This window comes from Rhineura floridana, chromosome 3, assembly GCF_030035675.1.
Source record: "Rhineura floridana isolate rRhiFlo1 chromosome 3, rRhiFlo1.hap2, whole genome shotgun sequence".
Classification (NCBI taxonomy): Eukaryota; Metazoa; Chordata; class Lepidosauria; order Squamata; family Rhineuridae; genus Rhineura; species Rhineura floridana.
Window position 1 is genome coordinate 24,390,924 of NC_084482.1, and position 288,358 is coordinate 24,679,281.

Genomic DNA, 288,358 nt, shown 5'->3' on the forward strand with positions numbered 1-288,358 from the left:
AAAAGGAGCTGGGAGCAGGTGGGAGAAAAGACCTTTCTTGGCCTGAGACCCCGGAGAGCCACAGCCAGACCAGAGAACAGCAGACAATGCGAGGCTAGAGTGACAGGCTAACCTTGTCAAAGGCAGCTTCCAATGTCACTCATGCAACCCAAGGAAGACTATAAATACACAGCTAAGAAAAAGCATCCAACAAGAAAGTGGAATACAGCAGTGCCCCAGCATTCTGAGGCAGACACCTCAACAAACCACCCTACGCAGAAAGAGAGACAATGCAAACAAACTTGTTCTCATTAATATTTTAATGTTACATTTGCAGCATAAATAAAAAGGCACATTATATGTTTGGTAAGAACAGTGGCTGAAAGAACAAGTTGGTAAGTGCCAGTTTTTTAAATGCACATAGTTTATTTTAAAAATAGCAGAATACAAAGATGAAACGCCACAGCTCACCCAGGCCTGTGGTAACAAAAACACAGGGCCATGGGAACCACGGGGCAGGCAAAAATGCTAGCTTGTGAGGACCTGCTCACAGGAGCACTTCGGTGAATTATTGGTTGGCTTACCAGTGAGTAGAAGCATCTCTCCGCCTTTCTGCCTCCCCTTCACGTAGCTATCAAAAGGCAGAAGAACCTACACTAAAGTCTCTGTTGAGAAAGGGAGGGTTGGGAACCTCAGATCTGCATATATTTCAGGAAGTGACATGTCAACAACGTCATTGCATAACGAATGGCAGCCATTGAGGAGAAAAGAGCTGATATATGCCTATATATTTCTATATATATTCATAGATACATATTTCATTTTATGAGATACTAAACCACCTCTGTGGTTAAGCATTCAGGGATCTCTCTCCCCCAACCTCCTACCCTCAAATTTACTGATCGTAAAGCTCTCCATATAATATATCTATATTTGAAAACATAACAATTTTTTTAAAAAAATTTGGGCAGCTACTTGTGGGAAAGGAAGGCATTGCATGGGCTCCCGCACAGCGTGCAGTTTTGCAACAAGGGAAGTCTGTGTGAACATGGGGAGAGATGGAAAGGTTGCGGGGTCGCAGGGTGGAGCCCTTTGGGAAATCAGGAACAATCATACATGATATAAATGTCACTTTGGACAACTTCAGGACCAAGAGGACTTGGAGACAAAAAGGAAGGGGTATCTGAGCTGCCTCTCATCCACAGAGGCAGGATGCTAGGATGCTTGTTCACAGATTTCTCAGCTCAGTATCTTTCTCTCTCTCACTCTCCCAGCAACGTGAAGGAAGGTTACTAAACTAAGGAGAAGGAGAGGCGGAGAAGAAAGAGGGATCCAAGAGCAGGTAAGATGTGACTGCAAACATGTCACAATGAGCTTTGCTCTGAGGCAGGCTTAAAATGAAGGAAGGGGAAAAGAGACATGCTTTTATAGTTGTTGCAACTGGAGCTCAGCTGGCTGGACTCAAAACCTGAACTGTAGTTGAGCACAGGGCAAAATACAAGAGAGAAGTAAATGGGCCTCCCTCAATGAGCCTGAGTACCACTATCATGTTCTTCACCTCTCTGCTATGCCACCCTCCATGGGCTTCCTCCCAATATTGTTGTAGAAGTAGTTTCACTCCAAGCCAATCTAGCTCAGTTATGGAACCTGAACTGTTAAACATACATACTTCTTGTATACTTCAAGTATTGCCAGGTTTCCTAAGCCATCCTATTGCACTGCCGTTTCCCTTATCAATGTGCTTACTTCTTGTTCAGGTATAGAGGTGATCAAATTAAAATAGTGACTAGGAAGCATCTTTGTCCTGCACTTCTGAATGTAGGGCTATGCCTCTGTTAAAGAGATGGCTCTGGCTGTTTATAAAACTCTACAGCGTAACGCAAGGCTTGCAACAACAATGGAAACAGAGAGGCCACCGAAGAAGCTGCCTTTAACGCTGGTAAAAAGCCATTGGAAGGACCATAGGATCAATTATTCCTAAGACAGGACAACTGACATGATGAATCTGGGCTCCTCACCCTCAAAACTTTGATGTAGTCCAGACTTCCTCAGGCACTGGTGCAATTTCTGCAGCATCACTATCAAAAACAATGCAAGTCAGAACAGGGCATCAGGTTCAGGAAACCCTCTGCAATGGGCTTTCTCTCTCCATATTAAAAGTGCTTTCTGATACCCCTTCCCCGATACATCCATCAGAATAATTTTCCATACAGGTAGATCTATGGCTTTTTGTCAGAATGTGGTTCTTGCAAATAGAATCTATGATTAATCCTAGAATCCAGCCTCTAATTATAGGCTTATTTCAAAAGGAATTGAGATGACACATTCAGACAAATCCCCTCTTCTTATGTGGCCTTGGAAACTATCCGACAATGCAGTCTTGGAACGTAAACAAAGTTTCACCATAAACAGCCCTTCGCCTGTGCATGTATTTGCAAATGTGTATAATACAGGTACACACACCTCACTGAAAAATTAACCAAATATCAATAGACTGCAGCATAAAAGGTGTTTCATTTAGAACTAATTAGAAACTTCCATTAAAAGGAGCTAGCTAGGGCTTATGCTTCTTGCTCCTTCACTCGCTGCAGCTTGCCTCTTTCAGAGCACAAATAGGGAGAAATTTGATACCAATGGAAGGGTCTCCCAAGCATGCAGCAGTGACACCTAAAACAAGAATGTTGCTAAATCTGCTCCTCGGATGTCACTTTGCAGGTGGTTAGCAAATTATCAATGTTTACGAAAAAAATCCAAGGAAGGAGTGTTTGCCCAACTGAGTTTACTCTGCTTTCAGTGATCTTAAGATTCATAATAAAACAAGTCAGAGGCCCAATTCATATGTTCATACTGTACCCTGGTCGCCACTTGAAATGCAAACAATGTGGAGGTAGATCCACCAGGACATGACTGTTGTTCGAAATGGCTTTCCATGTACTTATGGCATTTCTCACCATGCCAATATACATTTCCCAATATGAGTTGGCCCTGGCATGATGAAAATACCCGACAATATAAAGGACAGCCTTTTTACACAAACTGCTTGCCGCCTGGCCCCACTTCCATGCTGTTGTGCTTCAAGCAGCAACCGCACCAGAAGTCGAGGGAGTAATGCTTCTAGCTCCATTCAAAAAGCAGAGTAATGTTGCATGTTCCAGAAGAAAAAAATGGAGGACGCGACATCAGTAGAAGAACTGGAGAGATGACCTTGAGAGTTGCCAATGGGTGATGGCAATTAGCTATTGAAGTCCAACGCATTTCAGGAAGCTCACATCTTTCATAGAACACCAATATAAAATGGTGCCTCTTGCGTTTTCTTGACTGACTGGCTTGCCTTAGCCAAGGGACTGTGTCACCACTATGGTGACATGGGATGGGCAAGGACGGAAGCAGTGGTTTACAGCCAAAATGCACTGGATTTCTGCACCGAATTTCAACAGTATGTTTCTTTCAAACATGCAAAGATGTCATCGGTATGCATAGGTAACCTGTGCAGATTTTAAAAATTAGATGCAGAGCTGAATTTGCTTGCTTGTTGCATGCACTTGTTTTCACTCAAGGAAAATCCCACCCCACGGCAAAATACCTTGTTTCACTCGGCTCTATGCAGCAGCACACAAGCCAGATGAAGCCAACGTACAAATGTGCAGCCCAATATATATTTTAAGAATGTTATTCTTGCCACAGCTCTAGCACAGTTGCCACATCTTGTTGATTCATCAGATTGCATTTTGAGCCTCTGGCCTAATTCACAAGTATAAACTCTACATAGGAACATGTATAGGAGGCAGAGTCAGAAGAATGAAAATGGGAATGGACTGCCATCAAGTCGATCACAAGTTATGGCGACCCTATGAACAGAGTTTTCATGGTAAGCGGTAATCAGAGGGGGTTTGCCATTGCCTCCCTCTGAGGCTAGTCCTCCCCAACTGGCTGGAGCCTGCTCAGCTTGCCACAGCTGCACAAACCAGCCCATTCCTCGTCCGCAACTGCCAGCTGGGGGGCAACTGGGCTCCTTGGGACTATGCTGCTTGCCCACGGCTGCACAGGTGGCAGGGGACGTAACCCCTGAGCCACTCACTGTGGGGGTGATCTTTAGCTGGCCCCTTACACCCAGGAGACACGAGCGGGGATTTGAACTCACAGACTCTGGCCTCCCAGCCAGGCTCTCCTCCCCACTGTGCTATACCAGCTGTTGTCGGAAGAATAATCCATCTGGTTTAGTACGGTCAACTCTCGCTGGGAGCGGCTCTCCAGGGTTTCAGAGGAGGGACATTCCCAGTCCTTCCTGGAGATGCCAGGGACTGAATTGTGGCCTTTTGCATGCAACACAGGTGCTCTGCCTCTGAGCTACGGCCCTTCTACCACGAGTTTACTTCTAGTTCTACACTCACAGGGCCATTAGAACATAAGTGCCATGATGGATCAGACCGAAGGCCCATCCAGTCCGGCATCTTGCTTCCCACAGCGGCCAAACAGCATTTACCACTTCTTATCTGCAGCATCCATTCATACATCCCTAGCTAGATTTTAGTCCTTAAGGACTAGCACATTTATTATGGCTTAAGCTTTCGTGGGCTAGGCCCAAATTTGCTAGTGCCTTTAAGGACTAGGGATGGGATCCACTGGTTGGTGCCAGATCGAAAGCACTCCACTGACCCAACAGGCTGCTATCAATTTGGGTTTGTTCTGTTTGCCAGCTGCTGCTTTTACTGACCCATTTTTCCCCGCATAAAAAAGAAAGACATTAGTAATGGTTTTATAAAGGAAATATTGATCTTTTGAAAGAAAATATTGCCATTTTAAAATGAAATATTGATAAATGAAAGGAAATACTGAAAAAATATTCTCAATATTGAGATTTTTAGAGGCACATTTTTTAAAAAACATGTTCTTGAAAATAACTGTAGAAAATCACTACATAAAACTCTGATAAATGATAGAGAATAAGCAAATTAATGGAAAATTTGGTTTCACATCTGAATTGGGTGAAATTCTAACACATCCCTATTAAGGACTTTTTGTTGTTCTAACCATATTTAAAACCTCTGCTTTTCTTTGGTGTACTGAGAAGGGTGGGTGGGGAGAAGAGGTGTGACTCCCCCCAACTAAAACTGGAAATGCCAGAAACAAGTCTAATGCAACCCTAAAGAACAGTGATAGGAGCACTTCCATTCATAATTTTAGTGCTAGAGTGAATGTAACCTTCTGCCAGTAGGAGCTGGGTCTGGAGTTTTCTTTTTCTAAAGCTTCAAGTCAACTTACATATGTATCAAAAGGTAAAAGTGGGTGTTTTCTTCCACCACCACCCTCATTCAGCTTGTACCTTTATTAGACCTCCATGCTTTTCACCCCACTATTAACATACTGAGGTCGCATCTACACCATGCATTTAAAGCACTTGGTTTCCCCCAAAGGATTCTGGGAACTGTAGTTTATTAAGAGTGCTGGAGCTCTGTGAAGAATAAACTACCGTTCCCAGGATTCTTTGGAGGAACCCATGACTGTTTGTGGCATAAATGTGCTTTAAATGCCATAGTGTGTGGATGTAACTTAAGAATCACAAAGGAGTGGGCAAGGGAAGAAGGAAAGGCACAGTGAACCAATTCAATGAAACTTGAGAAAAGTGTGCTAGCCTTGCCATAACTCAGCCTCTATACTATCTGGGGTACTTATGGAGGTTTTTGACTGAAAAACTGACAATTTCTGGCATGTGGATAGCAAGGGGGGGGGAAACAAACCATGAGGTGGGTGGGTGGAATCAGCAACCTATCAGCATCTCAGAATTAGCACTACCTATATCACCGAGATTCTAGACCAGAAGCCACAGCCAGGATTCTGGGGGACCTGGGGAAAGACCCTCTGGTGGGCATCCTTAAATGGTGAAGGGAAGCAGGCAGATGCTCTCAATTTGCACTGGTTGCCCCAGAAGACCGAAGCAGCCCAGTGACTTTCTACATGCTTTAGAGCTTACTATTTAATGTTGTTTTCAGTCTAAACCATGGAAAGAGCTGCCTGCAAATACCTGGATTCAATTTCTGCTCTTCTGAACATATCGTAAACACATCAGAGCTCAGAAGGAATAGCATTCCAAGCCATAATATATTATTTGAAAGAAATAAGCCAGAAAAGCAGAGCCGTTCCCCCCCAATGAAATGTAGATCATGCACGAGGGCCAACAATCACACATACAAGCCAAAACATTCCATGTCCTATCAAAAAAGGAAACAATTTTGTGGAAACGGCGGGCACACCTATACATTAGCAAACTAGATATGGCACTAAGCAGGGCCTGGAGTTTCTTCCAAGACACTGTGCAGAGTCTGCAATGCAAGAGGGCAACTCTTCCTTCTAACTGAGGGAAGGGATTTTGGCAAACAGTTGAGATGTGGGTGGGTGGTAAAAACTGAGGGAAGGGATTTTGGCAAACAGTTGAGATGTGGGTGGGTGGTAAAACAGGGTGGAGGTGTGATGGGAAAATATGACAGAAGGATTTATTGTTCAGATGGAACCAGAACCATCTGTTTGGATTTAGCCCTTTAAAAAAAAGTTCTCCATAGAAAAGAAAGGGAGCAAACATATTTTACCAGCCAGCTCAAGACTCTAAGTTGGGAAAAGTACCTTTCACTGAGAGAGAAAGTTTAACAACCCCAAAGGAATGGAAGACAAAACCAAAACTGAAGTAAACCATTGCCTCCAGCTAGAGGTATGGAAAGGAATATCCAAATGGATATTGATTCTCATCAGCAGGTTGTCTAGAGAATGCAAGCAAGAGGAAATCTAACAGTATTCATAGCAGGCAAATAAAAAGGAAAGCATTCGCTTTTGCAGTTGCCAGTCATCTTTCTTTCTTTTTTTTTTAAAAAAAATTGAATGCAAACATGTCTATTAAAACGAGGGCAAGAAAAGGGTTAGCAGCTAACACTTTAGAACAACTTTCAAAATGCATCAGCTGTGGCCTGACCTCAACACACGCCATGTGCACTAGCAAGTAAGGTTAACGGTGGGGAGTAACTCCCCATTATGCTGGTATGTCACAAGCCCCACTGTTTTACTGCTACTATGTATAACAACAACAACTGGGTGTTGGAGGCAGGCAACCTAGTTAGGGACAAGCAAGTCTGAGGTTCTAAAATCTCTCTTCCTTTTTATATTTTGCAGCAGGGAAATGGTAATTTCCCCAAAACCCTATATAGCTGGTGTACATCTCTCAACATAAGCCCAGAGCCTAGCGACATACAATGCACTGATTTCCGTTTTCTATTAGCATGGGAGAACAGATCGGAGGAGGATTCAGCAGGAGAATGGCAAGAAGCCAAAGCTGTTGAGGGGAGTACCACCCACTGAACAATAGGCTGCTCAGTACCACAGACAGGGCTGTGTTAGGCTAGGTTGCAATCTAAGTATTTGTCCTAATGGAGGGCAGGCCTCGACTACCAGAAGAGTTAGGAAAGTAATATTCTTGGTTTAGAGATAATGGACAGTTCTTCCTACAGAGGAGTAGAAAAATGCCCTTCATCTCTACCATGGGGAGGATGAGGAAGGTACGCTGAGGTTTGTGGAGCACAACAGTCAGCCTTCGGTCAGATGAATTTCCTATACAGGCCAACTCTGGCAAAGAATTGCTTCTGCAAGCTTCTTCATACTGAACTCATGTGGAGATCCAACTGTAGAGCAAGGCTCAAATTAAATATCTGGATCTTCTAAGCTGAGAAGAACATGCCTAGGCTGCACTTAAAGAGCCACTGATTTAAAACACTAGAAGTAGAATGGGATATTGGTTTTCCATAGAGGGTTGTGCACAAATGGTATGTTCACCTTTTTGAAAGAAGAATGCTCCAAGAACGTCTCTTTAAGCAGCAGCTAGAGATATCCAAGGTCCACTGGAGCCATCTAGTCTGTTGCTAATATTTTAAAAGGAAATATTGAGACAAGTATGTCTTGGAGATGCTGGAAAGCAGGAGTGGGGTGTCTCCAGATGTTGTTGGGACTTCATCAGCCCCAGTCTGTGTGGCTAATGATCAGGGTGATAAGACTTGGCATCCAGCAGCTTCTGGAGGGCCACAGATTCCTCACGCCTACCCCAATTTTCTGCGAGATGATCCACTAGATTTCTGATGCATCCTGTAGTGGCAGCAACTCAGAGGTAAATGCCACACAGGCCAGGATCTAAAGAACTATGGTCTACTTCTCCGGAATCTAGAGGAACTTTAAAAAAGTGTTTGTCTCAAACAGCACATCTTCTCTCTCTCCCTCCCCTGCCCCAAATACCATGTAACAAACAACAGAGAAATGTTTCAAAAACAGTTTGCAATATGCTGGGAGGGGGCAACCCTTCAAAGAACATGTCTCTTGTGATGGGCTTCTGCACTTCTTTGGATCCTAGGCATAACCTAACAATTGCCTTTTGTGGACATTTTTGTAGAGATGTCCCTTGCATAACGAACAATCCAACTGAGCCAACTTTCCCATTTAGTTTATTTGAAATGGTGACAGGTTTTATCACCAATCAGAGCTCAATTTTCATGTCAAGATTCACCACCACATGATACAGTCCTCCTAGGACTGTACTACTTCAGAATTTAGAGACGGGAGCATCGATATGATTCCCCCCCACATACACATCATGTATGTAAAACACTAGCACATCAAAGAGGAGGCTAGAATACTTCTTTGAACTTGCTAGCTTTGCTGCAAAACAGGGAATTTTGATGAAGGAGAGCCTTCATCATGCCCCCCTCACAATGCTATTTTCATTTTGGAATAGTACAATCCTATTAGAGCTGTAGCACATGCCTCTTCTAAATGCAACTTGTGAATATGGACAACATTCCTGACATCTGTAGTAATCTTCCCTGCGACAACCAGAAAATAACCTGTATCAGAAGAAAATTAGATTGCTTGTACATGAATATGTAGATGAGCTGTGACACTCCACCTTACCATACATAGCCAATTTGTCCCTCACTGCACCTACATTTCCCCCTGTGCTAGGGCTGCTGGCTAGAGCTATTCCATGCTTAGCTCAAGGGAACCACATTTAGAAGTTGACTTACACTTCCATAGAGTAAACGTATCTGCTAACCTCTTGGTCTAGTAACTGAGGGTGCTGCAAGATGGATCCTTTGGCACCAGATCCTTGCCATAACTCCAATTTATTGATTGTCTGAGTTGCAGGAATGAACTCAGTGTTTTCCAACAAGTTATGCTAATTAGCAGCTGGGTTTAGAGGAGCAGGAGATACAGTGAAAGGTGTCTCTCGTGGAGAACGCAGCTGACCAAGGTCTCCCTGCACTAGCAAATGCCATGAACAGGGATGTACATTACACACACCTGCAGTGGCATGGGTGCTGCTTCCCCTTGGTGTTAGATTTCACATTGTTGTGGTGTGTGTATGTGTGTGAATACTGGAACAATGAATGCAGAGCAAGTTGTGTAGGTCTTCAATGCTCTTCCCTCTCAGCAGGGCGACAACTGGTAGGCAGAGGCCCATGCAACTGGTTCTACCCTCATGGTCGATTCATTCCCACATTCCCTGGCAGCACACAGAAAGGAAAAAGGCTCCCACACTGCAGCAGGGCCAGAGGAAAGGGAGGGCTACAAGGCAGCAAACAAAAAAACACACGAGAAATTACTTCCTTCAAACAAATTTCAGAAATAGTGATTTTTTAAAAATACTTTTGCTCTTAGAGTCTATTTCAACTAGACACTGTGCATATGGTTTTTAAGAATTTAGCAGATACCAAATGACAGGTGGAGGGTTTGTAACATTCCCCCAAACACATTTCCTCCATCCACAAGAGCTGGAAACTGTAATGGAAACAACAGCCGAGTTTCTCCAAAGTTGCAGCTACAGCTCATGGGGTCCGTAATAGTGCCCTGGGGGCTGATATGTAGCTTAATCCTGTTCTTACACACTATGGGGACATGCAAGATTTTCGACGAGGTAAATACCGCAAATACATAATGGGCCCTACTCAATACGTCAGTTTTGCCTCCCTTCCTTCTGTCCCCCAACCCCCACCACTTCATGACAGAGACATGAAGAACAGTATTAGTCATTATCCTCGCCCTCTTTTTGCTGATCAGCTCCAGCTTTACACTTGCTGCCATTTCCCCACTACATGTAGTATTAGAGGTCCAGCACATGTGCTCCTGGGCTGCCAGATACCCTTTCTCAGCATAGGAAATTTGATTTCTGTCATATCCATGTGTTAAGCTATTAATACACTGCATTCATGGAGCTGGGCTGCGTTCATCCTGTTTCAAACGGACTGGCAGGATATTATACTTGACACATGCCATTATAAAAAGTCGGAGCATTAGTGAATCTGGAAATTTAGTTAGAAACATTGTTACAAGGATAAAGATTTGAGCCTATAGCTTCTTCATTCCTTAGCAGACAGCATGTGGACCGTTCCAGGCCCAACAAGCCACCACAATGGCATCTATGAAGTTTCCCTTTCCTTCAGATTACTGTTGCGCCTGTTCCCGCTATTTATGACGGCTGTTTTTTAAAATCCACTCTTGGTCATTGTATTACCTTATGATTCTGCACATTTATGTGCAAACTGCAAGGTTATATGTAAAGAAACGTGGCAGCTGGGAACTAGAGGTGTGACAGCCACTGGTAATAACAGGATGGGGCAGAGATGATGAACCCGTGAATGGCAGGCAGGCAGGCAGGGCCAGGCCTACACCACGGTATCTTTCACACTGCTCTGGAGCAGCTTTCCCCAATCTTGGGTCCCCACATGTTATTGGAATATAGCTCTCATTATCCCTGACCACTGGTCATGCTGGCTGGGGATGACAGAGGTTGTAGTCCAGCAACATCTGGGGACCCAGGGTTGCAGAGGGCTGCTCTAGATCAATGTTTAAGATGACTTTCTACTGAACATTCAAATGGATGCTGATTAGGAGACAGGTCATACTATAGGGACATAGAGCATGTGCTTGACATGCACAGGGCCCGCAGATTCAATCCTCAAGATTTCCAGCTAAAGCACTGTTCTTCAGCCTTGGGTCCCCAGATATGGTTGGACTGCGACTCCCATCAACCCCTAGGCAGCTTAGCCAATGGTCAACGATGATGGGAGTTGTAATCCAACAACATCTGGGGACATGTGAAGAACAGTGAGCTCAAGGGATCACAGGAAGCAGGGCGGAGGGAAGCATCTCTGCCCAAGGCCTTGGACAACTACCACCAGCCTGAGTAGTGAGTTACTAGAGTCAGCTTCATATGTTATCTTCCACAATACTGTGGTGGCTGTTATTATGATTTGGTACCAATTCAGATTTCTGATTCAACCCTGCCCTGGATCCCTTTTCTCCTGGAAAATGGGACCAACTTCAATACCTTACCTTCCAACCCTTTCTGGCATTCATTCCACTATAAAAAGGATTGAGATTTTTTTTTAAATGAAAACACAGCATTGTTGGGCTTTGAAAGATGCAAAAAAAAAAAAAAAGTTTCAATCTGTCCTCTAGCCAGCAAGCCTCCTTTTTTGTTCTATTATCCTTAGAGGATCCTGGCTGCTGCACCTGCTGTGTCTTGTTTTCAGAGCTGTCACTAAGGAAACAGATACCCTATTGGGACAAGTGATATTCAAAGCACTTTCCTATGTGCATATTCAACATATTAAATAAAGGGGAGGGGAAGAAAAGACAAGTTACCGGATGTCTGACCTGCTTGCTAAAAAGAAGTCTGCAGACATTCAGAACAAGTTTCTTGCTGATTTTAAACAAAGGAGGAAGGAAAAGGAACCAAGAGGAGAAAGGAAAAAGAAAAGGTCACAGTAGAATAGACTAGAACCAAGATTTTGCTAAGGCAAGGAAATGGGGTAAAAAAACATGATTTTGAGGCCCTGAGAAGCTAGAAAGACAAGAGAGCTCACTCACCCCAGAACATCTGCACAAGTCCTGACGTATGTGCATTGTCCAATTGATACCAAGACTCCTGAATACGTTTATACTATATATTCTAATGAGTGAATTGGCCAAAATTGGGACTTAAAAAGTCAGTAATTATGAACCTCATAATGTTTGGCAGCTTGGAGTACAGAGCCCTTTAAAAAGAAAAGAATGCTTCATTAAAAAAAAAAAGATTTCAGAAGATGAAATTGAGGAAATGTTGGCATTGTATGGGCTTGCATGCTAATAGCCTCAACATAACCATCACATCTCTTCTTCCTCCTCGTTTTGAGATTCAGGCTAAATATTGACAATTGCCCAGCTAGCAAGAGGTCAAGGTCAATTTGAGGAAAAGATTTGTGCACACAGACACACGTTTTGGCAATAAGCAGAGGCAACAGGAAGAAAACCATTCCAAGTGCCTTTAAAATGCCAAGGTTTTTAGTTTTTAAATATACCTTCTGACACTGGTATTCTAGGAGTCTTGCACTGAAAAGGGTGGCTAGGAGAAGTAGTAGTGGGTGTATCATTACTCAAAGCAGGCAGGGGCATTCAAAAGAGAAAGAAAAGAGGGCAGGCAGGTTGGAATGCTAATCCAAACCTCTTGCCCTTGAAATAGACAGTCCATGATTTAAGGTCACAGCCTTGGTAAGTTCACTGGGTTAAATGCAAGACTATCCTTTGAAATGCACAGGGTTCAAAGGGGTTTTGAAATCTTTCAAATATGTGACTTATGGAGAAACGTTCTTTTCCCAGCAGGGCAACTCCTACATCATCCCGGCTCAGCTTTGTATGAGCCAGCCACTGCAGCAGGTGCCTAGCTAAGGCTGACACACTTAGGGCTTATGTAGAGGGTGGAGCATTTTCTGCAGACACACAGATATCCTAATTGTTTAATTTCATTCTACGTCTGCTAGATGTAGGAAGGGGCTAGGAGGTGCACAAAGTGCTAAAGCTCTGCCTTCTGATCAGTGGAAGTACTACCTATTCCTCCTTCCTAGCAAATGAAACACCAGGTACTTCCTATCATGCTTTGATAATTACCTCCACAGCCAAAATGGGCTAGAAACTGTACCAGATAAAAAGGTGAGTGATAATGCGCTCATCCCTGATAATGCGTGTAGCTACAGACTATGCAATTTGAGATGCACATAATAGGCTTTCCATTTCCACTCCAGCAACTGCAAACACCCATCAATCACAGCAGCTATGAGTGAAGTTGCTTACTTGCTTCACAAAACAGTTGGGAATGGGGTTGGGGGAGGGAGATCAAACCTACAAAAGTTATGGAGCTTACCACCTTCAGAGCCTTGAGCTTGAGTCCTGTGTGAAAGTGCAGATCTGAAAGCCAGTTACAGCTGCGATGGATACACCAGAGGTGTCTGAAAGCAATGATGCTATTTTTTAAAAAACGGGCAGCCCCAGCAAAATGTCACAGCCTCTCCCAAGAGCTGTTTTCCTTTGCAAAAGCAGCCGACTCAAGGAAGCACCATGAGTAACCAAGCTAAGGGAGGCTTAGTGTTAGTGGAACTTATACCTGAACATTAACCATTTAAGACCACACTGAGCAAAGCTACATGGACTGTTGATTCTAGACGATGACTGGTTGTCTCTAAGGGATGATGAAGTTGCTCATTCTGAAGCCATCCTTTAGAAATGTGATGGTCATATGTCAACTACTTTGGGCCAGGATCTGAATGAGATATACTTAGTTAGAAGCTCCATAGCTGCCCTTAACTCACTTTAAGAAAAAACAAAACAAAAACTGTATCCACCCCAAATTGATCAAGGGGCTTAGTTATGATCAGTCTCTCCGGCTGCAAGTTCTTATTGGTTAGTTCTATGTCACACGATTTGTGACATCATCTGCCAGCAGACTGGGATTGGGGAGCCATAATGACGTGCGACTGCATGGGCACGTTCAGTTCTGTCCTTTGGCTTGCCATCTGAGTGAGGACTGAAGTGGCGACAGCTTCAGCTGCAGAGCGGACATTCAGCCCATTGGGAGAGGCCGTCACAGAACTGTGCTGGATGACAGGAGCTGGGGAACCTGTAGGCTCAGAACTCTCCTTGGGGCTTTCTGGTTTTTCAAAAAAAGAGAAAAAAAGACAGACAGAAAGAGAAATGTTATTAGAAATGTTGTCTCCATCACATGCTAGTGTTTGTAGAAGTCTATAGGTCTAGATTCTAATACAAAATACACCTGGCAATCATTTTGCCCCCTCCTATAGGTGTTACTGTACGCTGTTTTAGGTAGACACCCCCTCATGATGCGATTTTTTTCTCTCAGAAAATTCCTTGTATAAAAATAAACCAGTAATTCCAGCTACTGAACACTACCACCACACTTTGGTGTTGCCTATGTAATTCATCCAGTTCAGGTTTCTAAAGAAACTTCTAGCAAATCAGATGAGAAGATGGCACAATCCACACCATGCATCACGTGTCTCTAGTCCACCTTCTGGAGATTTTCCAAAGCAAAACCAACATGGTTTATCCTCCCCTGATGTGATCTAGGCGAATCATGAAGTGGATTAATTGTCCAGTTCAGAATCCACAATTTGGGGGATTCCATTATGAAGTAGTCTGAGAGTTGTGCACTGGCTCTGCCCCCCCCCATTTTCCTTTCAAAATTCTAAAATAGGATATTCAACTCCTGCAGCTTGAACAGCATTAACGTGGGGCTCCTTGCGATAGAACATGATGCTATTTGGCTCATCTCAGTGGAACTGTTTAAAATAAAACCATGGCTGCCCCCGTACTTTATTTTAGAACTTTAAAGGGGAAAAAAATGGGGCAGGGAGAATGGAGGCAGTGTGCAAGCCTTAGACCCCGTTATAAGTACTTTAAGTGTGCATTTCTGGGTGAATTTTTTAAAGATTTTCCATTAAAGATCCACCTGGAAACAGGACAGACCTAGTCCCATCCACTATAAGAACCAGGATGGACCAGACTTTAATCAGTCCATCCATCCACCCCTAGTACAGGGCATGGTGAATTTCAAGCACTGTGCCCTTTGACCTAGATGCCTTCTAGCTTCTTTCAGCAGAAGCTAAATGTGGATACTTCACAATCTTGGAAACTACTTCACAGTTTCCATCACAATGTCCACCCCCTCCACTTTTTCAAGAATCAGCAACAAAATTATGACAGCATATATTGTTTCCTGGGCCAATTCAAGGTGTTCACGCTAGTGTTTAAAGCCCTAAACAACTTAGGTTCCAAATATCAGAAAGACCACCTCCTTCCCTACAGATCCCCTTGGGTGTTGAGATCAGTAGAGAGGCCCTTTTGGTAGTTCTACCACCCTCAGAAGTTTGGAGAAGGTGGCCCCGGAGAGGGCATTCTATGTGGCGGCCCCTAAGCTGTGGAACTCCCTCCCCACCGAAATATGTCTGGCAACTTCATTGTACAACTTTTGGCAAATGCTGAAGATGCACCTCCTTATCTTGGCCTTTGACATCTTAGATATATTTATATTAGTTCCCCCCCCCTTCTTGTAATGTTAGGTTGTTTTTAATGCCATATTTTAAAATTGTTGTAAACCTTCCGGGACCTCTGGGTGAAGGGCGGGTAATAAATGATGATGATGTTAATGATGCTCTATGTATGTACAAGTTCAGCAGTACAATTTCAGCATTTATTATGAGAAAACCCAAGCTGGTAGATTTATGGCTGAGCTTACTTAAACTCTTTGCCAGGGCAAGATGCTCTATCTCTAGCGGCAGAACACCCCTGTTGCTTTAAACAGAGCTCTCCTCAACTGACAGCGGCACGCATGCCAGCTCAAGAGGGTTCCATTTCAAGTAGGATGCAGGAACCCTTCCAACCTGCAGATCCAATTATTGTATGTGAAGACTTAGAAAATCATGTGGGTCATCATGGGGATTCCAGCTTGTTCCTCTTTTAAGAGAAACTTACTTTTCTTTGGAGTGAAACCTGAAAATTGAGCACTGAGGAGAGCCTCCACTCAGAATCTAGTGTGAATAACACCAGCTGTTCTTGGGATACATCCCAGAAAATAAGCTAGTACTGACATACTTATTGACTCATAGTTAAGATCAAAAGCAAGGCAAAACTGCTGCTAGCTGCTACTGAACCAGCCTTTTGTCCCAAGACTGAACCGGTGCATCCAGAAGAAGAAATTCAGCCTTACAATTGGGTGCATTACAGTCCTGTGCTGAACCAACATTCACATGCTGTTTTGTATTATTTCCTCAAATTTTAAGTGAAGTATTTGGCTTTTTGACTTTCAGGGCCTATTGAACAACATCATCAGCCTTTTAGCATGGTGGATTGTAAACCTGTTTCACTTCATTGACTCCTTGCATTTTAAGATTAAATTTTTTTTTGCAAGGTATTACAAATAAAATAACCCAACTATGCATGACGAAGCTGTATTCCATCCAAGCTCTCTGGCATTTTTGTTTAAGGAGGTGCTTAGTCACAAATCTCATTATTAAAAAAAAAGGCTGTGTGTGTGTGCAAGAGAGAGACAATTTTATTTTCATTATTCAGATGCAAACTGAATTTCTGTTCCTGCAACAAGCAGACAGAAAAGACTAATAATATGAACTATAAACTTCAAAAGTTAACAGGGAGGGAAAAAGAATCATGCTGCCTGTTTTGTATTGCACACGAAGGAACAGCCTTTGGAAGCAGAGAAGCGAGGCGGTTTGGTTTCACTGCCACACTGCTCAAGCTGCGAGTCATTGTAGTGAATCAAAATAAACAGCCTGTGCCAAGAGCCCTGCAAGGCACAAATGTGAGTTCACTACATGCAAGTGGAATTTCTGAACACTCACAACGGTGATGCCTTTTGCAGCACAAATAGTCTTGAGTCTCCTGCATTATTGTTGCCTCCCTCTCTCTTTTGCATCTCTACCAGCCATTGTGATTTTGCCAAAATGACCCTACAAATATTATGTAAGGAAGGAGCCAGCCCAAAGTCCATCTTATCCCAAGTATCAAAGTGTTACACAGATTCCAGATCTCATTAACAGGGCTGATGCAAAAGATTTCAAGAACTCAGGCTGGGAAATGGGGAGGGGGTAAAGAAATGGGTCAGAGGTAAAGAAGCAGTTGAAATGAAAGAATGGACAGTGGGTAAAAGGAGGAACACCTTTCCGGCACATTCCTTTAGCCCACAGATGGACAACCTGCAGCCTGGGCTTGGTGTGCCCCCCACTGCCCCTGACATCTCCTGCAGCTGCCTCATTCTTGTCCTATAAGAGTCCTTTCCTTCCTGTTGGCTTCCTCCTTATTTTTCCTGGCTCTTTAAAGCGTTTTTTTTTTTTTGGTAGTTTCAAAACAATTAAGGGAACCTATTTTATTTAACAAAAAATAAATGATTTAACCCCCCTTTTTTGGTTGTATAGCATGGGAAACAAAGGCCTCCCCCAAGCTCTGTGTATATGTGTTTACATGTGCACACATACTAGGGTCAGACAGGAACTGCCTTCACTTCTTTTCCAGAACAGTGGCTATATTGCTCTGTTGTTCTAAATAAAATATATAAATAAATAGATAAACCTCTGTATATTTAACCCCATCAAACCCAGTGAGGCTTATTTCTGAGTACACCTGTACAGGATTGGGAATCTGACATAGCCATGTGAAAACTGAAGCAGGGAAGTATTTATTCCAGATTAGTTAATCCAGAACACGTTCATATGTCTGTTTGTTATTGCTTCTGACTCCACCCACTGACAGCATACAGGGCCATAGCCAATGCTGCACCTCTGCTAGCACAATTGACTTCCATGAACGCAACAGAGCTTCCTCTTTCTCTCCTAACCCCTCCAGCCCCCCCCCCCGGCTCCCTTAAAGTCAGCTCTGGAGTGTTGGGGGATCCTCCAGAGCACATTTTGTGGGTAAATGGGGGGAGGAGAAGAAACAGAAGTTCCACTGAGCAAATGGAACTATGCATACCCATGGCCGCTGACAGATTGTGGTTGTTAACACAGTGGCTCAACTCTGAAATTTAGCCAGAGACTGAGGGTGGGGAGGGAGAGAGGGAGGAAACTCATGCTTGAGCTGCAAATCTATCCTCCTTCAGTTCCCTTTCTAACCCTATAACAATGATATCCCTCCCCCTGACCGGCTGATCGATCTAGTTAGTACTTATGGAATAGACCTTAAATCTACACTGGCTTCCTAACTGGATGTTTGTTTTACAGGTGTGAAAGAAAGTAAGACCACTTTTATTTGCACTTGTTTTGGTTTAGCTGCTATTGCCTTCTTGGCCCTGTCTATGCTGGTCCCATATAAACACAGTGTCAGGACACACCACCTAACTGAAAGTTATTATTTCTGGGGTTGCCCAAACACACTGGCTAGCCCAGGAGCAACTACAGAGGTGGTGGCAACCACTCTGGTACAGATACATGTCAGAAGGAGTCATACTGTGTTCTTCCCAGACTCCTCCTCAGAACAGCTTTTGCCCTCATTTTGGAATTGGAAACGTACAATAACCATCCCCTGCAATAACCTTTCTGCACTAAGCAAGCTTGCTTTGAAACCAGGCAGCTGTTTGGCAGGCTGCAGGGACAGTGTGATTTATATGATGGTGCATGGGGAGAGGCTTCCCCCTGTGTCGTTGTCTCCATGTTAATTAATGCTCTCTCCCTGTAAGTAAGTTAACCCCCCCATGAACATGTGTGTGTGAATGGTCCCAAACCTGCCCACCTCCACCCTGCCATTGACACCCTCCCAAATGCCCACCCACCACCACATTTGACCCACAGGGTCAAAAAGGTTGCCTGTCCTTGCTCTAAAAACACAATTCTCTACAGCACTGAAATGCAAACATCCACACATCCTACCCTCATTTGCCCTGCAGGCATGTTCAGAGGCTTCTGCTTACCGAGATAACCTTGTGTTTTCTTCTGTAATGCAGTGACAGGGCAGTCTTTGTGAGCCAGCAACAGCTGTTTGAGTTGAGCAACTTCGTTTCGTAATAATGTGACTTCGTTCTGTAGGAAAGGAAACATTTATCTTCACTGCATGTGTTCCCATGTTTAGTCTTTTAAATAATTGTTTGGGGCAGCATCACACCACTCAGAGGTACTGCATGAAATGAGGGTTCTGTGTAATATGGGTGTCAGCCTGTGAGTGAGTGAGCGAGCCTCTTGCTCATTACCAGAGGTAGGGAATGCTCCGTTTTGTACGCCTTGCTTTTTGGCACTTAAAAGCTGACGAGAACTTATGGTTTAACTGTGTGATGCTTTTTGCTACATCTGGGCTGATCATGAACATGGCCAAGCTAGGGGGAAAAACCCTCCCAAAACAGTAGTGGAATCTGTAATACAGTAAAATTGCAATACAAAATGCTTTAATTATTAAAGAAATAGTCATCCAATTCGAACCCATGGAATAGGGTGAGCTAAAATTCTTTCCTCTCTCTCTCTCTCACACACACAGCTTGCTGGAACGTTTAGAGATTCAAATATGTTTCCATCATTGAAATACAATAAAGGCCAGGCCTCCACTCAAGGAACTCAGCCAAACCTCTGTTAAATCAAGAGGGCAGAGGAAAAACACTGCAAGAGCATGAGTATGCAGAATGCAGCTACTGAAGAGCCACAGCACCAGCTGGACAGGAGCCCAACACACCTCCCCCCCAACACCACTTCAACCTTTATTAATAGCGTTGCATGGAATGCTGCAGCTATCCTTAGATTCTAGTATGCAGGAGTGGCCTGCAGGGGTTACAGGTCACAGTCTGTTTAAAACATTGAAGTAGAAGCTGCTTGCACTTGTAACCCTGCCTCAGTGGGTCTGCTTGAGCAGCATTCCAAAGATAACACTGAAGTCCCCTGTAAAATGATGGGGAGATTAAGTCAATGCAGAGAGAGAACTCAAAAGAGTTTTTTTTGGTGAAAACGAAGTTGTTAGTTCTGTTTTTCTCTCACAGGTAGATAGGGTGTTCGCCACTGGATTAGGTCCCACCTACAAGGATCAGAATGGCAAGGCCATTCACCAGTCACCAGGAGACCTAAGTGATATAATCTACACTTATATCTATTTCTGTGGAAAGAAAATCCCACAGAAGAACTGCAAATGAAGTGGCCCCTAACTAGCACTGACAGCATATCAAATTAGGCCAAAGTTCCATACAAGATGGGAGAAAACATGAGAAAACGGCTTTCCAATGTTAAACACAAAATGGAAAAAGTAAAAACAAAAACACCCTGCATATACTTATGCAAGGATCTGAGTCACTGCAAAAAGTGGGCAGCATGTCCTACCTGCCTCCAAGCACAGACGTTCACTAGGTAGGAGGGCATTCAGTGATGACATATTAAAAACCAATGCATCCCAGGGAGGGAACAAATCTCCCACGCCCTTGCTGGAATTGAGCCTAAAGGCTTACGGACTCTTTGAAGAACACTGCACCCAAAGGCTGCCTCTGCTGACATGTCGAGATGTCTCATAGAAAGGTATCTCTTTGAGAAGGCTCCCTCCCAGAAAGCTGCAAAGGGAGCCACTTCTTAATCAAGAGAGCTAGAATCTGAGGTAGTATATGCAAAGACAATGCAGGACAGGGTAGCTTGTTGAAGAAAGCTCAAAGGAGACAAGCAAGTTCCTCCTGGACATGTAGGGTGGTTGTAAAGAACACAAGAATGTTTTGCATGTTCACCTTCAGAGTTGTTGCACCAAAGGGCTCAAACTAACTACAGGGAAGTGCCCCAATACCACATTCAGACTCAAGGCACGACAAGCAGGAGGAGAGGAGATAAATTAAGAGCAGTAAAGAACTTGATCAAGGGCAAGAGGCAATCATGTGCCCCCCTGTGCTAAAACTCATCTTGTCAGCATATTTGGTCACACACACAAAAAATCCAAACTGTCTTGAAGGGGGGGAAAAGTCGCTCCTAAAAGAGTCGCACCACGCAAACAAGGCTTCCTAAGCATTACTGTAGGTGCAGATGGTGGAAAACTTACAGGATAGCAGAAGATAATCCTGGGGTGGTATCCTATGGCTAGCACAGTTTGCCTTTCAACCTCCAAGCAGTCAGAGTGAAAAACTGTGGCTGAGAATGAAGAACAGCAGTTCTGATATTACCAGTAACTGCCATAGATCCATATTGGAGAGGACAACTAGATCAGAAAATCTGAGCTGTTCGTAGGTGATGGAGATTATGTCTGCCTTGTATTCTGTGGTCCACCCAATTGTCTTGGGGATTAAGAGAAGACCTAGAAGTTAGCAAATCTGCAGTTGTCAACTCAACTTCTCTCCCCTCTCTTGTAGTCTGCTTCTGAACCAAGCCATCTGACTGTTTGTGCTAGTGCATAAAGATCAATTTTGGGAACTCAGAATCTAGATACTATCTGCTGAAATGCCTTCCAGTACAGTATGCATCCTGACTGATCTACTAACCTTCCATTAAACCAGTGTGCTTGAGCACTGAAGCCCCCCAAGATAAGCATGACTACTATGGAGAAAAGATGCTTCTGCCCCATTGAAGGCTGACTGCTTCCTTGGGGTATTGTCCTGTCTGTTCAGACATGTTTTTGCACTGATGTTGTCAATATGGAACAGTACATTTCACTTGGTCAATCTGGGGGTGAAGGCCTTGAAAGCTAAATAGACTGAATTTTTTTGTGATGTGAACATGGATATGTGTAATATTGGAAGAAAAGTATTTAATATGTTTGAAGCATGTTGGCCACACACTTACACTTAGCTGGATGTTCTGTGTTGTGAGTTCCTCTGCCTTCTTCTCCAAGGACGACACCCAGAGTTTGCGTTTCTGGCGGCAGCGGGAAGCTGCAGCGCGGTTCCGTTCCAAAAAACGCTGTCTGCGTTCATCTGGATCTTCATCCACCGTGCGCCTCCGTCTGCCTCCTGTGCTAGGTGTGGGCTGAGCTGGGGAAACCTGGGGTTGAAGAATTTAAACAAAATGACTGAAATTAACAAACAAGATTAATTAGGCAACTCATGCGTTCTCAGGCCACCCAGTAAATCTTCAGCAGCCAGTCAGCATCAATGCAGGACAGTTTTCTTGATCCCATATTCTCACTAGTTCTCAATAGGCAATTCAAGCAGAATGGCAACATAAGATTTTTGTGTGTTTGTGTTAGTAACTCAGAATGCATAATTGTGCTTACACCTTTTATTTTACCTAATTGAGGCTATGTCATATGTGATAATAATGTTTCTGCAATGCTGTAAACCCTTTAAACCTATTTGCTCTGCAATTCTTGTTCTGCGGAACCAACGGAGACACTTAAATCCTTTTTATTATTTCAGGAGAACAAAGAAAACTAGCTGCCAAAAGCAAAACAGAATCTGCAGGTTCCCACCTTAGCTCAGCCCCACCAAATGGGCTTTATAATTATGCAGACCAGTTTACACTTCACTACTACTCACTGTCAGTCAGGCAGCATATGGATAGTAAACTTCTGGAAGCCTGTCTAGCTGACGGAGCAGGTGGTAATTTTGATGGAAGGCTGGCATTTGGTGAGCTGGCAGGAACAAATGGGGGTGCATTTAAACCCAAAGTAATTAAAACAGGGAGAGAAGATCTGAAAACATTGCTTCTACATTCCAGACTGCATCTCTGTTGCCTGTGATGTCTAAATGGTAAATGTCTGACAGCAGTGGCAACAGAAGCAACGGGGTATAAGGCACGTCTATGCAAGGCAACAGGCTTCCTATATGTGTGCGGGGGATCCGGGACTCAATGCAGAAACCTCCCACATTCTATAACTAAAGAACCCAGATCCAGCAACTAGGGGAAAAAGCTATATAAATGAATAACATGTTCATAACATTTCCATGCTTCTTTTTATTTGCAGATTCTATGATTCTGGTTGAGTATTTTTGACAAATTTAAAAAAAGAAGGATTGGGTCTTGGTGGTGTGGCATGTAGAAATACAAGAGGTCTACACGGGACGGGACTGGGAGCTGTGTGAAGTCAAATGACATCACTTCCTGACAACTAAAAGACTGGCTGGAAATTGACAACAGTTTTTTCAGAACAGATGGTGGTGCTATAGAACAGGCAACGTTGCCCATGGTGTGCATGCTCATCACACTATTGTCTGTAGCAGACAGATTAGCCAGGGTTTTATGAGGTTTCAAAAGTCTGCAGAGCACATTTGACCATGGATGACAATGAAACACAAAGTGTGTGGGTATACCATAAGAAATAATGCTTTTATCTTATTACCCTTCAACTGTCTTAAGTTCTAATGTTTTGCCCATAGCCCTTATCTAAAAGTCAATCAATTTCCCTTTCATTCCTAAACAGTCATGAGGGCTGGGAATTTGCTCTTTTTAGACAAAGCCTCCAGTTCCTGAATTCAATAGCTGCCATTGGATTTCATATCAGACATCATACCATGATCCAGAAGTGTAACTGCAGCCATATTGTTTTTTAAATGCCTATGATATACCCCTCCCTTCTCAGAACACTGCAGCTCCCCCAAACCCCTGCTTTAATCCATTCTGACTTCGAGCAGACCTGTGGCTGGGCTGGAGAAGGTGCATCAGGGTGCTGGATGAGTATTTGACCCTGTTCAGGATGAGATGTCACCATTGTGCTTGCTGAACCCACCATCATGCCACTGCCATTTAGTGAGGAAGTAACTCCTTGTGTCAGGCTGGCTTTTAGCCTCTGTAAGGGGACAAATGCAACACAAAATCAGTAGAGGCCCAACAGTTTCTTCCTCCTCTAATGTTTTTGACTAATTTTCTCCACTTGCCATAGGGATGCAGGCTTTTGAGGATGAAGACCGATTAGATTCCTTAGGACATGCTGCTGCTAGCTAGGTTTCTATTTCCAGCCAAGACAGGGAAATGCACATCATGATGATGTCAGGACACAAGTTATACTAGATGTTAACAGAGGGAGATACCAGACACATACCTGCCATTTTCAAGATTGCATGCAATTTGCAACATATAGTCCCACCCAGCTCAAACTGACAACCAAGCCAAGTGCATTAACTCACATTCATTCCCTGACTTTGTGATCCCCGCCCTTATTTTTATATGCTACCCATACACCTCTCTTCCCACCCCTCCCCAGCCTTCTGTTGTCTTCCACTAAGTTTCTAAATTTAGATGGTAAGCTGCTGGGAGAATGGATATGTCTTTGTTCCTTATGTCACTTTGCGAAGTGCTATACACCTTGACTGAAGCAGAATCTGAATCCTATGGACCAGTTGACTTCCTTACTAAAGCACATAAGAGGCACAGAGTGAGAATTCTATTTAATTTATAGCAGCTTTTTGTTTTATATTAAAAATGAAGGACAGAAGTTCATTCATTTTCACATCTGTTTCCCACTTTTTTCTACTCTCCTCCCAAACAACTGTAGCGCAGGGTCATGGGTAATACAGCAGACTTAAAGACTACTCCATGAATCTGGAAGTCATAAGAAACCACGAGTTACTTCTGTGGAAGTAACTTTCCTGTTGACAATATTCACAGCTATCTTCTTCCACATTTTTCATAATATGTTTTGTGTACTGAACCTTCCTGTTAGCTTCAAATATCCACTAGGAAAAAAAAAGAGGGGGCTTTGTAAATTTAACTAAGTGCAGGCATTTTTGGGTTGCCTCCACTTGAATGCTACCCGCTCTTCTTCCCTTTTCCTCTACCACCCTTTTCTACCTCTCTCCTCTCCACTCTCATTTCAGCATAGATATAAATCTCTGTAGAGATTTATGCTCCCCAACCCAGTGACCATGCAATGTACTGGCAGACTACAAATTGCCATCTGTTAAGCAAGCAAGCAATGGGATAACAGAAAACATACCAATATTCTCTTTTGCTAATTGTTTTATTATTTGCTTTAAAATGTAATAAAAGTGTTAGGTGAAAAAAAGCAAACCTGACCAAATGCTTTAAGTGATGACATGATTTGAGATGATCCCCCATGAGATAATTGTGTTACGGAGCAACAAGGAGAGTCCTCCAACTCATTTCTTAAAATCATAGCAGGCACAGGTGGCCAGTTCTACTGTTATGGAATGGAACTCACCATTTTAGCTTCTGAGTGCACTGGAAGGCCTGATGGCGAAATGGAGCCACTGCTGATGACTGGGGGGCCAGGAATACCAGGAATGTTTGGCACCACAGACATAGGCCTCGCCAGCTATAGGTTGGAAGGGGAATGGAAAACACCTTGTGTAAGTTAACCAGCTTTGACGATAAATTCCTTCAGGGATAGAGAAGGGGGTGGGTACATATTAGTACTGTACTGTACATATTAGACATCTTTTCACCAGTGTTTGAGAGAAAAAGAAACAAACAGTACCAACGGTAGTTCAGAAGAGAAAGAAACTGGAGGTAAAAGAGAAAACTCCAATGCCTTCTTTTTTTCCTCTCAGCCATTCCACACATTATGCTACAGCAAATCTTGGCACTGAGCCACAGCCAAAACTAACTCCCTCATTTGCTCCATTTATGCTTGAGATTTTTAGGTGTATACCTAAACAGATGTACACCTAAAAATGGTAATTGACTATGAAATCTGATACTTCTAGCAATAAGCAAAAATTATAGAGTTCTGTCTCCAGGTCAGTTTGGCCACTAAGCCCGCAATACCATTTTAGCAGTGCTGCATTTGGAGAGCTAATATGTACAATGTCTAGGGGCTTGGATTGGAGAGGCCCAGGTTCAAATCCTTATGTAGCCACAAAGCTGACTGGGTGATGTTGGGCTCATAATCCTCTCTCAGCCTAATCTACTTCACAGGGTTGTTGTGGAAATAAGATGAGGTAAGGAGACACCGTCTTGAACTATTCATATCAAGGGCACGATAAAAATTGCAATTCATTATTGCCATGAGGAGGAAAGTTCCTGAGGGATGTCCTTATCTTCCTTTCTGCTTTTTTTTTTCATTTTTACAATGGATGAAGTTAACGTCCAGAAGAACTGAAGAGAAAATGATGGATGGATTCTTGCAGTATTTTTTAGATATCTTGAAAAGGCAGTAAGTGTGCAAACTACAAAATCAGGAACACAAGGAGATGTGCGCCACTTCTCCTAACACACTAGCTTTTCAGATTTTACAGGGCTTCCTTTAGATGACTAATTTCCAACACATGGCAGAAACTTTCTGCACACTTAAAATGGATGAAAAAAGTACACCCACGATGAAAAAGACAGGTGGATTTGCACAGCATAGCCGTCAGCAGAACCAATACAAACTGCACCAGAAGGTACTTGCATTTGTCAATCACATATCCCGAGAAAATTCATTTGCAGAAATAAAAGCTAAATAACCATTTCATACCCTGAAGAGGCCAGGGAGGGAGTTTTTCTGGCTTGGAAAGGCCACCATGTTCTCTGCAAGCTTGAATGATTTCAGCATAGAGCTAGCTAATCAGAAAGCCTGCAGTTCCCAGCCCTGGAACCAACAGCGTCTGCCATCTGCTCAGATGAAGATTCAGTTTTGAGCCTTTTTGCCCAGCATTGTGATTGGCAGGCACTGCTCACTTACAGGCTAGTGGCTCCCTCCACCCCCACATCCTCCCTTCCAGCCCAGGCTTATCTCACACAGAGGGACAGAGAGAGATGTCAATTTTGCAAATTAAAGTGCCCGCATATGCTCTACAAAGGGAAAAACTGTCCCTTCCTTTATCAAAAGCAGCCATGCTGGAAGCTTCTATTACCGATATGACAGAAGGCATCTGAACAGAAGGGCCAGGAAGGACTGGCATGGTCTGTCCGTTCACAAGGTGCATGACAAGCGGTACAGAGCTGGTTGGAGATCTGGAAGAAAACAGAATACAAACACAAAACATACTGCAGTCCAGCTTGTGTGTATTATCAGAGATCCCTGCCCAACACATCTGAGACACAGGTGATTCCCTTTGACATGCAGAGCCCCCCTCCCCCTGAAAAGCTGGCCATCTCTGCCCTGGTAAAAGCAGACTTAGCAAACCTGGTATTTTAAGACATAACTATTTAATTGCTAGATAATTGGCCTCCTTGCCACAATACACATGGGCTGCAAAAGCACAGATGCTCCCAGCTTGCATGTATCTGCTCAGGTTTAGACAGAATGTGCAAGAATATTCAACTTTCCTGCCATTTGGCTTGATAATGACAACTTTTTAATCAGCATCCAATGTCTGATCCTATCATGGAATAGAGAGGTGTGAATCAGAGAAAGATGGGTAATGGAAGGGCATCATTTAGTCACTAACATTTCAACCCCAGTGTATGTGCAACTACAAGAGCAGATGGTCAAAGGAACATGCAGGCAGGGTTGGTAGTAAAATTTTAAATAGGGGCAAGATTATCAGTGGGCCTCCTTAATTAGTCATCTTTAACTGGACGGCTTCAGCAAGCAAAGGGAAAAGCAAAGACCATGTAATATGGAGGTGTGGGTCCAGCAGAAAAAACATCTGGGAGGAGAAAAATTAAGTAGCAACTGGTTGTCATTTCTTTGCTCAAAAGTGCAGCCTTCTGAGGCTGTTTTTCATTTAGAAAATAAAGCTATTAGGAGGCTGCTATATGCATTTGCTGTTATTGCCCCTTAGTCTCTGGGAGCAGGAGGAGATGTTTGACCTCCCCCATGATAAGAGTTGCTCCTTGGATCCGAGATCTAGTCAGGAGATGGTGCTACTAAGCCTATAAACCTGACCAAGCCACAAATTCAAGGAAATAAGGAAGAAATTAAAGAGAGGGAGGAATAACAGTTCAAGCAAGGGTGCTAGAAGCTAGAGTCCTCTATAGGAGAAGACTGGAGTCTTCCACTATTCACAGGAAGGAGAATGCAGGAGTGACACTGGAGACTCTTCAATTGGTGAAGCCAAAGAGATAGAGGCTGGGGCCTTAATGTGTGGGAAAAGTCATATACATGAGACATAGCTCACGTCTGGTACTTCTCCATGTCCCTTCTCAACCTTTGTGTGTATGTGTATTCTTCATGTAATAAATTCTTTAACACCACTATCAGTCCAGTCTTCAAGGATTCTAGTCTTTTTTCAATCCAGTCTTTTCCCACTCGTGGCTGCTCTTGTGCAGGTATATATTCGACTGCCGTACTCTGTAAGGTCTAAAATAATGAGATTTGCAGGAGACACTGCTGACTGTTCACTTGTTAACTGAATGCCCAGTTCTAAGCCTCTTAAGGTCCCTATACCTCCCCCCTCAAACTCCCCATCTCCTTACTTACCCAAGCTGTCTGTTGGAAGGGGGAGCTTGGGTGATGACAGAGGTTGGAGAAGGAAGAGTGGGATGCAGAGGATCATATCCTAAGTGCAGTGGCAGTGACCCAGGACGTACAATGGTTGGAGTAGGTGTAGAAATGATAACAGGCTTTGAAGCACCCTCCTAAAAAACATGCATACACTGAATGCCAGGTATTACCATCTTGTGTGACTAATAATGGATCCCTCGTATCAACCCTCATAATTGTCAAGACTATAACTCCTGGTACATATAAAGCATTGACATTTTACTTCAACGGTACCGAGAGAAACCAAAAGTGCTAAATCCTGTACAAAGCACACACCAATAATTGCTCTTTGATGAGGCTGAAATTTGCAAGAAACATACATTAAAAGCCCAGCTTAATTCAACAGTTAAAAAAAAAGGGAGGGAGGATAAAAAGTAGAATCTCTCAAGCTAGGCACCCAAACAGTTCATGTTCATTGTGTAAATGATGCAAGTATTGCTAAAGATTTAAGAAATGACTGAGATTTATAAGCTCTGAACGCCACTTGGCATCAAAAGAGACAGCAGGTTGTTTTAAAACCATGCCAAGTCATACCAGATACTGTGCCCTAATTGCAAAATGGTGCAATAACACAGGGAAGTACAGATGGATAAGACTTGCAGGATATCTGTAGACAGCGGGGATTTGGGAATGGACTGCAGGGGAGAGATGGAAGCCATTAAGAGTTAAAAAGCCCTTCTGTTTCACCAAAGTTCTTCACGACTCTTAGAACTTGGAGCAGAAATTTCCTTTATCTTTCCAAGCGTCTGAGCTGAGACACTCAATCATTATGAATGCACTTGGACTGTAAATCTGCTTCTGACCCCAAGAGTAATCAGGAGTGGATTCAGATAACAGTTTGCATCATGGTTCCTTCTTACTAGTCCTCTGCAATTTTCTGTATGTTTGTGCCTGTCTACTCCGCTTGCAGTGGAACTAGAAGACGGAGATGGCCAGCTCTTAGTTACTGAGTTTACCGGGAGCTAGAATGGTGGAAATAGTCCTCTGAATCCAATCTCAATGCCTCTGTCTAGAGAGGCAAGAGCTTGAAAAGTAGCTAACATAACCAAGATTCTACAAACTTCACTTCATTCTGTCAAAGCTTTTTCTCATTCTATAGGTCTGGTTCAGATGCATCCCCTCCATGCCAGTGGGGCTGCAGGCAGGCTTACAACTCAGTAAGGATTTCGTGGAGGTAGACATACAGAGCTGGCCAAAGTTTGTATGATTACCGCACCTTTCACCTGTCCACCCCTGACATGGAGATGCACTTCCATATGATTACAGATGGTAGCAAGTCCAGCAGGGGCTCTGTGTGCATGGTGTGTATGTACACCAAAGGGACATATTCTGCTGAACCTGTTGCATCTCTTGCAGCTGTAACGGTATAACCATAAGTGGGAATGAACACATCTCTTACAAAAGTATTTAAAAAAAAAATAAAAAGGAAGAAAGGCATTAAAAGCAGATGAAAAGATGACTCATGAAAGCTCACCTTCTCCTTGGCCTGTGGTGACTGTGGACTCGCTACCGGACTGTCCGGAGGAGAAGAATCCACTTCAACCGGCTCTTCCTCTTTTATTTTGATGTCTGGAGTAGAGGGGAGAGACATATCCAGGGGTCCAGAACACTACGGGGGGAAAAAACAAGAATATTTATTTCAGTGTTTTGCCATCAGGCTGCACAGCACACCTGTTCACTTCCCCCAGCCCCAAAGGGATGTTAGGCTTGGAGAGCTAGCATTCAAAATAGTGATATTGAGGCTGCACCTCAGTGTGGCGCTCTCTGGATTGGGACAGCATACCGTGGATAGTGCAGGAGCGGTTCTGCCCTTCACTAAGGTGTATTCTTGCTTACCCCCAGTCAGACTGCATGATCTTTCTAGCAACTGAGATCAAGGATGCTTATTTAAAACAGGAACACAGTATTTTTTATTTTCTGCAAGTTAACACTTACATGCCCCCCCTTTTAAAGCTTTGCCAGTATGAAAAGAAAGCTGAAATGCTTGTCAATCACAAAAGGAACTTTCATTCACAGAAGCACTGCAACCCCTACAGAAGTCATTTTTGAATTATTGCTTGATTTATCAAAAGCCAATAGGACTGCCATATGAGTTATTACAGATCTATGACCAGCCTATTGTAATAAAACCTAACCATATGCCTGAACCTGGAAACATGCCACCACACCTATTTTGAACAGCACAGCATGGTATTTTCTAATCTCATTAACAGCCGCTTGTTGCATCTGTAGATCAATGGGTCAAAGCAATAGCAAAAAGAAATGGCAAAACTAGGGGCATGCAAAGCAGGAAATAGTAATAGCACATCAAATAGTCCTCAGGCAATCAAAAGACAAGACAGCATGAGCAACCCATCCTCTGATGTATTCAAGGCAGGGAATTGCTTTTAGTGGCTACCTAAAATACCACGGATCATATATCTTTTCTTGTTTCTTATTCCTCTTTAATGCCAATTTGGCTGCTAATTGCCCCCTGTGCTCTTGTTAAATTCCCCTGCTTACTACTGTGCTATGTCGAGTGTGGAGTATCCTCCAGTCTACTAGCCCAATTGCTTCTTTTATATTTCTCCTTAAACCTTACTTTTACCAGCCTTTCCTAAGTCACTGTAACACCATCTATGTGTTGTGTTGCACTTTGCCTGTTGCCCTTCTCTAAACCACGGTCTCTATGCCTTTATCTTTTTGCTGCTTTAACATAGGGTCAGTATTGTCTATCCTGGGTCTTTTCCCATTTTCTGCTACCCAATCCTTTATTTTTTTAAAAAAATTATGGATCACAGGCACTTGTGGGGCCTACTTCATGTGAAGCATGTGCTCTACCACAAATTATCTTATTAATACCATAATTCTGAATATGCTTTTGCAAAATTAAAGTGTCTCTGATTTCAGAGGGAGTAATTTCCAAGCGAGTGTTCTAAGGATAATAGTTTGTACAGCCACTTCAGATTCTGGGATGAATTTATTTTTATAGGGTTTTAGTCTTGTTAATTTCTTGATAGTTTCACATTCATACACGGGGACAGGAAAATCATAAAAGTCACACACTGTAAGATTAGAGAGCATGAAGTAGACCTTAGATTAGGGGTCAGCAACTAGAGGCCCCTGGCCCAAACACAGCCCACTAAGAGATGTTGCTTCATCTTCCCCAACCACTAGAGAGATATGGAGAATGTGGCATGTGTGGAAGCTGAGCTTGAAAGCATATCATTTTAAGAGATGGACCTTATGGCCTACCATCCTTCTCTAGAGAACTGGCGGGGACCAGAACCTTAGATTACCTGGACATGGCCACATCATGTCCGGTGTTCTGTAAAACACTTGCCAGACGAAATATAAATGGCTTAAACAGTATATTAGAATGCAGACAGCACAGGAAGCATAAACTATGATGAGAGGAGCTACTTCAACAGAGAACATGCCTTATGCATATACTGTCTGTGGATAACCTGCACTAATCATCACAGACATTTTAACATTAAAAAACCAGTCTGAATCTCTTTAGAGCTCCTTGAACCAATATATACTGGATAAGAGTGCTGGATGAGAGCTGGGGGGAGGGGGAAGCTGAAGAACCTTACTAGTTAGCATCTTTCAGATTAAACTACCTCACAGGGTTGTGTTGTGAGGATAACATTGGGGGAAGAGAACAATGTTCCCATCCTGAGCAACTTAAAGGAAGGGTGAAATAAACACAAAACAAACAGCTGCCCCCCCCTCACTATGTGTGCTTCCAGATGTCCTACTCATCGTGCTTCCTATTGCGTGTAAACGAAGCGCCTCAGAATTTAGGAGTGAATGGCACAGAGATTGGCATCCCAAATGCGTGGACAATACATGACTGGGGCTGTGACTGAGAAGGACAATGACCCACAAAACAGCATGTCTGGAAATACCCTCTCTGCATTTAATTACCACAAAAATTCTGTGGTTGGAACTATCCAGGACAAAAAGATGAAATAAAAAAACCCATGCAAACTAAAACTAGCTCCAGCAACTGGACTCAACTCAGCCTAATGTTCAAAGCATCTCATGAATGTGCTCGGCAGTTCCTGCCAAGTTTTCTGAATAGCAAACCAGTTGGATCTAACAATCCAGGCAATTCTAGCAGGGGTAATTCCTTCGGCCCGCCTGAAACTAGCCAAGCTTTGAACTGCTGCAGTCTCCTGTTGGAGGGCAGAAATATTAAGCCAGAGTCCTATTTAACAAGAAATAAACTTCTAGCAATCTAAGAATTGTAACAGTAGCTATTAAAAACAGTACCACAGGATTATGGGTGGTCTTAACATATTAAAAGTCTGGCTAGACTGTGGGTTGTCAACCATTTATCAAACAAACCTCAAAATAAAAACTAAGATTAAGATTCTGGGCTGTAATAATGAAAAGGCAACACAAAGGGGCCACCTCACAATGAGATGACACTGTAGTGGAAGATGAGATCAAGACATGGTTGAGAGATCCATGGCACATTTTTTTTTAATTTAAAGAGGGGCAAAAGCCTAGGAGGTCACACTTCTGAAATAAATACCCTGGTTTGTGATTTTTAATTGAGCAGTTACTTTTTTTCAATTTTTTATTTGCAAATATAATATAAAAAAGACAAATAAATAAATAAAAATAGTAATATACAACAACATCGACAGCTGAAAAAATAAGACTATTTCATCAATCCTAATTTAAATGTATAAATTAATATAGGCAGTCCAAATGTCTACATAGGTATCTAAAAGAAATTGACAATTATAAGCCATGTTCAAATATAGAAAGGGGATCCTTGATTTTTTTAAAAATAGCTGCTAAATGGATTTGCTTTTACTCTCTTTAAATTTTTTAAACATCTTGTTTACTGTATAATTTTAATATTGTAAGCTGCATTGGGGGCCCTTTCAAAAGCTGAAAGGCAGTAGGTAATTAATAATAATAAATCATTATCCAGATCTGAATTCCTAGAGACACAGTCTTTAGAAGGATATTTATTTGATTTGATTTACACAATGGAGAAAGAAGCTAACTGAATGCAGAAGCTTAGGGTGCGATCCAAATGCTATTTATGCTGGGTGAAGGGGAGGTGGTTATGATGAACACCCGGCTAAGTTGGCAGGGTTGTGGCTCCTCAGGCAGAAGCCCCTCATCCCGACTTAGCTGCAGCAGAGCCAGAACCCTATTGGCTCAGCTGGAGGTCCATCAGGGAAGCCCAGTTTAGTGTAAGGGGAGCCAACGTTTTAAATTTTTAATGCTTAATGTACTGTTTTTATCTTGTACGTCACCCAGAGTGGCTGGTCAACCAGCCAGATGGGCGACTAATAAATTTAATAATAATAATAATAATAATAATAACGAAAGGCAGTTTAAGGCCCACAAAAGGGGCATTCTGGGGGCATGTCAGAGGAGGGGCCAATGGGGGGGGGGACTCAGGCAACATCCAACTCATGTTGGGAGCGCTCTGGGCAAAAGTTACACTAGAAAAAAGGTGTAAGAAAATAATTACAATTATTGCTTACTCCCCAATAGGGGTATTTGTGAAAGCTGGCTTTTACTTTCCGGTCCCTGTGCACAGCTCCTGGCTGAGCCAGTGTTCAGCCGGCCCAGAGGCTCCCAAACGGCAACTGGATGCCATGAACCTTCCTGCTGGCTCCCCTTCTGCTGGCTTCCTCTGAGTTGGATTGCTCTGCTCTGTTACTTGTTTAGGATACAGGATTTCAGTCTGGGGAAAAATAAAATAGAAGCAATTGTACAAAATATGTGTACCCAAGTTTTCTTCCAAGAATGCTTTGCAAAACAAAAGCTGAACAATTTTTAATACAAAATAAGCATTATAAGGAAGAAATTTAGGTAGTGCATATATTTTGTTTTGACTTCGCCGTTTCATTCCTTCCTTACAAAGTTTCTCTGAAACCTGACGTCAGCTATGGTTTTTTAAGCCCTGTAATGGATGCAACAAAATCCTTCACTTAGCCAACATGTTAAAGATTCTGCTCTCTTCCAGAACTACATACTTGCAAATCTAGCAACAGCCAACTTAATGCACAGATAAAATGAAAGATGAATTAGCCTGCAGACTTTAGTCTTTTATAAAGCTCCTAGATCACTAGAGCTGCTCAAATTATTGTTATTGTTACGGAAATAATAATTATAATAATTTTAGTGATATATATTACATATAATTATTATATATTTGAGTATGATGATGATAATAACAACGTGCATTGCTTTTCTAGAAAACAAATAGCTGCTTTCATGGAAGGAACAAAAGATTATTTTAAACACTAGTGGTGTTCCTGCCTCTGGAGAACAGGAAAGGCATGTTGAAGAACAAGGTTATAGCTGTGGGTGTCCTGCAAGGGCCTGACCTCTCCAGGGATATTCAAAGTCCCTACTTTGAATTTTCAGCTTTCATTAAGGAAACTGTGCCCAACTGGCTCAGTAAGAGTTTAACTTGCTCTTGCACTCCAGTGTTCTGCCTGCGAGTGCAAAGGGACCGTAGTGAACGACAAGCATTTGGACATATATTTATTTTATTAAAGTTTTTTTAAATAGAACCTTAAACTGAATACATTACTTGTATTTAGGTTTCTGCTGGTTTGTATGGGTTTAGAATGTCCAAGGGGACATTCAGAGCAACAGAGAGGATGTTTATCAAAGGACTATTCTCTCATTCCAACACTAGGAGCTCAAATCTATGATTAACTGTGAAGGCTAATAAGTTAAAACAATTAACTCCCTTTCCTTCTTTAAGCATCTCCTGAAAGTTTTTCTAGAATCTCTTTTGTTCCACTTTCTTGTGTGCCTCTTTATTACAACTTCATTACCAAGTTCTATCTTCCCTTCATTCCAGCTGTTTTTTCGGCAGCCCAGGCAAAAACAAACAAAGGCTAGCTGCTACATCCCCTATTCATTTCAAGGAGGACAGAAACATCCCAAAGGGCTCCAAATGCCATGCATGCTCAGTGGCAGACAACTGAGCTGAGCTGCTCTTCCCTATTCCAAGCCTGAAAAGTAACTTATAGAAGTGATCCCTTTCCCTTCTTGCTGCGATGGCTGCAACTGGACCCAGTTTGGATAAAGGTTCGGTCTAATCACTGAGGGTAAAGAGGCTTCCCCGGTGTTCATCCTCTCACTGTAACCCACTGCATCAGTTCAGGAGCTCCCAAAATCAGGCAGTTACAATGTAATAGTTTCTGTGGTACCTGAAGTGCCTAATACTGTCGGTGCCACAGAGGTACCGTATGATGAAGAACCAGAAATTTTAGAATGTGAGGTGAAAGCTGCTCTTAAAATACTCGGAAGAAACAAATCACCAGGAATAGATGGCATACCAATAGAGTTGCTACAAGCTACTGAGACTGAATCTGTCCAAATTTTGACAAAAATCTGTCAAGAAATATGGAAAACTAAACAATGGCCCACAGACTGGAAGCGTTCCATATACATCCCAATTCCAAAGAAAGGAGATCCCAGGGAATGCAGTAATTATCGAACTATTGCCTTAATATCCCATGCAAGTCAAGTAATGCTCAAGATTCTACAACAAAGGCTCTTACCATATATGGAGCGAGAAATGCAAGACATCCAAGCTGAATTTAGAAAGGGAAGAGGCACCAGAGATCATATCGCAAACATATGTTGGATAATGGAACGGACCAAGGAATTTCAGAAGAAAATCACCCTGTGCTTTATAGATTACAGCAAAGCTTTTTACTGTGTAGATCACGAAAAACTATGGAATGCTTTAAAAGAAAGGGGGGTGCCACAGAATCTGACTGTCCTGATGTGCAACCTATACTCTGGACAAGAGGCTACTGTAAGGACAGAATATGGAGAAACCTATTAGTTCCCAATCGGAAAGGGTGAGAGACGGGTGTATTTTATCACCCTATTTATTTAATCTATATGCAGAACATATCATACAGAAAGCAGGATTGGACCAAAATGAAGGAGGTGTGAAAATTGGAGGGAGAAATATCAATAATTTAAGATATGCAGACGATACCATACTACTAGCAGAAACCAGTAATAATTTGAAACGAATGCTGATGAAAGTTAAAGAGGAAAGCACAAAAGCAGGACTACTACTTTAGTCTTTTTGACGTTCAGCTATGACTACAGAAGATTTATGTAACTTTACAGTTGACAATGAGGACATTGAACTTGTCAAGGATTATCAATATCTTGGCACAGTCATTAGCCAAAATGGATACAATAGTCATGAAATCAGAAGAAGGCTAGGACTGGGGAGGGCAGCTGTGAGAGAACTAGAAAAGGTCCTCAGATGCAAAGATGTATCACTGAACACTAAAGTCAGGATCATTCAGACCATGGTATTTCCAATCTCTCTGTATGGATGTGAAAGTTGGACAGTGAAAAAAGCGGCTAAGAGAAAAATCCACTCATTTGAAATGTGGTGTTGGAGGAGAGCTTTGTGGATACCATGGACTGTGAAAAAGACAAATAATTGGGTGTTAGAACAAATTAAACCAGAACTATCACTAGAAGCTAAAATGATGAAACTGAGGTTATCATACTTTGGACACATCATGAGAAGACATGATTCATTAGAAAAGATAATAATGGTGGGAAAAACAGAAGGGAGTAGAAAAAGAGGAAGGCCAAACAACAGATGGATTGATTCCATCAAGGAAGCCACAGACCTGAATTTACAAGATCTGAGTTATTCCTGTATTTACTCATGTACACTAGTCATGAAAAATAGTTTTAAGATGAAAGGAACAGAGAAAGCAGACATATTACTGCAAGTGTCATTGACTGATGCAAGTCCTCCTGCAAAAGCAAAGCAATTCAGGCCATGCTCTAAGTTGGTGAGAGCATTGATAATTGGTCATACTTGCTGTAATAGGTTAGTGATAAGACCAGGAATAGAACCTAAAAATGGCCTCCTGTTCTTAGCAAAATATCACACAGAGGTTCACAAACATTGCTTGACTTCCTACCCATTATATGATGTTGTTGTCAACCCTCTCCCCATCATACAGAGTCCTCCTAGTGCAGCCTTTCCCAACTAGTGGGCCACCAGATGTTGTTGGACCACAATTCCCATCTTTTCTGACCATTGGCAATGCTGGCTGAGGTGGATGGGAGTTGTGGTCCAACAACATCTGGTGACCCACTAGTTGGGAAAGGCTGTCCTAGTGCATCAGAGGGCTTGGGAGACAGGCAGAATATTTTCTCATTTATTCAGGGATTTGGAGATGGCCAGAAATTGCACTGGGATTTTGAGAAGGTAAGACACAGCAGGAGCTTCCTTTCAGCAAGTTGAGGCTCCTGCTTCTTGAAGGAGCAGTCGCCAATGGTGACCAGGTTTGTGAAGCTCTTACTGCACCTATGTTTCAGGTGGATTTGTTTAATTTGTGGCTAAGTTCTAAATCCTTTTTTAAAAATCTAAAAAACTTTAGTCATCAGCCATTGGCTTCCTTTCATGAGGCCTATCAGTCACATATTGCAAGTTGGTTGGGCTTTAGTTGTCTTGTACTAGTATACATTACCCATGGACCAAAGAAGAAAGAGGAAACAGTAGCTTAGGACATAGCTTTGTAATTTTGTGATGGTCTGTGAAGGATTATCAATACCTTGGCACGGTCATTAACCAAAATGGAGACAATGGTCAAAAAATTAGAAGAAGGCTAGTACTAGGGAGGGCAGCTATGAGAGAACTAGAAAAGGTCCTCAGATGCAAAGATGTATCACTGAACATAAAGTCAGGATCATTCAGGCCATGGTATTCCCGATCTCTCTGTATGGATGTGAAAGTTGGACAGTGAAAAAAGCGGCTAAGAGAAAAATCCACTCATTTGAAATGTGGTGTTGGAGGAGAGCTTTGAGCATACCATGGACTGCGAAAAAGACAAAAATCTAGGTGTAAGAAGAAATTAAACCAGAATTATCACTAGAAGCTAAAATGATGAAACTGAGGTTATCATACTTTGGACACATCATGAGAAGACATGATTCTTTAGAAAGATAATAATGCTGGGGAAAACAGAAGGGAGTAGAAAAAGAGGAAGGCCAAACAAGAGATGGATTGATTCCATCAAGGAAGCCACAGACCTGAATTTACAAGATCTGAACAGGGTGGTTCATGACAGATGCTCTTGGAGGTTGCTGATTCATAGGGTCGCCATAAGTCATAGTCGACTTGGAGGCACATAACAACAACAGCAGCATGTGTTCACAAAACAGAAAGGTGATCCAGCTGTTTTTACTCAAGATGCCCTTAACCACCTGACGGAAGCAAAGAATGAACTGTATGCAAAACACAAACAGGAAGGTCCAAAGGAATGGAGTTAGAAGTAAGAACTTTGCACATAGCTGCTGTCCCCGGCTTAGGAAGCAGGACCAAGACAGACCTCTGGAAGATCTTGGAAAGTTTCTTAAAGTGAGGGCAGATAGTACCAAACTAGATGGACTATTATTTGTTTTATTTATTAAATTTATATCCTGCCCTTCTTTCCAGAAGGAGCCCAGGACAGCAAACAAAAACACTAAAGACATATATTTTTTAAAAAACTAAAAAGCAATTCCAACACAAATGCAGACTGCAATAAGGTCTCTACTTAAAAGGCATGTTGAAAGAGGAAGGCCTTCAATAGGAACCAAAAAGACAACAGAGATGGTGCCTGTCTAATATTTAAAGGAAGCGAATTCCAAAGGGTAGGTGCCCCAACACTAGAGGTCCACTTCCTATACTGTGCAGAACAGATCTCCAGATGAAATGGTATCTTCAGGAGGCCCTCACCTGCAGACTGCAGTGATCAACCGGGTATATAAGGGGTAAAATGATGTTTCAGGTATCCTGGTACCAAGCTGTATAGGGCTTTATACATCAAACCAGCACCTTGAACTTAGCCTGATAGCTAATGGGCAGCCAGTGCAATTCTTTCAACAGTGGGGACTATTTATCTGACTCAGCATAATGGCATGACTCTACAACTACCATGTAGCATCTTCCAACACATTCAATACAGGCCATTGTTAGAGCAAAATGTGAAAACTAGATGAACCTCTGGGCTGATGATGTTTGCCAATGCTGAAATTTGCATGTTAATAATCACTTGATGAACACAATTTACGGACACTACAGAACATCTAAGTTCCCTACAGCTCCCAAAATTCAGCTTAATGAAAATGCTTAGCCTCTTGCCTTTTTCTCGTCATCTTCTGTGACTTTCTTGAAGTCATGCTCAAATGAGCTTGCCAACTCATTGAAGAGGCCGACTTCCTCACAATTCTTCAGAAAACGGGTTGGTGTTGGTGTCTGATCTGTTTAGAGAGCCACAGAAAGACAATGACAAGTAAGTTTAGATCACAATATTCACTTCATAGAATGAGAAGCCGGAGATTATTTATTCATAGAAGAATTGCATAGCAATGTTGTTTTCAGCCTGTATTTTGTGTGACAAAAACTACAACTGACTTACATGCACATTTTAGGAAACATAAATCCACAGTTTTGATGAAAAAGAATAGGAACAATTAGTTGCAAATCACTTCAGTTCCAATAGTCACAGCTTCTCTGATCTGTCAATTATTTCCAGTGTTCTTGGATCAGATGCAATAAGAGAAAACTTTTGGCTTTATAGACGTGTAACCGTAACACCGCATGGACTCAATCTGGAGGAGAATACTTGATATCACTCATGTATGCAAATTCTACACTTGTGAATATTCTATTCACAAATAGGCAAAAAGCCCTTGCATTTTAAGAACGTACCTATAGCCAACAGATATTTCTATCAAACTTTAAAAAGTAGGGAAATTGTGCAGCTCTAGTGATTGCACCAGAGGAGCAAGAGGCCTGACCTCTTTGAGGTATTGCACTGCCCTACAAATGTGTAAAAATACAAACACAATTCGGGTTGGTCTTTTACAGTCCAATCCAGTTCCTGTGTAGCTTGGAAGAATTTGGTAGCATATCCCTCTGAGCATATGGTGAATGGGGAGGGGAAAGGCAGGTCTGATAATTTGCATGCTTACTGAGTTTAATGGGATTAACTTCTATGCAATCATGCTTAGGATGTAAAACTGACCACGGGGGAGGAGTGGGGGAGGGCTGGAGTGGGGAGGGGGGCAGGTTTGATCATTTGCATGCTTACTGAATTCAGTGGGGTTTACTCCTATGGATAGGTGGAACTGACCGGAGGGAGGGATGGGCAGGGGGAGAAGAAATTAGATGGGTTGGCACTAGGCAGTGGAAAAGCCTCTTTCCTTTCCAAAAGTAAAACCATTGTTAACAGTATCATTTTTCAGGGTTTCCCCCACCATTTTATTCTACAACAGACACATTTGGTCTCCCACCCAAATTTAAACCAAATCTATCCCTGGCCATATCCACACCAGGCATTTATTCCACTTTAAACAGTCATGGCTTCCCACAAAGAATCCTGGGAAGTGTAGTTTGTGAAGGGTGCTAAGAGTTGTTAGGAGACATTCCATCACCTTCACAGAGCTACATTCACCAGAATTCTCTGGGAAGAGGGGCTGACTGTGAAACCAGTCTGGCCACTGGAGTCCTGTCAGGGGAATAGGGGTCTCCTAACAACTCTCAGCACCCTTCACAAACTACTCTCTCCAGGATTCTTTGAGGGAAGCCATGACTGTTTAAAGTGGATTAAAGGTCTGGCGTGGGTGTAGCCCCCGATTAGCCAAGCCAAACAGCTGTTAGTCTGGCTTTTAGAACACTGACAGTTGGTTCTTACTGGGCATGCCCGCGTTTATAATCAACTCCAATGTTAATTTTCTTAAAATTAATTAAAAATTAGCCATGCATTTTTTCTAAACTTTTATATTGCAGAAGATGAAGGTCAGAGTATGGGGCAAGGTCAGTAATAGGATTACAGGTACTCTATGAATGTGGCTGATTTTTAATTAATTTCAACAAATTATGAGATCACTGACAGAAAAAAGTCCAACGGGGATCTAGATTTTTTTACTCTTGCTTAGACCTTGAACTCTGGATTCTCTCTTACGTGTTTGTGTATTGGCATGAAAAGAGAGTTGTTAAGCAAGCATATCTGAGTTCAGGACTGTAAGTTTTGTAAGATTTTTTTTGAAATAAGCTTATAAGGAAGTAGCAGTATGGCACGGGGGTATTTTCAATTTAACATGTGAAAAATCCATGCTGGCTATAGTACAGACACTCTTGTGGCTGTATAATCCTTGGTGTTCTGTAACTGCCACCTTGGCTATGGCAGCCTTTGAATCATATTAGAGCTGTTGAAGAACAAATAAAACGTAATGGTTTGTTTTAAGACTTTAATATCTCTGTTAAATTAGTAAGTGTAATATATATTTTAAAACACAATCTGATTATAAGAAATCCTACTGATGCCATGGGTATATGAGACTTCTTTATGGAACAGGCAGCTGGACATCATATGGGCATAGGGTTGGAGAGAATTATTGGGTGGTTGTATGGGTGGAGGAATAGTGAGAGGGGCACAAATATGGAAGCAGGGGGCATTTGTGAGGAGAGGAGGTGCAAAAGTCATCTTCTGCTCTAGATAGTATTCCCATATGCTCTAAAAGGTATGCTCCAGGATCCCTTAAGTATGAGATATACCTATCAGATAGCAGGTATTACACAGAATATGCTAAAAATATTGTTCCTCTAGAACAGGGGTGGGAATCTTTGGCCCAGGGATCAAATTTGGCCCACAAGGCTGTTTTCCCTAAACCATGCTCAGCCGTCCCAGACCTAACATCATATGTGATGTCAGGTATGGGGCTGGTACAGAAGTGTCTGGATCAACAGTGCAACCACATTCCTGGTGGAGAACTTGATCACACAGCTGATCCCTGTAGAAAACAGCTTTGCCAGCCCTACACTGGGTGCTGGCAAGGATAGGGCTGGCAAAGCCCCTTTGTGTTGTAGTTCCCAAGTGCCCAACAACCAGCAGGGCATGGTTTGGGGAAAGTGCAGTGCAAGGGACTTTGACAGATAGGCAGGATAACCCACCTGTCAGTCATGTGACATCATAATGACATCAGGCAACTGGCAGGTTGGTTGTTTCATCCACATATCAAAGTTGGCTCACAGAGATGGGGACAGCTAAGAATCTGGCCCATTAGGCCAAAAAGATTACCCGCCCCTGCTGTAAAGTGACTGCTTGAATAGTTTGGATGGTACTGAACTGCAGGCTTGTTCATGTCTCCACTGTCCCCCCCCCCCGCCCTGTAGGAAAGAAATGCTGATCAGATCACGTCAGTTTTTCAAAGGGATTCTGATACTCAGGGTCTTGGTTAATGCTTATAATAGTATCTTGGCCCATTCCATCTGTCCCAGCCCAAATATCTGTATTTACATCTGTATTTGGTGGTAGTAGTGTTTTCCTAAGGATATCTGTATTTTAATTACATTTCTCAAGGATATTTTTATTTAATTAAATTTATATCCCACTCTTCCAGAAGGAGCACAGAATAGAAGTTCCAACAATCTTGGCAAGATATGCAACTATATCCCTGTGGAATTCCCTCCCCTCAAGTGTTAGACAGGCGCCATCTGTTATCTTTTCAGCGCCTATTGAAGACCTTCCTCTTTCCACAAGCCGTTTAAGTTCAGACCTTGTCCCAGTCTGCGCCTGTGTTGCAATTGCTTTTTAATATGATTTTTTAAAAAAAATGTTTTAAATCTTTTTTTTTTAAAAAAAGATGTTTTGAAAGCTTTAAAAAAAATTTTTTTTAAAGATGTTTTGTTTTAATGTATTTTAAAGTCTGTTTTTATGAAGTTTTAAGTGTTTTTAGTTTGCCACCCTGGGCTCCTGCTGGGAGGAAGGGTGGGATATAAATCAAATAATTAAACAATCAATCAATCAATCAATATATGGAACATCTATAGTTGACCCAGATCCCCGGTACTCCTGGGATTGCCAGCCATTCTCGACTATTTCTGTGAACAGCAACAGAACAATTAGACCTCTGAAATTGGCACATGCTTATTTTCTGGTTTCTTTCCTCCCTTTCTTTCTCCTTAGTTTGATAATTATCCAAGATGCTTTAAGGATATGTATGCCTGTTGTCCATTGTAATTTCAAGAATATTTCCTGCATATTTAGTAAAATCAAATAAACATTTTTTAAAAAGAAATCCACCATTCTATTTACACTTTATTTTTACCACAATTGACCATGCCTATTTAAAATCATTTGTGGCACATCAGTAGCCTAAATGAGACTAGGGATGTGAAAGAATATCTGCTAAATTGGACTTAGTACTGGATTTTGACTGAAACTGACAGTCTGCTGTCTTTTTGGACTGGCACTGATTTCTTGCAGTGGGTTGCGGTTGTAATCGGCATGGCTTCCCCCCCCCCCAATTTTATGTGATTATCTTCGTAATTACAATTGCTATTATCAATTATCATAATTAATTTATGTTAAATACATAATTTTTTTTGCTGCCAAAATACTACAATGGATAGAATTGGGAAGTGCAAAAGCAAGCGGGAACTAAAAAAGGGGGATTGGGATTGAACAATGGACTATCGGAATATAAGCGGATCGGAACTAGGCTGCGAATACCATCCCTAGATGAGACCATCACTAATTCCAATTTACAAAATTCATTCTTAATTAACATTAATTAAAAAAACTTTCTTAATTACTGGAGATTAATTTTACTTGCCACAGAGAAACTGCAGGAGTGACTATTTAAAAAGCATCAGTTTCCTCACTTCTGCTTCAGAATGCCTATTCCAACTACTGCAGAGCACTCGTTTTTGCTTTGTAGCTGAAGGGCTATGTACATTCTGCACTAAAATAAAATGGAATTTAACACGTTTGCATCAAGTAAAAAAAATTCTATGACCTGAATTATATATATCTGGGTAGATTTGCTTATTATGCACAACTCATTTTCTTTCTATTAGCTATGGGAAAGGGAATCAGCTACATAGTCACAATGAATTGGCCACACATTTTCAAGTTTATTTTGAGATCCATGAAGGCTAGAAATATGTCACATCCCCTCTCATAATTTCAAATGAACATAGTACAGCCACAGAAGAAAGGGATACAGACTGCCTTGGCTAAAATCTAGGTCCACATAAGTCAGATTTTGCTGGACTTGTAGTAGGTTGGCTGATGCTAGCAAGCTCAGAATTCGGGGGAAACCTTCTGGTTGCAAATTACGTTATTTGGTCTCACAGAGAGAAAAGTCTGATTTGTTCTTGTTGGGACAAGCTGTGAGGGCTGATCTTTTCAGGATGTTTGCAAGGACAGGAGAGGAGCTCTGAATGACTCATCTGCTCAATTGCATAGCTGTTGCAAAAGGAATAAATGACTTGCATCTCCTATCCTCGCTATCAGCACCACAATACACAACTGGAGATAGGGGTACTGCTAGTACTGTGGACATTTTGTGCTTGACAATAGGGCAAAAGACCCCACAGATAAGCGACCTGCTTTGTCAAAGCTCCAGCTGTTCAAACCCATAATACTGTACTATATGCAGAATTCTCTCAGCAGTTCCTTCATGCTTTAGAAAGAAAGAGTTTCAAGAGCAAGAAGGATTTTGCATATAGCACATTAGCACCTCTTCATAGACAGTATGGCTACACAAAACCAAATGGTAACTTCTGATCTTTTTATACAGCAAGATTTTTCTTAAAAAGGACTGCATTAATCAGGGCTGTGGAGTCAGAGTCGTGGAGTCGGAAGCAATTTTGGGTGGAGTCAGAGTCGGTAGGACTCCGACTTCAAAATAAATGTTGATTGACAAATTTTTTAAAATATAAATTCAAAATGTCAAAGAAGCTTCCCATGAAGTCTGCTGTAGTTGAGCATTTCACCATAACTCAAGATGGAAAACATTTTGTGTGTCAGTGTATGACACAGGACCCAGATGAAGACAAATGCTGTGATGCCAAGATCAGCGCATATTCAGGCAGCGATAAAAATGCTCCTATGAGAGCTTCCAATTTAAAAAGACATTTACAGGGCTTTCCAGGGCTGTGGAGCTGGAAGCAATTTTGGGTGGAGTCGGAGATGGAGTCGGACAGTAGAAAAATAGAGGAGTCGGAGTCAGAGTTGAAGGTTTGGCGTACCGACTCCACAGCCCTGGTATTCATAAGTGAACCGAAGAGGCATTTTACAATGGTACAAAATCCAGTCCAGATGCGGGATCCTAGCTCAGTGACAAGAGCACTGTATGCACAAGTTCTGAAGGTTAATCCCTCTGTATAAGAAGGATCAGACAATGGGAAAGACCTTTGCTTGAGACCCTGGAGACAGCCACTGCCAGCCAGAACAGACAATCCTAGGTTAGATGGACACAGTCTGGCCTGGTATAAAGCAGCTTCCTTTGTCCATGGCACACAACCAACTTTTACTGCCTTTTAAGGTGCAATCTTATACATGTCTACTCAGTCCTCTTGAGTTTAATGGGGGTAATTCCTAGATAACCGGGTATAGGACTGCAGCCTCAATACCTCTATATTAAGAAAAAATGAGCAGCTAATTTTCCCTGTCAGTGCTGTAGGAATGGAAGAAACCACATTTGCCAATAATTCTACAAGTTTTACAACTGTCACAAGACTCAGAACTTCTTCCCTATAATCTTCTTGTGAATGTGCACCATGCAAGCTGAAGCACGCATTTTCATTAATTATCTAATTACAATAAAACAACCAACAACATTCAAACAGCAGCAGTAGATCAAGGCATTATTAAATCACAGTATCATATGAAAAATGCGTTGCCAGGAACATCTTTACCTATCAGGTCATCATGACATAACGGTTGGATGGATATGCGTCCACCTGTTTATTTGTTACATTCTTTTTTCTCATCTCCTGATGCTACTAGAATATGCTGAATCTTATATAAATGCTTGATCAGACCCTAAGCAAACATTCTGGTATCCACTGATAGACTATTAACACTGTGGAGGGGTGAGCCTGGGAGGATTGTTTTTTCTTCCCTTTGTTCATCTTTGTTTTGCATTTTGTGTATCTAAATAAAACTTAAAAAAATAAAATAAAAGCACAGTGCCATAAAATCACCCCAAACCAGATTGAAATTAAAAAGTTTTTAGGGATGTTCTAAAAGCCAACAAAGAAGACAATCTGTATCTTCTTGGTGAGATATTCCTCAGACGGGGCCAGCAGAAAAGGCCCTGTCCCTGGTAGACTAGATAGCAGACCCTCGGACACCCATGTTAAGGCTCAGGCAACTACATACTGGTATAGTAGGTGGTCCTTCAGATAGTCTGGTCCCAAACCATTTATGGTTTTAAAGGCTAAAACCAGTACCTTAACTTGGCTGCCTATTTGTTTCCAGCTCCAGTGTTGATGGCATGAAATGGCAGGAAGACAAAATGTTTGGAGGACAAAACTCCTAAAAGCATACTTGCTGCTGCATTCTGCACCAATTGAAGCTTCTGGACTGTCTTTAAGGGCAGCTCCATCTACAGCACATAACAGCAATCCAACATAGTGTGGACCAATTGTCAAGTGGAAACTCTTGAATACAAAGTGGTGTTTTTTTCTTCTTTCACCATTCAATAGAGCAAAACATATTCAATAAATGATTGCAACTCTCCCACCCCCTTTTAAGGATTCAAAATGCAGGCTAATCGACAGGGTAGGACAATATTCCTGAATTGCAATAACCTACTGTCAGCCAGCCAGGTGTATTTTCCTGAAATCTTGTATAAAGGGTTGCACTGACTGCACCTGCGCTGGCAAGAGCCAAATCACAAGATGGTGTTTCAAATTTATTAACTGACAGCCTAAAAAGCTTGAGAAAACTGACACTTGGAATGAGGAGAGGAAGCAGAGCTTGTCGGTTTTGTTCATCATCCTGAAAAAAAGCATGAAGAAATGTGAAAGGCCATCCATCTGTAAATCACTCTTCATCACAAAACCTGGTATTGGCACAACACATAAAAAGGCAATGATCTCGAATCTTCTTTGTTTCTTCCTTCCTTCCACTTCTTCCCGATTAAATGAAGGCCACAACATGGAGAGAACAGATATTCAGTGCATCTGGTCTTTGGTATCGATTTTATAAGTAGACGGTATTAAATGTGTCTCTTTCCAAACCAACCTGGATTGCAACACATACCTGCTATGATGACTGAATCTGTTCTGGCAGGACCGAATTTCAGGGTCATTTCATGCTTGAGTTTATGAACTGCCAGGTGGTCCTCATTTGTAAACCTCTGAAATGAAAAATGGCCAGGGGGGGAGGAGAGGAAGAGAGAAGAATAAATGCATAAACGCATTTAATGTTATACTGTACATTCTATACCATGATTTGGGGTGGGGTGGGAATGCCCCACGATGGAGGCAGTAATGTAATCACTACAAAGTGCAAAGCAAAAACAGAACAGGCCAGATTGTGTGAGAAGTGCTGTTTGACACATTTTCTCTAATGGAGGAGGAAAAGCCATATAACATGCCGAGCTCCTGACTAATAGAGGGAAATGGGTTTAATAATCAAAATTTAAAAAGGACAGAAAAAAAAGGCAACGATATGTAGTTACTGTAACTAGGCTAGGAAACATGAAATATTCTTTTTGCAGCGCTCTGCAAAATGTGTCACTTTATTATTGACTAATGGAGAGAGAAATTATTTACTATTGGCGATGGAGGGGTAGAATCAGTTAATGGTTTGGAGTGTGCCAAACAAAGCTGGCATCTACAAGGCGATTTGGCCCTCAGTTTATGAAACATGACAGAACTAGGCTGGCCCTAGATCAATGTCCAATGGCTACAAACACAGACAAATGCAAGAGCTCAATCATCACTCCCAATGAACAAGGGCCTCAGCATCTCATGTGCTCACATATACTATGTTCCACCTGCATTATTATTATAGGAAGGAACAAAGTATAGCTGGTCTCTGGGACCTTGCTGGCAAAAATGGATTCCCCTCCCCACAAGAGCTCATGGCTAAGGACATTTATTATTGCTAGGGCTGCCAACAATTAAAAATAATGTTTAGTTTATTAATCTGTGAAAAAGCACAACGATAAATTAAAATTTGGTAACATTTGCGTGTCACCAAAACACCAATAAAGATGCCCTTCTTTAATATTGATAGAAGCAATCAAACAAAAGCTACTATAGTAAGAAAATACAGTTTTTAATATTTTCTTTTTCATTTCCTATTATAGTAAACATACACAACAGAAACAAGAAAGCTTTCTTAAAATAGGAAGTGTGCTCTTTACTCTCAATCTCATATGAACATTGGCCTCCACCAACCAACTAAACATCAGTTAATGATTAAATTGAAAATTTAAACCTATTAAAGCTTACAGTCTTAATTTTTGACTATTAACAATGATTCATCTTGTAACACTTTAAATTTGCTAAGTGTTTTATCATTCTCTTCTTCTTTCTCACAGTTATCCTGGGAAGTAGCTCCACAGTTTCAGCTTCCCAGCTGCTAAGTGCAATGCAACTGAGAGATAGTGACGTGATCTGAGGCTACCTGGCCCAAATTCCTAACTGAGCACCAAACTGAAACAATATCTCAAGGTTTCATTTATCAGAATTATTACCACTTCCCTTTTCCCTGAAGTAATGATTTGCTCTGGTGAATTGCATGCCCATATTGATTAGCCTCTCAAAAGCAGAATCATATTTTATTTATTTCTCACCTTTCCTCCAAGGAGCTCAAGGTGGCATACATGGTTCTCCTCCCTTTCTATTTTATCCTCACAACAACCCTGTGAGGTAAGTTAGGCTGAGAGACTGTGACTGGTGCAAGATCACCCACCCAAGCTTCACAGCTGAGTGGGGATTTGAATCTTGGTCTCTCAGATCCTAGCCCAATGCTGTAACAACTACACAATATTGGCTCTTTTAAAGTAGATATGTGATAGTGAAAACTAGATTCTCCATCCTAGCCTTCAAGGGCTATGTGTGGGTATAAAATTAGAAGCACAGGATTCAGAGTCAAATACCCCCCCCCGTTATTACAAAAACGTATCTTCCGAACAAAGAGAAGAGAGGCGCCTTAGCAGTACCTAGGGAGCCCGGACATGTATTGCACTTTCTATTTTATTAAACATTTCTGTTTCTGTAAACGAAAAAAAAAAGGTTTGAATTGAGAAGTATGTAATTGTTTAGGAGTGTTAAGTACAAGTACTGGTTTTCTGCTGTCCATGAGAACTGTAAATGTCAGGACCCCCATAACTGCCTCGTTTAATTCAAGACCATCAAGATGGTGGCAGGAGGAACAGCGGTAGCTGCGGCCGCTGCTGCTGCAGGTTGCATCTCCTCCTCGGTGGGATTCTTTGGGTAAGGAAGCCGCTGCCACTTCCTGCTCTGTTTCATCCACTGCCACTGCCACCTGGAGCCCAAAGTCTGTGAGGACTGGCGGGACAGGGAGGGCTGGAGGCGGTGGCAGCGTTGCTGGAGGGCTTTTGGCGAGAGACTCGGGCGGTAGCGGTAGGGAGCCGTGCTCAGACTGGAGGCGGAAGCAGCTGCACAAAGTCCAGAGCACGGAACTCAACGGGCCGCCGGAGCCCACCGAGTGTCCAGAGTCGCCCTTCTGCCTCTTGGGAGCTGCCGCCCCTGCTAACACCACCTCCTCTTCCTTAGTGGTGCAACCTGCGCCCATGGCGCCGCATTCCTCCCCCGGCAGCCCCGTGTCCTCCCCCAGCCGCAGCTTCATCCTCGCCGGCTCCTACAACACGCCGCTGGTGGGCGTCGGGACACAAGCTGCGGGAGATGGCACCACCGAAAAGACCATGGAGCCGCCACTGCCCACAGTTGGAACAGGCTTCAGGGAATTGTGACACTGAGATACAAAACACTGCAGGAAAAAGGATGGATGTCTTTTTAAGACAAGGTCTTCAATTCTGAGTTTCTTTCCTGGACATTTTTTTTCTTAATAATGTTATTTGTTATTTAGTTTAATTTTTGTAAATTGTATTGCTTTCATTGATGTATTTTATACTTGTGTTTATTTTTCTTTGTAAGCCGGTTTGAGGGCTTTTGGCCGAAAGGCGGGGTATAAATAAATAAATAAATAATAATAATAATAATAATAATTTTGAGTGAGATGAGATACATGTGAAGGCAAACTTGATGTAGAATGCAGCCCGCTGCATCAACTTTTTATTTTAACGCATGATGATCACCTCATAATGAAAAGGAGACAGAAGAAGAAGAACAGGGGATTCAAGGGGAAAGTAATCGATGGCCCATGACAATGCTCAACTATCACTTCCAGATAAAAAGTGTTATAGCTGCAAAGGACGCTCACTTTTCAATGTACACACACCAGTGAATCTTTATTTTATTTTTCCCATCTCTTGACTCAGTGGGTCTTCTCTAAGTATGACTTAGCTGGTTATCACCCATAGACTGTTGAGGCCATAACAATGTAAAACAATGGCCCCAACACCCACCCTGCAGAGCCATTCCAGGATAATATTGCATATTAAAAACCACAGAGAGATCAAGCAGAAGCAGCAAGATTTTACCTCCCATGTTTCTCTCCCAAGGCTGATTTGGTCCCAAAACCAGGTCTGAACAGACTGAAATGAGTCTAGATCAGCATTTCCCAACCAGTGTGCCTCCAGATGTTGTTGGACCACAACTCCCATCAGCCTCAGCCAGCATTGCCAATGGTCAGGAAAGATGGGAGTTGTGGTCCAACAACATCTGGAAGCACACTGGTTGGGAAAGGCTGGTCTAGATAATTAGTTTAATCTAAGAATGCCTGCAGCTACTCTGCCATGGACCTCTCAAACACCTTCCCAAGAAAAGGTGTATGAGCAATCAGTTCATAGAACAGTGGCTCCAGTGTGTGTGTTTTTAATTTTTAGGAGTGGTTGCACCACCACCTCTTTCAAAGCAGTGGGCACCACTCTATCACACAGTAATGCATTCCCCACACCATGGACCCATCTTGTCACACCCTGATGACTCTGTGTGAATAAATATGAGGGACAGGGATCAAGAGAGCATGTGGTAAGCAGCATAGCTGCAAGCACCTTGTTAACAGCCTCAGGCTGTATCAACTGAAAATGATCGCACAAGACATGGCTAGATGTGGCACTACATATCAGACATGGCTCTGCATTAACTATGGCATCAAGATTGCTATGGAGCTGAGCAACTGTATTCTCATAGTGCCTTACAAACTCTCACAGTGGGCCTCCAAAGGATCTAGAGAAAATCCCTTGGGAGTCAGTAACCTCCAAGTAACTCTGAACAGCTCCACTGGTCAGCTACTAGAGGATGGAAAGGAGGAAGCCAAGTAGACTTTCTTTGCCACATTCACTGCAGAAATCTCATGCTGATGCACTCTAGTCATTGTTTGGCCTATTTCATCACTTGCAAATTTCTGGTATACGGGTGAGCAGACCAGGCTCTGCAGTGCTGGAGAGGACACTCAAGAGTGATTGTGTGGATGGCCCATTTCATCTTACCATTCCACAGTGAGACCAGGACCTTGACAGGATTGCCAGATCTCCTCACTGGAAAATCCACTGAACATAAGTCTCCAAGAGCAGATCTCCTTAATTGGTCCCCCATTCCTATAGGAATTGCTGTCACAAATCCAAATTTCACCAGAAAGTGGTTTGACCATGACAATGGGCTAATTTTAACCTCACCTATCATCAGACCACTCATTGTGCCATCAGGACCAAAGACTAAATCAAAGGTATGTCCTGCTCTGTTTGTCAGATCCGTGACAGCTTGAGGCAGCCCCATAGTTATCATGGAGGCCATGAAGCCCTAGGCCGACTCACAAGCAGCCTCAGTGTGAAGTCACCAAAAATAATGTTGAAGTCACACACAAAAAACCCAGGCCTTGGTTCCTCAAACATTACATCTGAAACCACCTTGGCCGGCTCAATCAAGGAGGATAATGGGCAGCAGGGTGGGCAGTACACCAGAAGCATCCCCAGTCTGTCTGTCTGGCAAATAAGAGATTCAGGACCTCTAGCCCAGCTCCCAACCAACATGGTTTCTTGGTGATGGACACAAAAATCATATGAACCACAGTGACCTCTACTCCCAGGGTCAGTTGAGTTAAATCAGACCCACTTTCCTCAACCACCCAGGTCTTGCTGATTCATGACAGGTTGGCTCCCTGTTCCATGATTAGATCATGAACGAGTGAGGTCTTCTTTATTGTTATGTGTCCAATGTATGTTGTGATGAGCCCTACTTTCCAGATCACTCCTTTGTCTTTTATGTCCTTCAACTAAATGCTTCAAAAAGCACAGGTAAGAATTCTGAAGGTATTTAGGATGAACGAAGGGAGTGTGAAAGCAATTTATTCTCTTTGGTAGGTATAGAATAATGAAGGCAGCAAACAAACCATTTACTAGCAGATCTGCCACTATTTCAAAAGCAGTTTTAAAAATAAAGCATTCAACATAGAAAATAAAATTAAAACCTACACCTACAACTCCTATTCCTTTGACATTGCAGTTCTGGTACTGAACAAGTAGATGGAGTTTTTACATCAGCAGGATAGCAAGCAGTGGCAGCAGGACTGTAAAGCATTGTAACTGGGAGACAAAACTAATTTATTTGCCACTTTTGAAGGATTTATAGCATTAAGTTTTTTTTTTAAAAGTGCTATAACATACTATATTTCAGCAGGGATTGGTAATAAGAGTACCGTCACTGCCATATAATTATGGTGAAGATGTAAGCAAAGTCTCTCAGAAAAGTATGGTCATGGAGATTGTAGCTTCTTCTCTAATCTTCAGCTACATTTAGTTTAATCTTAGAAATTCTCTTCAAGCCATTATGCCCCAGGAACCAGAAACCCCAGACAGAAATTCTGATGCATCAGAGACATCTATTGAGATGTGTCTGCAGTAAGGCTCTGACTGAGTGATCCCACACAGACCCAGCAGCTGGCCTGAGGCCCACTCTGTTAAAAACACTCTGCAAACCACCCAGGGGAATAAGGTGTTTTTTTGATGCCAGGAGTTCAGATTCCTCAAAATGTGGAACCAGGATTTATGGGTCCATAAAGTCTCAAATTGTCCACAGCCCCTCTGAGCTCCCAGCAGACAAAACAGAGCCAAGAAGGTGTGCCAGTCTCCAAGCCGCAGCTCTGCTCCTTAAATTCTTGTCAACTGTGGCAGGGCATGCAGCACAACTGCTCCTGTATTTTGGCATGCAGTTGAGCTCAGACCATTTCTGAAGCAGTTTCCATTGCTCATGGGAATTTACACTGGAAGCTGGCTCAGGCTCTATCCTGCCTGATCCAGTCTTAGTTAGCTGGAATTTGGATACCTGTTATCAGAGTCAAGGAACAGATGCAACTTCTATCAGCCTTGCTGGAATAGGACACATGCCTTTGTTCTAAGCCATATTTGTTTACAAGGTTTCAAAGGATTTTAGTTGCTTCGCAATGTTTGTTCTGCGTAAAGTGAAACAGATTCTGCTGCTTTCTAATGAATGCCCAAACCTGGAGACAAACCACGGCACTTCGGCCCTTAAACACTTCAGCCCTAAAACATGTTTCCCCACACAGAAAGCAAAGCGATGGAACACAAGATGAAAGGAAAGAAGTTTGAACTACAACATCAATGTTTAATCTCTTTCCCTAATTAACAAGTCCAGACTCTGAAGGGATTCCCCTACCTTCAGACATTAGCTGTTATGAAAATGATGGCATTCCCCCCTCTATGCAACACTTAAAAGGAAGTGGAGACTGGCCCTGGTAGCTGTAGACATGTGATCTCTCCATCTACTCCAAAAATACAGATTTCAAGTTTTTAAAGACAAAACCATATGAGGACTGCACTTGTTATGAGGATAAAAGGGAACTCATTCAATCTTGTGGCTTGTGACTAAAGAGTGCATTTGAAAAATGTCTTAACACCCCTCCCCAAAAAGAGAAAGTTTGATTAGAGGCACACAATATTATTTCTTTATTTATTCAGTACAGTTTTTATACATCACATACATTGGGTCTAATTATTTTCTCAAATCTCAAAATTACATATTTACTATTTACTTACCTAAATAATTTGTTACATTCAATTATTCTTAGCAGATATTTGGTAACATGCATATGATTTCAGGTTTTACCCCAACTTCTTGTATAATTGTCTTGTCTCTTGAGGTACAGCTCCTTTTTGCCCAGTTGGTATTCACATGAAAACAGCAAAATCACTCAATAATCAACATAATTGTGACATTAAAACAATTTCATATCAGCAGCAACTAACAAATTAGTTTCATCCAATTCACTCCTCAGTTTAATCTCCTCAAGAAATCTGGGTAAAGAAATCAGTATTAAGGTGGCTCAGAAACTTCACCACAACCATGGGACCATGCTGCCTAGCCGTGAACCATCAACCACTTCTGCTCTAGAGGGTCAATCTGCCCTGACAGTTTGTTCGCTTACTGTTGCTGGCTTATACCTGTTTTCACTGGGAGCACACAAAAAGTTGTAACGCACAGGATCTTTATTGTAATGCCAACCCTGTTCTTAATCTTTTACAAGTGTAATGCTGCTTTTATAAAATCTCATAGAAAGCAACAGCTCATAAACTGACTGGCTTATCTCTCCTGCAAAGCACATTCAAGTTATATTCCAGGAAGCTTGTAGAGCAAATCCTGGCAGGCTGCTACACACCTTGAGGCCAGAACATTGGTTGAGGCAAAAGTAGTGTTCTGTTGCCTCCACCTTTGGGAAAGCACTTCAGGCACTGGAATTCAATTGATGCTTTGCATCTTGTTGTTATGTGCCTTCAAGTTGATTATGACTTATGGCGACCCTATAAATCAACAACTTCCAATAGCATCTGTTATAATCCACCCTGTTCAGATCTTGTAAGTTCAGATCTGTGGCTTCTTTTAGGGAATCAATCCATCTCTATTTGGTCTTCCTCTTTTCTGGAGATCTGTTCTGTACAGTATAGGAAGTGGACCTCTAGTGTTGTGGCACCTACCCTTTGGAATTCGCTTCCTTTAAATATTAGACAGGCACCATCTCTGTTGTCTTTTTGGTTCCTATTGAAGGCCTTCCTCTTTCAACATGCCTTTTAAGTAGAGACCTTATCGCAGTCTGCATTTGTGTTGGAATTGCTTTTTAGTTTTTTAAAAAATATATGTCTTTAGTGTTTTTGTTTGCTGTCCTGGGCTCCTTCTGGAAAGAAGGGCAGGATATAAATTTAATAAATAAAACAAATAATAGTCCATCTAGTTTGGTACTATCTGCCCTCACTTTAAGAAACTTTCCAAGATCTTCCAGAGGTCTGTCTTGGTCCTGCTTCCTAAGCCGGGGACAGCAGCTATGTGCAAAGTTCTTACTTCTAACTCCATTCCTTTGGACCTTCCTGTTTGTGTTTTGCATACAGTTCATTCTTTGCTTCCGTCAGGTGGTTAAGGGCATCTTGAGTAAAAACAGCTGGATCACCTTTCTGTTTTGTGAACACATGCTGCTGTTGTTGTTATGTGCCTCCAAGTCGACTATGACTTATGGCGACCCTATGAATCAGCAACCTCCAAGAGCATCTGTCATGAACCACCCTGTTCAGATCTTGTAAATTCAGGTCTGTGGCTTCCTTGATGGAATCAATCCATCTCTTGTTTGGCCTTCCTCTTTTTCTACTCCCTTCTGTTTTCCCCAGCATTATTATCTTTCTAAAGAATCATGTCTTCTCATGATGTGTCCAAAGTATGATAACCTCAGTTTCATCATTTTAGCTTCTAGTGATAATTCTGGTTTAATTTCTTCTTACACCTAGATTTTTGTCTTTTTCGCAGTCCATGGTATGCTCAAAGCTCTCCTCCAACACCACATTTCAAATGAGTGGATTTTTCTCTTAGCCGCTTTTTTCACTGTCCAACTTTCACATCCATACAGAGAGATCGGGAATACCATGGCCTGAATGATCCTGACTTTATGTTCAGTGATACATCTTTGCATCTGAGGACCTTTTCTAGTTCTCTCATAGCTGCCCTCCCTAGTACTAGCCTTCTTCTAATTTTTTGACCATTGTCTCCATTTTGGTTAATGACCGTGCCAAGGTATTGATAATCCTTCACAGACCATCACAAAATTACAAAGCTATGTCCTAAGCTACTGTTTCCTCTTTCTTCTTTGGTCCATGGGTAATGTATACTAGTACAAGACAACTAAAGCCCAACCAACTTGCAATATGTGACTGATAGGCCTCATGAAAGGAAGCCAATGGCTGATGACTAAAGTTTTTTAGATTTTTAAAAAAGGATTTAGAACTTAGCCACAAATTAAACAAATCCACCTGAAACATAGGTGCAGTAAGAGCTTCACAAACCTGGTCACCATTGGCGACTGCTCCTTCAAGAAGCAGGAGCCTCAACTTGCTGAAAGGAAGCTCCTGCTGTGTCTTACCTTCTCAAAATCCCAGTGCAATTTCTGGCCATCTCCAAATCCCTGAATAAATGAGAAAATATTCTGCCTGTCTCCCAAGCCCTCTGATGCACTAGGACAGCCTTTCCCAACTAGTGGGTCACCAGATGTTGTTGGACCACAACTCCCATCCACCTCAGCCAGCATTGCCAATGGTCAGAAAAGATGGGAATTGTGGTCCAACAACATCTGGTGGCCCACTAGTTGGGAAAGGCTGCACTAGGAGGACTCTGTATGATGGGGAGAGGGTTGACAACAACATCATATAATGGGTAGGAAGTCAAGCAATGTTTGTGAACCTCTGTGTGATATTTTGCTAAGAACAGGAGGCCATTTTTAGGTTCTATTCCTGGTCTTATCACTAACCTATTACAGCAAGTATGACCAATTATCAATGCTCTCACCAACTTAGAGCATGGCCTGAATTGCTTTGCTTTTGCAGGAGGACTTGCATCAGTCAATGACACTTGCAGTAATATGTCTGCTTTCTCTGTTCCTTTCATCTTAAAACTATTTTCATGACTAGTGTACATGAGTAAATACAGGAATAACTCGAGGTCTGTCCTACAGTCCATTACTTGGATGAGAGGCAAATTGAGAAGAAAAGAGATCTTTGGCCCTGTTTTCTATCTGAGCAGAGTAGAAACTATAACTTGCTGTTGCTGCACAAGATGGCAATATAAAGCAAAGAGCAGGAATGACTGGTTTTGGATGCCCTTGCATTAGGGAAACCCCAACTGTAGAGTAATTTCCATTGCACAGAGTTGTCAGGGGCAATCTCTGTAGCAATTATTTCATGAAGAATTGCATGTTTAGAGCAGGCGTTGTGGTGGTGGGGAAACCTGTTGCCTTCTAGTTCCCAACAGCCACAGTCAGAATGGCCAGTGGTCTGGGATTGTGGGAGGTGAGGTCCAACAACACCTGGAGAGGAACAGGTTCCCCACTCCTGGTTTAGACGACAAGCATACCCACCCTTTTCTCTCCATTGTAATGATCAAAACCAGTATTCCAATTGTAATGGAGTTATTACAACAGAATGCTAATCAATACATGTAAAGCACTCTGGAATAATGGAAGTGGTTAATACACAATGCTTGAAAAAAGTACTGGGAACCTACCACAACAGAAGAGATTACCAAACCATAGTGGGCACATTTTAATTAAAGCACCTATTTTCATTTAACAAATATACTAGGTGGTGAGCACCTAAGAACACTTGATGAATAATCTTGGGTGGAAAAAGACTGAACTCTGGCAATACACTGAAACAACTTTCCTTTGTTTCCTCTCCAAGCCCACCATTTCCATCTTGCAACAGGATGTCTGTATTAAAAAAAACAACATTAGGGTATAAAATACACAGTGCCTTTTCAGAACAACACTACAGAAAAAGTGAATTACTTTTCCTTCAATTTTATTGGCAGCTTGCTGAAATCAAGAAACCCACAACTAGACAAGCTCCTTTGGGAAACAGGGTGTTCAATGTATTCATGTGCACTACAGTCTCAGAAAATTGCCTCACGCTTAAATTCTAAAATGTTATTTTTGGCTCTGATAGTTCCAGGGACCCATGTGGATATATGCATTTTAGTTTAAAAATGTGCTTACATCCTGAAGTATGATTAATCCATGTTCTTTTGTTTTCATAAACTATATCAGAAATATAAGCTACATTCTTGGGCAACACTTATTTACATTATGAGCAAGCCAAGTTGTGCTTGCTTCAAGCAGCACATATACATTATGAACAAGCCAACCCTCACTATCTGAAAATGTATGCAACTTTAAGTATTGCCCATTGCCTAACCTTGAGCCAGGAATAACAAAATTAAAAATAGTTAGTTTTTTTGCTTTTTGTTAAAAAAGCAGCAAGTTAGAAAAATACTCACAATGCATGCCTGTCGTATTCCTCTTCACTCATATGAACCAGGTTTAAAATGCTTCACCTAATTTTTAAGCTTCATTGTTTTAGCTACAAGAATCATTTAGATCAGCCAATAGAAAAGGCCATCGTGTTTATTGCCTAATTACAGTCTCATATTAAAAGCTATAAGAATATTAGAATTGTGCCTGAACAAACCAATTTTGGGTCTGTTATTCTGAAGCACTTGAGATTTTCTTCTTCTGCAATGTCTCTATGGAAGCCCATGTATACAGCTGATAGCTGCACTTCATAGTTGTGGAGTAGGTCTTGCATGTAAGGACCAGGAGAGAGATGTACATCTTTGAGAGGTTATGTAAAAAGGAAACCTTGGACAGATGCAGCTTGTTCCATCAGAGTGCTATGGTAAGAAGCTGCCACTGAAATCCTCCCTGCCACACCATTAATATGCACACAATAGCCACATGCCAAACTAAATATGTGGACCTTATGGGGCAGAGAAGATAATGCACTGGAGAGTTCTTTCCATTTATGTGCTCCTACTCAGCAGCAGATGGATGAGTTACGTACAATCTGTGCTTTAAGTCCTAGCAATTAGAGGCTACTTCCCCTATCCACCACCACCACCTGCCCAAGTAAGAGGCAGTCCATTCAGATTAAGGACAAAAGCAGATTTGCTTGCTCAGAGGAGACAACAGCAAAACTGCTGGGTGTCCCCTTCAGGATGGATGCCTGGGACAAGAATCCTCTTCCTCCACTGGGCAGCCCGCATAATACTGAAGATGGAAGCCATGGCTTCATTTTAAAGACAAATACGTCTGCAAATGCAGTGTGTGAACGAAGACAAATATCTTACCCAGTGGAAGTCACTAAGGATGACTAACCCTTTTGTAAACACAGCCGAGTCAGAGAATTCTCGCATAACCTTGAACAAACAATCTTTATCTGGGCATTTGTAAACTCACTAGCATCCTATCACCTGAGTCCTGCACGCATAAATATATGTCATTCTGTTAGCCTATTAACCAAGCAAATTCCAACCCCGCTTAACAGATGAGGAACTGAGGTACAGCAGAGGGCAGGTTTACAATCGAATCTACTACCTAAGATTTATCATAAGATGTATCATAAAAACATTGATAAAATCACAAAGTAGAGTATGTTTCATGAGGATACTCCTGCACTGACATGTAGGCAACTGCCACAGGCATAACCCACCCAATCTCCCCAGCTGCCTGGTATAGATATGTTACGTGAAGAATTGACATGTACAAGTATTTAATTTTTGAAATGTATAATCTATCACTCTATAGAAAAGTGACACAGACGAAAATCTACAATATTAAAACATAAAACATTAAATCAAAATACAATACAATAAAAGTACGGAGTGACTATCGAACTATGGTTAGAGGTAATAAAACACTGAAATCAAGGATATAGCCTTTCTGCCGTAACATTCTCTCTCTACAAGTTTTCTGCAGAACTCAAGTAAATAAGTCTTTTTTTCTTCTTTTTAAAAGTAGTTATGAATTCAGAAGCTTTTATGACTCAGAACTTGGGAAGTGGAGTCTTGGTCAAGAGGCCAAAAATAGCATTACTTCTTGTGCTGTTGCTTTTTTTACCATGACACTGTGATGAGAATGTTGGTCTTTCATTTGAAAGACTTGAACATCTCATGTTATCACCTTGTGTAAATCTGAAGTTCCCAGGGCCAAAAGAAGGGGCAACAGCCATGTTTGCTGCTCCTTTGTCTGCCCCCTCCGCATTTCAGGTTTAAGGTGGAGTGAGGAGTTTAATTATAATACCAAAAGAGGCTTGTGGGTGACATGGCTTGAACTGACATCTGAAAATTTTGTTTTCCCACAGCTGTACAACCTTTTATTATAGTTTACCATCTCTGAAGCTTTCTCTCTCTTACCCTAACCATTCCTTAACTGTAAGAGTTTCTATTATTCACCTTTTTAAAGTAACCATTTGCTTTTACTGGTAGGAAAGAGAGGAGGACTTGCTGAAGTGCCAGAGTGTCTTTCAGGCGCACCAAGGGCAGATATCTGCCTATAAACACATGACAGATGCCAAAGGAGGCTGAGGGTGAAGCTACCAGAAAGAAGGGATTACTATCACTGACTCCCGTCTCCTCGCACTGCCACTGCTGATGATACCCTTACTCAGAACGAGTACTGCAGCTAAAATTTATTTATTTATTATTGCATTTATATCTCACTTTTCCTCCAAGTTGCTCAAGGTGGTGCACATGGTTCTCCCCCATTTCCATTTTATCCTTACATCAAGCCTGTGAGATAGGTCAGGCTGAGAGACTGTGTCTGGCCCAAGGTCACCCAATGGGCTTCATGGCTGGGTGGGGATTTGAACCTGGAACTTAATCCAACACTGTAACCCACTAGTGTTGGGAGACAGGACCATACATTTTCAGATGGGGGGGGCAGGATACCAACCTGATGAACCTTTGCATTATGAAAAGAAAGCAACACCTCCATATCTGCAGGGAGCTTTTTATGAAAAGAGATATTCGGATATATGATTTTGCCACACAGCATTTTTTCAATTAACAGAGGCTAAAATTACAATTAGTGTGTGTGGGGGTGTCATGAAATATTTTGAGTTCATAAAGGGGGTACTGTACTCATAAAGGTTGGGAATCACTGTAATATATAATAAACCAGCAATGTAGTTCACTCTTATACTTGTATTACAGGTAGGAAGGTTGTGCTGAGAGAGAGAGAGAGTATTACAGCAGCCTCACAATGCAGCCCACTGTTAATATTGCACACCAAAAATGGGATTACTTATAATCCTCACAGATTTCTTCCCAGGCCAAATTAAGAACGATTAGATGGAGGAGTCTCCAGTACTATTGATTTGCATGCAGACTGGCTGCACTTATTAAATGGAGTGACATCCAAAGCAGGGCCAGCTCCAGGCATGCCGGGGCCCTTGGGCATCAGCTTGCCCATGTGTGCGCGAGAGCGAACGTGAGCGGCTCGTGCGCAGCCCCCCCTACCTGTCTCCTGTCTTTTACCATTGCCCTTAATGAAGATGGCAGCCGCAGTTTCCCTAAGGGGATGAAGCCTCCACCGCCATCTTTGTTGATGCCACGTTTGCGTGCTATGCACGCGCATCTCTGCCATCAACTAAGATGGCGGCCGCAGCTTCAGTACCAGAAAGAGAGCCCATTGCAGCATATGTAGCTGAAAAGATTATCTGAGCATTGCCAATTTGCTGATGGGCTAAATGATGCATTGAGAGACCGGCTAGTCTGTGGAATTCTGAAAGAAAGCATCCAGAAAGACTCAGAGGGAGATCTAACATTTATGAGAGCAACGGAAATTGCTATGTCTATGGAAAATGCTGCCAAAGATGCAATAGAGTTGCAGTCAGGAATGAATGCAAACATGAACAAGCTTGCAATAACATGTAAACAAATGAACTGTGCTATCATTGTAGCAAGGGTTAACACACACCAGTTCAATGCAGATTTAGAAGTGAAATGTGCAGGAAATGCAACAAAATGGGACATACTCAGAGACTGTCACTCAAGTAAAAGGCAACCATTTGCTAATGACAGAGAAGAGATAATTGATTGAACCACCACTTTAAAAAAGGTGCAGAAGTGCATGCTGTAGAGGAAAAACCTGATCATGGAGGTGAAACAGGGCTAGCTTGCCTGGAAATCTATAAAATAAAGGGTGGAATAAGACAAGGAACATGGCTTACACCAGAAGTGAATGGCAAAACAGTATCAATGCAACCGGGCACTGGTTGGGCTGTATCAGTTATATCACAGCATGAATTTGAGCAGCATTTCAGACATGCTAAACTAAACGCTTCAGAACTACAGTTGCAAACATATACTGGAGAAAAGATAATTCCCATTGGAATGACACCTGTAACCGTGAGATATAATAACCAACAAAATATATTGAACTTGTAAGTTCTGAAAACAGGTGGACAAACACTCTGGGGTCATGATTGGCTGAGGAAGCTGCAGCTGGATTGGAAGCTGCAGCCATCAACCGTTTGCACACCATGCTTCCAATGTTGGAGAACTGAAAATAAGCTGAAAAAGGTGTTGGCTGCTGCTGCGCCTGTGTTCCAAGCTGGCATTGGCACACTAAGGCACATCGAAGGTGAAACAGTGTTACAGGAAGATGCCACACCCAAGTTTCACAAGGCCCGTCCAGCTCCATATGCCATATGCCAAAAGGTGGAAACTGAGCTGGCCTGCATGGAAGCCAAGGGAATTCTTTCAAGGGTTGATTGGAGCCCATGGGCTACACTGGTGGTTCCTGTAGCGAAATTCTGGCGCTGTCAGAATTTGCGGTGATTTTAAAGTTGCCATTAATCCAGTATTATGTGCTGAGCAGTATCCATTGCCCAGCATTGAGGACCTAGCTGGGGAACAACGTTTCAGCAAAACACACCTAGCAGAGGCTTATTTACCAATGGAAATGGAAGATGATTCTAAGATGTTTCTCACCATAAATACACACAAACGGCTATATCATTTTAACAGACTTGTTTTTGGAAAAGCATCAGCACCAGTGCTTTGGCATAGAGCCATGGATCAGGTGCTACAAGGCTGTCCAGGCACTCAGTGGTATTTAGATGACATCATTGTCAATGGAGAGAATGATGAGATGCATCTACAAAACCTCAAGACAGCTCTACAGAGACTGGCAGACTACGGACTCACAGCACGATGTGACAAATGTGAGTTTTTTAAACCTAGCATTACTTACTGTGGTCACACTATTGATGCACAAGGCCTACACAAGTGTGCAGACAAAATCCAAGCAGTCATAAATGCTCCAAGGCCAAAAGATGTGTCCCAGCTATGATCCTTCCTAGGATTCATTAATTATGATAAGATTCCTGCCAAACTTAGCTTTCGTGTTACACCCCTTGAACACCTTGTTGCAAGTGAGGAGAACATGGCAGTGGATGAAACAGTGTGAATAAGCTTTCAAGGAAGCAAAGAAAATGGTGACATCAGATACTGTGCTCACACACTATAACCCACACCTACCAGTAAAACTAGTTTGTGATGCTTCGCCATATGGCATTGGTGTAGTTATATCACGTCATGGAAGATGGCAGCAAATGTCTAATAGCTTTTGCATCACGCTCACTCACATTTGCAGAGAGAAATTATGCATGGACAGACAGGGAAGCACTGAGTTTGGTTTGGGGTGTGTGAAATGTTTCAATCAGTACCTATATGGGAGAGAATTTACCCTCATCACTGACTACCAGCCACTACTGTCCATCTTCAATCCACAAAAAGGGATTCCACTGACAGCAGCTGCCTGAATACAGCTATGGGCATTGTTTCTGGGATACAGAATAGAATTTAAGAGGACTCACAGTCATTCAAATGCAGATGGATTGTCTCATTTGCCTAGAGGATGAAAAATCTGAGGAATACGCAACAGATTCTTTTGACATGTTTTCTCCCACGGAGATTGAGAATCTTCCTATCACAGCAGAGATGGTACAAAGAGAAAAGAGGAGAGACCCTACACTGTCACAAGTCTACACAGCAACAACAAACCAAGCACCTGAAGTGTTGATCTTAGGTTGTACTTTGCGTTCAAGGTTGAATCTTCTCAAACCCAAATTGAGAAGTGTTCAGGACAAACAACTCAAACAAGTTCAGCAATTTTCTCATGAAGAAGCACAACACTTCTCAATAGGACAACCTGTTCTAGCTAGGGACTACAGAGGAGAACAGAAGTGGGTATCTGGGATCATCAAAGAAAGGACTGGACTGCTCTCTTATACTGTAGAGTTTGCTCCCAATAATATTTGGAGACAACACATTGGCCAGTTGAGGAAATCAGGGGTAGAGAACGAAGAGGTAGCACCAGACATGACTGGAGTTCCAACTGCAATTTCTGAGTCACCACCATCAGCACCTGCCCTCAAAGAAGACATTCCACCAGTGATTGCTCCACAGTCACCAGTACCACTGGACACATCAAGAGTTTCTGCCTGTGATGACAGGCGCTATCCCATTTGAATAACAAAGGCACCACAGCACCTAAATTTGTAGAGATAATATGGGTTTATATCCAGGGGGAGGAGTGTAGTGTATTGGGTCAGTGTTATTATCACTGTGATTGTTTGGGTATGTCTTAATCTATTGTTCTGCCAGTGATTATTTAGGGCTGCCTGGAAAATACATTCAGGCATGCCCCCTGTGGGTTTTTCTTCCTGTTCTTTTTTCTTGTTCTAGAATGTTCAGTAAAGAAAAAGGTGGCAGCAGAAAACTACTCTGTCTTCTGTGTCTTTTTGGGTAAAGGGCTGCTGCAGGAGGACAACACCAGGGAAGTCTTCTTAAGGTATGGTTTTCTTGTGTCGCCCTTAGTTTTTCGTAAACTGCCTTATAATCATTCTGGTAAAATACAGTATATAAGTTATTTCAGATAAAATAAAATTAGCCAGATTGTTGTCTATTAGAATACAATCATAAATGCTCAAAACTGGAGAGACTTCTTGTTCTAAAAATCACCCTAGTTTACTCATATCTACCATTAAATGCTGAAACAAACCAAATAAGGGAAATAATATGCAAAATTAGGAACATTCAGATCTCCTTTACTGCAAGGTTTTTGCATTGTTGCCATACACAGTATGCCAGTAATGCAAAGAAAACTGTATTGATACTTTTTTGAAAACAAAACCTTTGGCACGCTTTAAACATCTCCTGGCTAAGAATGACTGCCAATTAGACCTTTCTTAGGGCTAATTTGTCTGCCCTTGAAGATGACTTGGAAATTTCAACTGGTCCAAAATGCAGCAACCAGATTACTTGGCTGGGCTTCCCTTTAGATCTCAGAAAACCCCTGTTTTAAAACAGGACTGATAATGATAACAGTGGATAGTTCAACACTTATTGCAAATAGGTGGATAAAGGAATAACCATGCCTACAGTCCCTCTTTGTAAAAATGATGTTTTTCTGAGTTTTGGCCACTAACTTAATTGTCTGGTTGAGGATTGATTATAAATGATACTAATACATTTCCCAAAAAGGTTATGTCTAAAGTTAAACTGCTGAAGAATTTTAAACTGATGTAGCTCATCTGACTTTATCAAAAGCCTTTTTCACACTATAAGTCTCCTCTTATGCTCCTTACATTTACTGTATCAATTATATTCTAGTATTCTGCTAAAATACTTTCTACAGTAAAACCCAGCTTGTCACCAAACATGATTTTCTACCACTTCATTCATTCTGCCAAATTTATAAAGATTTTATCATCCTGACTCAACAAAGAGATTGGCCTGTATCATTCTGTTAATCTCATGTCTTTCCTTTCTTTGCATATTTATTAATATCATTCTGAGTTCCTGGAATATGATATGGAGTTTGGTATTAATTAATTTTAGTTAATGGCTGTGTCAATGAATACCCTATAATATTCAACTGAGAATCCATTTGATCCTAGAAACATATTTGCTTTTATCTTTGTTTATTTTATCTGTTGCAGTTATGAAACTTTCTAAAATGCTTCATTTTCTTCATTTAAATTTAGGAATGTCTGCATTGGCAAAGAACTCAATTAAATTTTTGCCCTGTAGATGCTTCAAACTATATGAATTTATAAGATCCTATGAATTCTGCTAACTTCTCACCATTCAACGTTGTTGGTTTTCTCAGTTCTGGAGGAATCCTTTGTTTTCTTGCTAATCTCTCAGAACAGTTTAAGGCTTTTGCTGCGTATTATCTACTGTAATGTTTTTACTTCCTCCAACTTCATTTTCTGGGCTATTTTTATTGTGTTCTAATCCTCTGACCTTTTGAATTAACTTTATTTTGTTTCTCAGTTTATTTATATAAGAAGACAAGCTTATGATAGTGCCACTTATATAAACCTTACTTTCATCTCTGATTGTTGATGATGGTATACCAGAAATAGTGTTAATACTGAAATAGTGTAAATAAGTGTAACACTCTACTAAATTAGCATTTATCACACATTTTTCTTCTTAGTAACTCTGAAATGTAGGTTAACTTCCTTTAAAATAAGAGCCCATTTCCTAGTCCAGAAACATTTTTATTAGTTTGTCTGCCTAAACACACAAAGAACGAATCAATTATTTTCTTATTTACACAAACTTCATTGCTTGGCCTGCAAGCAGAATTAACTTACCACCGGTGACCAGCAGAATGGAATAGCAGGTTGTATCCAAGAAAGTTGTCCTGTTATTTCAAGGACTCCTGCCTGTTAGGGCAAGGACTTCCTCTCCTTACACCCCTACCAAATGTGCTTTGGAGGGGTTGGACAAACCCCCAGAACAGATTTGGGAGACTGCAGTGGCACTCAGGGGAAGGAAGAGAGTCAGTCCCATTGTGCAGGCAAAAGTCCTTGCACTAATGGGGCGACTTGTTGGATACAACCCAGAATTTGAAATTTAACCTTATCTACTGTATCATACTGGGCATTCATAGATACTTTGAAAATACAAAACAGTGACAAACTGGCACCTTTATAATGATTATACTTTGCATTGACATAGTGCTTAACCTTATTTAAGCATACCAACCTGTAAATTAGGCTGGTATTTACCCTGTATCACAAATTGACAGATACCAAGGCTGAAGGAATGGCTATATAGGCTATATAGTAAGCTCAAGGCAGAGGTGAAATCTGAACGGATAATTAAACCCCTCACAGCTCTTAACTACCATACTACACCAGCTCTAAATGCCACTTCAAATGTTATTAATTTCTTGCACACATAATCCTTTGCTGTATCAAGCCACAGCTCTCCATCATAAATGCATGAGGTAAAAAGACACAAGAGTGATTGTTGCATGAGATGGTGTACCCATGAGTGCCATGTTTTGTCTTCCACACAAAGCTACCACAGATCTGAAGAGGTTCTGAGATTGCAACAACTTAAAGCCAAACTAGACATGATGGGACAGTATGTTTATTCATGTCAGCCCTGTACTTGTAAATAGCCGAGGCTAGTGATCTAACTTCAGAAGTGTATCTTATTATAGCACATAAAGGGAAAGAATAGTAGCAAGCCCATCAGCCACTTGCACACTCAAGACTGCAATCCATGAGAATGCCTGCATTCGATTGCAAGGGTTAGAGCAGTGATAGCCAATGTAGTGCCCTCCAGATATTGGTGGACTCCCCATCATGTCTGACAACAAGCTATGCTGGCTGAAGCAGGTAGGTATTGTAGACCAAAACATCACTTTGGCTACTTCTGAGTCAGTGTGTGTGTGGCTTGGGGTTGGGGGAGGAGAGGGGGAAGAAGGCACCCGGAAAGGTTCTTATCCGTTACAGAAAACAAGACTGCACTCTGGCCTTCCTGTAAGATCCTACTGTTTATTAAATGAACTACATTTCCCACTGCAAATGCTTCACTGCTCTTGAATTCTAGACTCAAGGATCCTTCTCAAGTAAGTCTTGGGTTTACAGATAATAGAATGTTAACATGAAAAAAGATAAGTCAAACAACTAAGTCTTTTGCAAGATGCCCAGAATAATTAAAACATGATAGAAATAAATTAGACATCATGAGACATCACTGAGACATCATGGTAAGCCATGGCTTGTGGTTTGGTGCTTGTGCAGGGTAGGACTACGGGGGGGGGTGATTTGGCAGCATGCCTTAGTACACTATTTGTTCACAGTAAGTCATGGTTTATTGCTCACAATGTTGTCTGAATGCAGTGTGGGAACATGTGTACGACAGAGCCATACAGTCAACTGCTCCACCTTTGACAAACTTTTTAAAGCTTCAAAATCAATTGTTTCTGTAACCATGCAAGCTTAAGACACACTTTCCCATTCATGTGACCTGGCAAAGTCAAAATTTGATTATATTCCTCATTAGAAGCCCTGTTAAATAAGTAACTGCTTTTCAAAATTGGCGTAGGGAGGGGGGAATTAAGTTAAATAATATTACAGATTATGAATCTGAACACTTTTCTTCCCATAAGTAGTAAACTCCTTCATATCAAGGCTAAGCAACAGAGACTACAGTATGCCCGAACAAGAATTATTTTTAGAGTTCTTGTAAAACTGCAAGTGCTTGGATTGCCTGCATACAGTTGGCAAATCATTGTTAGAATAATTATACTTCATGGACTCTGGTTAACCAAAAAGCAGGTTATGGCTTCTACATACATTACTCTACTAGTAGATGGCTTCTGCAATCACCACTATGCAGTTTGTACATGCACTTACTAGGGGGAAATGGCACACATGCCTACATTTAAAAACGTCCTGTAGAGTAGAGGATCATTAGGTCATGTAGTACAAATAATCTATTATTCTTTGATAGAAATATCTCTGCCCTGTGATTCACAAATGTAAATACAAAGTTATTTTCAGAATAAACATTATTTTAAATATTTGCATTCAATTCACATTCCTCAATAAAGGCCAAACCAAAGCTATTTTTATACTGTCAAAGAATTAAGGATTAAATAGTCAAGTCTTTCATTGGCTCATTTTGTGATAATCTTGTTGACTAGCTGTTAAATTCTTTGTTATCTTTAGGTAGCAAACTTTTAGAAGTATAGTGTAACAGCTTATCTCTTGTTAAAGCTTACCCTACAATCCTGTGCATGTTTACTCAGAAGCAAAATCCAGCATGTTCAATAGCGATTGCTCCCACGTAAGTGTGCATAGGATTGCAGCCTTCATAGCAAACAATGTTTGAGTGTCCTAAAGATGATACAATGGTAGCACGTAAGATAAAAATCAAAAGATGCAAATAAAAAGAGGCAGATAGAACTGCAACCTCTTTTGCAGAGAACAGCTGGCAGGTTTGCCAGGATAACCTGCTGTCCTTAAAAACACAGCAAAAATGTATTTCAAGCCCCCACCCTGCCTTCTGAATGAAATACCAGCATTTTAGAACTAAGGATCTCTGCACCCTGGATTTTATGAGAAACATATCTAAGTAGGATATGTTTCTCATAAAATCCAGGGTGCAGAGATCCTTAGTTGATGAGTTGGCATACTTCAATTAGCTTTGCTTCTTTACAAACTATTTTTAATTTTTTTAAGTTAAAGTAGCTTTCCAAAATAATGCCTTCTACACAAATTGAGGACAAGCTTATGTTGCAAATTTTGGGGGAAAACCCCCCACCCCCCCATTAGCAAGTTCTTAGGCAGAAGTCTTGCATTATAATCTTGAGCAAGGACAGTATTCACTTCTCTGATTTGGTATGATGCCTACTGTGCTGTTGGCACTTAATGCTTTTTAAGTAGCAGCAACAAAGAAGATGATGCTCACATTGAAAAACTACTGTAGAGTTCCTAGAAGTCAGGCACTGATGCAATTTCAGTATGTGGAAGTGTGTCCAAAGCATTCTTCAAGTACCCAACAAAACTCACTGCTTCACAGAGGTATCCATAGAATCTTTAAAAGTCTCAACTTGCACGACAACTTTCCACTTCAACCTCAATGACCACAATTTACTAATAGCCATCTGAGAGTTATGCAATCCTGCCAACTTTTCACAACAAAAAAGTTGATGCTTGCTTCACTACAAATCCAGACAAGACTGAGTGGTTAACTACTTCCTCATTCTTCTTCCAAATCCTTATGTTTGTAATACTCATGATTCACAACAGGAGAAGGGGGAGTAGAGAAAGGTTTCAGTACGCAGAGAATTAAGTCTGGCAAGTCCATTAGCAAACTCCCAGTGCACCCATACTAACTGCACACTGAGTGTGCTAATAAAGTCTACTTCAAAAAGTCTTCCAATGCTCATCGCTTCATAATTCCCAGATGCAATTCTGCGGCTGGTGCTTTTCTAATTTATAGTTCTAATTGCTGTTTGAAACTAGTCCTGAGCAGTAGCCAAGGCTTTAAAGCATTTTACTTTTCAAATGCAGCCTCTTAATAAAAAGACTGAGCAGAGACAAGATCAGTATTGCTAGTCACAATGTGAAAGAGCTTTGTCTAAGCTTTTCTCCACGTCATTTTGCCAGTGCACCTATATTTTGATCTTGAAGAGACCTCTTTCCCTTCCATGCTGTCTAAAGCTGAAACGTATCAGCTTATGTGGCAACTGAACTATGAGATTTTTTAAAAGTCAGGATGTAGAGAACGAGCTCAGAACACAAACAGGCTATTCATTCATTTCAAGTGGGAATAATAAAATAGGTTAAAGACCAATAATCACTATTTGTAAAAAAAGATAAATTCCTCTTAAATTTTATGTTGCTTGAAGTTTAAGGACATATAAAAATGGATGCCAATCCTTTAAAAATACAAAATTAGTGCAATAATCCTAGCCTTGTTTTCCTAAAATATTCACAAATGTGAAATAAGTGGCTTGCTGCACAGAGCTCACTGGTGAGTTAAAGGATTAATGAACTGATATGCTCAATTAAGGTAACAGAAAAAACTTCCATAATTTAAAGGTCGCCTCTGAACACATGAAATATAGAATCATAGAATAGTAGAGTTGGAAGGGACCTATAAGGCCATCGAGTCCAACCCCCTGCTCAATGCAGGAATCCAAATCAAAGCATTCCCAACAGATGGTGGTCCAGCTGCCTCTTGAATGCCCCCAGTGTCGCAGAGCCCACTACCTCTCTAGGTAATTGGTTCCACTGTCGTATGGCTCTAACAGTTAGGATGTTTTTCCTGATGTCCAGTCGAAATCTGGCTTCCTGCAACTTGAGCCCATTATTCTGTGTCCTGCGCTCTGGGATGATCGAGAAGAGATCCCGTCCCTCCTCTATGTGACAACCTTTCATGTACTTGAAGAGTGCTATCATATCTCCCCTCAGTCTTCTCTTCTCCAGGCTAAACATGTCCAGTTCTTTCAGTCTCTCCTCACAGGGCTTTGTTTCCAGTCCCCTGATCATCTTTGTTGCCCTCCTCTGAACCAGTTTGTCTGCATCCTTCTTGAAGTGCGGAGACCAGAACTGGACACAGCATTCAAGATGAGGCCTAACCAGTGCTGAATAGAAGGGAACTAATACTTCACACAGTTTGGAAACTATACTTCTGTTAATGCAGCCTAATATAGCATTTGCCTTTTTTGCAGCCATATCACACTGTTGGCTCATATTCAGCTTGTGAGCAATGACAATTCCAAGATCCTTCTCACATGTCGTACTGCTGAGCCAAGTATCTCCCATCTTATAACTGTGCACTTGGTTTCTTTTTCCTAAGTGTAGAACTTTGCATTTATCCCTGTTGAATTTCATTCTGTTGTTTTCAGCCCAATGCTCCAGCCTATCAAGGTCCCTTTGAATTTTCTTTCTGTCTTCCACGGTATTAGCTATGCCCCCCAATTTTGTATCATCTGCAAATTTGATAAGCATGCTTTGTACCTCCTCATCCAAGTCATTAATAAAAATGTTAAAGAGCATTGGGCCCAGGACCGAGCCCTGTGGTACCTTGTGATGTTCCTGTATGTAAATATAATGTATATATGGTAAGTGCAGGTTTATTATAGGAAATATGCTAAGTGGAGTGAGTGAGAAGGGGGAGTACACAGGCTGTAGAATGTTGAATGATGATTGGCTGTGTCTTTGAATGGCTGAAGGTATAAAAGGGAGAATGACAGCTGAGTCTGGGTGGTTGAGGTGGTGTTTGTTGGACAGGGTGGAGGGTGTGTAGTTAGTGGGTGGTGGGCGTTGAAGGTTGTTGCAGAGAGATTGGATTAGGAGTTCTGAGGCAAATATTAAGAAGTAAGAATATAAGAGTATCATATATGAAACCATACGCTTGTCAACAAAATATTTAAGTAATCTTGTTATTCCTAGTGTGAACAATAAACATTTTCTTGGTTTACTTAAAAGCCTGATTCCTTAGCTGGAGTGTACATACCACGGGGAAAGGCAGGGTAACCAAGGGTGGAGAAGAAATTGTATCTAATGGTGGCAGCGGTAAAGGAGGAGATATTGTATCAGCATTCAGTACCACAGAACAACCCAGAGCTGTGAGCTTCATAGGCAAGAGGCTTCAGAGGGGTTGGGAATTACCAATACACACAGACACAAGGTATCATATAGCCAGGAAGAGACTAAGGCACAGTCTAGAGGCTATATTGAGTACACAGAGTGTTGGGTAGTGTGGCCTAGCAGAGTGATCTTTTGAGATCTGTGCTAGAGCGGAGAGAGGTAAAAATAAACACAACGATCCTGACTGCTGGTAGCCACGAGTGAGAGCGTCACAGGTGGTGCCAGGGGAAGGACATCACATACCCCACTCATTACTTCCGCCCAGTTTGAGAAGGAACCATTGATAAGCACTCTTTGAGTACGATTCTGGAGCCAACTGTGGATCCATCTGATAGTTGTTCCATCCAGCCCACATTTAGCTAGCTTGTTAATCAGAATATCGTGGGGCACTTTGTCAAAAGCTTTGCTGAAGTCAAGATATATTATGTCCACAGCATTCCCACAGTCTACAAGGGAGGTTACCCGATCAAAAAATGAGATGAGATTAGTTTGGCAGGATTTGTTCTTCATAAATCCATGTTGGCTCCTAGTAATCACTGCATTGCTTTCAAGGTGCTTACAGATTGACTGCTTTATAATCTGCTCCAGAATTTTCCAGGGATTGATGTTAGGCTGACTGGTCTGTAGTTCCCCGGTTCCTCCTTCTTGCCCTTTTTGAAGATAGGGACAACATTAGCTCTCCTCCAGTCATCCAGCACTTCACCAGTCCTCCATGATTTAGCAAAGATAATAGACAGCGGTTCCGAGAGTTCTTCAGCCAGTTCCTTCAATACTCTAGGATGCAGTTTATCGGGCCCTGGAGATTTGAACTCGTTCAAAGTGATTAGGTATTCCTTGACCATTTGTCTTTAAATCTCAAGCTCCAATCCTGCCCCTTCTACTTCCATGTTTCCCGGGAGGGTTACAGATCCTTTTTTGGGAGAAGACTGAGCCAAAGTAGGAATTGAGCACTTCTGCCTTTTCTTTGTCATCTGTTATCATTTTGCCATCCTCATTGAGTAGCTGTGCCACCATTTCTTTTCTCTGTCTTTTACTATGGACATACCTGAAGAAAGCTTTTTTGTTGCTTTTAGCATCCCTCGCTAGCCTCAGCTCATTCTCAGCTTTAGCCTTCCTGACACCATCCCGGCAATTCCGTGATACCTGCCTGTACTCTTCCTTTGTGGCCTGTCTTTCTTTCCACTTTCTGTATGTGTCCTTTTTTGTTTTCAGGTCATCTCTAAGCTTTTTGTGAAGCCACATTGGCTTCTTCTGTTGTTTCCCCCCTTTTTTCCTTGTTGGAATGGCTTCCCATTGTGCTTTTAGAATTTCCTTTTTTAGAAACTCCCACCCATCTTGGACTCCTTTTCTCATTAGTGTGGCTTGTCATGGAACCGTACTTACAATTGTTCTGAGTTTATTAAAATCAGCTTTCCTGAAGTCCAGGGTGCACATATGGCTACTCTCAGCTTTCGCTTCTGTTAAAATCAAGAATTCAAGTATGGTGTGGTCACTTTCCCCCTGAGTTCCCGTGACTGCCACTTCATCCACCAAATCATCTCTATTGGTTAGAATCAAGTCCAGGATAGCTGATCCTCTGGTTGCTTCCTCCATTTTCTGTAGGAGGAAGTTATCTCCAGCACAAGTCAGAAACTTCTCGGAGAGGCCATGTTTGGCAGAATTTGTCTCCCAACAGATATCGGGATAATTGAAATCCCCCATTACTACTACATTATGCTTCCTCGAAACATTGGCAATTTGCTTTTCAAAAGTTACATTCTCATCTTCTCCTTGATTGGGCGGTCGGTAATAGACTCCAAGCACCACATTCCTTTTATTACTTGCCCCATTAATTTTAATCCAGATACTCTTGGTGGAGCTACCAAGCTCATCTTCCTGTATTTCTGTGCAGGGATATATATTTTTAACATATAGCGCAACTCCACCTCCCTTTTTATTCCTTCTGTTCTTGAACAAGTTGTATCCTTCAATTGCTGTATTCCAGTCATGGAAGTCATCCCACCAAGTTTGTTATACCTAATCAAGTCGTAATTGCCCTCCTGTATTAAGAGTTCAAGTTCGTCCTGCTTGTTTCCCATGCTCTGCGCATTAGTATACAGACATCAAAGACCATGTGATTTATGGCTTGGTTTCCTTACTGCATTTTTCTGAGGACTGTTACTGGGCCCTATTAGAGCCAATCTCTCTGGTCCCGCTACTGTGCATAAGCCTTCATCAGTCGTTACCACTAAGTTTACGTCTCCCTCCCCTTTAGGATTCAGTTTAAAGCCCTCCTGATGAACTTCTCCATGCTGTGACCAAACACATTCTTCCCAGTCCTTGTGAGATGCAACCCATCACTTCTATCTAATATTCATATCTAATGAGGTAAGCTAGTACAGCCATTAAGGCTGCAATCCTATAACACAATTACCTAAGAGTAAGTCCCACTGAACTCAGTGGGCCTTACTTCTGAGCAGGCATACATATAGTTGCACCATTAACCAATCTGTAGGATACCAGAGAGAGAAGGGGACAGGCAAGGGTTCAAAGCAACCTCACAGTGGTCTCATGGAGAAAGTCTGATACGTTAAGGAAAATTGTCTAGGCTTCAATAGTTACTTTGAAGTGGTTTAGCAGATGACTCGTATCTGGTGACACACTGTGGTATCAATCTGTAACAAGAGGACAAATACAACTAATTTTATGGGCAGAGGCTTCTTTGTGTAATACCATGGATCATGCCTTCAGATTATAATGAAAAAGAGATTTTTCTTCTACATTTCCATGAATAAAAAGCAAACTATGGTATATATTTACTAGCAATGAAATTGCTGTTAGTGTTCAGAATTATTATAGCACAGAATTATTTATATTACAAATGGGACCTGCAACTGCCTACGAGTGCTCTTGTTCAGGCCTCCAGCAGGGTTGATTTGATTTAAATCACTTCTCTAAAGGACTTAGTTTAAAGGATTTAAATCAAAGTTTAAATCATTAGTGAGGAAGATTCTATGTAATTATTTTTAGTAGAAGTACAGTATTGTTTAATATAACAATACATATTCAGACATATTCAGAGCTTTGGCTGCTGGACTGTGGCGTGCCACAGGGCTCGATTCTTGCCCCAATGCTTTTTAATGTCTATTTGAGACCGCTGGGTGATTTCATTCGGAGTACTGGCCTAAAATTCCATCAATATGCAGATGACACCCAGATCTACTTGTCTTTTAAATCCTCTCCACAGGCTGCTGTAACTCAATTGTCCAAAGGGCTGGAGTTAGTAGGGGAATGGATGTCTAGGAATAAATTGAGATTAAATCCTGAAAAAACTGAAATCCTCCTGGTAGGCGATCAGACGAATTTAGGGATAACTCATGTGACTTTTAATCAAGTCTCTATACCCTTGAGTAACCAAGTCCATAGTCTAGGTGTTATTTTGGACTCTCAGTTGACGATGGAGGCTCAGATAGCGGCCGTAAGTCGGACCGCTCTTTATCATCTGTCCCTTATTCGTAAAATCTGTCCATTCCTCCCTAGGCATCTTCTACCGACGGTTGTTAGTGCCTTGGTTCTTTCACGCCTGGACTATTGCAATGCTTTGTACGTAGGTTTACCTTTGAGATAATAATAATAATATTTTATTTATTGGTCGCCTATCTGTCCAGGTTAGTGGACACTCTAGGCAACTTACAATAACAAAAAGCTATACATAATATACATATACAAAAACAAACCACAGTCCTAAACAATTTAAAACCAATTTCCAATTAAAACAAAATAAAATTAATCCTCCTTAATCCCCCCCCCAAAAAAAGCAGCACACAAAAACAAACAAAAAACAAACAAACACCCAGGCCACCCCAGCCAGCCGGCTTATGTATCCCTCCAAAGAGGGACAGGTGGTAGCAATCAGTCCCAGCTGGCTGGGTACCTGGGGCCTGGTCCTGCAGGATGCAGGTCCGCCAGGCAGAAGTCCCACAGGGAAGGGTGGTGGAGGTGGTGATCCCGCAGCAGCAGCAGCAGCAGCAGCCTCTCCTTCCCTGGGCGGCGATGTTCTCTTCCTGCAGGCCCTGGGTCTCCCAGGCCACCCCAGCCAGCCGGCTTATGTATCCCTCCAAAGAGGGACAGGTGGTAGCAATCAGTCCCAGCTGGCTGGGTACCTGGGGCCTGGTCCTGCAGGATGCAGGTCCGCCAGGCAGAAGTCCCACAGGGAAGGGTGGTGGAGGTGGTGATCCCGCAGCAGCAGCTGATCTGTGCGTAAACTTCAACTTGTCCAGAATGCGGCAGCACGACTCATTAAGGGTTGCCATTGGAGAGAACATATCACTCCAATCCTTCGGGAACTACATTGGCTCCTGATAGTGTCAAGGGTGAAGTTCAAAATACTGGTTATAACCTTTAAGTCTTTTTCTGATGCTGGTCCGATTTACTTGAAGAATAAACTTTCTCTTCTCGGAGAAGGTGGTCGTACCAGATCTTCAGCAGCTAGATCTCTCCTGGTTCCCTCAATTAGAGTGGCTAAACTAGCCGGCACTAGGTCTAAAGCTTTTTCTATTGCGGCTCCCCTACTTTGGAATACCCTGCCAGTGGCCATTCGCCTAGCTCCATCACTTTTGTGTTTTCAGAAGCAGCTGAAAACCTGGCTTTTTGATTAAGTTGGTGGGGATATTCTGTTATAGCCATTCAGTGTAGGCTGTGGACTGGCTGTCATAATTTCATTCTGATTTTTATGTTGTTTTTGTTTTACTTATATGCTGTAATTTGTTTTAGTATGCTGTAATTTGTATTTCGATATGTATTTTATTGTACGTCGCCTAGAGTGACAGGTCTTACCTGCCAGATAGGCGTCTAATAAATTTTAGATAATAATAATAATAATAATATGGGTTTTATTAGAAAGTAGGTACACACTAAGCAATTATTCTGAATTGTTTTCAGATTAATTTTCATCAAAAAATTGGGTGATAATTTGGTCATTTCAGTACTAAAGCAGAATGAACTTGTGAAGTCATTCAGGAGATAAACCTGCTCCAACTGTTCAATTAATTATGATATTGTTGTCATCTGCCAGAATCACCAACAAACAGGCTTTTAAATTGTACTGATAAGATTGTTGAAGAAAACTAAATGTAAAGTTCTTTAAAAAATAAATTTTAGGCAATTTGAACCAAGTCAACATGAGAAACTTAAAATATTGGGTGGTACAGTTCTCCACCTTTGTTTTCTTGCTTTTTCAGTTCCCAACTTATTTCTCAGTTTAGAATGAATTAGTCCAAAGGAAGAAAAAAATCTCTCTACACTTGCAGAAGAGGCTACTGCTGTTAAGAACTGGATTACCACGTAAGTGGTCTCCTTCTTGTTCAGATCTACTCCATATCCCCACATTCTTTATTCAGTGTCCTCTATTTTTGTACTCAGAGAGAGGCAAGGCCTAGAGAGAGAAAGAGCGCAAGAGCAAGCACTTCATGTACATCACTTGCAGAATAGGGCCAAGCAAGTTATCTCCCATCTCCATAAAGTGCTGTTAACATATTCATAGAATATTAGAAGTTGTATAATTAGTATTCATTATAATGTCTTTGACCTAGGCTCTTTTACTAATTGTTTTAGGAAAATTTTGAAATCTGATTTAAATTTTTAAAAATCTGTTAAGAAAAGAAGAAAATAAATCACTGATTTTTTATCGACTCTAGTCAGCTTCTGATTCCTTTAAACCAGGGAGTCTGGGCTTTCCAGATGCTGTTGGACTTCAACTACCATCAGCCCCAGCCAGCATAGCCAATTGTCTGGGGTGATGGTAACTGTGGTCTCTGCTGGAATACCACAGGTTTCCCAGCCCTGCTTTTAAACCTTTTTCTTTTTGTAAATGTGGGAGCTCAGGAGGTTAAAATTGCCCCCTTTTAATATAACAACATATGTACTTCTGTGTTTCCAATAAGGCCCCTTAGTATGTAGAAGTCAATACTTTATTCTGGGGTGACTCTATTCCACTTCCAGACAAACAGACATACAAGAGTTCACTTATTAGAGGTAATTATTTTCATTAGTTCATCCAAGGACCACCTTGCTTGGATGAACATCATATATTGACATGAACAGATTGGGAAGAAGACTGAGAGATAGTGACTTCTCCAAGGCCATCAGCAAATTCAAAATTGCACAAGAATCTGAGGTCTTTGAGGCCAAAGTTCAGCAATGTCCATATACTAAATCCAAGACCTCTGCACATCTGTTGCTGTACATAGCTCTCCTTTGTTATTTTCTTTACATTGAAATAATTAAAACACTGAAGTGACAGCAAGAGGAACCTTTCCTTAAGCCTTGCCAGGTATGCTGCTGAAGTTGACAAACGTGAACATATTTTACTCACTTGGTAAAATTCTTTTGTACTCATCCTGGAAAATAATGGTAGGCTTAAGTGTTTGGAGTCATGAATGATCAAAGCTTAGAACAATGGTTTTTAATGCTCCCTTCCTTCAGGAAATCACTTCCGCATTGGCCTGCCTGAGAAGGAACTTCTGCATGTTTGCCACAACCCCCTTGTTCAGTTCAGAGCTTTTGAACCACGTTCTAGGGTGCACATTCCCAGTTTAAATGATCTGAAATGAGCCTCAAGGAGTTTTGGACTTGTGTGCTCTTCCCCATCTCCTCTGTCTCCATGCAACAGGTGGAAAATAAGAACGGTCCTGATGCTTACCATGGCTAGTTGCTGATCATTTCAACCATGGTTTAGATAAGTCTGCATGTTTAGTTCACATGGGATGCTGGCCCATGTAAACCAAGTGCATAACCTAAATAAAACATGCTTCAAAGTCTCAAGAAGCTGCACACCGCAGGGAAATACCAATATTCAAGGACAAGCTGTCTCTCTGCCTTTTTAGGAAACCTTGTCTGCCATTACTGATCTTTCGAAGGAACCCCAGAGTTTGATGTGTCATAAAAATAGGCTTCACCTGCATGAATCTGAAATAAAATCCTGCATATCTGTCCAAAATTATTAAGTCTATAGTCAAACATATCAGCACTTGGGCCCAGATTATCAAAGGAAGCATCTTTTTCTGCATCAGCCTGCCTGCTTCTTTAGATCTATTGGGGCAGCTCTTCTCCACATCCTGACAGAGAACAAGGCATGCCCTATTTGAGAAATGGGAGAGGACTTCCTCTGTGGCTGCACCTGAAGTGTGGAACACCCTGCCTCAGGAGGTTCATTTGCCCCACCCCCATTTCTTGCCTTCTGATACCCAGTTGAACATGCTTTTATTCCAGCAGACATACAACCTTTCAAGCTAAGTTTTAGCGCTGATCCCTTACATTTAAGTTGCTTTTATCTGCTGTATATGTCTCTGTTCTGCTGTTACTTGTTTTGCGGTGGCGTGTGTATGTGTGTGTGGTTTTAGACTGTTGTAGCCACCCTTAGCACTATAGCTTGGTGGAAGGGCAGAACAGAAATCTTAAACAACTACACATTTGTAGGAGTAGATTAGACCTTGGTTTATAATAGTGCGTCCACACACTAATAACTACCAAGTGTGTGTTAAGTGTAGTCTTACCATGGGTTACTGGCCCCTCAGGCAAGCATAGCAAGCTCCCAAGAGTTAAGAAGTCAACTTAGTATTTCTGAATGACCTGAACCACAGACGTCCACACTTCAGGAACTACAGCAATCGTTAAAAAGCACCAGCTGTTTACATGCCTTGCCCTAGCTCCACATCAAAGTGATTTTATTTAACGAGGTTTTACTACAGTTAATTTATAGCTTTGTTTTGCTGTACTTTCCGAGTCCCCTATATGCTACTCCCTTTGCACAATTCTTAATTTGTATATTTACTCTCAAGGGAATCTTAGAATCAAGGTTTTTTTTAAAACACACACACACGCGCGCACACACACACAGAGAGATTTTTAGCCAGCATATAAAAATTACTCAAGGGAAACAGCTGGTAACTTTAAAACACAGTGGCATGGTTTGTCAGCAAGTATCATTAAGATTGTATTAGATGCAAACAAGATGCCATATTTCTCAAAAGAGTAACCTTCAAATAGTCCTATGGGGTTTCCTTCGGAACAGTAAGATCTATGAAATCCCACTTGCCTGATCTTCTACATGTCCCTACCAGACTCCCAATAGTTTGTTTACTGCTAGAATTTGTGTCCTCACTTGCTTTATCCACCAGCTTCTAGAAAAGACAAGGGAGTTGTTTCAACTCAGTGACTCCCCTGGGACTCTGGCACATATGTGGGGCTCATAATATGCAAACATGAGCTCTGCAATAGGGGCTTTGCATCTTTAGCCATGCATGGCTTTCTGCACATTACAGGGAGGCACAAGATTTCTGATCAAACATTATTTTCACACTGGAGAGCTCTGGATTGTGGCCACTGTCATTCTACAGAGTTTTGTCTTTTAATATGGGTGGGCAGTTTGATCAATTCTGACAGAAGCATCAGAAGCACATCAGTCACAGCTAGGGAAGGGTGTGGGCAATATATATCAGTACAACTTTATTTTCATGAACATGTACAGTCTGCACTTAATATTCACAAACTGTAAGCATATAATTCATTATGGGTGCACAATGCTTGAGTCATCCATTGAGGAATCTCATTATACAACCCCAAATAAAGAGTAATGAAGGATCTCTTTAAACTGGATTCTACTTCTTCAGCTCTTTGCCACTGTATTTTCCAAAGAGAACTTTGTCTTATATGGGAAATTCCTACTCCAATATGCAGCAAGAGGATATTCTGCATGTCAGGAAAGGTCAAGAGGCAGGAGCTGAACCATCAGTCAAACCAATGGTGTCTCCATCTTGCCAGTAAAAAACACCTATCAAGAGACCGCTACCACAGAAATAATGAACCCTGCGTGGATGAAACAGAGCATGACATCATTCTAGGAGAAAGCTGTCTAAGAGAAAAGTCTTTGTATATTAATGACTGGGAAGCCTGGAGGGACCCAATGGTAAAGTCATGATACTCTCATACTACTTATCAAAACAGGAAACAATCCATCTTAGATATCAGTGGCAGAAGGCATTCTGCACTCCTGGATGTACAAAAGCAATGTCAGCCTCAGAGCCAAGCATCTCTACCTTGCACATTTAATCAGACAAATGTGACAGCAAGACCATTTGCCTACAGTCTGTATCTGCAGCAACCAGCCTTATAACATCTAATGATAATCAATACACTTTCTTGACAGCTGTATGAACTTTACAAGTCTTCTTTCAGCAAGAGTATTCCCGTAAGGCCACTGAGATAGCTGAATCCTCACCCAACTCTTCACTATCATCATATTAGGATCGTGTGTGAACTGGCCAATGGCAACATGCCTTCCTCTCACTGCAATGAGTTCCTCAGCCATTTGGAACAGAATCAATTGCTGCCCACCTCTGGATGAAGTGTGGGTGATAAATTTCAAAAATAAATCAGAGCTGCAGCTCTATCTCAGGAGCTAGCTTCATTCTTGTGGAAGGAGTCTCTTCATTTAAAGAGGCCCAACATGCTTTAGCAGTGGTTGGCTCCAACAAAACAAGGGAAACTGTGGATCCATTAGGACAACAGTCTTCGACCTTTTCTGACCTGAGACCACCTTTAATCTAAACATGTATTTGGAGAAGCATTTCTTAATTTTGTACATGATATACTTGTGTGGCAGTAGTAGCGTTGCTGCTGTGATCCAACTTAGATCAGGTTGTGACTCAGTAGTGGGTCTCTACCCACCAACTGAAGGCCAATGCACTGGGCTCGGACAAGAGTCAGAGGAGGGCAATGTGACTTCCTCAGGCTCTTATATCAGTGCCTCTGTTCCAATGGGAAATTCACTCTCTTCCTCCGAATCCAGAGCCTCATCTCCTCAAAAATGAGAGTCATAACAGGATCATAACAGATGCAGTCTCACAGGACTACTGTTAGCATGGCGCAGCATTTCTATCTACAAAGGAGGAGCAACTGGAATATACAATGTTGTCCTGTGACTGATCCGGGATTTTACTCCTGAAACCTAGTGGTATAGTGGCAAATTTAGAATATGTTTAATTCCAACCCCCCACAGCTGGAATTAAGCAGATTTCACACCTGCCCCACCTTGCAGCCTGTCTCTTGCCCCATGGTGTGGTGAAAACTGGGATTTTCAAAAGGATGCCTCCTGGCTACATCCTGCCCACAGCATGAAGAGGACTTTACAAGTCTGTTTCACCATTTTGTGTCTTTACTTCAGAAGTTACCATAGAATAATAGTTCTGCCAAGCCAGCAACACCAGAGTAAAGTAGAGCTTGTTCTAATATGACAATGGAAGAGATTTTAACAACCCCCCCCCCTGGAAACCACTATATCATTTTGTTTGCTGCTTACCTGTGTGTCAATCAGAAATTCAACCCCTTAATGAGAATTTAAAAACAACAACTACAACAGATGTTTGTTTTCTCTGTGGGTTAAAACACACACACACACAAACACACACACACCAGCCTAAGTGTCACCTTTCCCATCTTCCTAATGGTTTTACCACTGCCATTACCCTTTCTGTTTATATACAAAGGGTCTCAAGCCAGCATTGTTGCCATTGCTCCCACAAGGCAGATCATAAGGCTTAAAAATTCTGACTACCCTTTTTCTTTCTGAAAAGCTCTTGTTCAAGTTTCTGAACATTTGCAAGCTTTGATCAAGAAGCACAAAAGAGCAGGTTGTTAATAAACTCTTGAATATTTGGTAGCTATTGTCAAATCTCATGACTTTAGACTCAATCACATCACACTCATGTTTGAATGTACATTTATTTATTTATTTATCTACCGCCCCATAGCCGAAACTCTCTGGGCGGTTTACAATAACTAAAAACTTTAAAAACAAATATAAAAATTTAAAAACACATCTTTTAAAAACAATTTAAAACACAATTTAAAACACATGCTAAAATGCCTGGGAGAAGAGGAAAGTCTTGACCTGGCACCCAAAAGATAACAGTGTTGGCGCCAGGCACACCTCATCAGAAAAATAATTCCATAATTTGGGGGCCACCACTGAGAAGGCCCTCTCCCTTGTTGCCACACTCCCAGCTTCCCTCAGAGTAGGCACCCGGAGGAGGGCCTTAGATGTTAAGTGTAGTGTATGGATGGGTCGTATCAGGAGAGGCGTTCCATCAGCTATTGTGGTCCCAAGCCCTGTAAGGCTTTATAGGTTAAAACCAGCACTTTGAATCGAGCTCGGAAACATACAGGCAGCCAATGCAAGCGGGCCATAATCGGTTTTATATGTTCGGACCATCTGGTCCCTGTTACCAATCTGGCCGCTGCATTTTGAAATTTCCAAACTGTCTTCAAAGGTAGCCCCATGTAGAGCACATTGCAGTAATCTAGCTTGGAGGTTACCAAAGCATGGACAGCTGAAGCCAGGCTATCCCTGTCCAGATAGGGGCGTAGCTGGGCCACCAACCGAAGTTGGTAGAAGGCACTCCGTGCCACCGAGGCTACCTGAGCCTCAAGTGACAGAGATGGTTCTAGGAGAACCCCCAAGCTACAAACCTGCTCCTTCAGGGGAAGTGCAACCCCATCCAGGACAGGTTGGGCATCCACCATCCAGTCAGATGAACCATCCACTAACAGCATCTCAGTCTTGTCTGGATTGAGCCTCAGTTTATTAGCTCTCATCCAGTTCATTGTCGCAGCCAGGCACCGGTTCAGCACGTTGACAGCCTCACCTGAAGAAGATGAAAAGGAGAAATAGAGCTGTGTGTCATCAGCATACTGATGGCAACGCACTCCAAAGCTCCGGATGACCGCACCCAACATTTCATGTAGATGTTGAACAGCATGGGGGACAGAACTGACCCCTGCGGAACCCCGTACCGGAGAGTCCAGGGTGCCAAGCAATGTTCCCCAAGTACCACCTTCTGGAGATGACCCGCCAAGTAGGAGCAGAACCACTGCCATGCAGTCCCTCCCACTCCCAACTCAGCCAGTATTCCCAGAAGGATACTATGGTTGACGGTATCGAAAGCCACTGAGAGATCAAGAAGAATTAACAGAGTCACACTCCCCTTGTCTCTCTTCTGACAAAGGTCATCATGCAGGGCGACCGAGGCTGTTTCCGTGCCAAAACCAGGCCTGAAACCCGACTGAAATGGATCCAGATAATCGGTCTCATCCAAGAGTGTCTGGAGTTAAATTAAAGGGAAACCCATTCTTTCCACATTAGCAAAGAAAATCCTCCTTTCCATGCTCTGGAAACACTACTGAAAATGACCACAGTCTATGGACCCAAAGGAGAAATTTATGTGGTCAAAGTCAGTTAACAATTAGATGGCTTTGTCATATGGAACTAATCTTATGAATGGGTCAGTATTGTCCCACTCCACATCTTGCCACATCTTGCCTCTTTTGGGAGATTTTTAGAGCATGGTACATCAGAGCCTTCACAAAGCCATTTTGGTTACCCCAGAATCCACTGAAGCGTTAGGATCCCCTAATAACTCTTGTTTGAGAAAGATGATAGCTTCCAGCTCCAAAGTAAAATTCTCATCTCCAATAGGAATAATCCAAATCACTTTTTGCCTTAGATCTAACAATTCAGTTTAGCTCTCTTTCCAGTATAGACAGATGGCAAATGGAAATTAAGTTAGAATTCATAAATAGATAACCTGCTATAGACAACAGGTTAAAAGCAACACGTACACATTTTTTATTCATAAATAAAACAGGTAACAGGAAGAAAACACATACCCTTGCTAACTCCAGAACCTGCACCACGAAATATAGGCTACAAGCAGGCATGATAAGTTGTAACAGGAGAGGAGTCGTAACACTACAATTGCATGATAAAGGCTGCTTCACAAAACATGCATTATCCGCAAGATGTATAATATACATAGAAGTTATGTACCTTATAAGTGGTATCACTTCTTTGCTGAGAGGGAAAAAAAGGGTGGCAGTAATAATGCTAAGTGCGGACAAGAAAAGCAGTTAGGCAAAGGGTTAAAAAATCCTTTCTGAAAATTCCTAGTGAAAAACAAAAAGCCAGCATAGGACAACACATAGCTTTAAAATGAAATAAAGTCACAGGTTTGTGGGCGTGATGCATTCAGAACAAGGTATTCTCTTGATTAATTTGATATAACAGTAAAGATAGTAGTTCAACTTTGAGAGCATAAAAAAAACCCTTGGCAGAGATATAAGAGAAATCAAACCTTTCAATCTATTACCCGCTTTGTCCCGACAGAGAACTCGTCTTGCAGCTCAACCAACTGTCACTGCAGGTGCGGAATATGTGCAGGGGGAATCTCCCTAATTCAGAATCCTTATGCTGGGAAAATGTTAGTATATTCTTTAAAATGTTACATCCCAACTAAAGCACACCTATCTTCAAAGACTCCATACCAGCTGGAAGTGAGAGAGCTAGAAAACAGTTGATTTCTACAGCCAAACTTATAACAGCCTATATTTATCTACACTTCTTTTCCCACTGAATATTAATATGGTGTAAGAAATGTCTCACGTATGAGCTTAGAGAAAAGCAGCCCTAGCCAGCACATACATTACAGAAGTATAACCCCAACAGCCTGAACATATAGGAACACATTTACTTGCATTAAAAATAAAACAAATACAGGAAGGGGCTGAACTCCAAAGACGGGAAAGGAATGCGTAAACAGCTCATATTCAAGTATCTATAGGAAACAAAAGACATTTCAAAACTCCAATCTGCACTGACCTAAGTACCAAATTCTCCCTCATCCCTGTACAAATAAAGATCTCACTGAACTTTTCACTCATGGGGTTTTCACTTGGTATGCATGGGCAAAAATATCTCGGAGGCCCTACCATGTTGTTACATGCTTTACAGCAGTTGGCTGCATTTCAGAGGTCTCATACAGATGCAGCTGGTGAAAGCTTTCTGAACCCTTTCGTACATGAAGAGGGAATGCAAAGGTATATAAATTGCCGGTCATGCTCTGCTGCTTCCATCCATGCCAATATAATCCTGCCTTATAAGAAGAGCCAAATTCTCAAATCTATTAAAGCAGGAGTATTTATATTTAATCTAATTTTCTCAAGCCTGAACACACTTTGAAAGAGCCCCACCGTTCTGCATAAGCACTTTCTAGTTTGCAGCCTTGATCATACTAGTAAATAGGAGTATAGTAGGTATGCAGCAGTTCTGCTGTTCACACACAGATTTTGGTAATGGAATCCAGAATCTAGCATCCTAAAAATCAGATAATTTAAAAATATTTTTTTAGCGATTAGTCCTTAAGGCTAAATAATCGGTTGAAAAATATATCTAGGTAGCTCCTAGTGAAGTCTCAGAAGCTCTTGAAGAGGGCAGAAAACAGAATTTGTAGTGACTGTAGTGTCCTGCTACATTGTTGCTTTTCCCCATGACAAATAGAAGAGCAGAACAAATTATATTAGAAAGAAAGAAAGAAAAAGAAAGTTTCATATGCCACTGTTCCTCCCTGAAGCCCAGGGCCACATGGCAAACAAAAAAACTTCCCCCCCCAAAAAACTACAAACAATTCCAACACAGAGGCAGACTAGGATAAGGTGTCTACTTAAAAAGCTTGCTGAAAAAGGAAGGACTTCAGCAGGCTTTGGTCTAATATTTAAGGGGAGCTATGCAATACAAGAATATATATTTAAATTTGCTTCAAATGGATTGTGTATCAGGTCACAAATAATCTCTTCTTACTGTTAGAACTGGGCAACCAGCACAGAAGCATTTCTCTCATTTTAAGTACAGAATACACAGAGCAATGGCCAATGAAATATGGAGTACAATAGCGAATAGCAGAGGAATGCGACTGGAGACAGTAAGACAGGGATTAAACTTGTGTAACTTTATTTGGATATCTTGAAGTCATTATACCTGAAAAGGACTGGGAAATGACAGTTCATCTATTAACGGTGGCCAAAATGCTGATCTGTCAAAAATGGAAAAAACCCATACCACTATCTCTATTTCTGGTTAGTTAAGGTCTGGGAAGTAGCTTATATGGTGAAACTGGCAAATTTTATTAAAGAATGCAGAAAAAAAGACAGTGAGTTATTTGAAAAACAGCTTATTTGCATTTTGTTGGAACAATAAAGTACAATATCAAATTAATACACAGTCTTAACTGGAAGGCATTTAGATGATGTAATTATAATATGAAAATATGGTCAATGCTGTTACTATAAGATCTTGCTATAAATTTTAGATATCTAAAATATAATCCCCCCCCTTCATGGAGGATACAGCTATCAATTGGTTACTAGCCATGATGGCAACACTTTGCCTCCATGGTGTGAGGCAGCATGCTTTCAAATAACAGTTGCTAGAAACAGCAGGAGGAGAGAAAGCTCTTAGGTCTGGCTTGCAGGCTTCCCATAGGCATCTGCTTGGCCACTGTGGGAATAGGATGCTGGACAAGATGGGCCACAAGCCTGATCCAGCAGGCACTTATTATATTCTTATATTCTTTGGAGTTTCTTTGTACCCGTAAAGAGTAGATCACACCATTTTTATATAAATTAAGGTGAACTACTAGATTTTCATACATTTTCATAATACACAATTATTTTATCTATGCATTCAGTATCTTTTTATCTGTTTATAGTAATATTTATAATCTGTTTATTTAAAAAAATAGAAATAAGTATAAAACACAATGATTTTCTGCTTGGGGAAAAGATGAAAGAGGGGGCACAGAAATTCCAGCTCCTAAACTCTACTCATCTACAAACACTTCCTAATCTAGGTTCTCAAAAAATAAACTAATCTTTAATCCTCACTGAAGGGCTTTGTATGGGTTGCAGTGTTCATACTGATGTAAACTTTGCACTGTGCTGAGGTGTACTAATGTCATGTAAGTTGTCCCAGGACATTGCACTGGTGCGGTACAATGTGCAATGATACCACTTTGCCTGTATCGCTGTTGCCTGCTAGTTACTTTGAACAGAGCACTTGGAAATGGACATGGAGTAATGAAGCAAGACAGGGAAGCATGTCAGACATGCATTTACTCCAAGAAGTACGATAGTAATCTCACCATCATCAGCACTGGCACAAATCAAACTACATAATGAAGGAAGCTGCTATAAGGATATTGGTATCAATACAGCAGGAGGAAATTGGCCCTTTTGTCTCACACAGGATGCCATGGAAACCAAACTTTTGCCTATCTCTGCTAGATCGCAGATCACCAGGAGCTAGACAAGTCGCCCGCTTTTGCTGCTTGCCGGGGGCTGCAAAAAATGTATACACATGCACGTACATACAGAAGAATTTTCTGGCAGCCTTAATTGTCTTTTAAACAAGTAGTCCCTATTTTCTCTTCATATTTAATCCGGAAACACAGCCATCATATTAGAAAAGCAAGATTATAAATTATGTACTTTGATTTGTAGATCAAAAGCAGCTTATTAAGTGGTCCACCGAGATGCCCAACAATTTTCAAGTGGTTCATAGTGGGAAAGCCTCAAAACTAGTGATACAGAAGATTTCACATTTTACCCCCTGCAAAGGAAATTCAGAATAAACCATACAAATAAAATACATATACAAGGTATGCAGCATTTCATTTATTTTCCAATAGTTTATTTGAAATCTACTATATTTCATTTTGCATTTAATGCATAACATCAAATCCTGGTCACAACTGAAAAGTATCAGCACCGCAGAAAAGGAAAGATATATGATGGCTGCAGGAAGATTTTATTGAACATAAGAACTGGAGATTTCAACACTTCTCAAGATTTACCAGTTCTTCATCTGGATAATATTCATTCAGAGTCTATTAAGGGGAAAGCTTATCTCTTATAGGAGACATATTGGTAAACATTTCCTTTTGGAACAGGAGAAAATACAGGCTGTTGGAATCAATAGCCTGTTAGCAAACAAGTGTTTATAATTTAGTATTTTATAGTATTTCAGGCAGAATTTGGGTTTCTTGGCATGCAATGTGATATTTGTTGCCCAACACATGATCTGCCCATCCCATAAAGAGGTGCAATGCATCTCATTAGGACAAGAGTGTTAGCTGCCTTAGAAAAAGGTAATTGCTGTGCCACCATACTTGTAACAGGCAACATTCACTGTTATAAACTCATTATATAATTCTACATCCATTCACTGGTTCAATTTAAAGCCAATACATACAGTTTCCAATTTGGAAAATAGCAATGTACAAAACCAGCATGGTATTTCCAAGGATGCTGAGAGTGGAGATCCCTATAATTGTTGGCATACACAGAGTTAATTAAGCTACTCTAAATTATTTAGAGGCAGCTTGCCACAGTCAACAGAACTAGAAGTTCTCTCTGTTCTGTTGTTAAATGGGATTTAAAATGGCAGTTCACAAGAATGGATGGCTATTTTGTGAAATAAAAACTGCGCTATTGCTGCAGTCGTCAGTCACCTTCATACCCTTGCCTCTGCAGTGAAAATCATAATGAGATTACATCCCATTTAGATGTTTCTGAGAATATTCTCTGCACCAATAACCTATACCAATAACCTAGAGAGGAATCCAAAGTGCTTTTCTTATGAAAAAGTTAAAATTCTTTGCTGACCTTATGAAAAAAAGTTAAAATTCTGTGCTATTAATCATTCATATTGCCACCAGAAGAGGTGACTATAGAATTGATTTCTAGTTCAAAATGGGTTGTCTTGATTAACTGCATTTTCTTCTCTTAAAATAGTGGTTCTTGAATTCCTGAACTCTTTATTTATTTATTTAAAATATTTCTATCCTGCCCTCCTACACTACAATAGGGCACTCAGGGCGGCTACAATAATATCGCACACATATATAATAAAATACACAATAAAAACACAAAACATTACGGTAAATTAAAATGTATAAAATACTGTTAAAATACATAAAATGCATTATGCATACACATGCACATACAAACATACGTACATGGATATATGTACATACACATATAAGAGAGTGAGAATAAAAGAACTTAAAAGATAAAAATAAAAGATAACAAACTTTAAACAGTGTCAGGCTGACCCATCAGTCCCAACCAAAGGCTCTCCAGAACAAAATAGTTTTTACAAGTTTCTGGAAGACCATCAGGGAGGGAGCAAAGTGGACTTCTTGGGGCAGGGAATTCCGAAGTCTGGGAGCCACCATTGAAAAGGCTCTCTCCCACTTGCCTGACAATCTAACTTCTTTCATTCCAGGCACGCAGAGGAGACCAGAGGTAGATGATTTTAAATCCAGGCTAAGAACATATGGGCGTAAGTGGTCCCTTAAGTACACTGGTCCAAGGCCGTTTATTTATTTATTTATTTATTTGTTAGATTTTTATACCGCCCGACTAGCATAGCTCTCTGGGCGGTGTACAGCAAAAATACAAATACATACAATAAAACCCATCATAATAAAACAAGAACACATATGGAAAGAAAAAAAAGTTTAGGGCTTTAAAGGTCAAAACTAGCACTTTGAATTGGGCTCGGAAACAAATTGGGAGCCAGTGGAGTTGATAAAGCACAGGGGTGATATGCTCCCTGCGCCGTGCTCCAGTTAACATTCTGGCTGCTGCATTTTGGACCAACTGTAGATTCCGAATCGTTTTCAAAGGCAGCCCCATGTAGAGTGCATTACAATAATCGAGCCTCGATGTCACCAAGGCATGTGTCACTCTGGCCAAGTCAGCTGCTTCCAGGAACGGACGCAGCTGGTAGACCATTTTGAGATGGCCAAAAGCACTCCTGGTTACCGCAGCCACCCGATATTCCAGCAGCAGGGCAGGATCCAGAAGAACTCTCAAACGGTGGACCTGCTCTTTCAAGGAGAGTGCAACCCCATCCAGAACAGGTTGCAACCCTATCCCTGGGGCAGTTTTTCCCTTGGCCAGCAACACTTCCGTCTTGTCTGGATTAAGTTTCAGTTTGTTCGCCCACATCCAGCCCTTGAATGAATGAATGAAACTTTATTTTTACCCCGCCCTTTTTCCAAACTGGAACTCAGGGCGGCTTACAAATAAAACTACATGTAGTTAAAACTTCACAGCCTCCAGGCACTGGTTTAGGATGAGCAGTCCCACCTTGCCATCAGATGGGAGAGATAGAGTTGATTGTCATCAGCATATTGATGACATTGCACTCCAAATCTCCGGATGACCTCTCCCAGCAGTTTCATATAAATGTTAAAGAGCATGGGAGACAGAATGGAACCCTGAGGTACCCCATAGGCCAATGGCCAGGGGGTCGAGCAGTAATCTCCCAGCACCTCTTTCTGGGTCCTGTCCATTAGGTAGGAACGGAGCCACTGTAGAACAGTGCCTCCTAGGCCCATCCCAGCGAGATGGCTCAGGAGGATACCATGATCAATGGTATCAAAGGCCGCTGAGAGGTCCAGCAGCACCAACAGGGATGCGCTCCCCCTTCCGATGCCCAGCGTAGGTCATCAAGCAGGGCAACCAGGGCAGTCTCTGTCCCATGACCAGGCCTGAAGCCTGATTGAAAAGGGTCTAGATAATCCAATTCATCCAGGAAAACTTGGAGTTGAGCTGCCACCAGAAACTTGACTTTACCAGAAACTTGACCAAAGTAGCCAACAGTGGCTCATGACTGGAATCAGCAAGATGTACAATGCCATAACTGGGTATCTATAAAGAATTAGACATTATGTGTTCAAGAAATGTAAGCAAATTGGGATGTATGCCTGATTATACAGACTTTTTAACAAGAGGATGAGGATAACTGTTCTTTGTAAACAGAAGATGCCGTTAGAAAAGAATGTCACCTTATTTCAGACTAGTATCTGCTTAGCATTCCTGACAATCTCCAAGCCTATAAGGTTTCACAAGTACTGCCCCCCTCCCTCACACATTACAATACAATGATCAGACTATTTCCTCACTATGCCAATATAGAGCTTTTACAAGTGCTCTCTTTTGTTCTGAAATGCAGATCATGTGGTTTTCACAAACTTTCTACTTCAAAGAACCTTTTCCACTTTGACTTGCCTGCTGAGGAGCTCTTGCATATGTAACATGGGAACTCTGCAAGTTACATTTCTGGTTGATGTTCTACTGCACGCACACGAGAGAACTCCTGAGCTGAGCTACCACCCCCAGATTTCTGCAGTTGCCTATTAGAGGGTATGTCATTGTAAAGAGACTTGTGTCATTACTGGGTTTATCACTGAAAAAAAACTGCTATACTTCCAAGGAAGCCCAGGATTCTAGAGAACTCAGTTTCAAAACTACAAATGTAGGTCTGCCAATAACCCTATGTTAGAGTTGGAAAACTGAAGCTGTAACTTTTCTGAGGCTAGTCTCCAATCCTCAGGGTCAATACTCTACATATATCAGTTGGAACACTGACTACCAGAATTGGTTCCTCATTGTTTCCCTAAAGGAAACAATTCCCTAAGGAATCTTTGACTGTGTTAACAAACGACAAGGACTGTATTCAACTAACACGTCTCCCCAGCATAAGGATTTCTGCTGCTTGGGTCTCTTGGTGTCACATGGGTTGAGAAGTAACAGAGTGTCCAATGTACCCATTCTGTTAGCGCAAAGGAGAAGAAAAGAGAAGCTGAGGAACTGTCACCATCCAGCTGCCATAGTGGTTGCTCCCTCCCCCCCAAACTGTCACCACAGGGTCATCTGCAGAAACATCTTGACCTGAGAGGAGAAGAGAAGGCTCCTGCTGGGAAGAAGGGCGGGAGATAAATAAAATAATAAATAAATAAATAAATAAATAAGCAGTAACAGATTCTTCTTAAACATGCTGTCTTTTCCATGTTATTGTAACTTTTAAAAAATCATTACTTTTGTAAACCACTTTGTGAGGTCTGTCTGAAAAGCAGTATATAAATGTCTTAAATAAATAATAAATATAGGCACTTGTGCAACTGAACTTCCCCCGCATCTGCTCCAGAGGGTTGGGGCAACAGATTTAAGGGGCATGCGGGGGGAGATGGGAAGTCCCATTGCAGAAGTGGAAATCCTTGCGTTGACAGGACCCTGACTTAGCGCTATGTTGGATATAACCCTAAAGATCCAAAAAGTCTATTAACAAGAAAGTGCACATCTTGTTAAGTGCATATCCTTGATAACGTTAATCCATAAATAGTAAGACATCTGTTTTGGAAGTGCACCGTTGCATTGGCTGACTAATTTTGATAGCTTCAGATTGGAGAATGAAGTATTTCACGTCACCATCAGGTGAGACTAATTCAGTGCTCAAATTACATGTGCAAGTATACACACGTGCGTGCGCGCACACACACAGAGGGCTATCAGCCATCCTATCTGTGGTTTTGGTACTTTTAGCTACTGTTTTTCATCTATGGGGGAATAATTTGGCTATAACTGCAGAAGGAGATTAGAGGGTGGGGTTTGTGGATTTTAGTAATTCAAGCACTGGACTAAATAATTTATATCGCTGTACATCTACATGTGCAAGCATGTGTATGCATATGAAGGAACTGGTTTCTGGATTTCACATTTTCGTTTCGGATAAAAGGTGCACCCTGAAAGATTGAAGAGCACTACTTTATATTATACTGCATCAGTTTTCAAATCAAACTCAAGATTACTAATATATTTTTTAAAATGCAGTAGATGTAAGAAATTCCACAGCACTCTGACATTGGGGATAGAGATAGAAGTGCTAGGTTTGGTATTTGAATAAACATACAGCTGGCAGTATCTTACCTAAGGAATAATGCAAATCAAACATCCATTGCTTGGCCTCCAGGGCTGGTACCAGGCATGACTGGGCCCTTGGGCACCATCGTGTTTCAGGCCTGCAGTGCCAAAGCCCAACCCCCCCCCAATACAGGCAATGCGGGGCTAATACAGCCCATCCGCGCACCCCACCTACCTCTTCCATCGCTGTGAATGACATATGTGCTGTGCGCGCATGCCTGCCATCAACGAAGATGGTGTGTGAGTGTCAGCCCCTTAGGGAAGTGCCCACGGCCATCTTGTTAATGGTAGGCATGCATGCACAGTGCGCAGGTCATTCACATGGACGGGAGAGGTAGGTGGGGCATGCGTTAGGGTTACTGAAGCCCGCACTGACTGCATTGGGGTGTGTGCCTGGGAGCTCCCTCTCTTGTGATCCGCAGCAGGGTTGGGAGCCGATGTGGGAGTGCTATCCTTCCACCCTAAGGGGGGCCCCTTTTGCAGCCCCTCTGGGCTGCAGGACCCTTGGCCAGGGCCCAACCTGGCTGCCCTCTGATGCCAGCCCTGTTGGCCTCCTTCAACTGAATATTTGCCCCAGGCCAAGGAGAATCACTCATAAATATAAAACATTTGACTTTATGGCTTTTTTGTGGCTTCAATTCTGGAAATGAACAATGAACAAGAGAGTTACAATCACAGAGCCAGAAGACATGATAAAGGTCATCCACTGCTCATCCTTTATCTACTGTGCTTCAGGCAGACGAGCTAAGACACTAACTGTCAAGACAAACACACACAAGATCTTTAATGTCTTTAATGATCTTTAATTCCACAAACAAAATATTCCCAACTAAAGCCGACTGTTACTTTCAGTGTAAGACGCTGTAGATTGTTACTGTTTCATCCAAACAAACAGTACTTTTAGCCTCTACCCCAGCTTTGTGATATTATTCTCAAAGAAGTCTGTATGAACACTGACCAAAATGTAATATAGAGGGACTGTCTGATATGAGTTTAGAATACAATTGGTTTTGGACAGGTTGTACTCCCCGAGTTACAGTCTGGGGTGCTCCTTGATCCAGCCCTGCTATCATGTAGATTTTGACTGTGAAGTCGGCATTTATTTAGTGTATGATGGATTGTAGATTTGAACTGTTTGACGATTTATTTGATAAAGAAAAGCAGAATGTCATTTATTAAATTAAATACCTTTTGTTTAAGTCAGTCAAGAAGCCAGATTGTTTTTCGTGGCTTGAAGAGGTGGCAGTATATTGCATTAGAAAGTCATTCACAGTTACTCACTAGCAATGAATGGTGAAACTGTACCACTGTAGTTATCTTCAAAGCTAACCACAAACCACATATCAGCTCAAATCACTATTGCCAGGATGCCCAGAATCCACAAAGCAAAGTATACCTCCTTTTTACAAAGGAAGGTAATGATATTAAGCCATCAATCATTAATGCACATTGATGTGAACACAAGTTGCCTTTCAAACTTTCACCACCAAGACCTAGTTGCCTTGGGGGCGGTGAACATAAAAAAAAAAAAGCCCTGATGGAGATCTAGGCAAACGGCATCGTGTTCAGCATCCTGTTCTCACAATGGCCAACCAGATCCTATGGGAAGCTTGCAAGTAGGACCAAGCGCAACAGCACTCTCCCCACATGTGATTTCCAGGAACTGATATTCAGAGGTATACTCCCTCTGAAGGTGGAAGCAGAACATAGCCATCATGGCTAGTAGCCATTGATAGCCTTATTCTTCACTGATTTGTCTAATCCTTTTTAAAGTCATCCAAGATGGTGGCCATCCCTACCTCTTGTGGGAGCAAAATCCATTGTTTAATTATGTGCTAAATGAAGAAGTACTTTCTTTTGTCTATCCTGAATCTTCCAACATTCAGCTTCATTGGATGATCCCAAGTTCTAGTATTATGAGAAAGGGAGAAAAACAACTCCTTATTTACTTCTCTGTACTATGCATAGTCTTGTGCACCTTTGTGTCCCGTTACTTTTCTTTTTTCTAATCTAAAAAAGCCTCAAATTTGTAACCTTTTCTTATTAGAGAGCTGCTCCATCCCCTTGATCATTTTGGTTGCCCTTTTCTGGCCCTTTTCCAGGTTTACAAGTTTTAGGCAACCAAAACTGTATAGAGTATAAAGTGTGGTCTCGCCATACAGTTGTATAATGGCATTATGGTGTTGCAGTTTTATTTTCAAGTCCCTTTCCTAATGCTCCTTAAGATGGAATTCATCTTTTTCAACAGCTGCTGCACACTAAGGTCAATTATCTTCATCAAGCTATCCACTACTACCCGAAGGTCTCATTCCTGGTCAGTTACCACCAACTCAGACCCCATTAGTGTATATGTGCAATTGGAATACCCCCACCCAGCAATGTACATTCCTTTACATTTGCTTACGCTGAATTGCACTTGCCATTTTACCTCCCATTCACCCAGTTTGGAGATATCCTTTTGCATTCCTCACAATCCCATTGTATTTTAATCACCTTGAACAATTTGGTATCATCAGCAAACTAGTCTCTCTCACTGTTCAACCCCAACTCTAGATTTATGAACAAGTTAAAAAGTACAGGTCGCAATACCAATCCTTGAGGGACTGCACTTTCTGTATCCCACTATTGGGAGAACAGTCCATTTATTCCTGTTTCTTAATCAGTCCCTGATCTGTAAGAGGACTTTCCCTCTTATTCCATGACTGCTAAGCTTATTCAGGAGTCTTTAGTGAAGTACGTATCAAAAGCTTGACACAATGTCAACTGGAATATCTCTGTCTACAAGCTTGCTGACACTCTCCAAGAGTTCTAGAAGGTTAGTGAGACAGGACTTATCCCCTCAGAAGCCATGCTGGTTCTGCTTCAGCAATATTTGTTTCTTCTACAGTAAGGCCCTGCTTTTCGGCGGCTTGCTTTTCAGCGTTCCGCTATTACGGCGGCTTTCAATTAGAGTGTCAGCTCTTCACTGAGCAGTGTCGGTGGGGGTGCAGGCAGGGCTGGAGATTCCTTGGTAATTGCCAGGCCGTAAGTCCTCAGCCGGCAGCTTGGCTATAAATCTGCCAGGCTAGCAAGGAGGAAGCAAGATAAGGGCAGAGGCCATTCAAAGCTTACGTGCCAAGCCAGAAATCCAGAAGAGACGTCAGTGAAGGTCCGGGTCTAGTTTGCCGAGAGATCCGTCCAAGTCAAGGTTCAGGGGATAGGAAGACACACAGTGGTCACGCCTGACGTTGTAGTCAGCAACAAGCTGAACCCAAGGTTTGACTTTTAAGGAGCAGGTTTGTCAGCAGGTGTGAGTCATCAGCGTTTTGGCCTTAAGTGGACAGGTCTGCCCCTCTTCTCCCTGACCTTCTGTTGTCTACGTTCTGCAGGTGAGGGGGGAGTAACCTGTTCACTGTCTGCGTCTGGCTGAAGGGCCTCAGCTGTGTCTGGGGTGCTCTGCAGCTGAGGGGGAGAAGGAGCTGGGTTCTCAGGAGTTTCCTCTGTTTCTCCTTCTGGGTCTGCTGCTTCTGGGTCTGCTGCTGTTACTCCCGAGTCATCCTCGCCTGATGAGTCCTCTGACGGGGCCATGACATAGAGTAAGGCCCCACTCATACGACACTTGTTCTGCTTTTATGACGTTTTTTGGGTGTCAGGCGCCATTTTATTGACGGAGTTCTGCTTTTAGGCGGGTTTCGCTTTTAGGCGGAGGTCTGGAACGTAACCCATCATATGAGTGGGGCCCTACTGTATATGATTGGTAATTCTGTCTTTTAACAATGCTTTGCTTTCCACTGTTCTTTCTAGGAGAATAGATTCTCCTAGGTCCCTTTTCAAAAATTGGTGTTACATTCGCCACTTTCCAGTTCTCAGGTACCGAGGCTGATCTTGGAGACAAAAGGGTTGTATCAAATGAAGTTGGCCTGTTAGCATGAGGATTTTGGCCTGCGCAATGGGACTTCCTTTCTTCTCCTTATGCACTTCCTCAATTTATTCTGGAAGTTCCCCTTCTGAAGCAGATTGGGGAGGCATGGGGAGAGAAATTCCCATTGCATTGGCGGAAGGGCCTTGCGCTAATACCCCATTGCAAGACTTCCTGGGTCTGCCAGAGAGGCTCAGGTGTAAGCAGCAATGTGCAGTGGAGGCTTTGTTGGAGGAGTTGCAGCAGGATCAGCTGTAAAAGCTGCCTTGCATTATGGGCCGGGCAGGGGTCATGCACTGTATCCATTGTTTTCTTCTCAAAATCATGTGCTAGCCGGCAAAGGTTTTTTTTACTGGCATGAATTATTCTTTATTATTTCTCACTTTAGCCCACAAGTGTGGCATCTCGCATCTACATTTATTTTGGTTGAAGCCAAACCCTGAATTAGTTGAACTTAATTCCTGCTGAAATTAAGTAAGTTCAACTAACTTACTCTGGCCCCAATCAGTTATTTCTACAGCACTTTCTCGGGTAAAAAAAGTGGATTTACGTTATTATTTATTTCCATAATAGCCCTTGAGGTAATTCTGTCTGGCTTCCCTTGGCTCTGGCTAGCGAGCTACCCAAGCTCAGCACCTTTCCCATTGCAATTTGTTCAGCCATTCTGAATTCTGATAAGATCTTTGCCAATTCATGCTTTTTTAAAGTGGTCTACATCGTAAGCACCGCTGTTAGAGAATTAGCCAAAAAGGGAGGAGAGAAGCCAAATTCCCATCTTGGATTTGTGTGAGGTACTCTTCAGATATGATGACAGAACATCGTACACATCGTCAAAACATTAGGAAAGTGCTGATTGTTATTGAAAGATGTTGCTGCTTCTTTTTTAACAATGTTAATATTTTGTTATTTAAATTTATATTGTTCTTTTCTGATGTGTATTTTGTATTTGTGGGTTTTTTTGTGAGCCACCTTGAGGGCCTTTTTGGCCAAAAAGTGGCATAGAAACAAACTGTAACATAACTTAACTAATGGAATGACTTCATTGGATAAAACTCCAATTTAAATATTTTTGTTGCAAGATCAGCAATGTTACATTTGAGTTATTTAAGAACTCTCAGGTAGATATCATCCAGAACCAATGATTTGTGAGTATGACCCAGAATTTCATCTCTTGTCACCAATATTTGCCTCAGTTTCTCAGACCCCATCTTATGAAAGTTAGTTCAGGCACAGTGATCTGCCCAACCTTTTTTTGCTGTGAAGACAGATGCAAAGAATTCATTCAGCTTTTCTACAATCTCCTTTAGTGCATATTTGATTCCCTTATCGTTCAAGGCTCCAGCCAACTTCCTAAAACCAGACTCCTGTTATAAATGTATTTAAATTTGTTTTGCTGTTGGTCTGTGCTTTTAGCAATATGTTCCTTGACTACTACTTCTGCAATCCTTATTGTCTGTTTGCATTTATTTTGCCAAAGTTTGTAGCCCTTTTTGTTTGCATTTGGACAAGACTTCCGTTTTCCAAAGGAAGCTTTCTTGCCTCTAATAGCCTTCTTGTCCCTGCTTGTAAACCACAGTTGTGGAGGCATTATATTTTTGTTATAAAAATAGTGGAAACAAACCTAGATGGGAGTGTCTTCGGTATATAAAGTCTAATGCATGAAGTAATGCACAAATCCGAACCAAATCCTTTTGCAAGTATCTTGCAAAGAACTATAGTAGGATGTTCAGCCTCCTTGAGGAAACAGTGACAAAATGCTATTAAAAATGTTCGTAGGACAGAAATGACCTACTGCTCTCTTGGACTGAAGCCAATGGTTTAAGCATGCCATTAGCCCCTCAAATCAAACCTACTGCCTACAGCAGCCTTTCCCAACTGGTGTGCCTCCAGATGTTGTTGGACCACAACTCCCATCAGCCTCAGCCATTGGCAATGCTGGCTGAGGCTGATGGGAGTTGTGGTTCAACAACATCTGGAGGCACACCGGTTGGGAAAGGCTGGCCTACAGGCTACATAGAACTCTCAGCATAGGATAGGTTTTCAATGGGGTGGCCATGTATCCTACTTAACAGAAGACAATCCTTTGTTTGAAGGGTTATCTGGTCCAAATGCAATTTAAAAATAAAGAAGGAAGAGCAAAAAGAGCCTTGAAGTTACTCATCAACAGTTAACTCCTGGACAGCAGACTGAGCAGGTCATCTGTTCAGTCTTCCCCAATCAGGTGAGATGTACTGTATTTCTATTTAAATTGTAGAAATTATTTCTAAATTTGCACCTGTCTAAGTTAACACATGCAAATCTGTACCCTCTTTTTTGGTCCCAAGCTTCCTTTTTTTGGTGATGCATTAGTGGCCACTTTAAAAAAGGAAGCCATAAGGAAACCATTTTAACACTGCAGTGTGCATGTGCCCTCCTATCTCCCCAGATCACGGGCCAAAGATTTAGATTTCATGACACATCCAAAGCAGAATGTTATCAAATGGATTAGCTCTCATTTAGAAGAGGGAAGGATTTGGAGAGCTGTACAGAACAATTTACATTTGATGGACAAGTGCTTGTGTTGATACAGCATGTGGGGGTCAACTGGTTCTTAAGGTTTGCATTGAATCCTCACTGTAAGAATGATTAAGCTTTCCGGTTACTGGAAGTGCTGCTATTAAACAATATTTAAGCCTTTCATTATATTTTAGAGCACAGAGCACATTATAATGCTTTTGTAGTTAAAGGTCTGTCAACATTTCCATTTCAAACCCTCATTTTTAAGGGGTTTATAATTTGGTCATAAAAATTCATTCTAGGCTGGAGCTTGGCATACAGGAGCTGAGCCCAGGAGCTTTTTCTTTATTATCCAATTTGGTTTAAATTGGTTTGGCCATTTTTAAGTTATAGGCGTGTTAAAAAATAAACGTTCACTGGCTTCAGATGACTTTTCAAACTTATTATTTAAAAATTAGCACAGCACTTGCAGTTAGAGAGTGATCCATTTTTCAGCAAAATGCAAAAGGGAAAAACGAACATCAAATACTGCTTGTGCTGACTGGCGAGAGCTAGAAGAGGTCAACAAATCCATCTGCATGGTCCTCCCTAACAGCCTTACTGACCTTGAGGCCTTGTCCCCCACATTGGAAGAAAGCACGCCCGGGAAACCAGCAAGCCGCCTCCTTTTCCCCCCCAGACAGTGCAGCGAGCCAGAAACAGGGCGACTCTGAGGGGGAGGCAAGAGGACTCCGGGCCACTGCCATCATCGCCGCCACCATCCAGAGGCCCCGTGGCTTTTCAATGGAGGAGCAGCCTGGCCCGCAGTAGCAGCACTTGCTGCCACCGCCGTACCACCTCCACCACTACTATTACAACCAACACCAACACCACCAGCAGTACTTGGCCAAGGGCAGCAGGCCCGGTAAGGCCCAGCCGCAGCAGAAGGCGCCCCTGCAAGCGTTCAAGCCTCTCCAGCCTCCACAGCATGAAGCGCCCCGCAAGAAAGCAGCCCTGCAGTGTCGGTTAGCTGGAGGGAAGATGATGGTCCCAAGGTCATCTAGGGAGCTGAGCGGGGACTTGAACCTGGGGCTCCCCAGTACTTTCAATTTAACTAATAACTTCTTCAGATTGGGACCCTGGGTTCTCCCTGCTTTTAATTAACAATATTATGATAATGTTATTTGTTATTTAATTTTTGTAAATTATAATGTTTTTATTGTATTTTATACCTGTGTTTATTTTTCTTTGTAAGCTGCCTTGAGGGCCTTTGGCCGAAAGGCGGGGTATAAATAAAATTTAATAATAATAATAATAATAATAATAATAATAATAATAATAAATGTATTGTGTTTTGTTGCTAATATGGGACGAAAACCCTTACTAGCAGATGCTTGAAACCTTAGGAGTTAAGCCAATGAATTTTATTACTATGGGTTCAGAATATGCATATCAATACAACAAAACCTATATTTTAGGCACTTTGGTGATGGTCTGCAACAAACCTATGTCAGACCCGCATCTGGGCTTTCTCACATGACAAAGATTCATGTCTTTAGCTATTTTCCCATCAACCCTGTATCTGAGTCCTTAAAAATAAGAGGAGGGCAATATGAGAACTGGTCCTCATGGTATCTCTGCACAAAAGTTCTTACCAACAGATTCTGATTTTGCACCAGGTCAGTCTTTCTGGGAAGGGAACACCCCAGATGGGGAACCACCACTGAAAAAGCTCGCTTACAGATCATCAGCTATCTCAATCTCAAATGGCAGGGGCAACTGAAGAACCTCTGGACAATTAGCTCAACACACAGGAAGTTTGCTGTGGGAATAGGCACCTCTTCAAGCACCTAGGCCATAAGCTATGGTGTTTTAAAAGTGCCAACACTCTGAATTGTGCTTGGGCAGTCTGGCAGTCAACACAGTTCTCTAAGCACTGGAGTATTATGCTCCTAGTGATTAGTACTAGCTAGTAGCCTAGAGGCTGTATTCTGAACTAATTGAAGCTTTCTGGCAGTCTTCAAGAAGGTAACCTCCCATAGTCAATCCTGGATTTATTTATTTATACATACATACATACCCCGCCTTCCGGCCAAAGGCCCTCAAGGTGGCTTACAAAAAACACAAATATAAAAATACAATATAAAATACATCAATAAAATAATACAATTTACAAAATACAATTTACAAAAGTTAAATGACTGCTTAAGAAGCAAAAATAATAAGTACAACATGGAACATAATCCCAGAGAGCCAATAAATAACACAGCAGGAGTCAAGCTGATATGAAAGAGGCTGAGGAGTGTTGAGCAACAGCAACAGGAGCAGGCCTGATTCAGCAGCCTTTGGCTACGGATTTGGTTATGGGAATGAGCTGGGAAATGGGTTTGTTATTTGGACAGGCCACTTACATTTATCCTTATCAGGGCTTCTAATTCTCAGTGTTCTTTGTGAAATCAGTTTCCTAAGTTTACTATGCAAAGGTCTAATTTACATGTGCTTGTAGTATTTGGAGGGTATTACTCCATACCTCTGTAAGTTCTTTCTTTGCTTAAATATCAACGTTGGTACCTTATCATGCACGTAAGTTGTTACTAACCTTATCAGGTTTGCATATGTTTTCAATCTCTCTGTTCTTTTGATTCTTATTCTATGTGGGGTTAACCCCAGTAATTGGCTAAGATGCTGTACTATTCTATGTTTTGTGTTCCAGTTAGGGAGATGACCTCTCCAGGATAAAATAGCTAGTACACACTGGTCTGTTTGCAAAATCAAACTATTATCTAGTTACCGCTTCTCCCCACTCCCAAAGGTCCTACCCATATATGGTGTTTTATTCCTTTTGTATTGTACTTTTTGAAATGTATCTAATTTTTTATCTATATCCATCAGTTTACAGTTAGGGAGAGATTCTACTCCTATCTTGCTCTCTACCATAGAAAAACGTGTTTTTCTGGTCTATGGAATTCAAAGTGGTATAGATACCACTACCAGAACATGGATAACTATGGCCAGGCTATCCCCCTCTGGGAGAGGCTGCAACTCAGCACTCTACTCTCAACTGACAAAAGAGACTCAATGGCACATAGGCTACTTGAACCACTCATAGACTGTAAACCTAATGCTTTTGGAAAAGGATCAGGAAACCCTTTAAGTAAGTAGGCCAGATCAATTTGTGGCCAACTCTCCGTAGGCCATATTTGTTCTGCCCACCCATCAATCATCAGACATCATATTACTTTAGGTGGGTATGACCCCCAGCTTGTGCTCTGATTTGCTCCCCTGGAAGCATGACTTGATTTGGCACCATTTAAATTTGCGAACAAATGCAAGCCATGCTGCTAATTCACTTGGGAGCTCCTGAATGGATCCAACCTAGCAGTATGGCTTGCATTCAGCACCCACTGCAAGTCATGCTTCCAAAGGAACAGTCTGGAACACTCTTAAGGCTCCCAATTGTTCCTCTGTAGGCAATGCTTTACCTGATAACACACCTGATGTCATATGAACAAGTGGGCGTGGTTAGGGGAAACAGCCTCATGGACTGAGTTGGGACCTGTCGTGGAATGCAACCCCATCGACAGCAGATTGAACACTATTTCCCTTAACAGACAAACCACCTATGTACAGCACCTCTATATTGTCAGGATTAAATTTCAGTTTATTGTCCTCATTCAGTCCATTACCAACTGCAGCCACTGGCTCAGAACATTCTCATTTTCATTTATGTCAGAGAACTAGAGCAGGGCGTTATCAAAGTACTGGTGACACCTCACTCCAAATCTCCAGATGACTTTCCCCTGCAATTTTGATAAGATGTTGGAAAGCATGGGGACAAGATGGAATCCTGCAAAAGCCCACAGCATCTCCTGAACCCAGATGGATAATTCCCACCCTGATGTTATTGGAGATGAAGGGCAAGTATAAGCGAGTATGTGGAGTGGTTTGGCCTACCAAACACCTGGTCTACACCCTCACCCTGCAACTGAAAAGTTGTTACAATGTTCACGACCGGAAGAAAGCAGATCAAAAGAAATGGGGAAAACGTAGAGCAGTATGGTTGGACCTTTAAGGGAGGAATTTTGGGGAAGTCTTAACACAAGAGTAAAATTCCAAGATTTAAAAGCAAAAGAGAAAAAACTTTCCCTTCATATCTGTCTTTTCAGCAGCCATCCAGGAGGGAAATGTGCTGTGCGTTACTTTACACAGCTGTTTGAAAACTGGTTTGGAGGATGTACCAGCTGGCCTAGTCAGGCTGGGGAAAAAATTACTCTAAATGGATGCAGGAGTTATTGTTCAAAAACAAAAGTGTACCCAGATGAGGGTTTTTTCTACAATTGTGTGATTTGTCATTGAAAAGTCAAAGGCAGCAAGGGCAGCCTGTCACTGGAAAGCTTCTTGAAAGAAAGAGAGGGCACCTTCTCTCCTGCTCCCCCTCGTTTTAATACAAGAACTTGTATAACAGGAATAATCTATATTGGTTTGTATTATACCAGCTATAAAACACACCTTAACTTCAGTGCCATGTTTAACCAATCACAGAAGCCATTTGCTGGCTCGTATATTACAAAGCAATAGAGATTTAAGGGATAATGGTTATAGTGGCAGAGTATACAAAGCAATAAACTACTTTTGAGGTTGGTTAAATGCCAAGTGATGCTAAGGCTTCAGTGCCATAAACATTAATTCTATTATATGACGAGATAAGAAGATACAATAAAGAACAAAGAAAGGGAGTCATTTTCTGGCCTCGTGCAGGTTTTGAGCTTTTGATTCCTTGGACATTCTACAAATGACACCCTTAGTAGTATTGGCTTAAAGGGAATAAATTCTCCAGGAGGTAGGTTTAAAAAGTAGACAATTGTTTGAGGAAATGGCTTGTATAAAAGTAGTAATGCGATCAGACTTTAAGTGGTGATTTGTGGTAAGTATTAAAAAATGAAATGTTCCGATTTTTTCCTTGGTAGTTGTCTAAATCCTCTGCCTTACAGAATATAGCCAGTGTTATTGCACTACCCATAAAAAATTCTCTACTACAAGGCAGCTATACTGGATAAAGGATACAAATGACAGCCTTCTACTGTATTTTAAATACTTTATAATGCTATCAACAAGTGCCTTATGTTTGGGATTTAATAAAGTGAGTGGAAATGGAAGGGAATCCATCCTGTTAACAATGAGCCACTGTAGCTTGTGACAGCCAGAAAAGGATTGAATTCCACCTTTCAACTGAGAATTTTTTTAAAGCATTAAAAGGAGAGCTGTTTTGTTTTTAGTTTTATGGTACTGCGACGTGCTCAGTATTACCCAGTAAGTCTGAAGATACACCAAAAATATATTGCCTATTCAAGGAACGTGATTTGAGCATATCCAGATTAGGATTACATTGTTAGCACAGATGTTGTACAAGCATCCTGCCATGTGACCAGTTCAATTTACCTGCCAACCCTTGAAATACTGCCTTCCAAAGAGCTTCTTTGAGCACACTGGCAATTGTACACTCAAGGCACTGAGCTGAGCTATGAATTGCTTTACCATAAGCAAAATTCAAACTTGCATCCCTGATGTGACAATTTTGTTGTGTGAAATGGCCTTCAGTCCTTTTCTGTAGTGACAGCAATTTTATTTCTCCAAGACAGTTAATACAAGAGAGTATTTCAGTAGGTCTAATGAGAAGATTGCATCATGATGCATTTTTAAGTCAATACCTTCCTGCTTTAACGACATCACTAAAGTTTATTGCTCACACTGAGCTCCACTGAGGATGTGTTTTATTATCCCAGAGTATTTTAAACAGCTTTAGAAGGTAATTTTAAGTAGCCATTGGGGATGACCAATACTTTTGTCAACTATTTGGATCTATTTCACTTGACACTTTCAGCTAAAACACAGTGCTGCTTCTTATAAGACGCTTTCTTCTCTGGTATGGATATCACAGTACTGTCACAATCCATTATTATCAAAAAAAATTATGTTTACTGATACTTCTCCCTTCAAACATAACCTAAATGAGGGTCCACTATTATAGTCTACAGAGAGAATTGAACAAACGGGTAATTTCATCAGTCTTGTGTGCAAAAGCTGAAATTTGCTTAAATAATAAACTTTCCCTATTTGAATATTATTCTGAATATATTATTCTGAATATATGGGAGATAAATACCCTATGCAACATATTTAAGCACTGTATATAACTATTTGGGCACATTTTGATGATCTCTGTTTCTGTTGAACATGCAAGCTTATTATATTGCATCCAAGTACATCAATATGTGGAAAACCTGACACTTAGATACTCCTCTACTTATTTATATATTATATGGGAACTAGGAGCAGGAAATGTCAATAAACAACTGCTTTTCCCAAAACAAAACTCCTGCTCAACTCTCAATTATATGTATGTAAATGCAGGGGTTCTCAAACTGTGGTCCATGGACCATCAGTGGTCTGCAAGCTTCATTCAGGTGGTCTGTGGAATGTCTACATTAAATATGCATATTTATTTTTTAATTGTATTTTTGTTACTTCTTTTATTTCTTACATTATATTTTTGTACTATACAAAATTCTATGGAATTTTGAATTTGATGGAATGCAGATTGTAATAAAACACAACTTAACAGAAGAAGCAATAAAATACACTGAAAAATCATACAGCATCTAGCACAACTCATTACAATTGCTACAAAAGGCAGAAACTCATTAAGTGATCCGCTAAGACCATCTGTAGTTTTCAAGTGGTTCATGGGGAAAAATGTTTTGGGAACCACTGTAATAAAGTATTCTATAATGTCCGTATTCCAGAAATTGCTAATCTGAGTTTAAAATTATAGTGTTTGGAATGGATTTCTACATTCTATTTCTTGGGTGGTTGACTATACCTGCAACTTTTGGTTTTCTCACAGTTTCTTTCTATTGAAAGGGCACTGTTTTCTGCACTTATATCACAATGAGCCTTGACAGGCATATGTCTAGCCCCTCTGGCTACCATTTACTACTTAGATGTCACATGGAGAGGACAATCTTTGAGTAGGCAGCAGAGTACTGCAGGAGGACTTGTGAAATCTTATAACTGGAATTCTAAATCAGCAATAATCCTTTGTTAAATTAAATGATATCAATCTATGTAGGATTTCAAATGGCACATTCTGCTTCAAAACTGTTCAGTGGATAGACGCTAAATATGATGTCTTGGCAAACATGTGGGCTAGATACTTATCTTAAAAAGTTAAAGCTAGGATTCTAAAACAAACACAAATGTGACACAGTCTCGGGCATAGGAAGTTTTAGATCTCCCTGCCTTCACTCCCCTTAAGAGACACATTCTTGTTGAGCAACCACTTTAGAGTAAGTGTGTGTGTGTGTGTGTGTGGAGGAATGGAAAGACTTGTCACCTGTCCTCTTAGAAAAGAAACTAGATAAATGACCTTCAGCTGAATCTTTTTAAAAGAAGTATATGCAGCACATTTAGAACTCAGCTGTGTCACATCAAGCTTACTGCTGGGAAGTGATCATGTAGAGAATCCAAAAATAACAGCCATTAAAGACCTAGCAACCAAAAACATGTTTACAGGCTCATTAAAATCCCAGTAGTTTGAATTATAGGATAAAGGAGATAGCAAGTTCATCAAAACCAGTTTTGGGTCACCATCCCTTAATCACCACAACACTTTATCAGAAAACAAGAGAATAGAAGAAAGTAGGAATCAAGCAACTGGTGCCTCAAACACTGCAATATCACAATGACATTTCATATAATTAACATGTTTCGAAGACAGAAGAAAAAAAGTTTGACAGCAATTATTTTAAGTTTGTATTTCAAATTTGTTTCATCCGCTCTTTATTCTGCCCCCCTCTCAACACACCAGTAAGAATGGTGGAGAATTACATTTCGTCTGCATTTTTTAGCATACTGGCCTACTTTGTACCTCCCAGATTGATAAATGGTTCAGAACGTAATTATTCTTTGGACTATACACCTCTTCAAGTTCTGGGATACAATTCTCTTCTAAAAATACCCCCAAAATGTGTAAAAATGTGTATTTTATCATAACAATTATTGTATTTTTAGGATAAAATAATCTAGAAATGTGTACACTGAGATAAAATATGTAATTAAACAATGTATTTTCATATGTAGTTTAGATTAATGCTAAAACAGGGCTGAATGGAGTTGTGAACAAACATTGATAGGCACTGGAAAGAGACTGATCTATCCATTCCTACTAATGAAGAACCATGAAGTACGTAGGTGGCTGTGCTTTTTAGTATTTCACAAACTCCGGGTGCCTCCTCCGGATGCCTACTCAGAGAGAAGCCTGGAAGGTGACAACAAGAAAAAGGGCCTTCTCAGTGGTGGCCCCCGAATTATGGAATAGTCTTCCTGACGAGGTACGCCTGGTGCCAACATTACTATCTTTTCGGCGCCAGGTAAAAACCTTCCTCTTCTCCCAGGCATTTCCAGCATTTTAATATTTAATATGCATTTTACTTGGTGTTTAATTATGTTTTAAATTTTGATATCATTATTTATTTTTAAACTGCTTAATATGAGGTTTTAATTGTATGTAAAATGTGTTTTTATCTGTTGTACACCGCCCAGAGAGCTTTGGCTATGGGGCGGTATATAAATTTAATTAATAAATAAATAATAAAATAATAAACTACAAACCAAGATTACATTTCATTGTGTCACATTATAAGATGAAGTGGCAGAAGTCACAGTCTGTTCCCCTCAGTCCAAAGTCAGTATTCTATGCAACAGCGTATGATGGATATGATGAGACCACTTCCATCTTTAAAGTATTATGTACATTCCTGAGCCCCATCTCATATGCACAAAACTATGCAAAATAAATTACTTTCCAACTAGAGAAAATAAAAAGGATATTGATAAATTGGATCAGGAAGAATTTCCTTTTGCTTTCCTTTCAGAAAGGGCAAATTGAGGGGACTTTTTCCTCTAAATGCAAATAGAAAAATCCATCCTTGAACACACTACTCTGAAGATTGCTAAAAGCTCCATGAAGCAGATGCTTATGATGTAAACATCACATCTGAAAGAGAAAATCATGTTTGCAAATATAATGGAACATGTGGCAGACACTACAGTAGTGAGCCTTGACTGGCCACATGTCCCTGGCATGTAGACAACTGTAGGACCTTAACATGCATATAATGCTTTTCCCGATGTGTTTACAGATACATATCTCTCTGCTACAATACATAGGCAACAGACATGCTGGAAACGCACCTGCAATATAGTGGCCCTGAATTTTCTGCAAAACCTTGCAAAAGAGAGTCGATCAAGCCACAGTGCTATTAGCAGTCTTAGTTAACTCTTACTGCACTTCCAACTATTGAGTTTCTTAGGGTGGAATGTGTGCTTGAACAGTGATAATGCCCTTTGCTTGCCTACATGGAGGACTGGCATGGCTGGAACGTAGCCTACTTTTCAAAGGTAAGAGTCACATACGTTGCTCTGGTTCCATCTCCACTGGCATGTGGCCCCCAGACGATTCCACATAAAGCAGGTCTGGGGAATGTTTGGCTCTCCAGATGTTGAACTACAACTCTCACCAACCTTTACCTTTGGCCATGGTTGGTGGAGCTAATGGGCGTTGTAGTTCAGCAACATCTGGAGAACAAAAAGTTTCTCACACCTGACATAAGGGGATGTGGCCCTCTGCCTGAAATAAGTTCTCCAGCCCTGTTCTTGTTCCTGTGAGCCACCCAATGAATCACAATTATTGCCTAGCAGCAACTTCCATGATTACAGCAGATAAAAAAATCAGCGCTTATGAGCAGATCACATTTCAAAACCAGCATTTGCACAAGCGTACATTTAGGAAGGGTAATATGAATTAAAAATGTGATGGCTTAAACTGGTGTGGTGAACCCATAGTCTGGATCCAGCCCACCATGCTGTCTAGAGTCCACCTAATTTAACTGTGGGGTGGTGAAATCAGCACAGAACAAGACACCTCAGTTCTCCTTCACCCCAATACTGTAGCTAGTCAAAAAAAGGAAGGAGTGCTTCAACCTGCTCAGACGTTTCCTGAGATGCAGTGCCTTGCAAAAGTAATCAGACCCCCTGACCAATGCTCTCATATTACTGAATTACAAATGGTATACTGTAATATCGTTCTGTATGATATTTTATTTTGAAACACTGAAACTCAAAAATCAATTACTGTAAGGTGACATTGATTTTATGTTGGGAAATGTTTGTAAGGAACATAAAAAACTGAAACATGTTGCTTTTGTAAGTATTCAACCCCTGCACATTAATATTTGGTACCTTTCACTGCAATAACAGCTTTAAGTCTTTGGGGGTAGGTATGTACCAGCTGTGCACACAGTGTCGGAAGGATTTTGGCCTATTCTTCTTGGGAGATTCGCTCCAGGTTGGTTGGATGTAGCTTATAGATTGCAATTTTCAAAGAGTGCCCAGATTCTCAATGGGGCTGAGATCAGGACTTTGACTGGGCCACTGTAGGACATTCACATTTTTGTTCTTGAGTCACTCCAATGTTACTTTGGCCTTGTGCTTGGGATCACTCTCCTGCTGAAAAGTTAATTTCCTTCCAAGCTTCAGTCTTTAAGCGGACTGAAGCAGGTTCTCTTGCGTATTTCCCTGTATTTTGCTCCATCCATTCTTCCTTCAATTTTAACAAAATGCCCAGTCCCTGCTGATGAGAAGCATCCCCACAGCATGATGCTGTCACCACCATACTTCACTGTAGGGATGGTGTGCCTTGAGGCATGGGCAGTGTTAGGTTTGCACCACATATAGCGCTTTGAGTTTTGGCTAAAAAGCTCTATCTTGGTCTCATCTGACCACAAAACCTTTTCCCGGATTGCAGCTGGGGCACTCTCATACTTTCTGGCAAACTCCAGACATGCTTTCAGATGGTACTTATTGAGTAATGGCTTCTTTCTTGCCACCCTCCCGTGCAGGCCAGTGTTATGCAGAGCTCTTGATATGGTTGACTGGTGCACCATTACTCCACTCTCAGCCATTGAACTGTGTAGCTCATTCAAAGTGATTGTTGGCCTCTCTATGGCTTCTCTCACAAGTCTCCTCCTTGTTTGAGCGCTGAGTTTGGAGGGACAGCCTTTTCTTGGCAGTGCCTGGGTGGTGTGATGCAGCTTCCACTTCCTGATTATTGATCCAACTGTGCTAACTGGAATATCCAAACACTTGAATATTATTTTGTACCCTTTTCCTAATCTATGCATTTGTATTACATTATCTCTCATTTCTGCAGGATGCTCTTTGGTCTTCATTTTCCTTCAGATCCACGGCCTGACCAATGATCCTTCAACAGTGGGGTTTTTATCCTGACGATGTGACAGCAACTTTAATGGTGGACAGGTGGAGGCCAATGGTAAGGTAACTGTGTCCTTGATAGAGCAATTTCTTTCACCTGCGTAAACTGGGAGCTTCCACAGCACAGGGGTTGACTACTTATGCAAGCAACATGTTTCAGTTTTTTATGTTTCTTACAAATATTTCCCAACATAAAACCAATGTCACCTTATAATAATTGTTTTTGAGTTTCAGTGTTTCAAAATAAAATATACAGAATGAAATTACAATGTACCACGTGTAATTCAGTAATATGAGAACATTGGTCAGGGGTCTGAATACTTTTGCAAGGCACTGTATATGTATACTGCAAGAAGGCTTCACTGTCTTATATGCTGCAAATCAGCATAATCTCCATTTTGCTACCCTGCTAGTAATCCAATCCAATTTGCGTTTTCTCAAGAATAAGCCTCATTGATTTCAATGGGACTCGGTGTCTGCGGGATAGAACTCCAAGAGCGGCTTCACCTGTACATTTTACTATATTGAAACTCACAATTTTCAAAGTGTACTACGCCCTGCTGCATTACACAAACAGGTATGCATGTACACACACAGAGAATTTGCAGTTTATCCAGGTATATAGCTTGAAGCCACTGTTTTGAACTTGGGTTTGTATGCATGGTGAAGAGTGCCACAAACACTACACCATGAACATCAGTGTATTAAGTGCCCAGATGAAACCATCTAATGGCAAAAAATTGTTAAGAAAATTTACCTCCCCAACACAGAACTTCACTTACCCCACCCTTGAGTATCAATGAGAAGAATTGTGTTTTCCTCTAAAAAAGAAAATACACAGGGGCAAGTGACAAAATAATCTAGGCCCCTGGGCTATTTAAACTAGCAGAAAGAGTAAGGAGGAAAATAAAGTGTTAGCCCCAAAGCTCCAAATAGACCCTAGAAGTTTAGGGGTTCACATCACAGCATCACCTTTAACTGAATTAGGTTTCTGAGCTAAAGGTTTTTGTCTTTTACTCTTTGCCCTTTTGTTATACTGCTTGACTGTAAACCACTCAGAAAGCCTTGCTGTGGAATAATACAGTAGGGCCCCGCTTATACGGCAGGTTAGGGACCAGGCCCCTGCCGTAAAGCAGAAATTGCCGTAAAGCGGAACCCATAGATTATAATGGGGCCATCGCATGAAAACGTCGCAAAAGAGCAAAAATCGGCTTTAAAATAGAAAACGAAAGCCGCCGCATTAGCGGAGCGCCGGTAAGCGAAGCGCCGGTAAGCGGGGCCCTACTGTACATACATTTAATAAATAGACTCAAAGTTGCTTTTTCAAAAATTCTAATTAACAAATGAGCTCTTTGGTTAAATAAGCCTGAAAAAGAAGATAGACAATGTTATCAGATAATATTAACTGGAGGTCAGGATAAGGTTTTCCCTTTCCAAGCTCCATGAATATTATTGGGGTGGGTGGGGGAAAATACCAGCAGAACACCAATACGGCACAAAAGCTAAGCAAATTTGATTACTTTGGGCCCCTTACACTTGCTCATAACTTGGATTTATACACTGCAAATCCTCCAATCTGATTACCTCCAGTGATCACGTAAAACACTGGCTTTAAAGTCTTTGCCTTAGTGATAAAATAGCCACTTTGATTCACAATGACACTCTCGTAATAAAGTATACTGTAAACGTACCTGTCCGCAGCCTGGGGCATTGCACACAAATGGCCTGTCGTCTCCCATATTTTTTCCACAGCTGAGCTACACAGGACACATAAAAGGAAAGGGGAGGAGGGAAGAGAAAATAAGAGAAAATAATTAAATAAATGAATGAATACCAAATGGATAGCACTTTTCAGGAAGGTGGTTCATCAATAGCAACAACATGGGTGTTCGGATGGACCGTTCCTTGAGGGGGCAGAGAAAGCCAAGAGAATTCCTGGGGCTACTGTCTATCCTACTCTTGGCAAACAGGAATGGTTACAAAGGAAGAGCTCCTACATTGTGCCATGAGGTACAACCCTACAACTAGGACCCACTGCAAGCATAACTCGCTTTGTGTTAAGCAATAAAGGGGATGGATGGGTGGCAGCGATAGGAGTAGTGGGGCCATGAGGGTTAGCTACTTCAGGTTTTTCCAGGAGAGACGAAGTCCAAGAATATGTCAACACAGGATTCAAACACATCCCCTCCCCCATTCTCTGATGGTACAGCACATGCACAGAAATGTGTGAAGTATGTTTTTTCATTGGATCCTTTCTTCACAGGAGTTGTACAGGGGCAAGCCACGAGGGCTATACAAGCCACTAGTGCAGGAGCTACTTCCAGCCACTACCTGAATGCCAAGGGGCCAGAACAGGCAAAAGTCCTGCAACACACTTGGATCAGACTAATCAGATGCATTTCGTAAATGGTCCCAATCCCTCGAATGAGCACTATTCAAACACACCACACCTTCAGTAGTCAGTTGATAGAAGGAATCCATGAATTTCCCCCCCTTTGTGTGTGTGAGATATTATTTAAGAGCTACAGAAAGATTCAATGGTCCAGGCAACAGAAGAAGTGTGGAAGCCAGAACAGAAAGAAAAGTCTTAGCGCTTCTTCATTTTGCTTTGCAGGTCCCAGCCTCTAATTCTGATTTGCTGGATGAAGACAGCTGAGTAGTTTAGTGCCATGCACTTTTTATCATCCTTATTCTTGATTCCCTTCTAAAACAGAAGTAGACATTCGTAGAGACTCTACAGACAGACAGCCATGTGTAGTCAAGGCATGAGGAGATAAATCCAAAGCCTCTTGATGCACATGCAATATTTTCAGTGGGAGAGAGCTAGAAATGTGTAATTAAGGGATTATAGGAGTGGTGCTCCATTTTACAAGGCCATAATCTAGCTCCCCAGTGGATAAACTGCAAGACTGATGGCAAGAGTAGTTTGTCACTGACTATAGCAGAGAATAACAAAACATCAGTCCTATTATGCCATAAGTGAAGCTATTCTTATTAATAAAAGAGTAAATAAAAATCCTACCGTATGAATCTTAGAAATTATGGCTCCATCCCCCATTTTTTTTAAATGGCAGGATTTAAAAACTATAATAAAGCAAACTTTCTCTCTTCAGCGAATTTGCTATATTGACATATTGCAGCTGTTTACGTTGCTTCCAATCAACTCCCAATTCAAGTTGAGGAGCTAGTAGTCCAATGGAAGCTGACAAATGTTAAAATGCTGAAGCAAAATTGCAGCCACTGGAAAGTAAAAAAATTGTAATAATTCAGAAACGTATGTTCTCCTGGATCTGCATCACATACAACTACTATGAAACATGTGCAAATTCAAAATCTAGAATGTGCTAGCTGGTATCCAGTTAGCTGCAAGTAGATTATGTGCACCTTTGTAGAAGACTTCCTGCCTTCTTCAAATCACTGTTTGCTTCAACGTCTGAGTGGCTAACTGTGGTTTGAGCAATTCCATCGAGTAAGGTTCAAACCACGATTTGCAATCCTGATTTGGAGGATCACTCCAAATTACAGTTAGGCAGATTGAAGATCATGGCAAACCTGGATTTGGAATGTGGTAACTGAATGCAGCCACTGTAAACTGAACACAAATATCCACCTCCCACATTACAAACGGGTATCTGTAGCAAGCATAATTTATTCCTTGCTTAGCATTTATTTGTTCAAAGGCAGTGCTAATATGGGGCAAAATTTCATTTTGGGGACAGCCTGGGTGGGAGTCCAGAATCTGTGAGTTCTTGGCTTGTGCAGCTGTGGCAAGCTGAGCTGACCCTAGCCAGTGGGGGAGGGCTAGCCTCAGAGGGAGGCAATGGTAAATCTCCTCTGAATACCGCTTACCATGAAAACCCTAATAGGGTAGCCATAAGTCGAGATCAACTTGGAGGCAGTCCATTTCCATTTCATGTAGTTTTTCATGCTAGCAGTAGTCCTAGCACTTTTCAATATATTCATACCCTGGACCCATATTTAATCTACATGCACATTTGGGAACCCATTTTTTAACTTTTAACCATATATTTGATGGTGGTAACACTGTTGTTGCAACCCACGTCAGGTCAGGCTGCATGGGTCATGGGTCCTGCCCACCAGTTGAGGACCAATGCTCTTGAGTAGGGGTTGGGCAGTCTCCTGGTTCACTGGCGAATCAAATTGATAAATTTCCTGTGGTTACCTGAAAGACCACCTCCCACGTACAGATTTATTTGACAGCTAAGGTCCTGAGGGAAACTCCTACTGGTGGCACTGAGCCCTACAGATTGCTGTAAGGCAGTGACCCGGAATGGGCACTTCTCATGGTTGCTCCTACAATCTGGAATACCCTTTTCTTTCCAAATTTGCAAGACATTATCACTTATCTATTTCCCCCCAATCCCAGACTGGCAATCCTGACACCAACATTGGAATTTTGTACCTCTGCTGTATTTTACTGTTTTTATACCAGGTTTTTATGTTGTTTTATTTTGTGTTTTAACATGAAATTTGAGGCTTTGAGAACCTTACCCGAAGCGGATGACCACCATTTGTGTGTGTGTGTGCCTGTCTGTAAGCCCCTGTGGCATTGGTGGGTGGGGCGCAGGAAGGCGGGCTCATCGTCATTGTCCTCCTCCTTGTCAGGCCTGGGTTGGGCACCTCCTGACACAGCAGAGGCTCCCGAGTCAGGCTAGCACTGCCTTTTTGTGCACAGGGCAGACCCAGGCCCGGAATGGGGGCATTTAAGCCTCGCCAGGGCAACGACGTCGCTCTTGCCACCTGAAAGTTTTCAGGTGGTCCCCAGCTTGCCCCCAGGCAGATGTGGGCCCCGGGGACCCCCATCCAGATCATGAAGTTTTTGCAGCTTTGGGGGCAATTAAGATCAGTCATCACTGGGATGGTCCATGTGAAAGCACTGCCAAGAACACTAAGGAGTACATTGCCATTACCTCAGATCACTGAAGAAGCCTATCAGGAAGCAGAAATCTATAGGGTTAAAGGAGATATGAATGCTTTAGTTTACTTAAACTACTAGGATCGTCAGTCATTAAGCAGAAATGATTAGACAGCAGATATATCTTCATATTAAGGCCAAGATCAAACTTCCCCTCTTTGTTGAGATCTCTGTGCAGTCACGGATCATCATGCATGTTCATTGTGGAACATTCCAGAGAGCTCTGGACAAGATGTGAAGTCCTGGTTCATCTACCATCACACACGCAACAGGGAGCAGGCCCCGCAATCACCTTCAGAAGGTGTGGCTGATATTGTAGCAAATTCTGCAGTATGAGACCTTAATTAGAAATTGGGCATTTTTGTGTCATTGGTTTCCAGTGGTCTTGTGGTGTACCCCTCTCGTGGAGTTTCAGTAGACATTCACTCTGTTAATTGTTGGGTGTCTTTTAAAGACCTTTTTTAAATGTCAATATACCTATGCAGTTCTCTAGTTTTTTTATTTTGATTACTCATTTTAATAATTGTTTTATATTGTTTGTATGGTATTTTATGTTTTATTGTATATTTTGTACATTACTTTGATATTTTATATGAATTGCCATCTACCTTAGTGTTTATTCATAAAAACAAGCTTTAAGTTGTTTTTATGATGTAAGCAGTTCTCAGGCCCCTTCTTTGTTGCGAGATTCTGGGGGTGAACTGTGTTTGGGTCCTGGGTGAGAGCCAGGATGGATGTGGATGGACTGGACTGCCTTCAAGTAGATTCCGACTTATAACGACCCTATGAATAGGGTTTTCATGGTAAGTGGTATTCAGAGGTGGCTTACCATTGCCTTCCTCTGAGGCTGAGAGGCAGTGACTGGCCCAAGGTCACCCAGTGAGCTTCATGGCTGTGTGGGGATTCGAACCCTGATCTCCCAGGTTGTAGTCCAGCACCTTAACCACTACACCACACTGAGAGCCAGGAGCCTGCGAAGGTGTGTATGTTAGAAGCAGAAGGGACAGATATAGGGTTTATTTAATAGTAATCTGTATTGGTGTAACACTTGTATATGTAATATTGTGTATTTTTGAACTTTTGTTGTTTAAGCTTATTTTGTATTACTTTATATTTTGTAGCATTATAGGATGATAGTATGATTACTTCCGTATATTTTTGTCATTTTTATGGTTGTCAACTGCCTTGAGTGCAGTGATGCAGAATGGTGGTATATAAATAAAAATGAAATGAAATGTTATGTGTCATGGTTGTGAAATTGATTTTATTTATATTTTAAAAAATTATGTTAACTTAAATGTTTTTGTTGGTATTTTAATATTTTAGATTTTTCTTTCAAACTACTTAAGATTTTTTTAATCAAATAAGTGGTACACAAATTTTGTTAATAAATAATAAGTGTCAGTGCATACTGCTTAGACTTTTTAAATATTAAGCAGTCTAGACATTTAAATAACAATTAAAATCTTATCAATTAATTTTACGTTTGGACTGTCCCGAGATCTATTCTATACATAAAATGCTGAAACCTGCTTCTTAAATGCCAGGCGTGGAATAAATAAGCTTAAAATTACTAGGACATTCTTAGCCCTGTCATGCAGAGCTCAAAGCTTGTATTTGGGTGTCATGATAAGCCAGGGGGTCATGCAGCCCTCCAAGCTGCTCTATTCAGCCCTCAGGACTCTTCCCAGACCATGCTTCTCACCAGTTCTGCTTCATGCCTTCCTCAAGTGCTTTTGCTTAGCTGTAATACATTGTTGAAAATGCCTCTTGCTGGCCTAGATGGACAGGAGAGTGTGTGGAAGGGAGAGAGTGTGGGAGAGGGGTGTGTGAATATACAAACCTGACTTTTGTGTATGGCTAAAATGTAGCATACAAAGGGAGCAAAGGTTTACTGCTCTGCCCACTTTTTGCCTCCAGTCCCATCCATTGCTGGCATGTGGCCCTTAGAAGGTTGTCCATTAGGAAATGTAGTCCTTGGGCTGAAAAGGTTCTCAGCTTTTTGTGATACTATGGTTTATCATGATGGGGAATGAATGTAGGCCAGTCTTGGGCTCATGTACTCTCCCACCCCCCCACCCCAGTCATGGCTATGAGAAGTCTGAAATCTTTCCCTTCCATTTTTGATTAAATGCAACTTGGGGCAACATTCAAACCCACCAAATTGTGGGTAACCTGAACCATCACTTGTTTGAAACAAGCTAGCTTCAACCCATGGGTTAAGAGTAATCACAGTTGCGTCTGGATAACATATCAAGCTATGGTTAACTGAAATGGAAGTGAAAGCTTCTTATTTCTCCTTTTGGCTGCATCCGGGTGGGATGGGTGAAGAATGAGCCTGAGGCTCACCTAGGCTCACTGTGCTGACCAATCAGTCAAAGTTTAGGAATCCTTCACACTAAAGTACAAATTGTTTTATTCCTGGAAACAAGAGTTCCTTTATATGAAGTGGCTCTCAAAACATGAAACACAGCTTCCAAGTGAGACACAGACAGCTGCCACGGGATTTACAATTTTTTCCAACCTTAGGAGTATGAGACTCAAAGTACTCATGCATCAGTATATTATAATACGCTGTTCACCATTTCCTCAGTACTGGTTACCATTGCTGGCATTTTTTAAAAGTTGCGCTAAAAGCCCCCTTCAACAAGGACTTCAGGGTATGCCACAATATAGTTTCAAACAACTTTGCTTCCTCTCATTTCCCCCCCTTTAATATTCCTATCCCTAGGCTTAGGCCAAGAGTGAGTATTACCAGGCAAGCTACCAGTTTTATGTTAGAATTCAGGGAGGCCTCAATAGCTGCTTCCTATTTTATACAAAGAGTTCCGTTAATAATAATAAATAATAATAATTTAATTTATATGTCGCCTATCTGGCCGATGGCCACTCTAGGCGACGTACAATTTAGTTGCAATAAATGCATGATAATAAAATACACATAAAATACATATAACAATAAAACTATGAATAAAGAACAATAACAGTTCAGAGAATAGGCGATTAGTCTTAAAAAATTAACCCTCCCCAGAAGTCCCAAAGGCCTGTCTGAAGAGCCAGGTCTTCAAGGCTTTGCGAAATACATTCAGGGAAGGGGCATGCCGAAGATCGTACGGGAGGGAGTTCCAGAGAGTGGGGGCTGCCACTGAAAATGCCCTCTCCCTAGTCCTCACCAACCTAGCTGTTTTAGTTGGTGGGACTGAGAGAAGGCCCTGAGTGGCTGATCTTGTCGGGCGGCATAATTGGTGGCGCTGGAGGCGCTCCATCAGGTAAACTGGGCCGAAACCGTGTAGGGATTTAAAGGTTAATACCAACACCTTGAATTGAGCCCGGAAAATAACTGGAAGCCAGTGTAGATCGAATAACACTGGAGTGATGTGTACCCGGCAGCGACAATTTGTAAGTAGTCGAGCCGCAGCATTTTGTATAAGTTGTAATTTCCGGACCGTTTTCAAGGGTAACCCCACGTAGAGCACATTACAGTAGTCCAAACGAGAGGTGACCAGGGCGTGTACTACCAGGGGGAGCTGATGAGCAGGAAGGTAGGGTTGCAGCCTACGAATGAGGTGTAATTGATACCAAGCTGCCCGGCTCACTGCCAAAATCTGAGCCTCCATGGACAGCTTGGAATCAAGAACAACCCCAAGGCTGCGGACCTGGTCCTTTAGGGGCAATCTCACCCCATTGAACATCAGGTCAAGATCACCCAACCTTCCCTTGTCTCCCACAAGCAGCACCTCAGTCTTATCGGGATTCAACTTCAACCTGTTCCTTCCCATCCATCCACTCACGGATTCCAGGCACTTGGACATGGTCTCCACAGCCAACTCTGGCGAAGATTTAAACGAGAGATAGAGCTGAGTGTCATCCGCATATTGGTAACACTGCAGCCCAAATCTCCTAATGATTGCCCCCAGCGGCTTCATATAGATATTAAATAGCATGGGAGAGCCCTGTGGCACACCACAATCGAGAGGCCAAGGGTCTGAAACCTCCTCCCCCAATGGTACCTGTTGATGCCTATCGGAGAGAAAGGAATGGAACAACCGTAATACAGTGCTTGTAGTATTTGGAGGGTAACTCTTTTGAGGTTAGTGCATAGTCAATGTTCATAAGTCATAGGATTTAAGAAGAACTGTGGGACTGCAAGAGTTGCTCAATTTTTTTAAAAAAAATGTGTATCATATCTACCTTGTTTTGCTAACCCTGAGGGCACTTGGATTTTCTAAGATCCTACATGACAACACATGCCCCAGTGTAAAAGGGCATAACTCGAACGCTTTCTAAAAGGTAACACAGCAAGTGCCGCCCTCAAAACATACAGTCACCAGTGCATTTACTTAGCCTGTAGCATTTTCATTTTTGGTAGTGTCTAAAGAGGAACTTATGCAGAGGCTAAAGAAGGAGATATACACACATCTTGTCAAGTCAAGATGGCTTTAAAAGGGTTTCAAAAAATTCATGGAGAAGAAAGCTATCAATGACGACTATTATTTATGTTATTTAAAACATTTATAAACCATGTAATCATTTGCATTTCTAAGCAGTATACATAAAAAGAAGCTATACATAAAACAACAGAACAATAAAATAATCATAAAACCAAACACTACCTTAAAATGCCAACTGGAAAAAATAAAGTCACGCACCTGAAGTTCGACAAGGAGGGTGCCTGTCTAGTCTCAGCTGGGAGGGAGGGTTGGGCTCACTACACTACCACTAGTTATGATAGACATGTAGCACCCCCATTTTTGGAGGCAGTATGCTCTGAATATCATCTGATGGGGAACAGAGCCGAGAGGAGAGCTTTTACACTCATGTCCTGCTTGCAGGCTTCTCATAGGCATCTGGCTGGCTACTGTGAGAATAGGATGCTGGGCCAGATGGGTCACTGGGCTAATCCAGCATGGCTCTCCTTATGTTCCTGTGCATGTCCTCATCCTACAAATTCTCTGTTGTTACAAAGCAGAATTTGATTGAAGGTGTTTTGTATCATCCAAAACTGCTTCCTCTAATTACATTTATACTTTGCTTTAAGTTCTGCTTTCCCAAGACCATCACACATGGCCGTGGCATGAATGAGAATACTGGAACCAGAAAGCCCAACAGCGTAGGTATTCCATACCGCCAGCCTTGAGGCAGAGGGAACTATTAACATTTCTATCTGGCTTCTCAAAAGAACTATTCTAATGGCTGTTGGTTTTAAGCAAAGCTGTCAATGTACGCTTTTTTTAAAAAAAGAAATAAATTACAAAACACTCCTCTCATCATGTTTGAGGTTTCCTATGCAAAACACATGAAACATGGCCTGTATACACTCATTTGCGCATGAAGTCAGATTATATTTAAGTTTAATATGATCAAATTGCTTCAGTGAAATCTAACATTAGTAACAGACAAAACAAGACTATGAATGGATACTTGGGAATACTATTTCTTTGCTTCTAAACCATCACGCCAATGTGTTTTTTATTGTTTCATATGTCCATGTTGAAAATGCAAGAACTAGACACAGACCAAGATGTTCCTGGGAAGTTCTAGAGTATAGGTGTCACGTTTTACTTCTAAACAGAGGGGACTTTCCCCTCTATTTAGAGTTCTTTGTTGAGGTACAACAATGGAACCAATTACCTAGGGAGGTGGTCGGCTCTCCAACACTGGAGACATTCAAGAGGCAGCTGGACAGCCAGTTGTTGGGTATGCTTTAAGTTAGTTTCCTGCATTTAGCAGGGGGTTGGACTTGATGGCCTTATAGGCCTCTTCCAACTCTATGACTGTATGATTCTAATATTAAATCAGTCCTTCTCCTGTCAATCACTAAAATAATAGAACAAAAATCTCTTAAATCACACTATCAAGACAGCAAATTTGATATTAACCAAACTGGCAGAATTGTCCGCCATTCCCAAAAACTATTCCCCCGTAAAGCCTTCCCTGAAATGAATATTATTATATATATATTAAGACGCTCTTCTCACCAAAGTGACCCAAAGCAACTTACATTAAAAGTAGGAAATAAATTAATATTTACATAAATTTACATTAATAGTAAAGAAATTTTAATCCAACAGAGAAATTTTTAAAAAGCACCACATTGGCTACTCCTGGTTTAGTGTTACATGTGAACCAGACCAGAAAATTAAGCAAGGGGGAAACGATAAAATATTCCATGTTGGTGCTAATTACTCTTCTAAAGATAGCATTCACAGTGCAAGATAGGCCTAACTAAGGTATCACCCAGTGTTGGTATGTGAGGCTCAAGCATTCTTCGATCTTTCTAGATCAGGCTGTGGATGCATAGGTTAGAGCAAGGAGATAGCATACTCAGCATACTCTTCAATGCAACTCCCTGATAAATATGTGGACTGCAATGATTTTTAAAAAGCCTTTTCTTTAATTGCAGTACTGTAGGCTCCTTCACGGCGGATCTATATTTGCGCAGAAGTCACACAGCTCACAGAAGTCACGCAGGGACAGCCTCCCACAACTGTACCACTCCCAGAACAACTGCAGTAACATTCAGTGGTCGTTCACTCCTCCCTGTGGCTAGAGGAGTGAGAGAAAGAAAAACAGGAGCTTGAGACTTGCTCCTCGTCTCTACCCAGGTTCAATCACTTTTTGGAAGGGAGAGAAGAATTCCCCAGTAAGTTTTGCACTTTTTTGAAAAATATGGGAAAGGTGCTTCAATGCTTAGAGTCTGCATAACACTTCCTATTTTAAGAGGGATGAGAAGTTGTATGTGATTCAGGGACAGACAAAAAATTGGCACAGGGCTTGGTATCATAAGTAATCAATTGTCCTGTGAAATCAAGCTCATTCCAATTTGTTTATGAATTAGAATTTGTTTATTATTTAAGGGATGATTCATAAGCTGAAGCAAAAATGGGAGAGGTGTCCCCATAAAGACTTAACTCATGTTCCTCTCCCCTCTACTTAAGTAATTATGTAAACCAAGGGTGGGGAATCTTTTTCAGACCAAGGGCCACATTCCCATCTGGGCAATCTTCTGGGGCTGGATTCACAGGGAGGCAAAGCAACAAATGTAAATGTTTTCTTTAAGCTTTAAGCACACACCCTCTCCATCCAGGCAACCAAGAGGCATAATAAGAGTTGACAAACTTATTTCAGCAGACAAAAAACCCTCAAGGAGGATATTAAGTAAGGCTAGTGAGGGGTACAGCTGAGGAGGGGGTGTGGCCTGGGGAGAGTTCTGAGGGCCAGACAGAGAGGCCTGGAGGGCTGCATTTGCACCCTGGGCCTGAGGTTTTCCAACCCTGGTGTAAATGATAGCTCAATCAACAATCTCAGGTTTCCCCGATAGCTCATCTCATTCCATCACATAGGATGGGCACATACAGAAATCAGTTATACTATCCACTGTGGGGGGAGTTAAGAAGATCCTGTTCTGCAGCTGATGAGACATGTCACTTGGATACCACCCTGAAAATCAAGCTCCCCTAGTGTTTTATATCACTAATGTTCCAATGAGGATTTCACACCTTTTAACAGTGGACTCAGGTGATGGGTGCCAACAAGCCAATAGCCAAAATAGGGGCAAGTGGAGAAGGAAGAGGGAGGTATTAGTATACTTGGAGGAACTCAAAATACAGTCCAACAAGAACCAAGCATGCTCAGAGGCCATGCAATGACCCACTATTCTAGTTTAGGATGCCAAACTCCCTCCCTCCCCGAGACCACTTGAAAATAGCTGAGGGTGTTAGTGGGCCATTTAATACTTTTTCTGCTTGTTGTAGCAATTGTAATGTGCTGTGCTAGATTATGTATTGTTTCAGTTGCATTTTTATTGCTCCTTTTATTCCTTATATTGCATTCTATTGTATTACAATCTGAATGCCATAGAATTAAACTTGTAGTACAATGAAATACAATACAAGAAATAAAAGAAGCAATAAAATACAAAAAAAAATCAATATGAATATTTAATATGGACACAGTGTGAACCACCTGATTTATTATTATTTATTACATTTGTATACCGCCCCATAGCTGAAGCTCTCTGGGCAGTTTACAACAATTAAAACATTAAAAACAAATATACAAATTTAAAAACATTTTCTTTAAAAAAAACAATTTAAAAACACATGCTAAAATGCCTGGGAGAAGAGGAAAGTCTTGACCTGGCACCGAAAAGGTAACAGTGTTGGCGCCAGGCGCACCTCATCATAACAATCATTCCATAATTTGGGGGCCACCACTGAGAAAGCCCTCTCCCTTGCTGCCATCCTCCAAGCTTCCCTCGGAGTAGGCACCCGGAGGAGGGCCTTTGATGTTGAGCATAGTGTACGGGTGGGTTCATGTCGGGAGAGGAGTTCCATCAGGTATTGTGGTCCCAAGCCGTGTAAGGCTTTATAGGTTAAGACCAGCACTTTGAATCAGTAAATGAAGCATGCACTGGTGGTCCATGGACCACAGTTTGGGAACAGTGTATTAACAGTGTAATAACGCTGCTAAGCTACAAACCTAAGAATACCTATACTTTAAAAAATATTACAGAACATATGAAAATAAATCCTTAGAACTGTCTGAAGTCTCCAACACACCCTAAACCATTTCTATAGTAACCAAAACGTAGGCTTTCCAAAGGATATCACCTATAAAGAGGACATGATCAACTGCCTGGATTACCATTTATGTATTTTCAACCCAAGCCAAGAATTCTTATTGGATATTTCTGCAACTGTTAGTGCCAACATTCCCCCATGTTTAACCAAAGGCTGCCCAAGTCAGTTCCCTTGTGTCCTGTCCCTTTGAGACAAAGTCAAAAGAAGGCCGCCCTGCCCCAAATTAATTTTAGATATTTGTGCCTTGCACCACTGGGCCCCATCTTCATGGTGAAAATTTCAAGCTTAAGAGGCCTTGATTTCTGAAGTCTATTGTCAACATCATGTTGAACATGACTTACAACTTCCGCAGCTCATTTCTGAAGTCTTCTTTCTATGGCAACAATATTCTATGTGTATGAAGAAATTACTCCTCAAAGATGCTTCTATAAGGACAAAGAGCAGCAGTAAAGTAAGCAAATCAAATTGTAAAACAATCTTGTTTGTTCTGTTTCTTCATTTTTAGAGGATGCTTTGAAAATGTTCAGCCTCTCTCAAATTAAACTTTTTCTCATTTGTATGCTACAACTCACTACCACACTTTCAGAGCAATCCTATGCATGTCAACCCAGATCTCAGACCCACGGAGTCCACTGCAACTTACTTTCAGGTATGTGTGCATAGATTTGTAGCCTTAGTGACCTCTACTGTTATCTACATCTTTTACACAATGGGAGCCTTACCATTAGATAAGGACAGCTCCTACAGACAGTGGTCTTTGATTGCAGGATGGTATCTAGGTTCAATTCAATCGATGTTCTCCTGCACAAGTCTCATTGATATGAATACAGCTGTGTTCCTGTTTATTTCAATGGACTTGCACAAGAGAACATCCAGGTAGATTGGGCCACATATTAATTAGGATGGGGTGCCATTTGGATTTTCTGCCTCAGGTGCCAAAACAAGTTTTAGGCTGGTCCCGTTCTTGCAAAATTTAACCCGAGTTTCAAGACATTACCTCCAATATCTGGAACTTATCAACTTCATTTTACTTTTACATCTGTTATTTCAGTTTTTGAATGGTGTTCTCAAAGTAGCTCATGACGTTCATAAATTTAAAAAGACTGCTATTAAAAGATTTACTGTTTAAAAATTAAAACAATAAAAATGGACCTATGAGGAGAGGCAAGGGGGGGGGAGGTTGAACAAACAGAATTTTGAAACAAAATAAATAAAACAAGAGATGAAAATTTTTATCATCTATGGTGGTCCAGGCAAAGAGGTGAATCTTGCTGCTCTGTTGAGTCAGTTTATTGGAAGGAGGTATGCAAACTCTTAAGTTTCTCCAGTAGTCTGTTAACTGGTTCACAAGGCTGCAGCCAGAAGCATTGTCACGTCATAAATCCACATTGGAATAGCATTTTAGTTATGGCTTCTTAAAACACCCAGTTTTTCCAAGAATGTGAAATTTAAGTAAATCTGTCTTCCGTAAATGAAGCGTACACCATAAGAAACTGTACTTGCATTGTTTGGGACTGTACCTACAGCATGCTATTTATTAGCAAGGTTAATCTATGGCCAGATGTTAACTTCAAAACATTACATTGTCAGAAAAGGGAAGCTAAGAGCAAGGAATGGAAAATACTTTAGATTCACATTTAAGAATTCATTTTACCAAGGTCAACTTAATTATACCAGAAAATCTAGCCAGGGGAAAACACCTCTCATAGAATTGTAGGATTAGAAGCTACCTGGAGGCAATTGAAAAGACCCAATCAAACCAAGACAGGTTCTTTCTTCAAGTTAGAAGACATATTTAGGTTACTCAAAATATAAAGTAGGAATAAGCAAGGTCCACTAAACCAGAATGCCTTCAAGGAACATACTAGCTGAAAACGACAGCAAGGTGGCTCAAGAAATGTGAGCCAGATTAGAGCAAAAAAAATACGTCATATTTAAATACCAAATGGGATCTTGAGAGGAATTTTCTCTGACTTTCATGTGCTTGTTCAGACCCTGAAAGTGAAAATAACATCCATTCTTTTTGTGGCCATCTCCAATTCTTTTAAGGAAAGAACATCTTTGACAGGAAAGAAACAAAGATCCTTTTTACCGCATATACTATGGGGTACTGGGTTAAATAACAGAGCCAGAGATTTAAAGAACTTGCGGTCCATTACGGTTCAAAAGAAGGCATCGTCAAGTGTCAGTACCAGAGAGCTCCTGCTTCTACATGCTCAATACTAACAATGTTATGAGGCAGCTCTATCACAACCAGCATCTCCATGAAAATTGGTTTCCTGGGCCAGCACCAACCAAGCGCATTGGCAGTAGTGAGGGGGTGCACAGGGCCATGCCATCATATTCCTCACCTGCTTCCTTAAAAAAGGCAGTTTTCTTGATGAAGGGATGGCCTCCATCTAGGACCACCTAAAAGAAGCTTCTGAAAACACACATATATACACATGAAAAGTAGAGCTGAGAGTAAGCAGAAAGGAGATTGAACCCATAAACTAGCAGAATTTCCTGCTCCTAATGGGGTTGCACTCCTCTTGAATTACCAGGTGTGTAGTTTGGGGGTGCTCCTGGAAACATCTTTGTCATTCAAGGCTCAGGTGCCCTTGATGGTTAGGAGCACCTACACCTAGCCTCAGCTGGTGTGTCAACTATGGCCATTTCTGGATAGGAATAGACTGGCATGGTTACTTATGCTCTGGTAATCTCCAAGCTGGACTACTGTAATGCACCCCAGCCTCCAGCTAATATTTTAGAGAAACAGATAAAGCCCAACACTGAATACCAAGGTGCACTTCAGAAGTGCTTTCATTTAAGCAACAGAAGTGCACTTCCACATAGGACTTTCAACGCAACATCACATTACATTTTACTGTAAGAAAGGCCAATTTTCCATTCCAGCAAAAACAATTGTGAAAATAAGCAAAATCCCTACTTCAAAGATTTGTACAAAATGCTCTCCTCAGAAATTTCAACTGCTGCCTTTGGTTGGGCCAAGACATGACCTAAGGATCCCTCACAAAGCCAATCCTTCGAAGAACTGCTTTTCAGCTAGCCAGGAGTAAACGGTCTTCACAGTGGAAAGTCCCACCAAACGAGACATCAGAAAACACTCCAGAATGTGTTGCCAGTTGACAGCAATCCCATTTACAACTTCAACGTTCATGCATTTTCTTTCATTTAGTATTAGACTTTATAAACAGTTGTTGTGAAGCCTATAATACCTCTTTCAAGTACCTTTCTTTCAAGAGATTTCAAACTCTGGTGTATAGTTACAATCCTGATAAATTATACTTGCTTCAATCACAACACCCTCCACATGCACACTTAATTTCACCTACATTAAGTGAGACACTCACAAATACAAATTAAAGAAGAGAAGCATGCATGGGACCACTGGGCAGTCCTTCTGGTCCCTTCCTTGGCATTGCTGGCTATGTGCCTGGAATAGGCAAAGCAGGTGTGTCTGAAAAACAGTGCCCTCTTTCAGATTCTCTTGGTCTAAGCATCAGTCACTCCTGCCCACCAAGTGTTATCACATACTCAGTCTGGAAGACACCTTGTGTTTGCAGCATATTAAGAGGCTAGACTCTTAGCCGCTACTGATGCTGGAAACCACCCTATTTTATGAGAACAGAGCACTGTTTTTTACAAATGCAAAGACACCCAATACAAATATCATCCTATAATTTGCGCCCATTATTGTAGCACCTTAATATTGCTGCCCTAAGATTTCAAGAATGCAGAATAAGAGCAAGACAGCCATCTTATCTACCCCACCTACATTACATAGTCCACATGTCCATGGCCTCCAAATTGTTATAAAATAAAATAAAATAATTAATTTCTGCTCATTCACTAAAAGTAGCTGGAACTGCATACACATACATTTTGTTTTAATCATTAATTCATTGTCTTTTATTGTGGTCGCCAAGCACTTTGGAGGCTCCTAACAAACCAAAAGATGGACTAAGATCAATTTGAAAAACCTTAATTGACACTACTTATTGAGTTTGCCCAAAAAGGGCTTATCTGTTCCGTGTGTGCAAGTCCTCCAACAGATATTCTTTAAGAGAAAGTAACTTTAAGAGGCTAACATCAAATGCACTAGTTGGCAGCTTTCAAGTAACTTTGCTCAAATACTGACATTTTGTTCACTCATGCCTCTTTTCCCATAAAGGAAAAAATTCCTGCTAAAAGATTCCTCAGAGACTTGCAGACTCACTCTTTCTCTCGTTTATATATCTTAAATGTTTATAACTCTGAAACTCGTGTTTCCCAAAAAGCATGCTTGAGTCCTTATTATTCCTACTATTTTTAGCTTTAGTGGTTGCCTTTCTACAGAGAAGAAAAATCAATACTCACAGTGACTCTAATAAAAATATATATAAAAAAGAATTTTTAAAATGTTGCTGAATTGTGTATTTTAAGCAAACAGCAGAAGCAGCAAGTCATCCAAATGATCGGAAAGGTTGGCAATAGAGGCAAATTTTTAGAGGAGTGCAAGGATATTTCTTGGTAGGGTGTTCTATAAAGCAGGCACCACGTCAGTAAAAGCTCTGCTCCACATCCATGACTTCTAAGGAGGAAGGTACGCCAATTGATTCTAGCTCTCTTTTTTTTTTTTCAATAATTTTTATTCAGATTTTCATAAAACATACAAGACGAAATCATAAAACATTCAAAGACAAAAAACAAAATCAAAAATAGTTAAACAAAAAGAAAAAAAGAAAAAAAAAACAAAAATAAAAAATAAAGAGTAAAATATTGACTTCCCATTTGTCAAAGATCAAATCAGTTATAAGTCTATAATATATAACAATCCTGTCTCTTAAGTCATATTATAAAATCACTTTCCTCCAGTAGTTATCTTACTTAATCATCAAATCTCATAAACATTACTTTATTCTTTCCACAAAAAGTCAAAGAGAGGTTTCAATTCTTTAAGAAATATATCTATCAATTTTTTTTTCCAGATAAGCATATCGATTAATCCATCTCATTACTAATTATGATAATCTTATTGTCATAACCATAGTCAAAATAAACATTTCAATTAATCCATCACATCAGAATCTGTTAGGTTCAGTAATTTCAGTAGCCATTGTTCTATTATCCCTATTAGTTCCATTTTCCATCTTCCATCTTCAGTAGTCTTGTTAAGTCCAGTAATTTCAGTATCCAATCTTCCATTATCAGTATTCCATAATAATCTTGCTGTCAAAGCCATAGTCATATAGTAAGAGTCTGATGGGAATTACCTCTATCCCAAATATTTTCTTGCCATCCATTCTGAATAGGTTGCTGAAATACTGCTGTAAAATCATATCTCTGTTCTTTTTTTCAAAATACACTGGGTCATCTCTTGAAAGTTTTTCCATTGTCACATGGCTGCAGTTAATTCCATAGATTTTCTCTATATTGGGCTCCATCACATCATTCCAGTCCAGAAGATTATCCATGCCATTGATAACTTTATCTCTAGAATCTTCATTAATTTCTTCAGAGATAACATTGAGTTCCAAACAATAGATTTTATTTCTAAAGTCCATAGACTCCAAATCTTGTTCCTGTTCCACGTTTGTTCCAATCTCCGGGATCTCCTCTCTCACAGGGACCCCTGTTCCAGTCTCCAGGGTCTCCTCTCTCACAGGGACCCCTGTTCCAGTCTCCAGGGTCTCCTCTCTCACAAGGACCCCTATGTCTTTAATCTCCTGTGTCTCCAAACAATAGATTTTGTTTCTAAAGTCCATAGACTCCAAATCTTTTTCCTGTTCCACGTTTGTTCCAATCTCCGGGGTCTCCTCTCTCACAGGGACCCCTTCCAGGGTCACCTCTCTCACAGGGACCCCTATATCTTTAATCTCCTGCTTCATTTTACTCAATTCAATTTTCAGCTCCTTACAACCCTGTCGCAGGTTTTGTTTCGTTATCTCAATCTCATCCATTATTTTCTGAAACATAGTTATTTCCAGATTCTCAGCCACTTTCTTAATTGCCATTTTAAAAGAAAAATATAGGAAAACCACTTCTTATTTCAGCAACAATTGGGTTAATACTCCAAACTTGGTGACATCACAGTATAAACAGAGCAGACAGCCTTATCTCTCCATGCTTAAGTAAACAAAATGCAGTTCCCAGGATCGAAACAATTAATGGCGGTCGTCAGGAAACAGATTCGTCAAAATAAAATAGACCAAAAAGAGAGTAGTCTCAGACAATATAATATTCTTCAAAATAAAAATCTGGAATAGAAATCCCTCTTCTGTGTATATCTTTAGAATGCAAATCCAGGACAGCTTTTTGCAACAAAAACAGAGATAAGCTATTAATTAGTGAGTAGCAGAGAGAAGTTATGGCTCCCCAGTGAGATGTCAAAAACCGATCAATCTGGCAAATCTCTTTTAAACAGCAACAATTTAAGTCAAGTAAAAGAAAAATATAGAAAGAAGGGTGCTTGCCTGTTAGTGCGTTCTCTCTTAGAAGATAAGATGAACGTTCGCTTTATCAGATAGAGCTTGTTGTTGAAAATCCGTCCCACCTTCGTCGGCTGGACCTCGTCCCATAAATTAATGAGATCTGGTCGTCCCAACAAAAATAGGCTTTGAGGTTAATCTCTTCGTTTCTCCCTACCCGGGAGAAGTTTAATCAGTCAAAAAAAAAAAAAAACTGACTGATATATCTGAATAAGCTTCTTTTGAGGCAGGAGCCCGTCTCAAAAGCAGGCACAGGCTAAGTCACCCTTCCCGGATTCTAGCTCTCAAGAGAAGGCTTTGCCTTATTTATTGGTTGCATTGCATTTATATACCGCCCCATCACTGAAGCTCTCTGGGCGGTTTACAGCAATCAAAAACATTAAAAACAAATCTACAAATTTAAAAACACATTTAAAAAAAACAATTTAAAAACACATGCTACAATGCCCGGGAGAAGAGGAAAGTCTTGACCTGGTGCCAAAAAGATAACGTAAAGTACACAGGTCTCAGGCCATTTAAGGCTTTAAACATAGATCACCAGCAACTTGAATTGGCCCAAGAAGAGATGTTCTTGCAGATAAATTGGAGTATTGTGCTATTTTTGTGACCAAATCAAAAACAGAGTTATAAAATTCTGAAATTGCTGCAGTTTCTGTGAGGTTTTCAAGGAAGCCCCACTTAGGGCACATAGTAATGGTGTCTGAAAGTAAAGGTGGACAAATGCCACTGGCCAGATCTGAAGGCAGAAACTACCAGCATAATCCAGCCAAAATGCAGATCCCATCGATTTTAATGCTTAAAGGCACAAGTTAAAAATCTTTCCCATTGAAAGCAATGCTATTTAAGTACTCAGCTATGGCTGGACAAGATCCCACTTTTAAAGAGACAAATATGCAACTACTCATAGTCTCAGATTTATACACACTAGCTTATTTTATTGCTATAACTCCCTCACCACTATCTTTAAAACCATTAGTACTCAGACCCATGATAATAGAGATGCCTACTCTGCAAATGATTTGGGATACTGGGTCAAATCTTTCAGAGATACAACACACTGCTTCCAGAAAAACAAAACTCAAAAAAAGTAATGAAGAAGGTTACTAAAATTGAGCTGCAAACTATTTTTGTCAGCAGATACTAGCATACAGTAAGGTAACATGTTCTTGCTAGTGAGAAAAATTGAAAATCTGCAGCATGGGAAAAGTTACAGTTCCCTGCAAACTAAGTATTGATTACAGTAAGTAAGCCATAAAAAGACTCCTACTTTGCTGTCAAAAGTGCAAGTACACACAGACATAGCCTGCCTTTCAAAAGGTCTTGCAAAAGCAGTAAAATCTCTCCCACTAAAAATGCAAGGAAGGAAGTATGTGCTTTGAAATAGGTTCCAAAAGAATATCACTCTTTAACAATGTTTCAGAGGAAACACAGTTCAGCAGAATGTTCACTGAACCTTCTGAAGTACATTGGGGGGAGGAAATGGCCAGAAGCAGCTGATCCCTGGAAAGAGTCAACTGCAAATACTCATAACTTTTAGAATCTACCTAAATGGGAATCCCCAATTTTGAGTTTCCCCTCTACCCCAAAGAACATACCACTCTTACACCAATACTAACTTTCAAAAGCATTACGTATCTTATCCTCTGCCATGCAACTCATTTTACTCTGGATTGTAACAAAGGAAAAGCACTCCCAATTGCCTCTCTAATCCCACATAGCGCAATTCGAAAACCTACTTAGCAAAATGATGGCATCTTTTTTAAACCTGTGACAACAGCCCATCTTTTTTCTAAACTGTGAGGGCTAGAAACTTTGCTTTTACAACCAAAACATTGTGTTCATAGAACACAAAAGAATGGCACCAGATTTCAGGTACTACTTTTGGCAAATGTTATAATGATCATTTCATATAAACAGATACATACTTTACGGTAAAAGAGAGGTCTGACAATTTATTAAATATTTCCAATTAGGAGCTTTTTTATTATTCAGTCTCAAAAGCTGCCTACACCAGTGACACAGGAAAAACAAAAACCACAGCAACAGAAATGGCTTGGATGCAGAGTCCCACGGATGAAAGTAAGTTCTTCTATCATCTCCGCCCCCAAAAAGCATCTTGAGAGTACCGGAGAATCCTTTTGAACATCAAGGAATAGGGTGCTAAAGGATGCAATAGGAAGGAAGAACTGTCCAAACTTGAGCATGTCTCAAACTGCTTTAAAACTATCCTTCTAAATGGATAAAGGGTGATTGTCTTCTTTAGAGAAGGCACTACTTTTTGAAAATATATTTATTCATTCATTCAGAAAATTTATTCCTCACTTTAGTTAGAAAAGATCCCAGTGGCTTACAAAGTAATAATAGTAACACAATCCCTCTCTGCAGTTTTATAATCTAAAACACAGAATCAGAGAATTGTAGAGTTGGAAGGGGCCTATAAGACCATCGAGTCCAACCCCCTGCTCAATGCAGGAATCCAAATTAGAGCATATCTGACAGGTGGCTGTCCAGCTGCCTCTTGAAGGCCTCCAGTGCCGGAGAGCCCACCACCTCTCTAGGTAACTGGTTCCATTGTCGTATTGCTCTAGCTGTTAGGAAGTTTTTCCTGATGTTCAGTTGAAATCTGGCTTCCTGTAACTTGCGCCCATTGTTCCGTGTCCTTTATTTATTGATTACATTTATACCCCACCTTTCTTTTTCATGAAAACCAAGGCATATGGTTCCCAGGCGGTCTCCCATCCAGCCACTGACCAAATTTGACCCTGCTTAGCTTCAGCAGGCAGATTGCGTTATGTGTCTTCAGACCATAGCCTGGGATTGAGAAGAGATCCTGGCCCTCCTCTGCCAACTCCTAATTTCAAGTACTTGAACAGTGCTATCAGTGGCGTCACTAGTGGGGTGCGGGGAGTGCGGACCGCACCAGGGTGACACCATGAGGTGGGTGACACCCAGAGCCGCCCCATCACGGGGCAGGGCACCCGCGCCGTTGCCCAGCAAAGGAGCCAAGAAGAGCTCCGGGTCAGCATCGGAGCAGCCAACTCCTCCTCGGAGGCAGGCGAGACCGGGAGCAGCGTCAGCGGGGTGAAGGAGGCGCGCCAGCATTCCCAGGCCTGCTTCTCTGGCTGGGTGCCCCTCTGGCACGTGCCCTCCCAGGGGCATGGGTGGCTGGCCTTGTGCGCGCGCTGAGCAGGACATTTGGGGGCTCGCCAAGGAGTTACCGCACTGGGTGACACCAACCCTAGTGATGCCACTGAGTGCTATCATATCTCCCCTCAACATTACACCAAAAGGAAAAAGGGATGGAAAGGGAAGAAGAAACAAACAGGCTACTGCAGTTCAAACACAGGACTTTGTAGCACCTGAGAAATAGTAGATTAAAATCTTGCATATCAGAGCAGATGGAGGCAAGATAGTTGGCCCACATTTACTTTTGACTGTGCATGCAGCATCTTCTTGTAAAATCTTTCTAATACCATTTGTGTTCAAACAACTTATTCAGGGGTTCTATCTTCAAACAGGTTTGAAGAACACTTTGTCTCAACAGCATTGTTTTCCCACTATCAGGATTTTCTCCAATTTTCTTTAGCAAGCTATTATAATATGACTGCTAGCTTCTCCTGTACCAAGCCTTCATAAAAAAACACCACTGGTAGAAAACCAATGCCCCTTCCTGAAATCCCCATATGCCAAATCTGTTAATGGATTTCTCTACACAATATATGATTATAGTTCCCAGAAACATTTTAATATAATTAATAAACAAAGTTAAATCAATATTAAGGCAGGAGTTGACTACAAACACTGGAAGTGCTCACATAATAGCTATCAGAATTGTGGCTGGAGTTCCAAATATCATTAGTTAGGAGGAACTTTGTAATATCTTAACCTGCACTGCATACTTCAGAGGACGACATCCTCAAGACTGGTGCTTAATGAAGATTATCTACAATTTAACATTATTTATCCACTCAATTAAGGAAGCTATAGTGTAAGATCCTTGCCACATTTCAGTGAATGCTTATGGGGAAAGCAAGAACCCGACTCCACTGTAGTGACATCATATGGAATCAAGAACCCAATAAATATTCTGGATTAACAGAGGCTTAATTCAGACATCAAGCCAAGTCATGGCTTGTGTTAACCATACATCATAATCCAAAGACAAATGAACCATGGTTTAGAGCTACTTGTCTGCTTTCATTTTTCATCTGTTCAACACTCTAGGTCAGTCTTTCCCAACCAGTGTGCCTCCAGATATTGTTGGATCACAACTCCCATCTTCCTGACCATTGGCAATGCTGGCTGAGGCTGATGGGAGTTGTGGTCCAACAACATCTGGAGGCACACTGGTTGGGAAAGGCTGCTCTAGGTACAGTGACCTCTGGAAGGGAACCACAGCCATAGCAAGACATCATGATGCCAAATCCTAATTAACACAAACCAATTTACAAGCCCACTTCAAACATGGTTTCAGATTCTTGATTTGCCAGCCAACTGCAATAATCTTTTGTCAGTTCAGACATACTGCCAAAACATAGTTAAGCTTTCTTAACCATAGTTTGGCACAATATCTGAACTGAGGCACATATTCCATGCTTACATACCCTGTGCCTGACTCACAATACTGTTCAAAGTTCCTTTAGAACCATTTTGCTAGCCAGTATGTTATGTGCCTTCAAATCAATTACGATTTATGGTGACCCTATGAATCAGTGACCTCCAAGAGCATCTGTCATGAACTGCCCTGTTCAGATCTTGTAAATTCAGGTCTGTGGCTTCCTTGATGGAATCAATCCATCTCTTGTTTGGTCTTCCTCTTTTTCTACTCCCTTCTCTTTTTCCCAGCATTATTGTATTTTCTAGTGAATCATGTCTTCTCATTATGTGTCCAAAGTATGATAACCTCAGTTTCATCATTTTACTTTCTAGTGATAGTTCTGGTTTAATTTGTTCTAACACCCAATTATTTGTCTTTTTCGCAGTCCATGGTACGCACGAAGTTCTCCTCCAACACATTTCAAATGAGTGGATTTTTCTCTTATCTGCTTTTTTCACTGTCCAACTTTCACAACCATACACAGAGATCGGGAATATCATGGTCTGAACGATCCTGACTTTGATGTTCAGTGATACATCTTTGCATTTGCGGACCTTTTCTAGTTCTCTCATAGCAGCCCTCCCCAGTCCTAGCCTTCTTCTGATTTCTTGACTATGGTCTCCATTTTGGTTAATGACTGTGCCAAGGTATTGATAATCCTTGACAAGTTCAGTGTCCTCATTGTCAACTTTAAAGTTACATAAATCTTCTGTTGTCATTACTTTAGTCTTCTTGGCGTTCAGCTGTAGTCCTGCTTTTGTGCTTTCCTCCGTAACTTTCATCAGCATTTGTTTCAAATCATTACTGGTTTCTGCTAGTAGTATGGTATTGTCTGCGTGTCTTAAATTATTGATATTTCTCCCTCCAATTTTCACACCTCCTTCAGCTTGGTCCAATCCCACTTTCCGTATGATATGTTCTGTGTACAGATTAAACAAACAGGGTGATAAAATACATCCATCTCTCACCCCTCCCAATGGGGAACCAATTGGTTTCTCCATATTCTGTCCTTACAGTAGCCTCTTGTGCAGAGTATAGGTTACGCATCAGGACAATCAGATGCTGTGGCACCCCCATTTCTTTTAAAGCATTCCATAGTTTTTCATGATCTACACAGTCAAAGGCTTTGCTGTAATCTATAAAGCACAGGGTGATTTTCTTCTGAAATTCCTTGCTCCGTTCCATTATCCAACATATGTTTGCGGTATGATCTCTGGTTCCACATCCCTTTCTAAATCCAGCTTGGACATCTGGCATTTCTCGCTCCATATATGGTAAGAGCCTTTGTTGTAGAATCTTGAGCATTACTTTACTTGCGTGGGATATTAAGGCAATAGCGCGATAATTACTGCATTCTCTGGGATCCCCTTTCTTTGGAATTGGGATATATATTGAACGCTTCCAGTCTGTGGGGCATTGTTTAGTTTTCCATATTTCTTGACAATTTTTTGTCAAAATTTGGACAGATTCAAACTCAGTAGCTTGTAGCAACTCCATTGGTATGCCATCTGTTCCTGGTGATTTGTTTCTTCCAAGCATTTTAACAGCAGCTCTCCCTCACATTCTTCCAGTATGCTTCCTAGCAAATAACTTTTTCAGCTATACTGCAAGCAGGAATCGTTTTTATTTCTTTCTAGCATATTGAAAATATGATACATAGTATGGTAGAACATTGTTTGTTGAAAAGCCATAGCCGGTGGAAGGGGGCTGTTGGAGGAGTAGCTGATGGAAAGCTCCAGGGGACCCTCCTCCTGCTTGGGAAGCACTGGCTCCCATGAACAGGCCTCCCAGGGAGTAAGTGCTCCCTGTAGGCCACCATGGAAATGTTTTTACTGCGCGGGTTTGACTGGTGGAGTTTCTGGGTGGATCGGGACCTGGGGAGGAGTCCAAATGTGAGGAGGATCTTGCACTAGTCCCCCCCCCTGCAGTTCTGCCCCCGCCACACCCCTTTTTTGGCCTTCTTCCGGCCCTCTGTCCATCAGGCTGGCCATTCCTGGCTGAGCCGTGGCAGAGGACTACTGCCGTCGGAGGCCAACAGCGCCGGGAGCCTGCCAGGACAGTTGGGAGGCTGCAGCATCCAACTCCTCCCAGCCCGGCAGAAGTGCGAGTTTGGGCAACTGGTGGAAATTCTGCTGCAACTGAAATGGGAAGTACATTACAGAAATCGATACTTTAGCCGCTCTGGATAATTATTTACATAAACAAAGATGATATATTTAAAATGAACTGAGATGAATGTGTATGTGTTTTTTCACTGTCACCACATGCTAGGAACTGAGTCATCACATTAGTTCAGCACATGATAACACCAATGCTATGCCACATTTTGTCAAGCCAAGCTTCTGAAGCTGGTAACACAAATATTATTTTTTATTAAACTTCTATCCCATCCTTCCTCCCAGAAGGAGCCTAGGATGACAAACAAGGGACAAAAGACTAAAAACATCTTTTTTTAAAAAAAACTTTAAAAACGTTCTAGAAATTAATTCTAACACAGACGCTATAGACCTATATCTATATCCCAGTACCTTCAGATGACCAGGAACACAAGATCTCAAACGTGGCCATTGTTAAACAAACTAACCCAGCAAGGGGAAAAAAACAGTTGCTTGACCAGGGTGTTTTGGAACATGTTAATACAGGACAGAACTTCAAGACAAACAACAAAACTAGTGATGAAGATATATGGGTCAAAGCCATACAAAATGAAGAACCAAAACCTTATCTGAGCTTGAAAACCTTATTCAATACAGATGACTGAGACTCTGTAGTAATTTACCTCTTTCCAGAACATCTGGCAAAACATGAAAGTAGTTACAGAAATAAAGCATGCTTATGACACTTACACCTTACTTGATTTTCTAGCTTGTTGTAAAGTTAAATCAGGGGTAGCCAATGTGATGCCCTCCAGATGTTGTGGGCTACCACTCCCATCGCTTCTGACCACTGGCAACACTGATGGGAGTTGCAGTCCACAACATCTGGAGGACACCACACTGGCTACTTTGGTGCTGAAGTATCATTGGAGGGAGGCTTGCTATGGTTTGCCCTCATAATGCTACACACTTCTACTATTAATTTCCTGGCTTTCACTCACTCCTTAGCTATACTGTTCAGACTTCCTTCTGTCACTCTGCAATAACTCTTGTGTAGGATTGCTGTTCAGTACCTATAAAGTTAGAACTTTGAGTTTGCAGCTGTCACCCAGTTCAGTGATTGCTGAAACATGGTTAGGACATTGTAATAATGTTAGAGCTTGGAATTTCAAGGAGTTGTGCCAAAGTTTTGTCAATGACATAGAGCAGCCAGACTCAACTTTATAAATATGACAAATGTAGAGTTAACAGCTAATGCGGAATGCATGAGTTTTACAATATTCTTCTTTTGAAAATTACTACCCACAAGTGAAACACTATTCAGACCTTTACAGTCTTGATATGACTTAGTCATGAGAGCTGAAACACACAATACAACTTTTTTTCTTTAAAAACTACCTTACCAGTTATATTTCTTAAAGTCTCAGATGTCTTGAAGGGCCAGAAACTATATTTTAACAAAACAAAAGCTGGGGTTCCCAAGATTCGACTAAGAGCAAAGAGAACTGACAGCTACATTCTCAGAACTCCAGCTTATTCTTAGGCATTGAACCTATTCCATCGGCTTAAAAGATACAACTGTAAATTCAAATTATGGCAGAATGACATTAAAACACACTATTTTCAGACTATTCACTGACTAGTCAGACTAACAATTTCTATATAGTTAAATGAATGTCTGCCCATATAGTGCATGCCCAGGAACACATCCTACAGAACGAGACTGGAGTGCTGTTGTAACACTAACTTGACAACAGCTGTGGCTTCATCTCTACTTGGTTCTCAACTGGACTTTTAAGTTTCATCCTGGTGCAACTCCACCAGAGTTTAAAAGCAGGAAGTTGATGTTTGACCAGAAATAAATTTAGCCCTTTCTCATATGGTGCTTTCTAACTAGAAGCACTTGATGGATGGGAGAAGGAAAAAGGAACTTGTTATGTTCTTTCCAGATCACCTTGCCATACAGAATCAACATTCAAGCTGACTATGCCTTGGTTTAAAACTGCTAGATCAGCTACTAGCAGAAAGCAGTGGACACTGAATTTGCAGAAGAACAAAGGTTTTTCTCTCCCCCAGATACGGGTGATAGCAATGAGGCTATACTTAGAACACTTTGTACATTTTTTTCAATGTGTCTACTCCAAGATTGACCTACAGATATCACCCAATAGCTTTGCTCATGTATAACCCATTGATGTCACTCAACAGCTACTAATAGCTTTTCTTTACTTTTGTAATATCTAAACCTTATTCCTAATGGTTTTCCCGCTAGGAAAAGAAAATGTTAGGGGATTTAAGAAGTCGAGTTAGAGACAGGAAACCTAGGATTTAATCAGAAATAGTTTACTCTCCAGCATGAACATAAGCACATAGGGCAAAAAATCACGATACACAGATTTGGAAATGACAAGTTTTCAACAGTGAAACTTGCTTCCTTGCATGCTTCCTTGTTGTTGATTTATGACCTTCAGACCACAGCATTTTCAAACATCTTTGTAATTAACAAGGGGCAGAAAAAACTAAACAAATGAAAGCAAGAATTCCCAAAAGATCCTAGGACAACAGAAGCAACAGAAGCTTTGGGGGGCAAAGGCCTCAGATACTTTCCCATACAGCTACATACCTCCCTTCCTAAAGTTGCCACATACACAAGAAGTAAACCACTGCACATAATGTAAAACAACGTGTTAGCAATGGTTTGTGTGTCAGCTTATTTCAACTTTAACCCAACAAAATGAGTTTAAGCCAAAACAATGAAACAAAACCAAATGCAAGATGTCACCTAAACCATATTTGCAACTAAACTTTGTTATTTTTAATTCATTCATTTATTTGGTTTATTGTAATATTGTGGGCATAGAAGCCCTAATTTTTTCAGCCATATAGAAAACTAAAAAAGGAGAAAAAGAGGCAGGAACCAAAGAATTCCACATAGATTACCCAAGGTCTTAGCAACACCTAAGAAATATTGAAACCTGAGGCTAGTAATTAATTCAAATGGGAAGGACAGACTTCAAATTCAGCTCTAATTGCTCCCTAAAGGCAGCTTCCTGAACAAATCCACCCAGAATAATTGCCATTTTCAAATGGAAGACTAGCACCTTTGTTTACAACAGTGTTATCGTACATTATATTGAAGTGTCTCCAAATCTAAGGGGAAAATAGAATTGTTCCTGGACAAAACTCAATGGAAAGGGAAGGGCCATAGTTCAGTGGTAGACCATTTGTCTTGCATGCAGATGGTCCCAAGTGCAATCCCTGGCATCCCCAGGTAGGGCTGGGAGAGAACCCTGCCTGAAACCCTAGCCTAGATAGCTGCTGCCAATCAGTGCAGACAATACTGTGCTAGATGCGCTGATGGTCTGACTCAGTCTAGGGCAGCCTCCTACAAAGCATAAAGTAGACCCATTAGGCAACACCACCAAGAGAGTTCGTTGCTTATCCAGTGAAGTTTTCAATATTTGATCATCACTACCAGGAATAGCTAACCTATGGGTCAGATCTGGCCTGGCAAGCCATGCAAAGTGGCCCACCAACCCCTGCAGCTTTACCTCCCAATCTCAGGGCTCAGCAAATTGGAACTGCTGCCCTTTTCTCTTCATAGATTGTTTGTCTCATATAGAGACAGACAGACACACGACCCACTCTCTCCCCAAGCGGTAGTGGGGGAAATGCTACCTTCTACACTTCACAGGAGAGAGCATGTATGTATGATTATGTGTGTGCGTGTGCAAACACATGCTGTGTGTCTGCATATGCAGTATATGTGTGTTCTTTCTGTGTGGCAAGTGCACTTATGGTGAGCATGGGAATCCATACATAAGTATACATTGGCCATGTCCATGGCTGACGTGTCATCATGGCCCCAAGCTGAAAAAGGTTAGCCATTCCGATCTATACCATGCTTGTTTTGTTTCTGCTGAGGAATGCCACAGGCCATTCCTAGAGAGACACCTGCCACAGGTGAAGAATTTCTGTCCAAGAAGGAAGGCTCATTTGGCTGCTCACAGTCACTTCCTCGTTGCCGAAGTGAGGCACGCTGCAGTGGTGGATCACCTCCATTGGCCAACACCAAAGGAGGGAGTACCCTGATGGAGAGCAATGAGAGGCAGATCCATTTAAGCCTACTGTCTATCTGTTGTGAGAGTGAGCTGGCTTTGAGGATTCTGACATTTTTGTCTGCTTGCCTGAGGGCCAGCTGTTTTTAATATCTGTCTGCCAAACCAGGCTAGAACCTATAGTGAGAGGGTGGATCTTACCCTGGAGCAGCAAATCTTTCCAATTGCATGAGGCACTAGAGAGCCAGTGTGGCATAGTGGTTAGAGTGTTGGACTATGACCTGGGAGACTAGGGTTCGAATACCCACACAGCCATGAAGCTCACTGGGTGACCTTGGGCCAGTCACTGCCTCTCAGCCTCAGAGGAATGCAATGGTAAACCACCTCTGAATACCGCTTACCATGAAAAACCCTATTCATAGGGTCACCACAAGTCAGGATTGACTTGAAGGCAGTCCAATTTCACATGAGGCACTGAACTTTCCATTGGACATATATATGTGGCGTCATGGAATTTTGGCTTCCAGTAAAATGAGAATCTGTATTTTGTGTTTGCAATTCATACTTGTATGAATTGATCATATTATTAGTAGTAGTATTACATCTCTTTCTGCTTATATTGTTATTCCAATTCCTATTTTGATATTGTGGTATTGATGACTTTGGCTCATATTGTTAGCCACTTTGAGAGAAGAAAACAGGCTCCCACACAGTTTCTAAATGATAACCTTAATAAAATAGTAAGTACTAGAGGTAACATAGGTGTGATCAGCAATGTTTGATGGTTGCACAAAATCCCCACAAAAGTTATGTGTAGATCGACAATGTACCAGCAGTAAAAGTGCAGTATGAATATTTCAAATTCTTAAGCTATCTGAGAAACAAGGCACTTGGCATTTTTTCCCCTCAGGCTGGCACACAACTATGACCAACTTATGTCAGTTGGTGCAGTCCAATCTTTTTCTGCTATATCTATACAATGTATAGTACAGATAAATCCTTTTGATGGCAGGGATAAATTCTCCACTGCCTCTTTGCTGTGGAAAACTAAGATATAGCTGTAAACCCTAAAAGTTTCTGAAAAACCATATGCAGACCATAAATGCAGCTACTGCCTGTTAGCCAGCCATAGTTAGTACCTTTGGTTTATCAGTGTCATGGTTCACCAATGGCAAATACAATTATAGTGTTCATATGACGTTCAAATGAGACTGTAAAGGAAACCAACCAACATAATTCTAGTAGGTGAATCACCAGGTTGGGGCGCACAGTTCAGCATTCTAATGCTAAACAAGGGAATGAAAATGTTCGTCTTTGCCCGATAACCTGGAACATACATAGCCCAATCTTAAACATGTTTCTCAGAAATTAAGGCCCACTGGATTCAATGAAGCTTCCTCCATAATAAATACACTCAGAACAGCAGGCCTATTGCAAAACTATTTTGCAGTTTGTTTGCAAGTATAAGTGGAAACTTAATGTAGAGATGGAGAACCTGTAAAGTGAGAAAAGTGGGATAAAGGATTTTAAATAAATACGATGGACTAACAGTAATATTTTAGCATTTACATAAAGCATTGCAAGCATTTCAGAGTACTTTACATACACTGTTCTTAGTAATCCTTATAGGAATTCGGTACGGTAAACTAATATTATCATTCTCATATTGCAAATTGGCGCCTAAGGCCAAAAGATTAAGAAGCTTGCCCAAGTTCATGGGTAAGGAGAGATCAGAACAGGACTTCCTGTTTCTTAACTCACACTTTTCATCACTATTCAGAGTACCTCTAAACTTTCTTCAGTCTTTGTGGCATCTAAACAGCACTGGCGTAAGATCTTTTCACATCACTTGCTATAACCCATCAGACAAAGCAAAGCTATTAGAGCAAAGATTGACAGGAGCATGATTGTATTCGATGGAGTGCTAAGGTAGGGTCCTGTCAGTGCACCTCCTCCCAGATCTGTTCTAGCGGTTCTCCTGACCCTCTGAAGCAGATTTGGGGAGGGCACCGGGTGCACATGTGTGGAGGAGAAGAAGAAGGAAGCCTCATTACAATAGTGGTAATCTTTGTGGTGATGGGACGAGATAGTTGAATACCACCCCATGTGTACATATTTCTCTGCAGCATATGTGTTTCGGGTCCTTTATGGTTTACATAGTATGTGAATGTGTGCTGGGGGGATGTACATAAAGCTTTATACTGCCATTTGCCTTCACTCTTATGATAATTAAGGGTGCATTCTCATAGTTCCCGAGAGCATGCCCCAGGGGCCACAGAATCTTGCGGATCTTCCTCTCCGCAGCTAAGAAGAGGTCTGCCCTTGGGGATCCATCTTGAAAGCCTGCTCCTGGCTGCTGTGGAAATGTCAGCTGTCATTGTTCCTCCACCATCAGCGCTCCAACAGCCCTGGGTCCAAAGCCTTCATGTACCCCAGCATGCCCTGGAAATTTTTTTTGAAGGGGAGGAAGGGAGTTATGGCAGCCCTGGAGCTGGCATACTTATCTTCCCTCATTGGGATCAATGGAAAGGGAAACCTTCTTTTAAGAAATGATGCCAACTAAAGGAAAAAAACAAAGCACAAAACCTGCAACACCCCTTGCCCCCTTTTGCCATGCTGGCTCATGCCCAGAAAGGAATTGGCAGTTCCTGTGCCATGGGTTCTCCCGTCTCCACTCCCTTGCAATTGCTCTGCCTTAGTGTTTCTGCAAAACAAAAATACTGAATACTTCTAGGTCAGTTAGTCACTAGCATAAACAGGAAACTTGTATCTTATTATACCACGTAACAGCTCTAGACGCAGACAGCAGACTATGATCCTGAAAGATTACAATCAGCAAAATAACCTCATATTTCTAAATAATGAAAAGAAAATAAGTTACATTCAATAGGCAAATGTGCACTGGGCATCAAGGCCATTTAGAAAATAAATCTGGTTTCATGTGCCATAATGGAAACCTGCAGCATTTCCCTCTTTTTTTTCTTATGTGTAGTGAATATATTATATCTGCTGGACAATCAGGTGGGTCCAGCATCTGTCAGTAGTATTTGCCCTGCAGTTTATAAGCAGCCAGTGACACCCTTCATCTTCTCGAATTCATCTACTTGGGGACTACAGAAACAATAAAGACCTCTTAGTTGCTAGAACATCTCAGGACATCTGACTAGTAGAATCACATGATAAGCAGGCATTAACAATATTTTGCCAGTCCTAAGTAGTTCGAAGAAATTTTGATTCACTGATGCTGTCAAACCCTTAGACACATAAGTAACCAGGCACCTGAGATTCTTCCAGCTCTGGTAAAAGATACTACAAAATAACATTAGAAACTAGACTTTTCAATTCCTCACAACCAGACACTAGATCTAAGAATTTCAAGTCACACAACTTCTGGGAAAGGAGTATGTCCTTTGCTAGCCAGCGACAGCTTAGTTTGTATACCTGCCCCTTTGTTCCCATTCAATCAGTATTGCACAGGTGATTGTATGTCACCTCACATTTTGAGTACATCCAAAACAGTGACTCTTAGCAAGAGAAGTGGGAAATAATCTTTCTAAAACCCGGTTTGTTGCTTTACACTGCCTGCCACCACGTTTGACAGAACCACTTGTCTTTGTTCAAAGCCTACTTGGACACAATGTCTTCTTAATTTAACAAGGTTCAGTGCAGAAAATTGGAGAACCCTGGCACCAGATCCATTTATAACAAAGGGAGGCAACATGGTGCCCTCCAGATGTTGTTGGATTACAACTCCCATCACCCCCTGACTACTGGCCATGCTGGCTGAGGATGATGGGAGCTGTAGTCCAACAACATTCGGAGGTCTCCCCTTATTTTTATCATATATGATCAAGCTCAAAATGCAGGATTGAGTAGTTGGAGGCCCCAATATCTAACTATAACTACTTAGAAAGGGCTAGTCCAAGCGAACCTTTTTCAGACAAAGAGTTTTCTTTGCTGACTGAATATGCATGAAAACATGTTTCGCTATGTTGTTTTTTACAGGAAAATTGTATTTTAAGCTAGGTTTTAGAACTCTACTCTTATTTAGAAGTGAACAAGATTTCATCACTCCTATGCTTTACTGGTTATCAGCTTATTTTCCCATGTGGACAAGTAATTAGTAAGTGCACAGTGTAACATAACCAATATCATGCAGGAAATTATTTGGGCTGTAACTCTTGAAATTACAAAACAAACAGCAATGTAACATAATGCCCGTTTGGCTGCAATGCTAAGTCAAACTATGGGTTAGCATGAATGAGTGGGATCCTGGAAAGGATATCACAGCCGCTTTACTCCTCACTGGTTGTTTGGCTGCTGTGGTTTGCCTTGGTGTGTTTTCTGAACCCAGACTTGTGGTTTGTCTGGGACAACTGTGAGTCCGAGGTTTGGGGAACACCTAAGCCAAACTACAGCTTAAACAGCAGCAAAGCAACTGAGGAGGAGCAAGGCACCTGCAATCTTCTCTCCAGGAGCCCACATGTTTGCTCATCCAGGCTAAATCATGCTTTGGCTTAACATTACATGTGAACTAGATCAATGGCCAAGAGTGAGCTTGGAAGCAGGGCTGTGGAGTCGGAAGCAATTTTGGGTGGAATCGGAAGCAATTTTGGGTGGAGTCGGAAGAAACGTGCTGACTCCGACTTCAAAATAAAATTAATATTTTAATATTAATTTATTAATATTAATACATTAATATACATTTGCCATTTATGAAGGAGTCGGAATCAGACAGTAGAAAAATAGAGGCGTTGGAGTTGGAGTCAAAGGTTTGACATACTGACTCCACAGCCCTGCTTGGAAGTCCATGATTCAAATCTCACCTCAGCCACAAGCTGACTAGGTGGCAAGGCACTGCCCCTCAACCCCTATTTGCAATTTGGGGTTGATAAGACAGAAGACAGCCTACAGAGCTATTGTTACAGAGGTCATGAATTAAATGATTGGAATAATCAAACTGAGCTATATAAATGCTAAGTTATTAGAACACAGTGTGTAACTATGTAACTACCAGTACTGTCACCAAAACTGACGCATCTCCAATCAAGTTGGTTGAGCCAGTGCATGTACTGCAAAAGCCCATGTTATTTTTATATAAATAGCTGTCAAAACATTAGGAGAATCTCATAATGTTGCTAAGTTTATGCGCATTAAGCAGCATACTAATAAAATAGAGAACTTTTCCCACACAATATTGGAACAATGTTTATTTAATTTTTAGATAGAGGATAGGGACAACAGATTGGCTGCCTTAAGTTGACAATTAAGTGCTGCCTGACCTCCAATATACTGAGATAAACAAGACAATCAAGATTCTATGTCAGTACAGTGTGGATATGAAAGAAACAGAGGGAATAAACTGCTGTGAACAGTTATCAGCAAAGGCAGTCAGGTAAGAACAATCTATTTCCCCTGTTCCTTAAATGTAATCAAAGACAGCTGCATTAAAGTTTACACCCTACTCACAGGGGTTACAAAGGTGAGATCAATATTCATTTTCTTCACATGGACACCACTTTTTCCAGTTAATTCTATCGCCTTCCACACTACTATTTTCCTGCACCCAGACATTCTGTGTCAAAGTCATCCTGGCTAATCTATCAGCTTCTCTATTAAATTCCTCACCTCCCCACCCAGCACATCTGCAGAAATCAAGGACTGATATCAGAGGCCAGTGCCACTGAGCAGCTGCTGAGTCCACAAAAACTTGAGAGATCCCACCAACACCAACTTAGCTAGCCCTCCCTAACTAGCTGTCACTGCAGACATTAACATCATATCTTTACTCCAAGTAGGAGAATGAGTGGCATTTCAAAAGAGCAACCACCCTCTACTCACTTGCCTGCACTTTCCTTGTGGGTGGCACCAGGGATTGTGGGCAACACCACCACCCAGCAGTGGCAGGCAAACAAGTGGAGAACACAAGAAACAAATGCCATCTCCATTCAATCAGTATCATTATCTGAGTTCATGGCACAGAGGGTTGGGCCACCCAACTGCCATGTCCAGAGACACAGAAGAGATAGCAGCAGGCACTCCTCACAGCCCCCTTCACTATTTGATTGCCAGTTTCACTAGTGGATTGTGTCCACACACTCACGCGTACCCCCACTGCATAATGCAGTGGGCCCAAGAACCACACCGCTCATGAACAGCCTCCTTGCAGCTGCTCTGTTGCCCATCTCGGCGAGGAGGAAACAGAGAGCAGCAGCCCCCACCAACCTCTCTCAGCAGTGTGGCTTGGAGAACCCATTAATGGAGACCCTGACTTGGTGTTGCAGCAGCCACCACTGCTGCTGGGAGGACACCCTCTACTGTGCTGCTACCGCCTGCAATGGCAACAACACTTATCATGCTACCCAAAGCAGACAAGCAAATGGCAATTCAAAGGACCAGCCACCTCTACACACTCACCTGCCATCTAACTTTGGGTGGCATTGAGGGTTGGATCCCTCACCATCCTCCAAGGGAGTGGACCAGTGAGTGGAAGCAGCTGCTTCATGGGTGAAGCTGCTGGTGCTAGTCATTCACCTGCTCCATCTGGGTGTGCTGCAGCTTTTCTACCATACTGCCCAGAAAGAAAATGCAGAGGTGCTCCTTGCTGCTACCTATACCACTTGGTGGCCCTCAGAGACAACTGCAAGGATAGCCCCTGCTTGCTCGTCCTCACTGACTGGGCAGAACAAATGGGAGGACTGATCGTGTTGTGGTGAGGAGCAGGGGTGGGGGGAAGAATTAAGAGCAGAGCCCACAGAGGACATGTTGCCAAACGCTCGCCAAATCTGAAACGAGCCCAGCAGAGACCGCTCAACTCTTACCATGTTACTAGGAAGTATATACTTATATAATAGCCTTCACAAGTTAGTCAGGTTTTTCTTGCGGGGCATCGTTCCAAATAAGCGTTCTCAGCCACCTCTGCAAAGGCCACAACCGTTCTAGATCGCCCACACCATCTAGTTCTCCTTTCCTCATGAAGATGCGGTTTCCCTCATTAGTCCCATATTGTCTTTAGCCCCTTGAATTCGCCTCTTAGCAGCCTTCTCCCTTTTTTTATTCTCAGACCACACTCCTGCATGCACCAGAACACCCCATTTTCCACGGCTGGCAACCCATGTCAGGACCCACGCTCCCCACCCTCGGACGTCCGTCACCCAAGCTTCTAGACACCCTCACACCCCTCCCCCGCAGCCACCGCCCGGGCCCTTTCTTAGAGCTTCCTCGCAGCCCTTTAAGTCCCGCCCATCCCCAAGAGACGGGGAGTGGTCTGTCTAATCTCGCGCCCGTATTGGCCGCGCCACCCGCCTCTCGCCTCGTACAGCGGTGCCAATTGACGCAGCTGAACTGCCAATCACGATGAGGCGGAACCTAGCTCGCAAGTCTTGGAGGAGTTCGCTTTTCTTGAGGGGAGGAGAAGAGGGAGGGCGGGGTGAGCGGAGCAGCGGCAACGGCCAAACTCACCTCGGGACCGGAGAAGGGAGGGAATGAAATTAAGAGAACGGGTGTTTTCCCCCCCCGTTATGGTCTCACGTTCCTCCGCCTCGCGCCGCTACTAACGGGGCTCTTCCCCACTCTCGAGCTGCAGCCCCCAAGTCTTGCTGTGTTGAAGTGTTGAACCCCCCCCCTCTCGTTTTCTGCGCGCTCGAAAGTCTCGCGAGACTTGGCAAAGAGGCGGGGACAGAGATACGGAGCCAATGAAAGAGGAGAGGGCGGGGTCATAGAAAGGAGGGGGCGTGGCTGAAACTTTGAAGTGACTACCAAGTAGAGTGTGTTAGTATATCCTTCCCCTCTGCGTGCGAGCGCAGTTCGGTGGAACTCAGAGGCTGTGGTTCTCTTGAAACAAGTGATTCCCGCAAAGCTTTGCTGTAGGGGCATATATCGAGAAGAAGCGACAGATACCAATAGAGTGGAGGTAGGCAGTAGGGAATGAGGGCAATCTCCTCCAGTCGATCCAAGATCTACTTCTCCAAAGTGCATGCAAGATCAGTGCCCAGAGTCTTGCACTGAGCTAGGGCTCGGTGGAAATCTGTTCTCAGACTCAGATTCCCTATAAGTCACGTTGTTGTTTAGTTTTCAGAGAGATGTGGTTATAGGGATTGTCCTGCAGAGTGCCTGTACTTCAGAATTTGCCACCACACCACTGCAGGTAAAAAGTTTCAGATTCCCCAAACAGAGTCTATTATACCACTGCACCAAGTTTTAATGAGATTTGGTTTTTCTTGGGAGAGTTGCCATTTCCAGGGGTACAAGTGTCCACAAAAAGAATGCTCATTTTTCACTCTTTTGCACATTTTTTCATGCCAGTTTGCAGCCATTGTGCCTCTGATCTACTGTTGGGGTGTGGGGAGAGAGAACTCCTCCCTAGGGCCAAGCAGTGATCCCTTCCATTGGGATATACATCCAAAAGCATATCCCATTGAAAATACGTGCCTTTTGATGTACATTGCAAATGTAATTCTGCTGCACTGTGTTACTTTTAATGGGATATGCAGAGAATATTAGCCCACCTGCCTCAGCAATGAGGCAGAGTTCTCTCTTCCTCTTGTCACCATCACCCGCCCAAAAAAAACTTTCACACCTTTTTTCACAAGGAAGTGGGGAATAAAACTGCTGAGAGGATCCTTCATGCCAGGCAAAAATGTTCATTAAATGAGTCCCCTTGCTTTGGTCTGGCACTATTGCCCCCCCTTACCTTTCTAGTAGCACCTCTCTTTCCCACAAGAGCACAGTGGTTCAGGTAGAGAAGGCACATACAGGCAGACTGTGCCCCATTTCAGAGACAGAAGATTGGTTTGAATTGAAAGTAATGGATCACAGATTGCTAATTAGCTACCAGGCTAAGTTCAGGGTGCTGGTTTGAATGTATAAAGGCCCATGCAGCTTGGGACCAGGATACCTGAAAGATCATCTCACCCCATATATACCCAGTTGGTCACTGCGGTCTGCAAATGATGGCATCCTGCAGATACCATCTTATCAGGAGGTCAGTTCAGCACAACATAGGAAGCGGACCTTTAATGTTGTGGCACCTATCCTTTGGAATTCCCTCCCCTGAAATATTAGACAGGCATCATCTCTGTTATCTTTTCGGCACCTACTGAAGATCTTCCTTTTTCAATAAGCCTTTTAAGTAGAGATCTTTCCCAGTCTGCATCTGTATTCAAATTGTTTTAATTTGTTTTTATTGTTTTGCCACTTGTTTGCTGCCCTTGGCCCCTTTTGGGAGAAAGAATGGTATATAGATTTAACAATAAATAAATAATCAGTGGACTAAATCCAACCACAGTTAGTCTTTACTACATCCTATTAAAAGCAATGGGATTTATGTTAGTCTTAACTAACTTCTTGGATCGGTTTTGATGGGACTTAGTCATGACCATTTTTTTTAATACTTATATCCTATCTTCCGTCGTGGAAATCAAGGCAGCATACAGGTGGCTCCTGGGAGTTCTATGCAGGTACTGACCAGATCCCATACCTAGACCTCCATACCTTCAGTAAGATGGTGGCCTCCATGCCATCCCTATTGGAACAAATCCAACAGGAAATGTCATCTTCAGACTCCTTGCCATGTATAATTTTTCCTGAACTATAACTGACTCTTAAGAAACCAGCTAAATCTGCAATGTGAAGCAAATTCAACATTTAAATTTATACAGTTGTGTTGCTCTGTTAAAATCAGTTCACTGCCTGGAAAACTATCTTAATAAACTTGAGATCTATAGTCTCCCACAATAGCATTTATAGCCATCCCGTCTTAGAGCCAATGTCCAGAAAAATATTGTAGGGCAGGTCTGTTACAGCAAAGTTCCTCTTATTTCAAGACAGTAGCCATAGTCCACCCCTGGTACATGTCCTCAGAACAAAATTAAATACAACTTACTCTCAGGTAAGTGGGTGCAGAACTGCAGCTCTGAGTCGAATTGTGGTCATTGCATTTGTGGCATCCCAATAATGCATTGGGCTGACTTCTTTTTTTGAACTGTAGGGCTATTATCCTCCATTTTGTCTGAATTGCTGACCACGGTTTAAATACTAAAAATATTTTTCAGCTCCATGTAAGTAGTGCATTTGTGTATATCAGATTGCTTTATTCATTTTAACAATCATATGGGACTTTGTTTAAAGTTTAAGTCATGGGAAAGGGCCCTTCTTTGTGAGGTTGGTTGGCAGTGCTTTAAACCCTTTATACTGCAGTTTAATTTTTCATGTTAACAACTGAGTTATTGAAGACTTATGCCATTTTTTGCACTAGATTGAAATGACTGACACGATTCATTTTGGCTTACTTCTTGTTAATTATTGTGCAATTTGCTATAGCCTCTGGCTGAAGCAATGAACGTGTAGTTCTAATGTGTCACGGGAATATAGAACCCGAGTAACACATATCATTTATACCCACCTGTAGCTTCCAGTTGGATTTACTGTTGGAGGTGAGGGAAAAATAACGCATCTAAATCTGCAATTTATTCTAAGGAATGCCATTATCAGTCTGTACATTTTATGTGTTATTTCATTATCCTGTTTCTTCTGTCATCCTTTTAATTTAGACTGGCTCACCCATGGAGTGTTTCACTTGATGACTACAAGGTGAAGTAATGCTTGAATGGGCCAAAAACACAAGGCTTCTCCACAGTTTCAGTGCTTGCTTTCAAGAGACAGTAATTAAGTATGAGAAATAAAGGCTTGTACAAAGCAGAAAACTTTTCATTCCCTTTGGGACACGCTTGACTGATGAAACTCTTACAATGGTTAAAGAAGGAAAGCAAAAGGAGACAGAAACACGGTCCGAACCCTATATGCAATAATACAGCGACTACTACGTAGGGACAAAGAGAACTATTATAATAGTTATTGTAAAGAAATAGAAGAGGACAACAAAAAAGGTAGAACAAGAGCCCTGTTCCAAAGGATTAGAGAAATTAAAGGGACATTTAAACCAAGAGTAGGGATGTTGAATAATCCACAGGGGAACACACTGACTGACAGGAAATGAAAGGAAGACAGAAGCAATACACTGAAGAACTATATAAAAGAGATGCCAGGATGACAGATCCATTCACGGAGAAACTATGATGAAGAACCAGAAATTTTGGAATATGAAGTGAAAGCTGCTCTTAAAATACTTGGAAGAAACAAATCATCAGGAACAGATGGCATACCAGTAGAGTTGCTGCAAGTTACTGAGACTGAATCTGTCCAAATTTTGACAAACATTTGTCACCAAATAGGGAACACTAAACTATGGCCCACAGACTGGAAGCATTCAATATATATCCCAATTCCAAAGAAAGGGGATCCCGGAGAATGCAGTGATTATCGAACTATTGCCAATATCCCACACAAGTAAAGTAATGGTCAAGATTCTACAACAAAGTCTCTTACCATATATGGAGCGAGAAATGCCAGACGTCCAAGCTGGATGTAGAAGAGGAAGAGATGCCAGAGATCATACTGCAAACATACGTTGGATAATGGAACAGACCAAGGAATTTCAGAAGAAATTACAGCAAAGCCTTTGATTGTGTAGATCATGAAAAACATGGAATGCTTTAAAAGAAATGGGGGTGCCACAGCATCTGATTGTCCCGATGAGCAACCTATACTCTGGACAAGAGGCTACTGCAAGGACAGAATATGGAGAAACCGATTGGTTCCCCATTGGAAAGAGTGTGAGACAGGGGTGTATTTTATTACCCTATTTGTTTAATCTGTACACAGAACATATCATACGGAAAGCGGGATTGGACCAAGATGGAGGTGTGAAAATTGGAGGGAGAAATATCAATAATTTAAGATATGCAGACGATACCATACTACTAGCAGAAACCAGTAATGATTTGAAACGAATGCTGATGAAAGTTAAAGAGGAAAGCACAAAAGCAGGACTACAGCTGAACGTCAAGAAGACTAAAGTAATGACAACAGAAGATTTATGTAACTTTAAAGTTGACAATAAGGACATTGAACTTGTCAAAGATTATCAATACCTCAGCACAGTCATTAACCAAAATGGAGACAATAGTAAAAAAATTAGAAGGAAGCTAGTATTGGGGAGGGCTGCTATGAGAGAACTAGAAAAGGTCCTCAAATGCAAAGATGTATCACTGCACACCAAAGTCAGGATCATTCAGACCATGGTATTCCCGATCTCTGTATGGAGGTGAAAGTTGGACCGTGAAAAAAGCAGCTAAGAGAAAAATCAACTCTTTTGAAATGTGGTGTTGGAGGAGAGCTTTCCACATACCATGGACTTCGAAGAAGACAAATAATTGTTTGTTAGAACAAATTAAACCAGAACTATCACTAGAAGCTAAAATGATGAAACTGAGGTTATCATATTTTGGACACATCAGGAGAAGACATGATTCACTAGAAAAGACCATAATGCTGGGAAAAAGAGAAGGGAGTAGAAAAAGAGGAAGACCAAACAAGAGATGGATTGATTCCATAAAGGAAGCCACAAACCTGAACTTGCAAGATCTGAACAGGGTGGTTTATAACATATGCTATTGGAGGTCACTGATTCATAGGGTTGCCATAAGTCGTAATCAACTTGAAGGCACATAACACAAAACGTAGCCAAAACATTGGCACTTAACATAAAACTGAAAAATCGTAATCTAGTCTTTTCTCTCTTCTACTTGTATCCTTTCTGCCCCAGCTTCCAACTGGATTAATGTTCCTCTAATTTTTAAGATCCAACCTGTAGTTAGTGGTTTGTTTTAGGATGTTCAACTGTGGAGTAATTTGGGAGAAGGAACCATGTGGCATTGCAGTGATATTAGAAATTAGTTGCGAATGTAAATCTACTGGTACTGCCGGCTGCTGCTACAATTCAAGCTGTCTGCATCAGTGACGACTGTCACTCTGCTAAATTAAAAGATCTTGCTCAACGAAACGATTTCTCTTCTCACTGCCCAATCTTACAGCCACAGTTCTGATTTCTCCTCTGGTGATTGACAGAGGAGATGGAAGTCTTCAAAATGTGAGGAAAGGAAGAGGAACTTCAAAATGGAGAAGTGGCAAAGGAAGAGTTAACTGAGGTAAAGAAATAAGAATGTGGAAAAAAGGGGATCTTAGCAATACACTTCTTACTGCTTGCTCGCCAAATCCTTATGAAAAACCCTTCTAATGAGTAATTCTCACCCATTGCACTTGAGCTTAGTTTCCAAAAACAGTGCTTGGGATCACAGCCTCATACTCTATATTCCAATTTCCAATTCAACACTCCCAGTGATGTTGCATATCTGTAGCCAAAATGGCAAATCACCACATATAGGTAGGAGGTATCAGCAGACTCTGGGTCACTTTGAAGTTTGCAGGTCTATAAAAAAAAATATTTAGGGGAAAAAACCTTTTATCTTGGAGAAACTGAGATTGGACAGCCGTATATCTATCCCAAACCCCTCCCCGCAAAAGGAGAACATCCCTCCAAACCAGTCCACGGAGGACTTTGGCAACAAAGATGCCAGCTAACCAACAGAAACAAGAAGGTATTGTTTCTATCATTCATATTATAACCAAGGCAGGGCCACTGAATGTCAAAGCAAGGGAAAGTAAATATTTATTCTGGAATTATAACTGGTTCTTAAATCAATGTTGTTGGAAATGGTCTCTAGGTAAATTCCCTTATATCAGCCTTTGCCAGTCTGGTGCCCTCCAGATGTTTGGGGCTGCTGGAAGTCCAAAGCATCTGGAGGGCACCAGGTTGGTAAAGGTTAGGTAAATAGCCTCTGTTTGACCATGAGAAAATGCTGCAAGAGACCAATCCCAGAGAAGGCAGGCTGCAGAAAGAAAATGCAGAACTGATCTCCCTTGGCTCTCTTCTCTCGCAGAGCAGGTGTGCACCTCTAGCTGTGGGCAAGTTATTGGGCTTAAAACGTATTTATTTTAGTGTGTTCGAATTGGCTCTATAGTGTTGCTTTTTATGTAAAACTTTGTTTGAATTCTCCCAAGCAAAAGTAGTTCTTAAAGAAAACTTGTTCTCTCAAAATTTAGAATCAGTGAGCAATATCTGTTGCTCTCAAAATACAGTACCCCCCCCAACTCACACATTTCCTATTTACTGGAGCAAATTTGAGTGTGAAGACATCTACAAAAGAGGAGGACTGCAACAAAAGCAGACAGGAAAAGCCTACATTTCCATTGTTTATTTGATTTTCAGCCAGCATTGACTTTAGTTGCTATCTATTCTGGCCTACTAGAAAACATCTAGACGTTCTGGATTGAGCCAGGAACCTTCTGCATTCAAACAATTTGCTCTTCTGTAACCAAGTTATGGCCTTCTGCTAAAATTAGCACCCTACTCCTCCATCCCTGCCAAATGTTCACACACACACACACACAAAGCCTTATGAGCTCAAAGCTTTCTCTGTGCTGCAAGGGCTGAGCGGCAACAAAGCCCATCAGAGAAGGTGTAGGAGAGGCCAATTAACCTGACACTAGATACAGAAAGGGTGTATCACGGCCTTGTTAATGATAATGTGTTATTGGAAGTAATATACTCAAGATTAAGCAAATGCTATGTAAGTGAACTAGATACTTTTTGCTGCAATTTCCATTAATTAAATTATGAGCCACACTGCTTTTTAAACCACAGCAATCTCTGGCATGCTAGTGAATGAGCTGTCAAATACCCCTAAGCCTAGCCAGCTTTGAGAGAACTTGATTGAAAAAAGGGGGGATATACAGCCTAGAAATTGGCCCTGGTCCTCTTGCTTAAAAATGAAGAGTTCCACTTTTACTTGCCAGGAATAGATATTGTTCTTGTAGGGTCCTTAGTTTAGAGAAAAGGTGAGTAAGAGGTGAAATGACAGAAGTGTATACAATTATGCACAGCATGGAGAAAGTAGATAGAAGTTTTTCTCCTCTCATAATGCTAGAATTCGTGGACATCCAATTAAGCTGAATGTTGGAAGATTCAGGACAGACAAAAGGAAGTACTTCACACAGCTCAACCATGGGTGGCTTTAAAAGAGGAGCAGACAGATTCTTGGAGGATAAGGCTATCAATGGCTACTAACCATGATGGCTGTGCTCTGCCTCTGTAGTCAGAGGCGGTAGCTTCTGAATACCAGTTGATGGAAACTGCAGGAGGGAAGAGTGCTCTTGCACTCAGATCTTGATTGCGGGCTTCCCATAGACATCTGGTTGGTCACTGAGAATAGGATACGGGACTAGATGGACCTTTGCCCTGATCCAGTAGGGTCTTCTTATGTTCTTAGCAGAACTTATCTTCCTGTAAAAGCACAGGTAGCAGCTACAGGTGGTAAAAGCTTCTTCCTTCACTCCCTCTCACAGCTCCAGCCTCTAACTAGGGCTGGGATACCTGTAGCTCTCCAGACTACAGCTCCTATCATCCTTGATTGTTGCTCATAATGGCTGGGGCCGACCGGAACTGGTACCTAATGACATGTGGAGGTCCACAGGTTCCCCATCCTTGGCATATATCTTAGTTAGGCTTAGACTCTAAATACGACTCTAGTCTTTTGCACCCAGCTCTCAATACTAAAAACTGCATTGTATAGCTGTGATTGTCAATAATGCAAGGAAGAGAGTAAAGATAAAGACAGCAGCATGAACTAACGTACTATTTTAACTAGACAAAAACATTTTCTGGAAATGCTCTTGCTCCTTTAACAGGCAGTGGAGCAACTTTTTGCAGATCAGAGGTGCACCTGTTGAAATTGCCCATCACGCAGCTATTAATGGCCCTGGAATTCTGCCAGCGAAAATATGTACAGGCAAGAACCATAGTTTGTCATCGATGTTGGCAGAGCATAGGGCTAACAGAACATGGCAGCTCAGTGTGGCGTATAATTTTGTTTTGGGGTGATGGGCTGCTGTTAAAGGCATAGGAGACTGTATATCAAAAATGACAGTGGCATCTGCCATGAAGATATTCAGAAGCTTACACTTCTGATTTTGATTAGCCACGGTTTAGTATATCATCTCAACCCTAAACTATGATTGTTACATATGGTCTGCTTAAACAAGCCAGCTTCATAACCCACTGGTTGAAATTGGTTTGTTTCGAATAAACCATACTTAAGATCATTTGTCAAACTAGTTGTGCTGGCTGGGGCCACCAGTCTGGTGAAAGCCAACTACAGTTTATTGGGTCCAGACAAGAAGCAAAGGTTAATAAATTAGAAGCACAAGCTTCTGAACATCTCTGTGTGGCTGCCACAGAGGAGTGTTAAGCTCACTGCTTACTGTTTTCACACTAAACTCTGGTTAGCATGATGTCTGAACCATGCAAGAATGCCCATATTACTTGTCAAAAACTATCTAAGGCAGAGGTGGTGGTGGGGAACCATTTTCTGCCCTTGGGCCACATGCCAAAAGGGGACAGGGCCAAGTGTGTGTAAGTGAATAGTGAGTGACAAGCTATTGATTAAAAGCAATTTAAAAATTGGCAACCCAAGTTATAGGCAAGAATGACTTTTTCTTGAAACTTTAAAGCAGTACAGTGCTGATGGCAGAGTTTAAGGACACAACTTACCACCAGAACAAAGAGAGCTCCATAGAACAAACCATTTCCAATCTTCAGTGTCACTGCTTTAAATCTGGCAGAGCAAAAGGATTATGGTTTGATCCAGCTGAAGATCTAAGCATGGGCTTAACTAGAAGCATTTGCTTTTTCTTTGCTGGCTGTGGACAGATCACCATGGATCTGTGCCCAAATTCTGGCTTGTGTTTGAAAGCAGGCCAGCTTGCAGCTTTTGCCAAGCAACGAGGGAGCTTTCCTTTGTTCCAGGCTCCCCTTCCTAAGATTGATTCAAATGAATGCAAAACTCGGATCCAGGAGCTAGTAAGATGCATTTCTTTCTTTAAAACCATTAGATATCTTCTTACTTGAAGCTGGAGCTGGCCTTGAAAAACAAAAATAACATCCTGGGGGACTGCATTGCAAACATCCCCTCCCACCACTGCAAGTCTTCTCTAGAGCCTTCATGTCCAGCTCCATATGAGTCTGGGAGGCAGAATTGCTCACATTACATTCAGTTTATTTACACAATCTTTTAACGCCATGGCACTTTCTTTACTGAAAAGGGGGCGGCAGCAAGAAACCTCAGTTACATTTAACTTAGCTACTTCAATGCCAGGCTTATGAAGCAGAGTATGGCACACTAATTCCAGAAACACATTTATTATTTTATTTCTATCCTGCCCTTCCTCCCAGCAGGAGCCCATATGATTATAGTTTACAAAGTCAAGCACAGTGCTAGGGAACCTGTGTGGCCCTCCAGATGTTATTGGACTCCAACTCCCATAAGCCCCAGCCAGGCTGGACAGTGGCCAGGAATCACTAGTCTAGCAATATCTGGAGGGCCACAAGTTCTCCATCCCTGCTTTACCTCTCAGTACTAACTACTTTGCAAAGGTGAGTTAGGAACGGGACTCCCATTTCTTAGCATTTGCACAGCTTCAGGTTATTCATTTCTAGAACCATCCTCCTTTAAATTCAGGTTACTGATTTATGCTAAAAATATTACGCTTTAAGTAATTTGCTGGCATGAACTACATCTCCCCTACATCCCAAGACAATCTCTTAGACATGATATTTGCATCATTTGGATATATAGACTTGTTAGAATTCCCTTGCTCATTTAACACCCCTCACTTAGCTACTTTTTATCACTGGCCAGCCTGGCATCACCAGCAGGTTTCCAAAACACAGGCACAACTGTAATGAACACCCAAGCTCAGCTGGTTCCCTAGCAACATGAACAGCAGATTGCCAGGACCAGCTGTGGGTCTGTCAACAAACAGCAACACTTAACTGATACAGGTCAGGGTTGTTAGAACTTCCAAAATAGTTTCCAGCCATTTGCTCACCCACTGCAGTCATATTTGGGTCATGCGTGTCAGATGGATGATTCTAGAATGCAGCCTTTGCAAATCACAGATCTGGAAAATGTACAGAAAAGGGCAACTAAAAATGATAAGTCAGCTGGCGAAAAAAGCATTTAGGGTTTTTCCAGCTCAAAAATTTTTTTTTGAGGAGGAGGAAGAAAGGAGAGTTTTCTCAAGTATGAATTGTTGTAAGGAAAATTATTCCTCTCTCATAACACTCTAAAACTTGGATACTTAAGTAAATTGGCAGCAAATTCACAGCCAATAAAACAAGCACTTTTTAACATAATGTGTGTTAAACTAAAATAGAAGGGAGTGATGGACACTAGCTTAGGTAGCTTTTTTTTTAAAAAAACATCCGTAGCTGTGTTAGATCTGAATTTGTTTTGTATTTTATTGTGTTGCTTTTGTGTACTTGGGCTTTATGTTGGGTTGATCTTTTTAGGTTGTGGATTTTATTGTACTGTGTTCTTAATTGAGAACCTGTTTTATGAAGCAGATAACAAATAAATCTTCCAAGAATTTGTCTACCAGTGACCAACAGATTGATAGCTGAAGAGAAGTTTAATGTTTAGAAGTGATTAACAACTGGAAAAGCAACTGGCGCTACCCTTCCTGGTCTTTGGTCTGAGCCACTAATGCAGCTTCTATGTTTGCTTTTTCTCTAATTAATTCTACTGCTAAGCTGCTACTATGTGGAAAGGCCACCCTGCAGACTCCTGACGACACCACAAGAGACAGAAGTATTGCTTCTAAAGATCGGCACGAGGCCATACGTGCCAGCAGACATCATGATATGGCACAAATGTTCACCACATTGCAATATTTTGGACTGGAAGCCTCTCTATGTCTTCCTTAGCAGATGGAGAACCATGCCCTCCAAATGTTACTGGATTACAGCTCCCATCATCCCTGAGCATTGACCATGCTGGCTGGGGCTGATGAGAGCTTCAGTCCAACAACATCTGGAAAGCCACAGGTTCCCCATCCATGGATCTGTGGGCTTCATTTTTAGAACAGAACAATAACCTATGAAGAAACCAAAAAAAATCAAGAAAATGTATACCAATACAGTATTTATTCACTTGCCCCCTCTGAGCTGGACAGATCTGGTTAGCAGATGGGCTTCCCCTATCTGCCACAGAACAATCAGGTTATCGTACACAATGGGCTAAACACAGTGGGGGAAGAGAGAAGAGCACATGACAGGCAACATATCTGGTTCCTTCACATTGCAAAAAGAATAAGGAATGCCACCATCAAACAGAATAGCCCCATGGCCTCGGACAGTGCAAAACCCAGGATGGCATAGGAGAAGAGCTGCTGCTTCAAGGAGGGGTTTCTGCAAGGGAAGGAGAGAGAGAAACATACACACAGGTAGCCATCAGTGGAACAAATACAGAGCAGCTAATTTAAGGTTCTCCTGTAATTTCAGCATATTCCCAGGTATAGGGCATCAAAGGAGTAGACATCCCTCCAGCCGAGTACTGTTTCAGGGAGGTAAAAGGCCTAGCAGAGTAGCATCACAGCCCAGCAAGCCAGCTTTGTAATTGTCTACAAAATTTATTACCCCACAAGATATTTACTAGGGTTGCTTCCACGCTAGTGCCCTTTAGCACCATTAAAGCATTTATTCTTCTGCAGTCAGCTGGAAATGGTATTAACATAGTGCTGTATTATCTGGCAATGCCCATCCCAATGACCAAAGATCTTTCAATAGTGTTTACTCAGATTAAATGTCATTCAGCAAAGGACCCCTCCAAGCTTAATTAGTAGCTTCCCCTTGTGGCTTTTGCCTATTATTGCTTCCTTTTCACAACAGCCATGGCACTGCAGATGAATAGCTCTTTAATCAGTTCTCTGTTTAATTATTCTTTTCCTATCTTTTTTTTCTCTTTGTGAAACAGCACTATTTTGCATTGGGTGGGAGGGAAGAAATAAAGTCAGTAATTAAAGCACTACTCTCCCCAGAAAAATAATTGAGTATTTATGGGCCAATTTATTAATAATGCCACAGCCACATTGAGCAGGAAAGCAACTAGAAGCAGACGTTGCAAGGAGGAAACTTCTAATGAAAGGCATAGGAACCCTGAAAAGTCTCAATAGAACTTTGCCAGTTTACACTATGTTGCAAGCATGTTTTAAATTAAAGTCGCAAATCAAGTTTGAAAAAAAACCAGGAAGACAACACAGAACATAATGGAATACAACCAGTTTGCAACAAACCTCTTAAGTAGAGACCTTATCCCAGTCTGCATCTGTGTTGGAATTAATTTTTAGGTGTTTTTAAAGATGCTTTGTTTTAATATGTTTTAGAGTGTTTTTAGTGCTGTTGTTTGCTGCCCTGGGCTCTTTCTGGGAGGAAGGGCAGGATATAAATTTGATAAATAAATAATAAACAACATTGCCTGCATTTTCTGTAAGAAGCAAGTGAATGAAAGGCTGAACTCCAGACTTAAGCATTTAGTGTGAAAGCAACCTAATTTGCCTCCCTAAACAAAAAGGTTCATGGCTATTTACAAGCCTCTAGAATTGGTCCAGTGTAGTTTTGACATCTGACACATGTGCTTTACAGGCAGTGGCATTTCAAAGTGCAGACTTACCACTGCTTGCCTATGACATCTGGCAAGAGATAAACCTTCCCTCAATTTTTTACTTCTGGGTCAGCACTTGGACTAAGCATGCTGCAACGCCAACTTCCTGTACTGGGGTGTTTGCACATGTGTAAGTATTTCCAAACGACTAACTACTCTTCCAGGTCAATGGACATCTATTGTACAGTGCTTGAAAATCCCAACATACCTGGCATAGCCAATGATGAGACTACCAAATACAGTCCCGATGCCAGCACCAGAGCCAGCTACACCTACGGTGGCAGCGCCAGCACCGATAAACTTGGCGGCAGTATCAATGTCCCTGGAAACAGTGCTAGTTTGAAACTCCCGGCGCAACAGTGGCAAGAGCTCATACTGAGCACCTGAGATACAGAGAGGCTGGGAAGAGCAGAAAGAAGAAATAGGGAGTAAGATATACTGCTTTGAAACAGCCAGCACTTCAGAGCTCTACCAGCAGCTATTAATCAGGTTTTGCTGCTGATGCTTGTCACCTTCACAGCAGGATTCTACATCCAAGCAAACCAACATTCAATTTTAACAGTGATTTTTGAAACAATGCCCCAGGTAACTGTGTGTGTGTGGGGTCCATTATTGGCTAAATAATGACCAACAAGCATCCCCTGAAAAAAGAAGATAGCTTATAGTGCAATCCTAACCATATCTATTTAGATGTAAGCCCTACTGAATTCAGTGGGTTTACTGCTAGGTAAGTGGCAAAAGGACTGCAGCCCTACTGTTGTCAATCAATCTCTAATAACCAGCTGCAGGGGACTCTCAAGTATGCTATGGAGTGCACTCAGTTCATGCAGAACAATATCAAGGTTCAAGGGGCCAGGTCAGCACCCTGCATGAGCTGCAACATGCAAGGGTTTCTCAAAAAGCCAGTGTCATGTAACAGCTCGAGTGATCAGGGGGACCTGGGTTTAAATCCTTACACAGCCAGGAAGTTCCCTGGGTGACCTTGGGGCAGTCTTCATCTCTCATCCTAATCTACCATATGAGGTTGATGTGAGAGGAGGAATGAGGGAGACAGGACACATTATTTATGCTGCCCTTAACTTTTCAAGGAGCAGAATAAAAATGAATAAATAAATGAGTTGATCTGGAAAGGATTCCTTGAAGCTATAAAGTTTGGAGGACCTCCCCAACTTAGAAATGCTAATGTTGCCAACTGGCCATCTATTAAATTTCTCACTCCAGCCCCAAGAGCTTGGCTCAAGTTACAATATGGCTGCAAGAATAAAACGAGATAGCCCCATATGAGCTACCTTGTATTTCCTGGAGGAAAGGTAGCATACAAGTATGATAACTACATGAGTAACAGTGTGTTAGTTACTAAGTTGGCACCTCAATTTTACAGCTTTAGAAAAAACAGTCCTGTAGTATCATGCCTCCTAGAGTCTCACTGAAATAAAAAATAAATCGTCTGTCCAGTATACTGTTGAGCACTGCTGCAGCATACCTAGTTCAAAAGGCCCAGCAGAGCCAGCTAGTTCAGAAAGGATCTCCCTCTTATCTTCTTTCCTACTCAGTCACAGCTACCAAGTGATGCCCTAAACAACCTTTTCTAGTCCCATCAGCATTATGTCCTCCTGATCCAGTGGTCTTTTTCCCCTTGGATGTAGCAGCTTTCTAGCACACCACTCCAAATTTACCTCATTCGTCCTGACGTCAGGCCTGTTCAGCACAGAGGCAGAGATGGGCCTACAGAGCAGCCTGGAACTGTACTTCACCTGCAGAAGGGAGAAGATCCAAGCTGAAGACACATAACAAAGGGAAATTCCTGTTGACTACAGAGACTTTCTTTCAAGCACATTCTAGTCTAAGAGGCAATCTGTAACTAGTAGAAGGGATACTGAAACAAGGCCATCTGACCCATGGGAGCATGGTTTGCTTTCCTCTAACAAACCATGATCACTAGGCAGCCTTAAACCATTTTGTGGCTGTTGTTGGCTTAACAATTGTAGCTTGTTAGGGTGAATAAAACCAACATTCTGGGGTCAGGCACAATGCTAAGCTACTCCTTTCCTGCTTTGTTTACCTGCTCACACTGGTGGAGAAGCAAAGTATGAATGATGAGTCTGCATCTACCAATATGCAGCTCAGGCACCATATATTAGGCCAAGAGCCTTGGTTACCTTTACATGACAATGCAACCTGTGAAGTTTGTGCCTGCTAACCTCTCAGGCCAATGCAAAGTGGAATAACCACTCTCTGTAATGTCAACACTTCTCAAAACCTACTGCACTACCCTTGCACTGAAGCTCTGGCCATCAGAATTTTTTCTGAGCACCCTGGTTTTGGAAAACAATTTCAGGCATTGAACTTAAATTACTTCAGGCATTGAACTTATTACTTAAATGCATGTCAGCAATGGATGCTAGAATTTTATCCTATTTGTAAATGAAAGCCAAGATTTGCAGCCATTTCTATAGGGTGCTACTTACATCAGGCCTGGAACGACTTTTAAGACCCAGCAGATTGAGGCCACCTTGTACCCCCAGCCCTTTCAGCTACTTGGCACCACTGGAGAGTGAAGAGACAGCAGCTGGGGGGCACACTTAAAGATTTAAGCTCAGAAGTATAGGAAAAGGAAAATAAGTAAGATTCTCAGGAAGCTATATTCTTCCGCAAACAACCTATTCAAGGGGCTTTTCTTCAGCCCTGTGTTGGCAGGCATTTGGGCAGCACCAGCGATTGGATGTTTGTATTCCAACTAACTTTTTAACATGCTTATGTGTTTTTATTATTGCATTTTTACTCTTGTTTTAAATTGCTTTGGGACTTTTTGTAGTAGGAAGCGATATATAAATTTAATAGACGTAACCAAACAACAACTTGCACTGAACTGTGCTGCATGACCCAACATCCTGCACTTTGTGTTGTGCCTGCCAACATTGCAGTTAATCACACAGGGGAAGGCACCTTTCCCTTTCCCCATCCACCTCACATCTGGGGTGTGATGCTACAGCACCCTGCCCGGCCATTCTGTATTTACCAGTTGTGTAGGACTAATCGCTGCCTTCAGTAAAGTGATGAGGGAACAACCCCCATGATTCAGACACCAATCAAGGCAGTGAATTAAGGCCTACTTTCAGGTAATATCTCCAGCTACCAGTTACTTCTCGGGTCAAACAAAACAAGAACAAAACAAAACCAATGATGCTTAAGAACACCTGCAAGTATTAGCCGGGGCAGAAAGAAAAAGAAAACAATCTGCTCCCATTCCACTAGCTATAGCAACTCACAGACTGGGCTGGGAAAAGGTGAATGGAAAACTGCAGTGTTAGAGCAGGACACCCCAATCTCACCAAACGAATGGTTATCTCCTACTATGGTGCTGCGATTTTCTGTTTCACCCACCCCTGGCTGGGAGTAACAACTTCCACTGGGCTGCTAAGGAGGCAAAGAGAAGGAATGTGATGTGACCACGGAAGTAAAAGACCAAGTTCTGACCTTTGGGGGGGGGGTGCACGCACAGGGGGAGATGAGATAAAAGTTGCACAACTTCATTTTAAATTGCATGGTCCAGCACACAACTTAAAAAGAAGAAAGACATTGTTGGTAAGCTTTAGATCAGAGGTTGACAACCTGTAGCCCTCCAGATGTTGCTGGACCCCAACTCCCATCAGCTTCAGCCAGCATGGCCAACAGCCAGGAATGGTGGGAGTTAAAGTCGAGCAACATCCAGGGCCACTTGTTTCCCACCCCTGCTTGCTTTAAGCTCACAGAAGTACAGGAAAGGGGAAAACAGCTGTCTAAGGACAAAAGGACAGGAACTCACAGCTTCACCAAGTTGCCATCTAGTCATTAATCATACAATGCTCTCTAAATCTGGGCGAGCTGACGTTCTATAGCAAAAGCTGCCACAATGTTTTCAGATTTCTCTTTGCAACATGTGGAAGAGAAGAGTGCTCTCTTGTTGGTAAGCTTTCGATCAGAGGCTGACAACCTGTAGCCCTCCAGAAGAAAAACAGAAGTGGAAAGAAGTAGGTAGGACTTGTCCTTACAAATATGTTATTGAATGAGCGTTTTACATATTTTTATATTCATTGTTTAAATTTTCTGGTTTTAATTGTTTTATCTCTGGCATTTTATCTTTTTAAAGTTGCTTTGAGACTTTGTTTTTTGTATAAAGGAACTAACAAATATAACAAACAATAATAATCTGTGGAACTTACTGCATTACAAACCAGTCCATATTCCATGCCTGATGGAAAGTTGCAATTATGCAGAACGATCCTGTTACTTGCCAACATGGGCAAATAATACTTTTTACTTGTGCTTTGAAACCAATGCATTATTGAAAGAACCAAGACGACACATCTTAGATACTCACGAGGGTGGGAGCAGAGACGAACTTTGAACAGGTATACATATTCAGGGACGTTGGGGTGGCCACACTCAACAGCTGGAAAAGAACCAAACACCATGACGTTAGGAGAGAGTGTCCAGAACTTCTGTTACTTGCTATCAATGGAAACCCATTGTGCTATGAAGGTCTGTGGCCGAGTTGATTTGTGGAGACAACACAAACGAATGCACAGCAATAAAATGGAAAAGAGACCGTAACTCGTGATCATGCACAAACTTCAGTGCATTATATGGCACTTAGAAGGAACAAGGATTCAGTTCATCGGCACAAGCACAGCTGGATGGATATGAGGTGCGTGGCTGTCCAAATGTCTGGGGCACCCCAATTAGCTAGGAAAGATGTGCTAAAGCCTAGGTTTTATGCTGGCGCTTCTAGATTTGAGTCTGATACCTAGACTCTCTCCCCCCATCTAATCCTCAAATACAAACTTATGAGGTTCTGTTTTATTTTATTTGTTATTGCTAAAGTAAGGTGGACCTTATAGCACCTCTGGAAGATGCCAAGGCATATAGAGGCCCTTGAAGAGAAAACTACAGAAGAACAGCCATCACAGGCAGCTGCCTGTGCTCCTGGCACATAAATAGCATAGTTGAAAGGTGCTCTCTGATGAACTTACGCTGCATCTATCAGATCAACTGCACGTCAGCAACTGAACCATGCAAAGTACCCTGGAGATGGCTATCCTGGTATGATCAAGTTTTCTGTATCTGCACCATCAGGATTGGCATTTGCAGTGGGCAATCATGTGGTGCCCCAGACTGCTCCAGGGGCAGAAACAACCTCGAGATAAGACCACAGAACTGGAAGCACATTTGTTCCCCACAGTATTAGCTGTGAAGGTTATTCAGCTCAAGCTGGTTTTCATCACTAGCTTGTACACAAGCTACCAGGAGCTATTACTGGAATAGTATAATTAATAGTATGTGGTATTCACTAACACAAGATAGGTTGACAGCCACTAGCCATGACAGCTTTTTCTTTTTTCTTTTCAAGAAAAGGATTAGGCCAGGGGTTCTCAAACTGTGGTCCATGGACTACCGATGGCCTATGAGCTTCACTGAGGTGGTCCGTGGCATGTTTGTGGTTGAAGACAGGAGATAGCACATCCATTGCATTAAATATTCATCTTGATTTTTAATTTTTTTTTATTGTTTTTATTTCTTATGTTGCATTTTATTGCCTTACAATTTGCATTCAATGGAATTCAAATTGTAATACAACAAAACAGAACCTATAAGAGATAATAAAAGAAGCAACAGAAATATAATTGAAAATCATATAGCATCTAAGCACAGTGCATTATGATTGCTACAACAGGCAGATAAATCATGAAGTGGTCTGCCAAGACCCTCAGCAATTTTGAAGTGATCCATGGGGGGGGGGGAAGTTTGGGAAACACTGGATTAGGCATTCATAGGCTAATCAACAACTATTAGCTGATATAGCTAAAATGAATCTCTACATGGGGAACCTGTGGCCCTCCAACTCTCATCAGCCCAAGTCAGTATGGCCAGTGGTCAGAGATTATGGGAATATAGTCCAAGAGCATGTGGAGAGGCAATATATTTCCTGACTACCAGATACTGGGATCAAACCAAGAGTGCTGTCATCTTCATAACCTGTTTGTGCGCTTCCAAGAGGTGTCTGGCTGATCACCATCAGAAGCAATGCTAGACCAGATTTGACTCACCAAGGCAGCTCTTACATTCTGTCTGAAGCTATACAGTCCATATGACGTACTTCATGCTTTAGGGCAGCAAAGTCCCAGGAGGTAAAGGAGACCCACTTTTTGCTGGAGGCATTTCCTAGGCTGTTAGTTGGTTGCTACTTGTTCCCACTTCAGTGCTGTAGCATATGCAGGCACATACACAAGCTGTTAGGGCATATCCATATATATGCACCTTCAGAATGCAGGAGAGTTTATTTCTGAATGCTCTTCCACATCAGGGACTCCCTGAATTCATGGGAAGAGCCCAAGCAAGAGTTCCTTCATGTTCTGCTAACTTTCCATGTGCAGGCAATTTTTGGCACAGGAGAAGTGTTCAAACATAGGATTTCCCACTTACATTTTGAAACATTAAAATGCTCCTAGCATAGTATTACATGCATTTTCTGGAATAACCATCAGCTCTAAGATTATAACAAATAGAAGTGTGGTCTGGTATGGATGTACATGACTAGAATGCCCTGTCGTCTATTCTCCAAGTACAGCACATTCTGAAAACATTCTGGTTACCAGTTGTTTACCGGGCCCAATTCAAGGTGTTGGTACTAACGTTTAAAGCCCTATACGGTTTCGGCCCAGTTTATCTAAAGGAGCGCCTCCAACATCACCAAATATGCCTCCTAACGAGATCGGCCACTCAAGACCTTCTCTCGGTCCCACCAGTAAAAACAGCTTGGCTGGTGCGGACCAGAGAGAGGGCTTTCTCGATTGTGGCCCCCACCCTCTGGAATTCTTTGCCCTATGATCTCTGCCATGCCCCCTCCCTGCCATGTTTTCGTCAAGCCTTGAAGACCTGGCTTTTCAGGCAGGCCTACAAGATCCCGGGAGTAGACTAATTCTATCTTGCTACAGCTGTGGATGTTTTTAGATTAATTTAGATTGAAGTTTTGGTTTTTATGTTGTATTTTATTGTTGCATTTAATTTTAAATTGTACGTCACCTAGAGTGGCCGCTGACCCAGCCAGATAGGCGACCCAGAAATAAAATTTTATTATTATTACTATTATTATAAAACCTAATCTGCCCTTAAGCTTTTGCCTATTTCTTCCACAAAGTATTAAACCATTTGTAGTCTGAGAGCCAGTTAAATAATAAAGGAGAGCACACAAATCAGAATAACCTCTAAACCGGTATCAATCTGCCCGTCAGACCTTTTCAAAATCCTATCAAGATCCTCACACCTTTATTATGAGTAACTCCAAGGCATTGTCTAACAGTCCTATGGCCCCTACTGTAATGACACTTTGCCTTACAGGGATGGAGCTACTCCTAACTAAATGCAAGATTATTTCCCTGGAGAATAGATGAACCATCTTCTGCCTCATCCACAGCTTCGTATAGGCCCATCCATTCACTGGCCTCTTAAGTTTTTTTGAGCCTTTAAACAATGCCATGTAGTCCCTGAAGAGTTTCCCATCCTCTGAAGCACTTCCAACTCATATGAGCATTTTAAACTGTAATGTCACATCAGTGTCCTGGTTGTATTTCCAACTCTGCTAAAGCCATGTCCCTTCTTTCTACTTTTCCAGTTCTTTGGCCAAAAGCTGTCAGGGTATGTGCTTCCCTTCCTGACAGATTTCCTAATGTGCATAATAAGAAACCAGAGAGGTTTTCCCCACTGTTTATCCAAACCTCAAGTATCAATAACACAGAACATAATCTCTTTCTTGACCCTTCCGACACATGCAAAGTGCTTCACGAGAAGCCTGGTCTAGCACATCAGTGGGCAGACTTGTCAGATTTCCTTTATTTATCTTACCGAGAACCACAAGATCTACTGATGAGAGCCAGGTGCAAAAGACATATAGTTAAACTTAAGTATCAGGGTGACTCCAAGCTTAGGAATTTGTTTTCAGTAGCGGAACTGGACTCAGCTCATAGACCTTCGATGCAAAAGTCCAAGCCTAGCTAACTTTCTTTATTTCAGTAGTCTAATTTAGGTGGGAAAAGTCTTGTTAAACAATTGAGAATCAGAGTCTCTTGAGATTCTAGAGCAAATAACCAAGCATGTACTAGTATATCCTGAGCTGTTCACCTCCGATCTAGTAGACACTGATGGCTCAGGGGCAGTCCCCCGTCCCCCACATTTGTACCAGGGTATGGAGAATGTTAGGAACAGCAGGAGTTTCTCTGTATCTTCTCCAAGCCACAGTACAAATGGGACAGGGAGCAGAGAGAAGAGCTGGTAGCAAGGACAAATAGAGGCTAACTAGTAAACCAAACCAGTATTTGTGGATGAGTAGCCATCCAATTCTAAGTCTTGGTATCTGTGCTAAACAGTATAACAACTTACTTGAGATGGAAGGAGTAAAAGATGTCTTCACTTTTACATAGCCCATCATGCCTTCTGCCCTCTTAATCACTTAGGTCAGTGAACACTACTTTGGTCAGTGAATGCTTTCTCTCCTCATTTGTCCTTACAACAATTCTATGAGGACCATCAGATTTATTTCCATCAACTCATTAGGGATGGAAAGGTGAACTGGTTGGTTCAAATCCACATGTGCCAAGTCCAAATCCCACCAGGCCCCACAAAGAAAGTGGGTCACAAAGAGAGTAAGGTTGTCACCTATTTCTAATATCATTCTTCTGCTTTTAACAGCAGCAAAGCTTTCACTCTCTTCTTGCTAAGAAAAACATCATCTGGTCAGCCTGCCATTAAAAAAAATGACACAAGGTCCAGAAAGAGACGGATTAGCACCTTTACTGAAGCACAAGCTCCTAGGTAGGTGAAGGGCTGCTTTCGCGGATGCATCACCTTTGCAATGCACCTACAGTAAAGGCACAGCCGCTATACCATCAGACCACAGCCCCTAATGGAATTATGAGCCCAGCTTGGCCAGCTATGAACCGTTCTGGCTGCCATGGGAGAAAAGAAAGAAAGAACCTTGAACTCTAAGACCCGGCCACATGCCAGTGAAGAACGTTCCCTAGCGTGGCTCCGCCCACCACAAGCTCCGCCCCTCGCACCCCGCCAATACAGTGCATGGCCCCATCAACCTCGCTATAAGTCCCCTTACGGTCGAAAAAAACGAGGGGGAAAGGAAGGCTGACGCTGGGTAAAAGAGGGGGAAGAAAAACCTTCCAGGCCGCTCCGGCCAAGACTCTGCAACCCTACCTGGTGCTCAGTGGAAGACAGCGAGAGAAAAGCCACCTTGCGCGCATGCGCCAGCGGAAGGACGAATGACGCTGTATCCGTAAGGCTCCCGGAAAAGATGTATAATAGAAAAAGCGCGGCGGCTAGAGCGCCCGCTACACGCACAAAAAGGGAGAGGAAGTTCAGTCCTCCATTGCGCCTCCTGCTGGTTAGGGATGGTACTGCAGATGAAACGTTGGCTTCCTGGGGAAGAACTGTTGCTTTCCTCATTATACAGGAGCGATGCCGCTTCATGGTGCGTTTGCCGCTCTTGGCTATAGTAGGCACCCAGCTCGATTTCGATATGAGCTGCTGCTAAGTAAACGCGCAGAGAATTTCAGCCTTAGGCGACGCTCGCACAAGAAAGAAAGAAGGATGTAGCTTGCTGCAAGGCCGGTGCAATGCTGCCTGTTGGCTTGGACAGCTCAATTATACTGAGTCAGCCCATCTTGCTCAGTATTTTGTGTACACTGATTGGCAGCGGCTCTCCAGGGTTCCAGGCAGGGGTCTCTCCCAGTCCTGCCTGGAAATGCGGGGGGTTGAACTTGTAAGGAAAGCAAATGGTTTACTACTAAGTTGCAACTCCCCTCGGATCGGAGATGACCCCCAAGCAGTTTAATCTGAACCACCGCTTAGAGTCAAATCCTGTTTTCTGTGCCAAGAGCACACAACTTTCTATATATCTATATTCTGTGTTTCTTCCAAGGAGATTGAGGCAGCGTAAATGGTTCTCTAATTTTCTCACAACAACCCTGTAAGGTAGGTTAGACTGAATGCAGCCCTCCAGGCTTCTCTATCTGGCCCTTGGAACTCTTCCCAGGACACCCACCCCTCTCTCCATAGCATACCCTCACTGGCCTTACTTCGCACCCTGCGTGTTTTTGCCTGGCTGGAATGTGTCCTTGAACTTTGATAGTGACTCGTTTGCCTAGATGGAGGATAGAGAGGGTTGTGTGTGTAGAAAGCCTACTGCACAAAGGTAAAATCTACATTTGTTGCTTCACTCAGTTGTGCCTCTGGCCTCACTCACCCACTGGGATATGGGTCCCTGAAGGAAATGTAACCCTTGAGCTGAAAAAGATTCTCCACCCTAGCGAACCTGACCAAGAAATACATTTAAGATGGGGCTAGGCACAGAAGAGCTGGTGTGGCTTTTAGTGGTGGGGTGGGCAGGGAGCAGTTTTGAAAAAAAACCCTTCCAATAGTAGACCTCTTTACTTTCTATGATGTAAGTGAGCAGTGGCCCTGAACACATTTCACTGGGGACACTGGCATTCCTGACACCAGGTGGCACTTCCTTGGCCAACACGGATCTGACAGGAGGCACAAAACACCCAGAGAGGAATTGTGTCCCTTAAGCATTCTTGAAGGTCTTCTGTATGCAACCTGCCCATCAAAATGCTATAATAATAAAGATGAGTGTGTGCCTCTGAGCATGTGCTGAATTCATTCCCCTCAGTGCTGCGAGGGAAAGTGGAGGTGAAGTTCTGGGATTATAAAGGTCAGCTGATTAGCTGCTGGCCCCAACGCATCGCTTTACTATTGACGTGGTGCGTGGGTTTTACCACATCCATTGTCTCTGTAGTCTATCCAGCCTTTACGGAGCCTGCAGCTGTCATACCCTTGCGTAGCAGGGGCAGAGATTGCTGTGCAATGGGCAACGGGATTTATGAGGGATGTTCTGTGCAACTAGCCCAAGGGCCAACTTAGATGGATGTCATTTATGTAATTAGCAATTAAAAATAAGTAAATTGGAGGCATGGAGCCCGAGGTCTGGATCAGCACTGCAGCAAGGGGGAGGGGAATGTTAAAGTTCACTTACCACCACACACCAGGGTCCAAATCCAGCCCATCCCCCATCCCATCACCTGCAATTTACTTTTCAAATTATTTTGCAAATATAACAGAAGGAAAGAGTGGGATTTACTTTTTTAAAACCATCCACACGATTGCTAATTGCATGGACAGCATCTCATCCAGTTTCGGGAAATGCAGGGCAGATGTATCCTCTATTTTGTTTTATTCATTAGCTTTAAGGCAGGGGTAGGCAACCTGGTGCCCTCCAATGTTATGGACTACAACTCTGATCATTCACCAGAACTGCCCATGCTGGCTGGGCGTGACTGGAGTTGTAGTCCAAAGCATATGGAGGGCACCAGGTTGCCTCCCCCAGCAGGGGAATGTGGCCCTTGGGCTCAGAAAGGTTCTCCACACAAGGTCTCAATCTGCCCATCATGCTCTTTTCACCTGGCACCCAACATAGCTTTCAGTTCCAAGGTCACCCCTCATCATCAGTTGAGATGATGCCTACCTCTTTTGGTGCTGCTCATTGCAAGGGAGGAGAAAGAGTTAAAGAAGCCTTTGGCCACCTCTCTGCTTGCATGGGATTCTTTGCCTGTGTCTCTGCTTGCATGGGACTGAGTGCAGACAAAATTGCCATCCCTTTAACCCATGGGTAACTAACCCCAAGTTTGGAAGCCTGATCCAAACCCCTGAGAAAATTTTTCTGACTTCCCCCCCCCCCACATTTTGTCAGACATATAGAAAATAGAATAAAATAGACATAGGCATTGGGATGGGCAGAGCCCAGAGTCTTGATGGAGATGGAGATGGAGATTGTCCTCTACTTGGACAGATGAGCTAAGAGGGGGCAATACCCCCTCCCAGCTGATCTTCACAGAGGAGTAGAGACGGCTCCATGCTTGTGTGTTTATGTGTGACCTGGGTGTGTTTTGGCCACACCCACTGCTGGCATGTCCTCCCCCCGCCCGGAGGGTTGTCCAAAGGTGAATGTGGCCCATGAGCCAAAAGGCCCCCCCGCCCATGCTTTTTAACCTTTGCTCAAATCAGCACATGGCCTGATGAAAATTGGCTGCTAGCAGCCAGACCTCTAATACCTACAATGAAGCTTTTCTAACCAGAGGCTTCCTCATGGTACAAATGACAGCTTTAAGGGGGGGGATTTTCATTGGGACCACAACAATTGGGGGGGGTGTAAATTCTCCCCACCTCTTGCTGTCGCCTTGCTACTCAACTCCTTCCTGCTGCACCTGTTATGTATTATCTTTTCCAATGTGCATATTAATTGCATTCACACAATCAAAATAGCCTCTAGCTTGGACCTCGGTTGCTTCCCAAGGAAGCTTGAGAGAGCAATTTGCTGCCTGGTGGTGCGCTTAGAATTTTTTATTTATTTATTTATTTATTTATTTATTTATTTATTTCATTTTTAAACCGCCCATAGCTAGTAGCTCTCTGGGTGGTGTACAAAACAGAGTTAAAATACCATGTCACAATAAAATCCGATTCAAATAACAGGAAAATTTAAAACATTAAGATGAACAATTAACATTAAACATTAAAACATTAAAATGCCTGGGAGTATAGCCAGGTCTTAACCTGGCACCTAAAAGAAAATACCGTAGGCGCCAGGCGTATTTCCTCCGGTAAGCTGTTCCACAATTCGGGGGCAACCACAGAAAAGGCCCTAGATCTAGTAGTAATCCTCCGGGCATCTTGATGAGTTGGTACCCGGAGAAGGGCCTTAGATACTGAATGAAGTGGACGGGTAGGTTCATAGCAGGAGAGGCGTTCCACAAGGTACTGCGGTCCCACACCGTGTAAGGCTTTATAGGTCAAAACCAGCACCTTGAATCTGGCTCGGAAACAAATAGGGAGCCAGTGCAAACGGGCCAGGACAGGTGTTATATGCGCGGACCGATTGGTCCTTGTCAACAGCCTGGCTGCCGCGTTTTGCACTAGCTGTAGTTTCCGAACTGTCTTCAAGGGCAGCCCTACGTAGAGCGCATTACAGTAATCCAGTCTAGAGGTTACCAGAGCGTGAACAACTGAGGCGAAATCGTCGCTGTCCAGATAGGGGCGTAGTTGGGCGACTAAGCGAAGATGATAAAACACATTCCGTGCCACCGAGGCCACTTGAGCCTCCAGTGACAAGGAAGGGTCAAAAAGGACCCCCAAACTACGAACCTGTTCCTTCAAGGGGAGTGTAACCCCATCTAGAACAGGACGAACATCCACCATCTGGGCAGAGAAAGAGTTCACCAACAGTGTCTCGGTCTTGTCTGGATTGAGTTTCAGTTTATTAGCTCTCATCCAGTCCATTATCGCGGTCAGGCAACGGTTTAGCACATCGACAGCCTCACCTGAAGAAGGTGAAAAGGAGAAATAGAGCTGCGTGTCATCAGCGTACTGATAGCAGCGCACTCCAAAACTCCTGATGACCGCACCCAGAGGCTGCATGTATATGTTAAAAAGCATGGGGGACAGAACCGATCCCTGAGGGACTCCACAATGGAGAGTCCAGGGTATCGAGCAGTGTTCCCCAAGCACTACCTTCTGGCGACAATCCGCTAAGTAGGAGCAGAGCCACTGCCAAGCAGTGCCCCCAACTCCCAACTCCGCAAGCCTCCCCAGAAGGATACCATGGTCGATGGTATCAAACGCCGCTGAGAGATCAAGGAGAATCAACAGGGTCACACTCCCCCTGTCCCTCTCCCGACAGAGGTCATCATACAGGGCGACCAAGGCTGTTTCAGTGCCCAAACCAGACCTAAAACCGGATTGAAACGGATCCAGATAATCGGTTTCATCCAAAAGCACCTGGAGCTGGGTGTCAACGACCCGCTCCAAAACCTTGCCCAAAAAAGGGACATTTGCCACCGGTCTATAGCTGTTCAAAACATCTGGGTCCAAAGAAGGTTTCTTTAAAAGAGGTCTCACTACTGCCTCCTTGAGACTGCCAGGGACTACTCCCTCTCTCAAGGAAGCATTTATCACCTCTTTGGCCCAGCCGGTGGTTACAGCCCTGCCAGCCTTCACCAGCCAAGATGGGCAAGGGGCCAGAGCAGATGTAGTCGCCCGCACCATTCCAAGTACCTTGTCCACTTCCTCGAGCTGCACCAACTGAAACTCATCCAATGATAAAGGACAAGGCCACGCTCTGGACACTTCAATGGATTCAACTGTCATAACATCAGAGTCCAAGTCCCGACGGATGCATTCAATCTTATCTTGGAAGTGCTCCGCAAATTCGTTGCAGCGGGCTTCCGATGTTTCCTTAGTATCAGGAGGGCCAGAATGTAAAAGCCCTCGTACCACCTTAAATAGCTCCGCTGGGCGGCAAAGAGATGATCTAATAGTGGCAGAAAAATAAGACTTTTTTTTAATTGCATAGGTGTGTCTCTGTTGGAATAGGACTGCTATAAGACCATAAGGAGAGCCCTGCTGGATCAGGCCAGTGGCTCATCTAGTCCAGCATCTTGTTCTCACAGTGGCTGACCACATGCTCCAATGGGAAGCCCACAAGCAGCACCTGAGCACAGCAGCACTCTTCCCAATTGTGCTTCCCAGCAACTGGTATTCAGAGTGCGGTTAGGATGGCCTGTGTGCTTGCTCCTGCAGCCCTGTTGTTCCTGCTTAACCTGTGCCCCCCTTTTTTTAAAGCAATGCAGTTTTGCACAGCAGGCCTCTCTTCTCCAAAAGAACTTGACCCTGCAAAAACTGCAGCGACCCTCTCCCACAGTTCAGGGAAGGGGAACAAGGCACTGAAAGCGGGTTCTGAGCTAGTGGAAGGCTTCCTCCTTGGTTTTCCTGTGACTCTGCTTATAAATCAGGAGTATAGTTGGGACTCCTCTGTCTGGTTTGCCTGTATTTTCACTCCTCTCTTGTCCTGGGGCTCTGTCCTTTCCCCGCTGCCAGCCCTGGCCAAATCCTGCCTGTAATCAGCTTGGGGAGGAGAAGGGGGTGCCGTAAATCAAGCAGGCAGCTTTAGTGTCTCGGAGGGAGGAGCCAGCTCATCCGCTAGGCAGGCCAACCCAGGTGGGCGATAAAATGTTGCGGTCAGCCTGGGGAGCAATTTGCCGGGCCCCGAGCCAAGGTGCACAATCCCCCGCACCAGCCCCTGCAAAGCTGTAATTTAGCACCAAGCCTTGCACGCTTTAATTATCACTGCAGCAGAATTTCAACAGGGGCCGATCCATCTTACGGCTTGTCGGAGAGGCATTTATACCCCCATGTGCTATTTCATCTCTGGAGCCCCAATCTGCATTTTTATGGGCCAGCTTGGAGCTTCATCCCTTGGCAGTCTTAGCAGGGTATGTGTGTGTGTGTGTGTGTGTGTGTAACACAGTATTTAGGATTGGCTGTGCAGTGAAGTTCAGAAGAGATGTTTTGTCTGTATATGGAAGAGGAAATTCCCCTCTCTTCCTTCCCCACGTTAGGACTGATGCTAAGAAGGGGGGTGTTTTTTGTGTACAAGAAAACAAAGAGCGATAGGGGGAATTGCTTCATAACATCCATGCATGCACCCAACCACGTGCCAACACAAAATACTTTTTGCATGAGGTGGAGCATGACCAAGATACGGAATCCAGGATAGAGATATGAATAGTGATGCTTGCGGAATTTGATTTCTGTGAATTCTGATGTGAACTGACCTGATCTGCACTTCCTATTATTATTATTATTATTATTATTATTATTATTATTATTATTATTATTATTATTGTTATTGTTATTGTTATTTATACCCTGCCATTTTTCCAAAACTGGAACTCATGGCGGCTTCCAGATAAAAAATACATATAATTAAAAACATACAAAGTCTACATTAAAATAAGATTAAACTATTTCCAATATTAAAACCATACACACATATGGAGACCAGAGATGGGGAACTGTTTCCGCCCAAGGGCTGCATTCCCCTCCATGCAACTTTTTTTGGGGGGGGGTGTCACATGCTAGTGGTAGCTGGTGCCAGAGCAACAAATGTAACTTTTGCCTTTGTGCAATAGGCTCACTCACCGCATCTCTAGCCTCCATCCGGACAAGCAAGGGGGATTATCAGAGTTCAAGGTCACATTCCACCCCGGCCAAAAATACTTTCAATGTGAAACAGGGCCAATGAGGGGTGTAGTCAGGGAAGAGGAAATGGAGCTGGGGAGAGTTCCCAGGGCCAGACAGAGAGACCTGCTAGAGGGCTGCATTTGGCTCCCAGGCCTCTGGTTCCCCACCCCTGTCCTAGACCAGTGGTTCCCAAACTTTTTTACCCACAGATCATTCAAAAATTGCTGAGGATCTTGGCAAACTATTGAAGGATTTATTTTCCTGCCTGTTGCAGCGATTGTAATGCACTGAGCTAGATGCTATATGTGTTGTTTTTTTAAAAAACCCTGTAATTTTATTGCACTTTTATTTCTTGTATTTTGTATGATAATTTGAATTTCATTTAATTCTATAGGATTCAGATTGTAAGTGTTCTTCACAGATTGTTTGGCAACCCCGTCCTAGGCTAATGCACAGATCAGAACATAGCGATCCTTTGAAGGTCACACCTCTCTGAACTTTGCAATAAAATTCTTGGCTGAAAAATGTGTCAAAAGGTGTTAAAATGTGCATTTTAGGGTAAAATCACATTGAGGATTGCATACACTGATATAAATCGCATATTGAATAAATATGTGATATGTATTGAAATATGAATTTTCATGTCATTTTTTTAATGGCAGATTAATGCAGAAATGGGACAACACAGAATTATGAATGAACATGGGTAAAATTGATACAGACCGGAAATAGACTGATCCACCTGGATATGAAGGCAGAAGCAGGCTTCATTCTCAAGTTCTGAGTGTGGGACAAAGAAAACAGATGGCAGTTCTTGGGCGTGGCTTAAAGTAAACCTCTCCCTTGCCCAAGACTTTAGGTTGTATTCAGTGAAGTGCTAAGGCAAATATTCCATCAGCACAAGCCCCTTCAATCTGTTTTTGGTTTTCCCCAATCTTCCAGAGCAGATATGAGAACAATGCAAGAGGAGGGGGAGAGTCCCATTGTGCTAGTGGTAGTCCTTGCACACTCAAGCAATTATTTCATTAAATACTGCCCACTGTTGCAGTGAGCCATGCTCACAATCACCTGGCACTGTGAAGGTTTCTGCTGCAGCTGATCGTCCAACCAGCAGAGCAAGCAGGCTGCTTTCCCATTAAAAAATAGCTTGCTGGTTCAGCAGGGTGACTGGTCCCAGCAAAAAACTTGAAAGCACCTTTGGATACTGTGGGAGCTAACCTGGCTGTTCAGGGTTGCAACGCAAGACCTGGCCCATTAACACAGAGAGAAAGGAAATATCAACCTTTTAAAAGGAAATAATAAAATTATCGTTCTTAATATTGATATTTTAGAGGCAGAAAAAAGCTGTTTTCAAAAATAGGTGTGGAAAATCGCTTACATAAAACAGTGATCCGTAACAACACAGAATAAGCGAGTTAATGGAAAATTTGGTACCAAATCTGAATTAGGCAGAATTTTAGCACATCTTTACCCAGAACCAACAGAAGTTGGGCTTTTAACCCCCTGCGTGCGCTCTGCACAAGGACTCAACACTGTTCACCTTCATTCACGCTGTCGAAATCTGCAGAGAAATTCTGATTTAAAGATACTCTTGGGCACACCTATAAGCAGTAAATTCTCCCTAAATGCATGCATGCAGGCGCACCACACACAGACTAACTCAGAAAGGAAGAGTGAACACCCTCCCATCTAAAGCACATACATTTCTAATAAACATTCATTCTTTATCCGAGCACACCTCCCATTAACTTTTCACACACACCCTTCACCTTTCTCCTTGTAGTGGCCTGCCAGCTTTATTCCCCAGGGAGGAACTGGGAGCCAGGCTCCATATCAAGTTGTCTTTGCTTAACCCAAGGTTTCGGTGGTTGTAATTTATATACCTGCTCTGTGGGCCAAGAAAAGCCGTTAACTCATCTTTATTGCTGAGGGGAAAAACCCAGGATGCAGCTTAAAGTCTTCCATTCCTTGTGGGGTCAAGTTTCCTGGGATAATTGGTTTGTGATCAGGTGAGATGTGTGTGTGTGTGTGTGCATGTCTCAGAGGGTGGGGGGGCACATTGAAGCTGGTGGTGCTGGCAGTATGCTGTTGGCTGCTGTGCCTCTGTCTGTGACATTGAGACCAGAAAAATGAATCCCCCTCTTGCTATGTGGTTTAATCAGCATGCACATACTCTTAACATCATACATCTCCCCTGTGTTTAGAAACCCAGGAATATGCCATATCCCAGATTAGACCATCACTCAGGGCATAGCTCAGAGGCAGAGCATCTGCTTTGCATGCAGACGGTTCAGTCTCCAGCATCTCTAGGCAGGGCTGGGAGAGAACCCTGTTTGAAACCCTGGAGAGCCACTTCCAGTCTTTGTTGACAATACTGAGCTACATGGACCAATGATCTGACTCGGTATAAGGTGGCTTCCTGTGTCATAGTTCAGAGCCGTATTTGTGCATCTAACCCAGTACTGTCTGTTCCAGGAGTGGGGAACCTGCAGCCCTCTAGGTGTTTCTGAACTATATCTCCCATAATCCTTTGATCATTGGCCATGCTGCCTGGGGATGATGGGAGCTGGAATCCTACAACCAAGTCTGGAGGGCCACAGGTTCCTTAGCCTTGGTGTACTCTGTACGACAGTAGCTCTCCAACAGCAGGACAGGGCAACCCCTGCTCAGTTTAGTCTGAACCAGAGAGAGGTCTTTCACGTCACCTTTTAAATGGGAATCTTGGTGAGGCCAGGGATGGAAACTGGGACCTTCTGCATACAAAAGCACATGCTGTGTCTCTCACTAAGCTAAGGTTACTCTGCACTACTTTGTGTCTATCTTGCTGATCCCCCTCTCTTCCTGTCTGTCTCCACCAGCTCTCCAGCCTGCTCTGCTCTGGTTAGGGATGGAAGGATCTGTCGATTTTATTTCTTTCTGTTTCTCATTTTTCAGAAATTAAGTTCTCCACATTTCTGCAGCAATTTACATTTTTTTAAAAAAAAATCCTCATGAAAATTCTTCAGCATTCTTGTCCAAATTTCTCCCGATAAACACATTTTTGTATGCCGTTTTGACTAAAGTACACATTCTTGCAAGCAATTTCTCCTAATCTAATGCATTTTTGGAGTTATTTTCAGAAATATATTCATTTTTTGCACATTCCCCCCTAATATATGTTTGTGTGTTGTTTGCTAAACGTTTAATTGGAGAACTGCATTGCAAAATTTGGGCAAGTGCAAACTGTGAAGGATGGTTGTGCTTCGGTTCTCATATAGCGTCATAAAGTGCACATTTGATAGATTTGGCTTTAAATGTGAACTGAATCAAATTTCTCCCCCATCTGTAGCTCGTGCATCTCAGAAGGCCAATTATAAACAGTGTAGCTGATCCACACAATTCCTTTCTGGGATTCACCCACGTGGTACCTTCCCTGTAAAATTCTGCACCTTCACGGGGCAGGATCAGCACAATTACCTTTTGCTAATTAGAAATGTACATAACAATATATGAAGAGCTGGAAATATGGAAAGAAATGCACATCGCTGCCTGCATGTTCGTACTGTGAACAAACAAACAAACAGGAAGCAAGGAAGGAGGTGAGAACATAAGATGAGCCCTGTTGGATCAGGCCAAAGGCCCATCTGGTCCAGGATCCTGTTCTGGCAGTGGCCAACCAGATGCCTATGGGGAAGCCCACAAGCAAGACCCAAGCACAGCAGCACCTGTGGTTCCCAGCAGCTGGCATTCAGCGCCATACTGAAGGTATGGAGGTAAAACATAGCCATCGTGGCTAATAGCCATTGATAGCCTCCTCCTTCATGAATTTATCTAATCCTCTTTGAAAGCCATCTGTTTTGAAGAGAGGGGACTTGGGGGATGAGGGGGAAGATTTTGCACTTGTTGGCCCAATCTAAGGAAGAAACTAGGCTTTTAAGAAACATAATTCTGTCCTGTTCACCTTTGAGGCTAGGTGGGTGGATCTACCTTGTACACCAAAAGGGACATGAGAGTGAGGGGAGCCGAACCCTCCTCTCTTTCCTTCCTTACCTCATTGTACTATGTCCCTTGAAATATATCATTCAAGTGAGCAGCTTGCTTTTTAAAAATTTTTTTAAAGTGCTGCAGGTATGTTTGGCCATTTGTTTAACTTCTTTAATTTTGAAAAAAGGAAACCCAAATTGCTCCGCGAATTGCAGTGGATATTTCCTGGGGACAGCACAGGTGCTAGCCAATTAGTGCTCTGCACATAGGTAGTTTCTGCTCGAAACTTGCAGAACTGGATTCCCCCCCCCCCAAAAAAAATTGACACTAGAGAGGAAAGGTATGTTTGGACTGAATACGGTGAGAGTGGGGTCTCAAAGCAGCTCGACTGCTCTAAAATGTCAGGTCTGTCTCCCACCACACCCACTTTCTCCTTTTGCTTGTTGCGAGCTCCATCTCTCGAGCATTTCTTGACACATCTCCCAATTAAAAACAACCACAGCACACACACGCAAGCAAGCAAGCAAGTCGCACAAAGGGAGAACAAGGCATTTTCCATCCAGCTTGAGGATTCACACCACTGGTGCAGGATAGGACCCAGCGCCAAGTATTGTGTTAAGGACAAAAACATTTTTAATCATCTGGAAAAAGTCTCCCAGACAGTCTGCCTGGCGAAACAGGATAATGTACACCCATCAGACCATTGAAATTAAATCGCTGCATTCCTGGGGACTATTGGAGAATGGTGATTTGTGTGTGTTTGTGTGTGTGTTATATGCCATGTTAATAATATTTGCATGCTTTAAAAAAGAGAGAGTTGAAGACAAAAAGGCGCTTTTAGAGTCACGTGTGAAACCAGCCTCTCCCTCTATGCTTATCCCTTTTCTGCTTAAGCCACCTGCCTGCTTACCTCTCCCTCTGCCTCCATATCTGTCTGTCTAGCTACCTATCCATCCATTCATCCTATTCCATCTAGCTTTTATCACCTGCCACAAACCTCCCTCTCACTCACTCACTCATTCTGAGAAGCTTCATCATGTCCCGATTAGAGGGCACAGCGTCCCTTCTTCTTGGATGATTACAGATTTTCCGTGTCTGATTCCCAGAGCAAAACTGGAGTGGAGCTGTGCGTACAGAAAGGGAGGGAGGAAAGGAAGGAGGGGGCAGAGTGCCCAGCGGCATAGAAGTACCCTCAGCGATCCATCTCCCCTAGACACAAGGGAATGGCGTCTGATTGTTAGGCTGCTTTCAGGTCCCAGGGCCTGCTCCTCTCTTGAGTTATGAGGATCATTGTAATAATCAGCTTGAATTAGCCTCAGCAGATAAATAGTGTCCCTTCTCTGCCCACAGAGACATAAAGTCGTCATTCTGACACGAGAGTGGGGCCTAATAGTTAGAGCTGAGCTTACACACATATACACACAGAGAGAGAGAGAGAACTGGCTTTTTTGCTTGTTCCTTTGCATGACCTTGGGGCTATGGTTTTTAATGTTGTGTATCCCATTTGAGTAATGTTGGGTATATTAGCTGCCAAGGCAAAGAGCTTAAAGGAAGACAAGTTTCTTTGTTTATGGCTGGGTTGGAGAACCTGTGGCCCTCCAGATGATGTTGGACTACAACTCCCATCTGCCCCAAAAAGCATGGCTAATAGTCAAGGATGATGGGAGTGTAGTCCTACAGGATCTGTAGGGCCACAGCTTTAAGCTCAGAGGACATGCTTTGGTGTCTTTGGGCCTACCCTTCAGTTGCACAGAGAAGCAAGGATGAAAGATTCTGGAATGGGAACATGAAGGAAAGGCATTCCTCTTTCCCACTCCACATCCAAGCTATGACACAGGGCTGTGTAACCTTTACCCCCCCCATGTTGCTGAACTACAACTCCCATCATCTTTGATCATTGTTCATGGTGGCTGGGGCTGATGGGAGCTGAAGTCTAACAGCCTCTGGAAGGCCAGTGGCTCCCCACCCGTACTGTGGTGGTGGGGTATGGTGAGGGGCCAAGAGCCAGCCCTTTATGAGCCACCTGCGGCTGAGATGGTGTGGCCAGCCCAAAGTACATTGGAGAGAGAGAGTGGAGAAGACAGGCAAATGCTTGATATTTGAGACCACCCCAGATCTGTCCATTGAAACGGACTGCTAGTCAAATGCCGCCGCCCCCCTAAATTCTGTTTCTTAATCACCCTGGATGCCTAATGTGATTTTTCCTCCTGTCTTCTTGAAGGGATAGGTGACCATGTCCTGCTTTTACAGAGGGCAGTCCTATATTTTGAAGGGCTGCCAGAGGACAATCCTCTGTTTGAAAGTGTCCTCTGTTTGAGGGCTGCCTAGTCCAAGGCTGGTTTAAAGATAATGAACCCTAAGAGGAGAGAGCAGGGAGGGAGCCTTGAAGTTGCTCATCCACAGTTAGCAGCACCTGCTCAGCAGACTGTGCAGGAGCACAAGTCACCTGGTACCTTCCCAGCTATGGTGAGATGCATTGTATTTCTGTTTAAATTCAAATCATTTTATTTCTGAAATTTGCATCTATATGTATAGATTACCATATGCACTTTTTATGCAGATAGGTGTGCTCTTTTTTATATAACGCATATCTTCACTTTTCACAATGCCTAACTGGCCACCCTAGGGAGGAGGGCATGGGAGGGAATGCTCACACTGGAAGCACAGGGTGAGCAAGAGAAGGGGTGAAGGCAATAAGGGTTGTAGCCAACATAGTGCTACGTGAACATTCCATCAAGGATTTCTGCTTGCACAGTGGGACTCCCCCCTCTCCTCCCTCCATGCACCCCATCTGTTTTAAGGTTTCCCCCAGCCCTCTGGAGCAGATTTGGGGGGATACAGGGTACATGGGGGGAGGACAGGGTGGAGTCCCATTGTGTAAACAGAAATGTGTTGGTTGACCCCCCCCATGTCTCTGTTAGAGTTTTTGATACATATATATTGCAGTAGAGTGCAGAAAATAACTGGTCTGTTAAGGCTGATAGTTGAAAGAATAAAAAAACTTAAGTTTTATTATTACAAAGAGGTAAAGTCATACATGCTGAAGCAGCCATGCGGCCTGCTTTCAAGGAGCCATGACTAACTAACTAAGGAAAACACAAGAAGAAAAGGGAGGAAGGGAAGGAGCAAAGCCTGCAAAACTGACACACACTTTAGAGGAGGAATCAGCAGAGGGAAGAATAGAGTGTCTTTCTGTTTATTGCCCCCCCCACCGGTTCAGGTCACTTGTAATATGTATTGGTGCTTTACTCCCAACAGTCTGCACCTAGAGAGCTCACAGAGACATATTGCTTCCACTTCAAAGAGAGTCCTGGCTTTGGCACCTTGGGCAGCTCCTTGAAAGTTCAGACTAAAAACTGAAGTGGATTCCACTGCTTCACTGACATGGAGTCACCAGTCACCACTGCTGTGCACCCTGACTAACCCTTCCACCTCCAACATTCTGTCAGGATATTGGTATCCAGAGGATCTAGCAACTGCATGAGCTTTTGAACTGCTCATTTCTCTTCCCAGTATAGATGCTTTTGCAAAATTAAGGTATTGTGTTGATGCATTTGCTTTGAGAAAAAAACTGACTCTCGGGCTTTAACTTGTTAAATAGATTATGCTCGATTTCGCCTGGTCTAGTTACTTCAGGCTCTACATCGGGGTGGGGAACCTGCAGACTCCAAATATTGCTGGACTACAACTCCCATCCTCCCTTCCCATTGACAATGCTTGCTGGGGCTGATGGGAGCTGGAAGTTTCCCATCTCTGCCCCAAAGCTTGAGGTTTAGATACCATACATTCTTTTTCCTATTTTATTTATTTTTGCTACTTATATGCCGCGTTTCAACCAAACGGCTTACATATGGCTGACGGTTAAAATGAAAGCATCAGTAACCATTAATCACACTGCCTTAAAATCAGCAATAATAAAAACAACAGGCATAAGATACAAAAAACATTGTAACAAACAGTAAAACAACAGGAGTTAAAACATAAAAACGGCAGCATCAAATTGGAAAGGCACAGCATAATAAAAACTGCCTTAAATGCCCTTCTAAAAGGCCCATTGCATGGAACTGGCAAGCTTCCCTCGGGAGGGAATTCTACCAGACAGGTTCTATCAATGCTTTCTGAGCCACGCATTCCTCTATGTCCAATTCCATCCTCTGTTCCGATCCAGGCTCTCTCTTGGGAACAGGCAAATCTGACCATTTTGGTTTCTCTCAGTTCCTCATTTTTTCCAGTCTCTAGTTCAGTTCTGCACATTTCCACATCAGTTTGCAATTTTCTTGTTAACAAAAAGTCCCCATGAAAATGCATCAGCATTTTAGCATGAATTTCTTTTAATATGTACATTTTTGTATGCAATTTTCCCTAATCTACACATATTTGCAAAGCGTTTGTCTCCAGTATAAAGCATTTTTGTATGTTACCTTCACTAATATATACCTTTCTATGTACATTTTACCCCACGATAGACATTTTCTGGCTGGAGAACTGCACTGGAAAATTCAGAGAAATGCTAAGTTCAAAGGATGGCTGTGTTTTGGCTCCTGTATTGTTTTGGAAGGTGCAAATTTGATAAGGTTCACCTTTAAATGCAAACTGAATTGAATTTCTCCCCATCCCCAGGACAGGGCGACCATTGGCCATTGATGAGAGTTGGAGTCCAAAAGAAAATCTGGAAGGCCACAGGTTGTCCAGGGGAGAAGTGGGGTGATCGGACAAAGTGGTTTGGCTCTTGATGTCAAGAGCAACAGGGAAGGCAGGTCTCAGGATGCATCCCCTGAAACTCCTGACAATAAATGATATGGGGGTGGGGATTAAGATTTGATGGTTCCATCTTTTCCCAGCTATTCAGCCAGAGTCACAGCAGCTGTTGGCTCCTTGGGTGGGTGGGTGGAGAAAGATTAAGGAAACCCAGGAGCTGGCTGGTGTTCTCAGAGGGCCCAGAGTCTCCCAGCTGCTTCCAGGTCTACACAGTCACTGTCTGCCTGGAGAGAGCAGGGGGAAATGTGGAGGGGGGGGAGATCCATAAATCCAGCTGAGTGCCTAATCGCTGTCATAAATAACCATCTGAAATAGCCATTAAGAGGGCTGGAGTTCAGGTTGGCATGACAACAGCCGGCTGGTGGTGACTCAGATATTGCAGCAGCCAAAGAGTGGGACAGGCAAAGCTGGGGCAAGGGAGCATCCTGGCAGGGATAAGGGAGCATCTTGGGATAGTCCTGGCAGGAGGTCAACCAACCAGTTTAATCTACTACCAGGTTGGCATCCTGGAAAGGAAGGCTTGGGATTATGCCAGAGCATCTTCTCCAACTACTCCTGGAGGAAGATAGTTATTTCACATTCAAGCACCAGAAGGGTTATAGAACAGTAGCAAATAAGCCAAATGAGCGAACCACTCCCACAGGGACAGCTAGCATGGTCTGCCAAAGGACTTTTTAATTTCTCAACAGACATTTCCATGCAAAACAGGCTACAGATTTTCCACCTCCCTGGAAGCTCCATTTTTAGGGGATCATTCATTTGGTAGTGCAATCTCATAACATTCAAGGCATTGTCTGTGGGAGGAGAATGCATGTACAATAATCCTGACTCCTACCATCCCTTTACTCCCTCCGTGGTTTTTAAAGTGGGATTTAAAGGTATCATGCATACTATATTTGTGTGTGTGTGTGTGCGTGTGTGTGTACACACTGCTCAATTCACACATCACACTCACTGCCTGTATGCACTACGGTTGCACACAAACTTGTGTCCCACCATGTATAGAGAATTGCTAGATCAGGATGTAAGAAAACGAATTAAGGATGAACATAACATAGGGTGCAGAGATCCCTGGATTAGTATAAGGCAGGGATGATGTGGCCCTCCAGATGCTGTTGGACTTCAAGTCCCATCATTCCCAGCCGGCATGCTCAATAGTCAGGGATGATGGGAGTTGTAATCCAGCAACACCTGGAGGGCCATGCATTCCCCACTCCTAGATTCATCGGCTTGTGATTCATCCCTCAAAAGCGATTGGATCATGAAAAAAATGAACATATGGATATGCTGTTATATGTGCACATACCCAGAATTACATATTATTTTTTATTTTTAGGGGATGGGTATTGGATGGGAAGCACATGCGCTCTCACTGCTCCACTCCTATGGTACGTTATCATTTATATTTATAAGAACATAAGCCTTATGTATCCTTCCCTTATTTCAAGTGTGGGGAACATTTGGCCCTCCATATGTTGGAGAACTTGAACTGCCATCAGCACCAGCAATCATGGCCAATGAACAGGGATGATGGGAGCTGTAGTTCAGCAACATCCAAAGGGCCAAAGGTTCCCATGTCTAGGGCAGCAACAAGGTTCTCCCCCCCCTTATTTTATCTCTTGCAATAATCCTGTGAAGTAGGTTAGGCTAAGTGAGTAACCTAAGTTACTGCTAAGTTACTAAGGCTGCAGTCCAATACACACTTACCTGGGAGTAAGTCCCATTGAACCCATTGGAGCTGAGTAGACATGTATTGGATTGCAACCTATGTGAGTTGCTTCATAGCTGAGTGGGGATTTGATCCCTTGGTCTTCCAGTCTAACCGCTGAACCATAGCATGATTCCCAGTTTATGTATATGACTATCTATATACCAAACCTTAGTAAAGTTATGTATATACAATACAAAAGCAATATTGCAGCTGGCAGAATTGATTTTGGCTTCAAATCCTAGCTCAGCCACAGACTCATCAAGGGCCTAGCAAATAAACCACCTCGCCCACCTTAACCTGATCTGTAAAATGAGGAAAGCACAAATCTATTTGACAAGAGTTACTTCAAAAATGAGCCGGACAATGAAATGCTGTCATTCATCTAGCACTTCAGGGATAAGGCTTAGAAAGGAGAGTGGACAACTTCACCTTTTAGATTTCATTGCCAGCCTCAAGGGCACGCTCAACATGTTATTCTCTAGGCCCCCCTAGTGGGGGGTATGTGTGTGTTGGCTGGCATTTGTGACTCCAAAGATCTCATATACATTCCCCCTGGGGCCATAGACCTCTGACCCGGATCCATTTCTAAGCAATCAAGCTGAGCAGTCTCTTTTGACTGGGAGATACAATGGCTTCTCCGATTTTAATCAGGGCAGCCTGTGGTGTGTTTTCCCTGCCTTCAGAGACTCAGGGGTTGCCATTACAGTTCAGAACAAAGCATAAAATGGTAATTGAATCAAAGATGGCAGGGGGCCCCAGCCAAGTTGCTGAAGAGGCAGCAGGGACACTTGCTTCTTCCTGGTTGAGAATGCCATCATATTTCACCTTCCACTGAGCATAAATACAGTGAGTCGTTTAACAAGGGATGCTAGCCTCATCAGCTCTGGGGCAAAAGGTACTGCAGTGATAACTAACACTTAGGCTGGAATGTCAGAAAATAGCAGCCCTAATAGATTCCCCACCGCCACACTGCACTTTTCCCCATCTGCTTCTGGGTGCCAGCGATACCCCAACTAGTCACTGCTATGCCCAGGTTAGGCTCTCAATTCAGGGTTAGCACCCCCTCTTCAGATCCAGCTTCACACAAGTTAAAGACAATTCATCTTGGAGATTGCGAGAGCCAGTGTGGTGTAGTAGTTAAAGTGTTGGACTGCGACCTGGGAAACCAGGGTTTGAATCCCCACATAGCCATGAAGCTCACTGGGTGACCTTGGGCCAGTCACTGCCTCTGAGCCTCAGAGGAAGGCAATGGTAAACCCCCTCTGAATACCGCTTACCATGAAAACCCTATTCATAGGGTTGCCCATAAGTCGGAATCGACTTGAAGGCAGTCCATTTCCATTTCATCTTGGAGATTATATAGCAGGGATGAGGTGTCTGTAGCTTTCCAGATATTGCTGGACTTCCAACTCCCATCAGCCCCAGCCAGCATGGCCGAATGGTCCAAAGGATGATGAGAATTATAGTCCAGCAACCCCTGGAGGGCCACAGATATCTGCTATACACTATAGGTGAAGATAAGACATATAAGAGTTATTTTTTTGCATTCAGTAATTGGTGAAGCATTGTAGGGGATCTTGATGGCTATTACTATAGTCATGCTGCTGAAATTCCAAGTTTCTGTCCAAGTAGGAGGGATATGATACATCCAGGGTAGCCCTCCAGATGTTGTGGAGTACAACTCGCATCAGCCCCAGCCAAAATCAGCAGTGGTCAGAGATGATGGGAACTGGAGTCCAAAACATCTGGAGGGCACCAAGTTGGCTACCTGTGTGGCAGAGCATATGATCTGCATGTAGAAGGTCCCAGGCATTTTTAGTTAAAAGGATCAGGTAGCAGGTGATGGGGTGGGGATGGGAGACACCTTCACACACCTCAAAACAAATAAAACAGAGACAAAAAAGACAGGCACTGATCACCCCCACCCAGACGCTCACCAAGCTACAAAGGCCCAAGGCAAGAGCAGCTCGAGAACAAAGCAAATGTTGGAGAAAGAAGCCATAGTTTGTTTGATCATCTGCGGGACAATTTAGGGTTTGCTATGCTCTTGGAGGTCGCTGATTCATAGGGTCGCCATAAGTCGTAATCGACTTGAAGGCACATAACAACAACCACAACCATAAATGCAAATCAGACTTAGCAGAATGTGCAAATCAGATTTGCATTATGTGAGTCTCTTGTACAATCCCCCCTTCCTTTCAGGGGAACAAATTTTAATTTATGTTTTTAAGGTCCTATGGGCAAAATGCCCCTAGTCATTTACAGGAGGAACTAACAAAAGGTAGAGTGAGATCTGTTGGTAGATCTCCGGGTGATTAGAAGTGGATCAGCCAGGATTTTGGACTCCCGATTGTATAACAATGGCAACAGTGAAATGACTCCCCTCGAAAAACTGAAGAAACCTGGGGAGGATGGAATAACCAGGAATTTACTTTGTACAGAAGAGTGGAATGCTGATTTTATAGATCTCAGCATAAATTGATGGATTCCGAATTCTTTAATTCTTAGACATTTTATCCCTGACTCCAGCTGATGCATCTCAGTCTTCCATATATATATTTTTTACAAGTAGATCTTGCAAGTTACCTCTGATGCACAGGATACCTCCCTTTGTCCAGGAAGTTGCTCGCTCACCTCCTATTGAATTTGTCCTCAAGTAGAGATCTGCTGGGGGGTAAAGAAAGGCCAGGGACAGAACTGGGAATCCCACCCCATATATATGGTCTGCCTAGTAAATGTCGCAAGATGTCACCCTAAGAGTCGGAAACGACTCGCACTACAAGTGCGGGGACACCTTTACCTTAGAGATCTGTCCTGTTATCTCCAAAGTACACCAGTTTATACTGTGGGAGGAAGGGGGCAAGACTACCCATACAGCCTCCACTTTCCGGCACAATCAGCATACACACACACACATAAATTGTCTGCAGTCAGAGAGATCTCAGGCACGTGCCCCTCCATAAGGAAACCACACAATTTGAGAAACATGGCTTTTAATATAGCCAAGGCCAGGAGCTGGAAGTGAAACATCCCCATTCATTTCTCTCAGGTAAAGGCACTTTGAAGGCTGACAGGCCTTCCCACTCGCAGGGCCAATCAGAGTCCTTGCTTTCTGTCATCGCTTCCAAGAAAGCAACTCACCAGTTGACAGTCCTTTCTCTTTTAGCTCTTCCATTTTTACTTTTAGTCTTTGCTCCTCAGCTGGTCCAAACACTACACTTTTATTTCCTGTTTGTACATACACACAGTCATACACAACACTACACCCTTTATCTTGGTATCTTGAGTTTGAACCTAGAGGTATACCCTAAGCATCATCTTGTAAGCACTCAGGCTCACAACTCCAGGGAAAATGTTTGCAGCCCACAGTGCCAAGGATGGCAGATTCTTTTGTGAAATGTTGCCAACATAGGAACACAGGAAGCTGCCTTATAATCAAATCAGATTATAGGTCCTTCTAACTCAGTATTGTCTACACTGACTGGCAGTGGCTCTCCACTGTTTCAGACGGGACATTCCCAACTCTACCTAGAGATATAGGAAACTGAACCTGGGACCTTCCACATACAAAGTAGATGTTCTACTACTAAGCTATACAGCCCTTCCCCTAAAAACTTTTGATTTTTGGATGGATTTGAGTGGGTAGTTCAAACCCTGAATTTAGATGGCAGATCAGTCAGAGCCAAATTATACATTCCATACAAATGGGTGTAACTCAGTCCCAGTGGCCACCTTTTCTGATGAAAATCAGCTTTAAGGGGAGGGGGCTATTTTGAGCCAAGAAGTGGCCCAGAGTTCCCTGAGAAGATTGTTAAACTTCTCTGAGAATTGTAGCTCTGTGAGAGGAATAGGGGTCTGTTAATAACTCTCAGTATCCTTAACAAACTACAGTTCCCAGGATTCTTTGGGGGAAGCCATGACTGTTAAAGTGGTATAACAGTGTCTTATAACAGTGTGTGGTTCAGATGTAGCCTGTTGATTTTAGTGGATCTTACTTTAAAGGTTGTTAGACTTTCACACTAGAGCCCTTTAAGCATTGCTGTTCCACAATCAGCTGGAAGCTGAATCACACCTCTGGTTTCTCATGACATGATGAAAGTGTGCTCAGGATTACATTCTTAGTGCTGTTCTTAACTAACTCGCTGCAGTAGTAGTTGCCAGGCCAAAGGGACTTTCCCCCTTTTCGTCCCCCTGTACCCCCCCAATCTGCCCCAGAGAGTCAGGAAAACTACCAGAACAGCACATGGAGGAGGAAGTGAGGGGAGATTGTGCCGTCAAGCTAGCAGTAACACTTGCACTGATGAAACAATCTCCTTAGTGCTATGTTGAACACAACCCTTAGTGTGTATTCACTAATAGGCAAAAAACTTATTCACTAATAGGGGAGAGGGAGAGGAGAAGGAGGGAAGGGAAGGGAAGGGCAGGTTTGATCATCTGCATGCTTATTGAGTTCAGTGGGATTTACTCCTGTGCAATCATGCTTAGGATAGGTGGAACTGACCTGGAGGAGGGGGGGAAAGGGAGGTCTCCGTTTTTTGCCTGGGTACTCTGGTTTTTGAGGGTCATCTCTGGGTCTCCAGGTGAGTCACCTCAATCTCCAGACTCTTAGGTTTCATTAAAAAAGTTTCTAGGTGGTCTGGTTCAAAAGATATTGTTGTGCGCCTCCCCAATCTCCATGTGATGAGATCTCAGGGGTCCCTGCACTCATCCAGGGTTTGGTTTCCTTTGGGAAGAAGGTCAGCGGAGACTGCGGTGTCTTTATGAAATATGGTTTATTTATTTACACACATTCCAACCTGAGCTTAGGATGGAGGGGTTCAAGGCATCAGCAGTCCAATATCCAGCTTTTCCATCTGGGTTGCAGGAAGCATCCTAAAGCCATGGTGCAGAGGGATAATCTCTCTGCCTGCCTGCAGCCCCAGCCATTCTCTAGACACTATTGAAAACACTCAAAGCACAAACCTCTGCTAGCGGCCAGGAAGGGGGTGGGGAGAGGCTCTCCTGAACAGTTTCAATGACAAAAGGATCTTCCTGGCCCATTTCACCAGTTGCCTGGCCACCAGCCCGGCCTCCAAGAGGTCTTCTGTATCTTTAAAAGTTGTGCAGGGGGAAGGGAGAATTCCACCTTGTGGTTTTTCTCATTACAGTGTTGCAAGAACACCTGCACTTGGCTGACTTTCTCTTCTCCTAAAGATACAGGATCAGTCTCAGGTCCTGAACCTGGCAACCCTACTTCCCAATAAGAAGCTTTTCTGGGAGTGAAGCTGCAATGCTAATTCCGCATACCTGGGAGCTAACCTCACTGAATTCAGTAGGACTTACTTCTGAGTAGACATGGTTAGGATTGTGTTGAAAATCAATGGGACTTTTGAGTGAACATAGAAAAGGATTGTGTTGAAAATCTTTCTCTCCCCCTTCGATCCTTTTTGTTTTTTTAAAGCAGTTAGGCAGGGCCACTTAGGTGTCATTGCTTTTATTTGGCAGGGAACTAATACTTATTTTTTTAAAAAAATATTCTGCAGTGGCCAACTGTTTTTAACAATAAACGATTATCTGGGGTGAATGTATTTTTACATCTCCAGTGTATGTGTATATGGAATATTTCCAACAACCCTGTGAGGTAGTGTTGGAAACCAAGGCAGATCACAACAAAAAAGCCATTTAAAAACCAATAATCATAAAACAAGTATAAAACAGTTGCAAAACAGCTTTAAGTGGCATGTTTCTGAATTTTAGATTGGATGAATGAAGTTCCTTATCACAGCATCTTATGCATGCTTCCCTGTCAGATTAAGCCCCATTAAATATATTGAGACTTGCTTCTGAGTAAACGTGCATAGGATTGCACTATAAATATCTTTACAGGTTGTCTAAATAATAAACAACTTTGACATTCATGCTTATATAAGTATTTCTTCATACTATGTCTTGATATGTATCTGATTTCACACTATGGTTGTAAATGATTATTTACAAATTATTATTTCCTCTACATTTTAAATGTGCCCTTCTTCCTTGGGGTGGCCATGGTCCCCCTCTGTTGTTTTCACCCTGAGAGGCAGATTAGGCTAAGAGATGGTGTGAAGCCCATGCTCATCCAGTAAACTTTGTGCCTTATTTCCATTTTAAAATTTAATTAAAATGATTTATATACAGGCAAAGTTTATGAAGTAATGCAGATCCACATGATCCCTTTCAAGCACATCCAACTCTCATTTAAACTGCATGACTTCCCCCAAAGAATCCTGGGAAGTGTAGTTTCCCTCTCACAGTTATAGTTCCCACCACCCTTAACAAACTACAGTTCCCAGGATTCTGTGGTGGGATTCATGTGCTTCAAATGTACGTTGAGTGTGTTTTAAATGCATGGTGTGGATCTGCCCTAGTATGCTGTGCATTCATTAGTGAACTGAAAAGAACAATTTAAAATATACTTTAAAAAACAGGGCTGTAGGGCACGTGCTTTGCATGCAAAGGTCCAAAATTCAAAGCGGTTTATAGAAGGAATTAAAACAATGAAATTATTGGCAAAAACAGTTAAAAACAGGTATTGCAGCATTCTGCACTAACTGCAGCCCCCAGGTCAGGTTGTGCTACATAGGGATTTCTGTGACCTTGGCTGACTGGCTGCCAGGATTTTTTTAGTTTTGGTTAGGAACCCTGACTGGTTGTGGGATGCTGAGTTTTCTGTCTTACTCATAGGAATCTTGGTATGGTATTTAACTAGATTTGAATGCAAGGAATGTATTAAGCATATTTAATACCATATATGATGGCTTTTAATAATGTTTTATGATTGCTAGCTATTATATAATAAAATTACATTTCATATTTTAGATGTTCTAACAGATACATTACCGAGCCCATTTGAGTTTTGCAGAGGTTGTTTAGGTTGAGTTTCTATCATTTTTTGTTGTACTCTGGTTTTTAGAACACAGAGTTGATCCTCACGGTGCATGATTGCACTATCATAGACTCCAATGTTAATTTTCTTAAATTGATTAAAAATATCCATGCATTTTTTAACTTTTAAACTACAGAATAGGAAGGTCAGAGTATGGGGCAAGGTCAGTAATAGGATTACAGGTACTCTGTGGACATGGCTGATTTTTAATTAATTTCAACAAATTATTAGACTTTCAACAGAAAAAAGTCCAGCAAGGGTCTAGATTTTTTTCCTCCTGTTTCCTGACTTTAAACTTTGGATTCTCTCTGAGTGTTTTGTGTATCACCATGACAACTTAGAGTGTTGTTAAGCAAGCATTTCTGAGTTCAGGACTATAAGTTTTGTAAGGTTTAGTTTTAAAACGAGTTTATGGGAAGCAACAGAATGGCATGGGAGATATCAATTTAACATGGTGGAATGCGAAAAATCCATGCTGACTATAGTATACAACTACTGCTGTGACTGTATAATTAAGCCTTGTGTGTGAGTAATAAAATACCCTATTCCATATAATATGCCTAAAAGGAAGAACTTTTATAATAATTCTTATGGAGGGCTACATGACTGAAGATGTTACATTGCAATTTGTCATTAATGTGTTTTTTGTTGGGTTTTTTTTAAAGTCCTGCTTGTGAATCTTTGCTGAAATATCTTCCAGAGAGGTAGCCATGCCAGTTTGCTAAAGTAAAATCAGGGCTCATCCAGACCATAATAAAATCCATGTTTTCTTTATTGGAATTGTCCGCTAGTAGTCCAAACCTGATTGCTTTGCACTTTCTTTGTACTGCAATCAAACTATTTCCTCAGCCATACTTGTAGCAGTGCCCTTTTCTGTTTATACATTCTGCCCTCCCAGCATAGGGAGTGTTGCTAATTGGCTGAGATCAGAAGGGAGAGGGGTGAGGAAGCCAGTGGGAACCCAACAGAAACAGGAGGCATGGAAGAGGTTAAACTGTGAGTCATCACAACCGGCATCCCTCAGCAACTGTTGGTAATCACTGGTTCTCTAATTTCCGGTGTATAGTTGGTATTGGAAACTCCTAATCAAGGGAAGGGAAAGTCTGGGAAGGCAGTGATTGGAGGAGAACGTCATATGGATGAGGGTGAATTAACAGAGGCACAAGGGGCTTACATTATTAATTATTATTAGATTACAGATGATACAGATGTATAGATGAGCTCAAAGAATCTTGTAGCACCTTCCCCTTCACCAAATGCATTTTTCTTGAAATATGCACATCAATGGCCAGTCCAATGCAACATTTTCCAAAAGTACTCCTATATAGAGGCAAATGTCATGGGAGAAATGGATGCATTGTTGTAATAGGCAATTCATCACCGAGGCATTCTGAAGGGTATCATCCCTCTTGAAAGAAAAGAAAAAGCAGGTGTGGGTTCCCTAGAGCCACGTGATCAATTTGGGCACACCCTTCCTTTAACAAGCAGAATCATAAAACTTGGGGTTACTTCCTGGCTCAGCCTTTCCATTTACTAGCTGCACTGAACTGGTTCGTGAGGCAAAGTTGGTGCAACCTGTGGCCTTCCAGATGTTGTCAGACTCCAAACTCCGATCATCCCCAGCCAGCATAGCCAATAGTTAGGGATGGTTGTAGCTGGAATCCAACATGTAGAGCAGGTACTCCAGCTCCCATCATCCCTGACCATCGGCCATCCTGGCTGGGGGTAATGGGAGTTGGAGTTCAACAACATCTAGAAGGTCACAGGCTTCCCACCTCTGGCGAAAGTGTTCTTTAACACCATGGAACTACATGAGCTTAGGAGGGACTGCTGCCTCCCACCCACTGGCTACCTTCCGCTATCTGTCTCCAATAATTGCTTGATCTCCTTTCAAAACCAATTACTAGATTAATTGACTCAGGGAAAGGATGCGGTTGAGGGCTGGAGCTGCCCAGATTTATTTTCTAATAGGCTGCAGCAGACATGGCTCGTGCCAGGGGAGATTTACAGTCTCCCTAATTCAACGATAGTTCAAATCTGTGATTAATAAGGTTTTTCTACCAGGCTCATAATTTACCTCCCCCCCCCTTTTTTTTTTTAATCAGCAGAACCAGCAACCAGCCTCTAGTCATCCTCAATTACAAAAATATTAAAGCTGCAGGTGTGGTTGAGTGGTCATGCGCAGCTGGGGAATGTTTTCTTTAAATCATAGCCAAATTAACATAACAATAACTGGTATTTGCATTTGACTGGGAGCAGCTGAGAGTTGTTTGGGGAATGTAATGAATGCCCTGGTTTGGCTTATTCATATGGCTGCCTCCAGGGGCAGCAAACCTCAATAGATGGTCCCCTTTTGGAGGGAGCTTGAGGGTGCCTCTCTGAAATAAGATCTGACCCTACTAGTAGAGTTACCATTGTCTTCCTATACTGACCTAATTCAACAACAACTCTTTCAACCTGGGAAGCTGGACTCTCTGTAGCCCAGCTGTTTGGCTGCAACACTCTCCAGTTGTGATGCTGACATCGCTGCAACTTCAGAGCTGTTAGCTAGGGAGCATTTGGATTCTTAATCTGAAAAAAAAATGGGCCAGGCCCACCTCCCAAAATAGAATTAGAAGGCATCATCTCAGGGGGCTCTCTTTTTGTCCTGCCAGGTTGGAATTGATGTATAAGTCTTCCATGTGCTACTTTTGGCCTGGGTGATGTCAGTTATCAAGCAAAATTGCTCAGGGATCTTAGGAACATAGAAAGCTCCTGTATACTAAATCAGATCATTGGTCCATGTAGCTCAGAAGTGGCTAGCCTGTGGCCTTCTAGATCAGCCTTTCCCAACCTCTGGGTCCCCAGATGTTGCTGGAAGATCTCATAATTCCTGACCATTGGCCATGCTGGCTGGGGCTGATGGGAGTTGTAGTTTAGCAACATCTGGGGACCTGGCTAGGATTATTGAGCTACAGCCGAGCAGCTCCATCCAGCATGGCCAATGATATAGGAAGATGGAGTCCAGCAACATCTGGAGGATACCATGTTGGGGAAGACTGGACTACAATGTCTGGCAGAAGCACTCCAGGCTTTCACACAGGAGCCTTTCCCAAAACATCTTGGGGATGCCAGGGATGAAACCTGAGACTTTCTGCATCTGAACCATGTACTCTACCATAGAGCTACAGACGTCCCTGAGCAGTACTAGTCAGAACAAAACCTGTGTGAAGGAGACTCATGTTTTGCTTCCCATCAGGAGTAAGCAGGGATAAAGGGCCAGAAATTTAAGGAGGACCTGATCAGTAATATAGTGGCAAATGCAGAAGTGCAGGGTCCCTTCATGATAGTCACAGCCACACACCCTTCCTGTTTTTTCTTTTGCTTTGAGTATGAGATCCTTGTTAATGCCTTCCCCCACAACAACAGATGTTTCTAGGAGCCAATCAGCATGAAAGGGGAGAATGTTAGTTACTGAAGAATCTTCTCAGTGGCTCTCTTCACTCTGATTGGCTCTAATCAGCAGGAAAGGACAAGGAAGCATGTTAGAAGACTTTTCTCAGTGTCTCACACACTCTCCTTTCATGCTGATTGGCTTCTAGGATGATGGAGACATACGGATCCTGCTGGGACCCTGCTCCCCAAAAACTAAAGGGTCTAAGATCCCCCAAGACCCTGGATGACTACACCCCTGGACCTGATATGCCAGTAGCTGGCCAGCTTTGCAAGCACTTTCCGTAGACAAGCCCATAAGCAGAAGTCAGGAGCAACTTGATTGATATTGCATATTCTAGTGCAGGGGTGCCTAACCTGTGACCCTGTAGCTGTTGCTAGACTACTGCTGCCATCATCCCTGGCCATTGGTTATGCTGGCTGGGGCTGATGGGAGCTAAAGTGCAACATCTGGAGGACCATAGGTTTTCAATCACTGCTATAGTGACTAGTCCACTCTGGTTAAGAACAGTGGTGGCAGGTGCCTGTTGGTACTGATCGAGGTAAAGATCATGTCGGCTTTTCAAATACAACAATACTTTATTGCTACATCACATGTCTAGAATAAAGTCCACCTATAAGGCACTGATACAAAAAGAACTAGATGAGCCCAAGAGGAACAAAAAGCACCAACATGAATAACAGCTGCGACTTCCCGGAAGTGAGTGCCCAGCTGGTGGTTGTCTCTGAGAGATCTCTGCCTCAGAGGAAGCTTTTTTCAGTTTAAAAGCCAGCCAAGAGGAAACTTTGACTGGCTTAAATGTTCTCCAAGGTAAAGGTGAACCGATCAGATTTTCCACAGGACTTCGCTGAGCTGTCGGCGGCTATAATTGATCAGAAATTCCCTGAGATAAGAAGGCATACCGATCGGCTGAAGATGGGGTCAGGACTTCCAACAAGCTGTACTGGAAAAAAGCGAGGCGTTTTTTCTTCTTCTTAAAAACGTTCTTAACCAGCGAGCCTCCTTCTGTCTAAATCTTATCATTTGGCTTAAATTACTACAATAAAAGGGATTTGTTTACGAATCAGCAATTGAGAAATCTGGGTGAGTAATACTTTTTCTCTTTTAAATATAATTAAGGAAAAAAGAAAATGTAAACAATTTATATATTTTTTTTTACGACAAAAAGCTGGCCTGAATTTGGAGTTATAAAGATTAAAAATGGATGAGAGGTAATTATTACTTGATGGAAATATATTTTGGACTATTTTTCTCCTTGGATTATTTCTTTTTGGACGAATCTGCTGTTCGTATATGTTACTAATTGCTTGGTGTTGTGAACCAGAATTGTTTTGCATTCCTGGACGTAGATAAGAACTGTGCTGGCCGGACTATAATAACAGGCCTGGAATATTAACTCTTTTGTTGGTGGAGGGGAAAAAAAAAGGAAATAGACTGCCTCTAGGTTTTGGAACAGTGGTTAATATCAGAAATTAAAGGCTTCTTTTGAGAATGACAACTAGAAAAGCAGCTAAGGCTCAGGAGCGAAGAGGTTCAATTGATCCACAGGAAGGGGTTATACCCCCAGATATGTTTCAAAAAATAATGGAAGGAATTAGTGATCTAAAACAAGATATGAAAACTGAATTGAAAGATATAAAAGACCATATTAAAACACAAGTGGATGAGATTAAAGGGACAATTGGGCAAATAATGGAGGATGTAAAAAATACTAAAGAAAAGGTACAAATCTTGGAGAATAGAACAGATATATTGTCATGGCCCTGTCAGAGGACTCCTCAGATGAGGACGACTCGGGAGTAACAGCAGCAGACCCAGGAGCAGCAGGAGACACGGAGGAGCCTCCTGAGAATCCAGCTCCTTCTGCCCCTCAGCTGCAGAGCACCCCAGGGACAGCAGAGGCCCTGCAGCCAGACACAGACAGTGAACAGGATACTCCCCCCTCACCTGCAGAACATAGACAGCAGAAGGTCAGGCAGAAGAGAGGCAGGCCTGTCTCCTTAAGGCCCAAACGCTGAGGGCTCACACCTGCTGTCCATCCTGCTCTTTATAAGGCACACCTTGGCTGCAGCTTGTTGCTACTGCAACGTCAGGCGTGGCTTTGTGTAGACCTAGTTTCCCTGCAGCATCTCTTTGACTGACCTCCTTGGCAATTGATCCCGGACCTCCACTGACCTCGCTTCTGGACTTCTGACTCGGCAAGTACGCTTCGGATAGGCCTGGCAGATTTACAACCCGACTGCTGGCTAAGGACTTTCCTTCCCTGCCAAAGACCCAGGAATTTCCAGCCCCCCCTGACACTGCTGATGCAGTGTAGAGCTGACATATATTAAATCTGGAATTAGAAAAAATTTTTGGACTACATGGCTGTGATTGAATTGAGAAATAAAGAACATTGTTTGAGATTCCATGCAATCCCTGAGGAAACAGGTGAAGATATCAGAGATAAAATTGTTAATGCTTTAGTAAAATTTTTGGATTTGAATGAAGATCGGATGAAATTTGAAATAGATAAAGTTTATAGAATTAATTCCAGATATGCAACAATGAAAAAAATTCCAAGAGATGTGCTTGTTCACTTTATAAAAAAGACGACCAGAGATATGGTATTACAACAACACTTCAACAATACCTTTAAAATTGATGGTAAGGAAATACTGGTGATGAAAGAAATTCCTATTAGACTTTTACGTAAGAGAAAAGAATATGCTTTCTTTACAGAAAAACTTAAGCAATGCAAAATCCAATTTAGATGGGATGTTCCAGAAGGAGTGATTTTTACATTCAGACAACAGAAATATCAATTGAATACTGTTCAAAAAGCAAGGGATTTCTTGAGAAAAGCTTTAAAAGACATGGAAGAAGATAAACTCAAAGATATGGATATAATTCCTGGGAAACAAAGTCAACAGGAACATGCAGAGGAGGGGAAGGAAGATGATGGATTAAAGGGAGCATCAGGTACATTTTAAAATACACGCTTAAAGATGGATTACAAATATCTAACTTGGAATATAAATGGAGCCAACATGGCGCAGAAGAGAAAGAAAGTGTTTCATTATTTGAAAAAATTAAAATTGGATATAATTTGTTTACAAGAAAGTCATATTAAGAAGAAAGATTCCAAATATTTGATTTGTAAAAATTTGGGTGAAGAATTTATTTCGGCTGGATTAAAAAAAAAATGGAGTTGTTCTTTACATTAACCCACAATTGCTTCCTAAATTGATATTACTGGATGATAGTGGTAGATTTGTGGGGGTTGAAATTACTTTACAGGGCATAAAAATTTTGATAGTGGGTATTTATGCCCCCAATGAAGATAAAACAAGGTTTTACACAGGACTTATGGAAAAATTGTCAGAGTTTTCATATGATCATTGGTGTGTCATGGGTGATTGGAATGGGGTAATCTCACCAAAAATTGATAGACTTTCTGAAAAAAATATTAAAGAGACACAGGGTAAATTACCGAAGATTTGCTTTGAATTGATGGAAAATTTAGAATTGGTGGATACCTGGAGATATATAAATGATAATGCAAAGGAATTTACTTATTTTTCAGAAAGACATAAAACATTCTCGAGGATTGATATGATTTGGATGTCTAAAAATCTAGTGAAAGATATTTTTAAAATGGATATATTACCAAAAACTTTTTCAGACCACAATCCTGTGATATTAACTTTCAAAAAAAAAATCTTGGATTTAGATGGAGACTAAATGAATCTTTATTACAGAATGACAAAGTAGTACAAGAATGTAAGAAGAAATTAAAAGAGTTTTTTGAACATAATTTACATAAAGGAACAAATGAAAATATTGTTTGGGATACAAGTAAGGCATTTATGAGGGGATATTTTATTAAATGTAACTCTGAATTAAAAAAAAGAAACAGAAAATACAATTAATTTTGGAAGAAATAAAACAAAAAGAGGAAGAATTGAAAAAGAATCCAACTAAAGTTTCTATTGTAAATCAAATTAAAATGTTACAGAATCAAGTAGCAATGCTGACAGTTAGAGAAATTGAAAGGAAACTAAATTTTGCTAAACAAAGGACTTTTGAATTTGCAAATAAACCGGGGAAATGGTTAGCATATAAATTAAGAAAAGAACGTCAAAAAAATATTATTTTAAAGATACAAGAAGGAGATGAGATGCTGACAGATAATGTAAAAATCAAAAAGATTTTTCATCAATATTATTCAACATTGTACAAGTGTCAGGAAATCCCATCTGAAAAAATAGAAGAGTATATATCTAAACAGAATTTGCCTAAAATTACAGACTTTCAGAGACAAGCTATTAATGGCCCTATCACATCAAGAGAGATATCTGAAGCTATAAACAAAATTAAATCAGGAAAGGCGCCAGGACCAGATGGGTTATCTGCAGTGTACTATAAATGTTTGGAGGAAGAACTCTTGCTACCTTTACAGTATACAATGAATTCTATTTTGCAAGAGGGAAAGATACCGGATAGTTGGAAAAATGCTAACATAACATTAATACCTAAAGAGGAGCAAGATTTAACTAAAACAAAAAATTATCGGCCGATATCTCTATTGAATAATGACTATAAAATTTTTACAATGATTTTGGCAGAAAGAATGAAAATAATATTGCAACAATTTATCCAGGAAGATCAATCGGGGTTTTTACCTAAAAGACAATTACGTGACAACGTCAGGAATGTCTTGAATGTGTTGGAATATTTAGAACAACGAAATGATAAACAAGCAGCTTTGATTTTCTTAGATGCTGAGAAAGCATTTGATAATTTGAATTGGAAATTTATGTTTCAGGTTTTGGAGCAAATGGATTTTGGAGACAATTTTATAAAATGGATTAGATCGATTTATACATCTCAGAAGGCTCAGATAATTGTTAATGGAGATTTAACGGATTCATGTGAAATACAAAAGGGTACAAGACAGGGATGTCCATTATCTCCCCTTCTATTTATTCTGGTCTTAGAAGTGCTGCTTAGAGATATAAAGCAAGATAAAAGGATTTCGGGATTAAAGATAAAAAAAGAAGAATATAAACTGAGAGCATTTGCTGATGATTTGATAATTGTATTAGAAAACCCTTTGGAAGGAATTAATGTACTGATGGACAAATTAAAAGAATTTGGACCGTTAGCAGGATTTAAGATCAACAATCAAAAAACAAAGATGTTGGTGAAAAATTTAACTTTAAGGGAAATGAAAGAGTTAATGGACAAGACAGATTTTACAATAGAGAAAAAGTTGAAATATTTAGGTATCATTATGACAAATAAAAATTCAAAGTTGTTTCATAATAATTATGAAAAATTATGGACAGAGATTAAGAAAGATCTGCTAAAATGGGATAAACTACAATTGTCATTAATGGGTAGAATATCTGTGATAAAAATGAATGTATTACCGAGAATGATGTTTTTGTTTCAAACAATACCTGTAATATCCTCTGATTTACCTTTTAAACAATGGCAAAAAGATATCTCTAAATTTGTATGGCAAGGAAAAAAACCAAGAGTTAAATTTAAATTACTACAAGACGCCAAAGAAAGAGGAGGACTGGGATTACCAAATCTGAGACTTTATTTTGCTGCCTGCTGTTTAGTCTGGATAAAGGAATGGATTTTATTGAGGAATAAAAGACTATTGGATTTGGAGGGCCATAACCTGAAGTGGGGATGGCATGGATATCTATGGTATGACAAAGTAAAAGTAAATGTAGACTTTAATAATCATTTTATAAGACGTCCTCTGTTGAAAATATGGAATAGATATAAACCAAGGTTCTATTCGAAAATACCATTATGTGTCTCAAGTCAAGAAGCGTTTTACAGAAGAGAAATGGCTGGAAAAGAGAAATGGTTAACTTATCAAGAACTATTAGAAAATGTACATGGAGAATATATAATGAAAGAGAGAGAACAACTGATAAAGGAAGGATATAGTTCTCAATGGTTTGCCTATTTACAATTGTTAGAAAGATATAAAATGGACAAGAAAATGTATGGGTTTGAAATAAGTAAATCTGATTTTGAAATAGGTTTGTGTACAAATGATGAAAATACAATTGCGAAAATGTATAAACTCTTGCTGAAAATGGATATGGAAGAAGAACAAGTAAAAGAGTGTATGGTAAAGTGGGCAAAAAATTTTGGTTATAACATACAAATGGATCAATGGGAAAATATGTGGAAAAAAGGCTTGAGATTTACATTATGCTATAATCTTAAAGAAAATTTCTATAAAATGATGTATCGCTGGTATATGACTCCAGAAAAGTTGTCAAAAATGTATAGTAATGTTTCTAATGTTTGTTGGAAATGTAAACAAGAAGAAGGATCATTTTATCATATGTGGTGGCTGTGTAAAAAGGCAAAATCATTTTGGGCACAGATAGGTAGGATGATGCAAAAAATTCTAAAGATAAATATTCAGTCAAAACCAGAATTTTTTTATTGGGTTTTATGGATAAACAAACAGAAAAGAAATATGGAAGAATAATATTATATATGATTACGGCAGCAAGATTATTATATGCACAAAAGTGGAAAATGGAATCAACACCAACAACGGAAGAATGGCTATTGAAATTAATGGACTTAGTAGAGATGGATAAATTGACATGTTTACTTAGAGAAAAATCGACAGACACATTTCTTAAGGAATGGAAGCCTCTCTTAGACTTTTTGTTGAAAGATCAAAATAAAATGATGATATTGGGATTTGACGATTAACTAAGATAGCCTATGGAGAAAAGTGATCCTGTATGTATAGATTAAGGGACAGGTTTGATATATATTATATACTTATAGCTGATCTGCGACAAATCGGAAGTCAACTATTTTATTTTTTTTCTTTTGTTGTATTGTTATGTTTTTGTTGTTTGACTTTGTTTTGTTTGTCTTTTGAAAAATTTGAATAAAAATTATTAAAAAAATAAATAACAGCACTTCCTGCCAACTTAAACAATTAACAACTACAAAAATGCCATTTGAAAACTCATGGTTAATTTAAAAACCATTACTCATGTAGCTTGGAATTGCAGTTCTCATGTGCCCTTAGGTAGGACTGATTCAGTGGAAGCTGGTGGAACCTAAACCTGGTGGGGCGCCCATCAGGTCATGTGGGAGGAGCCTATGGGGTCCCCATCCTCCTTCCTTGCAAAGAAACAGTGGGCACTTAAGCAGTACAGTTCTATACATTCGTAGCATCTAAAAGTATCTTACCTTGGCTCAGAAGGGTCCCTGCTGTTACAGTTGCAATCATTGCTACTTTTACACACATACCCCACTTCCATGGGAAGGCAGCTTTGTCTTGCTGGTCCTGATTGTTGGGAGTAAAGCACCAACACATTTTGCAAGTGACCTGAACCAGTGAGGAGCGATCTAGTCTTCCCTCTGCTGATTCCTTCTCTAACAGTGCCTGCAGGAAGAAGGGGATCACCATTGCTCAGGGAAGAAGGAGAGCCATCTGCTGCTGCTGTCAGCCTGCCTGCCTGCTTGCTTGCTGGCTTGTTGCTGCTGCTGCTGCTCGGCTACCACCACCGCCCTCTCCCTGTTGGACTTCTGCTTTGCAGGCTATCACATCCTGCAAGACCAGGCCCCCAGGTATCCAGGATGTCTGCTTTGCAGACTGGCGTTTTGTGGGACTTGTGGGTCTTGCATGTGACTATGTGCCTGGTAGAGAGGACTCAGAGCCAAGAGGGGGGACTTGAGGCCTCCCCAATTAGTGTAGTGATGGGTAGAGGGAGATATGGCATTATGAGGACTTGCCAGGTAAGGGGAACGTGGCCCAGGCAGTTAACGACTGTGCCTTGTTCTGGTCCTCCCCACACCCGCAGGTTTGTTGGTTGCCCTATCAGCCAGCTCTCAGACCTCTGGATGCTGCTCCTAAACGCCAGATCGGTGCACAATAAGATCTCCCTCATTCATGATTTAATTGTGGATGAGGCAGCCGATCTAGCACGTATAACTGAGACCTGGGTGGGTGAGCAGGGAGGACTCAGTCTCTCCCAGCTATGCCCACCAGGGTACATGGTTCAGCATCAGGGTAGACCTGAGGGTCAGGGAGGGGGGTTTGCTGTGGTCTATAGGAGCTCCATCTCCTTCTGCAAGCACCCTGTCCATGTGACTACTAGTCTGCAGTGTTTGCACCTTGTGTTGGATCAGCGGGACAGATTGGGGATTCTGTTGGTATACCGCCCACCCTGCTGCCCAACAGACTCCCTAGCTGAGCTGACAGAGGTGGTCTCAGGTGTATTGTTGAGATTCGAGGTAGAAAAAAAGTGGATGTCATTCGCTTTGGGCTTTTTATATAATTTTTATTCATAAAAACGGAATAAAATTGTGACTTCTTATCATATTGTTTTGTCATTCTGGGCACCTCCCTCCTACCACTTGTTGTATTGTTGAGATTCCCCAGACTGTTGGTTCTGGGGGATGTCAACATCCATGCTGAGGCTGCCTTATCTGGGGTGGCTCAGGATTTCATGGTCTCCATGACAACCATGTGACTGTCCCAATATGCCATTGGCCCAACACATGTAGCAGAGCATACTCTAGACTAGGTTTTTGCAACTGGACATGGAGATGGTGATCTGAAAGTGGGGGTGTGATGTCCCTGTATATATATTACTGTAAATATGGTAAGTGCGGGTTTATTAGAGTATATGTGGTAAGTAGATTGAGTGAGAGGGGGGAGTATATGGGCTGGAATGCTAGAGAATGTTGTATTATGATTGGCTGAGAGTTTGAGTGTCTGAAGGTATAAATGAGAAGATGACAGTTGAGAGAGAGTTCTGTTGGTGGGAGTTCTGTTGGTTGATGATTAGTGGGTTGGAGTTGGTTGGTTTTGGGAGGCTTTTGTGGGTTGGTTTGAATTAGACAGGTAGTGAGGCAGGTTACTGACAGCTATAAACATAAAGAGTAATGCAACTTATGAAACCACACGCTTGTTGACAATACCTTTAAGTAATCTTGTTATTCCCTGTATATATAAATAAATATTTCTTGGTTTACCAGAACGCCTGATCCTTGGCTGGGTTACACAGACCAGAAGGGTGGGCAGGGCATATACCAAGGTGGGCAAACAGTATAAATGGTGGCAGCGGTGAAGAGATAGTGTAACATCATCAAGTACAGTAGGGCCCTGCTTACCGGCGCTTCGCATCCCGGTGTTCCGCTAATGCGGCAGCTTTCAATGAGGGAAAATTCCCCATTTTAAAGCTGTTTTTGCGCTTTTGCGGCATTTTGGCGTTATTTTTGCATGATGCACCCCATTATACTCAATGGGTTCCACTTTACGGCAGCAGTCCAGAATGGAACCTGCCATATAAGTGGGGCCCGCCTGTATCCTGAGCAACCCAGGGCTGTATTCTTTATAGGCACAAAGATACCGGGGGTTGTGGCCTGCAAGTGCACCCAGACACAAAGTAGCAATAAGCCAGGAGGAGACTAAGGCATAGTCTCAAGGCAATATTGTTTTACAGGAAGGTCTGGTGGTGCTGCCTAGCAGTGGGATCTTGAGAGATCTTTGCTAGAGCCGGTGAGAGAACCATTTTGAGAGCAGGACCCTGAGGTGGGACTGTGACAAGGCGGTGACCACAGGCGGGATCCTAGCAGGTGGCGCCTGAAGTGGAATCCTGACAGGAAGGGTCCTGACAGGTGGTGGCTGTAGCAGCGGGATACGAAAAAGAGAGAGTCCCTAGAAAGTGGTGTGATTGTGAAGGGAATAACTAATAAAGATAACTTGTGAGAGTGTGGAAAAGTGTGTGAGCTCTGAAAAACATGACTGAGTTTTTAAAAATGAAGAGAGAAGAGCTAGTGGAGAAATGTATAGCTTTTCATTTACCTCATGAGGGTGAAGGGGTGGATGAATTGTGGGTAGCACTAATCTCTTATACATTGGTCCAAACCCAAGAGCCTGTAAAAGAAGAGACCCCAGAAGGGTGCTCAAGTAATCCTGCCTATGTGGAGTATTTAAGAGAGAAGTTAAGATGGGAATGTGAGGAAAAAGATAAGGACAGAGAGTTTGAGATGATGAAACTGAGGATGGAGATTGAAGAGAAAGACAAGCAGCGAGTGTTGGAGACTTAAAAGATTTAAAATGGAGGCTGAGGAGAAGGAAAAGCAGCGACTGTTGGAGAATGAAAGAATTAAAATGGAGGCTGGAAGACTTAAAATGGAGGCTGAGGAGAAAGACAAGCAGAGGGTCTTGGAGGCTGAAAGATTGAGAATGGAGACTGAGATAGAAGTGGAAAGGTTAAAATTAGAAAGAGAGAAGTTTCATTCTGAGGAGACAAGAAAAGAGAGAGATGAAGCAAAAATTAAAATTACTCCTAAAGATTTTGCTGTTTATGAGCCTGGACAGGATCCACAAATTTGCCTCACAATGTTTGAAAAGGCAGCTCAGAAGTGGGGGCTACCTGAAGATAAATATATGCAATATTTATCAAACTTAATTAAAGGGGAATTGGCTGAGGTGTATCAATATTTCCCCTCAGACAGGCCAGTGACATATGCTGAGTTTAAAGAAGCAGCGTTCAAAAAATTTAGATGGGGGCCTGATTATTTTAGAAAACTGTTCAGAAATTGCCAGATACAGACAGGGAGGTCTTTTGTGGAGTTGGGGGCAAAATTGATGGACATATTTGAGAAATGGATGATGAATGCGAAAGCTCAGTCTGTGGAGGAGGTGAAAAGCCTCATGATATTAGACCAGTTATACCATCAATTGCCACCAGAAATTAGGTTGCTGGTTAAATATCATTCCCCTAAGTCTGTGCAGGAGGCAGTGGAGCTGGCAGATCATTTTACCTCAAACTGAACTGGTTGGATGGGGAAAACACAAAGAGATTTTAAAACAAGACCAAATATTAATAGCAGAAGGGATGTGGCACCACAGAGAGTAAACCCTCTGGTAAAATCAGGACACAGGACACCTCAAATTGGGTCTGTGTATCCTAAATTGGAGGAGAAAATCTGTTTCAAATGTGGTAGGCCAGGACATCTCCATTTTCAATGTGAAGCTACAAACCCCATCAGTAATCCTGTTCAAGGGAGAACAGTGAAAAATGAGCTGAGAGAAGGGGAAACTAAAAAAATACAATTCTGTCAAATAAGCTGGTCAAATGTGCAGGATTTTGACTCAAGCTTAAGAGAAGAAGTGTGTGTGCAAGGGGTGAAATATTGGGCTTTGCTGGACACTGGTGCTGCTCGGACCTTGTTAAGGCCAGATTTGGTGAAAGCTGAGGAAATTTTACCTCAGGACAAACTAGTGATTCAAGGTGTGAGAGGTGAGCCAGAGACCATTCCCATGGCCTTAATAAAAATGAACTGGAGAGGAAAAGAGGAATCTTATAAAGTGGGTATCAATGCCCAACAGCATGAACCCATAATATTGGGCAGAGATGTAATGGGATCACAGGGACAGATTTTTGTGGTGACAAGGCAACAGCCTGGCAAAGCTGCAGAAGCCATTTTGTCTGACGCTGAACAGAACAGGGTGGAGCCTGTAACTGAGCCTGAGGTCACCATAGCAACCCCTAGTGAGCCTGGAGAGAAAGAGATAAAGTTACAAAGTATGAATGTGTTGTGTAATGCAGAGGCACAGCAGTTCAGGGATGAGTTGGAAATAGACCACAGTTTAAAACCAATAAAGGAGCAAGCTCTACCACAAAGAATCCCTTTTACAGAGAGCCTGAGGGATCAAACAGTGTGGGAGAATGGGGTGTTGTATAGATTGTGGCTACCAAAAGGGAGAGATACAAGTTGTGAACCAGTCAAACAGTTAGTTGTGCCTAGCACATTCAAATCCAGATTGTTAGTTATGGCACATGATATACCTTGTTCAGGACATCTTGGTATAAAAAAGACAAAGAAGAGGCTACCTGCTCATTATTATTGGCCGAACATTGCCAAAGATGTCAACCAGTACTGTTTCTCATGTACTATATGTCAAAAGGTGGGAAAAAGTGGGGTGAAAACAAAGGCTCCATTGAAACCCCTTCCTATAATAGGACAGCCTTTTTATAGAGTGGGGATTGACATAGTGGGTCCTTTCTCTAAACTCTCAAGGCATGGCCAGAAATACATCTTAGTGGTGGTGGATTTTGCCACAAGGTACCTGGATGCTGAGGCTCTGAGATCAGTAGAAGCCCCTGTAGTGGCAGAGGCTTTGCTGAAGATCTTTATGAGGCTGGGTTTTCCCAATGAGGTCCTAACTGACCAAGGCAGTGTGTTTATGGGTGAAGTTATGCAGTGCATGTGGAAGTGTTGTGGGTTGAAACATCTGAAAACAACCACATATCATCCAGCTACCAGTGGGTTAACAGAAAGATTTAACAGAGTGCTGAAAGGGATGATAAAAAGTTATACTGTAGGGCCCCGCTCATACAGCGGGTTCCATTCCGGACCCCTGCCGTAAAGTGGAAATCGCCATAAAGTGAAACCCATTGACGATAATGGGATGCGTTGTGAGAAAATGATGGCAAAATGGCGCGTGATGGAAAAAAACCGCCGTAAAAAAAGAACAAGCGCCTTAATGCAGGGTCTTTCCCTAATTGAAGGCCGCCGCATTAGTGAATCGCTGTAAAGCAAAGTGCCGTAAAGCGAGGCCCTACTGTATACAAGATCACTCACAGGATTGGGATGAACACTTGGGGTGTTTTTTATTTGCTTATTGGGAAGTACCACAAGAATCAACTGGGTTCTCGCCTTTTGAATTGATTTATGCAAGGAAAGTGAGGGGTCCTTTGGAGCTATTACGGAATTCGTGGGAAGGGTCCCTGGTGGAATATAAAACATCTGTGGTTGATTATGTGCTAGACTTCCGTAATAAGCTGGAATCTATGATGAAAGTGGTACAAAAAAATATGAGCCAAGCTCAACAAAAACAGAGCTATTGGTATGACAGGACAGCAAGAGAGCGTGTCTATGAAGTGGGGGATATGGTCATGGCATTTATTCCCAGAAAACATGATAAACTGCAAGCCAGCTGGGAGGGACCATTTGTTGTTAGAGAGAAATTAGACACATTGACTTATGTCATAACATCAGACAAACTAAAAAAAACACAAGGTAGTACATGTGAACATGTTAAAACCCTATCACGCCAGAGATGCAAGGGTTTTACAAGTCACATTGTTCCCTGAAGGAAGTGGTCCTGATTTGCCAGACTTGGTGCAAGACAGCAAGGTAGAGGGTAGTTTAGATCAATTGGAGTGGTCAGAGGAGGTGGATGAGAAGGTCAAAGAGGAAATCCTGAGTGTTCTGAGCAAACTTAAGGATCTCTTTAGTACCAGACCTGGTAGAACCAGTGTTGCAAAACATACTGTATAGACACTGGCAATCATCCTCCAATAAGATCTACCCCTTATCGAGTGAATGGAAGAGTGCTAGACGAAATCAGGAAGGAAGTGAGGGAGATGCTAGAGCTGGGTGTGATTCAGAAATCGATTAGTCCCTGGTCCTGTAGAATAGTGTTGGTACCCAAAAAGGATGGGACCATCCAGTTTTGTATAGACTTCAGAACTATCAACAAGGTTACAGTTTCAGATGCATACCCCATGCCAACAGTTCTATCTTGGAACTGTTGGGTGCAGCCAAGATCATTTCCACCATAGACCTGTGCAAAGGGTTTTGGCAAATGGAGTTGGATGAGCAGTCCCGATGCAAAACCTCTTTTAACACACTTGATGGGCTGTATGAATTCACAGTTCTCACATTTGGTCTTAGGAACTCACCTGCCTCCTTCCAAAGATTAATCAATACCATCCTAAGGGCCATGTCAGACTTTGCGGTGGCGTATATTGATGACGTAGCTATATTCAGCAAGTCGGTGCCAGAACATTTGCAACACTTAACAGCAATGTTAGAGGCACTTAAAAAAGCTGGGTTGACTATCAAAGTTAAAAAGTGCCAATTTGGGTTACCCGAAGTAACATTCCTGGGACATAAGGTGGGGAGTGGCAAAATAACCCCCTTATGGAATAAAGTGGAGGCTATTCAGTCTTGGCCTGTTCCCTTATATAAGAAACAAGTGAGGGCATTCCTGGGTATGGCTGGGTTTTATAGAAGGTTCATCAAGGGGTTTGGGGAAATAGCAACCTCACTGCATGAACTAATGCAAAAGAAGTATGCTGAGAGAGTGATGTGGAGTGAAAGGTGTCAAAAAGCTTTTGACCAGTTAAAGCAAGCACTGTGCCAGAGTCCAGTGTTAATAGCTCCGGACTATGAGCAGCCTTTCATCGTGGCAACAGATGCTTCTGACCTGGGTCTCGGGATTGTGCTGATGCAGGAAAGGGAAGGCATCACGCATCCTATTGCCTACATGAGCCGTAAGCTGACAGCGAGGGAACGAAACTACCCGTCAGTGCAGAAGGAGTGTTTGGGGGTCGTGTGGGGCTTGAGCAAGCTGTGTCCCTACGTGTGGGGAAGAAGATTTACCATAATCACGGACCATCGTGTGCTGATGTGGCTGGACACTATGAAGAACAGCACCATGCTTCAGAGATGGTCATGGGCACTGCAAGAGTATCAAGTAGACTTTGTGTTCATCAAAGGAAAGGACAACATGTTGGCGGACGGACTTTCTAGACATGTTGCTGATACTGCAGTCACCTGACCAGGAAGTGGGACTGTAAGGACACTGTACCCCTGAGTGACATGAACTTTAACATAACGTGTCGTAGTATTCCTGGGCACAGGAGTAATACTATGCTTTTATTTAAGGAGGGGAAAATGTGATGTCCCTGTATATATATACTACTGTAAATATGGTAAGTGCGGGTTTATTAGAGTATATGTGGTAAGTAGACTGAGTGAGAGGGGGGAGTACACTGGCTGGAATGCTGGAGAATGTTGTATTATGATTGGCTGAGAGTTTGAGTGTCTGAAGGTATAAATGAGAGGATGACAGTTGAGAGAGAGTTCTGTTGATGGGAGTTCTGTTGGTTGATGATTAGTGGGTTGGAGTTGGTTGGTTTTGGGAGGCTTTTGTGGGTTGGTTTGAATTAGATGGGTAGTGAGGCAGGTTATTGACGGCTAGAAACATAAACAGTAATGCAACTTATGAAACCACATGCTTGTTGACAATACCTTTAAGTAATCTTGTTATTCCCTGTATATATAAATAAATATTTCTTGGTTTACCAGAACGCCTGATCCTTGGCTGGGTTACACAGACCAGAAGGGTGGGCAGGGCATATACCAAGGTGGGGAACAGTATAAATGGTGGCAGTGGTGAAGAGATAGTGTAACATCATCAAGTATCCAGAGCAACCCAGGGCTGTATGCTTTATAGGCGCAAAGATACAGGGGGGTTGTGGCCTGCAAGTGCACCCAGACACAAAGTAGCAATAAGCCAGACTAAGGCACAGTCTCAAGGCAATATTGTTTTACAGGAAGGTCTGGTGGTGCTGCCTAGCAGTGGGATCTTGAGAGATCTTTGCTAGAGCCGGTGAGAGAACCATTTTGAGAGCAGGACCCTGAGGTGGGACTGTGACAAGGCGGTGACCACAGGCAGGATCCTAGCAGGTGGCACCTGAGGTGGGATCCTGACAGTGGGACCTTACATCAGTCCCTTTGTCATGGACAGATCACTGTTTGCTGAAGTTAGACTTACAGCAGCTTTTCCCCTCTGCAAGGGTGGGGGACCTATTAAGTTGGTCTGCCCCCAGAGACTAATGGATCCGGATGGTTTCCAAAGGACTCTGGGGAGTTTTCTGGCTGATAGGGCTGGTGCTCCTATCGAAACCCTGGTTGAACTGTGGAATACAGAAATGACCTGGGCGGTGGACATGATTGCTCCTGAGCACCCTCTCCTGTGTAGAGCTCATATGGCTCCATGGTATACCCCAGAGGTGAGAGCGATAAAACAATATAGGAGACAGCTTGAGAGCAGATGAATATGAACTCCTGGTGGATGCAATCATACACTGGTAAGTGCCTATGGTAAGCTGTATTTAGGGGCAGTGAGGGCAGCAAAAAAACAATACTTTGCTGCCACTATCAAATCATCACTCTCCCACCCAGCGGAGCTCTTCAGAATTGTCCGGGGGCTATTACATGCTGGCCCCAAGGACATGATAGAAGCATCTGAGGGCCGCTGTGATGAATTTGCTAGGCACTTCCAGGATAAAATCTTTAGCATCCACCAGGACTTAGACTTCAGTGTTATAGCAGGTAAATCAAGCGAGGTATCCAGAGCACAGCCTTGTCCAGATTTCTTGGATGAGTTTCAGTTGGTACAGCTTGAGGATGCTGACAAGGTGCTTGGACAGGTTCGTGCAACCACTTCTGTGCTGGATCCTTGCCCTTCTTGGCTAATAAAAGCTAGCAGGGATGGAACAGCCGGCTGGGCCAGGGAAGTGATTAATGCCTCTCTGCAAGAGGGAGTGGTCCCTGGCAGCCTGAAAGAAGCGGTAGTGAGACCACTCCTGAAGAGACCCTCCCTGGACCCAGAGAATCTTAATAACTATAAGCCGGTGACAAATGTTCCATTCCTGGGCAAGGACCTTGAACGAGTGGTTGTGGGCCAGCTCCAGACACTCTTTGATGAGACCAATTAACTGGATCCATTTCAGTCAGGTTTCAGGCCTGGTTTTGGCATGGAAACAGCCTTGGTTGCCCTGTATGATGACCTCTGTCGGGAGAGAGACAGGGGGAGTGTGACTCTACTGATTCTCCTTGATCTCTCAGCGGCTTTTGATACCATTGACAATGGTATCCTTCTGGGAAGACTGGCTGAGTTGGGAGTGGGAGGGACTGCATGGCAGTGGTTCTGCTTCTACTTGGTGGGTCGTCTCCAGAAGGTGGTGCTTGGGGAACATTGCTCAGCCCTGTGGATTCTCCAGTATGGGGTTCCACAGGGGTCAGTTCTGTCCCCCATGCTGTTCAACATCTACATGAAACTGTTGGGTGTGGTCATCTGGAGTTTTGGAGCGCATTGCCATCAGTATGCTGATGACATGCAGCTCTATTTCTCCTTCACATCCTCTTCAGGTGAGGCTGTCAATGTGCTGAACCGGTGCCTGGCTGCCACAATGGACTGAATGAGGGCTAATAAACTGAGGCTCAATCCAGACAAGACTGAGATGCTGTTAGTGGGTGGTTCATCTGACCGGATGGTGGATGTCCAACCTGTCCTGGATGGGGTTGCACTCCCCCTGAAAGAGCAGGTTTGTAGCTTGGGGATTCTCCTAGAACCACCTCTGTCACTTGAGGCTCAGGCAGCCTCGGTGGCACTCAGTGTCTTCTACCAACTCTGGTTGGTGGCCCAGCTACACCACTATCTGGACAGGGATAACCTGGCTTCAGTTGTCCATGCTCTGGTAACCTCCAAGTTAGATTACTGCAATGCTCTCTACGTGGGGCTGCCTTTGACGATTGTTTGGAAACTGCAGCTTGTGCAAAATGCAGTGGCCAGATTTGTAACAGGGACCAGACGGTTCGAACATATAAAACCAATTCTGGCCCGGTTGCATTGGCTGCCTGTATGTTTCCGAGCTCGATTCAAGGTGCTGGTTTTAACCTATAAAGCCTTACACGGCTTGGGACCACAATACCTGACAGAATGCGTCTCCTAACATGAACCCACCAGTACACTATGCTCAACATCAAAGGCCCTCCTCTGGGTGCCTAGTCCGAGGGAAGCTTGGAGTGTGGCAACAAGAGAGAATGCCTTCTCAGTGGTGGCCCCCAAATTATGGAATTATTTTCCTGACGAAGTATGCCTGGCGCTATCTTTTTGGTGCTAGGTCAAGACTTTCCTCTTCTCCCAGGCATTTTTTAACAGCATTTAAATAACACATTTTTAACTTGCCTATCGGTTTTTATGGGTTTTAATTTGGTATGGTTTTAGATTTGTATACTTGTCTTTAATGTTTTTAATTGTTGTAAACTGCCCAGATAGCTTTGGCTATGAGGTGGTATATAAATGCAATCAATCAATCAATCAATCGTTTGTTGTTTTTGCAGGCTTTGCTCCTCCCCTTCCTGTTTGTTCTAAGCTAGTAAGGGTTCCCTGAGTGCAATCCGCATGGCTTCTGCACTATGTATGACTTGACCTCTTTGTAGTAATAAACCTTAAGTTTCTTTATTCTTTCAACTACCAGTCTTAACAGACCAGTTATTTTCCCACTCTTCTGCAGTATGGATACCAAAAATCCTAACAATGATTGTGGAAGTAAGCTGTTAAAAAGGGACAAGAACCCTGCTTTCCACAATGCCAATCCTAAATCATATGGAAGAGATGCTTCCTCCCTTTCATGTTTGTGGGTCCTCTCTATTCAGGCTCAAGCGAAGGTTTGTTTCAGGCATCTGTTGTGTGTTTGTTTCATTTTGGATCCCCACCCCTAAGAGGTTTCCGGCCCTGTCAAGACATTTGTTTGAGGAAGAAAGTTGTTTACATTTGTAATTAATATAGGATAGCCATAATTATCTTAAATGTTTTGAGTACCCACCCAGCAAAGGTTTGAAAGTTTGGGTACAGAAGTGGTTCATAGTGTCCACCTATAGTGTTAGACTTTATCACTTTAAGTCAACCCTTAACATGCAATGGCGAGAAGTGTGTGGGGAAAAGATGCTTGATTTTAAAACTTATGCTTATTATTCTTTCTTTCTTTCTTTATTTGTTTGCAGGGCCAAAGGCCAACGCAAATTAGAACAGTACATATACAATAGTTTAAAATCAGATGAAGACTTTTAAAAGAAACATTTATTATTCATTATGACTATCTGGTCATATCACTGATTGGGCAGAGCAATCCAACTCTGGGGAAGCTGGTGTAAGTGGTGCTGGTGCAAGAGAACCCAGCGTAAAGTTCTGCTGCATCCAATTGCTGTTCAGGAGCCTCTGGGTTGGCTGAACACCAGCTCAGCCACCAGCTGCGTGCAGGGAACAGAAAGTAAAAGCATGCTGTCCCAAATACCCCTACTAGGCAGTAAGGCCTCTCCGTTAATTTCTATTGTATTTATTTTTGTAGACCGACCTTTTTCCCAGCGTAACTTTTGTCTGAATTGGGACCTGCAGGAGTGCTCCAAACATGAGTTGGCCTAAGTCTCCTCACCTTGGCCCTTTCCTTGACACACACCCTACGTTCCCCTGGAACACCCCTTTTTCAGGACTTACACCAGCTTCATTTATGCTGGTCTTGGCTGAGCTCTGGTTAAGCCAGGCTGGGCCAGCCAAGCTCCAGCTGAGCTGGGCTGAGGGACTTGTGCCAGTGTAGGCTGGCTGAGCCAGGACCCAGCTGGCTTAGCTGGAGATCTGCCGCATTCAACCCAGAATAAATGTGAGTTGGATTGTGCCCTTAGTAAGCAACTCTGGAAATTTTTTTACACTGAAGAGTGGGGTAATGCTTTATTTTTCTTTCAGTTTATTTTTCTTTCAGTTGTATAGTATGCAAAATTAAAACCTTCATGCTTCAACATAGTGGTGCAGATTCAGAAACAGAAGCCCTCCCTCCCCTCTGTTTATTTTCTTTTGATATTCAAGTGAGTCCAATAGCTACTTAAAGAAAAGATGAGGGAGGGGGAAATGGACATCCCATTTTGACCTCTACCCTGCCTAACAAAGCTGTCTGTAATCATGCTTGGATTATTTAACTGTTCATCTCCTAGGCAACAGAGGGTAGAACCATCTACTTCTACTAGGAAGCCTCTCAGTCTGTGGAAATGTGTTCATATTACTGAGGGTGTCAGTGAAAGACTACTTATGGCTTTGGATTTTGGGGGGTGTTGGGGGGTAGAGAATCTTGGGAGGGCTATGCCCCACTTTGCCCTTCAGACCAGCCTTCTTTGGACTGATTTATAAATTTAGGGAAAGTACATGGTAATTTTTCCTGGACAGCAGCACTTCAGGTGGGAGAACCATGTTGCTGTTTTAAACCTCCCTGATGTAATCAGAGACACGTAGAACCTGACTCACTAGCCTGCTAGTTTTCTACATTCAGGAATGCCTTTTGTGGCATGACATTGATGTGATCCTTCCCGACTCCCTTGCTGTGTTAAGATTCTAACCATGTGATTTTGCTGCACATGTAACTTGGTGTGACAACAGCAACAGTCCTATATGCATTTATTTATTAAGAGATTTCTACAGGGCCGGCACTGGCTTGTTTGGCGCCCCCCTGCAAGTTATAAATCAGCGCCCTGACCTTTTATAATTGAACTGCCAATATTGAAAATCAGAGTAAAGCTAAAGAACAAAGCAATCATAATGCCAAAATACAATTTAAATAATATCCCAGAAGAATATAAAGATCAAATAAGGAACAGATTTGAGGCTTTAAACTTAGTTGATAGAGAACAAGAAGAAAAACTATGGATTGAAGTCAAAGATATTATCAGGGAAGAATGCAAAAAGACAATAACTAGTTAAAAAGAGAGAAAGACCTCAAGGGATGACTGACAAAACTCTTAAAATGGTTAAAGATAAAAGGAAAGCAAAAGGAGACAGAAACAAGATCAGAACCTTAAATGCAGTAATATAGCGACTAGTACATAGGGACAAAGAGAACTATTACAATAGTTATTGTAAAGAAATAGAAGAGGACAACAAAAAAGGTAGAGCAAGAGCCTTATTCTAAAAGATTAGAGAAATTAAAGGGAAGTCTAAACCAAGAGTACCCCACATAGCCATGAAGCTCACTGGGTGACCTTGGGCCAGTCACTGCCTCTCAGCCTCATGAAAACCCTATTCATAGGGTCGCCATAAGTCGGAATCAACTTGAGGGCACATAACAACAAAGCCAATGTAGTGGGCTGAAGAATGGTCCCTATAAGAACATTATAAACTTTCAAAAGACCGGAGTCCCAAAATTTGCTTCTCACCCTCTCCCAACTTCTCTTTCCCCATGTTCCTTTCCTGTTGTGTGTCTTATAAGCTGGGAGCGTCTTGTCTTCTTGTTAGAATCATAGAACAATAAAGTTGGAAGGGGCCTATAAGGCCATTGAGTCCACCCCCCATCAATGCAGGAAATATTTTTTCATCTGTCTTTTTTATTCTTTCTGGGAACCTGAAGGGTGAGGTAAACCTATTTTAGACCAAAAAACAAGACAAAATAAGCTGAGATGTATTTGCGATTCTGCAACTGGATGAGGCCCTCTCAGCTTGCCTGCACCAAGGCAACAATGAGTGGGTATTACGGGATGGGGGCGCCAGAGTGCCCGATCCTGCAGTCCTCAAGCCCTTTCCTGCCTCCGTCACTTTGGGCCTCCTGCTTGACTTTTGCCTCAGGTCCGAGCACGCTGAGGCGGAGTTTCCTTCTGCCTCTCCCGCTTCTTCCCACCCTCCATTCTTGTCCCCGCACTCCCCTGAGGGGGAAGTGGCGGCTGGCAAATGGCGTTGGCGAGCGCTGGACAGCCTTCACCCGGCTAAACGGGCTGACTCTGCGCCCTCACAGAGGGTGCCTCATCGCCTCACAAAGGGTGGCAAGAGAGAGAAAGAGAAAGTACAAAATGGAACTGAGGAGCGTTTTCTCCCTTCTCCCTTCCCGTTCGGAGCGGAAAGGCAAGGAATTGAGGGTCTGAGCGGCCTACTGGCAGCCAATCAAAAACTATTAAATTGTAACAGATTTTAAATATACATTTTATAGTAATTTATGATTAATTTTTCTGGGTGTTTTAAATTCTTTTTCTGGGCTTAGGGGCACCAGAGGCACTCCTCAAACATTGCGCCCTCCTGCCATACTTACCTTGCTTACCGTGTTACGCCGGCCCTGGATTTCTATACCTTCCTAAAGCAGACTTAAAAAGTAGACTAATATAGAACATAATACATAATAAGCAAAAACATTTCAAATTATCATAAATTACAGAATTAACAGCATCATAAAAATGACTTAAGTCATCAGCCTCTAAAAGCCTGACAAAAAGGTGAGTTTTACCTGGCCTCTAAAGTTGGGGTGAGACTCACTTTAGTGGGAAAGTTGTTCCACAAATGTTGAACCACGGTCAGCTCTTCACTGAGATAGCAGTGTCGGTGGGGGTGCAGGCAGGGCTGGAGATTCCTTGGTAATTGCCAGGCCGTAAGTTCTCAGCCGGTAGCTTGGCTATAAATCTGCCAGGCTAGCAAGGAGGAAGCAAGATAAGGGCAGAGGCCGTTCGAAGCTTACGTGCCAAGCCAGAAATCCAGAAGAGACGTCAGTGAAGGTCCGGATCTAGTTTGCCGAGAGATCAGTCCAAGTCAAGGTTCAGGGGATAGGAAGACACAGCCTGACGTTATAGTCAGCAACAAGCTGAAGCCAAGGTTTGACTTTTAAGGAGCAGGTTTGTCAGCAGGTGTGAGCCCTTAGCGTTTTGGCCTTAAGTGGACAGGCCTGCCCCTCTTCTGCCTGACCTTCTGTTGTCTACATTCTGCAGGTGAGGGGGGGAGTATTCTGTTCACTGGCTGCATCTGGCTGCATCTGGCTGAAGGGCTTTAGCTGTGTCTGGGGTGCTCTGCAGCTGAGGGGGAGAAGGAGCTGGGTTCTCAGGAGTTTCCCCCGTTTCTCCTTCTGGGTCTGCTGCTTCTGGGTCTGCTGCTGTTACTCCCGAGTCATCCTCGTCTGATGAGTCCTCTGACGGGGCCATGACAACCACCACCAAAAAGGCTCTTCCACAGATTCTTGTTGTATGCACCTCATTTAATGTTGATGCCACCTGGAGAGCCTCTTCCGCTGATCTTAATGCATGGGCAGATTGATATGTAATAAGATGTTGTTTTAGGCCCCAAATTACTTACCTGGGGGTAAGGCCCATTGGACTCAGTGGGACATCTGAGTAGACATGTATAGGATTGCACTGTAAGACTCACTTAGCACTCAACTTGTTTCTAGACCCCCAGTCTGCAATACATCACAGCAGATCAGCCTACTTGGCTCCTCAGATTATTTGGTGACATCTTGCTTGGTGTTCTCTGCATTTGGGGGGCTGTTAGCACATAAGACAGAACTTTTTTTTTAATTGACTCCCATGGAAAAAGCCCTGCCAAGCTACTTGTCTTCTGATGGCTAGTGAAAACATTCCTGTTTACCAAAACCTTTTAAAAAAATACCCCCCATTTGTTCTGCCTGCTGCTTTCTCAGTAGGTTTTATTCCTTTGTCTTTTGCAGCTTTAATGGTTTTATGCTTTTTATGATTTTACCTTCATTGTATGCTGCCTTGAGCAATTTCAATGGGAACAGCAGGACACAACTGCTGTAAATAAATAGGTGTACAATAAAACAAGAGAATGAATCAACAGAGGTGCCTCTCTCTGACTCTGGGGTATGAGATGGGTTTGTCTGCTGTTCTTAATTCTTTCCTGTCTCCCCATCCTCTTTATGTTTTGCTTTCTGCATCAAATAGATCAGGTGTGGGAAACCTCAGGCCTGTGGCCCTCTAGGCTTCTCTGTCTGGCCCTTGGGACTAGCCCCAAGCTATGCTTCCTCCTCAGGCCACACCCATTCACTGGTCCTATCCTGTGCCCTCCTTGCTATTGCCTGGGCCTAATGTGCCCTTGAACTGCAATGGTGCCCCTTGCTTGCCTGGATGGAGGATGTACATGTGGGCAAATGCGCAGAAACCTCTGGCTTTTGCATGGCTGCAGCGTTTTCTGCTGCACAAAGGTAAAAGTTTCGCTCCATTGCTCTGCCTATTTTCTGCCTCTGGCCCCACTCACGTCTGGTATGCAGCCCCTGGAAGGTTGCCCATGAGTTAATGTGGTCCTTGGACGAAAAAACAGTTGCTTACCCCTGGAAGGGATCATTCAGTGACTCCTATTGCTCTGGGGCAGCTTTCCCCAACCTGGTATCCTATAGATGTTTTGAACTACAGCTCCCGTTGGCCCTAGTGAGCACTCCTCTGTTTCATGATGCCCTCTCTTTGCAGGGCTCTCAGGTCCAAGTCCAATTTAAAGGCAAAGATCCCTAAGAAGAAGAAACCAGGGCCTCTGCTGTTGCCTATCAACTTTTAGTAGTACCTGGACAGCAGACTGACACAGATCACAGTCTTCCTTGCTCTGGTGAAATGTGTTTTATTTCTCTTTGCAGTACAGTAAAGGTAAAGGTGTCCCCACACTTATAGTGCGAGTCATTTCCGACTCTTAGGGTGACATCTTGCAACGTTTACTAGGCAGACCATATATATGGGGTGGGATTGCCAGTTCCGTCCCTGGCCTTTCTTTACCCCCCAGCGTATGCCGGGTACTCATTTTACCGACCACGGATGGATGGAAGGCTGAGTGGACCTCGACCCCTTTTACCGGGGGTCAGTACAGTAATTATGACTAAATTTGCTTCCACGCATGTGAATTAGCAATAGCATATGCAGATATGCCCTCTCTTTTTGTGATGCATTTCTCTTTCTTGACGATGTGTAAGTAGCCACCCTGGGAGTGCTGCAGTTTATAGCGATTCAGTTTAGGAAAGGGCTATTTAGGTCAGCACCTGGAGAGCTGCTTTGAGAAGTTTGTAGAAGGTGAACGGAGCAAGACTGCAACTTCCAGCTCTTCAGAGTGAGTTGCTGAGTCCCCATAATATCGCAGCTGCTGCACTCGTTCACATAGCACAAAGTTAAATTATGGAAGTCCCTACCACAAGGTGTAGTGATGGCCATCAGCTGGGATGGGATTAGACACACTCATGAAGGAGAAGGCTATCAACTGGTGAGCAGGCATGATGGATATAAAATCTCCAGTATCAGAGATGGTATGCCTCTGTTTACCAGTTGCTGGGATTTGCAAGAGAGGCGAGTGCTATTGCGCTCAGATCTTGCTTGTGGCTTCCCAGAGGCATCTTGATTAACTTCTGCGGAAATAGGATACTGGACTAGATGGGTCTTTGGCCTCATCCAGCAGGGCTCCACTGATGTCCTTTCACCTCTGGGTAGACAATGGTTTGTGGGACTGGATGTGTGCCATACACACACCTTCCCCATGTGTTGTGACAGGGCCTCATGCTCAGACCACTGGCAGGAGAGAGCCAGACTGGAAGGGAACCTGGGTGTAGCTGTTGGAATCTGCTATTGGGAAGGGCTGTAGCTCAGAGCACATTCTTTGTGTGCAGAAGGTCCTAGATTCAATACCTGGCATTTCTAGGTCTAGGAAAAGACCCCTGCCTAACCCCTTTGAAGAGTTGCAGACAGTCAGTGTAGACGACACTAGGACAGATGGGCCATTGGTCTGTTTCAGTGTAAGGCATGCTTCCTATGCTGTTTGAGATTCCACTTGGCACAACTAGTGGTAATGGCCTTTGCAGACTCTCTTGCAGAATTCTTCTTCTTCTTGTTGTTATGTGTCTCCAAGTCCATTACGACTAATGGCGACCCTATGAATCAGTGACCCTCAAGAGCATCTCTCATGAACCACACTGCTCAGATCTTGTAAGTTCAGGTCTGTGGCTTCCTTTATGGAATCAATCCATCTCTTGTTTGGTCTTCCTCTTTTTCTACACCCTGCTGTTTTTCCCAGCATTATTGTCTTTTCTAGTGAATCATATCTTCTCATGATGTGTCCAAAGTATGATAACCTCAGTTTCATCATTTTAGCTTCTAGTGATAGTTCTGGTTTAATTTGTTCTAACACCCAATTATTTGTCTTTTTCGCAGTCCATGGTATGCGCAAAGCTCTCCTCCAGCACCACATTTCAAATGAGTTGATTTTTCTCTTATCTGCCTTTTTCACTGTCCAACTTTCACATCCATACATAGAGATCGGGAATACCATGGTCTGAATGATCCTGACTTTGGTGTTCAGTGATACATCTTTGCATTTGAGGACCTTTTCTAGTTCTCTCATAGCTGCCTCCCCAGTCCTAGCCTTCTTCTGAGTTCTTGACTATTGTATCCGTTTTGGTTAATGACTGTACTGAGGTATTGATAATCCTTGACAAGTTCAATGTCCTCATTGTCAACTGTAAAGTTACACAAATCTTCTGTTGTCATTACTTTAGTCTTCTTGACGTTCAGCTGTAGTCCTGCTTTTGTGGTTTCCTCTTTAACTTTCATCAGCATTCGTTTCAAATCATTACTGGTTTCTGCTAAGAGTATGGTATCGTCTGCATATCTTAAATTATTGATGTTTCTCCCTCCAATTTTCACACCTTCATCTTGGTCCAATCCCGCTTTCCATATGATATGTTCTGCGTACAGATTAAATAAACAGGGTGATAAAATACACCCCTGTCTCACACCCTTTCTGATGGGGATCTAATCGGTTTCTCCATATTCTGTCCTTACAGTAGCCTCTTGTATAGGTTGCGCATCAGGACAATCAGATGCTGTGGCACCCCCATTTATTTTAAAGCATTCCATAGTTTTTCATGATCTACACAGTCAAAGGCTTTGCTGTAGTCTGTAAAGCACAGGGTGATTTTCTTCTGAAATTCCTTGGTCCATTCCATTATGCAACGTATGTTTGCAATATGATCTCTGGTGCCTCTTCCCTTTCTAAATCCAGCTTGGACGTCTGGCATTTCTCGCTCCATATATGGTAAGAACTTTTGTTGTAGAATCTTGAGTGTTACTTTACAGTAGGGCCCCGCTTATATGGCGGGTTCCATTCTGGACCCCTCCATAAAGCGGAAAATGCCATAAAGCAGAACCCCATTGACTTTAATGGGTCACGTCACGCGAGAATGACGTGAAAACGTCGCACAACATCGCAAAAGGGGAAAAAACCCTTTAAAATTGAAAATGAAAGGCGACACATCAGCGAATGCCTTAAAGTGGAACACCGTAAAGCGGGGCCCTACTATACTTGCATGGGATATTAAGGCAATAGTTCGATAATTACTGCATTCCCTGGGATCCCCTTTCTTTGGAAGGGATATATATTGAACGCTTCCAGTCTGTGCGCCATTGTTTAGTTTTCCATATTTCTTGACAAATTTTTGTCAAAATTTGGACAGATTCAGTCTCAGTAGCTTGTAGCAACTCTATTGGTATGCCATCTATTCCTGGTGATTTGTTTCTTCCAAGTATTTTAAGAACAGCTTTCACCTCACATTCTAAAATTTCTGGTTCTTCATCATATGGTTCTTGGTCTGCTGCTTTCATTGATAGGGAGAACAGAAATGCTCAGGGAAGGCAGCCTTGTGGTGGAGAGAACAAAATAAAGGAAAGTCTTGGCCTCCTGTTCGCTCACTGGCCACTTTTTCTTTGAGCTTTGCCTTTGGAGGGTTTGTTGGTTTCTGGCAGATTATTTTTAGGTTGCATTAACAGACGTATACTTTCCAAATCACGTGAAGTACTAGTTCCCTTCTATTCAGCACTGGTTAGGCCTCATCTTGAGTACTGCATCCAGTTCTTGACACCGCACTTTAAGAAAGATGCAGACAAACTGGAACAGGTTCAGAGGAAGGCAACAAAGATGATCAGGGGACATAACAAAGCCCTATGAGGGGAGACTGAAAGAAATGGGCATATTTACCCTTGAGAAGAGTAGAGTGAGGGGTGATATGATAGCACTCTTCAGACACTTGAAAGGTTGCCACACAGAGGAGGGCCAGGATCTTTTCTCAGTCATCCCAGAGTGCAAGACATGGAATAATGGGCTCAAGTTACAGGAAGCCAGATTTTGACTGAACATCAGGAAAAAACTTCTTAACTGTTGAGCAGTATGACAATGAAACCAATTACCTAGGGAGGGCTCTCCAACACTGGAGGCATTCAAGAGGCAGCCACCTGTTGGGTGTGCTTTGTTGAATTCTGGTACTGAGCAGGAGGTTGAACTTGATGGCCTCATAGGCCCCGTCCAGTTCTACTGTTCTGATTCTATGATTTGTTAATTTTTCCAACAAAAAGCTTCACATAGTGTTTAGGAACATAGGAAGCTGCCTTATACTGAGTCAAACCATTAGTCCCGCTAGCTCAGTATTGGCTACACTATGTGGCAGCGGCTCTCTAGAATTTCAGACAGGATTCTCTTCCAGTCCTACCTGGAGATACAGGGGACTGAACTTGGGATCTCTTCTGCATGCAAAGCAGATGCCCAGTCACTGAGCTACAGTCCTTCTCCTGGTTCAGAACTATACAACATATCCTTCAAAACAGATTCCTTGGTAGCAGTGTCTTCCCCCATCTTACCTCTCTCCTGGCTTGTGAACAGGGGCAGCTCCTGCTCCCAGCCAAAAAAGTGAGAGTCACCATAAAAATTTGGGGAAACTCCCACCCCTTCCTGCTGACACACCTTTTCCCAAGTTGGATAAGGTGGCACCATGAACCAATCCTCCTTGCCATGCCATGCTTCGCAGAAGTGGACTCAGGTTATGTAAAGCTATGTAAACTGCATTAATTTGTGCAACGTATAAAGCACGTTAGGCCACTGTAGCACACAACTTTTAATTTTTTAAAAAAGTATTATTAAAGTATTAAAGCACAGCGTATTCCCAGTCCTAATCATGTAGTCTGGTGTGCTCCTTCTTCCTGTAAAAACTGATCTTGTAATGGTCTGTGTCTTCCCCTGCCACCATATTTGATTATTTGGGAAAAGGAGGAAAGAAGGGACACATAAGCAAACTGGGGCAGGGGGACACAGGCTCAAGCTAGAAGAGCAAGGTGCTATCATTCTACTGCTAGAGAAATGGGATGTAAGTATTGGGTGAGGCTCCCACAGTTGCTGGAGTAGAATATCTGTGGAGGGAGAGCTGCTCAGTATCGCTCTGTTCACTGCCTCCCCATTCAGCCCTTCATCAAAGAGCAGAGCTGGCATTTATTGGCCAATAAAAACCTACTGGAATCTGGCCAGCTCCACTCACCCAGAAACATCATTGGAAAAAATGGCTGAGAGCCAGGCCCTGGATTGCCAGCATCCTTCCTCTTCACAGCTGAGATGGACAAAAGCCCTTTGCTACCCACAATAAATGCTCATCATTTGTTATGTAAAGCTGCATTTATTACATGGTCTTGTGGGTATTTATTTATTTTATTTATTTATTACATTTATATACCGCCCCATAGCTGAAGCTCTCTGGGTGGTTTACAGTAATTAAAAACAATAAAAACAAATATACAGATTTTAAAACACAAAAAACAATTTAAAAACACAATTAAAAAAAATTAAAAAAAATGTTTTTTAAAACACATGCTAAAATGCCTGGGAGAAGAGGAAAGTCTTGACCCAGCGCCAGAAATATAACAGTGTTGGCACCAGGCGCACCTCGTCAGGGAGATCATTCCATAATTTGGGGGCCACCACTGAGAAGGCCCTGTCCCTTGTTGCCAGACTCCCAGCTTCCCTCGGAGTAGGCACCCGGAGGAGGGCCTTTGATATTGAGCGTAGTGTACGGGTGGGTTCATGTATTGTGGTCCTAAGCCGTGCAAGGCTTTATAGGTTAAAACCAGCACCTTGAATTGAGCTCAGAAACATACAGGCAGCCAATGCAAGCGGGCCAGAATCGGTTTTATGTGTTCGAACCGTCTGGTCCCTGTTACCAATCTGGCCGCTGCATTTTGCACAAGCTGCAGCTTCCGAACCGTCTTCAAAGGCAGCCCTACGTAGAGCACATTGCAGTAATCTAGCTTAGAGGTTACCAGAGCATGGACAACTGAAGCCAGGTTATCCCTGTCCAGATAGGGGCGTAGCTGGGCCACCAACCAGAGTTGGTAGAAGGCACTCCGTGCCAACGAGGCTACCTGAGCCTCAAGTGACAGAGATGGTTCTAGGAGAACCCCCAAGCTACCCTCTACATTTTTGAAGTCCTACATGGTTTGGGACCGGGGCTACCTAAAAGACTACGTTCTCCTGTATGGAGCTCCCCAAATTTTGAGAACTTCAACAGAGGCCTTCCTCTGGATGTCTTCGCTGGGTGTGGTTAGGAGGAAGAGGGTATTTTCAGGGGGAAATGTGAAGCTGGTGACTAGTCCAGTCAAATTCAGTATTGACTACAATGTGTGGCAGCAGCTGCCTGTAGTACATCAATGTGTAGGTGTGGCATATCCCTCCTAGCTGCCTTTATTACACTGGCTTGTGGGTGTGGCCATACTCCTCCTAGCTGCCTTTATTACATCTGCATGTGGGTGTGACCATACCCCTCCTAGCTGCCTGTATTACATTGGCTGGTGTGTGTACCACTTAAAGGTTATTGGAACAAGAAGCCCTTTTTTGTACATGGTAGAGCTTCTGCAGCTACAAGATTCACATTTGCTATTTCAGTCCTGTAGGTCATCACTAGAAGAGACTGTGCTAGATTATGAGCCTTGATCCACAGATGATGGAAGATTCATCTTCTTTCCTTAGTAGGTAATTCAAAAAAGGAGAAAATTCAGTAGGGATATAAAACAAAAGACTTGGACAAATCCATTTTGAAGTAATGACTGGAGGCTTTTTCCCAGTCCCAACACAACTGGGTATTTGTGCACAGGAGAGGTCTTTTTTCTCCTGGCTCCCTCCTGGACGTTCAAAGCTTTTGAGGATGAAAGAATGAGGGTCTGGAGCTTTTCAAGGTTGGGCCTTTTCCAGCAGGATGGTTGCGCCAAAGCAAAATCATTGTTTGGAGAGGCAAGCTGGGATCAGTTCCTGGAAGGTAGCCCAGGCAGGTGGGATCAGAATGGGCTTGCCCTGAACAGAGAATAAGTTCTAGGAATTCTCTGGTTTCCAAGAGACAAGCAATAGTTCAGGTAGAGCTATTGCTGGAAAGTATATGGCTTAAGCCTGCGCCTGTTGCTATCAGCCTTAACACTGGCTTCCTTTCCCAGCCATGCCAACTGGTTTCAGTTTTTAATTTCATCATCAGTGACAGTATTTATAGGCAGGGCCAATTGACTGCCATGAACTGATGCCATAATCCTGGTAATTATAAGTGTATTATTATTAACATTATAGCAGATAAAATGGGATGAGACCAATGCCAAAATGAATCATGTTTCCCTGATGCACAAATGAAACCCAAGAGATTTCTTTCCAAGAATCTTCAAATTTGATTGAATACAAATTAGAGCACTTGTGTAGTCTTAAAGATTGTTTCCACTGGTACATGTCCTAATAAACTCAGAGCTCAGTTGGTTTTGTAAAAACCCATATGGGCTTTCCAGGTTTGTTTTACAATTAAATGAAAATTGAATCAGCATCTGATTGTCCTGATGCGCACCCTATACTCTGGACAAGAGGCTACTGTAAGGACATATGGAGAAACTCACTGGTTCTCAATCGGAAACAGTGTGAGATGGGGGTGTATTTTATCACCCTATTTGTTTAATCTATACGCAGAACATATCATACGGAAAGCAAGATTGGACCAAGAAGAAGGAGGTGTGGAAATTGGAGGGGAAATATCAATAATTTAAGATATGGAGACGATACCATACTGCTAGCAGAAACCAGTAATGATTTGAAACGAATGCTGATGAAAGTTAAAGAGGAAAGCACAAAAGCAGGACTACAGCTGAAAGTCAAAAATACTAAAGTAATGACAACAGAAGATTTATGTAAGTTTAAAGTTGACAATGAGGACATTGAACTTGTCAAGGATTCTCAATATCTTGGCACAGTCATTAACCAAAATGGAGACAATAGTCAAAAAATCAGAAGAAGGCTAGGAGTAGGGACGGCAGCTATGAGAGAACTAGAAAAGGTCCTCAAATGCAAAGATGTATCACTGAACAGTAAAGTCAGAATCATTCAGACCATGGTATTCCCGATCTCTATGTATGAATGTGAAAGTTGGACAGTGAAAAAAGCGGATAAGAGAAAAATCCACTCATCTGAAATGTGGTGTTGGAGGAGAGCTTTGCGCATACCATGGACTGCGAAAAAGACAAATAACTAGGTGTAAGAAGAAATTAAACCAGAACTATCACTAGAAGCTAAAATGATGAAACTGAGGTTATCATACTTTGCACACATCAGGAGAAGACATGATTCACTAGAAAAAATGCTGGGAAAAACAGAAGGGAGAAGAAAAAGAGGAAGGCCAAACAAGAGATGTCAGCAGCTACAGACCAGTAGCCAATGTTCCGTTCCTGGGCAAGATCCTGGAACGTGTGGTTGCTGACCAGCTCCAGGCGCTATTGGATGAAACTAATGATCTAGATCCATTTCAATCGGGGTTCAGGCCTGGTTTTGGCACTGAGACTGCCTTGGTCGCCCTGTTTGATGACCTAGGTCGGGAGAGAGACAGAGGGAGTGTAACTCTGTTGATTCTCCTTGACCTCTCAGCGGCTTTTGATACCATCGACCATGGTATCCTTCTGGAGAGGCTTGCGGAATTGGGAGTTGGAGGCATTGCTTGGCAGTGGTTCCGCTCCTACTTAGTGGGTCGTCTCCAGAAGATAGTGCTTGGGGAACATTGCTCGACACCGTGGGTTCTCCAATGTGGGGTCCCGCAGGGTTCGGTTCTGTCTCCCATGCTTTTTAACATTTATATGAAGCCGCTGGGGGCGGTCATCAGGAGTTTTGGAGTGCGTTGTCATCAGTATGCTGATGACACGCAGCTCTACTTCTCCTTTACATCTTCTTCAGGTGAGGCAGTCGACGTGCTGAACCGTTGCCTGGCTGCGACAATGGACTGGATGAGAACTAACAAACTGAGACTCAATCCTGACAAGACTGAGATGCTGTTGGTGGATGGTTTCCCTGATCGGATGGTGGATATATACCCTGTCCTGGATGGGGTTACACTCCCCCTAAAGGAACAGGTGCGTAGTCTGGGAGTCATCTTAGACTCTTCCCTCACACTTGAGGCTCATGTAGCCTCGGTGGCCCGGAATGCATTCTACCAACTTCGGTTGGTAGCCCAGCTACGTCCCTATCTGAGTAAGGAGGACCTCTCATCAGTGGTACATGCTATGGTAACCTCGCATCTGGACTACTGCAATGCGCTTTACGTAGGGCTACCTTTGAAGACGATTCGGAAGCTACAGCTAGTGCAAAATGCGGCGGCCAGACTGCTAACAAGAACTAAGCGGTCTGAGCATATAACACCTGTGCTAGCCCGTTTGCACTGGCTTCCAATATGCTTTCGGGCCAGATTCAAAGTGTTGGTACTTACCTATAAAGCCTTATACGGCGCGGGACCACGATATCTGTCGGAACGCCTCTCCCGATATGAACCGGCCCGTACACTATGGTCTACTACGAAGGCCCTCCTCTGGGTTCCGACTCATAGGGAAGCCCGGAGAGTGGTGACAAGATCTAGGGCCTTCTCAGTGGTGGCCCCCGAACTATGGAATGGTCTCCCCGAGGAGGTGCGCCTGGCGCCGACACTATCATCTTTTCGGCGCCAGGTTAAAACCTTTCTCTTCTCTGAGGCATTTTAATTCCTGTTAATTCTAAATTATTATATTTTGATTTTAGACTGTACAGTTTTGTGTACAGTTTTGTGTTATTTTTATTGTATTTTTAATGTTCACCGCCCAGAGAGCTGTTGCTAGTCGGGCGGTATATAAGCTTAATTAAATAAATAAATAAAATAAAATAAATAACTGAAGCCACAGACCTGAACTTACAAGATCTGAACAGGGTGGTTCACAGCAGTTGCTATTGGAGGTCACTGATTCATAGGGTCGCCACAAGTCATAATCGACTTGAAGGCACATAACAACAACAACAAAGGGAGGTGCACTTAATATTTCCTATAGAGTGGTACACTTAGGCAATTTTATGGATTCGACTTAATGGTCTTATGTCCCCCCCCCTGCCCTCGCCCACCTTTAGATGGTAAATCTGTTATTCAGAAGGTGGTAACAGCCCTGCTGTGTTTAGGGGCCTTCCTGTTCATTCTCTTGAATGGGGTCCTGGACTTTTGCCCCCAAATCCTACCCTGATGGCATCACTGTTGCTATATGCCAATGTGGGTTGCATAGGCTGATTGCAGGTCTGTGTAAACATGTACTGGTATATGAATGGTTCTACCTGGCAGCAAGACATGAGAACATTTCATACAAATCACCTGTCATCTAACCTTTCTGTTGCTACTTCCTCTTGCCTCCCTGCCCGTTTCTTTTTGTGTCATGTCTTAACGTTTGCAAGCCTGAGGGCAGGGACTGCTTTGTTTTAATTGGTTGCATGGGAGCCTTTTTGGTTGACGAATGCAATACCAGTGCTGCTAATACTAATACTAAATATAACAGTGAAGCTGTCTAGGGACATTAGTCATTTTCCCAAATGATGCCTAAGACCAGTCTAGCAGTGCTGTGAAATTTTCAATCGGGGATTCTCGTTTCAGGATTTAAGAAGGGTATTACAATTTCCTCCACCCTTTCTCCAGGGTAATGTCAGGCCTCACCTCTGTGTGTGTGTGTGTGTGCGCACGAGCAACAAATCAGGAACAAGGAGCAGGATCTTAAGCTGTGTCCTCATAGAAGAGACAAGTTGCGCTGATCTGGTGGACATGGATTGGCCCCCTGGAGTCCGCTGACTATAGGATGGTCACATGTCATACTTTATACTCCTATATTTGAAGAGGCTGTCAGAGGACTATCCTCTGTTTGAAAGTGTCCTCTGTCTGGATGACAGTCACTACGCCAAACCATGGCTTAGCTCACACTACCATAGCAGTAGGAGGGTGTTGGTGTTGTGAGCACTCTGGAGGAAGGGTGGGATTAAAATGTAAATAATAAAAATACAGTGGCCTGGATGCCCATTGACTTTATAAATGTCTCTACTCAGTTTTCTATTCCATATTAACAACAATTGGGTGTTTACACAAATAGCATGCGGGAGACTCGTACTTGATATAAAACGCACAAGTGAAAAATGCCCAAATTGTTGTTCATGTGGGAGACAATGTGGAAAAGAGCCATTTGTCATGTGAATGACCATTTTGCTCAATATTGGTTTTACATTTGCACTGCAAACCTGATTGAAGATCCGATTTCAGAACACCCTTACAGTGTGAATGTTTTTTTGCTCATTCTGTATGATGACAAATAACCAAAGCCCAGCTACATGATTATTGAGTTAGTGAGCTTGGAATATTGACTTGGGAGCATTGATTTAATGACTCTGGAATAACTTATGGCCTTTAATATATAATTAGCTCATGGGTAAAGCACATGTGAGTGGGTGTGTATAAAACAGGTAACTGTCAGGGTCAAGATCTCACAAAGATATGATGAGATACATCTTGGAGGGTGGCAAGATGGGGCTCTCAGAAGCAATCTGTACAAATAAGGAGATGCAGGGAGCCATATTGAGAACCAACATGCCATAGACTTAAGCCAGTTTTGGGGAATCTTTGTTCTCCAGATATTTCTGAACTACAACTCCTATCATCTCTGGCCATGCTAGCAGGTGCTGATGAGAGTTGTAGTTCAGCAACATCTGGAGGACAAAAGTTTCCTTACCCCTGACCTAAACAGAACAGTGTTAGACTCAAGATGTACACCACAAAATGGTCTGAGGGGACATGATGCAGCCGTCAGATCTAGGTCTGGTCAATGCTGGATGGGAGATCTACCTGGAACACCCACATAGGTCTCCTTGGGTTTCATGATGAAAGGTGGAATACAGAGATGCACTAAATAGATAATACACCAGATGGGTTTGTTTGAGGAAGATATTGTATTCAGAATGCCAGGGAGGGTCATCTAGCGGATAGGAGATTGGTTTGCATCCCCTGAGACAATGAGATGCAGTTGACAACAGGGATTTCCTATCTGTAATGCAGGGATGGGGGATCTCAGGCCTAGTGTCTGAATGTGGCCCTCTAGATCTCTCTGTCTGGCCCTCGGTAATCTCCCCAAGCCAAACCCTTCACCAGCTCTGCTTTGTGTCCTCCTTGAGTGTTTTTCGCCTGGCTGGAATGTGTCAGTGATGCTTCTTGCTTCTTGCTGGCCTGGATGGAGGATAGAGTGGGATGTGTGTTAGGGTTGCCAGGTCCATGGCCTGAGACTGATCCTGTATCTTTAGGAGAAGAGGTCAGCCAAGTGCAGGTGTTCTTGCAACTCTGTAATGGGAAAAACCACAAGGTGGAATTCTCCCGTCCCCCTGCACAACTTAAAGATGCAGAAGACCTCTTTGGAGGCCGGGCCTGGCAACCAGTGGAGCAGGAGCAGGAGTGGCCAGAAGATTGTGGCTCCCAAGGTCTTAGCAAGATGGTGGAGCCAGGGGAGAACCCTTTGCAGCTTGAGGGCCACATTCCCTTCTGGGTAACCTTCCAAGGGTCAGAGGCAAAAGGGAGCAAAGCAACAGATACAAATTTTACTTAGTAGACTAGTGTCTACACATACCACTCGTACACCCTTCCCTATGTTCCACGCAAGTGTTATCAGAGTTCAAGGACACATTTCAGCCAGGCAAAAACACTGAAGGAGGGTGAAAAGCAGAGGTGGTAAGGGAGATGGGCTGAGAAGAGGGAGTGTGGCTGGAGATGGGGGATGTGGCCTGTGGAGAATCTTGAGGGCCAGACAGAGAGGCTTAGAGAGCTTCATTCAGCCCTTGGGCCTAAGGTTCCCCATCCCTGCCTTAAATTCTCACGGGCCTTTCTGGGCTCCCTCTGGAAGCAAATGGAATCTTCTGACAGCCTGTTTGGCCAAGGATGGTCTCTTTGCCCCACATCCCACCTCCATCCTCCCAGCCCCCCTCTTGCTTTAAGCCCCCCCCCAGTCTTCTGCAGCCAGACCTGCCTGTGAAAACTATCCAGACTTAAAGCCAATCAATTTCCAACGAGTAGCAGAGTTTGACGGGAAATTCATTCCAACTGGGGGCCTTGATTTATCTTTCAAATATACGGACAAGCGTGCGCATGATGGAGCCCATTAAAATGTTGGAAGATTGTTTTTATGATTGAAGTCTGTATTACACTCGCCATAAAGAAAGGCAGCGCGGAGTCATTAGCATTTCCATGATGTTATATTTCTGCCTGTCGCGGGCCAATAACTCATCTTTACGGCTTGTCCCACCGCTAGCTCTTTGATACAATGAGTATAGAGTTAAGCAAAACTACAACAGGGAAGGAGAATCCGGCGAGCCGCCTGCCCTTCACGCCGCGATCGCCTCCTCTGCTAGAGACATTTTTCAGAGCGCTGAAAGAGCACATATGCAGAGAGTCACTCTTCCCCCTGCTGCTATTCTTCATTGTGCTCTCTCTCTTGCTCTTGCTCTCTGCCTGACACCTCCTTCCTTTCTCCTGCTCACCCATCCGGCTAAATGAAACTTATCTTGCCATTTTGCCCTCTCTTACTCTTGCCTTCTCCTTCTCCCAGGCTCCCTGGGTTATCACCAACCAAAGAGAGAGATTTTATCATCATCATCATCATCATCATCATTATTAAGCAATAACCTTTTCTCTCCCTCCTTTCATTTTTAGCATGATTTAAAAAAACCAAGAAAAAAGAACGGTAACAACTAGAACCCAGCTTCCCATGAATACCTTTCTTTGCTTTGATCTAGAGATGATTGGATTCATTCACGGCTATCTGCAGGGAGGGCTGTGCAGTGGTTACATCAGAGCCCCTCGCTAACATTCAGTGATGGGTTTCAAGTGGTTGCATTAGGTGGGACCATGTATATATGGACTAGGGTGAGAAATTTGTGACCTGGGCCTCCAGATGTTGTTGGACTTCAACTCCTGTAAGCCCCAGCCAGCATGGCGAATGGTCAGGAACGGTGGGATCTGTAGTCCGTGTGGAGGGGCCACAGATTCTCTGTCTCTGGGATAGACCTTCTGATGTCCCCGATGCCAATATTTTTGCTGCTTGTCATGAAAGACTCCTCATATGCAAAGAATGGATTTGACTTTATTTCCCAATGTATAATTGGCATATATTAATGTGCTTTCATTACTCTATCTACAGTACTTAGGAATAGTTGATGGCTCATGTGAAATTTTAAGCCATTGTGATTTTAAGCTTTTGTCATATTTTGTTTCTATTGTATATGATATTATTTTATTGTTGTACATTGCCTGGATATATTTTATATGACGGGTATAAATATTGTATAAATATTGTAAACAAACAAATAATGTAGAGAGTGATTGCTATTTTGTTGACCCCCAACTGAGATATGCAACATGCAACAACTGTTTGTGTGTCCTATCCTGATTGCTGAAAAATAAATAAATCCCGGCTTTATTTTAAAAACTAAGTTTCTGCTCCTCATGGGCCAAAGATACATTTGATAATAAGATGGCTCCATAATTTTATTTTTAAAAATAAAGTGAAATAAGGACACACCTGTAAAGATGTCCTGACATTACTTAGATTTCACCCCAATGCTTTTCTTGTTTTATATTGATGTTTCAGGGGCTAAATCAAAAGCTTACATTTGAAGACAACCCCCTCCATATGCATACAGAGTCAAGTGGGAGGCGCTTCCACAATGCATCATTGGTAGAGGGTACATAACAACGATACACATATGTATGTGGATGCATTCAGTATGAGGGTAGCTTGTATGTGTGTGAAGGATACATACAAGCGCACACAGATATATATGTGTGTGATAGACAATATCTATATGCATTTATAGTTCTGGTATGCACATATGTAAAGTGTGCTGTTTTTATCGTTTTACATTCTAGATTGGATTCTGTGTCTATTTACTGATTCCTTCATATCCACATACATACATTTCTACAGTGTCCACTAATTTTAAACAGTTAAAAGAGCATAATAATAAAATAAACAGGAAGCAATCATTCAAAGAACTTAAAAAGCACTAAAACTAAAAAAAAGCCTAGGGAAATAAAAAGGTCTTCACCTGGTACTGAAAAGACCACAGAGAAAGTTCCAGGTGAGCTTCTCTGAGGAGGGCGTTCCACAAAGAGGGCACCACCACTGAAAATACTCCTTTCTAGTAGCCACCCACCTCACCTCATTTGGGCCTCTAAAAATGAGATTTGGTTTGGGCAAGTATATTTGGGAGGATCTGATCCTTCAGATAACCTGGTCTCAAGCCACCTAGTGCTTTAAAAGTCAATACCAACACATTGAATTGGACCTAGAAGCCTGTGCAGATGACTAAGCACTGACATCAGTATGATTGTGTGGCCAGTCCCAGTTAGAATTGGTGCTGTTCTGTTTTGGGCCAACTGAAATTTCTAGGCTGTTCTAAAAAACCACCCCACATATAACATACTGCAGTAATGCAGCCAAGAGGTTAGCAGCATGTGGACAACTGTAGCAGGGGATGGGGGAGAGTATACTTCCCTGTGTGGTCATATGGTCTGCTGTGCAAAAGAAAATATAGTTTGCTGCAAGGTCTATACATGCAGTATTGCAAAAGTTATGGTGGTGTTCAAGTGCAGCAAAACACCCAGGAAGGTGCATGGATACAGCCATTTACAACAGTGCAACTGCTGTGGTGCATTACACTGTGCAAAGCCTTGTGTGTGTCAATGTGGGTGGAGAGTGGATGCCACAGGGACTTTGTGGGGAAGAGTACTATTAAGTACAATCCTATCCACATCAACTATTCCAGGCCTTCTCAGGCTGCTGAGAGGGGGGTATACAGGGGGTACTGGTGTATGGGCCCACAGCCACCAGGTGGCCCAGACTCTGAGCTCAGCCTCACAAGACCTTCTCTCGGTCCCACCGGTAAAAACAGCTAGGCTGGTGTGGACCAGAGAGAGGGCTTTTTCGATCATGGCCCCCACCCTCTGGAACTTGCTTCCTTTTGACCTTCGACATGCCTCCTCCCTGATGGCTTTTCGCCGAGCCTTAAAGACCTGGCTATTCAGGCAGGCCTATGGGATCTCTGGGGTGGGTTGCTATTATGCTATATTATTGAAGGATGGTTTAGATGAACTGATGTTAATATTATGATTGTTGTATGCATATGTTTTATATTGTATTTTATATTGTGTAAGTCGCCCACAGTGTCCGTTAAGTTGGACAGATGGGCGACTAACAAATAAAATTTTATTATTATTATTATTTTTAAAGAAGTATGTTGATTGGCCTCCTGTAAAGAAAGTTAGGAAGCAAAATGTGCAGGCAAATGAACCAGCCTGGGCATTTCTACTTTTCAATGTCTTTAGCCAATGAATAAGTTGGCTGTGATTGACAAGTGAGTTATTTGGACACCAAGAGACAGGAATCCTTGAGTCCTACAGAGTTGGTATTTTCTCTTTTCCTATCAGTGCACTTTCTATCTCATTTTCTAGGCCATGGAATCTCTGCAGTTTGTCCTTCGTATCATCCTGGCAACCAGGATGCATTTTTGCTGTGATAGGTTCACCTGTGATCAGTTACTTTCTAGAAGTTATTTTCTGCAAATACTACTAGACAATAAGTATAAATGCAAAATGTGAAAACTTTGCAAAGAGGCTTAAGCATGTTTCTTGCTGTGCAGGAGCTGAAGTCCAGGCACTCATTAAGAATACACTGTATTCTGGTGTAACACAGTGGTAGAAAACGTGAGTTCCAATGGCTGAGGTCAAATAGTTTTCAGGGGGTTCAGGTTGGGAACAAGTGTTGCATTTCATGCTGACTTAGCAACCTGCTGGTGTGATTGGGCATTGCAACAGTTTCTCCCCATTGACACCACATGCTCACAGGCCACAGTAAGAGAGCCAGTGAATGGGAAGCACATTGAACAAAGGGCCCACCTGGCAAATATTAGGCTATCACAGATCCCAATATTCCAACTCAAATGCTGAGCTAATTGTCTTATTCCACTGTCTTATCCCATTACAGAAACACAGAGTAAATAGATTTCCATATGTCTCACCTGACATACCCTGTAAGAAAGGATGCGTCAGGTGAGACACATACATTTTTGTACAGATCACTAAGGGTTTGTGTGTGGGTTTTTTGTACGTAATGTTGAAGCACAGGTGAGTACTGAAGTTTATAAATAATTCTTCAGACTCAGAAGATAATGACAGTTACCAGTATGTGGCAATGCCAACCGAGTGTCTTCAGGAAATACTAGAATATCAGGCTCATTTTCATCATTTACTAAGAAAGGACATATTCCATGCCAAGCCATGGCTGTAAGTGTACAATAGTTTACAAACTATTTCAGCCACATTACACAAAGATTTTTGACATTTCCCACTGACCTCTGTAAAGTTACCATTCACCATTCCTAGACAAATTTCATGAATGTCAGCATTAAGTAATAGTAGATGTCCCTACTTGTCCAACATACAGCAGCCAAAAATGATCATCCCATTTAAATGTTTGTCAGTGTTCATGGGTGCATGTTTCCCCCCCGCTTTCACACAATCTGTACCACCTACTTCTTCATGTTCTATGCCCACCCAAGGAATGCCTTCCAAGAATATTCCCTGACTCCACTTTCTTCACCATCTTCCAGTCCTTGCTCACTTCCTGTCTGTCATGGCTGCTATTTCTAAATGTTGCATCCAGACTAGAAAAAAGAGGCAAGGGTGCCCAAATATTTAAAAACTATAGTTTATTAGAACAAGAAATATGAATGGAGAATTAACAACATTAAACACAGAATTTATTTGTAATAAATAAAACCTAACAGTAGAAGGATAAGTGATACAAAAATGCACAGGTTTCACAACATAAAAATATATGCAATGTGACCTAAAATACTCGAAATCTGAACAGAAAAAGCTGGGCAAGAACTATGCATGAATCAAGGTAGGAATAGGGCTGTATAAGGGCTATATACAGCACATAAAAATGTAAAGGCTGTGCATATAGTCTAATCAGTAATCAGTATTGTTTACACAGCTGATATTATTCCACAGTGGATTATCCGGATAATTACGTGCCAAACGCATTTCGGCTTCTTAACCTTCTTCAGTGGCTTGTTTGGTTACAGTGTCCTTTGGGCATAAGTTCACCTGACACAATTACAAATAATTTTTTAACAATATGTATATGCCCTTAGAAAAAACCTAACTAAATATGCTCAATGGCTTAAAAGCATATTTTGCTCACCACTTGTGCGCCAGGAACTGCTTTGTAAGTACCAAATAAAGTAGTGCAAATATCCAATAGTTGGTGATGTATGCAAAAACTTTCAATGATCTGTAAAAGACAATGTATGGGGAAAAAGTAGCCATATGCTAAATATAAATTGACCTGTGGATCAAAATTTGCCCCTATGAACTCATGTGAAAAGGATCTGTTAATTTATAACCAAACCATCTCTGTTACACACCTGATTTAACTATGTCAGTCAGGTTTCTAGCTCTATTTTTTGGAGTAACCTTTATCCTGAAAAAAACTCACATCAGCATAGTAACCAATATAGCATACCTGTATATAATAATATATTGTCAAATCAACAATAGCAAGAAGTATAATTTTCATAACAATCATCCATTCTATGTCTTCATTCAATCCTTAATGTTTATGGTATTTCTAGCTATATAATAAGACATCACACCGTTATGTGAGGGCAGGGTGGAGTCTGGTGGCAGGGTGGCAAGCAAGGCAAGGGTGTGAGGGAAGCAAGGATGGCTGGGGGGAGGGGCGGACAGCTGGATGTAGGACAAGCAAGATGAATGAATGGCTGTCGGGTGGGAGAGTGAGTGAGGCGAGTGATCAGCTGGGGAGGAAGTGGCTACGGTGGCAGCAGCCTAGGCAGGAGGCAGGTAAATCCCCTAGGTGGGAAGCAACCTAGGTGCACTGTGTGGAGCTGTGCAGTGGCACCTAGTGTGGAGCAGCGGCGGGGCAGCAACCCAGTGCAGAAAGAGGCGAGGAGCATTCGCATAGCAGTCTTGTGGTGGCTGGTGTGCACCAATGCCTAGAGGCACTGGGGGGGATTGCTTGGGGGGATTGTGAGGGAGGTTGGGTGTCTGGGGGGGTTGCGAGTGTCTGGAGGTGCATTTGTGAGTGTGTTTCACAGTCCCTGTGTATGTGTGCGTGTGTTTGGGGTGCCTGGGTGCATATGTGTTTGGGGATGGGGGATAGGAAGTGGAGTCCCCCTAGTAATTTATATATCCATCTATCTTCCTTCCTTTTAAGCAATATATGGAGTTGCTTGCCTGAGCCACATGCCTGCTCAGTACACCAAAGTTTCAAAGACCTCACTTCATGTGTTGCCCTTTGAAGTGTTTTACCATTGGGACATGGAGCTTTTTAGTCCTAATACTATTATGCTCTCCTATTCTAGTCTTGATTGTTCTTGTGGTCATAGTAGCAATATATAAAACAGACAGGAACATTGGACCGTATATATAACCTCTGATATATTGCAGGTAAAAAATTCATTAAGATGGTATACTTTGTTGTCATTGTGATTGCTGAAGGATCTCAGTTTGACACAATTAATACATACGCTACAGTTTCCACGTATAAATTGTCCTGCAGTAGGAGTGATGTTTGGATTAGGGTCTGTACTAGAATCCAGAGCTTGGAAAAGTTACTTTTTTGAACTACAACTCCCATCAGCCCAATCCAGTGGCCATGCTGGCTGGGGCTGATGGGAGTTGTAGTTCAAAAAAAGTAACTTTTCCAAGCTCTGCTAGAATCTCTCTCAAATTAGATGCATGTTCGTATTCAAACATTGGAGCACTCCTCCTACTGTTGGGTATATTTTGTAACAGATACCAATATTTTTGAATAGCATCTTTAACCGTAATACATCATGGGTTATATACATGCGGTTCAATGTCCCTGTCCTAGATGGAGAAGGAATTTGCAAATATCGCTGCTTGGGCAGTTATAATCACTGTTTGGGGTAGTTAGAAAGCAGGTGGCCCATTATTCCCCTAAATTGTGCTCACAGTGTTTCATATTTGAAGCAACACTGGTTGCTTCCAGTTGACCTGTTTATTGAACATCTATCCTGATTTGTTTGCACAAAGTTTGTGGGCAGGTTATATGATGTCAGCTGTTTTGAGTGTTCATTCTAATTTGTTTGCAGGAAGGTTAGACGCCATTTATTGAAGCGAATGTTATCCCACTCTGCATTTGTGGGCATGTGATTGAATCCCACCTGAAAATAGTGATGGGTCTCGAAGTGCCATGTATCCATTAAGGTTCAGGGCTGGCAATAAAATTCAAAAGCAGAACAGCAGCAGCAGCAGCAGCAGCAAAATAACAAAGAAATGAAACCTCATCAAAAAGCAAAATAACAAACCAAAAGAATCCTCATCAATTGTTGAAGCCTAAATATATATTTAAAGTGAGCCTGTCATTAAGAGAGATGCTTGTCTACAGTAGTATATCCTTTGCCTATATATCTATATCCTAGTATATGTATCTCAGAGAGAGAGAGAGAGAGAGAGAGAGAGAGAGAGACAGTGACAGTTAGTGAGCCTGTATAGGAGGGTTACATCAGTGTGCTGTATGTGTCCATTCTGTTCTCATGTGTGCATGGGCAAGTATGGCTGTGTGCTCGATCACTCCATCACCGCCTCGTTCAAGCTTTGCCTTTGCAGGGCTTTAAACCTGCCAATGTCTTGAGGACGTGCCATGAAATATGAGTGGGTTTGGCCCGCTCCTTGCCAGTGGTATGTGCAATCAGAATGCTAAACAGCCCTTGGGAGACAGGCTTCACTTAATGTCTGCACTGGTTGCTTCTCTCTTGTCACAAGCTGTAGCTCTTGGGGTTGTGGGTGGGGAGGATGACATGGCCTTTCAGCAGCCAGCCCTAAGTGAGATTTTTCTTGACCATGTGTGTGTGTGTGTGTGTGTGTGTGTGTGTGTGTATGCTTTCTCATAAATGCAGGGCTCTCTCTCTCTCTGCTCATTTCTCCTTCCCAGTGTTCAGGCTGGGAGCAACGACCCCCTTGATTTATGGGCCCTGCGCTCTGCATTTACCACCTTGCTTAGCACTGATTTCTCTCATAGGTGACAAGACACAGGTTCCTTAGACAGACACACACAGATAAAAAAAGCAATCTGTGGCTGTATTCCACAGTGGCAGGCAGGATCTACCTTCTACCTGTGGTGAAGGTCCCAATGTTCACGGAAGCCACGAATTTGGGAGGAAAGAGGTGTGTATGTGCAGGAGTGGGGGAGCAGGCGATGGAAGGCCTGAAGGTTTTATTGTCTCTCCCCAGGGAAAGTTTAACGCGAGGTGCTAAAATAGATAAGTTGCCGTTTGTGCGCATTTGTATTACACATAAATTAGACACCTTGTTAGATAAGCTGCAGCTGTGGGGAGAGGAAGGTCAGAGAGAGAGGGATGGGGAACTAAATGAGCAGCTTGAAGTGAAAAAACAGGTGTTGGGTGGGGGGAAGAGAAAAAGGGCCGGCTGGTGAGACACAGGCACAGCACAAGTAGGGAGAGGCAAAAGGAGGAAAAAGACCCAGGAATGGATTTCTCCGCTATGTTGTGGGCTCTGCTCATTTCCTGCATCTCCAAAGCCTTTGACCAGGCGAGGAAGATTGCTTGGGTAGGGGGTGGTTGGAGCACTGCAGGCTTATTCAGCAGCATGCTCTTGGGCCCCCTCCAAATGTCCCTTTTATTGTTCATTCATGATTTGTGTTTGTGATGGTGTCAGGGCAGTTATATGCAATCCCACTTTGAATACTGTTTGCACCTGCAAAAATTGCAGGATGGCCATTCTGCTTAGTTTCCAGTCAATGTATATCCCCTAGCTTCCTGCTGAATCCTGTAACTTTTTAATACCACAAATGGTCCGGTTTATTATTATTTTTCTCCCGCCTTTGTTACGCTATCGCGCAAGAGCACACCACCCCCAGACGTCTATAATGTAGTAACATTGGCGACAGATTGCAGAACAATTAATAAAGTAGAATGATGTGTGGATGATCCACTACTAATAAATCCACCACTAATGCATCAATGACATTCAGAATGCACCTGCAAACACCACCACCCCCAGTCTAGAGGGGGCCTTATGTTTGTTGTCCTTTTGAACTATTTTGCTTTTGTGGGTGGGACACTTGCCCAGTACAACGGAAAGTAAGAGTGTGCATGTGCGTGCGTGCGTCTATACACATGCAACCTGCAATCTTTCACTTGAGTAGGGATGGCCAAATTTGTCTGTTTCGGTTTTTCTCAATCACTCATTTCTCCAGTCTTAGATTCAGTTCTCCACATTTCTACATCAGCGTGCGTGTTTTTTTTTTAAGTCCTCATGAACATTCATCAGCATTTTAGTGTAAATTTTCCAAGTATACACATTTGTTTCCAGTTTTGCTTAGCATTCATATTTTTGCAGAGCAAATTCCCCTGAAATAATGTATTTTTGTATGATATTTTCATTCATACGTGCATTTGTATACACACTTTACCCTAGTATATGCAATTTTGTACACATTGTGTCTGGAGAACAGCATTGCAAAACTGGGAGAAGTGCAAATGTCAAAGGATGGCTGCATTTCAGTTTGCATCTTGTTTTGGAAAGTGCAGATTAGGTAGATTTGCCTTTAAATGCAAAGTGAATCAAACTTCTCTCCCACCCCTACACCTGAGTGAGAACCCTCCAAATAACATTTCCCCCTCGGAACTGCATAACAGAATAGCACTGATTGCCCCCTGGACAGCAATCTGGAAGATGAGCAACCCATTATTTAGAGTCACCTTGCTTATCTGGTGACAATGATGTAACAGTCTTTCCTCAAAAGGTTCTCCTCTACTCCCCTTCTTGGACCACTCAGGATTCTGTCATGTTGATAAGTACAGTCAGTTAGAGGCTGGAAATTCAAAGGAATCTTCTGAATTAGGGATCTGATGGAGAGAGGCTGCTCCGTATCAGTTGGGGCTCTGCAAGACAAGCTATGGGGGTAAAATATGATTGGTACCAACTGTTCCAGGTCACATAGTTTATTAATAGATTGCTAAAAATAGGGGAGGGAATACGCTCGCAAACTACATTTGAATTTCTTTGCATGTAGGACAATCACTGGTTTGAATATATATATATATATATAAAATGCTGGTTGAACTCTCCATTTCTCCACAGAGAAATTAAAACTGCTGGAGGAGGACTGGGATAAAATTTGGGACAAGGCCCCTTTGCACACAACGTCCTCCCAGATTCAGGAAAGTTCACTAAAGACAATCTTAAAATGGCACTGGACTCCTGCCCGCTTGTGTCACACATAGTCCAGTGTATCGTTGGAGGGGATGTGAATTGACAGGATCACTGATTCACTTTTGGTGGGAATGTTATTATGTGGTTCCCTTTTGGGACTCTGTATTTAGAGAGATGTATAATAGGAAGGCAGATAAAACCCAATCCTGCTTTGTCCTTGTTATCCATTGATGTTCTGCAAGATCCACCTCTGATTCATAAAGACTTGGTCTTCCGCCTCTTGGCAGATGAGCAAATGGAGGTGGCAAGTTGTTGGAAAGACATTTAGGGTATCACCTTATCAGACCATTTGACCCAACACAAGAAAGTGATTAGTGGGCGGGCAAAACATGATAAATTTGATGCAACATGGTTTCCATTTTTCAGTCACATGAATAAGTATGCAAGAGACTCCCACAACCTCAGGAGTCTCTGGAGAGGCTTTGTGGCTAGAGCACAAGTGCAAGCAGATGCAGCTCCAAATGGGAGTTCAATTGATTAAGTTAACCTGAGTGGAGAAGAGGTCTACAATTTAGACATTTCTGAACAAGCATGGTCTTCTTGTTGTTGTCATGGAAGTTTTATTTATTTATTTATTGTATTTGTATACCGCCCCATAACCGAAGCTCTCTGGGCAGTTTACAGCAACTAAAAACATCAAAACAAACATACAAATTTAAAACAGATCTTTTAAAAACAATTTAAAACACAATTTAAAAAATTTAAAACAATTTTTAAAATATATGCTAAAATGCCTGGGAGAAGAGGAAAGTCTTGACCTGGCGCCGAAAAGGTAACAGTGATGGTGCCAGGCACACCTCGTCAGGAAAATCATTCCATAATTTGGGGGCCACCACTGAGAAGGCACTCTCCCTTGTTGCCACCCTCCAAGCTTCCCTTGGAGTAGGCACCCGGAGAAGGGCCTTAGATGTTGAGCGTGGTGTACAGGTGGGTTCGTATCGGGAGAGGCGTTCCATCAGGTATTGTGGTCCCAAGCCATATAAGGCTTTATAGGTTAAAACCAGCACCTTGAATCGAGCTCAGAAACATACAGGCAGCCAATGCAACCGGGCCAGAATTGGTTTTATATGTTCGGACCGTCTGGTTCCTGTTACCAATCTGGCCACTGCATTTTGCACAAGCTGCAGTTTCCGAACCGTCTTCAAAGGCAGCCCCACATAGAGTGCATTGCAGTAATCTAACTTGGAGGTTACCAGAGCATGGACAACTGAAGGCAGGTTATCCCTGTCCAGATTGGGGTGCAGCTGGGCCACCAACCAAAGTTGGTAGAAGGCACTCTGTGCCACCGAGGCTACCTGAGCCTCAAGTGACAGAGATGGTTCTAGGAGAACCCCCAAGCTACGAACCTGCTCCTTCAGGGGGAGTGCAACCCCATCCAGGACAGGTTGGACATCCACCATCTGGTCAGAAGAACCACCCTCTAGCAGCATCTCAGTCTTGTCTGGATTGAGCCTCAGTTTATTAGCCCTCATCCAGTCCATTGTGGCAGCCAGGCACCGGTTCAGCACATTGACAGCCTCACCTGAAGAGGATGAAAAGGAGAAGTAGAGCTGTGTGTCATCAGCATACTGATGGCAACGCACTCCAAAGCTCCAGATGACCAAACCCAACGATTGTTTTGTTTTGAAGATCTTCCTTTTTCAACAAACCTTTTAAGTAGAGACCTTATCCCAGTCTGCATCTGTGTTGGAATTGATTTTTAAGATGTTTTAAAAGCTTTTTTAAAAAGATGTTTTAAAGATGTTTTGTTTTAATATATTCTTAAGTCTGTTTTTAGGATGTTTTGGAGTGTTTAGAAAGACCTCAATGGATGACTAAAGAAATTCTTAAAATGGTTAAAGAGAGAAGGAAAGCAAAAGCAAAAGGAGATAGAAACACGGTTAGAACCCTAAATGCAACTATACAAGGACTAGTACGTAGGGACAAAGGAAATGATTACAATAGTTATTTTATAGAAATAGAAGACAACAAAAAGGGTAGAACAAGAGCCCTATTCCAAAAGATTAGAGAAGTTAAAGGGAAATTTAAACCAAGAGTAAGGATGTTGAATAGCAGGGGCGTCACTAGGGTGGTGCGGCAGGTGCGGGCTGCACCGGGTGACACCGAGACGGGGGGGTGACACCACAAGCCGCCCCCGCTCCCTGCACTGCCGGGAAGCGGGTCAGGCAGGCAGAGAGCTGCCCTGCCGGCTCCTCCTGGCTGCTGCCAGAGCCTGGCTGGAAGCTGCAGTGCGAGCGCCGCTGCCGCCTCCCCCTCGCCCCTCTTGGCGGCAGCAGAAGGGGTGGCCGGCCAAGCAGCCAGCCAGGAAATGCTGTGTTGGTTCCACCCCTTCCCGGGGCCGGCAGAGGATGGATAGACGGATGGATGGCGGTGAGGGACAACACCGCTGGCTCCCCCGGGCTGGAACTGCCCAGCTCAGAAGGGGGGGACACTTGGGGGCCTTCGGCAGCTTGGCAAGGAAGGGCCAAGGCTGCCTGGAGAAGCGCCGCCATCCAACCAGCTTTGCAGGTGCGAGCCTCAACTCCGCGAAGCAAGCGTTTTGGATCGGAGCAGTCGATTAACCCCAGACCTCGCCGGCGGCTGCATCTGCTTTGCATGCCAAAGGTTCAGTCCCAGCAGCATCTCCAGGTTGGTCTGGGAGAGCCTCCCTGCCTGAAACCTTGGGGAGCCGCTGCCAGTCAGTGCAGGTATTACTCAGCTGTATGGACCAATGGTCAGATGCAGTATAAGGCGGCCTTCAATGCGATGCAATCCTATATATAGGAACCTGTTTAGGTCCAGATGTTGCTAGACTCCAATCGCCATCATTCCTGACCCTTGGCCAGGCCGGCTGCTGGAACTTGGCAACATCTGGAGGGCTGCAGGGATACATCCAAGCAGTATATAAGGGGTAGCCAACTTGGTGCCCTCTAGGTGTTGTGGGGCTCCAACTCCCCTCTGCCTCAGCTAGGGAAAGGGGATGATGGGAGTTTAAGTCCAAAATCATCAGGCGGGTGCCATGTTGGCTATAGAGACTTCCCTTCTCCCTCTCAGCTCAAATGGTGCAACATTCTGCTCCCTGAACCCAAGTTAGGCCGTCATCCTAGGCAGGCTTTCACGGGAATAGGCCCCACTGCGCTCAGTGGGGCTTGCTCCCGAGGAAACCTGCTGAGGACTTCTCATTTCAAGACCAGGCCAGAGGGCCCTGATCCCAGAGGGCCCTGATCCTAGAGGCATGCTCTTCTTAGGATCTTTTGCAGGGCCAAACAACTTTTTCTGCCTGTTGTAGCCATTGTGATGCGCAGTGTTACATTTTGCATGAATTTTTAAATATGTTTGTGTTGCTTCTCATGTTGTATTTTCTTGTATTACAATTTCCATTCCTGGAACTGCATATAGAATTGTAAGACAAGAAAATGCAATATGAGAAACAAAAAGAAGCAATAAAATAAATTAAAAATCAGTATGAGTATTTCATATGCGGAGCAGCTAAATGAAGCTCACAGACCACAGCTTGGGAACTCCTGTGGTAGAGAACGGGCAGGGCATTGATGGGTCCTCCAGAGGGTTACTGGACTCCCAGTTCCCATAATTCCTGGACCATCGATGACTAATGATGGTGTCCATTTGCATGTGCCGTCTTCTTTGTTTCAACTTTCCAGGCCTAGCTTGAATCCCAAATGTGCATTGAATACATTGGGACTTGCTTCTGAGTAAACAAACATCGGATTGCACTATAAATATATTTACAGATTGTGTAATTCATAAACATATTTGATAGTCATGTTTACATAAATATTTCTTCATACTGTGTCCCAATAAGTATTTTATTTCACACTATGGTTGTAGATGATTTTTCCCTCTACATTTTAAGTGTGCCCTTCTTCCTGGGGGTGGTCATGGTTCTCCATTGTTTTCATCCTGAGGGGAGGATAGGCTGAGAGATGGTGAGTAGCACATTTAAGGTCTCTTCACCTCCCCCCCTTTTTTATTTGTATTTATTTTATATTTCTCCAATATCTTCCCCTGGCTGTTTTTATGTATTTTAAATAAAATATTTTTAGATTAAATAAATAGGAAATCATAATTGTGAACCTCCCTAAAAGCAATTTACCTATCCTTATGTTTTGGCAAAGTGATGGTGTGAAGGCATGCTGGTAGAACAAGAGACCATGTTTGAGGCATGTTATAAAGTGTTTGAGGACTTTGTCACACATAACTTTTTGAGACCTGTAGATTCATGTTGGAAAGAACACGTGCACATATTGAATGGTGGCTTGGGTGCTGTTTTTTCAGTCTACGCTGCATGCGTAGGGAAGGTGATATATCATCTGGCAGCTAGCTTCATAATGTGAGAATGAAAAACATTTGGATCACCATTCACTTGTTTACTTTTCTCACTATTGAGACCATTTCATATATTACTTTTTCATACACAGAAATTTAATCTTTGTATAGGAAAAAGTATTTTGTACAATATGAAGGACAGTGGCTGCCCAGTCAGTATAACCACTCTACAAGATCTACTCAGCCACTATAATTACCCTTTTTGTTTTGAGTGCCCTTTTGTCTGGGTCTTGGTTCAGGTGTGTATCCAACTTTGATGTGCTTATGGAAGGGGTGTGCAAGTAGTGCCCCCCCCAAGTGTGGAGGCTTGGACAAACATTGTGTTATGGAAAACCAAAGTCTGTGTGAAAGTACATATTTGGGAATGCCATCAGTGTAATCCTAAACACATTTAATAAATAATATCGAACTTGCACGTCACAAAATATATTACGGTCATGTCCATAAGCACCAGGAGGGTAGTCGCCCAGGAGGTCTTAGTCCCTCTGCTTTTTTGGGAGCAGGGTCCCTATGTCTCCAAGCATCCTACAGTCAGCATGAAAAGGGAGTGTGTTAGTCACTGAGAAGAGTCTTCTAATATGCTTCCTTGCCTTTCCTGCTGATAGGAGCCAATCAGAGTGAAAGGAGGTGAGTCAGCCACTGAGAAGACTCTTCTCAGTTGCTAACACTCTCCACTTACATGCTGATTGGCTCCTAGAGATGTTTGTTGTGAGAGAATGCATTAACAAAGATCTCATTCTTAATCCAGGAGCAAAGAAGGGTGTATGTGGCTGCAACTATCATGAAGGGACTCTGCACTTCTGAATTTTCTACTAAACAACTGATAAATACCTATGTAACTTTGTGTCTGGAGACTTATTATTAAGAATCACTTTCCATAATTGTAAGGAGGTATGTCCACACGCATGCATCCCAGGCACCTAAATGAGGGGTGACAGCAGAACAGGGACATAAGCAGATGTCTTATACCAGGGGTTCCCAAACTTTTCTTCTACACAGACCACTTGAAAATTGCTGAGGGTCTAAAAGTATCTGAAAATTTACTATGGGCATATGCAAGATAATTAACTCCCAGTAGTGATAAGAGCAAGAATTTAGGCTGTGAGTATGATATTGTAATTTAAAGGTGTAATTTTAATTTTGCTAGTTGTTTATGTCACTACTATTGCCATTACATTCAGTGATATATGGGAATTACGATTTACGAGTAACATTAGTACAAAAAACATTACTAAGGATTCTGTATGGTCTGGTACAGGAGGAGGTCCATGGGGGTGACACCATGAGTTACCGCACCGGGTGACACCAACCCTAGTGACGCCACTGTTGAATAATCAACAGGAGAACACACTGACTGACTGAGATGAAATAAAAGGAAGATCGAAGCAATACACTGAAGAACTCTATAAAAGAGATGCAAGGATTCATTCATGGAGGAACTGTATGAAGAAGAACCAGAAATTTTAGAATGTGAGGTGAAAGCTGCTCTTAAAATACTCGGAAGAAACAAATCACCAGGAATAGATGGCATACCAATAGAGTTGCTACAAGCTGCTGAGACTGAATCTGTCCAAATTTTGACAAAAATTTGTCAACAAATATGAAAAACTAAACAATGGCGCACAGACTGGAAGCGTTCAATATACATCCCAATTCCAAAGAAAGGGGATCCCAGGAAATGCAGTAATTATTGAACTATTGCCTTAATATCCCATGCAAGTAAAGTAATGCTCAAGATTCTACAACAAAGGCTCTTATCATATATGGAGCGAGAAGTGCCAGACGTCCAAGCTGGATTTAGAAAGTGAAGAAGCACCAGAGATCATATTGCAAACATATGTTGGATAATGGAACAGACCAAGGAATTTCAGAAGGAAATCACCCTGTGCTTTATAGATTACAGCAAAGTCTTTGACTGTGTAGATCATGAAAAACTATGGAATGCTTTAAAAGAAATGGGGGTGCCACAGCATCTGACTGCCCTGATGCTCAACCTATACTCTGGACAAGAGGCTATTGTAAGGACAGAATATGAAGAAACCGATTGGTTCCCCAACGGAAAGGGTGTGAGACAGGGTTGTATTTTATCACCCTACTTGTTTAATCTATACGCAGAACATATCATACGGAAAGCAGGATTAGACAAAGATGAAGATGTGAAAATTAGAGGGAGAAATTTCAATAATTTAAGATATGCAGACGATACCATACTACTAGCAGAAACATTTGAAACGAATGCTGATGAAAGTTAAAGAGGAAAGCATAAAAGCAGGACTACAGCTGAATGTCAAGAAGACTAAGGTAATGACAACAGAAGATTTATGTAACTTTAAAGTTGATAGCAAGGACATTGAACTTGTCAAGGATTAACAATATCTTGGCACAGTCATTAACCAAAATGGAGACAATAGTCAAGAAATCAGAAGAAGGCTAGGACTGGGGAGGGCAGCTATGAGAGAACTAGAAAAAGTCCTCAAATGCAAAGATGTATCACTGAACACTAAAGTCAGACCATGATATTCCTGATCTCTATGTATGGATGTGAAAGTTGGACAGTGAAAAAAGCAGATAAGAGAAAAATCCACTCCTTTGAAATGTGGTGTTGGAGTAGAGCTATGCACATACCATGGACTTCGAAAAACACAAACAATTGGGTGTTAGAAGAAATTAAACCAGAACTATCACTAGAAGCTAAAATGATGAAACTGAGGTTATCATACTTTGGACACATAATGAGAAGACATGATTCACTAGAAAAAATGCTGGGAAAAACAGAAGGGAGAAGAAAAAGAGGAAGGCCAAACAAGCGATGGATTGATTCCATAACTGAAGCCACAGACCTGAACTTACAAGATCTGAACAGGGTGGTTCACAACAGATGCTATCGGAGGTCACTGATTCACAGGGTCGCCATAAGTCATAATCAACTTGAAGGCACATAACAACAACAAGAGTGTTTTTAGCATTTTGTTTGCCACCCTAGGCTCCTTCTGGGAGGAAGGGCAGGATATAAATTTAATAAATAAATCAATTTGTTTGTAAGATAACTTGTACTTGTTAAAAACCAATAAAAATATAATTTAAAAAATCCTGGAACCATCCTCATTTTGCCCATGTTCCTGATGGGGGAGCTCGGAACCTGTTCAGACATGGACGCCCATTACTGGAAATCTCATTGCCTGATAATTTATTACTTCATGACTTAGATCTGAATGTGCGAAGTGCCTGCATTGAGGTGATATAAAGTCTCTGCTTGTGGGATTTTACCTGTGATGGCTATTCCAGGGAGAAGAGGACCAGAGAGTTCAGTAGCATAGCACAAGTTTTGCATGAGAAGGTCCAGGCTCAGTCCCTGATATCTCCAGCTAAAGCAGGCACGGGGAAGCGTTTTTTTTAACTGCTTTCACTCATGGACAACTTCTGCTAGAAGCAAAAGTTTGTAAAGCAACAGATGTGACTCTTACCTTTGTACAATAGGCTACTGTCCAGTCCACCCATTCAAAAGCCAGAGGTTTCTATACCCTCAGACCCCACATTTCTCCATCTTCCATCCAGGCAAGCAAGAGGCAAAATCATAGTTCAAGGACATATTCCAGCAACAGAACTCGAGGAGGGCAGGAACAGGGCTAGAGAGGGTAATAGTCTGTAGCAGAGCCGACACCAGGCATGCTGGGGCCCTTGGACACCAGCCTGCCCTGGCACCCGTATGCACGCATGCCCCACCTATATACCTTTCCCTTGATGAATGCTGTGCGCGCATGCCTGCCATCAACTAAGATGGTGGCAGGGGCATCAGCCCCTTAGGGAAACCTCGGCCGCCATCTTGGTTGATGGCAGGCTTGCGCCTGCAGTGCCACCAGCATTTATGTCAAGGGAAAGGTAGGTGGGGCATGCAGGTGGGCTTTGCGGGCCTGCACGGCAGTAGGGGGAGTGCCTGAGAACTCCCTCTTGCGATCCACAGCAGGTTCGGGAGCCAACACTGCCATAGATCACAGAAGGGAGCGCTACTCACTCACCCTAAAGAGGGGCGCTTCAGGGGCCCCTTGGGATCTAGGGGCCCTCGGCCAGAGCCTGACCTGGCAGCCCTCTTGCGCCGGCCCTGGTCTGTAGAGAGGTCTGCAGGGCCACATTTAACTAGGGATGGGCAGTCCTGTCCATTTTAGTTTTTCACAGTTTCTCATTTTTCCAGTCTTAAGTTTACTTCTCCACAATTCCACATCAGTTTGTGAATTTTTAAAAAAGTCCTCATGAACATTCAGCATTTTAGTGTAAATGTCTGCTAATATACACATTTTTGTATGCATGTCGTTTGCCTAATGTACACATTTTTGCAAAGCAAATTTTGCTAATATAATGTGCTTTTGCATATTATCTTCTCCAATATGTATTTGCATTTTTATACACATTACTTGACTGAAGAATTGCTTTGGAACATTCAGACATGTGTGAATTTCAAAGGATGGCTGTGTTTCGCTTTGTGTATTATTGTGGAAAGTACATCCTAGGTAGGTTTGCCTTTAAATGTGAACTGAATCAAATTTCTAACCCATCCCTATGTTCAACCCATGAGAAAGGAGTTCCACACCCCTGAGTCAGAAGGCTCAGTTAACAGGTAATGGGGAAAAATGGGGGAAATACCTCTGCCTGATATACCAGAGAACTGCTGCCAGTCAGAGTAGACAATAACTGGTCTAGATGAGCAAAGTCTGATCTGCTAGAAGGCAGTTCTTATGCTCCACAATAACCAAGCAAGGCATGTATGTGCATGACCTTTGCATGCATGTATACATGCTTTTTTTGGCACCAAGTTCTCTTAAAGTGAGACAGCACAATCCTACATATGTCAGCTCAGATGTACATCCTGTTAAGTTCAGTGGATCTTACTCCCAGGTAAGTGTTTACAGGATTGCAACCTTAGAGCCAGCTTACATGATTTTTTTTTATCATTCATTGAATGATAGTCTCAAGAAATGACTTGCATGAGTGCAAAAGAAAAAGGGGGATCTTGTTGCTCTATAAAGGCTAATGAATTTATTGTGACACAAGCATTTGTCAAACTCGAGCTTGCTTCATCAGATACATGAAGCGTTATCCTCAATTGTCACAGACTATATCTGTATATATGATAGATAGACAAACACACATACATATATTGGAGCCAAAGGTCCATGAAATGTAAGAGTCATTCTGTAACATTTTTATGCACAGTTCAAATCATAGGTGTAGGCAAGCTGGTGCCCCCCAGATGTTGCTGGACCACAACTCTTATCATCCCTGACCATTGGCCATGTTGACTGAGGGCTGATGGGAGTTGTAGTCCAGAACATCTGAAGGGCACCAAGTTACCTTCCTCAATTGTGTACATAGGATAAGAACAATTACCATTTTGCAATAGCAGTGATGGGTGCCAATATTAGCCTGGCCACAAACTTCAGTCAATGAACACTTTAAAATCTGCATGCATTTACATGAATTAATGCATATGAAAGATTAATAGGTATTACTTCCTGATGGATTGATTCCATAAAGGAAGCCACAGACCTGAACTTACAAGATCTGAACAGGGTTGTTCATGACAGATGCTTTTGGAGGTCACTGATTCATAGGGTCGCCATAAGTCGTAATCGACTTGAAGGCAAATAACAACAACAAGCTTTCATAACTGGTGAATGAGATTGCTTGTTCTCCCTTCTCCCTTCCCATCCCTTTTTCCTTTTGTATTGTATCTTTTGTATTGCAAGTCTGAGGGCAGGGACTATCTGGTTTTTGTTGATCTGTAAGCCCCTCCGAGAGCCTTCTCAGTAAAGAATGGGGTAAAAATGGGTCAAATAAATAAAAGAACAATCATAATTAAAAGATATTTAATATTAATGACAATACAGTACTGTAAATGGTTGTCGAGTGTGAAGGCCTTTTCTCTGTTTTTTGTTTAGTTTTGCTGATAACTAAAGCTGTTTCCTCTGTGACAAGAAGGTGTTTCTTCAATGGTTTCTGATGGCTGTTTGCTACTGGATACACGTTCTAGCCAAAGTACTAGATAGTGGTTGAGACCAGTGTTTTCTTGTATTTGTATGTGTGTGGCTAGAGAGAGAGAAACAGTATGGGAATGGACAAGCAGATAATGAAGAAGATAAGTAACAAGAGCTCTCCTGGAGCAGGCCAAAGGCCCATCTAGTCCACCATCCAGGTCTCACTGTGGCCATCCAGCTGCCCCAGCAGGGAGCCCACAAGCAGGATAGGAGCTCAACAGCTCTCCCCCCCCCACTTGCAATTGCCAGCAACTGGTATTCAGAGGCCTACCACCTCTGACACTAGACGTAGCAAACAACAGATGTCATGATGACTAAACGCCATTGAGAGCCTTATCCTCCATGAATTTGTCCAATCCTCTCTTCAAACCGTCCAAACTGATGGCCATCCCATCACTGCCTCTTGTGGGAGCAAATCCCATCGTTTAACTACATACTGTGTGAAGAAGTACTTCTTTCGTCTGTCCTGCGTCTCCTCACATTCCACTTCATTGGATGACTCCAGGTTCTAGCATGGGGGGGGGAGAAAAACAAGCTAGGTTTTGCTGCTTGCTTGGTGGCTCCAAAGGCAAGGCATTTATTTGCTGGGCATGGGGTGAGGGGGACAGATGCTGATCTGGATGCTTTCGTGCTTCCCCCCCCCTTCCCGCACACAAACAGATATTCCCAAGACACCATAAGTCTCTAGAACTCTTTCCTCAGGATTCAGGAAGGTTACCTTCCACAAGACTGTCCCCCTGAAACTTCCTGCTATTCTGGCTAATAAGCAGCAGTGAAATAATATCACTAATAAATAAGGCAGCCAGAACTGCCACTGGCATCAACTGTAACTTCAAGAACCTGTATTTGCTTTCTCCTCCTCCCTCCTGTTCCTTTTTCCTTGTGTGTCATATCTTCTTAGATCATGAGCATGAGGGCAGGGACCGACTTAGAACTGATTTTTGTAAGCCACTCTGAGAGCCCTCTCTTTTTAATTAAAAGGTGTGGTATAAAGACAAGAGATAAGTAACTAAGTAAATAAATAAATAATGAAAGGTATTAATGGATCGGGGCTTGACCTGAAGCCAACACCAGGATATAACACGGGCGGTGGGGGGAGGAGTTTGACCACTGGAGGAAGGAGGCAGAGAAGGATGCTGTGGTGACTGCCAGCAGACAACACTTCTGCTTTGTTCCTTTCCTGGTGAAGATTAGATGGAAGGTTGACGACTGTGATGTTTATGACTCAGAGAAAGCAAAGTTGGGAGAGATATCAACATTCTCGCCCTTTCTCCCAGCCCCATCCAGCATTGGCTAGTTCCCAAGTGAAATCACACCGTGCTGGAGAGAGCACTGCTCAGCTGGGCCTATGCCAGAGACATTCCCCAATTGCTGCCACAGGAATCTGCCTAATAACATTCCCAGCTGTTCTCTGGAGCCAAGAGTTCAGGCTGCTTACGATGAGCCATAAAAGCAGCCAAGGCCTCCTCTGTTGTGATGGGGATAGGACTGCAAGGAAAGGTATTTACATGCTAAAGATGGGATATACTAGATTATTGTGCCTTGATTCTGCTCCCATGTGCTGCTGGGTGAGAGATGGAGGGTCCTAGTTACAAGCTACATCTGAAAGGCAGAAATAGATATGTGTTGTGTGTCCCCTCTCCCCCATGCACATGTACAGTGTGGGAATGAATGCTGCATTCATAGGGCCTGGTTTTGGGACATGCATCACAAAATAGATTTCCTGCAGACAGTCCAGAAAAGTATATTTTGACATTGAAATGCCATACATTTAAATGCCAATTCACTAATAGGCAAAAAACTTTGAAGATGGCAGATGTTGCCACCACTCACCATATGCTCAGAGGCACATGTTACCAAATTCTTCCAAGCTACACAGGAAGTAGGTTGGACTGTGAAAGACCAATCCAAATTGTCTTTGCATTTTGACAAATTTGTAGGGCAGTACAATATCTCAGAGAGGTGGTCAGGTCTCCTGCTCCCTGCTTTTTAAAGTTTGATAGAAATATCTGTTGGCTATAGGTACGTTCTTAAACCGCAAAGTTTTTTGCCTGTTAGTGAATTTCCCTTCTTTTTAACCCAGGAGGTAAGAAATGGGATCCTGTGCAAGTTTGCTGAGAATAGATTGATCATATACATGCTTATTGAGTTCAGTGGGATTTACTCCTGTGCAATCATGCTTGGGATAGGTGAAACTGACCACAGAGATGGGGAGGGGAGGAGGAGGAGGAGGAGGAGGGAGGGAAGGAAGGGCAGAGGGGAGGAGGGGGATGGGTGCAGGAGGGGGAGGGGAGGAAAAGGACAGGTTTGATCATTTGCATGTTATTGAATTCAGTGGGATTTACTCCCATGCAATCATGCTTAGGATAGGTAAAACTGACTGGGGGGGGAGGGAGGGCTGGGCAGGGGAGGAGGAAGAAGGAAGCAGGGAGGGGAGGAGGAAGGGAGAGGAGAGGGGAAGGAGGGGAAAGGCAGGTCATCATTTGCAAGCTTATTGATTTCAATGGGATTTCTCCTATACAATCATGGTTAGGATAGGTAAAACTGACCATGGAGGAGGAGGAGGGGGAAGGGGAAGGAGTGGATTGGAGGGAGGCAAAGGAAGGGGGAGGGGAAGGCAGGTTTGATCATTTGCATGCTTATAGAGTTCAGTGGTATTTACTCCTGGCAATCATGCTTCAGGATAGGTAAAACTGACCATGGGAATGAGGAAGGGGAGGGGGAGGAGGGGCAAGAGGGAAGGGATAGGAGGGAGGAGGAGGGAAGGGCAGGTTTGATCATTTGTATACTTTTTGGGTTCATTGGGATTTATTTCCGTGCAATCATGTTTGAAAATGGAAATGGACTGCCTTCAAGTCAATGCCAACTTATGGTGACCCTATGAATAGGGTTTTCATGATAAACGGTATTCAGAGAAGGTTTTACCATTGCCTTCCTCTGAGGCTGAGAGACAGTGACTGGCCCAAGGTCACCCAGTGAGCTTCATGGCTGTGTGGGGATTCAAACCTTGGTCTCCCAGGTCATAGTCCAACACTGTCCCGGGGGAGGGCCAGGGAGGGTAGGAGGAGGGAGAGGGGAGGAGATTGGGTAGGTGGGCACTGGGCAGAGGGGAAGTCCCTTTTCTTTCCAAAAGGAAAACATTGTGAACAGTATAGTTGCTTTTCAGTGTTTCCCCCACCGTTTTATTCTACAGCAGGTACATATAGCCTCCCACCCAAATTTAAACCAAAGCTGTCCCTGGCCACATCCACACCAGGCTGTTATTTCATTTTGGACAGTCATGGCTTCTCTGAAACAATCCTGGGAAGTGTAGTTAGTGAAGGGTGCTGAGAGTTGCTAGGAGATGCCCTGTTCCCCTCACAGACCTTCAATCAGAGTGGCTGACTGTTAAATCAGTCTGGCCACTGGAGCTCTGTCAGTGGAATAGGAGTCTCCTCTCAGCACCCTTCGCAAACTACACTTCCCAGGATTCTTTGGGGAAGCCATGACTGTCTAACGTGAAATCAAAGTCTGGTGTGGGTGTATCTCCCTGATTAGCCAAGCGAAGCAGCTGTGAGTATGGCTTTTAGAACACTGACAGTTGGTTCTTACTGAGCATGCCTGACACCATCATTCAGTTCAATGCAAAACTTCTTAAATTAATTAAATCAGCCAGGCATTTTTTTTTTAACTTTTAAACTGCAGAAGATGAAGGTCAGAGTATGGGGCAAGGTCAGAAATAGGATTACAGGTACTCTGTGAGTATGGCTGATTTTTAATTAATTTCAACAGATTATGAGAACTCTTACAGAAAAAAGTCCAAAAGGACTCTGGGTTCCCTCCAATCTTTTTAGACTTTGAACTTTGTATTCTTTCTTACTGTTTTGTGTATCGCCATGAAAATTTAGAGGGTTGTTAAGCAAGTGTTTCTGAGTTCAGGACTATACGTTTTGTATGGTTTTGTTTTGAAATGAGATTATGGGAAGCATCAGAATGGCATGGGGGTTATTTTCAATTTAACGTTGCAGAATGTGAAAAATCCATGCTGGCTATAGTATACAGCCACTCTTGTGGCTGTATAATAAACAAGTGCAGCACTACATTTCCAAAAAATACAAATGTTTTTAGAATTTCAGAAAGGAACAAACGAGAGTGGTGGAAGACAGGAAGGCGAACTCCCAAACTGACAGAGGGGTTCAGCTCAAACATAGGGGACTGCCATTCTGTCGGGCAAAGTGGAACACAGGAAGCTGCCTTACGCAAAGTCATAGCCATGGTTCATCTAGCTCAGTATTGTTAACCCTGACTGGCAGCTGCTCTGTAGGGTTTCAGACAGGAATCTTTGGATATCTCAAAAAAGTACCTCACTGTTTTGAGGGAGGGATTCAAGCACATACCCGAAATATAGTTTTGCACAATTAAAGTGCTCTGTTGCCCTAGCGCAACAAATCCACTTTCAAAAAGAGATGGACTTTTTGCGGTTAGGAATGGGAAAATGCACTGAAAAGTGTGGGAGGAATGAATGAGTAGCAGGAAGACATCTCAACCCCTTGCAGAAAACCCCAGAACAAATGCTCAGCAAAGACCAGATAGCGGAGACTGGTCCATTTAGGTAGTTGGGGCTCTGCTCCACCAACCCTAATCTGCCCTGCCCTAGCCCTTCCTGCCTTACTTACAATTAGTCCAAGGGGCCTCATTGCCTGCCAGCTTCCTCCTCCTTAATCCTTGTAAAAATAATAATAATAATAATAGTAATAATAATATTGACCCTTGTAGAATTCACCAGGGAAGAGGATGGGGATAAACTAGAATTAGTTGCCCCAGCCCATCCTCCTCCTAATGTAGGGCTTCCTGCCTTCTGCTCCACTAGTCCCAGTGAGCACCACCCACGACTGAGACTTGATATAGTCTAACTTAGTGTAAGGAAATCAGGATGAATGCTGAATAAACAAGGTGTCTGGAGAAGCTGCTTCCCAGTCCTATCTGGAGATGCCAGGAACTGAACCTGGGGCCACCACTGAGCGATAGCCCTTTCTGTAAAAGATGACCTGGTCCCTAGGCTTTTGTAGAGCTATAGCTGCTTGGGGGGAAAACAATAGCTAGTGACAGAGTACATGCCTAGCAGGCAGAAGGTCCCATGTCCAGTCCCTGGCTTTTCCAATTAAAAGATCTCTAGTCACAGGACTGGAAAAAGGAGAGCTGCTGCTTAGTAGACAATAATGGGATGGACAATAGGGACCATTGATTTCATATGTCAGTATCTTATGCGTACTTAATGTCCTATTATAGTTGCTTCTAGCCACTGGAATGTCTATACTGTCCCATCAGCCTGGAGGCGGAAGGGCACAGTTTTGCATTTCAATCCTGGACTGAAAAAGAAAGATGTGCATTTTTGCAGTTGGCCAGCTCTAAGCAGCCCTGGGAAGGAGCTGCAAGGCGTATGGTTCCTTCTGGGGGACTGATGATGTCTTGAGATTAGTATTGCTTGTCTGGAAGCTTTGTCCACTCCCTGCAGTTTAAGTTGTATGTTTGTACATCAACAGATATTGCTTTTTTTTTTTTTGCAAGTCTCCAGCATTCTCTCTCTATGAGATTTCTTACTGCTTGGGAAATGATTTGTATGGAGGGGATGTTGGGACCTGAGGCGTGCTATGGAGTTCTTTCAAACTTCTTGACTGGAGTGGGAAAGCTGTCAGGAATAGGGATGGGGAGAAATTTGGTTCAGTTCACACTTGAACGTCCCTAATTCACACTTCCTAAAACAGTATATGAACTGAAACGCAGCCGTTAAAACCTGCACTTTTCTGAATTTTGCAGTGTAGCTCTCTAGCTACGTGATGTTTTCAAAAATGCAGTGTGCAAGTGCATATATTAGTAAAAATAACATACAAACATGCATTATATTAGGGAAATTGCTTGCAAAAACATGTGTATTAGGCAAAACTGTATAAAATGTGTACATTAGCCTTGGCAATTAGCCAGTCACCTTGCTTTTTAAAAAAGTAATGCGGCAGCTATTAAATCCCAGGAGTAGAAGCAAGTGACTCAGCCCTTTTCAGGAGGGCAGCCAATGCCCATCAAAATGCCCTCCTGCCTAGAGATAGCTCACATACAATGTATTTGCCACCTTTGTGCCCTTCCCTATGCATTCTCCATATACAGGTACCCCAAATAAACCCATCAAATCTGCTTCCTACTTTTACCTGCATTGGGATCCCACATGGTTCTCAAGGAGAGAAGAAACTGTCACCGGGGGGGGGGGAGAGATACTGTTAGCACAACAACATAAAATTAAATACTATCAATAAATCAACTCATAAATCAACTAGGCAACAGGGATTTGCACTCAGAGCAGAGTCTATACCATAAGGTCAAATGGCACATATTATGCCATATATTATGTGGATTTATTATGGATCTATGCACGACAAGTGCTATACAGACAGTGCCACAGAGTTTCTATCACAGACAAGTTTATTTATTTATTTAAAATATTTCTATCCCACCCTTCTACCCTACAATAGGACACTCAGGGCGGCTACAATAAAATAGTACACATATATAGTAAAATACACAATAAAAACACAAACATTACAATAAATTAAAATGCATAAAATACAATTAAAATACATAAAATTCATTATGCATACACATACACACACTTACAAACATACGTACATGTATATATGTGCATACACATATAAGAGAGTGAGAATAAAAGAACTTAAAAGATAAAAATAAAAGATAAACTTTAAACAGTGTCAGGCTGACCCGTCAGTCCCAACCAAAGGCTCTCCGGAACAAAATAGTTTTTACAAGTTTCTAGAAGACCCCTAGGGAGGGAGAAAAGGCTCTCTCCCGCGTGCCTGACAATCTAACTTCTTTCATTCCAGGCACGCAGAGGAGACCAGAGGCAGATGATCTTAAATCCAGGCTAGGAACATATGGGCGTAAGCGGTCCCTTAAGTACACTGGTCCAGGGCTGTTTAGGGCTTTACACGTCAGAACCAGCACTTTAATTGGGCTTGGAAACAAATTGGGAGCCAGTGGAGTCGATAAAGCACAGGGGTGATATGCTCCCTGCACTGTGCTCCAGTTAACATTCTGGCTGCTGCAGTTTGGACCAACTGTAGTTTCCGAATCATTTTCAAAGGCAGCCCCACGTAGAGTGCGTTACAGTAATCAAGCCTCAATGTCACCAAGGCATGTGTCACCGTGGCCAAGTCAGCTGCTTCCAGGAACAGACGCAGCTGGTGGACCATTTTGAGATGGCCAAAAGCACTCCTGGCTACCGCAGCCACCTGATAGGGCAGGATCCAGAATAACTCCCAAACTGTGGACCTGCTCTTTCAACGGGAGTGCAACCCCATCCAGAACAGGTTGCAACCCTATCCCCGGGGCAGTTTTTCCCTTGGCCAGCAACACTTCCGTCTTCTGTGGATTAAGTTTCAGTTTGTTCGCCCACATCCAGCCCTTCACAGCCTCCAGGCACTGGTTTAGGATGAGCTGTCCCACCTTGCCATCAGATGGAAGGGAGAGATAGAGTTGATTGTCATCAGCATATTGATGACATTGCACTCCAAATCTCCGGATGACCTCTCCCAGCAGTTTCATATAAATGTTAAAGAGCATGGGAGACAGAATGGAACCCTGCGATACTCCATAAGCCAACAGCCAGGGGGTCGAGCAGTAGTCTCCCAGCACCACTTTCCAGGTCCTGTCCATCAGGTAGGTATGGAGCCACTGTAAAACAGTGCCTGCTAGACCCATCCCAGCAAGACGGCTCAGAATGATACCATGATTGATGGTATCAAAGGCCACCGAGAGGTCCAGCAGCACCAATAGGGATGCACTCCCCCTGTCTGAGAGAGCTTCGGCTATGTGGTGGTATATCAATCAATCAATCAATCAATAAAGCAGGGAGACTAGGGCAGTCTCTGTCCCATGACCAGGCCTGATGCCTGATTGAAAAGGGTCTAGATAATCTGATTCATCCAGGAAAACTTGGAGTTGAGCCACCACCACCCTCTCAGTTACCTTGCCAAGACAGGGGAGATTAGAAACTGGCTGGGAGTTAAGATCTGCAGGATCTAATGAAGACTTTTTAAAACAAAGGTCTAATCACAGCCTCCTTCAATAATGTTGGCATAGAGCCTTCCCTTAGGGAGGTGTTAATCAGATATGTCAACCAACCAGCCACTCCCAATCTGGCAGATTCAATTAGCCACGATGGGCAAGGATCAAGCGAGCAGGTAGTGGCTCTCATTTCTCCCAGAATCCTGTCCACATCCTCAGGCTTTACAAGCTAAAAAGTATCCATGGGAAAATGACCAGAGGGAGGAACAGGGACATCTGGCACAACTGTAGTTAACGAGGAGTCCAAGTCAATCCGAATGCGAGCAATTTTATCTGCAAAGTGCCTTGCAAACATTTCACAGCGAGCAACTGATGGTTCAGAGTCTGCTGTCGGGCTAGAGCACAAAAGACCACCTGAAAAAGCATCGCTGGATGGCACTGGGCAGACACAATGGTGGCAGAGAAGTAACCTTTTTTGCCACCATTGCTGCCACGTGGTAGGCTCGAAAATGAGCTCTAACCAGTGTTTGGTCAAAGACAGATTGAGTTTTTCTCCATCATCGCTCTAGCCATCATTCCTGCCGTTTCATCAGGCTCAAGGTAAACCAAGGTGTATTACGGGCCTTCCCTGGTGGGAGAGGGCGCTTTGGAGCTATAGTGTCCACCACCTGGGTCACCTCCATATTCCAGAGGTTGACCAGGGCTTTGGCAGTAGCGCCAGCCATGTTGGGAACACCCCCCCACTTCTCTCTCTCCCCATATGATTTATTGCAAGCTTAGTCCCTGGTGCTATAAAACAAAATGATTGTTCTCACCACTAATTTCTGTGTAATTAGATCACTGCTGGTGTGTGGAAAATGGGCAGCCATGGAATCATAACCCCACAGCCAGACTTTACAGGACTCTGACCTGCGTGATAGGCAGTCAGAAAGATTCTGACATTTGTACATACTGGAGAGCTGGAGGGTAGATTTCACGCAATCTATCTCTCTGTCCATGCATTATACTGATTGTGTTTTCCCCCCACGAGGCTCCAAGTGGTCTTCCACCCAAAGGATTGATTTGCCCCATACTAAGTTACTTTCAGCTGTTCTACAGTCTCCAGTTTCCTAGGCCAAGTGGAGCCAGTGGTCCTCTAGATGTTGTTGGAGTCCTATCAGCCCTGGGCCATCATACAAGGATGTGCTGATAGGAGGGTTGATGGAGGATATAGTTCAGCAACATCTGGAGGGCCACAGCCCCCCCCATCTCTGTCTTAGACCACTGGACCTATACAAATGTTCATTTATACTTGTAGAGAGGCATGTTTAAAAAAAGAAAAATGTTCTTTTTAAAATCAAGAAATCAGTAGGTTGCTTGTCTTGTAAAAAAACATTTCTTAAATATCAGAAAATCTTACATAAGGAGCACTCCTGTAAGGTATTCAATTTTTTTCCAGGGCATAGAGACATTCTGTCCTATATCTTGAGCTTACCTGTTCTCAAAAAAGTACTAACCACTGGTGCTGGAAATGCCAGAAGCATTAGGTAAATTGTCTTGTAAGGGAAGTTCCCAGGGTACTATGCCGCTGTTGGAAATCTAGACCATATAGACCTATGCTGCTGTTGGAAATCTATTTGCAAAGTTATAGGTTGAGCAGACGGGAAGCATGCAAAAGCAGTTTTAATCTAAAAGCAACATTCACAGCCTCAACATCTTAAAAGCTGATGTTCCCATCTAAGGGCAGCTTTGCAATATCTGAGTCTCACAGATGATCTGAACAAGCATGTTTGTTTCACTATATAGTTGTATAGGAATATACCCCTCCCTAACATGGTGCACATTGTTGTGCGCGCCCCAGTCTTCAACCAGTGAGAGACTTCCAGGGGTTTCTGTGCTTACCCAGGATTTGATTCCTTGGAATGAAGGTCAGTGGATACTGTGGTGTCTTTAGAATATATGGTTTTATATACACATGTATACAACCTAAGTGTAAGATGGAGGGCCTCACAGCAAGATCTGTTGGATTCCCCATTAGGCTTCTGGGGGAGCCATAGCTTTGGATTCAACATAGAAAGCAAGGCAAGCCTCTCTGTGTTTTTCCAGCTCCCAGCTCCACATCATACTCACACACTAAAAATTACCTGAGGGGAGGGAGGGGGGACCACTCTCCTTCCAGAGTTCCCATAGCAACAGGACTGTTCTGGACCGCATCTTTAGACATGTAAATCAGGTCCATCAAACAAGCAAGTAAACTGGCTTGGCAGAACTATTAACTTACGAAAGGAAGTGGTTTGACCAGTTCAGCAGATCTCTCTAATACAAACTGCATCTCTACAGATAACAAAATCACAGGCTGGAAGGGGACCCACAGACATCATCCAGATCAACCCCCATCTTATAATAGTATTTTAGGGATTGGGGGCATTCATTCAGCCAATGTATCTCCTTCCACCCATTTACATGGCTGATGAGGAGAATGAGCGCATGATACATATTGTAGTTTTTATGGTTCTCTTTAGGTGTGTAGGAGGGGAAATATACCTGTATTTTCCTTGGATTTTTCCCATGTTTGGTTGTATACTCTCTTAAGCATAAGTAGTTATGTGCTTGTGTGGTGCTTTCCCCTGTCTTAGTGCAAGTCTTTGGGAAAGGATACAGAAATTGTAGGTAGTCCTCTTGGTCCATGTGGAGGTGAGGAGGAATCCAAAGCCACAGTGTAGTATTACCTTTAATGATTGTATTTAAAATTATTTATTTTATTTATTTGGAAGATTTACACTCAAATTATTCTCAAAAACAGGATGTAATAACTCCACATCTGCCCCAAACTCTCTCTCTCTCTCTCTCTCTCTCTCTCTCTCTCTGCAGTCCCAGGGCAACTGGCAGAGTGGAGCAGAAGATTCTTTTGAGCAGGGAGGAGAGAAACAAAGCTCCCTGACGCTGCTGCTTCTCTGGATAATGGATTGAGCCAGGCTGGTCCTTTTCCTTGCATTGATGTTCTTCCTGGGAGGCAAGGGGTGTGACCTCCCAGTGGCCCTTGGATCCCTGGCTGATAGTAGAGGCCAACACGTTCTTCCCTTCGGTTCTTCAGTACTGAGGCAACTCAACAGAGGTTGGTCCTATATTAGGACCACCTGAGGAGAGAAAAGCCTGGCATGATGTTGTTTGCCTCCAGAGCCTGCAGTTTTAAGATGGAGTGCAAACAGTGCCTCCAGACTGTCAGTACGTTGCAGAAGGGATTCAAGTGCATGTCGGAACTTTAGGTTTGCACAACTACAGTGGATTGAAGTGCTCTGTCATTCTAGAACAACAAATCCACGTAAAAACACTGGACTTTTTGTGGTTTGGAAAGTGGATAGTGACAGGGAAATGCATTGAAAACACTCTGCAAGCAAATCAAGATGAATCCAGGATAATGCTCAATGTCATATAACCGCCCTGTAAACCAAATCAGAACAAATACTCAATAAAGATCAGACATAATCTAATCACCCCATAATTTGCTTTGTGCAAGCAAATCAGACTGAATGCTGAATAAACAGGTCATCTGCAGGAGACCTGGACAAGCCTCACTAGATGCAAGACAGATGGCACAATGCACCCAGGGCTACTTGAGACACAGGGGCGGCCCTAGACTAGCTGCCACCAACTGGCACCCTAGGCGAACCATGAAATCAACACCCCCACCCCAAAACCACAAGGGCAGTTCTAGGCTGAGGTTTTTGGTAAATTCTGAGGAGATTTTTCCTTGGAGAAGACAGGGAATAGTTTTAACTAGTTTCTCTTCTCTTTGCTGCTGGTAGTGTTCATTTCTGATTCTGTGGCCAGTTATGATGGTGGAGAGCCTAAGTAAACTGCATCAATGAGAGTTAAGAAAACCTGGTGCCCATTATCATTTATAACTGTGCAATGAAGGGAGCAGAGACCCTGGAGGGCACTCTGCTAGGTCTCTGTGAGCACACTAGTGCCTTTAGGCTCTGCATTGAGGACCCTGGGCCTGTAGTATATGTGGAGTCAGTGTGGTGTAGTGGTTAGTGTTGGACTGGGGAAATCCAGGTTCTAGTCCCTACTCAGCCATGAATCTCAGTGGGTATCTTTGGGCTAGTCGCTGACTCTTAGCCTAATTTACCTCACAGGTTGTTGTGAGGATAAAATGGAGAGGAGAAGGAGGATCATGTAAGCTGCCTTGGGTTCCTTAGTGGTAAAAAGGCAATATATATATAATAATTGTTTAAAAGTCTGACTGTGGATGGGCTGGGTTACTACTATTGGGCCTGCCTGTGACTGCAACCATTTTGCTCATGCTGTCATGACAAAAGTAGACCAGTAGAGTTGGCTTTGTGATTTTTTCCCCATTAGGTTTATGGTGCTCAAGTTAGTGGGATTCTGAAAGAAAAGAGCCCCCCCCCACATATGCGAGGCCTGGGACAATTGCCCTCTGTGCCCCCCTAAAAAGGGCCTTTTAATGGACCACCTTATTTATTATCATTCATATTCCTTCTGCACGTGCACGAGAATTGAAATAATGACAGAACCGACTAACCTTTCCACTAGCAGGAGTCATTGCAAGGATTCCTACTGGTAGGGCATGGCTTCTCCTCCCCTTGTACCCGCCCCAAATCAGCCCCACAGTGCATGGGGGGAGGAGAGGGGAGATCGCTCTGTCAGGCAAGCAGAATTGTTTGCGCTGCTGACAGAGCGATCTGATTAGTGCTACATGGAACTGAAATAATGACATCATTATTTTATTTGTATTTCCCCCTCAAATTTGGTGCCCCCCTTAACTTGGCACACTAGGTTTGTCTATGTGGATGCGCCACCCTTGTTGGGACAAGAGAGCAATTATGGCAATTCCCCCATGTTTGAAAACGTGCAATCTAGGAGTTATTTATTTATTTATTTATTGTATTTGTATACCGCCCCTTAGCCAAAGCTCTCTGGGCAGTTTAAAGTAACTAAAAACATTAAAAACAAATATACAAGTTTAAAACACATCTTTTAAAAACAACTTAAAACACACTTTAAAAAATTTAAAACAATTAAAAAAAAAGATGCTAATATGCCTGGGAGAAGAGGAAAGTTACTTGGTTGGATCTCCAGTCTTATTCAGAGAACGCATGTCCCATGTTGGGAGCGAGGCACAGAGCAGAAGTGAAGAGAAACAGGGCAGCCTTTACATTAGCAAAGCTGGAGATTAATTTTTAGGTGGCACAGGGGGAGGACACACTTTCTGCAAAGCCTTTCTTGCCCATATTGTTATTCCCATTCTACAGACTGTGGGTAGGGTACAGGGTGGAGTATCGCTTAGAGCAGTGGTTCCCAACCTCTATGAGTATGGGACCCCCTTTGTAAGCTCAAAACTTTTTGTGACCCCCACCCCGGTAATTGTAATTTTAGTCTCTTTTAATTGAAAAAATGGTGCATGGCAAAATCACATCTCCAAATATCCCTTTCCATTAAAAGCTCCCTGCAGACAGGGAGGTGTTGCTTTCTTTTCTTAATGCAAAGATCCGATCAAATTGGGATCCCCCTCTCTACTCCCCCCACAGTCTGAAGATGTACAGTCCTGTCTCCCAACACCAGTGGGTTACAGTGCTGGACTAAGAACCAGGTTCAAATCCCCACCCAGCCATGAAGTCCACTGGGTGGCCTTGACCAAACACAATCTCTCAGCCTCACCTATCTCACAGGGCTGGTGTAAAGATAAAATGGAAAGGGGAGGGGAGCAATGTGCACCACCTTGAGCAACTTGGAGGTAAGGAGGGATATAAATGCAACAATAATTAATTAAATAAATACATTTCTGTTGCAATACCAGGATCCCAGCCTCAGCCAACCCAGCTGAGCTTTCCCCCCCTTTTTAATAACAGTCAAGAAGCAGCAATGTGTTGGAGATGGGGATGCTAGATTGTGCACTGCAGACAACAAGGTGCACAGACAGGAGGGGAGTTCGTGCTTTTAGGCCTTGGGATGACTTGGTTAGTGTGCACTTGGGGAATGAAAGCAGAGCAGAAGACAGATCAGTATACGCACACAAACACACCTGCCCCTCCTGCAAGGATCTGCAGGCATGGACACATTCGGGCATGTGGGAGGGGAGAAACCCTCAACTGCCGCAGCATCTGGAAAGAGAGATTGGGGGGGACGGAGCATAGGTGGAAGAAAGGAGGGGTGTTGGCACACACACACAGCCTCAGAAATGGAGGGTGAGCAAGTCCTGAGCTTCCTCACTGCTTCTTGGCTCCGTCTGGGCTGAAGGTGAGATCTGGGTGGCCTTGCAAATAAGAATAATTTTTTAAAGGAGGTGGCAAAGCAGGAGCCAAGAAAGGCAGGCAGGCCAGCTGCCATGAAGGAAGGGAGAAAGCAGCCTTTCCTTGCAGCCTTGCTTCTTTTTGCTTCACGAAAAGCTCTCTCCTCTCATTTGAGCAAGGGCATTGTCAGCAGTGGCAGTGTGAGGAGACGGGAGTCGGCAATAGTAATCCCCTCTTCTTCCTGGTAGTTCCACTCTCAGCCTCCTTCGGTGTCTGCCACATGTTTAATAGGCAGACACCTGCCCTCAGCATGTCTGAAAGACACTCTGCTGCTTCAGCAAAAAGCCTCCCCTCTTGTCTGGAGCAAGGGGGAAGTGTTGTCTGCAGTGGCAGTGGGAAGCATCCAGCATCCAGGGAGGGAACACTTTTAATAAATAAATAAATAATTCATTTCTTTACTATTTGTGCCCCCCCCCAGATTACTTTGTGGCCCCTCTGGGGGTCACGGCCCCCAGGTTGGGAACCACTGGCTTAGAGAAAGATGCCTACTGACGGCTGGTCAGTGAATATGTGTTTGATCTGAGGTTTGAATCAAACATTTTCCCCAGGCTCTGAACTCACCCATAATACATCAGCTCAAATGTAACCAGCGTCCATTTAATGTCCCCATGCAGATATAAACACAAGCTGCAATCCAGTGCCCAGTTATGTATAGAAATCAGTGGGGCTTATCTGTAGTATCCAAATATAAAATATTGCTTGAGTGGCTGCCTGTGGTTTATTATTGCCAAAGGGTGTGTGTGTATGTGTGTGTGAGTGAGTGAGTGAGTGAGAGAGAGAGAGAGAGAGAGAGAGAGAGTCTTTTGTTCAATCTTCTGGTCTCTCTTTTTTCCTTCCCTCCCCCTGACTTGGATTTACCAAGCTGCACAGCACAAGCTGTATAGAAGGACCCTCTAGTACTTTACAACCTTGATCGTAAAAAAGGCCATCAACTCAAACTAAGTAAATATGCATATACTGTACATATGCATAAAAAAGTGGATAGGAGTTATGCAGCTGCCAAGGGTTTATGCTTTGAGGGGAGTGAACCGCTCTAGTAGGTAATTGGTTGGACAGCAGGAGTAATGGCGGAGAATTCATCTCCATAAACTTTTCCCAGCTAATTTATCAGGAGAGGCCAGGCACATTTCTCAAGCTACAGGCTGTCAAGCTTGTCAGGTGCTGTAGCTAAAGGGCTGGCAAGAGCCTGGGGTAGACACATGGGCAGGTGGCAATTTTATTTATTTAGAAGATTTATAAACCGCTTGATCAAAAAGGCAGGTGGAAGGCAGGCAGAAATGTCAGTGCTTCCATCAGTCTGCCTGAAGGGCTTGTCTGATGGTGTCCCTCTGCAACGTTGCCCATATGTATTCTGGCAAACAGCTTGAGTCTATCCTTTATACAGCTGCAAACTGGGAACTAGGAGTGCAAAGTTAAGTTCCTTGCTCAGCGGCCATCTGCCCTTGCAATCTGGAGCCAGTGAAAATGGAAAGCATAGTGAACGTAAGAAGGTGAAGAGAAAAGGATGCCCCTTCTTGACAGTTCCTTCTTTGGTTCCTTCTAGCTTAGGATGTGGGCTGGAAACACACTAGTCGCCAGAGCAAAGTGTTTCCATCAGCCACGCCTGGAGGGGGAACGAGTTGATCTGCTGATCAGTTGTGAAATCTCTTTGAAGCTGAATTGTTGTTGTTGTTTTTAAACCCACTCAAGCAGCTCCCACCAGGTTTTACAGTTAAAATGCCGTGTGCCTCTGTTTTCAGAAGAGAGAGATGGAGATGCACTGGAACTGGCATAACAGTGAGTGGGTTTCTACCCATAGACAGAGGCGATATTTAAAGAGAAATCACAATGGGTTCTTCACCTGTGGTGTGAGCCCGGCTCCCTTCTAGAATGACTGCACATCCTATCTGCTGAAATGCCGGGTCAGCAGTCAACCTTCAGAGAGGGGCCCTGGCTCTGGTTAGAGACACACTTACTGTTGTGCCAGTTCCAGTGCTTCTCCACCTCTGTTTGGGGCACATGACGCTACTCAAACTCCTTTTTACTGTAAAACCTGGTCAGAGCAGCTTGAGTGCTTTTTTAAATAAACAAATCAGCTTCAGGCAGATTTTGTAACTGATTGGTAGATCAACCTTTCGCCACTTCAGGTGTGGTCAATGGAAACGCTTTGCTGTAGGGTCAGGCAGAGACAGTGATTGGCTGAATGTTTTGCTGTGGGCGGTCCTGAAAGGTCTGAAATCAGTAGTGGGGAAGGGAGATGTGTCCAGCTGAGGGCAGAGTCACTTCAAAACGCAGCCAGAAAAACCACACTCACTGCTTTTGAAGCAACTAGTGTGCCCACAGCCTCAGTGGTAGAGCACATGCTTTGAATTAGAAAGATGTCAGGTTCAGTCCCTGGCATCTCTAGGTAGGCCTTGGAATGCCCCTTGCCTGAAAGCCTAGAGAGCTGCTGCCAGTCAGTGTAGACATCACTGAACTAGATGAACCAATAGTCTGACTCTGTATAAGGTAGCTTCCTGTATCCCCACCCCCTTATCCTTTTGGTGGTTTGCTTCCCCCCCCCCATTTAAGTGCCACATATATGTTTGTTTGGTTACATATTCATCCTTTGCCTTGTTTGAAAAAAGGTTGAAGCACTTTAAAAATGGTTGCAAACTGTTGCAACGTGGATGGCTTTAAAAGAGGATTAGACAAATTCATGGAGGACAAGGCTCTCAATGGCTGCTAATCATGATGGCTATGCTCTGCCTCCATGGTCGGAAGCAGTATGCTTCCGAATGCCAGTTGCTGGAAACCACAGGAGGGGAGAGTGCTGTTGCACTCAGGTCCTGCTTGTGGGCTTCCCAAAGGGGCATCTGGTTGGGCATTGTGAGAATAGGATGCTGGACTAGATGGGCCATTGGCCTGATCCAGCAAGGTTCTTCTTAGGTTCTTAAATGTTCCAAAGATTGTGACCAGGGTAGGGGTGGGTGGGGAGATATGTCCTTCTGACCTTGCAGGCAGTAACCAAAAGGTGCAAACAAGACCATAGCTGGCTTTTGCTACAATTTTCTGGAACTGCTGTATTCAGAACTCAGTCCTGGACAAACTCTATGAAGGCACTTCCAAACTGGTCCCACTGCTCTACAAATGTTATGCTTCTCTTTACAGTAGGGGTGGGGAACCTCAGGCCCCAGTTCCAAATGTGGCACTCCAGGCCTCTCATTCTAGCCTTCTGAGGCCAGCCCCCCCCCAGGCCATGCCCCTTCACTGGGCCTGCGTCACACTCTCCTTGAGTGTTTTTGCCTGGATAGATGTGTCTGTGAACTCCAATGATGCATCTTACTTTCTTGGATGGAGAATTGAGAGGGTTATGTTTGCTGAGTGTGCATGGAAAGTAGCCTGCTGTAGAAATGTAAAATTCACATGTTCCATCCAGTTTTGCCTCTGGCCCAGCAGCGTTGCTAGCGGGAGTGTGGGGGGGTGCGGACCTCTGGTGCGCGCCCTCCCAGGGGCATCGACAGGGGTGGCTGGTCACTCACGCACGCGCTGAGCGTATGTGTGCTCCAAGCTGATGATCTCTCCCAGTGATTAAATCCTGGAGTCTGGACCCTGAGGCCCCGCCCTGCGGGAGATCATCCAGGCCGCTGGCGCCCTTCCGTCACGCAGCACCTCCAATGGCATCTAAGCGCACGTGCCGTGCCACACAGGCCGGGCAGGCAGCTCAGCTCTCCGCCGACCCTCAGTGGCGTCTGCCTGTCCCACTTCTTCCTAGACCTGGTGCCGTCCACAGCCTAGGGGCGGGGCCGGGCAGCTCTGGTGTCACCCCCTCCATGGTGCCACCCAGGTGCGGCCCACACCTGCTGCACCTGGCTGGTGACGCCCCTGCTCTGGCCCCATCTGTTAATGGCATGTGCCCCCCAAAGGTTGCCCAGAAGGGAATGTAGCCCTCGGGCTGAAAAGGTTTCCCCACCTTAGCTTTCGCTGTTGTTGGCAATCATACTCTTTGCACAGTCATCCTTGAATTGTCTCCTTGGAGGTCACTATGAACTTGCCAGTTTTTGGCTGTGTTCTCTCATACCCATAAGCCAGTCTTGCTTGGCATTTTTTAACAAAACTTTTATTTCACTGCTATCTCCAGCTGCTGCTCCCTCATCACTGACTCTGGGAAATGAAATCTGCAGGTGTGGATTACGCTATTTCTCTGCAGGTGAGGTCTCCTTGGAGCTCTGTTGTAGAGAGGCCCCTTGTGGGACCTTGCACCCTCAAGGCACATGAGGCTCAATTATACCAGCTGGTAGGAGCTCAGATGCCCCATAGCTGGGTGGAACCTAGCAGTGAGAATTCCTAAAAGGACAGAAGTTGAAAAGTAACCAGAGAAATAATGATGAACCACTGATGGACTAGGCTTCTGCTGGGAAGTAACCAGCTTAGAAGATTCCTCTGATTCAGAAATATTAGTTATAACATCTGCAGACCATATTCTTTGGAATGGAGACCTGGGGTAGGGAAATAAGCCCTAGGTTAAGACTTTCCTGCTGGGACTGTTACATTTAGTTACAGTGATTTACTAAGTTATCCACAGAGGAATTATTTCACTGGGGTTTGGGGACTCACGTATTGAACTTTAGTTACTCTACATATGTTGTTTTTGAAGGATGCCCCTCAGGTCTCTTTCCAAACTCCAAAGTTGTAACTGAGGTTCTCTACCTTTCTGTCATCCTAAGCATACCCCTTAGCACCTTTGCAGGAACATAGAGATAGCACAGCAAAGGAAGCAAACCATGGTGTACACAAGCTATATCTTCCCTATTGAAATTGGGCTTACTCTCATTGTCAATGATGTCTAACGACTCTGGAGATACACAAATACCAACAAAAGTACACTGTTCCATTTATTTATTTATTTATTTAATTCAATTTTTATACCGCCCACAGCCAGAAGGCTCTCTGGGCGGTGTACAACATAAAATAAAATACAATAAAATCACAAAAAACAATACGAGCATACATAATAAACAGTTAAACAGATAAACAGCCAGATATATGTTAAGACTAATAAAATCAATTTTAAATTAAAATGCCTGGGAGAATAAAAAGGTTTTAACCTGGCGCCGAAAAGATAGGAGTGTAGGCGCCAGGTGCCCCTCATCGGGTAGACTGTTCCACAATTCGGGTGCCACCACTGAAAAGGCCCTAGATCTTGTTACGACCCTCCGAGCCTCTCTGTGAGTCGGAACTCGGAGGAGGGCCTTTGATGTTGAACGTAGTGAGCGGGTAGGTTCATATCGGGAGAGGCGTTCCACTAGGTATTGTGGTCCCGCGCCGCATAAGACTTTATAAGTCAAAACTAGCACTTTGAATTTGGCCCGGAAACAAATAGGTAGCCAGTGCAGATGAGCCAGAACAGGTGTTATATGTGCGGACCGCCTGGTCCGCGTCAACAGTCTGGCTGCTGCGTTTTGCACTAGCTGTAGTTTCCGAACTGTCTTCAAAGGCAGCCCCACGTAGAGCGCATTGCAGTAATCCAATCTAGAGGTTACCAGAGCATGCACAACTGAGACGAGGTTGTCGCTTTCCAGATAGGGGCGTAGCTGGGCTACCAGCCGAAGGTGGTAGAACACATTCCGTGCCACTGAGGCCACCTGAACCTCGAGAGACAGGAATGGATCGAAAAGAACCCCCAGACTAAGGACCTGTTCCTTCAGGGGGAGTGTAACCCCATCCAGAACAGGTTGAACATCCACCATCTGGGCAGAGAAGGCACTCACCAACAGCGTCTCAGTCTTGTCAGGACTGAGTCTCAGTTTATTAGCTCTCATCCAGTCCACTATCGCGGCCAGGCAACGGTTCAGCACATTAACAGCCTCACCTGTTACATTGGCTACTGGTCAAAACAAAAGCACCTTTACAAAAGGCATTGTCACTAAGGAACATAGGATGCTGCTGTATACTGAGTCAGATCCTTGGTCCATCTAGCTCAATGCTGCCTACACTGACTGGCAGCAGCTCTCCAGGGTTTCAGGCTGGGTTCTCTCCCAGTCCTACCTTGAGATGTGGAGGATTGAACCTGGGACCTTCTGCATGCAAAGCAGATGGTCTACCCACTGAGCTATGGCCCTCCCTTAGTTTATTTATTTATTTAAAATATGTATCTGTCTTTCACTCAAAGGCCCCAGGGAGAAAATACATGAACTTCAAAAATCAAATGCAACAATAAAACTAAAAAGAGCACAAAACAACAGAAATGCAACATTCAAGTTAAAAGACAGCAGTAGCAGTCAAAACATTCAATTGCCCAGTGCAGCTCATCCCTCCCCAAAGCCTTCTTGATACCCTAACAAAGCAATGTAGTGGTGAGATGTAGTGGTGAGTTACGGTAAACCACCCAGAGAGCTTCAGCTATGGGGCGGTATACAAATACAATAAATAAATAAATCTCAGTGGGGAGGTTATTCTTGTGGGGCTACACACCATGAACCTCATTAGGCATGGGAACTACCAGAAGGGCTTCCCCTGCAGATCTTAAAGCTCAGCAGTCTGGTATGGGAGGGGGTGTAAATCAATTCGCAGAACGCTTACTGCACTCAGTAGTTTTGCACAAGTCATCACTCATGGTCAAAGTCTATATGAACTCAAGCTCCTTGTTCAGTTTTGCACATAGGGCCCACCTCTGCCCTTTCAGTCAGCTTCTTGTGCCCTGTGGTGGGAAAATCAAAGTTTTCTACAATATTTTCTTAGACCACTCACCTATTGTTTTAAGGAAACCCCTCTCTGTGGTAAACAGTCAACAGCTCTTCACCAAGAAACCATTTTGTTCAGTCCTCCTCACCCAGACTGTTCCATGCTGGTTCAATCTCTGCCCCAACCATAGCTGTCCCCCCTTCTCTATCTCCTCTACCCTGGACCCTTGCCTCCATTCCTTGTTTGTTATTTTCTTTAGTCTAGTTAGGAACTTAAGAGAGCGCAAAGCTTTGTGTTCCCTTTAAGCCCTTTTCCTACTCTTTTACAAGATTGGGTGTACTAGGCCTTGGCCTCAGGAAAACACTGATCTTGGATAACAACAACATATGAACATAGCTATGAGTTGCAGTAAAGTACTGCCATGCAGGATCAGTATTTTTGTTCCACTAGACCTTTGGGGGCTGATGCAGTGCATTAATTTGGGATCCCTGCTACTGACTGTATTTTGTTTGTGCTCTTGCTACTGACATTGTATTGGTTTGTCCTAAAAGCCTTTAGCAGATGTCTATTCAGGATATGATTTCTGAATCTCTGATATCTTTCCCATCCATGTCTTTTCCTTGCTTTCCCCACCAGCCCCAATGCTGCATTTCACTGGCCAGGTTTAGATCCCCCATCACAGCCCAGCAGCTGAAGCTACATGGGCTTTAATGCTCCGGATTTCCAGGGACAGCTGTTGACAGCTGATGCTTCAGTTAATGCAGATTACCCCAGTTGTCATACCCTGTGACTTTTCTTGCTTTTATTATCACAGCTAATGTGCCTCACTTGCCTCTCTGGATGCTCCCTGGATGCTGACCTGTTGTGAGTGTCTTACTAATCCCAAAATGATGTGCTTGGTGATAGAGTGAAGTGTGTAACCACTCTTTCTACATTACCTACCCATTCCACCTAGTGACACCTCCTTCACCCTGTTTCATTTCTGGTCTCCAGTGAAACTGACAAACTTGGAGGGGGGGCTCTAGTCAGTTTCACCAGTACCAATTTCCTTCAACCTCTCTGATGAAACTGACAAGGGTTGCTTCTCTCCAACTTGTTTATTGAACATTTATTCTGGTATGTTTGCACAATGTTTGTGGGAAGGCTAGATGATATTGGCTGTTTATTAAGCATTCATTCTGATTTGTTTGCAGGGAAGTTGTATGACTGTTATGTCAAGCAGTTGTTATCTCACACTTTCCAATGCATTTTTCCTGCCACTTTCTTTATCACAAAAAGTCCAGTTTAGGGGAGAAAGTGGTTTTGCTGTGCAAGAGCACCAAATGAGCTTTAATTGCTCAAACTGGATTTGATTGAATCCTACCCTAAAATAGCAACAGTTTGGAAGCACCTGTGGTCATAGGAAAGCCCCATCATTTCCCCTAATGCTTTCTTAGGGCTGTTTCCGATTACCTATTTATTGAGCATTCATCCCGATTTGCTTATGCAAAGCTTATGTGGCGGTTAGACTTTGTCTGATCTTTATTGGGCGTTCAGTCTGATTGCTTGCAAGGCAGTTATACAGCAATGAGCATTCATCCTGATTTGCTTTCAGGGTGCTTATATATCTTCCCATTAGTCATTTGTTCATCCCACACTTTGCAGTGCATTTCCCCATCACTTTCCAAACCACCAGAAGTCAATTCCTTTTTTCATGGAATCACAATTGCAATGTCAAACTTTATTGCCTAGCCATAAGCCATTGCAATATACATTATTAGCAACCAACATTAAAACAAAGGCCATGAACATCAAAAATATTAAAAAGGTGAATAACCATAATACAACCCCTTAGGATTTGGTTGACAGTTCTACAACATACTTCGCCTGAAGCTTTTGCGCCGCAAGGGCGAAGAGAGCAACCCTGTGAGTGACTAAATAGTCCTGATCAGATAAGAGATGTATGATAATTTCATGCGAAGATTCCTGCCTTGTCAGCAAGCCATCGAGAAATTTGGATCTCAGGTGGGAGTATAATGGGCACTTCAGCAGATAATGGGATAGATCTTCAACCACGTCAGCACCGCAAATACATAAACGCTGGTCCCATGGAATCACAGAATCGAAGGATAGTAGAGTTGGAAGGGGCCTATAAGGCCATAGAGTCCAACCCCCTGCTCAATGCACGGATCCTATTAAGACATACCCGACAGGTGGCTGTGTGTTTGTTGTGCTAGGGTGACAGAACCCTACCAACTGTAGATTGCACAAACCTATTATTTATTATCATTTATTAGATTGATATCCCGCCCTTTCTCCCAGTAGGAGCCCAGGGCACCTAGTGCTTTGGTATGAGCATGAATCCCTCCTGCAAGATGCTGACAGTCTGGAGGTGTCCTTAAAATTTTACCACACCCAGCAGTGCTGGTGAGCATAAGTGTAAGTGCCCTTTCAAAGAAAAAGAAATGAATAGCTGAGCATCCTGGTGAAACTGACAAGGATTTTCACTGACCAAGCTGTGTCTTGTCCTCTCCTTTACCACCACCCTGAGATGACAGCTGGGGTGTAATGCAGCCCGATGGCAAACATCCTGAAGGTTGCTGTGGCATTAAAATGGTGAGAGGGTATTCAATCATACTCTTTCCCCCTAACATACACCAGCATGAGGTCCTCAGGCTCTTTCCCTCATCAGCAGCCCTCTTATCCCTCCTCCTGTTTATGCCATGCAGCCATGCCGCTGTACTAGCCCCTCTGTTTATTTCATTAACTCCCTGCTCTAAGAGTTGTCTTTATCCTGATGGTTTATTGCTCTTTTATGATGCTTTACAAGATGTTATATAGAAGCTGCCCTCGATGTTTTTGCTGAAACACACGAGCCTGTGTGTGAATATTGATATATGAGTATTCATGCAAGTATGTTATAATTGCTGTGCTTTTGTTTGTGCAAGAGGGTGTAGCACTTATCCGCAGCGAAAGGCATCACAGAGGGGTGACAATGGAAACCGAGATGTGAAGAGAAGGACTCGTGTATCTCTTGTAACTTTGCCCAATTGCTTGTGTTGTTGGTCCCTGTTGAAGAACTAAGGGGTTCTCTGTGGCTGCCTTGTAGCTTACGGGAATCATATCATGCCAACAGACTAAAAAGATGCTGTAATCATCCATAAATGAATAAAATAAAAATGTACAGTACATGGCTGATCCAAAACTTAGATTAGTTTAATGCAGTAATCCTGCTTCAGGGGTAGAAAGCCAATGCACTAAGGCGTGTTTGAGACAGGTGGCTCCTAGTGCTACTCACTTATTGCTGTTTCGTTGCACATTACAAGAAGACCAGGGTTCAAATCCCCACTCAGCCTTGGAGCTTGTTAGGTGAGCTTAGGCCAGTCACTGTCTCTCAGCCTAACCTACCTCACAGGGTTGTTGCAGGGATAAAAGGGAGAGGAGGCGAGAGAACTATATATGCCACCTTGAGCTCCTTGGAGGAAAAGTGGTATATACATGTAATACTAGATAAATAAAATATGCCTTGCCCCCTGATTGCCACCCCTCCCAGTCTTGGGCCCTTCTGTTTCCTAACCATCCCAACTGATTGCCCTCAGGCTCTGGCTTCAAGAGAAGTTCTAGATGACTTTTGTCCTCACCTTCTCTTCTCCCATGCCTTTTAAAGGCAACTCTCCTGCTGCACCCCTTGTTCTCTCAGGTCATGGGTGCTGGGAACATTTTGCTCCCCTATTCCTGGGTAAGAGTTTCCATTTGTGATTTAAAATCCATTGTTAGTTCTCAGCAGGCAACAGCCTTCTGCAGGTTAAGGAGAACACAGTCCTTCTTTCCATGTGCTTTGCTTATAAAGGAGGAAGAGGAGAGGGAGAAGGAGGAGAAGGTCTCTCCATAGAAATCCTGCAAATGGCAACTAAGGGCTAATGACAAATGGGATCCCATCATACAATTCTGTGAGACAACTCTGTGGTTCTTACAGTACAATTATTGCCAAAGATCTAGGAACTTTAAAAAAAATGGGAAAAGATCTAATAAAGAATGAGAAGCGATGAAATCCCATTCATTCATCACAAGAGATACACTTGTGATGCCACCCTAACCCAACAAAGTGGATTTGGGAGAAAAAGAAAGTGGACTATACCTCTGAGAGTAGAACAAAGCAAGGCAAACATGCTGCATGCAATTCAAGTCATAATGATAATGATGAAGAAGGTTGCGTCGTTAATATTATTAATAATTTGTGTTGAATATGCAATTTTAGTAATCTTATATTGTATTCAGTATTTTATATTGTAAGCCATTTTGAGTACAGTAATAACTCAGTTAACAAATCCTCTGGGAAAGAAGCTCCTTTTAACAAAATCATTTTTGGGTGTGGGGGGCATGGGGGGTACACACTCTCACATAGGCAGAATGTGGCTCCTTGCCTACTGGACTGCAGCTGTTGCAGGCAGCTCTCTCGCGGGGCTGGAATGGCGTTCCTTGCCAGGTGGCACAGGTGCCTCCGCAGTAAACAGGGCTTTGGGCATCTGCTCAAGTGTAGGGGAGGATGGCAGAGAGAGAGAGAGAGAGAGAGAGAGAGAGAGTGTAACGAAGCACAGGGTGGTGGTGGTGGCGGCGGCTGCCCTTTGCCTGCCTGCTCGAGTGTATGGAGAAGAGAGCAGTGCTCAGAGCTTTAGATTGCTATAGCAAGATGCTACATGATCAGAGAAAAAAGGCAAGGCAGGCATCCCTGGGTGTGTTTTGGAAGAAGTCATCAAGAGGTCTGTATGCAAGGCTTACCTGACTCAGTTTCATTTCAGAGATGCGTATTGTTAGTTTTGTATAAAAAGTTTGCTGAAATATGTTGAACTGCTCTTCTTTTTTGTGATGTAGGAACCTGTCTCTGTTCTTTCCATGCTATTCCTACCTCTGATACCAAAGTTTCTGTTAAAGAAGTAATGTCCAGGAACACATGTACTTTGTTAACTGAGGTATTACTGCATTAGTTTTAGAAAATAAGGGTATAAATATTAAGTCTAATCTCATCGATACAGTGTAACTGATTGTAGAGTGCTTCAGGCCCTTGTCTAAAACCATAAGAAAAGCTTTGCAGGATCCAACCAAAGGCCCATCTCAGCGGCGTCACTAGCGGGAGTGCAGGGGGGTGCGGACCTCCAGCGCGCGCCCTCCCAGGGGCATGGACAAGGTGGCTGGGCTTGTGTGCGCGTGCATGTGCGCGCACACTCGAGGCCAGCCACTCTGTCCATGCCCCTGGGAGGGCACGCACTGGAGGGGCACCCAGCTGGAGAAGCCCTGGGAACGCCGGCGCGCCTCCCTCACCCCGCCGACGCTGCTTCCGGTCTCGCCCACCTGCCCGCCTCCGAGGAGGAATTGGAGCAGCCTTGCCGGGCAACGGCGCGGGGCGGGGCAGCTCTGGGTGTCACCCCCTTCATGGTGACACCCGGGTGCGGGCCGCACCCTCCGCACCCCGGTAGTGACGCCCCTGGCCCATCTACTCTGGCTTCCTCTTCTCTCCATGGTCAGTAAGATGCCCATGAGAAGCCCCTAAGCAAGTAAGACATGACCACAACACCACAATTTGCAATCTACATTTGGATCCGGTGGAGGGAGATAGCAGAGGTAGGAGAGGAAAGGGGAATAATATGAGTAACTGCTGTTGCATATGCTTTGGCCTTGTTGCAATTGAGGATGAGCACCAGAAGGTTAAAGCAAAGGTTTCACAGATGAGATGATGGTTTGAATCTGCAGTGAAAACACAGGTGTAAGGCTGGTTTTGCCATTTGGACAAACCTGGGTGAAGACAGAAATGAAAAGGACGATTCTCAGGAATATGTGAAATAAAGAGTGCTTTTAAGCATGCACAGAGTGCCTTTGCCTCACAGTTGCATAAGTACAACCAGGCCCCATGCATGTAGTGTTAGAAGAAAGAGCTCCTAAGTTAAAAAAAGATACAGCTTCATATGCAGTGACTTTGAGCCCCAGCACCTCTCTGTCTGGAAATTAACCACTAACAATGCACTTCTCTGTGTGTCTACTCAGAAATAAGCACCGCTGAGTTCAATGGGGCTTACTGTCAAACAAGTGTACTGTATATAAGATTACAGTCTAACAGCCCAATCTGTGCATGTTTACTCCACATGAAGTCACACTGATTTTGTTTACTCTTAGGTAGGGATGGAGGAGAAATTTGATTTTCTTTGCATTTTTATGAGCAGCAACCTAATTTGCACTTCTCAAACCAATGTGTAAAGTGAAACACAATGATCCTTCAGAATTCACACTTCTCCAGATTTGCAGTACAGTTATCCAACCAGCCAAAGAATATGTACAAAATGCATATGTAAGGGGAAAGCATTGTATAAAAATGCATGCATCAGTGAAAACAACATGCAAAAATGCATTATATTGAGGAAAATTGTTTGCCGAAATGTGTATTAGTCAAAAGTACATACAAAAATGTGTATATTGGGAGAAATTCACATGAAAAGGCAGAATAAATTTTCATGCAACAACTTTTTAAAATTCACAAATTGCTTCAGAAAACCAAATTTAAGATTGGAAAAATGAGAAGCTGAAAGAAGCTGACAGATTTATTCATCCCTCCTCCTCGGTTAGTGAGCTCAGGGTTACAGTCTATGGGTTATATCTAAGTTTTACTCAGAGTTGACCTGTTGAAATTAAGGAACATATGTCTGCTCTGAGTATGACTAATGTGGGATCCGACTCCAAGTTGCCAGACTCCTCCCATACATCATTCTAGCACCCCCTTATGCAAATACAATGGAATGATTCCATGCTTGACAGCACAAAAGATGGGTTGATGTTGGCTGCTGGTTGGCTGGAAATCTACACTTCCCTCTGCAGCACCAGCACAGTCCTAGGCGACAACCACGTACTGCTACCATCTAATAATCAAGCCAGCCACCCATGGCTAAATCTCCCAGCTGGTCTTGCTTTGGGTTATCACCCGCATGGCAGCAGAGTCACAGATTGAACTAGATTGTCCATTCAGTTTTCATCCTGTTGCCACGTTGTTAAAAAATGGGAGTGTGACTAACAACCCCAAGCAGCAGCAGCAGCAGCAGGTCCCCGTGACATCACAGCATGGCTGTGCCTTGGACAATCTCAGGAAACAGCAGTGGAAAATGGTGGATTCTGCAGCAGTAGGGGGGCTACCGGGCGGCAACGCCGGAGGAGGCTGCGCTGGCTGCAGCGGCAGCAATCGAGGCCACAGTGGTGCCAGAGAAGGCAGCTGTGGTGCTACCAGGGGAAGCTGTGCAGGGTGTGATGGCAGCGCTGGAGGAGGCTGTGTAGGCCGTGGCCATGGCACTGTAGGATGCCAGGCTGCTGCCAGAGGAGGCTGCACAGGTCACAACGGCAGCAAATGACACACTGGTGGAGGAGGTCCTGCCGGCCGTGGTGCAGAGGAGGCTGTGTAGATTGCGGCAGCGGCACCAGGAGACCATGTCGGCACCAGAGGAGGTGACACATGTTGCAGCAGGTGGGAGGGCTGTGGCCTGGGCAGGTAGAAGGGTGGTAGCAGCAGCCCAACAGTGGCCCAGTCATGGCAAGCAGGTTGGGGTGGGGAGTGTTGGTGCCTGAGGGCAGGGGGCGGTGGTGAGGCGCCTGAGGGTGTTGGTGCCTGAGGGCGGAGGGGGGTATATGTGTGTGTGAGATGGAGAGAGAGTTCCTCTGTGTGTGTCCGTGTGTGCTTGGAGATGCCAGGGGTGTGTGCCTGTGTGTTTGGGGGTGCCTGGGATGTGTGTCTCTCTGTTTGGGGTGGGGGGGTTGACAGGTGAAGTGAGCAGGGGGACTCTGCCCCCCCGGTGTGTGTGTGTGTCTGTGTGTGTACAGTAGGGCCCCGCTTCCCGGCGCTTCGCTTCCCGGCGTTCCACTAATGCGTCGGCTTTCATTCCCCGTTTTAAAGCTGATTTTGTGCTTTTGCGGCATTTTGAGGCATTTTGGTGCGACGCGCCCCATTATACTCAATGGGGTTCCGCTTTACGGTGATTTCCGCTTTACGGTGGGGGGCCAGAACAGAACCTGCTGTATAAGCGGGGCCCGCCTGTGTGTGTGTGTGTATATATATATATACACACATACAAGAAGCATATATATATATATATATATTTGCTTTATATTTATATAAAGATATATCTATTTATATGTGTGTGTATATATATAAACACATATAAATAGATAGGTATATCTTTATATAAATATAAAGCAAATATATATATATGCTTCTTGTGAATGCATTGGCCATGCCCTATTTACCTGACCATGGCTTTTTTTTTGTTAGACAACATCGATAAAGGGCTGCTGAAGCACTGGCAGTTGTAAACCCCCACTGAAAACCTGCCGGCACCTCCAGAGTCCTCTCGGAGAGAAGTCGGGTTTTGTTTGTCATTTATAGGGAATGCAAACATGACGTGGGGGGAGAAGTTTTGCTCCTTGTATCTGACAAGTGGCCAGCAGGGGTCTCTAGCACATCAAGAATTGTGGCCAAAAACAGCTAAGGGAGACAAGGATGAAAAAATCCACTTATTTTCTCTGCTCTTGTCCCATACAATGGTTTGCCACAAATTAGAAGTGGAAGCTTCACATCTCCTTCCTTCATGTGTGAAGGAGAGGAGAGCCTTGAGGTTTGCCATGAAACGTTCATAATCTATAAATTGCTAAAAGGAACCCCTAACCCTGCTTTGTGGGGGGCTGGCACCTGAGCTACCTGACCTTGACTGAGTGAGGGTGCCTCCAGACAGGTGCTTTATTTTGGGATTCGTGCTCCTCATGCACACTTTAATATTATTATTATTATTTTGCAGCATCCATATAATGTCATTGGTATCAAAATGCCAGCCTGTAACCCCCAATTTAGCGCAGTATTCAACAAAATCCTTGTGCTAGAGCAAAGGGATCCCCTCCTTTCCATGCTTGTGCCCTGCACTGTCTCCAAATCTACTCTAGAAGGTTGGAAGAACGCCCAGAGCAGATTTGGGGGGGGAGCGCAGAGGAAGGAGAGGAGGAGAATGTTCCATTGCACAAAGGGAAATCCATGTGCTAATGAAACATTCGCCTTAGTGCTACTTTGAATACAATCCTTAATCTGGATTTTCCAGGGGAAATCTGGTCTGTGTGTTTGTTTGTTTTTTAAAAAAACTGTTGCCAATTACTCATTTGCAATACCTTAGCAACCTATTTATAATTATTAAGCATCCCCCTGGAAGCCATCTAAATTTGCTTAAGATTGTGCTGCACAGACCCATGTCGACCCTTCAAGAGAGTCTCAGTCACCTTTTTGATACATAACAACTATTATTAATGAGGCATCAACTGATAACAGGCACTGGAGGTGGTATCCAATGCTCATCAGAGTAGATCCATTGGAGTTAGTGGACATGGCTAACTTAGGTTCATTGGTTTCAGTGGGTCTGCTCTGAATAGGACTCGCGTTAGACACAGCCCATGATGAAAAAGAGAAATGTAATTATTATGATTATTTTTAAATAGAAAGGATTGCCAACAGGCCCAGCCATCTAAAAAGGCAAACATGAAAAGCAAAGAAAAAAGAGGAAGAGACAAATAAGGGTGGAAGCCAGTGTTGCAACAAGGGACACAGAAAGCTCTTGTACCGCTCCTCTGTGCCCCTTCTTCGCTGCTTCCTTGTAATAGCTCAGCTCAGACAATGGGAAGATTGCGGATGAGCCATGGCGAATCTCGGCCTCATATGCTGTCTCTCCTCCTTCACACATGGGGGGAGATATGAAGCTCCTGCTTCTACTTAGTGGCCAACCATTCTATGTCACTGCACCCAAATGCTGCAATTAGTGCAGGATCCTGCTCTTTTTGTTGCAGATGGCTTGGGCAAAGCAACTGCATATGACCAAATTGGCCAAATGCCATGCATGCATGTGCAGGTGGGGGGTAAGGAGGAGGGACCATGTGAGCTCCAGACTTACTGTGGCACAGTCTCATGCCCGGCATCAGCATGTGGCATCCTGGGGCAGCTGCTGGGAGGCTGTTGCTGATACCTGCTTTGGTCCTTCCCCACCACTTTTTTTTTTAAAAAAAGCTGAGTCTGGGAACTGTGATTTAATTTGGAAAGGGCCGTAGCTCAGTGCTAGAGCATCTGCTTTGCATCTCCAGCATCCAGGTAGGGCTGGGACTTGTCTCTGGCCTGAGACTCCGGAGAGCCACTGCCTGTCAGAGCCGACAATATTGAAGTAGATGGACCAATGATATGAACTGGTGTAAGGCAGCTTCCTATGTTCCTAGAGCAATGAGCACCACTGTGGGACATTACAATAGTCTGCCCGATCCTGACTGAGAGCAATCTTGCCATTGCCAACACTGTGTAAGCCTACCAGGCCCCACAAAGGTAGGAGACAACCCACTGGGGCCCCCTTTGCTGAGGACCACCTCAAACCTGGAGCCAGCCCTGCTCATTTTGTGTAATAAGAAACC

At 42.8% G+C, this 288,358-nt stretch overlaps 2 protein-coding genes across 8 annotated transcripts; both read right to left on the reverse strand.

Moving 5' to 3' along the window:
* Nucleotides 1–289: 289 nt before the first annotated feature.
* On the reverse strand, nucleotides 290–150,008 carry LOC133379552 (cyclic AMP-dependent transcription factor ATF-7). Of its 6 annotated transcripts, XM_061615076.1 has the most exons (13): nucleotides 149,841–150,008; nucleotides 116,572–116,608; nucleotides 113,332–113,397; nucleotides 47,166–47,262; nucleotides 39,248–39,366; nucleotides 29,570–29,704; nucleotides 28,033–28,190; nucleotides 26,522–26,621; nucleotides 24,886–24,999; nucleotides 23,362–23,514; nucleotides 21,573–21,770; nucleotides 18,755–18,863; nucleotides 290–13,969 (listed from the first exon to the last, which is right to left on the reverse strand). In XM_061615076.1, exons 3-13 carry the CDS (start codon nucleotides 113,377–113,379, stop codon nucleotides 13,752–13,754), a joined length of 1,449 nt encoding a protein of 482 aa, XP_061471060.1. In that variant the 5' UTR covers nucleotides 113,380–113,397; nucleotides 116,572–116,608; nucleotides 149,841–150,008; the 3' UTR covers nucleotides 290–13,751. The 6 variants fall into 6 exon arrangements, with proteins under 6 accessions (XP_061471060.1, XP_061471061.1, XP_061471059.1 ...); XM_061615077.1 differs by lacking the exon at nucleotides 116,572–116,608 and having other exon boundaries at nucleotides 113,332–113,392; XM_061615075.1 differs by lacking the exon at nucleotides 116,572–116,608.
* An 11,292-nt stretch (nucleotides 150,009–161,300) lies between these two features.
* On the reverse strand, nucleotides 161,301–172,363 carry ATP5MC2 (ATP synthase membrane subunit c locus 2). 2 transcript variants are annotated; one of them, XM_061615078.1, is made up of 5 exons: nucleotides 172,076–172,363; nucleotides 167,196–167,267; nucleotides 164,512–164,589; nucleotides 163,044–163,234; nucleotides 161,301–161,583 (listed from the first exon to the last, which is right to left on the reverse strand). In XM_061615078.1, exons 1-5 carry the CDS (start codon nucleotides 172,346–172,348, stop codon nucleotides 161,469–161,471), a joined length of 729 nt encoding a protein of 242 aa, XP_061471062.1. In that variant the 5' UTR covers nucleotides 172,349–172,363; the 3' UTR covers nucleotides 161,301–161,468. The 2 variants fall into 2 exon arrangements, with proteins under 2 accessions (XP_061471062.1, XP_061471063.1); XM_061615079.1 differs by lacking the exon at nucleotides 172,076–172,363 and adding an exon at nucleotides 171,251–171,274.
* Nucleotides 172,364–288,358: the final 115,995 nt, after the last annotated feature.

Bases quoted from the DNA above. Each gene is read 5' to 3' on its own strand.
- LOC133379552 (XM_061615073.1), bottom strand. From the start codon at position 114,698: ATGGGGGATGGAGCCATAATTTCTAAGATTCATACG. The intron at 47,263-113,331 runs GTACGTTTACAG...TTTTCATTTCAG, and splicing joins ATGCCCCAGGCTGCGGACAG to AGGTTTACAAATGAGGACCA. The intron at 23,515-24,885 runs GTGAGTTCCATT...GTCCCCTTACAG, and splicing joins TGCACTCAGAAGCTAAAATG to AGGCTAAAAGCCAGCCTGAC.
- ATP5MC2 (XM_061615078.1), bottom strand. From the start codon at position 172,348: ATGAAGCGGCATCGCTCCTGTATAATGAGGAAAGCAACAGTTCTTCCC. The intron at 163,235-164,511 runs GTAAATTTGGAG...TGCTCTTCCCAG, and splicing joins CTGACGTCAGGACGAATGAG to CCTCTCTGTATCTCAGGTGC. The intron at 161,584-163,043 runs GTATGTTGGGAT...CTTCCCTTGCAG, and splicing joins CTCATCATTGGCTATGCCAG to AAACCCCTCCTTGAAGCAGC.